Raw genomic sequence first — 288358 nt, 5'->3', positions numbered from 1 at the left:
GTCAAAAGAGTCCAAAATGCAGTACTTGGATGCAATCTCAAAAACGACAGAATGATCTCTGTTTGTTTCCAAGGCAAACCATTCAATATCACAGTAATCCAAGCCTATGCCCCAACCAATAATGCTGAAGAAGCTGAAGTTGAATGGGTCTATGAAGACCTACAAGACCTTTTAGAACTAACACCCAAAAAAGATGTCCTTTTCATTATAGGGGACTGGAATGCAAAAGTAGGAAGTCAAGAAACACCTGGAGTACAGAATGAAGCAGGGCAAAGGCTCAAAGAGTTCTGCCAAGAGATCGCACTGGTCATAGCAAAAACCCTCTTCCAACAAACAAGAGACGACTCTACAAATGGACATCACCAGATGGTCAACACTGAAATCAGACTGATTATATTCTTTGCAGTGGAAGATGGAGAAGCTCTATACGTCAGCAAAAACAAGACCAGGAGTTGACTGTGGCTCGGATCATGAACTCCTTATTACCAGATTTAGACTTAAATTGAAGAAAGTAGGGAAAACCACTAGACCATACAGGTATGACCTAAATCAAATCCCTTACAATTATACAGTGGAAGTGAGAAATAGATTTAAGGGACTAGATCTGATAGACAGTGCCTGATGAACTATGGATGGAGGTTCGTGACATTGTACAGGAGACAGGGATCAAGACCATCCCCAAGAATAAGAAATGCAAAAAAGCAAAATGCCTGTCTGAGAAGGCCTTACAAATAGCTGTGAAAAGAAGAGAAGTGAAAAGCAAAGGAGAAAAGGAAAGAGATAAGCATCTGAATGCAGAGTTCCAAAGAATAGCAAGAAGAGATAAGAAAGCCTTCCTCAGTGATCAATGCAAAGAAATAGAGGAAAAAAACAGAATGGGAAAGACTAGAGATCTCTTCAAGAAAATTAGAGATACCAAGGGAACATTTAATGCAAAGATGGGCACAATAAAGGACAGAAATGGTATGGACCTAACAGAAGCAGAAGATATTAAGAAGAGGTGGCAAGAATACACAGAAGAACTGTACAGAAAAGAGCTTCACCACCCAGATAATCATGATGGTGTGATCACTCACCTAGAGCCAGACATCCTGGAATGTGAAGTCAAGTGGGCCTTAGAAAGCATCACTACGAACAAAGCTAGTGGAAGTGATGGAATTCCAGTTGAGCTCTTTCAAATCCTGAAAGATGATGCTGTGAAAGTGCTGCACTCAATATGCCAGCAAATTTGGAAAACTCAGCAGTGGCCACAGGACTGGAAAAGATCAGTTTTCATTCCAATCCCAAAGAAAGGCAATGCCAAAGAATGCTCAAACTACCACACAATTACACTCATCTCACATGCTAGTAAAGGAATGCTCAAAATTCTCCAAACCAGGCTTCAGCAATATGTGAACCATGAACTTCCAGATGTTCAAGCTGGTTTTAGAAAAGGCAGAGGAACCAGAGATCAAATTGCCAACATCTGTTGGATCATTGAAAAAGCAAGAGAGTTCCAGAGAAACATCTATTTCTGCTTTATTGACTATGCCAAAGCCTTTGACTGTGTGGATTACAATAAACTGTGGAAAATTCTGGAAGAGATGGGAATATCAGACCACCTGACCTGCCTCTTGAGAAACCTTTACGCAGGTCAGGAAGCAACAGTTAGAACTGGACATGGAACAACAGACTGGTTCCAAATAGGAAAAGGAATACGTCAAGGCTGTATATTGTTACCCTGCTTAGTTAACTTATATGCAGAGTACATCATGAGAAATGCTGGGCTGGAGGAAGCACAAGCTGGAATCAAGATTGCCGGGAGAAATATCAATAACCTCAGATATGCAGATGACACCACCCTTAAGGCAGAAAGTGGAGAAGAACTAAAAAGCCTCTTGATGAAAGTGAAAGTGGAGAGTGAAAAAGTTGGCTTAAAGCTCAACATTCAGAAAACTAAGATCATGGCATCTGGTCCCATCACTTCATGGCAAATAGATGGGGAAACAGTGGAAACAGTGTCAGACTTTATTTTGGGGGGCTCCAAAATCACTGCAGATGGTGATTGCAGCCATGAAATTAAAAGATGCTTACTCCTTGGAAGGAAAGTTATGACCAACCTAGATAGCATATTCAAAAGCAGAGACATTACTTTGCCAACAAAGGTCCGTCTAGTCAAGGCTATGGTTTTTCCAGTGGTCATGTATGGATGTGTGAGTTGGACTGTGAAGAAAGCTGAGCACTGAAGAATTGATGCTTTTGAACTGTGGTGTTGGAGAAGACTCTTGAGAGTCCCTTGGCCTGCAAGGAAATCCAACCAGTCCATTCTAAGGGAGACCAGTCTTGGGTGTTCATTGGAAGGACTGATGCCTAAACTGAAACTCCAATTCTTTGGCCACCTCATGCGAAGAGTTGACTCATTGGAAAGACCCTGATGCCTGGAGGGATTGGGGGCAGGAGGAGAAGGGGACGACAGAGGATGAGATGGCTGGATGGCATCACCGACTCTATGGACATGAGTTTGAGTAAACTCCAGGAGTTGGTGATGGACAGGGAGGCCTGGTGTGCTGGGATTCATGGGGTCGCAAAGAGCTGGACATGACTGAGCAACTGAACTGAACTGAACTGATGTATGGATGTGAGAGTTGGACTATTTTTTAAAAAGCTGAGTGCTGAAGAATTGATGCTTTTGAACTGTGGTGTTGGAGAAGACTCTTGAGAGTCCCTTGGACTGCAAGGAGATCCAACCAGTCCATCCTAAAGGAAATCAGTCCTGAGTATTCATTGGAAGGACTGATGTTGACGGTGAAACTCCAATACTTTGTCCACTTGATGGAAAGAACTGACTCATTAGAAAATACCCTGATGCTGGGAAAGATTGAAAGCAGGAGGAGAAGGGGAAGACAGAGGATGAGATGGTTGGATGGCATCACTGACTCAATGGACATGAGTTTGAGTAAGTTTCAGGAGTTGGTGATGGACAGGGAAGCCTGGTGTGCTGCAGTCCATGGGGTCGCAAACAGTTGGACAGTACTGAGTGACTGAAATGAACTGAACTGAACTGATTTTACTTATAAGAAGCCTGGCAAATAGTAATACTACATTCATAAAGAACCTGGTAAATAGTAATACTGCATTCCTATGCCACTCACCCAGTTATCATAGGAGCCCAAGTAGAAATCTGTATCTCTTTAAGTTAGTTTAATAAACATTTATTATTTTATGATGAATGTTCCAAATACTAAACTAGACACCAAAAATACAAGAAAAAGTTGGTACATACACTTATTCTCCAGAATATTAAAATCTAGTAAATGTAAACGTGCAATGGTGAGAGCAATGATAATAGTGATATACCAAGTACACTGACAGCAAAAGGGAAGGGTACTTTCCCTGTTCTCTTATGATCAGGAGGTACTTGGACTTGGAACTCTAAGGAGTCTTAATTTTCCCACTGATTCTATAGCCCAATGAACTCTAAATTCCCTGTATCTTAAACATAAATAGTTGAGAAGCTTTTCTGACAGATGCATTTTTGTTTGTATGAAAGTGAAAGTGTTAGTCGCTCAGTCATGTTAGTCGCTCATACATCACAATACAGTAGATATTTAATTTCAAAGTGACATGCCAGGCCATATGTAAATTTTCAAACAAAAATTATAAGAATTAGTTTTGCTTCCTTTAAAACCCCTGACCCACTTTGATGATATAAAAGGTTGAGAGCAGACTGAGAGAGTAGAATTATAAAGTTTAACCTACTGAAAAGAGCTTTATCCTTCTTCAAATGAGGTGAGGAAATCCTGAGGGAGACTCTGGGTTCCCTGTAGTTGTAGGAGCAGGCTGGACTGAGATGTGACCAGTCTGAGGACTATGGCTGGATTCTAGAGCTACTGGCAGAGGTGTCAGGACACAGACATCCAAGAGATTGGCTGCTGCTGGCTCATCAACAGAGACTGATCACTGATTGACTTTTGTCCTAGAATCATTTTGAAATTGCTGTTCAAATAGAACTTTGGCCTGATGGCAAGAGATCCCAACAGAATCTGGGCTTGGGTGGACTGTCTCAAGTCTAGAAGCTAAGTGGGAGCCAGTAGTCATTGAATGAGGGCACAGCCCACACTGTGGGAGCTGAAGTCAGAGGGCCCAGCAGGTGAGCTGTCAGATAACCCAGAATGACTCCAGAAGGAGACAGTCAGCTTTAAACATCAACCAGGCACAGAGAGTAAAGAGACAGAATGAAAGTACCAGTTAAGTAAAAACCTTCTGTTCCTTTTCTCCTTGTTCATCCTTGAGGCTAATTTAGGTGGGACAAGCCACCCATAGTACCTCTCTGACAAGGCTGCAAGGAGACAGCTAGGGATGGGAGGGGAAAGGAGAGGGGAAGGAACTCTTATGTATAAATGAAAACTAAAATTTAGTCTAGACATTCTAATTTTTGAATCAAGCTCTATTTTGCAAGTTAAAGCAACCATGGGACTTTCTGTCATTAAGTCCCCTTGAGCTTTTATCTAGCAGCAGGAGAAACATTTATCTTACTGAATACACTTTAAAATGTCAGTGGGAGGCAAAAATAAAATTGTTTTTCTTATTATACCCCTTAAACCATGCTTATTCAATATACCAGTTGTATTGCTAGATTATGAAGAAAAACAAGAATTTAAATAGAAAATTGCATTGCTATCATGAAAAGTTATTATTAGGAAAAACAGCCACAATGCCTTACATTTAAAAAACTTTTAAGAAAAAACTTAAAAATCACCATTGCATCTATTTTTCATTATCTCTACAATTATTTGAAGTGGTAGCAGAATAAGATATTAACACCACATCAAGATACCTACATACACTTAGGGTTTTATAAATCTAATATAGACTTGGAGGTTTATAAATGTAATAAATATTGCATATATAAAGGAAACCAGCTTAGCCTGGTTTCTCATCTCTATATCTTTTCCCACTCAGAATCATCAGGTCTGGATCCAAGTCCATATCAGCTGGCTGGGTCCCTAGTCCTGGCCTAGGACTGCCCCAGCCCCACATCCCAGAGTCCCATGTTGCTCAATTCTATTCTATTCTATTCCATTCTATTTTATCCTACCTAACCTATTCTATTCTAAACTAACCTGAGTCCCTACTTGTGACATCTGCATTCCTAAATTTTGGCATCTACCTCTGTGACTTACAGTTGGCTTCTACCCATCTCCAAGTTCTTGATTACTCACCTATACTCCACTTCTTTACCAGGATATCTTCCAAAGGTCCTTTCCAAAGGACTGGGGCCCTGTCCTGGAAATCAGCCTAGAGAACCAAGCCTTTGTAATCCTTGACAAATCTTTAAGTCTTCATTGCTGTGTCTTGCTCAAATGCCAGAATTCCCTGCTACATTATCATCAGTTCTGTTACCAACTTTTTTCCTGACTGAATCTGACTTAGCCCTCAGAAAGTCAAAAAGCATGGTTACCCAACAGCTTAAACCTCCAGCCCAGCACATGCATCAGATGCCAGCTCCTGTAGGAGGGTTTATTGTCCAGTCATAGGCCCTCCTATGAGTGTATTCTGCTGGAAAAAATGGATGTGCTATACTAAAACTCAATAATAATAAACATTATGCATATCTTACTAAGTTCCAGTCACTGTGAAGTTATTTCTTACAACTCTATGCAGTAAATAATATCAGTTCAGTTCAGGTCCGTTCAGTTGCTCAGTCATGTCCGACTCTTCACGACCCCATGAATTGCAGCACGCCAGGCCTCCCTGTCCATCACCAATTCCCGGTGTTCACTCAAACTCATATCCATCAAGTCGGTGATGCCATCCAGCCATCTCATCCTCTATCGTCCCCTTCTCCTCCTGACCCCAATCCCTCCCAGCATCAGACTCTTTTCCAATGAGTCAACACTTCGCATGAGGTAGCCAAAGTATTGGAGTTTCATCTGTAGCATCAGTCCTTCCAATGAACACCCAGGACTGATCTCCTTTAGTATGGACTGGTTGGATGTCCTTGCAGGCCAAGGGACTCTCAAGAGTCTTCTCCAACACCACAGTTCAAAAGCATCGATTCTTCGGTGCTTAGCTTTCTTCACAGTCCAACTCTCACATCCGTACACTACCACTGGAAATACCATAGCCTTAAGTAGATGGACCTTTGTTGGCAAAGTAATGTCTCTGCTTTTTAATGTGCTATCTAGGTTGGTCATAACTTTCCTTCCAAGGAGTAAGCGTCTTTTAATTTCATGGCTGCAATCACCATCTGCAGTGATTTTGGAGCCCAAAAAAGTAAACTCTGACACTGTTGACACTGTTTCCACTGTTTCCCCATCTATTTCCCATGAAGTGATGGGACCAGATGCCATGATCTTAGTTTTGTGAATGTTGAGCTTTATGCCAACTTTTTCACTCTCCACTTTCATCAAGAGGCTTTTTAGTTTCTCTTCACTTTCTGCCATACGGGTGGTGTCATCTGCATATCTGAAGTTATTGATATTTCTCCCAGCAATCTTGATTCCAGCTTGTGCTTCTTCCAGCCCAGCATTTCTCATGATGTACTCTGCATATAAGTTAACTAAGCAGGGTAACAATATACAGCCTTGACGTATTCCTTTTCCTATTTGGAACCAGTCTGTTGTTCCATGTCCAGTTCTAACTGTTGCTTCCTGACCTGCATATAGTAAATACTATCGCCTTATGCAAATGAAGAAACCGAGGCACTTACGGATGAGAATGTTTGCCTAATATTACTTGCTCAGAAGCAGCAGAGACCAGATTTGACCACTTAAGTAAGATTGCAAGGAAGCAGCATAGGATAGGAGCGGGAAGAATTGATAATTGGATACATACACATTCACCAGGAAATAAAGCACTAAGTAGAAATGACACAGGAAAACTTTAACCACATGTAAGAGAAAACTAAGTGCATTTTAGAAAAAGTAAAGACAAGTGAAAATGAATGACTTTAAATTTATTGATACACAGGTAAGTTGATTTATAAAGGGGAAAATAAAAGTTGAATTTGCTAACTGGGCAACTGGACAACCATTGGCAAGAGACACAAGAGAAAAAACTGGTTTCAGGAGAAGAACGTTTGGTTGCCAAAACCCTGGAGGGAGAAGGAAGCCCGAATTTTGTCCCAGTTTGACAAGAGATGGACCTGCTCCAAAGTGCTGCAGGAGGTGTCGAGTCTGGCACACTGAGCACTTTAACTCTCAGTCCAGGAGAATTTTCTACCACCTATTGGGAAAAAGAGCTGTAGTACAACTGTTTAGAGTCCAACCAAACTAGGCTTCTTGGATTCCATGTCCCACCACTTACTCTGAGAAGATAACTAATCTTTCTGACTCTATTCCCTCAGTTATAAAATGGGAACATCATGATCTCCCCTGCAGGATTATGACAATGTTGTGAGATATTGTGTAAATAACCATCACAGTGCCTAGCACAACCCAGAGGCTCGGCAAATATTTAACAATGGTACCATTGTGATTTGTGGGGAGAGAAGGGGAAAGACCAACAGGATACAAAGAAAAGGATTCTGAGCTGTATTCCTAACAGAGTTCCTGGCACACAGTAGGCAGTCAATAAACATTTGTATAAATAAAGGAGTAAAGCAAGGAATAAATGAATCTTAGTGTTCCCATCTCAAGGCCCAGAATATAGTTGTTTGCATCAGATAGGGCAATATATGTGCTGACATCTGATGTGCCATCCAAAGTTCTGTCATTCACTGTATCTCAAGGGCTTCTGGGTATTGCAGGCTTTGAGGCAGGGTCCAGTATGCTGGCACACTGGTGTGCTGTAGGATATTCTGATGTTTTTAATATATAGGATTCATTCATAGTAATAGATGCCACATCTAAATCACTTCAGAATTTTTATGAGTCTAATTTGAGTATTTTTCCAGGCTTTACTTTTACTTTGGAGGTAGGTGGGTGAAGAAATTAAAAGATACCATGAAATTAAATGACACTTGCTCCTTGGAAGAAAAGCAATGACAAACCTAGGCAGCATGTTAAAAAGCAGAGACATTACTTTGCCAACAAACGTCCATCTAGTCAAAGTTATGGTTTTTCTAGTGGTCATGTATGAATGTGAGAGTTTAATCATAAAGAAGGCTGAGAGCTGAAGAATTGATGCTTTTGAACTGTGATGTTGAAGAAGACTCTTGAGAATCCCAAGGAGATCAAACCAATCAATCCCAAAGGAAATCAATCCTGAATATTTGTTGGGAGGACTGATGCTGAAGCTGAAGCTCCAATTCTTTGGCCACCTGATGTGAAGAGCTGACTCATTTGAAAAGACCCTGATGCTGGGAAAGACTGAAGGCAGGAGGAGAAGGGGATGACAGAGCATGAGATGGTTGGATAGCATCACCAACTCGATGGACATGAGTTTGAGCAAGCTCTGGGAGATGGTGAAAGGACAGGGAAGCCTGGCGTGCTGAAGTCCATGGGGTCACAAAGAGTTGGACACAACTGAGTGATCGAACGACAACAACATTTCATAGCCTAGATCCTTCAGTTGCCTGAGTAACCTCTTGGTCCACCTTCACCTGGGCTTCCCAGGTGGCATAGTGGTAAAGAATTCACCTGCCAATGCAAGAGAGCCAGGAGGCAAAGGCTCAATCCCTGAGTCAGGAAGATCCCCTGGAGCAGGAAATGGCAACCTGCTCCAATATTTTCACCTGGAAAATCCCATAGAGAGAGGAGCCTGGTGGGCTACAGCCCATGGGGTCGCAATGAGTAGGACACAACTGAACACACACACACACACACACAAACACACACACAGACACCACCTTCAGATAGTAGTATAAATGTGGTGAAGAGTATCACTTGAATATAGATCCTTGAAAGTTCTGAAGTACATAGATGTGACATCTATCACTTTGAAAAAGAATTGAAAGTTGGAGAGAAGCAATAGAAGGAGTTCCAAGAGTAGGCAGGGTGGATTAAAGGAAAGTCAGTATGGAATGAAATCATACAAGAAAAATGTAGTCATGTAGCAAAAATCTTTCACCACATTCTAAGAGATTGACTACACTCACTCCATATCAAGAATGAAATAAAATACAGCATCATAATGGACCAGAGACTTTGAACCCTGTGATTTTTTTTGTCACAAAGAAGGGAACAACAGATTATTTATATTGATGGCATTTGAAGAGTATTTGAAACTAGTAAATGATGCAAATTTCCACTGTAATTAATAGTATATCCAAAGCCAGTGATATGGAAGGGAGAAACCAGATGCTTTTAGGGACCCATTCTTCGTGTGAGAGCTGAATCCCCAGAGCAAAAATGAATACTAATGAAGAGAACCGGCTAGCAAAATAGATGACTGGAGCTATCATACAGCAGTTGGTTCAGTTCCAACTCAAACAGCAGATCAATCTGTGGCACTCTAATATCTTTCTACAGCCTGGCACCAGGCAACAAATAGCCCATCTGTATTGCTGAGATGGCACCAATGAGAGCAGACATCTATTTACATAAGGACAGATTTTAACGGCTAAAATTACTCTATGTTTGGCATGGTTTGCTCGTAAAAACTGAGCATGTAATATGCCAGTGGGCTATAATTGGTTCTATGAATTGTTTTCTTCATGCATGGTAAATTTTCAGTATTTTTCAAGAGTCTAAATTTACAATTTGCAAGGGCCCAAATTGTTTTAACTTAAAGCAAGCTAACTAGAAAAGTTATTTTACATGTTTTTGGAATATAACTATATATGGCCCTTTGTACTCAAAAAATATATATTTACTATTTCCTTCCAAAATCAAGGGTTTTTTAAAAGTTTTTTCTTTTTGGTTGATGAACTGGGTTTTTTTGGTTCTGTTTTTGTTTTTAAGGCAAGGACTATGGAGTCCTATGGATATGGATTATAAACTACTTTCCAGTCCTTACTAGCTGTATTACTGTGGTTATTTGTGGGCCTCTGTTTTTGATTGTCAAAGTAAGAATAGGAAGGCTCTTTTCAAAACTGTTGATGCTAAACATGGAGCATTTCACAAAGAGTCTGGAGAAATTAAATATTAAATAAATATTAACTACCTCTGCTTCTTTCTTCTCTACCCTCAGTGTTCTGACACAAATGCAATGTTTTTAAATTTTAAAAAGTAATTTGACCTAAATTTAGCTCTCTGCCCAGATAGATGTATTTTTTCAGAAAGTAGTTCAGAGAGGAATCTATGCAGTTATAATGATTACAGGTAAAGCTAGTGCACAAATTGAATTTTTTAGATCAAATTATTAACAATGATTTTTTTTTAAAGAAAAATTCAGAGAACAGAAAAAAGGTTTATTTGAATAGTAAAAACAAACAAAATAAAAAACCAATGATTTTTAAATCAGAGTTCACACTTCAGAAAGAATCATGTGAGGTAGTAAACTTTGCTTGGAAAAAATAATCACCCCTAATTAATCTACTTTATAATTGTGAGTTTCTGGTCCTACATGATGACCTTGTCTAAAATGGGATATGTCTCTTCTTAGAGACATGTTCTTTGTAAGCCTATAATTAAATATTTACTCATCAAAGCCAATAGATTTTGAAAAGGAATACTGCATAATGTTTATTATATTTTGTATTTAAAAACATACTCTTTTCAAGAGTAATATTCCAATTTTTTGGAATAATAGGGCCATTGTTATATTTCAATCTTCCATGGAAAGAGCCTGCCTGATGTGTGAGTTTGTGTGTGTGCATGTTCATGTGTGTTATAACATGGAATATAAGCATATACTCTACCTAGTACATAGTAGATCACTAGTGACTGTTGGTTTTAGCAAATAGTGGTGCTAGTAGTAAAAAAAAGTGAAAGTCTTTCAGTCATGTCCGACTCTTTGAGACCCCATGGACTATACAGTCTATGGAATTCTCCAGGCCAGAATACTGGAGTGGGTAGCATTTCCCTTCTCCAGTGGATCTTTCCAACCCAGGGATTGAACCCAGGTCTACAGTATTGCAGATAGATTCTTTACCAGCTGAGCCACAAGGGAAGCCCAGTGGAAAACTAACCTGCTAATGCAGGAGACATAGGAGACATGGGTTTGATCCCTGGGTTGAGAAGATTCCCTGAAGCAGGGCATGGCAACCCACTCCAGTATTCTTGCCTGGAGAATCCAATGGACAGAGCGGCCTGGCAGGTTACAGTCCTTTGGGTTGCAAAGGGTGCAAAGACTGAAGCAACTTAGCACACAAACCATCATCAGCCACTAACACTTCTTTAATCGATTTAACCGGGGCAGAGTTTAAAGGGTTAACAAGAGGAGCGATAAGACTGAAAGGATGCAAAAGGTCTTCTCCCCTCCGCTGAGAGTTTGGAGCTGTGGGACACTGAAGGGAAATATAGGGTCACTGAAGATAAAAACTCACTGCAAATGGAATACATCTGAGAGAAAACCCATAGAAATATTAAAAATTTGCATATGCAGAGTACATGTTACTTTGCATTACATCTTAAAGTACATGTCCATTGTTCTAGTTGCATCATAAAATCAAAATAATAATACAAAATAATAGTGAATAATAGGTGGGTCTGATTTTGTCAGAAATCAAATATCAGAAGTGGTCATCTAATCAATCATTAGTATCATTGTGTCAAGTATTCTATCTAATCCAGCTGTGATTTCTGAACCTACTTCTGCTGATATGGATAAGGAATCACTTTTTAAGGAAAATTTTTTAAGTTCTCCCAGAAACTTCTATCAGACCTTAAAAAAAATTGAAATGTCCTATGCTAAAAAATTTTCTTGCATGACAAATTAAAGCAATGTGAAACCCAAGAGATTAGAAATATGGTTCAATCATGTTACCTATCTTGGCTGGCACTGAAAAAGCAGATATTAGACTAAACTTTAAAGCATTTTGTTAGAATGTAATAGATCTAAATTTTTCTCAAATGTCTTTGTTTTAACTTCCGCACTGTTCATATGACAATGAAATCTCTGTAAAATTTGGTTTTGGGGGTTATTAACTTGTCAGATTGCATTGATATTTCTAGGTCTGAAAGCATAACTTCTATTTTAGGAGATTAGGAGAGTTTTGTGAAGAAAATCACCACTTTCAAATATTTCTGTGATATTCACATGGCACACCATTTGGAATTGCTGGTGTTACTGAGAGAGTAACTTATATGTTAATATATTCTGAATTAGGAAGACACAGTGAAAAAGTGATTTTGAACTTCAACTAAACATTCACTGTTTAGTTAGGTGCCTAATTTATCATTTAAGTAGAATTGTAGTCCTGATGAATAGCAATTTCTCTTTCAATTCAGTTCAGTTCAGTCGCTCAGTCATGTCCAACACTTTTCGACCCCATGGACCGTACCAGGCTTCCCTGACCATCACCAACTCCCAGAACTTGCTCAAACTCATGTCCATCGAGTCAGTGATGCCATCCAACCATCTCATCCTCTGTCTTCCCATTCTCCTCCTGCCTTCAATCTTTCCCAGCATCAGGGTATTTTCCAGTGAGTCAGTTCTTCCCATCAGGTGACCAAAATATTGGAGTTTCAGCTTCAGCATCAGTCTTTCAGTGAATATTCAGGACTCACTTCCTCAAGGGTTGATTGGTTTGATCTCCTTGCAGTCCAAGGGACTCTCAAGAGTCTTCTCCAACACCACAGTTTAAAAGCATCAATTCTTCGGCACTCAGCTTTCTTTAACTCCAACTCTCACATCCATACATGACAACTGTAAAAATCATAGCTTTGACTAGATGGACCTTTGTTGGTAAAGTAATGTCTCTGCTTTTTAATATGCTGTCTAAGTTTGTCATAGCTTTTCTTTCAAGGAGCAAGCGTCTTTTAATTTTATGGCTGCACTTACCATCTGCAGTGATTTTGGAGCCCCAAAAAATAAAGTCAGCCACTGTTCCTACTGTTTCCCCCATCTATTTGCCATGAAGTGATGGGACCAGATGCCATGATCTTAGTTTTCTGAATTTTGAGCTTTAAGCCAGCTTTTTCACTCTCCTCTTTCACTTTCATCTAGAGGCTCTTTTGTTCCTCTTCACTTTCTGCCATAAGGGTGGTGTCATTTGCATATCTGAGGTTATTGATATTTCTCCCTGCAATCTTGATTCCAGCTTGTGCTTCATCCAGCCCAGCATTTCTCATGATGTACTCTGCATATAAGTTAAATAAGCAGGGTGACAATATAACAGCCTTGACGTACTCCTTTTCCTATTTGGAACCAGTCCATTGTTCTATGTCTGGTTCTAATTGTTGCTTATTAACCTGCATACAGATTTCTCAGGAGGCAGGTAAGGTGGTCTGGTATTCCCATCTCTTTAAGAATTTTCACAGCTTGTTGTGATCCATACAGTCAAAGGCTTTAGCATAGTCAATGAAACAGAAGCAGATGTTTTTCTGGAACTCTCTTGCTTTTTCTTTCAATCTAATCTAAAAAAGCAATGGTTTTGAAATGATCTCTACCATCTACTTCACAAAACATCTTCAGTGTAAAAAGAAAGCATTTATTGTACCTAACAATGAGTATGGGCTTCCCTGGTGGCTCAGAGGGTAAAGTGTCTGCCTGCAATGCAGAAGACCTGGGTTCGATCCCTGGGTCAGGAAGATCTCCTGGAGAAGAAAATGGCAACCCACTCCAGTACTCTTGCCTGGAAAATCCCATGGACAGAGAAGCCTGGTAGACTACAGTCCATGGGATCACAAAGAGTCGGACACGACTGAGCAACTTCACTTTCTTTTCTTTCTTTCTTTCTAACAATGAGTATGGCTCAACCTATAAATCCTCCTTTACATTATTCTTACTAAGAAATATCACACTGTCACTTATTGAAGAGAGACCAGGTGCTTGTATCCTCTGCTTAAAAAAAAATCTGGCTCCTTTGGAATAAATCACTGCAGGATGCTATTTAAATTGATATTCATGGAGCACCTAAACCTTTAGCACTTGAACCACAATGGGGCTTAGGGGATATGTAGCACCACTTGAAGTCTCTCCAGTGCCAATTAATTTGGAGGAAAATATTGCCATGTGGGGTTCTCGCTTTAGAGAAAAAGCTCTGCTCCTTGCTAAACCAAGTAATTTAAGCATGTTGAGTGGGAAATGGGCCCAGAAGCATATTACCCAAAATTTTCACTCCTTGGAGGATCTTAATCAACAGATTTCAGCATTGTTGAGCCCTAACAAGGCTGACCCTAGAAGACTTGATCAAAACCAAGAGTATTTGTGCTAATGAATACCTACTGGGGCAAGTGCTGGTGTGTACTCCCATTTTGCTGCTGCATTTCTGCTTACTATTTTATTTTCTTTGTTTCCGCCCCCCCCTTTTTTTTCATTTCTCATTTCTTTACTCCTTCCTGGACAATTTTGTGTAGGTAACGGACAGAGGACAGGCTGAGTGACCTAGGATAGATCAGATCTAATCTCTTCATCTGCAGAAATGAAAGAATAATATTAAATTTACTGTGTTATAAGAATTAGAGATAGTAAGTGTAAACTTATTTAAAAGATAGAAGGTAGCCAATAAAAGTAGCTATTATACTACTTTTATTAACATTACTACAGTTATTTTTATGAGGTTGATTTAGATTCTTATACCAGGTACTATTGAACTCTACTCTGAGTTTCTTTACTACAGAATATCCATCCCTAGATGCTATGAGTTGGCTGCTAGACAGGCTCACACCATCTCCCTTGAGATGCCTGGGAACTTGCATGCTGTCATGTCACCACTTCTCTAAAGATTTCTTCTAAGAGGACTTAATTAACCAATCATCTATAAGAACTATGACCTTAGACCTTGCCTCTGGGATACTAACCTAAGAAAATTATTGTTAGTAGTAGTAGTAGTAGTGTTGTGACTCAGTCACGTCTGACTCTTTGTGACCCTTTGGACTGTAGCCTCCCAGGCTCCTCTGTCCATGAGACTTTTCAGGCAAGAATACTGAAGTGGGTGGGTATTTCCCACTCCAGGGGATCTTCCTGACCCAAGGATCAAACCCGGGCCTCTTGTGTTGGCAGGTGGATTCTTTATCACTAGCACCACCTGGGAAGCCCATTAGTAGCAGTAGCAGCAGTAGTAGTACAAATATATCTTATGCCTCCCACTGCTGCTGCTGCTGCTGCTAAGTCGCTTCAGTCGTGTCCGACTCTGTGCAACCCCACAGATGGCAGCCCATGAGGCTCCCCCGTCCCTGGGATTCTCCAGGCAAGAACACTGGAGTGGGTTGCCATTTCCTTCTCCAATGCATGAAAGTGAAAAGTGAAAGTGAAGACAGTCGTATCTGACTCTTAGCGACCCCTTGGACTGCAGCCCACGAGGCTTCTCTAGCAACTAAAAATACTCCAAGCATTCAACTAAAGACAATGGTAATCTATACTTAATCAGTTTCTCCTTCCTACTTCCACTTCTGGCACTACAATGTGCAACCCAGACTCACTCCTCAGCAAAACTGATGAGAAGTATTTTTTAAACAACTATATAAAAATAGTTGGCTGGGGACTTCCTTGGTAGTCTGTGGTTAAGAATCCACCTTCAAATGCAGGGGATGCAGATTCAATCCCTGGTTGTGGAACTAAGATCCCACATGATGCAGCAGGGCAACTAAACCCATGAGCCAGAACTACAGAGAAGCACAGACGTCACAACTAGAGAAGCTTGAGCTCTGCAACGAAGAGCCCTCATGCTGTAACTAAGACCCAACATAGCCAAACAAACAAACAAAAATATATTTTTAATTATTAAAAAAATAAAAATAGTTGGTCATATAGGCATATAAAAATATAAATGGCCCTACATGAAATTAAAAGATGCTTACTCCTTGGAAGGAAAGTTATGACCAACTTAGATAGCATATTCAAAAGTAGAGACATTACTTTGCCAACAAAAGTCCGTCTAGTCAAGGCTATGGTTTTTCCAGTGGTCATATATGGATGTGAGAGTTGGACTGTGAAGAAAGCTGAGCACTGAAGAATTGATGCTTTTGAACTGTGGTGTTGGAGAAGACTCTTGAGGGTCCCTTGGACTGTAAGGAGATCCAACCAGTCCATTCTGAAGGAGATCAGTCCTGGGTGTTCTTTGGAAGGAATGATGCTAAAGCTGAAACTCCAGTACTTTGGCCACCTCATGCGAAGAGTTGACTCATTGGAAAAGACTCTGATGCTGGGAGGGATTGGGGTCAGGAGGAGAAGGGGACGACAGAGGATGAGATGGCTGGATGGCATCACCGACTTGATGGACATGAGTCTGAGTGAACTCTGGGAGTTGGTGATGGACAGGGAGGCCTGGCATGCTGCAATTCATGGGGTCACAAAGAGTCGGATACAACTGAGCGACTGGACTGAACTGAACTGAACAGCATATCAGGAAATATTTACTCAAGAATATTTACTAAAATTCCATAAAACTACAAGAGTATGTGGTATCTGAACCAAGACGCACACTGTCCCTCCCTATTACCAGCTCAAGGAGATGGGAACTCCACCCAGACTGGTGCAGCCTAGAACACAAGGTTCTGACTCCTCCCCAGGTCCCAGCTGGTGGGCTATCTTTCTGGGAGGGATAGGAAAGACATCAGCATTTTTCATGCTGCACCCAGCTACTTGTTCCTGAGGAACTGTTCTAGATAAGTGTAGCCAAGAGGCAAGGGCTCCATCTTCCCATTCATGACACAAATATTCTACCTACGTAGGACACTGAGATCCCAATTAATCTTGCCTCAGCTCATAGGACAGAGGATTTATGCCAAGGGAGACAAGCCAAGGCCACCTGGGGCTGTGCCCCACATCCACTGAGCACTTAGTTCCTCAAGCTAGGGTGTCACTTAGAATTGAGCTGTTTCTATTTTTTTTTTAATATTATTTTATTTGACTGTGCCAAGTCTTAGTAGAAACACACAGGATCTTTGACCTTCACTGTAGCATGTGAACTCTTAGTTGAGGTATATGGGATCTAGTTTCCTCACCAGGAATGGAAACCGGGCCTCCTGCATTGGGAGCACTGAGTCTTAACCACTGTACCACCACGGAAGTCCCTTGAGCTATTCTTACTCTAGGGCCAGAGTTGTGGCTCAGACAATCCAATCAAAAGGAAGAGACTGTCAGACTGGGTTCAAAAGAAAAAAAAAGATCCAAATATGTGCTGTCTAACGACATTGCTAATCAGCTATTGGGCTTCCCTGGTAGCTCAAATGGTAAAGAATCTGCCTGCAACACAGGATTGATCTGGGTTTGATCTGGGTTTGATCCCTGAGTCAGGAAGATCCCCTGGAGAAGGACATGGCAACCCACTCCAGTATTCTTGCCTGAAGAATCCCATGGACAGAGGAGCTTGGTGGGCTATAGTCTATAGCGTTGCACAGAGTTGGGCACAACTGAAGCAATTTAGCATACTCCAGTATAAAATAAAAAGTTTTTTAAAAAACAAACATATGCTTTCTATGGGAGACACAGGTTATTGATTAAATTACAAATAGTTTAAAAGTAAAATAATGGAAAAAGATGCACCCCGCAAACAACAACCATAAAGCTGGAGGGACATAATATGATACTAAAACCATCAGTCTGTCAGGAAGATATAGCAACTATAAATATATTTTCACCTAACCACAGAGCACAAAAGATATGAAACTAAAACTGACAGAAATGAAGAGAACTGTATAATCATCCTTTAGTATCCACAGTGTATTATTGGGTCTAGGAGTACCCATGGACACCAAAATCTATGAATGCTCAAGTCCTTTATATAAAATGGTATAGTACAGTTGGTCCTCCATATCTGCAAGTTTTGCATTTGTGAATTCAATCAACAGCCAATTGAAATTCAATCCACAGATGCAGAACCTGTGGATACAGAGAGGTGACTATGTTTACATAAAGTTCCCCCTATCATAGCATCCTTAAGCCCTGGTCAGCATTTCTTATGAGGCTCCAAATGCACAGTTTGGGGAACACTTGATAGAAGATTCATTCCTTTATAGTTTTTAGTTTTAAAAATTAATATACCTAATAGTTTGCCTAATAAAAGGCAAAAAAGTTTAAATTTAATAAAACCAAAATAACCTATTACATTACTTTTATCACTTCTTAATCAGTTCTTTTGGCATTAAAAAGACATAATTTTCGATTGTTTCTTTAGCTTTAAAACAAAAAGCAAACAAACAAAACAGAAATCACTTGATAGGCATGGCTCTACAGGAAATCTTTATATGGCAATGTCCAGATTCAAAAACTCCACCAAAGCCTGAAATTTTGTCCTATGGTTATTAGATTTGGATATATTCAGAGGACATTGATTTTTGCTTAAAAGCAGATGCAGTTCATAGGACTCACCTTTTTAAAGTGTACAATTCACTGTTTTTTAGTATAGTCACAGAGTTATGCAATAATCATAACTGTCTAATATCAGAACATTTCATCAACCCCCCAAAAAACACTGTACCTGTTAGCAGTCACTTTCTGTTCCCTCTCCACCAGCCTCTGTCAATCAGTAATGTGTGTGTGTGTGTGTGTGTGTGTAGACTTACCTATACTGGACATTTCAAATAAACAGATCACATATTATGTAATTTCATGACTGGTTTCTTTCACTTGGCATGTTTCCGAAGTTCATTTATGTTGTGTATGCGTGCTAAGTCACTTCAGTCATGTCCAACTCTTTGCCACCCAGTGGCCTATAGCCCGCCAGGCTCCTCTGTCCATAGGATTCTCCAGGCAAGAATACTGAAGCAGGTTGCCATACCCTTCTCCAGGTCATTTATGTTGTAGCATATAGCAAATCTTTATTTTTATGGCTACAAAATATTCCATTGTATGGGTATACAATTTGTTCATTCATTCATCAATTGGTGGACATTTGGACTGTTTCATTTTGGCTATTATAACTAATGCTATTATGAACATTCATGTACAGTACAGTTTTTTGTGTGGTCATGTATTTTCAATTCTCTGGAATATATTCCTAGGAACAGAATTGCTGGGTCATATGGGCTTTCCTGGTGGCTCAGATGGTAAAGAGTCTGCCTGCATTGTGAGAGACCTGGGTTTGATCCCTGGGTTGGGAAGATCCCCTGGAGAAGGAAATGGCAACCCACTCCAGTATTCTTGCCTGGAAAATCCCATGGATGGAGGAACCTGGCAGGGCACAGTCCATGGAGTTGCAAAGAGTTGGACACAACTGAGCAACTAACACTTTGACTTTAATAGTAATTTATTGTTCGACACTTTGAGAAACTGCCAGGTTATTTTTCAAAGTGGATACACCAATTTACAATTCCACCAGGTATGTCATAAGGGTTCCAATATCTCCACATCATTACCAAGATTTGTCATTTTCTAGTAAGTTTGAAGAGTATCTCCTGTGAATTTGATTTGCATTTTCCTAATGACTAATGATATTCAGTATCTTTTCATGTGCTTATTGTCCATCAGTACTTTTTTTGGTGAGAGGGAATGTTGATTCAAACCCATTGCTATTTTAAAATTGGGTTATTTTTCTTCTTTTTGTTAAATTTTGTTTCTATATACTCTGAATACAAGTATCTTATCAAATATATGATTTGTGGACTTTTTTTTAACATTCTGTGGGTTGTCTTTTCACTTTCTTAACATTAATGTTTTATTTAATGACACCCTTCTCTTTTTATTTAAATTGAATGAGAAAGAATACAATATTTGTAAAAGTGTATAGCTACAAATGCTCTGGAGGAAAGGCAGAAATACAAGGCAAGGAAGTGAGACTTGGGATTTTATCACAAATCATGCCATTCTCAAGGCTGTAACACCAAATCTGTACTTGCAGCACAGTAAAATGTGTCTATCTGGAATATCCTATTCCTAAAATCCAGGACATGTGAACTCAAATCAGTGTCTGTTATCAAAAAAAAAAAAAAAAATCAATCATGAATTCCTGCACTATGAATATCTCCAGTAGAGAGCACTAATGTTTCTTGAACATTTTGTGTAAGTCGTGTTAAGCTAGAAAAGGCTTAGGAAGCAGTTATGACCATTTTCCATTCCCACATACCTGGGAACATAAGTCACAGGCATTTATTCCACATTTATTAACAGTTTATAGAGCTTCCTGGGTAGCAGGAACAGTTTATAGAATATTCACTATTTCCAGGTACCATGTTAGGCCTTGGGATCCTAAAGAGGAAAAGATATGCTTCTTACTCTCAAGGAATTTAGTGTCTAGTGAAGAAGCTTATCTCAATTTCCCAATAGTTCCCTCTGCCATCAATCAAGGAAAGTATTTACTAACTAATCATGCATTTCTCCATCCCTAGCCACACACACATATGGTAGAAAAATGCATGAACTGTCATTGCTTGAAAAAAGCAGGTCCTGGAGAGGCTTAGAGTCTAGTCAAAGCCTCTCATTTTATACATAGAAACTCTAAACCTGGTAGATGACTTACCCAAGATCAGGATAAAAGCTAAGATTAACACGGGACTTACTATGTGCTTGGAGCTACTCTAACCATACTATTAATTTAATCCTCACAACCCATTTTCCAAATAGAAAACTAAGGCATGGAGAAATTAAGTAATGACAAAAATCAAACAGCTCATAAGGGCAAAGCCATGATTTGAATCCAAGCAGTCTTGTTTCAGAATCCATGTTTTTAAACTATGCTATATTCAAGTAGCTATTTCTACATGTAATCATGATTTTCTGACTCATGTCTTTACACTGTCTTGTTACTTTCCAGCATCTCTAAAGCAAAATTTTTGGTCAAAAATTATGAAAGAAATCTCAAGATACTATGGCACTTCAAAGGCACAAGACACTCAAGTTGGGAAAAACAGCCCAAACCACTGTGGATGTATACATTACCAAGGGGAAGAGATGGAAGCGTACATGTGCGTGGGTGCTAAGTTGCTTCAGTAAGTGTCTAACTCTTTGCGACCCTATGGACTATAACCCACCAGGCTCCTCTGTTCATGGGATTCTCCAGGCAAGACTACTGGAGTGGGTTGCTAAGTATGCCCTCCTCCAGGGGATCTTCCTGACCCTGGGATCGAATCTATGAGAAATATAATAAGTAATCTTGTAATAGGCAATTTTTTTAACTAACTTTGACAAATGTTGGCACTTGTATATCATTGCTTTTTCTTCTTGACTCACCCCCATGTACTCCTCCCCACTTCCAAATCCCAGTCTTTGCTTTTTGGCTGTGCTGGGTCTTTGTTGCTATGCACTGGCTTTCTCTAGTTGCAGTGAGCTGGGGCTACTCTTTGTTGCAGTGTGTGGGCTTCCTTTGCTGCAGAGCACAAGCTCTAGGTGCATGGGCTTCAGTAGTTGCGGTATATGGGCTCAGTAGTTGTGGATCTTGGGCTCCAGAGCACAGGCTCAGCAGTTGTGGTGCAAGGGCTTAGATGCTCTGTGGCATGGACCAGGGATTGAATGTTGTGTCCCTTTCAATGGCAGGTGGATTCTTATCCACTGTACCACCAGGGAAGTCCCAAATCCCAGTCTTTTAAATTTGCTAATTCTTCAATCAAGTAAGATCAAGTTAAACTATGAGAACTAAAGTGAACAAATCTAGGAATTAAATCCTGAGATGACCCTAGAATACACAATATAGAAAAGATGTGCATTTCAGAAGTCTCAAACTTCATTTCATTTTACTCTTTCATTTATCATCCAACAAATACTTGTTTTGTGCCTACTATGTGTAAAACACTGCACCTGTTTCTGAGGATGCACGAATCTTTGTGATGGATATGACCTTTGCCCTCCTGAGGCTCACAGTCTTGCACATTCCTGTAGAGGATGTTAGGGATGTAGAGTTAAGCAGTTGCCAACTTTCAACCTACTGGGGCTCTGAATGATGGCTGAGCTGCAAGAGGATTAATAGAGTGACTCAGCAAGTCTAAGGACTGCTAATAGATGACACCACTCTTAGATATACAGATTTTACAGGAAGAGTATATTGTTTAGAAATGCTTGTAATACATTATCTGAGTTATTTGTGTGAATTATAAAACAGTCCATAGATAGAAATTATTTGCATTATGATTACATTTTGTCAGAATGCAACATCCTTTTTGTCTTCAAGGACCTTATTGAATTGGTAAGTAAATTAAGTAAATCTAGGAATTTTACCGGACAATCGACTTCATTGAAAGAAGATAAACTATAAATTTCCACCCACTCATATATCTGTTTTCATCCTTCAGTATGCTTTTGCCTCATCTTGTAACCAAGCTGTCTGTAACTCCTCCACCTACACAGAGACCTTTGTCAGCCACCAAAATCTGTTCCACTCACCAAAACAATAGGCTTCATTTAAGCCCTGAGTCATTTACCCATTAGGTCTGAATTTCTCTGAGAAGTCTTTCCTACTTTAACCCACTCTTTCTTCTACTAGTGTAAGACCTAACTATCTTTGCCCCTCAATTTTGAAATGAGATAAAGGACACCTAGTTTATTACTGTTCTTTTCATAAGGTAACCTGGTTATATAATGGCTATTATAAAGTGTATTTGAGTTGTAGGTTCTGAAGCATATCAATATCCTGCGTTATGAGATGTTACTTAGCCTCACAGTTGCTCATATAACCAGCTATATATTTGCCTCTATTTCTTTAAGATGTAAAACTTTAAGCTTCTCAAAGGTACATGTCTTTTTGCTCTTACATGCTCCCCAAACAACAATTTGGCAAAGATAGTGAATTGGATGTAAAGACATCTGCAGAGATATGTTAGTAGAAGAATAAGCAGATAATTTAAATGTGTGTCTGCATTTGGGTACACAGAATTCAGGAGACAAAGCCAGAGAGGATGGTGGTGTGGAGAAGCACTGGAGTTTGGTTAGTTAGTCCTCACTGATTTATTAATATCACAGCCAGCCTAACATTCCTTGGAGGAATGCTGGGAGACTGTAGACCTCAGGAGGGCAAAGGTCACATCTATCACATGACCCAGTGTTTCCCCCAAATCTAGTACAGTGTTTTGCACATAGTAGGCACAGAATAAATAAATCAATAAATATTTGTTGGATGATAAATGACTGAGTCTCCTTCATGGATCACAACCTTTTCAAGGCAAAGGGGTTTGTGTAACTCAATGAAGCTATGAGTCATACCATGCAGGGTCACCTAAGAAAGACGGGTTATAGTGATGAGTTCTGACAAAATACGGTCCACTGAAGGAGGAAATGGCAACCCACTCCAGTATTTTTGCCTGGAAAACCCCATAGGCAGCATGAAAAGGGAAGAAGATGTAACACTGGAAGATGGAGCCCCCCAGGTAGGAAGATGTCCAATATTCTCTCAGGAAAGAGTGGAGAAATAGCTCCAGAAAGAATGAAGAGGCTGGGCCAGAGTGGGAAAGATGCCCAGTTGTGGATGTGTCTGCTGGTGAAAATAAACTCCGATGCCATAAAGAAAAATTTTGAATAGGAACCTGGACTTTTTGGGTCATGAATCAAGATAAATTGTATGTGATCAAGCAGGAGAAGGCAAGAGTGAACATTGACATTTTAGGAATCAGTGAACAAAAATGGACAGGAATGGGTAATTTTAATTCAGATGACCATTATATCTACTGCTGTGGGCAAGAATCCCTTAGAAGAAATGGAGTTGCCCTCACAATAAAAAAAATGAGTCTTAAATGCACTATTTGGGTGCAGTATCAAAAACAACAGAATGATCTTGGTTCATTTCTAGGGCAAATCATTCATCACAGTAATCCAAGTCTATGCACCAACCACTAATGACAAAGAAGCTGAAGTTGAACAGTTCTATGAAGACTTACAAGACCTTGTAGTGAAGTAAGTGAAAGTCACTCAGTTGTGTCCGACTCTTTGTGACCCATGGACTTTAGCCTACCAGGCTCCTCTGTTCATCGAATTCTCCAGGCAAGAAACCACTGGAGTGGGTTGCCATTTCCTTCTCCAGGGTGTTGTGAACAAATGTATGCTCTCATGCAGTGTCCGGCAGCACCAGGGGATCTTCCCAAACCAGGGATCAAATCCAGGTCTCCTGCATTGCAGGCAGACTCTTTACCAACTGAGCCACCAGGGAAGCCCAAGACCTTGTAGAACTAACACCAAAAAAGATACCCTTTTCATCATAGAGGATTGAAATGCAAAAGTAGGAAGTCAAGAAATATCCAGAATAACAGCAAGTTTGGCCTTGGAATATGAAATGAAATAGGGCAAAGGTTAACAGAGTTTTGTCAAGAGAACACAGTGGTCATAGGAAACACCCTTTTCTAACAACAAGAGAGGTGACTCTATACACGAACATCACCAGATGGTCAATAACAAAATCAGATTATGTTTTTTTGTAGCCAAAAATGAAGAAGATCTATTCAGTCAGTAAAAACAATACCTGAAGCTCACTGTGGCTCAGATCAAGAGCTTCTTACTGCAAAATTCAGACTTATATTAAAGAAAGTAAAGAAAGACAATAGGCCATTCAGGTATGACCTAAATCAAATTCCTTATGATTATACAGTGGAGGTGATGAATAGATTCAAAGGATTATATCTGGTAGACAGAGTGCCTGAAAAACTATGGACAGAGGTTCATAACATTGTACAGGAAGCAGTGACTAAAATCATGGAAAAAAGAATGCAAGAAGGCAAAGTAGTTGTCTGAGGAGGCTTTACAAATAGTTGAGGAAAGAACAAAAGTTAAAGCAAGGGGGAAAGGGAAAGATATACCCAACTGAATTCAGAGCTCCTGAGGATAGTAAGGAGAGATAAGAAGGCCTTCTTAAATGAAAAATCCAAAGAAATAGAGGAAAAGAGTAGAATGGGAAAGACTGAAGATCTCTTCAAGAAAATTGGAGATATCAAGGGAACATTTCATTCAAGGGTGGCATGATAAAAGACAGAAATGGTAAGCACGTAACAAGGCAGAAGAGATTAAAAAGAGGTGGCAAAAATACACAGAAGAATTATACAAAAAAGGTGTTAATGACTCGGACAACAACGATGGTGTGGTCATTCACCTAGAACTGGACATCCTGGAGTGTGAAGTCAAGTGGGTCTTAGGAAGCATCACTATGAACAAAGCTAATGATGGTGATGGAATTCCAGTTAAGCTACTTAAAATCCTAAAAAGATGATGCTGTTAAAGTGCTACACTCAATATGTCAGCAAATTTGGAAAACTCATCAGTGGCCACAGGACTGGCCAAAGGTCAATTTTCATTTCAATTCCAAATAAGGGTAATGCCCAAGAATGTTTCAACTTACTGTACAACTGCACCCATTTCAAATGCTAGCAAGGTTATGCTCAAAATCCTTCAAGCTAGGCTTCAGCAGTACCTGAACCAAGAACTTCCAGATGTTCAAGCTGGGTTTCAAAGGGGCATAGGAACCAGAGATCAAATTACTAATATTCATTGGATACTGGAGAAAGCAAGTGAATTCCAAAGAAACATCTACTTCTGCTTCATTGACTACACTAAAATCTTTGACTATGTGGATCACAACAAACTGCAGAAAATTCTTAAAGAGATGAGAGTACCAGACCACCTTACCTGTCTCCAGAGAAACCTGTATCCAATCAAGAAGTAACAGAATCGGACATGGTACAATGGACTGGCTCCAAATTGGGAAAGGAGTACATCAAGGCTGTATATTGTCACCCTGCTTATTTAACTTCTATGCAGAGTATATCATGCGAAATGCCAGGGTGGATGAAGCTCAAGCTGGAATCAAGACTCCTGGAAGAAATATCAACAACCTCAGATATGGAAATGATACAACTCTAATGGCAGAAAGTGAAGAGGAACTAAAGAGCCTCTTAATGAGAGTAAAAGAGGAGAATGAAAAAGCTGGCTTAAAACTCAACATTCAGAAAACTAAGATCATGGCACCTGGTCCCATCACTTCATAGCAAATAGAAGGGGGTAAAATTGAGGCATATAAGTTAAATAAGCAGGGTGACAATATACAGCCTTGACGTACTCCTTTTCTATTTGGAACAAGTCTGTTGTTCCATGTCCAGTTCTAACTGTTGCTTTATGACCTGCATATAGGTTTCTCAAGAGGCAGGTCAGGTGGTCTGGTATGCAGAGTACATCATGAGAAACGCTGGGCTGGAAGAAGCACAAGCTGGAAACAAGATTGCAGGGAGAAATATCAATAACCTCAGATATGCAGATGACACCACCCTTATGGCAGAAAGTGAAGAGGAACTCAAAAGCCTCTTGATGAAAGTGAAAGTGGAGAGTGAAAAAGTTGGCTTAAAGCTTAACATTCAGAAAATGAAGATCATGGCATCTGGTCCCATCACTTCATGGGAAATAGATGGGGAAACAGTGGAAACAGTGTCAGACTTTATTTTTTTGGGCTCCAAAATCACTGCAGATGGTGACTGCAGCCATGAAATTAAAAGACCCTTACTCCTTGGAAGGAAAGTTATGACCAACCTAGATAGCATATTCAAAAGCAGAGATATTACTTTGCCAACAAAGGTCCATCTAGTCAAGGCTATGGTTTTTCCAGTGGTCATGTATGGATGTGAGAGTTGGACTGTGAAGAAATCTGAGCACCGAAGAATTGATGCTTTTGAACTGTGGTGTTGGAGAAGACTCGAGTCCCTTGGACTGCAAGGAGATCCAACCAGTCCATTCTGAGGGAGATCAGCCCTGGGATTTCTTTGGAAGGAAGGATGCTAAAGCTAAAACTCCAGTACTTCGGCCAGCTCATGCGAAGAGTTGACTCATTGGAAAAGACTCTGATGCTGGGAGGGATTAGGGTCAGGAGGAGAAGGGGATGACAGAGGATGAGATGGTTGGATGGCATCACCGACTCGATGGACGTGAGTCTGAGTGAACTCTGGGAGTTGGTGATGGACAGGGAGGCCTGGCGTGCTACGATTCATGGGGTCGTAAAGAGTCAGACAGGACTGAATGACTGAACTGAACTGAAAATTGAGGCAGTGACAGCTTTTATTTTCTTGGCTCCAAAATCATTGTGGACAGTGACTGCAGCCATGAAATTTAAAGATGCTTTCTCCTTGGAAGGAAAGCTATTACAAACCTAGACAGCATATTAAAAAGTAGAGACATCACTTTGCCAACAAAGGTCTGTAGAGTCAAAGCTATGGTTTTTCCAGTAGTCATGTATAGATGTGAGAATTGGATCATAAAGAAGGCTGAGCACCAAAGAATTGATGCTTTTGAATTGTGGTTCTGAAGAAGACTCTTGAGAACCCTTTGGACTGCAAGAAGCTCAAACCAGTCAATCCTAAGGGAAATCAGTCCTGAATATTCATTGGAAGGACTGATGCTGAAGCTCCAGTACTTTGGTGACCTGATATGAAGAGCCTACTCATTGGAAAAGACACTGATGCTTGGAAAGATTGAAGGCAAAAGGTGAATCAGGTGGCAGAGGATAAGATGTTTAGATCGTATCACCAGCTCATTGGACATGAATTTGAGCAAACTCCAGGAGATAGTAGAGGACAATGGAGCCTGGTGTGCTACAGTCCATGGGGTTGCAAGAAGTCGGACATGACGTAGTGACTGAACAATAACAATAGCAAATGTTTGAGTAAAATAAAATGAAATCTGAGATATCTGAAGGATGAACTATACCTATCTTCTTTTTTTATATAGTCCAGGATACATATATTAACACACTGCTGCTGCTGCTAAGTCGCTTCAGTCGTGTCCGACTCTGTGTGACCCCATAGACGGCAGCCCACTAGGCTCCTCTGTCCCTGGGATTCTCCAGGCAAGAACACTGGAGTGGGTTGCCATTTCCTTCTCCTATTAACAAACTGGAAATTAGAAACTCTAGCCTAGACTGTTAGTGGCTTGCCCTGGGTCTCATGGCCAGAAGAAACACCAAGTCCTGTGCTCTTTCTGGCATATATTTTTCTCCTGCATCTCTGAAATGTTCTGAATCTTATTCTTTTATTTATAAATTTATTTTGATTTCTAAAATTCTTAATAAACTGCATATTTAATATACATATTAGCTCCTACTCTTAAGAGAATCATTTTATATGAAAATTGAAGTCTAGTTTTTGAAGTGTATTATGATTAACAGATGGCCTTATATTAGGCCAAGAAGCCACACACACAAGTACACACACCCACAGCTGTTGAGGAAAAAAAAAACGGTGGGAGGTGGTGGGGAGAATCAAGGGCTGGCTGGTGGTAGATCTGAACTACTTTAAACCAAAGAAATGCAAGGGTCTACTATGAAGAACCTCAGAAACCAGTCAAACCAGTTGCTTTTTCCAGTAGCAGGAGACTTTTTGCCTAGATTTCAACATGGTTCAGGGAACATAGACTCAATCCTCACAGGGATCCCAGTAAGCACTCAGTGACTAGCAAAACTTTTAAGGGCTTTTTTTAGACTACTTTGCAGGAGCATAAATTCTGCTTTATTTCTAAGATTTAAGTCTGGCTTCACTTGTAAATATTTTCTTAGAAGTCTTCTTTTTATGGATAGGAAAGGGACAAGAGTCAATAATTGAATGGCTGCTGTGTGGCAGACTCCAATACGTGATCTAGATGATGGTATATATTTTTTAAATGGGATGCATGGGAAACTTTCAAAGAAACATTTGGACATCTTCCCAGAAGACAGATCAACTGGGGATGCTGGGCATCCTGCTGCAGGAATTCATGTTTTTCCTTTGGAGAAGAGGCTGGAAGTTCACCTTTCTAGCCCCTGTCTCATAAGGAAATGAAAATGCATATTTAAGACAGAGTGGGCAATCAATACAGTGGGATGTGAGAACACAGTGTAATTAGTCATGAGTATTCCATCCTGGGACCATGATAAAGGATCAACTCACACAGAAGTGTACAGCTGGCCCTGCACAATTAGTTTCTAGTCAAGCTCCCTTATTCCAAAAACATGTGCAATGAATGTCCCACTCATTCTACCTTTGGAATTTTTACCACTGAGCTCATTCTCAGGGGTCATTCTTAGAATTTTCCCCAGGCCCAAGGAAAGCTCATGACAAACCTCTGTAGAGACTTCCTTGGTGGGTCAGTGGTTACGGTAGAGGCCATGGGTTGGATCCCCTGGTTGAGGAATTAAGATCCCACACACAGTGCAGCCAAATAACTTAAAAACAACAACAACAACAAACCCCTCTGCAACCATGAAATTGAAAAGATCAGGAAAACATGGTGAAGTGTTTGGTTAAAAATAGATTAAAAATCTTTGTCAGTGACAATGAGCCCAACTATACACAGCTGAACCAGGGGGGTTCTGGCAAAGATTCTGAGAATGCAAAACCATGAATGCCTTCTAGCTTTTCTTTTCTTCTGACTTGATGTCTTAGTAAAACTAACAAACTTGAACCATGATGGTGACACAGTATTTAAAAGTAATATTCTAATTTAGAAACTTAAAGCTAGCCAAACTTCCCCAGACCCATGTTCATTTGATTCTCCTCCAACCCTGTATGGCTTACCAATCTCACCTCACCTTTAAAATGCTATATGCTATCTGGATAAACCTCCATTAGAGTACACATCTTTTAAGAAAAGGAATTATTATATTTATCTCGGTATTCTCCCTAACCTCTGTCAGATCTCCAGTGCTTTCTTTTATACACTGTAGGCATTCAATGTTTAATTAATTTAAAGAAATAAAGGATTTTTCACTATCAGAAATAATTTTAGAATTAGAAAAGAACTGTTAATACTGGATAATATTCTGTCTTACATTAATCATGAAAATTCTCAAGATACAGAGAAAACTCTTATCAAGGCAGCCACATGGAGCATAGTTTAATGCTGATGTCACTCATTTTTCCCCCCAGGGTGTCAGCTCAAAAGGGGCCTGCAAAACCCATAAGTTACTTAATTACTTCTTGTTGGTCATGTAGGTCAATAACCAGATACCAAATCATAGTGTTCCTTTCATTTCTATTATTCATGTCACTGGGCAGAGGAACCAGCCAAATTTGCTATCTACAGTCATCCCCTTTGTCATATGAATATGACAAACCTAGCACTCACTAGCTTAGTCTCTTACTCAATGGGATGTTGTAGAAAACAGAATTTCAACTTCTGCTTCTTCTAGAAAGTCTGAACTTACCAGAAAGAGATTGACTGATCCCTGAAAATGGATTGGTTATTAAGACAATATATGGGCTAGATAAGACAAAGATATAGGATTCAGTTTTTCTAAATTTTGCTTCCCTTTCAATAAAGTTCCCCTTTCTTCATGAGGCTTTGTCTATTATCATCTGCACTGATCCATCTCTTTAGTGGAGCCTAAGTAGTACTTGTTTTCAATGTGTTCATCTAAGCTATGGGCTGCTGAGGTCAGGGACCAAGTCTCATGCTTTTTTGGTATTGCCCACCATGTCTAGCATACTTATGTGCACATAATAAGTGCTTTAATATACATGTGTGCATGCTAAGTCACTTCAGTCGTGTCCAACTCTTTGTGACCCTATGGACTGTAGACCGCCAGGCTCCTCTGTCCCTGGGATTTTCCAGGCAAGAATACTAGAGTGGTTTGCCATTCCCTTCTCCTGGGGAATCTTCCCAATCCAGGGATCGAACCTGCATCTCTTGTCTCCTGCATTGGCAAGTGAGTTCTTTACCACTGGCAATAGATTTGGACAAATTTGGCTCTGGAAATAGTGACTGAATCTTTTAGAATTTTCTTTGATCAGAATAATTGGTTTTCTTTCATCAAAATAAATTGATCAGAGTCCCTTAGAGGATTTTAGATACTTCTTTAAGGACTGAGCATATTTCACGATTCCACTAATCCTGTTTTCGAAGAGATTACAATGTAGTAGAAAAACTGGGCACAGGCATAAAATTCAAACAGTATTTGTATTTCTCATTATAAAGTCTAGCCTGGGATGCCAATAATTTCTAGTTACTAAATATTCCTCTGTATGGGCTTGAATCATGTGCACAGTATTAAAGTTTTTCGAGAATAGCATTTGAGGTCATTTATTTTTCTCCTGTGATGTAAGCAGGAGCTTATATGAAGTGAAACAGGAGAAAGAAGAAAAAGCATCTGTTTGATGGTACAGTTTCAGAGAAGTATTCTCAGAAGCAATATCACAAATTCAGAAGCCTACTTTCTCCAGTGTCAGTACTATATGTGTCACCGTGGAGGGTGATTTTGTTCATGAGAACTGGAATAAATACATTCATAAGCCACATATCCAAGATGAACCCAAAGCTAATACAGTTTTAATGAACTTGAGCACTTCAACTTCCTGCTGATGGTGACTTGGGTTATCAAGCATGGGAGTCACTTTTTTATTCATACTCTCATAGGAATTGAAAACATAATTTTCAATTATGATCATTCAGTTTATAATCTATTTTATAGATGAAGAGGTTGACTTCCAAAAAGGTTAAGTATAACTACTCCAAGTCACACAAGTAGTGATATTCATGGTTTTTGGAAGGGGAGAGAATATTCCTTTCCAAACATTCAAAGATACATATGGAAAGCTAGACATTAAAAATTTTTAATGTCATGACTTTACAATCGATCAGTATTTCTTATAGCACTTGCTTTTTTCCTGTTTCATATGTAATTCTGAATACATTTCATCTTCTCCAGGTTTTAAGCAGTTTGATGACCAAACTCAAACCTAAATTAGCTTAACACATCTCTACATACACAGTGTCTCACACTCATAAGCTATATTAAAACTCTATCAATGACCAAAGGAAGGAATGCTCTTTTGGCTTCTCCTCCAAGACAGCTGCCAACCCAGAATGGAATGGACCAAGAGAGAAAAGAGTAGTGTCATCACAAAGACAACCAACCCTCTTATTCCCTTCTGGGGTAATTCAAATAGTAGTCCTAGTCTCAAGTCTCTGTCTGACACAACCCAGTCTCACATATCTCAGTTGTTCCATTTTCTTTACTCCCATTTATACAAGCCGATCAGATATGTTCCAACTGTGAGTCTTTTATAGCCTCTATTTAATTCCTTTGGGAGGTCCCTGTACAAACATTTTTTTAATGGAAATGTGACTGCCATAGCAACTGAGATATAAATGTTGCCTAAGTGAATCACAGTGTTAAGGATGATAGTCTGCAAAAAGACTGAGTTAAATCTGGGGTAGGGATGAGAATCGGGAGTGAATGACGATGATAAAAAATTTTGTCCCCCGAATTCCTGGCTTTGGATTTACCTTTTGTTTAACTTTTCCCACCTAATTGTGGAGGGAAAGCAGTGGGGCAGTAGATGGGGTGAGCCTGCAGTTTACCAGCAGTAAAAGGCTGGTGATGAGTAAAGCAAGACCACTCTACAGCGTTCTTCTCTCCCCATGCGGAGGATAAGGACATATATGAGAAAGACGGATGCAATTGGAGGCCCAGCATCTTAACTTAAGCCGCTTAGTTTGGTACAACCGTAAACTGCCACACAGGGCTCGGCCCAGCAGCCTAAGGACGCAGCGTAAGGAAAGGTAAAGGGATTTCCCGCAAGCTCCACCCCCGGCTTCCCTAAAGATTCAAAACACATTATGTAAATAAGTTACTCTGGGTGTGCACGTGAGAAGGCGCTGGTCCGACAGATAAATACTGTACTTCCAAAGCCCCTTGCACGTGCACCTGGACAGTCCTAAGCCCCTCTCTGGTCTCTTGAAACCAGCCCTCCGCGTTCCTAGCCCCAGCTCGATGGGCGCAGGGCACTGCAGCCTGCACACCGGAGGCTGTGCGGAGCGGGCCGGGCGGCCACATGGCGCGCTCCTGGGTGATGGCAGCTGCGCTTTGTTTCCATCAGCAAGGGGTGAGTCACAGGTTCCCGCAGTTCCTAAGCTGGGCAAACCACTCGGGCCAAGGCTGCTGCAAATTTAACAGCAGGAGCAACTACCGAAGCAGCCGCATCCCATTTCTCCTCTTCCTACTCCTCCTCCACCGCCACTGCCGCTCGGCCGCGGCCACCTCCGCCTGCTGCCTCCACCCAGTCCCCTCCTCCTTCCCCCGCGAACTTAGTCAGCGGTTCGCGCCGCCGCGCCCCGATTGGCCAGCAGAACTCGCCGCGTCACAATGGAGCCGGTTGGAGGCGGTGAGCCGGGCAGCGCTGGGGCTTCCCGCTGAGCCCGCAGCAGCCGGCGCCGAGGAAGTGCGGGCGCGGGGCCGCCGCCGGCGCGCCCGAAGCGGCGCGGGGCGCACGCCGTGAGGAGCGCCGGCGCCCTGGGCCGGAGGCGCACAGGTAGGTCGGGGCCGGACGCCCCGGGTCACGGAGGAGGAGCGGAGCCGATCCAGGTGATGGAGGCAGAGAACAGGGCGAGGGGACGCAGCAGGTGGGGTTGGCCGAGCAGGTGCGGTTACCTGTTCTCGCCTCACCTGAGAGCCGGGCCTGCGGGCAAGTGGCTGGGCGGGAGAGATGAGAAGCGGTTTTGCCACTCCCTTGTCTCTGGGAGAGTGGGAGTGATGCCCGTGACTCCTCCGGGGTGCTGGGGTCATTCGGGGCAGGAGGAATGGACGCTGTCTCCCCCATAATCGCGGCGCTACACCTAAGTGTGAGCTCTCGGGGCGGGGCGGGAACCGGGTTCTGGTTTCCTGGGGCTGGAGTCTCGCCCTCCCTAGGTGAGCAGACCTGTCCGGAGGGCGTCCGCGCTTGGGTCGCTTTCCTTTGCCCCCTGCCTTGGTGCTGTTCGTTGACACACATTTTTCTGCTCTTGGGAAACCTATTATACAGTTGTTCACCTACTGTTTGATGGTGGTGTTGGCTCTCATTTGTTTGAGGGAGAAGGGAGCAACTTCTACCGTTTTCGAGAGAGAATCTGAGTTTCCCCTTACTAGGCTGCAGCTAAGCAGGTGCTGAGAGGTCAGAAGGGAGGAGGCTCAGTGTTGGCTCATCACTATGTCCTCAGCTGACTTCCCAAAGTCCATAGGTTGCCTTTAGTCAGATGACGTGTGTGGAAGACTTTTTTTGTGGTCAGGAAGACCCTGCCGGCAGCCCCCTTCACACCTCCCCCCCAAAAGGTCAAACCTGAACTTAAAAACAAAAACCTACCTCTAAACTTTCTTTAATAAATTCGCCTTGCCAAAAACTTTTAAAAATCCATAAAAAGATACCGGTATGAAAATTTAATTTGCAAATAGGTTACCAACTTAAAATAGACAGTATTCACTTTTTTTTTTAAAGAGAAAATGGTATGTGTCTTTATCAGACTATTAGGTTTCCTAACCTTTAGGTCTCCTAAACCTCCTAGTTAGGTTGTAGTACACAGAAGCAACCAAACTGCAGTGTAATTATTTAATTACAATAACTTCCAGGTGCTGAGGTTGAACCTCCTGAGAGAACCCCAAGTGCTCTTTGATTTGTGAGTGTCAAGGTGACTTCCTTTTACTCCTGGTTTCCTAGTCAACAGCTTCACCCTTGAAGGAATGTGAAATGACAGCCAATCCCGCAAGTGACTGGGCCTCTGTGATTTAACAATATTCGTCCTAGCATGTCTGATGTTACTCTTAGTTCAGGTAATGAGGGGGACGGAGTTGTCTCCAAGTGTTCGTTGAGTCATGATACCTACTATCCATTTACTACATGTTAGAATTAAATTTTGTATTATGTGAAACTTGTTCTTTTTTTCTTAATTTGGAAAAGTGTCCCAGCACGTCCAGCCTAGCGTGAAGATTCACATGTTGAGAATGATTTCATTTGACTAGTTGTTAAGATTTGCTTTATAATAACCATTGTCCTCCCCACTGCTGTTTCATTCCTCTGAAGCCTGGGAATGAAAAGGGTTCTATTGAATATCACTGAAATAGGATATCAGGTCTTCTAAGCTGTTTTTTTTTTTTTTTTTTTAAGAGAATTTGTTTTTTAAAGCAGTTTTAGGTTCACAGCAGAACTGAGAGTAACTGCAGAGAGTTCCCAATATACCCCCTGCCCCCATTCATGCATAGCCTCCCCCATTATCAACATCTCCCACTAGAGTGAGACACTTGATACATAGATGAAGCTACATTGAGACGTATCATCCAAAGACCATAGTTTAGAGTTCACTGTTGGTGTCATACGTTCTGTGGATTTAGCCAATATGTGTAATAACGTGTATCTGCCATTATAATACCATCACGTATGATCCTATATCGTATGATCACTAGCCTAAAAATCCTCTGTGATCTTCCTAGTCATTCCTACTACCTGCCTAACCCTTGGCAACCACTGATATTTTCACTGTGTCCACATTTTTCTTCCAGAATGTCAAATAGCTGGAATCAGTCTGAAGCCTTTGCAGATTGGCTTCTTGCAATTAATATTATGCATTTAGGTTTTCTCCTTGTCTTTTCATGGCTTGATTAACTTATTTTTTTTTAAGCACTGAATAATATTACTTTATGGCTCTAGATTTTTTTAGACTGTGTGGGTATTTTCCTGTAAGTGGCTTGAAGTTTGTGATTTTTTGTTTTATTTTCTGGTGCGGAAGGTTGGAAATATTTAATATGTGAAAGATTCTTATTTGAGCCGAGATTTTTATTTATAAACAAGTTTTTGTAATTTATGAATCTATTTTGATGGTATCTGAATATTTTTATTTTCTTTTTGATTTTTTTAACTGCCCATAAAAATAGCCTATTTAATCTAATCTCTCATGTTCATGTAGTGTCTCCCAAGTTGAATTTCCAATTTTTTTTTTCTCTTTTAGACTTAAAAAAAAATAAAAGTCTCTTTTTTTCTCTTTTTTTTTTTTCTCTTTAAAGCATCCTTCTAGCATACTCTGGTATTATCAGAAGCAAATGTATGCTGGCTCTGTCCTGTTACCCCAGACTCAATGGCATGGTTTCCAGTGCCTTCTATATAGCGTGTCGCCTCTGCTTTCTTGACTCAGGGCGTACTGCTTGTTCTGCAAACATTACAAACCCATGACCACTCATGAGGAATTTGGGAGGCCCAATTATAGTGTAGGGTTTCTTTAATGAATTGTCAAGTGTACTCTAATTTCTGTCATCTCTGTTTTCATATTGCTGCCTTTTCTTTTATTGCTTTTGCCCACTTGCATTCTATTTCTCATCTATATTTTCTAAACTTCCTATGTACCTTTATTATGACAGGTTTTTACAAGGTGTTTAAACTAATGTCTTTGGCAGACATAACAACTTATTTTTTCCTTTTCTGGATTATTAACATTGATCTTAAATAAAATTGGTCCTGTCTGCAGTCACTGAATCTGTCTGCTAAGTTCTTATCAGTGCTGTTCATTTAGAAATTGAACAAAGGGAAATAATAAGCTCCCTGTTCTATGACTTCCTCTTATTTAGGATTCTGCTCAATTGCAACAGAATTTAAATTCACTTCTTCAATGCTGTTGTGAACGCATGTAAAGGAAATGAATAAAAATGAGTTGTCAGAGCTTCAACCTTGACCTTTCCTTTTGCCTTTTTGGCCCTTAAGCCTTGATATGGGTCACGTGATTCTCCTTGGTTCTTTCCAGACTCTGTATCTTTGAACTTCATCTCCTGCTTCTTCAGTTTCAGGGTTCCTTTAATTCTGTGTTGTGTTTGTTTCATCCTGTGGCCATTTTCAGGTATTTCTACAATGCCTACTTCTTGGTCAACAGTATCTGTCAGAGACATCATCAGCTGCAAAGCTTGTATTTCACTTGTCTTTCCAGCTCCACACAGGTGACTCAGATCTTCTCTGCCCATCTCTGATGGAGACTAAATTCTTTACTGTCAAGTAGCATATTCCCTTTGATGATCTCTCAGGTAGGAAGATTTGAGAGCATATTCAAACCATCCTTCTTTTCTTCTGTCATATTTTTTTCAGCATTTTTACACTTACCCCTCAGATCTATTGCAGATTATAATCAAGAATTCTTCAGGCTTCCACCTAAGAACTTAAGCTATGCAGATTGATGGGCCTGGATTTGAACCCTACACTGTATCACTTTGGATGCGTTACTGGATTAGTTAAGATTAGCTGCCAGTTACAGAGACCACAAAGAACAATGGCTTAATTAAACAAAGCAATGTTTGTTTCTCTTTCACGTTAAAGAAAAGTTTGCAAAGAGACAGTCTAGAGCTGGTATTATGATTTTGCAAATCTTTTCAGACCTATGCTGGTTCCACCTTTTAGAACCTCAGACATCAAATCAGACCCTCAATCTTGTGATCCAAAGGGGAGCTTAGGCCATCACATTTAGGTTCCAAGTTTAGAAAGGAAGACGGAAGGAAGGAAAGAAGACAGGGGGGAAAAGCAAGAGACCAGAGTCTCTTAAGGAAATTTCCTGGAGGCTGTCGTACACTTTTTATTATATCTCATTGACCAGACTTTGAGTAATATGACCTCATCTAGCTTTTCACTTTCATGCATTGGAGAAGGAAATGGCAACCCACTCCAGTATTCTTGCCTGGAGAATCCCAGGGACAGCAGAGCCTGGTGGGCTGCCGTCTATGGGGTCGCACAGAGTCGGACACAACTGGAGCGACTTAGCAGCAGCAGCTAGGATAGAGACTAGGGAATATTGTCCTTACTTGAGACAATCTTAAGCCCAGCTAAAACATGGGAGTTTTGCATCCTTAGTAAGATAGAGGGAAAGAAATATTGGAGTAGTCAAACACCACTGTTATTCTACACCTCTTTTTTTCTTGACTTGTTACCCATCTCACAGGAGTCTTAAGATTAAAAGAAATATTAATGTGAAAGCATATAATACAGTATCTGGTGTAAAACAAGCTTTCAGTGAATGTTAGTTCATATTCCTCCTTACTCCTTTTTCATAAATTATCGCATTTCTCTGCTACCACATCATTGGTATCCAAATCCCATTTTAAATACTGGCCCCAACTGATAGTACTAGCCTATAGTCAGGTTCCTTATCATGGGAGAAAGTAACACATTATGACTCAATGTCAGCATCTACTTCTTAGCTTAAAGGGTGGCTAAGATTTAAGATATAGCTCTTGGAATCAAATATAGCTAGATATAAATCCTGGCTCTGTCACTTACTCAGTATGTAACCTCAGCCTCTTGCACCTTCAGTTTCCTCATCTGGAAACCTGCGGTAAGATTCAGATATGAGAAGTATGGAAAAATTGTATTTAGAGTGCCTAAGAAATTGTGTGATTAAGTGCTAGCTTTTCTTTTAAAATTTGGCCCAATCTAGGTGAACCTTTCAGAAAATGACCTCTTATTCCATTAAAAAGAAGTTTTAAAATTGGTCATCTCCATACATATCTAAACCCACTCCAGTGTTCTTGCCTGGAGAATCCCAGGGATGGGGGAGCCTGGTGGGCTGCTGTCTATGGGGTCGCACAGAGTCGGACACGACTGAAGCGACTTAGCAGTAGCAGCAGCATACATATCTAAATGAGTGTTGTTAAATTTTTAGTCAGACTTTTTGAGAATTGTCCCCAAAATCGGTTTAAACCTTGAATAGCTACAAAGTCTTTGCTTTTTTAAAAAAACGAAAACCAGAATAGCTCAGCCTTAACCGTCTTCAGCCTTGATTTAAATGATTTTGGCAGATCCACTCTCAGAAATCATTCCTACCAGTGAGTATATGTCATAGTATTTTTTTTTTCAGCATGTTTGTTAAGCACCTACTGTGTACCAGATATGACTATGCCAGGTTCTAGGGACACAGCAGTAAGCAAAAATGTACATGGTCCCTGCCACCGTGGGGGTTGCAAGATACTAGGGGAGACAGGAGAATCAATCCCTGCAAATAAATGAAAAAAATTGCCACTTAACATGATCAGGAAGGAGATGTACAGGTGCTGTGAAAGTATGTGCAATTATCTTATGGTCAGAAGTTGAATGGTATCTTTAGGAAAAAGTCGGCCAGTGCTTGGAAGCAAAGAGGTGTTGTGGGAGTGTGGTTTGAAATGAGCTCTGTCATGAGATGAGCATGGTCCGAGCACAGATCAGTGTCCCACAGGTTTCCAGCACCATACCAAAGAAGGCATATCATTTGGAGCCATCATTAAAATACGTGTACATAATATATAACTTCTCCATGTGAGTCTCTGGAAGGGACTACATAATTCAGGAATAATTTAATTCTTTTATAATTTATTTATGCTTTAGTGACAAGCTTTAAATTCAGATACCTTTTTAATTTTTGATACACCAAGCAGATACATCTGAGAAAATAGCCAGTAAAATAGGGTCTTTTGAGAGGGTCAGAGGATTGATCTGCATCACCCTTAGTGAGTGGAACTTGAAGACCTTTGGCTGGACAGGTTGACAGATGAATAGGTAACCCACAAAGCAGCAGTGGATGATGACCACAGGCGGGGAGGCAAAGGCAGTGTTTTCTGGAGAGTGGGCTGCATTAGTGAGCTTGGGATGGCCCATCTCAGGGCCCACAGGCCGCGCAGCATCCCATCTCTCCAAGCCTTTCAGGCTTGCATAGGTAGGACCCAGCTTAGCACCTTGACAATGGTATACCATTTTTCCTTGTCCTTTCTAGCTGAGCTCATGGGGGCATCCTTTGGGAGAAGTGTTGCATCTCTCATCCCTTTGAGGGCCTTGGAGAGTGTCTGGGAGGCTCTGTTCTCACGTAACGTGTTAAGGCATGACTGAGCCTGCGTGGCAGAGCTGCCTGCCATTGGACTTCAGGTTGTGTCTTGCTCTGAGCAGATAACATTTATGATGAATTTCGTCCATCTAAAAACTTTAAAGTTCATCTCTCTAGGCAAAACTGAGTTTGTTCTTGGCCCCTGATTCAATGCCCAGATAGGCAACTGAGCCAGTGACTTGTCTTTGAAAAGTGTGTGTGAGTCATGATGCAGTTTCTAGATGTGCAGTGCTGTGCTTGGTGGGCAGGTTCCCAGACAATTTATGCTCTGCTAGCACTGCCCTAAGGGGCCGCAAGCCTTTTAACTTCACCCTCCCAGGAATGCCTTTGGAGCTGGGACTTCCTCTGGCTAACCACTAGCCTGGTAGTTGGAATTCCTCCCTCAGGACATGCCAGCCTTTTTACTACACCAGGGACTTCTCCATTGCCTGGACCCCCTTCCCTTATGAGTCTGTGTAACTGCTTCCTTTTCAATGAATAGTTGGCTTCAGTGATCTCAGGGATCCTTTCCCTGATCACCTCGGATAAAATACATCTGCCTGCCCTCACTGTAGTCTTTCAGGCTTTGGTTTATTGTTTGCTGGCTTGTCCCTACCAGAATATAAGTTCTGTGAAAGCAAGGATCTTGTCTCCCTAGTATACCTGCTCTTAAGCCTGGTATGTAGTAAAACTCCCCAGACTGCTACATGTGGTTTGGGGCAAAAAAATTAGCCCTTTGAACGTAAAATGGGGATAATAGCATCTGTGCTACCTGCCTCACAGAACAATGAGGAGCTGGAGTTAATATATACCAAAGATACTCTCCCCACTCCAAACTTGCTGTTTATCTTTAGATTTCATATTTTTGCAAACAGCAATACCATTTACCCAATTATATAGCCCTAAATACTTAGAACTCGTTCTGGGCTTCTCTTTGCTTTGTTCCCTGTTAAACTGCTCTATAAATTCTGGTAACCAGTTTGTCCAGAGGCCGCATCCTTCAGGTCCCTCCCGTCAGCACCCTTCCTTCACAGCTTCTTGACTGCCTTGAGTCTTTTCCAGGCCCGCTGCTTATTGCCTGCAACCAGTAGTTCAGTTTGTAGTCTTTCCAGTCTTCTACCCACCTCCCCCCTCAATTCGTTGTCCACACAAGAGGAAAATAATGATTATGAAAGGTAAATTTCATACCACCATTGCCTGGTTTAATAATCCTTTAATGACTTACTTTGTCAAAGCATCAAGTCCAAATGCCTTGGAGAGCCATATAGTATAGTCTTCCTCTGCCTGCTTCTTCAGGTCTCCAGTTTCACCTTTGACCCCTCATCATTTCTAAATCACGAACGCGTGCACTGTGGATACAGCATGCAGTCACAGCCCATGCACCGGGCATCCTAAACTGTTTGCAGTGCAAGGAAGAAGGTAGGAGGTAGCCAGACGGCTCCACTCCATGCCCCACCCCCTTTTTTTCACCTTTTCTCTATCTGTGGTGGTCATACCCCCTTGTCACTTGCTCATGTTTCAGGAGTCAGTTCAAGCATACTTTTTCTGGAAGACCATTCCAGACCCTTCCCTCTGCCTACCACTTCCAAGAGATCCTCATTCCCTTCTCTGTGCTACCTCCGAGCCTTGTACACTTCCTATAAAGATTATTTTGTTCATCCTCTGATTGAGCTTCCTGAGCCAGGCATTATACGTGGCATGTAAATTGATATCTGGGAAAGAATTAGGCAATAAAACTCAGTATACTTATTATCTAGTCCAGGGCTTTGTTACAATAACATTCTTCTGACTGGTATTTGAAAATTTGAAAGATCTCCTTGAAGGTTAGAAGTAGGAAGAAGAATTATCATGTATATGCTGGTAGTAGGTATCAATTGAATGACCGAAATATTTTGTCAGTGAGCTAGTGTTTACTGAATATTTATTGTGTTCAGAGTTCTGGATTTGGCCATTTGCAGGACAGGCTTGAGTCAGCTCTTGGAACTTTTCTAAATTAACTCTGGCTTTACCATTCTATCAGAAGTCAGAATTTTAGATGGTCAGCACAAGTTCTCGGTTTACAGGCAGTTTAGAACAAAGTATCTGAATGTTTTTCATCTAATACCCCCTGAAAGGATTTTGAAACACTATCTCCCTCTTCATGTGTTTTAAAAGTTTATTCTAAATTTTTTAATAGTTGTAATAGATGGTACCTGTGATATATAAATATTGATTTAGAAAGACATTTTTTCTAATGTACCCAGTGTAAGTTAAATACTAGAATGATTTTTTATCTACCATGCCATCCATTTAAAAAACACAAAAACAAGCTTGTTTAGAAAAGCTGGAAATTTTACATAGTTACTCCCCATGTAACACTTATGTTTGAAAATCTTTCATTGAATTCCTTATCATACTCTTGTAACACACATATACATACAACATATTTTTTGAAGTTCTTGTGACTATAAGGCTCTAAATGTTACATAAAATTTCATTTGGATTGAGTTTTTATGATTTTGACTAATACACAGTTGACCAGAACAAGTATATTAGAATTTTGATAAATAATTATTAAGCATAGGTAAAATATTATGGGAAATAACTTCTTGATGAGATGCCTGGGACTTAAAAAATATTCATGCATAAGTAAGTATTTCATATTGCTAAGATAAGATAGGCTTCATAATCAAGTTTTCTTTTTAAATGTAAATGCTTAAGACACTTTCCCATATGTATATGAAAATGAAGGCAGTATAATTCCACTCTATTTTTTAAACTTCTGAGGTGTATGCCAAAATTGCTTAGTAATTGATCACAAAAATGATTTTCCATGTTCTGCTGTCTGACTTAGTTATATCTCCCTCCAGTGTTGTTTGAAGCAGAGAAATGGATACTTTTTCCTTAACTCCCAAAAGGATGTTTCAGTCTTCAAAGTCATTTACTTTCTTAACATCTATAACCCTACAGTTATCTCAAATGACCCTCAACTTGGGGCCTGGAGATTTTTACTCCCCAAGGCGCAGTGTACCATAAGCAGACTCCTGAGAAATGAAAGGTTTGCCTTTCTTATGGAGTGTGGGGAGAGGATGACTATGAAAAGGGAAAGAGGGAGATGACCAGAAGTAACCAATTGGACATCAGGTGTTCTGAAATAGACACTTTTTTTTTTTTTTTTTTTGATAGAGCGTAATCATAAAGCAATTTTATTTGCCTGATCAGACTCACTTGGTGGGCTAATTCCTTCTCTCCCTTAGACACAATCTCTGGTAGACCTAGAGTTTTTTCCACTTGTTCATAGATAATCAGAGTCTTCCAGTTACCCTTGGTCACACACATATGCATACATACACAAAAACCAGTTTCACTACAGGGATTAAAAAATCCATTCTTGTGTAATAATGAGAACTCTAAACTTGAAGTTAAAGTGTCTTTTCTCCCATTGGGCCTCTAATTGGGCCTGCAATTAGAAAGGCAAATCCGCCCCCAGTTCCCACATGGGAGTTTTTTTTTAGGGAAGGTGGGGACCAGGAAAGGACTTCTTCAGCAGAACTGTCTTGACCTGAGATGGCACCCTCTGGGTTTAGGGGGTGTTGAAACTGACTCTCAATGGTCCTGGGAGATCTTCAAAACTCTCAATGGGCCTGCTGTTGTTGCTGCTGGTAAGTTGCTTCAGTCATGTCCGACTCTGTGCGACCCTAGAGACGGTAGCCCACCAGGCTCCCCCATCCCTGGGATTCTCCAGGTAAGAACACTGGAGTGGGTTGCCATTTCCTTCTCTGATACTTTATTTTTTGGCTATGCTGCAAGGCGTGCTCAGGCTCTTTGTTCCCCGAACAGAGATTGAACCTGTGCCTCCTGCAGTGGAAGCACAGTCTTCACCACTGGGCAGTCAGGGAAGTCCCAGAAGCAGATACTTTTAGACAGCAGTTAATTGGTGATCTGAAAGTAGATTCTACCAGATTACCCCTTCTTCTGAAAACAAAAGGCCCTCCAAATCCCATACCTCACTTTGTAGATCAATTGATTGGGTGCTGAAGAAAACTTTTCCCTGTCAAGTTAGCTATCAACTTTAAGGGAAAATGCCCCTAATAAGCCAATATAAAATTTTCTTCTTGGTGGACAGGAATATTCAATAGGGAAAGAACATAGAGTGAATCACTGTTTTAAAAAGACTTGATGGAAGCTAATTTGATACCATAGTAATGGAATTAAAATTATCCATTTTAGTAAGTATACTCAAACTCTCCTAGAATATTTAGAAATACTTGTTTATACCCATTGTTAGACTAGATACAGATAGAATGTTGGTAAAGATCAACAGATGCTTGACTGACAGTCACATAGGTCAGTAGGTGACTGATTTCCAAGTAGTCCCATTGAAAAAAAAATTTTTTGCAGCGTTTTATCAGGAATACTAGGGTTTTGTTTTTTTTTTTCCCAATGAGGAGGTTATGAATTACATGCCAAAAGGTTTGGTCCCAAGCTAGGTTTAGGAAATTTTTTTTCTTTGCAGATTAATGCATTCTGAAGGGAGAGGAGTTGAGCCTGGCCATCATCCCATTGATTAAGAAGTCTTTCCTGGGGTCCTCTTGATCCTAGATGCTCTTGACACCATGTATGTAAAGACACTGTTCAGAGGTCCACTGTGCCCTTGCCTTCTCCCACCAGTTTGTAGCAAATCTCTCCCGAAACACTTACAGAGCCCCCACTGCATTACTATATTTTTTGATGTTTCTTCTAAAATACTAAAGCATTTATGCTCACATTTATTCTCCTGATGACTTGTGGAAGACAGGTCAAGTATTATTCCCATGATGCAAATACGCATACTGGGTTTATAAGGGGATATGTGGCTTGTCTCAGCACACTCCACATGTTAGCTGCAGATCTGGTACCTGATAAAGCAACTTTTTTAATGTATATTGGCTGCTTCCTTTTCCCAGAATCATTTTATAGAAGGCTCTAAAGATTGGAAAACTTGCTGTAAAGTGGTCATATAAAAATTAAGATAAATATGCTCACAAATGCTTAGTAGAATACATTGTTCTTAGCAAGCCCTCAGCTTTTTAAAAAAGAAAAAAGATGTATTTGAATTTTGAATCTGCTTTTCTTCATTTTATGGATTAAAAAAAATTATTCAGTATTTTTGGGGGCACTTAATATTTGCCAGGAATCACCTCAGCCCTGGGGATAAACCCAACAATGAAGAAAACATAAAAAATGTTTCTTTGCATGGAGTATACATCCTAGAGGAGGGAAGATAGAAAATACGCAAATCTGACATACAGTATTGATCTTAACGAGTATCTCTTTTTAACTTTTTTATATTGTAGGTATCCTTGAGGGTCTTTCCCAGAATAATACAACACATATGCATAACATTTTAACGTGCCTTGAAATCATCCTTACAACACTTCAAGTTCATTATTTCTGTTCTCAGTTTTTCTTTTTACTGATAAGACAGTAAGGTTGAAAAAAGCAAAGTGAAAATCATCCAGTGTCACAACTAGTTGGCTTCCCTGGTGGCTTAGCATTAAAGAATCTGCCTGCAGTGCAGGAGATGCAAGAGACTTGAGTTTGATCCCTGAAGAAGATCCCCTGGAGGAGGAAATGGCAACCCACTCCAGGATTTTTGCCTGGGAAATCCCATGACAGAGGAGCCTAGCAAGCTACAATCCCTGGGGTCACAAAGAGTCAGACACAGCTGAGTGACTGAACAACAACAAAGTTGCTAGATTGTTAAACTCTTTCAATTTAGTCCATGAAGTGTCTCCTGCTTTATGTCTGTGTGTGTGTGTGTGTGTGTGTGTGTGTGTGTACTGCTTTTATTTATGTAGAAAACCTCCCCAAGTAGCTTATATGGCTTAACGTAGCTCCTTTTCCCATTTCCTGACCCATAACAACATAAATAATATCCCAAGTATTCCAAATGTCTTAGAAATTTTTCAATGAGGAGAACTCAGGCTGGTAGCAGAAAAGGAAAAAACAAAAACAAAAATGGAGATCTTGGAGTGGGAAGATTTTCTTACAGACCTGATAGGGACTGGCAGTGCCTTTGAAGGTCTGTGGACAGACACCAGAGGGATTGGTGGTGGGAAAGGCTTTGTCCCAGTTTCAACAGGCACCCTCACCAACCCACCCAGTGATTTCCCCTTTGGACATTTTATACAAAAACTTCGAAGATAAACTTGTCAGTTTCAGGAAAATATTCATTGTGTCAACTTATCTTCCCAGCCACACTTCCGTCACAGATGTCTCAACTTTTAGTACTATGAAATAACCAAAAATTTTAAGTAGTAATCGGAATGAGTGTGTAAGTTTCAAAATTGGATGCTGTGTAAAGGTTTTGATTTGCATGCAAGATTTTCTAATAAAATACATCTGGCTTTTAAAACCTTCAAAACTTACCAACTCCACCTCCTACAAAACACTGATACTTACTGAAATTTTAGGCTGCTTTCTATTGTTGCTGTCTTAAAGACAAAGAAAACCTACTTTTTTCCATTAGAAGTTCCCCTTAATGTTATGTTGATAGAAGAATTCTATCCTCTTCTCTCTTAACCAGTGAAAAGCCCTTTCTTCCATATTCCCCATCCCCACCTCCATTTCTGGGTGTTTGTAGCCTACTTTTCCATCTGTGTGCCTTGTTACTATGGTGATGGGCACCATAGAAATGGAGAACAAAGCGGATGTAATAAGCATCTCCTACATGGTTCACAGTGCTAAAAAGGGATCTAGGTTTTTTTCAGGCTTGTTCTTTATTGGTGGTAGAACTGGACCAACCCAACTGGGAGGGGGCACTGGGGTTATGAGCTGATTCAGGCCCTGCTTTTCCCATTGTTCTCCTCTTCCCCAGACCTTCCTTTACCCAGAGTCATGAAGGTGAGCAAAGAGTAATGGGGGCTTGTAGGGGGGATGTGGTACAGAAATTAATGCCATAGAGTCACCGCACTGCAAAAGACAAATCTACTGACGCATATTACATATGGGAGGGAATCATGAACTGGTTTTAAGGTTTACCAGTCATCAGTCCTATTACCTGAGTTAGCAGTGTTCAGCTTTACCTCACATTAGAGATTTGCCAGCCTAGGTTTTCCTGCCTTCAAGATGCTTAGCCTGTATTAGACATTTTTTAAAAAAGGAATACAGATTTATCTTAATTACTGATAGCTTGCAGTATTTGGTCCCATCTGTTTGAATTTTTTAAAATGAGGTTAAACTAATGTGTACTTATTTTGCTTGTTTTAGAATTACAATTAAATATTTTCCCTGCATTGTGGAAACTAGTATTTTCCATAAAATCTGGGAGAAGGTGCCCACAGGTATTTACTTTTATTTTTAATTGGAGGATGATTGCTTTCCAGTGTGTGTTGGTTTCTTCCATACAACAGTGTGAATCAGCTGTAAGTATACATGTATCCCCTCCCTCTTGGGCTTCCCTTTAAACCTTCTGCATACATGATCATTCTTTAATACATCTTCATGTATCAGATTCTTGGACACCCATAATGAAATACCCAAAGATTAAATAAAATATTCCAGTTAATCAGTTCCATCTTCTGGACAGTTATTTCTAAATTTTTAAAAATTATGTTTTAAGTTTTACATTGCTCATATTTTATGTCTCTGTTTTATGTACAAGGGAAATAATTTAGCACAGTCCTTTAGTATATAAAGTCATAGGACATGAATCAAATTTAGAGCTAACAAAGATGAACATTCTGTTTTTCTGTTGCATTGTAGCATGAAGGCCTGAAGTTCTTTTTGACTGTAAATTCTTGCTTCTTTGGTCACATGGCTCCTTTCTTTTTGCCTGATGAAATAGTATTTTGCCAATTTTATCTGCTATAATGGCTCTTATACTGATGTGAAAATAAGCTCGCAATCAACCTCACACTTTGTGTTTTAAGTATAGGCCCAGTGTAGCCCTCCCTGCCAAAGTCAGCTCTTCCCCTTTGTGTCGTGAGCAGAAGACTGAGAGCACCAGAGACTAGAGTGGGAGCTGGAACTTTGAAAATCATAGCTTCTGCTATAGCAAAGTTATATGTTAAAGCCTGACCCTTAAGGTGATGGTGCTGGGGAGACGGGTGAGAGGTAATTAAGTCCCAGGAGTAGAACCTTCAAGAATGGGGGTTGTGCCTTTATGAAAGAGACTCAGGAGAATTTCATTGCCCCTCCCACCATGTGTGGACACAGAAGCAGTCCTTCTGTGAACCAGCAACTGAGCTCTCTCTAGACACTGACTCTTCTGGCACTTGATATTGGACTCCTTAGCTTCTAGAACTGTGAGAAATAAATGTTTATTGATTAAGCCTCCCAATCTTTGGGATAGCAGCCCAGATGGATTAGGACAGCTTCAAAACCTGAGTGTCTTCTGACTAGAAATGAGAGAAGACTTGGGAGAAGTAGTGTGGGTTCTGTGGGAAGAATAATGACTCTCTTTGCAGAGGAGAGGTCTGTGGAAACCAGGTAATCCCTCCACGCAGGATAGCGCCTTGTTTCCCAGAAGGCTTGAAAACTGTGGGCTCGTTGGATTTGCCAGGAGTTTCTCCCTTCATGGGCAGTTGTTCTCTGATGCCTCCTGGGAGTAGGGAGTATCCATTGCATTTGATATTATCATCAGTGAGAAGGTAGAAAGTAGGCCAGCTAAACTATTTCTATTTTTACAATCAAGCTGGCATTCTGAGACACTGTGTCACTTGGCTCCCAGTTAAGGAAGATGTTAGGCAGGATAAGAGTTCACTCTCCTTAGTCATTTTGCTGGCCTCTACTGCTCCACTCATGACTGAAGGAAGAGGTGAATGAATGAATGCATGTTTACTGCTGGTCATTTTATTGAGTTGTCAGTCAGTCAGTTCAGTCGCTTAGTCATGTCCGACTCTTTGCGACCCCATGGAGTGCAGCACGCCAGGCCTCCCTGTCCATCACCAACTCCCGGAGCTTGCTTAAACTCATGTCCATCGAGTCAGTGATGCCATCCAACCATCTCATTCTTTGTCACCCCCTTCTCCTCCTGCCTTCAATCTTTCCCAGAATCAGGGTCTTTTCCAATAAATCAGTTCTTCCCATCAGGTCGCCAAAGTATTAGAGTTTCAGCTTCAGCATCAGTCCTTCCAATGAATATTCAGGACTGATTTCCTTTAGGATGGACTGGTTGGATCTACTTGCTGTCCAAGGGACTCTCAAGAGCCTTCTCCAATACCACAGTTCAAAAGCATCAAATCTTCGGCACTCAGCTTTCTTTATAATCCAACTTTCACATCCATACATGACTACTGGAAAAGCCATAGCTTTAACTAGACAGACCTTTGTCAGCAAAGTAATGTCTCTGCTTTTTAAGATGCTGTCTAGGTTAATGCTGAGCTACTTTTTATTCCCCTCAAATGTCTCTTTGAAGATTATGCACATTCTGGCTAGTCTTCTGAGTTTGCCTGTTGTGCTGACATAGATAAATTCCATAACTGTCTCAGTTGCCCCATGTGTAAAGTGGAGATAGCCTCATGGTGTTGTTGGGAGCATGAATAAGTTCATTGATATGAAAGGCTTAGTAGAATATGTAACATATGATTATCTTCGATGAGCATCAGCTTCCATGACTGAGTGTTACAGTATGTGTAGTGAATTTGACTACTTCAGCCTCACATCAGCTACTTATATAAGGGCTTCACAGAACACTGGGCTTGTTTTGTCTTATCTACTTAGGAGGAACTATTAGGGCCAGTCCCATTTCATTTGTCTTTTGATGATTTATAGTAAGTTGTTTCACCTAACTAGGCTTTAGATGAACTTTTTTCTGGTTATTTTTAGTTTCAAATTACTTAAGCCTTGAAGATTAGGCTTTTGGATAGTTATTGATTGTATAGGAACACTACAAAGAATTTGTCTGTACAAAAAACACTACAGTGTTAGAAGAAATTATAGCTGTCCCAGGAGGAGATTGGAAAAGCCTGAAGTCTTTGTTTTAGCCTGAGATTTGTTCAATCTTCACATTCTCTGAAATTCAACCTTGAATTATTCAGCAAATGAACAGGTAAAAAAATTATGCTGCTTCACATTTTTAATGCATATTTTTTGTGATATGTAAACCTTAACTTTGAAAAGTCTTTCATGATAATTGATCAGCATGGGTAACATACTGATGAAAGCCACGTAAGTCTAGATGGTATAAAATCCCCATTGCTATTTGTTAGAAGCCTTGGAACTCCTTTGTTTCTTGTCTTGTGCATGAAGGTGACTGAATCAGTGACTGGTAGTTTCCTTAAAGCGTCTAGATAAGAGAAAGTTTGTTCTAACAATATCTCATTTTTGAAAAATGATTTTTTTGGTTTGTTTTCTTCAGTCTCTATCAATGTGTGTGTGAACAGAGAATGAGTTGTAAGAATGCAGAGAGTTACCTGGTATGTGCAGTAGAGGATGATGAGAGGGGAAAGGGAATAGAGGAAGGAAACCATTCTGTAGTTCTCCCTTTTGATTCTGTGTTTTTCCTTTCAAGTGAAGTCCTTGGAGATGTTACACATGGTGCAGTCTTACAAAAAAAAAATTCTTTCTGAAAACATTTTGTTTCTTAATGAGATTTATTTTGGTGCTTTGTTGTGATTGTGCTGGGAATTTTGAAATGTTCTCTGTGTATTTGTGTGATTTTTGACCTAATAATCTCATTTGGGTTTACCACGCTTAGCAGCTGTTGTTTTTACCAACTATTGCTAAATTGTGTTAATGTTCAAAGTTGAAAAACCTTGTTTTCTACATTGGCCTAAATTATCCAGAGTTTTATAAAATTTAAGCCTTTTCCTCATTCCTTGTACTTTTCATTTAGTTGCAAGAAAGCTTATAATATTAATATTCTAATGGAACAGCATTTTTTGAATAAAGCTATCTATCCTCTTTTTTACTGGAGGAGGGAGAGACCTTGATTCTATTGTAATTTAAGTAGTGTTTAGTGTAATATGATAAGTGTTTGCAGTTTGATAGTAATGATTATTCTCTGGCAAAGCAAAAGGAAAATTTGAGAAGTCAAAGGCTTTGAAAATGTCCTAGGAGACAATAAACTCAGAATTATAGCCATTTTATTGGACAATTATGCAATTTTATTTGAAAGAGGGCATCAAATGTTGAATTTTGACTTTTCATTTAATTAAAGTAACAAGAATTTTTCCTAAATAGCTGCCATCTTGCTTCCCTTGCAGTTTAAAAGTTCCCTTGTTTTTAGAGATCCTTCAGTGTGTCTGTTTTAATTATAAAGCAGTGGCAGGGGTTGGGTTTTTTGTTTGGTTGGTTGTTTTTGTCTTGTTTTTTGTTTCTTTTATGGCTGTGCTGCTCAGCGTGGGGGATCCTAGCTCCTCGACCAGGGATTAAACCCATGCCCCCTGCAATGGAAGGATGGAGTCTTAACCACTGTACTGGCAGGTCCCAAGGCAGTGGTTTTTGCAACTAGACTCTAGGTACGCTTTTAAATTCCCCCAGGGGTTAACTTTGTTAGTTCTGAATCTCATCTGACTTCTATTTTTCACATTCCCATTTCCCCTGTTGAGAGCAAACTCTTCTCATATATTCGAGATCTAAAGCAATAGTTGTCCTTGTTATCAAGTCAGATGGCCAGGTAATGATGTGTATCAACAACATGCTTTGTAATTACAAAGCCATCTTTGCGTATATAATTGCATTTGATTCTGAGAGTTCCAGGTGGCTCAGAGGTAAAGAATCCGCCTGCCAATGCAGGAAACACAGGAGATGCGGGTTTGATCCCTGGATCGGGAAGATCCCCTGGAGAAGGAAATAGGAACCCACTCCAGTATTCTTGCCTGAGAAATCCCATGGACAGAGGAGCCTGGCGGGCTACAGTCCTTGGGGTTGCAGAGTCAGACATGACTGAGCATGTACGTATGCATGTCTGACAGTCTAGTGAGGAAAAGAGAGAGAAAGTGGCTATAGTTAATTCCTATTTTATGGGAAAACCTCAAGAAGTCACTCAATATGCCCCAGAATAACATACAAAGAGTAGGACCAGAACAAGAACTAGTTCTTTTAGCTCGGTGTCTAGTGTTCTTTCTGGCTTATCATACTTTGTGGGCATACCCTGTTCTATGCCTTGAGATGTTTGCCATACAAGTAATTGAGTCAGTATGCTGTGTGAGATTGGTGTACTAAATTTTTATAAACTTTCTAAAACCAGGTTGTTACTTAGTTTGCTTCCTACTGAGCATCATCATTTCCCTGTCAGTGCAGAGCAGTTTCCTGCTTTGCAAGCTAATGACATCGTGAGTGTACAGCTTAGGAGGTCAGGAACAACAGGACGATAATAAGAGAGGCACCCAAGGAGACATATAACTAGGTGACAGGTTCAGTGGAGAAACAGTGTAGGAAGAGAGACCCAAGCGAGCCTCGTCAGATGAGATAGAATTTGGAAAGGGGAAGGGAGTAGAAGGGAAATATCTGACTGGAGATGTACAGGACATAACTGAAATACTGTATATTTCAGTATACAGTACTGGAATATTTGTGGGTGAAATAATGACCAGGATTTGCTTCAAAATGAATCCTGAGCATGGGTGTGATAAGAGTTTGTTAATTGTTGAAACTAAGTGGAAGGGTACATGGGACTTCCTTGTACTGTTATTTGTACTTTTGTATGTATTAGGGATTTTTCATAATAAAAAGCTTAAAATATAACAATGGTACGTTTTGGACAATGAGTCGGCTGCCTATTTGGAATTAAGGGCATGTTCAGAGGCGCAGTGGGAGATGATGTTGGAAAGACAGTGTGGGAACAGAGTTGGTGCTGGGAGGAGTTGATGAAGTCTGGGTCCTTCTGAAGTCCAGACTCTCTGGAGTCCTGATGAAGGCCAGGACTCATCATGTTCTAATCAAGTCTCTGCCGAAGTCCAGACTCTCTGGAGTCTGGGTGATACTGGTAGACACCGCTTCATTTTCTGGACTTGAGTTTCACTTGACTGTGAACGTAAAGGTAGAGTTGTAGTACAGCCTGCCTCTTCATCAAGGATGACAGCAGCCCCACTTGGGGGTTTATTTGGCCCCATCACATCTGACATGCCATATTCCACTCGGGAACGCACATTTTAAAAGGGCTTTTACAAACAGAGTCGATGGTTATGTGACAGAAGGTGTCACATCTTAGGAATCTTTCTTGTAGAACATTTCATCAATTTATGGTTGTCTACCTGAAAAGGACTTATTTTTCCACCTGCCAAGTTCCTCCTCTGCTCTTTTTAAAACTCTCTGCCCTATGTGCCTGAGAATGGGCAGTAAAAGCGAAATAAAAACACTGCTCTTGTTGTTTAGTCGCTCAGTTGTGTCCAACTCTTTTGTGGCACATGTGCCTGACAGCCTATAATTTCACTTCCTGGAAGCAGCCTTTAACAGCAGACTGAGTTACATACAGCAGCACTGAAGCCTATAGAAAGCCAGACACCTTGGTGTAGCTTTCTAAAGCAGAGTTCCCTCTTCCTTCCTACTTAATGTGTTTCTCTGTTGCTAAGGGAAAAGAGGTGAGAGAGAAATTTGATAGTTGGTACTATGAAGGAATTATTAATTATTTGGTTGTGATTCGGTGGTACAATGGAGTTGACAAGAGTTAATTATTATATTTTCAGGAATTCTGCAAGCCAGTTGTTAAACACAGCCTTCAAAAAATTACACAAACTTAAAGTGTTAAAGTAACACTCAAAACTTATCACTTCCTATTTATTTTTCTATAATTTGCTATTATCTGTGCTCTCAAGGTTATTTATAAGTGTATAAACTACTTAAGGTTATTTACATGTAATGTATATGTAAAGTTCAAACTACCATACAGTTGTACTCATATCAGCAAGGTCTGCTCAAAATCCTCCAAGCTAGGCTTCAACAGTACCTGAACCGAGAACTTCCAGATGTATAAGCTGGATTTACAAAAGGCAGGGAAACCAGAAATCAAATTGCCAACATCCATTGGATCACAGAAAAAGCAAGAGAATTCTAGAAAAACATTTACTTCTGCTCCATTAACTATGCTAAAGCCTTTGACTTGTGTGGATCACAACAAACTGTTGAAAATTCTTTTAAGAGATGGGAATATCAGATCACCTTACCTGTCTCCTGAGAAACCCATGTGCAGGTCAAGAAGCAACAGATAGAACTGAACATGTAACAATAGACTGGTTCAAAATTCGGAAAGGAGTGTGTCAAGGCTGTATATTGTCTCCCTGTTTATTAACTTACATGCAGAGTACATAATGTACAATGCTGGGCTGGATGCAGGACAAGCTGGAATCAGGATTGCTGGGAGAAATATTAATAACCTCAGATATAGAGATGACACCACCCTTATGGCAGAAAGTGAAGAAGAACTAAAGAGCCTCTTGATGAAGGTGAAAGAGGAGAGTGAAAAAGCTGGCTTAAAACTCAGATTCAAAAAACTAAGATCATGGCATCAGATCCCATCACTTCATGACATATAGATGGGGAAACAGTGGAAACAGTGACAAACTTTATTTTCTTGGTCTCCAAAATCACTGTGGACGGTGACTGCAGCCATGAAATTAAAAGATGCTTACTATTTGGAAGAAAAGCTATGACCAACCTAGACAGCATATTAAAAAGAGAGACATTACTTTGCCAACAGAGGTCCATCTAGTCAAAGCTGTGGTTTTTCCAGTAGTCATGTACGGATTGTGAGAGTTGGACTGTGAAGAAAGCTGAGCACTGAAGAATTGATGCTTTTGAACTGTGGTGTTGGAGAAGACTCTTGAGAGTCCCTTGGACTGCAAGAAGATCAAATAAGTTTACCCTAAAGGAAATCAACCCTGAATGTTCATTGGATGGACTGAGGCTGAAGCTGAAGCTCCAATACTTTGGCCACCTGATGGAAAAATCTGACTCATAAAGACCCTGATGCTGGGAAAGATTGAAGACAGGAGGAGAAGGGGACGACAGAGGACAAAATGGTTGGATGGCATCATCAACTCAATGGACATGAGTTTGAGCAAACTCCGGGAGATGGTGAAGGATAGGGAAGCCTGGAATGCTGCAGTTCATGGCGTCGCAAAGAGTCGGACCCAACTGAGCAATTGAACAACAGCATATATAATGTATCTGCATAGTGTAAGTACCATATATATGCTGTACATTTCTTTTCAACCCCATTGAAATTGGCAAGGACTCCCGTCCTCCCCTGGCTAGAGAACTGGTTGTTAAATACACTCTTGGGTATGATTATGATGTTGTGGTTATGTTTTTAAAAAATTCTTTACCTGTTGGAGATGACTGAAATAAGTCCAATAAAGGATTAAATCTAGAATTTGTTTCAAATAATCCCATTGGAGTGGGTATCATGTTTGTTGTGTCAGAGTAATGGACACACAGGCTTTATTTTACTACTGCTCTCTACCTTTGTGTATGTTTCAAATTTTCCATAATAAAATGTTAATAATTAAGGAATATGCTAAGTCGCTTCAGTTGTGTCCAACTTTTTGCACCCTATGGACTGTAGCTCACCAGGCTTCTCTGTCCATGGGATTCCCCAGGCAAGAATACTGGAGTGGGTTGCCATGCTCTTCCAAGGGATCTTCCTGACTCAGGGATCAAACTCACATCTCTTGTCTCCTGCATTGGTATGCGAGTTCTTTACCACTAGCTCCACCTGGGAAGCCCAATTTAGGAATATTACAATATAAATAAGTGGCCTATACCCAATAGATGGTCTGGTACCTGTCTATTCCTCAAACTTTGGTGCATCAAACATTGAAAAAATATGATTCTCTAATTTTAGAGCCCTTTCTTGTAACTGGTTGATGTAGATCATTGAAATAAATGTCTGTTTCTTATTAAATAACATCAAGAAATCACTATGCACAGTTTACCATACCTGTAAGTATAAAGGAACCCAACAGAGACCTCTCTATGACACTGAAGAGCTCTCCCTTCACAGTGGGATGAAAATGTACTTGTTGGATTTCAATCCTGTTTGCAGAAGCAGTTGAACAGATAGGGGAAAATGAATCACATTATCGCTCAGAGGACTACTTTGGGCTATATGACAGCTGTGTACCCTCTGGATTTATTTTCAGTCTAACTGATTTGAGTCATTGCTCGAGAAAGCAGTGCTGTCAAGCGCATTGTCTTCTCTGCAGTTGATGAGCCTTTCTAAACATTGCCTTGCTGATAAAATTGATGTGTTTAGAATTGCTGGCCTATGAATTAAATTAGGCCAAATCCAATGACTTAAAACACATAGCCTAGGTTATGTGCTGACTATATCTCACAAAGAGTGCACAAGCACAATATTTTTTCTAACGTATATCTAGACAGCAACTGGATAATTTGTAGCTTAGAATACATCTCTCTTTTTTCTAAGTTTGAAGTCCTTTTTAATTTCATTCACTGTATGCATCTGGAGACTGGTGGTAGTTTTCTTCTTTTCTTTGATTGTATAATAATTCCTACTTACCAAATGCAGTTGACCAGAGAAAAAAATTTATGTACAATAAGGAATGCAAGTGATCACTGTGATTATCCCATCAAGCAGAGTGGTGAGGAAATTATTAGGTTTTATGTGTGGGGGACAGGGAAGGGCAATAAGAACCTTTAGGGGAAAGTAGTCTATAATATTTATCTTGTAACTTTAAATTATGTGAGTTTCTAGGCTGTGTAAGAAATACAGGCTTAGACCATCCTCTAGATTTAACCACACACACCAAAAAAAAATTAAAATGTCAAGCAGTGAAAAATAACAGATGTTAAACTCAGGTACCCTGGGGTCAGATTACCAAAAGGAGGTCTAGGTTGAAGCAGATGCTGAAAACAGGAACTGAGGTCAGGAAACAAGAAGTCAGAGTAGGAGGGTAGAAGAATCATAACTCCTTGTAAGACAGAGCTTGGCAGAGGAATCACCTGGAGAATCTGGGAAGGTGTAACACTTGGCTACCATTTCTCCCACGTTCATTTTTTTGTACCAGTAACCTTCAATGCCCTACAGAATCTCATGATGATATAGGTCCTAAAAGAATTTCTTTGGAGTATATAAATAGAAATCATGGTTCAAGATGAAGTTAGAATATGGAAATTGAGTCATGATTGCTAAGGAAAAACACATGTCAAGTTTGTGAAGTACAGTAATCACAGGACTGTGATATATTCACTCAGCAGTTATTTACTGAGCTCCTATTATCTGGGTTAAAAGCTAGAGAAAGATATGTCATTGAACTTTACAGATAAAAGCTCTGTGCTCTTGAAGCCTACTGTGCCTGGTGGATAGACATAGAAAGTAGACAAAATAATTATGTAGTACATTAAACAGAGATAAATTACACAGAGAAGAACAAAACAGGAAGTATTCTTCAGAATTGGATTCCCCAAGGGTACATTTCCCAATTCTATGAAAGCTAGCAAAGGGAAGATTGATATTTATAAATATACAAAACATACCACATCTGAAATTCCTTCCTGTTTCTATTAATTCTGTTGATAAGCTAAATATATTCACTATTTCTGCAACCAACCAGTAAATTTACAGCACAAAATGAAGTTTAAGTAGTGTGAGAGAGAGCAGCTTTTTTACACTGAAGTATACAATGAAACCCAGCAACATACAATGAAATGGAGAAGGCAATGGCACTCCACTCTAGTACTCTTGCCTGGAAAATCCCATGGATGGAGGAGCCTGCTAGGCTGCAGTCAATGGGGTAACTAAGAGTCGGACACGACTGAGCAACTTCACTTTCACTTTTCACTTTCATACATAATCACGATGGTGTGATCACTGACCTAGAGCCAGACATCCTGGAATGTGAGTCAAGGGGGCCTTAGAAAGCATCACTACAAACAAAGCTAGTGGAGGTGATAGAATTCCAGTTGGGCTATTCCAACTTCTGAAAGATGATGCTGTGAAAGTGCTGTGCTCAATATGCCAGCAAATTTGGAAAACTCAGCAGTGGCCACAGGACTGGAAAAGGGCAGTTTTCATTCCAATCCCAAAGAAAGGCAATGCCAAAGAATGCTCAAACTCACTGCACTCATCTCACACGCTAGTAATGCTCAAAATTCTCCAAGTCAGGCTTCAGCGATATGTGAACCGTGAACTTCCTGATGTTCAAGCTGGTTTTAGAAAAGGAAGAGGAACAAGAGATCAAATTGCCAACATCTGCTGGATCATGGAAAAAGCAGGAGAGTTCCAGAGAAACATCTATTTCTGCTTTATTGACTATGCCAAAGCCTTTGACTGTGTGGATCACAATAAACTGTGGAAAATTCTGAAAGAGATGGGAATACCAGACCACCTGATCTGCCTCTTGAGAAATTTGTATGCAGGTCAGGAAGCAACAGTTAGAACTGAACATGGAACAACAGACTGGTTCCAAATAGGAAAAGGAGTACGTCAAGGCTGTATACTGTCACCCTGTTTATTTAACTTATATGCAGAGTACATCATGAGAAATGCTGGACTGGAAGAAACACAAGCTGGAATCAAGATTGCTGGGAGAAATATCAATAACCTCAGATAGGCAGATGACAGCACCCTTATGGCAGAAAGTGAAGAGGAACTCAAAAGCCTCTTGATGAAAGTGAAAGTGGAGAGTGAAAAAGTTGGCTTAAAGCTCAACATTCAGAAAATGAAGATCATGGCATCCAGTCCCATCACTTCATGGGAAATAGATGGGGAAACAGTGGAAACAGTGTCAGACTTTATTTTTCTGGGCTCCAAAATCACTGCAGGTGGTGACTGCAGCCATGAAATTAAGACACTACTCCTTGGAAGGAAAGTTATGACCAACCTAGATAGCGTATTCAAAAGCAGAGACATTACTTTGCCAACAAAGGTCCGTCTAGTCAAGGTTATGGTTTATCCTGTGGTCATGTTTGGATGTGAGAGTTGGACTGTGAAGAAGGCTGAGCGCCGAAGAATTGATGCCTTTGAACTGTGGTGTTGGAGAAGACTCGAGTCCCTTGGACTGCAAGGAGATCCAACCAGTCCATTCTGAAGGAGATCAGCCTTGGGATTTCTTTGGAAGGAATGATGCTAAAGCTGAAACTCCAGTACTTTGGCCAGCTCACGCGAAGAGTTGACTCATTGGAAAAGACTCTGATGCTGGGAGGGATTGGGGGCAAGAGGAGAAGGGGACGACAGAGGATGAGATGGCTGGATGGCATCACTGACTCAATGGACGTGAGTCTGAGTGAACTCCGGGAGTTGGTGATGGACAGGGAGGCCTGGCGTGCTGCGATTCATGGGGTCGCAAAGAGTCGGACACGACTGAGCGACTGATCTGATCTGATCTCATCCAGTACTCTTGCCTGGAGAATCCCAGGGACAGGGGAGCCTAGTGGGCTGCCGTCTATGGGGTCGCACAGAGTCGGACACGACTGAAGTGACTTAGCAGCAGCAGCATACAATGAAAAATCTGCCCTTACACATTTTGTTAGAGAGTTGTCCATTCATGATCAAGAAGGCAGTGAGTACCTGCAATGGGAGACTGGAAGTTCATATTTAAAGTCTTTCAATCCCGTTTACCTCCATTTGGGCAGACAAGTAAAAGCCACCTTAAGAGACGTGTATGTGTGTGTGTTTTTTATAATATACAAACTTTATATTTTAGTCAACTTGATTGCCTTCATAAAAAATTAAATTGCCTCATCTTTAAATAGAAATATTCACAAAGGAAAGTATTAAGTGAACTACTTTTTATAGGCGATAGACTCAGTCTACATTTAGTTTTTTATTTTAAATAACTTATTTTTACCAAATTACCAAGTGTGAGCCTTTGTCTTAAATAACTTATTTTTTTCCAAATTACCAAGTGCAAGCCTTTGAATCCAACATTGGCCAGAGTCAGTGGCAAAAACAGTCTAACAACTCATTCATATGTTCTCTTCTCCACAGGGCTCCAGTTTATTTCCTACTGCCTACTAAACCTCACCACCTAAAAGGTACTGCAGACTCAGTATTTTTAAAAAACTGTTCTCCACTGACCAATATTCACCATTGACCCTGGGTCCAAAACAAGGGTGGTCACTTGTCCTTGAGTCCTTGGCTCTCCTTAACATCGGGTTTGCCACTAGTCCTGATTAGTACTGAGTAGCCCTAGGATCGGAGAAGGCAATGGCACCCCACTCCATTACTCTTGCCTGGAAAATCTCATGGACGGAGGAGCCTGGTAGGCTGCAGTCCATAGGGTCGCTAAGAGTCAGACACGACTGAGCGACTTCACTTTCACTTTTCACTTTCATGCATTGGAGAAGGAAATGGCAACCCACTCCAGAATCCCAGGGATGGGGGAGCCTGGTGGGCTGCCGTCTATGGGGTCTCACAGAGTTGGACATGACTGAAGCAACTTAGCAGCAGCAGCAGCAGCCGCCCTAGGATCCATGCCCATAAACTATTTAGCAAAGTACCTGCTTGAAAGAGTAATGGTACTTTAAAGTATTTGCTTTTATTCCCCTTTTTCTCACACTCAGTCACATCTTACTTCAAACCTTCTCTTTTGTTTTTATCCCTTGGACTATTGATCTGGTCTCATACATTTCCCCCTTCTAATGAATCCCCCATGCTACCAAAGCCGCAAATACTACATTTCTAAATTTGAAATTTAACACTGACCAGATCATTTCACTTCCTTGTATAAAAACCTTCATGGTTCCATAGCATGGTACCCAAGTCTCTTTATGATCTGAACCTAAGTGGCCTTTTCACCCCACCTTCTTCAACTTTCCCACAGGGTTCATTCCCAAGAGCAATACTCAGTCAAAACTTAGCCTAGCCAAACCCCTAATAAAGAAATAAAAACTCTATTATGTTAGCAAATTATCCTTAATCAAAGTGAAAGCAAAATTCACCAGATTGCTCATTGGCCTTCCAATGAATAATTGAATATTAACTCACACTTCATGATAAAGCCTTTCACCCAACTTCATTCCTATTTCCTTTCCTCATATCTCCCATCAGCCAACACTGGTCAAGTTTTTTTCTGTTCAGATCAGATCAGATCAGTCGCTCAGTCGTGTCCGACTCTTTGCGACCCCATGAATCGCAGCATGCCAGGCTTCCCTGTCCATCACCAACTCCTGGAGTTCACTCAGACTCACGTCCATTGAGTCAGTGATGCCATCCAGCCATCTCATCCTCTGTCTTCCCCTTCTCCTCCTGCCCCCAATCTCTCCCAGCATCAGAGTCTTTTCCAATGAGTCAACTCTTCGCAAGAGGTGGCCAAAGTACTGGAGTTTCAACTTTAGCATCATTCCTTTCAAAGAAATCCCAGGGCTGATCTCCTTCAGAATGGACTGTTACTGCTGCTTAAATTCACTCCTGTTACTTTCACCGACACTGCCCTGTTTGGGCCCCCACTCCTCAGTTATTGAATTACTGCAGTAGGATCCTACCCGCTTCCCTTGCCTTCATTCTGTCTCCCCTCCCCTCCCCTCTCCTGCCCCAGGGGATCTCCCAGGGCCCGCTAGGTTCATTTTCCTAAAGCATTCCTTGCATTCTATTTTAGAATATATAGTGTTTCTCTTTTGTGAGTCAAGACAAACTATATTCTTCATTCTGGAATCTTAAGTCTTAAAAGTGTCTTTATACATCTTTGTGAAGGTGTATTTTTACACCTTACATTTCCGTTTGGCTAGAAGACTACCATCAGTCCGCAGTGGGACCTGCTGACTCATTACTTTTCCTCACTCAGGACCTCCCTGCTCTTGCCCTTCCCCAACTGGAATTCTTGATCCAGCTCCATCATATTCCCAGACTCTCAGATATACATCACCTGTGCTGCTTTCTCCATTCCCTGAAGTCTTCCTGTTGGCCTTTGTGAGAGGCAGCATTAATTGTGAGAACACCACCATATTTGGTGTCAGTAATGGGATCAAGCTCTTGTTCACCATACATCTGACTTAGGCAGCTATTTTTTCTCTCTGAGCTGGTATCCTTAGTAAAGTCAAGTGAGTGATTTAAATGACTTACGGGAAAAATTACTCCATAAACTTTAAAGCATTATGCAGGTGTATCTCACTGTTGTTTCAACTATCCTGTTCAATCCTTGATTATATATATTTCTGTTCCCTATTCATTTTGTGTATATTGCCCATCGCCCTAACTTTTGAGTGTTTGAAGGGTAGATATGAGGTGAAATACAAAAGTAAAATCTCATTTAGTGACTGTCATTCCTCCTTGTCCCGTTTAGCCTACAACATAGCAAATGTTCAATAAATTCTCCCCTGTCAAGAGAATCCAGTGAATACAAATGTAAACTAAAAGGCACTAGAGTGGAAAGTACAAGGAGAGAGAGTAACTGGCAGACAACAAAATGACCAGAGAGAAGGAGACTGTCAAGGCCACTGGCCTGCCTCAGTACTGACTGACTTTTATCAGTTTACAGGTGGGCTCATTAGACAGTATCTTTAGACATGACAATAGAATTGCCTGATTTTCTTAGGAATAATACCATTCTTGCATAGAATAGGCTCTCAAATGTTTATTGAATTCACTATCCACATAATTAATTATGCATACTATTATATGCACACGGTTTATACAGGCATGTATAGTGCCCGTGGATGTCACTGACATTCACAGTTTTTTTTTTTTCCTTTAAATTTCATTCTCATGTGTAGCAGCAGTGTCTGCTTTGTCTACAGAGGAGCACTGGCCTGTTCGCCTTTGCATTGTGTTTGTGCATTGTCTGACAGTAGTACCTGATTCCTTGTTGAAGCCTAGCTTGTTTACCTGACTAAGAAATGTCTATAGAAGTATTGCATTATTTTTATAGTTCAGTTCAGTCGCTCAGTCGTGTCTGACTCTTCGACCCCATGAATCACAGCACGCCAGGCCTCCCTGTCCATCACCAACTCCCGGACTTCACTCAGACTCATGTCCATCGAGTCAGTGATGCCATCCAGCCATCTCATCCTCTGTCGTCCCCTTCTCCTCTTGCCCCCAATCCCTCCCAGCATCAGAGTCTTTTCCAATGAGTCAACTCTTCGCATGAGCTGGCCAAAGTATTAGAGTTTCAGCCTCAGTATCAGTAGTTCCAATGAACACCCAGGACTGGTCTCCTTTAGGATGGACTGGTTGGATCTCCTTGCAGTCCAAGGGACTCTCAAGAGTCTTCTCCAGCACCACAGTTCATAAGCATCAATTCTTCGGCGCTCAGCTTCCTTCACAGTCCAACTCTCACACCATTCATGACTAGTGGAAAAACCATAGCCTTGACTAGACGGACCTTTGTTGGCAAAGTAATGTCTCTGCTTTTGAATATGCTTTCTAGGTTGGTCATAACTTTTCTTCCAAGGAGTAAGCGTCTTTTAATTTCATGGCTGCAGTCACCATCTGCAGTGATTTTGGAGCCCAAAAAAATAAAGTCTGACACTGTTTCCACTGTTGCCCCATCTATTTCCCATGAAGTGATGGGACCAGATGCCATGATAGTTTTCTGAATGTTGAGCCAACATTTAAGCCAACTTTTTCACTTTCCTCTTTCACTTTCATCAAGAGGCTTTTTAGTTCCTCTTCACTTTCTGCCATAAGGGTGGTGTCATCTGCCTATCTGAGGTTATTGATATTTCTCCCAGCAATCTTAATTCCACCTTGTGCTTCTTCCAGCCCAGCGTTTCTCAAGATGTACTCTGCATATAAGTTAAATAAGCAGGGTAACAATATACAGCCTTGATGTACTCCTTTTCCTATTTGGAACCAGTCTGTTGTTCCATGTCCAGTTCTAATTGTTGCTTCCTGACCTGCATATAGATTTCTCAAGTGGCAGGTCAAGTGGTCTGGTATTCCCATCTCTTTCAGAATTTTCCAGTTTATTGTGATCCACACAGTCAAAGGCTTTGGCACAGTCAATAAAGCAGACAGATGTTTTTCTGGAACTCTTGCTTTTTCGATGATCCAGCAGATGTTGGCAATTTGATCTCTGGTTCCTCTGCCTTTTCTAAAACCAGCATGAACATCTGGAAGTTCACAGTTCATGTATTGCTGAAACCTGGCTTGGAGAATTTTGAGCATTACTTTACTAGCGTGTGACATGAGTGCACTTGTGAGGTAGTTTGAGCATTCTTTGGCATTGCCTTTCTTTGGGATTGGAATGAAAACTGCCCTTTTCCAGTCCTGTGGCCACTGCTGAGTTTTCCAAATTTGCTGGCATATTGAGTGCAGCACTTTCACAGCATCCTCTTTTAGGATTTGAAATAGCTCAACTGGAATTCCATCACCTCCACTAGCTTTGTTGGTAGTGATGCTTTCTAAGGCCCACTTGACTTCACATTCCAGGATGTCTGGCTCTAGGTGAGTGATCACACCATCATGATTATCTTGGTCGTAAAGATCTTTTTTATATAGTTCTCCTATGTATTCTTGCCACCTCTTCTTAATATCTTCTGCTTCTGTTAGGTCCATACCATTTCTGTCCTTTATCGAGCCCACTTTGCATGAAATGTTCCCTTGGTATCTCTAATTTTCTTGAAGAGATCTCTAGTCTTTTCCATTCTGTTGTTTTCTTCTATTTCTTTGCATTGATCTCTGAGGAAGGTTTTATCTCTCCTTGCTGTACTTTGGAACTCTGCATTCAGATGCTTATATCTTTCCCTTTCTCTTTTGCTTTTCGCTTCTCTTCCTCACACAGCCATTTTGCTTTTTTGCAAATTTTTATAGTAAACGTAGTCAAATCCTGCTTAAAATTAAAAATAAGAATAAAAGTAACTGTCAGTAGTGGGAATTCCTTCTGTTTTTGCACAGGTATCTTCCAGCTGCCTCTTCCACAAGGCAGACCTCTAGGAATGAAGGAAAAGGTGCTGAGTGCAGGTGCTTATGATTCTACTTGGTAGGGGAATGTGATCTGTGACAAGTCTTGTTTGATAACACTTTTCTTGAACAATAAAAATAATCATTAGATACGTATAACTCTTGTTATGTCTGGGTCACTGAGTCTTCATACTCAGTGAAAAAACAAACTGGTCAAACAGTAAAATATGGTTCCTATTTTTAAGGAGTTTATAATTTAAAGTAAATCACAAGGAGTGACAGGAATCTCAGCAAAACCATTAGGAGGAATGGGATTTGCTTGTTACCTTAGAAGCTAAAGGCACATTTCTCCAAAGTAAGTCATTAAAGGCTGCGATTGTTTTGTTTTGTTTTTTTCAGGACTGACTTTGTATCATGAAAATGATAGCTTAACCCTGTCCTCCATTCACCAGACAGGTGGATGAGTGCCCTCATTTCAGATGAGCCAGCCCAGCTGCAGGAAAAGGCATTTGCATAGGAGGTTGAGGGGAATTGCCAAACAACAAAATGAAGACGTCTGCTTTTGCAATTCCTCCTATGACAACTTTATATAAATTGATGTTTCCATAGGAATGAATTTTTACATGAAATCTGAAGAGTGCTTCAGCAGATTCCAAATGTATTCTTTCATCTTACTCTGCTTTCACAACGTGATCATATTTGTTCTCACTTCCTGGTTTGTCCACACAGGCCTGTTGCTGGGGGATATTTAAACAAAGTGTTTATGAAAGAAGAATATAGTTTTTAATGGATGTGTTTTGATTTAATTTAGATTTAGTTCCTGTAGTAATTTTTATAGAAATAAGATTTCTGATCCCTAAACTGGTAAATCAGTTACGTAAAGAAAACTGTAAAAAATCTCTTTTGGCACTGAATTTAAGTTCAGTTCAGTTCAGTTCAGTCGCTCAGTCGTGTCCGACTCTTTGCAACCCCATGAATCGCAGCACGCCAGGCCTCCCTGTCCATCACCAACTCCCGGAGTTCACTCAGACTCACGTCCATGGAGTCCATGATGCCATCCAGCCATCTCATCCTCTGTTGTCCCCTTCTCCTCCTGCCCCCAATCCCTCCCAGCATCAGAGTCTTTTCCAATGAGTCAACTCTTTGCATGAGGTGGCCAAAGTACTGGAGTTCCAATTAAGTTACCTTGTGGTAAAGTCTACAGAACTGTTTGATTAGGCCCCGGTTGTGAAACAAATGAAATGTTGGCCCATAATTGAGTAATTGTAACTTGATTTCAAACAGAGATTTGGTTGCATGGTGAGTGACATAAAGCCTAACGATCTCTCCAGAAGAAAAGCCCAGTGTGCTCTTGGGTGGACGGCTTGCCTCGGGCATGTCTAACATGGGCACTTGTGGATCTGTGGCACCATTGTGTATGTGTGTGTGTGTGTATTTTAAATGCCTGTTCTTCTCTGATATAACATTGCATGAAATATTTGGCTACTAATTCTAAAAGTATTCTTTTTATCTCAAAGCATCTAATTTCTACCAAAGTATTCAAATACCACCTAGTGTAGAGAAACTAATCAGGAATTTTCCTGGCAGTCCTATGGTTAAGACTCCATGCTTCTACTGCAGGGGGTGTGGATTCAATCCCTGGTCCAGGGCCCAAGATCCCTACGTGCCGCTTGATGCAACAAAACACTAATAACAACAACAGAAACTAATCAAATACTTTTCTCTTTTGAAAACATCATTTATGACTTTTGGGAAAACTCTGTCCCCTCAAAATCTAATTGTTTTGTCCAGTTGCATCATTTTACTGGCTAATCTGAAAGCTTAATATTTTTAAGTATAACTGCTCTTCTACTTGGTATTTCAAAGTCCCAATATCTTTATTTTACAAGGTGATGTGATGTGTATACCCTAATACAGAATTAGGCTCACTGCTCTCATCCTCAAATCCTTTCCAATGAATGCTTCCTTATGCTTTCAAATTAATTTCCCTAATATATACTAATATGCCCTTAAATTTTTTTTCCATCAGTCCTCTGCTCACATGCCATCAGTGGTTTCCTATTGCTTGTATGTTCTAATCTAAATTCCTTTCTGCTCTCATAAAAATACTTGACTATTAATTCTAAAAGTGATATTTGTATCCCAAAGCAATTATTTCTCAGGTGTCTGTTACATACCAAGGGCTGAGATTCATCTTGAAAAATTCTTAGCCTGACAATCTAGACTTTAATATTTAACCCTAATCCACTTTACACTCATCTTCATTATTGTTGTCTCAGAAATTCCACTCCATCCGCACTAACTAAATTCCACTCCAGTCTCTTCACTAATTTCTGAAATATCCGTTTGCCTTTTTATTTGTTCCCCATCCCTTCACATAAAATATTATGTGCCCCTTATTAATCTTGCCTTCTATCCCTCATCCCATTACCTCCCATTTATATAAATCCTGTGCATTTTTCTTGGTCCAACTCATAAATCTTGTGCAATGACTGTTATTTCCTTAGCATATATTACCTTAAAACACAACTGTGTAATCCATGTGTTTGATCTTGTATTCATGCTTTATTTACCAAATAAGCTCCTTTTGAAGTTCATGTCTTGAGTCTGACACTTTTCTGTCCCCTTCAGCACCTGGGATGATGCATTGCACCCAGTAGAGGCTAGGTCATGATTGTTAAGGATACCTAATGAATGAAAGATGTGGCTGAAAGAAAGTCCTCCTACACTCTCTGAACCCCATCTCTGGCTGGGACCAAGTTGGTGGCACATAGGACCCTCTTCATTTCTGTCTCTGTTCAACTGACAGTGACTTTGTTGTTGTCTTCCTTCAATGAGTAAAGACTTTCCACAATAGAAACACGCGATGTTGTCGGGTAGAAATAGAAAAATGTTATTTATTGTGTATGGATTAAGGGGAAAAAAATAGAGATAGGGAAAAAAGACACCATTAGCTTTCTTGGTACAATCTTTCTACCTTCAAGTTTGTTGCTGAGAAATAATCGTAGATTCATGTGCTGTGCACAGAAGAGAAACCCAGGTCACTGACCAAAGATGATACCTGTTGTGCTGCTGAATTTGTCACTGAGCCAGGCAAAGCCCCACCCTGACTTAGAAGTCATGTATTAAACTTTCAGAGAGTGTGGCTTTTATTTCCTGGAAGCCATCACAACTCTAAACTTTCAGAGAGAGTATGGTTTCTCTCCTTTGCTAATACCACATGAAGCCACAGAGTCCTCTGAGTTCTGAAGCCCAAAGCCAACCCAGTGTGTGGAAACCCTACCACTCCCCTTCTTTGGAATGGGGACGACCTACCTGATTCCTGTCATTACAGTTCTTTATGGGTTCTTTTAGAAGTCTGACCTTCCTCTTATCACCTCAGTAACGCCAGAGCTGCCTCACATTAGTCTTACGGCCATGCCTAAACTAAACCTCTTTTCTCTGCTGACAGGGCTAGAATAGAGACTTAATTTCCTAAAGGATTCTGGTGACTTGAAGATTAGATGATGCAGTGTTTGTAGGAAATGGTTCTGGGTTTTGCTTCAAGCAAGGGGGAAGGGAGGTTCTAATTTTAATTATTTTAATGTTCATTTAATATTTAATAGCAGTTCTGCCTGCTAAGCCCTAGGCATACAATGATGAGCAAGAGACATGTAGACCAGACCTCCTAGAGCTTATCATTTTAGTTGAACAGAAATAAACCTCAATTGAATGGTTACATAAAGGTGTGTAATAAATGCTGTGAAAGCAAGGAATAGAAAACTGAAAAGGCCGGACGTGAAGGTCCTGGTCAGAGGTGTCCCTTAAGAAGTAACTTCTCTAAGTCACTAACTCAGGACATCCATGGCTTAAGTGATTGCCTGCTCTGTTTGGGCCTTGAAGGTGAACCGGACTTTCTAAGTGGACCACTTGGCACTGTTTCAGACTGCAACTATTTTGAATAAGAATTAGCCCTTCTGTAAGACTGTTCTCATGCAATGTAATGTCATGAGTGGTATAATAAGAAATACATGTATATTTGGTCTTTGCCTTCAGTTTATAGCACAGAGCTCCTAAAATCCTTGGAATTTCCTGATAGAAGCATCTTTTGTTACACAGGATGAGCCCCTTTCAACCCTACCCTAGTTTATGCAAATAGAGTGACTCTGGGGTGGCTTCTAGATGGAGGCTGATTGCCATAGAAACCAACCAAGTGATTAGTGGGTTGGAACTTTCAGTCTAGCCACTGACCTCTGAGGAGGGAGGAGGGGGTGTCAAGAGATTTCTAATTGCCAGTGGCCAGTGATTTAATCAATCATGCCTATGCAGTGAAACTTCCAGAAACATGCCTAGACTACAGAATCTGGGAGCTTCCAGATTAGTGAACATGTGGAGGCTCTGGGAGGGTGTCATAATTAGTGCATAAAGCTTCACACCCTCTGCCGCCCTCCCCACACACACCACCAAATACTCACCCTGTGCATCTCTTCCATTTGGTTGTTGCAGAGTTGTATCCTTTACAATAAACTTGTAAGCATAAAGTGTTTCCCTGCATTCTATGAATCGTTCTAGTGAATTATCAAGCTTGAGGAGGGGGTTGCGGGAACCTCTGAATTTGTAGTCACGTTGGACAGAAGTGTGGATCATCCGAGTCCCTGGGACTTGAGACTGGCATCTAAAGTAGGGGCGGTCTTGTGGGACTCTACACATAAACCTGTGGAACCTTGCACTAACCTAAGTGTCGAAAGAGGATTGCATGGAAGGCTACCCAGTTGGTGTCAGAAAAGGTAATGTCAGAAAAAGACAACTCACTATGTTTACCCTGAATGGAAACCAGACATTTCTCTACTCTAGCAGAAGAGCAAATGGAAACCAGTGTTTTTGACCACCAGCAGCCATTAACCAGGGTTGCAAATAGGAAGCACTGATTTAACACCAAGGTGAAGGTGGACTTTTTAACCTCTGAAAAGTAGATGATATATGCTTTTCAAAACTGACCTACTTCTCTCTTTATGCTCTTGCTCAATCCTTTACTTCCCACACTTTCCAGGGAAAACAGGAGCCAGAAGAGATAAGCAGTCTTGGCTGATAGAATGTTTTAAAAGGCCTATGGGTTGGGCAGACAGGCATGGCTGCACTTCTTTGGCATTGTGAACCAGAGATTGTGGGTGTTATTTTTTTCTTTTTCTTTCTTTCTTCCTTCTTTATTTCCTTCCTTCCTCTCTCGCTCTTTGATCCCTAGTTGACAGTATGAATGGCCTGTTTTCAGTCCATTATTGCAAGGTGAATTTGGAGAAGACCCATGTACTTGGGTTATAGTTTTCCCACAGTGAAGGGACTATTGCAGTTTTGTGTTTTGGTTACATATTTCTACCCAGACCCCTGTGCCTTTTTAAAAAATTCTTTTTGACTTTGTAATGGGACTTCGATGTGAGGGGGCGTCAGTGACTTTGTAACACTTGCTGTTTTGTTTCCTTGGAACCAAGGTGGTATAAATAAGGCTCACTTCATGAGCTGTTTTGTTTCAATTTAGGATAGTGCTCCAAGGCCAGAAGCATCCTCCTCTAAAATTACTTTACCAGCAAAAAAATTGGCTTTCTCTAATGGGTTCCCCTTTACATTTATGTACACCTTTAATGATTGCAACGTGGTCCTCTGCAGTATTTCTTTATCACTATCAAGTCATGGGGGCAGTATCAGATCAGATCAGATCAGTCCCTCAGTCGTCTCCGACTCTTTGCAACCCCATGAATTGCAGCACGCCAGGCCTCCCTGTCCATCACCAACTCCGGAGTTCACTCAGACTCACGTCCATCGAGTCAGTGATGCCATCCAGCCATCTCATCCTCTGGCGTCCCCTTCTCCTCCTGCCCGCAATCCCTCCCAGCATCAGAGTCTTTTCCAATGAGTCAGCTCTTCGCATGAGGTGGCCAAAGGACTGGAGTTTCAGCTTTAGCATCATTCCTTCTAAAGAAATCCCAGGGCTGATCTCCTTCAGAATGGACTGGTTGGATCTCCTTGCAGTCCAAGGGACTCTCAAGAGTCTTCTCCAACATCACAGTTCAAAAGCATCAATTCTTCGGCGCTCAGCCTTCTTCACAGTCCAACTCTCACATCCATACATGACCACAGGAAAAACCATAGCCTTGACTAGACGAACCTTTGTTGGCAAAGTAGTGTCTCTGCTTTTGAATATGCTGTCTAGGTTGGTCATAACTTTCCTTCCAAGGAGCAAGCGTCTTTTAATTTCATGGCTGCAGTCACCATCTGTAGTGATTTTGGAGCCCAGAAAAATAAAGTCTGACACTGTTTCCACTGTTTCCCCATCTATTTCCCATGAAGTGGTGGGACCGGATGCCATGATCTTCATTTTCTGAATGTTGAGCTTTAAGCCAACTTAGATTGGCCCTATTTCAAAGCCTAGGACATGGTGGCCTGGACTAAGTGAGTGGTTTGCTTTAGCCCCTGCAGATGGCGGTGGAGGCAGGCCTAGGAATTGTTCCAGTGTACATTTTCCACTGTGAGCAGAGAAAACCAGCCCCAACCTCCTACTCTCACTTGTGGGTGGAGTGGAGGGTTAGGGGAACAAAAGATATGAATAAATAAAACGTGGGCAGTTTGCAGTCACCTAAAGCAGCTCCAGAACATTCACAGAGCAACACCTGTTCTCAAGTGACTGGTGATCACAGAATAAGGTCCAGTCTGCCCAGCCTTTGGGGAAGGAAATAGCAAGAGCTAATAAAACCACAAAAGGGACTGGATAGCTCTCCTTTCCATGCTGTTCCATTGCCAGCTTCCGTCCCACCACCCTGAGACATTATAATAACAAATAACCAAATCAGGAGATGATACGTTTTAAAAAGAGGTCTCTAGCTACAGTATGGAATTGGAACTAAGGAAGTCAAGAAAGGAGGCCTTTCCAGCTGTCTTCCCCAAAGATGAGGCAGGCTTCATCCAAGGCAGTGGTAGCAGGGATGCAGAAGGGAATAGTTTAAGAAAAGAACCAATTGATTTCAGAGAATAGAGGAAAAGAAGCTTTGGGGTTAGGTATGAGCGTTCTTGATGTTGCCATCAACCTTCAGCTATCAGTGTTAATGTTGCTTCCAATATCCAGGCACTCAGGAAGAGCAGGTTTGATGTGGGTGTTGAGAAGAAGTGACAGGTTCAGTTTGGGACATGCTAAGTTTGGATTTTCCACACATCTCAGTGTGTAGCCAGGAAGATAATGGCAAGGTGATTCTGTGGCTTAGGATTAGGGAGCTGGACTTGTCGTGTAGTGTTTGGGATTCATCTGCGGGGAGATGTGGATGATTCTTAATAGAGGATGTCCCCCCCAGGAGAGCATATGCATGCACAGAGAAGCTACTGGCCAGGGACTGAATCCTGGCAAACTCTGCTGCCTAAGGGATGGTGGTGTTAGGACCCTTCCATGGTTCCCACTTACCTTTCTAGCTCAATTAAAATCAATGCTTTCATCATATGCTTGACCTGATGACCTTCCTTTCTTGCGATGACCCACTTTTCCTCTCATTTTGGCAAGACCAATTTATTAGTTTCTAATTGCCTACCATTCAGTGTACTCTCTTTCTAAGAAAACACAGCATTTACCTTCAGGTTAATCGTTTCCTGGCCATATCGCTTTCTTCTCTTAAAGCGCTGCTCGACTCTCATCACTCCAAAGTGGTCTTTTCAGATTAGGTCTCACTTAGCTCCAGCTTCAGTTAGTCAGCTCACAGGATGATGGAATGCTGGCAGTGGAGGGTCTGTCGTTTGGCTCTCTGTAACATGACAAGTGAGGGCAGTCAGGTCAGATGAGGTGAGATGACTTGTCTAACATATGATCAGTTAGATATAAAGTAAAGAGTAGAAATTGGGTTTTCCCATACCTAGTCAGGGATTCTTTCTGTTAGGGCATGATGCCTCAGAGTCTTGATTCTTCCCTTATGCCATGGTGATGGTGACGTTCCTTCATTTAAACACCCAATCTCATTACTACATTCCCCTCATCCTTCTTCAATATAGCCCTGTAGAGAGGCAGAGCAGCTATTTCTTATTTTAAATTGGCTCTCATTTGATATTGACCATTACCTTTATTCTCTCAGGCCTGGAATGGACATTTCTGCCACACATAATGCAGAGACCAAGGAAGTAACAAGGCAGTCCTACAAAATTGTGTGTTACTATGAAAGCCTCAAGGATTGATTGATTGACCACTCTTAAGAGCCCAATAAGTATGTCTGGTATCACTAGGCAAAGGATTATGGTGAATCTTCTCTCACCACTTCCACACACAAACACACACACAGGCAGTCTCTCCACCTTAGCACCAGCCTCTCCCTCCACCCTGCCTCACACCCTATAAAGCTATCCTAGATGCTTTTTGCTGAACTGACCTATTAATAAAAGAAGATTAACAGGAGGATCAAATACTTTCCAAATTCATTGTAAGTTATTAATGATTTTATAAACATGTGGGTTCTTCATTTCTTTTAGGAGAAAAAAAAAAAGATCTCATATGTGTGTGTTTACCTAACTAGTCACTAGAAGATTTTTGAATGTCTTAGCTTCTTATATGGCTGTTTATCTAGTATAAAAGAAACCCATGCCTTTTCTGGACAAATTAGTGAGATCATATCTCCCCCACTCAAATCCTTCCAATTAGAAGTAACCAAAAAATTCATAATTAAATAATGTTATAATAATTTGTGAATTATGGACAAAGCAAAGTTGACACAGTATATTTTTATGTGTTATGTTTTCTAGTACATGGGGGCCTGCTATGTATTTGATTTGTGTAATCCATTTATGCTCATTTTAAAGCAGTAGGGGAATTCCCTGGTGGTCTAGTAGTTAGGACCCCATGCTTCCATAGCCAGAGGTGTAGGTTCAATCCCTGTTCTGGGAACTAAGATCCAGCAAGCTGTGAGGCATGGCCAAGAAGAAAAAAAAAATGAAGCAGAATAGTTTTCCTGTTTCACATAAGAGGGGCTTCCCTGGTGGCTCAGAGATTAAAGCGTCAGCCTGCAATGCAGGAGACCCAGGTTCATTCCCTGGGTCAGGAAGATTCCCTGGAGAAGGAAATAGCAACCCACTCCAGTATTCTTGCCTGGAGAATCCCATGGAGGGAGGAGCCTGGTAGGCTACAGTCCCACGGGGTCCAGTCCATGGGATCCCAAAGAGTCAGACAACGACTGAGCGACTTCACTTTCTTTACATGAGAGATTTTTTTGTGGTAAAATATGTATAACATAAAATGTACAGTTTTAACCATTTTAAAGTGTATAGTTTTGTGGCATAAAATATATTCACATTGGTGTGCATCTGTGTTTATAGACTTTAAAACATGGCCTTGGGTGACATTAGCTGTATCTGACTTGTCTGCAGCATGAACCTTCATTGGAAAGATAGGCATAAAAGTGGAGGTTACTTGGACAGGTTAACTTTTTAAAAATGTTGCATCACCCTGTGTTGTTTTGGCTTCACAATACCTGGTCTTCCCTATGTGTCATATATTAAATAATTCAGGTAAGTTACATTTATATTTATATTTCACAACACTTTGTAGTAACTGAAGTCATGTGATACATTGCAAAATCTGGCATGGAAATCACTAACTTGGGTGGAGAACCAAAATCCCTAACATCCAGTCTGGTTTCTCTTTACCCGATGGTAATGCTTTAAAGGCAACCTTTAAAGAATTCATTTTAGATATACCTATTAGTTAGTAAATTACCATTTTTGAGCATTTACTTCGAACCTCCTGCTATGCTAAGCATTTGATTTTTATAGTTACCTCATTTAATTCTTAAAACACTTAATTCTTATTGTCATCATTATTTTGCAGATGAGAAAACTGATACTTAGTTTATTTAGATCAAGCAGGTGGCAAATGACACAGAACTTGATCTTAACCATTCTGCTACACTCCCTTCCTCGTAAGGGTGTCAGGTAAGCACTAGGCCTAACAAAGCAACTAACAGATTAAGACATGCAGTACTTCTTTATTAAGTCATTCAGAAAGGTCATATTTAGATGTTATGGCATAAATTTATTTTGTTGTTTTAGTTGCTAAGTCGTGTCCAACTCTTTGTGACCCCATGGCCTGTAGCCCTCTGGACTCCTCTATCCAGGCAAGAATACTAGAGTGGGTTGACATTGCCTCTTCCAGGAGATCTTCCCCACCCAGGGATTGAACCCACGTCTCTTATGTCTCCTGCATTGGCAGGCAGATTATTTACTACTGAGCCACCTCATTTTAATAGGAAGACCAGGAAGAAAAGCCATGTAAAACATCATTTAAATACAGATGAAACTTGGGTTACTCCTCTTGTCATTACAGGGATGAGTGCATGTTTCTCTGTAAGAGGCTGTGGCAGCAGGATGTACGTGCCTGCTCTGGCTGGCTGTCATGCTGATCTTAATTACTTAATAGAGGCAAGCAGGATGGAGGGAGCAGTTGGTGATTCTGTTTCACTGGATGGAATACTGAGTAATGAACAGGAAAACTTTACAGATATGATTTTTAGATTGTGTCTTTCAGTTTCTCTAAGATAGATTGTAGGGTTTTTTTTGTTTTTTTTTTTTTAAGCATTATCACATTCTATATAAAACTCCTTTTAACATAGCTCACTGGGGAGGCGGTATAGCAGATGGCTCTTAGTCAGAGCTGGTGTGAATTCTGGCTTTGCTTTGTGAGCTTGAGCCTGAGCAAGCTTCTTCGTTCTTCTCATTCTCACCTTTCCTACCATTAGAGTGGAGACCATAATACCTACCTCACTAAAAGCACATTATATGGGAGCCTTCTCCTTTCCACCTCCCACCACCTTTCTCCATTCGGCAGACAATTACTGAGAATCTTGTGTGTTAGCCCCTGTCTTGCATGTGAACTCTTCTAAGAGCTCATAGTGAGAGGCAGGAAGGCATCTGACCAGCTCTTGGTGATGCAGTTTAACAGAAGCAGTACAACACTGAGCACTCCCTCAATGCTGAAGAAGCACCAGGAATGGAACCACTACTTGTTTTGGGGGGTGAGTGAGTAGCAGTGTTCACTTTAAACATCTTCTGTGTTTAATGTTTAGTGGTCATTCAGTACTTGGTGAACATTACACTTTTGTATTTTGTGGTCAGAAATTAGCTTGATCTTAACATGAGTCTGATTTGCAGTGCATGGCAATTTATTTTTGTCATTGGGTTGACAGTATGGTAGTGCAGATATAGCATTTTTTACAGTGATCATGGTCAGAAGTTACTGGTTTTATGAGACTGAAACCATCCCAGGACATGAATATTGTCAGCTTGATCATAGCATGCAGGATTCTGGAACTACAATAATTAGAGAGCACCTAATATGTGGCAGGCCCTGGGCAACGTCCTTACCTTCCCAGAGTCTGTGGTCTTGGGGGAAGGTGAACTGGGCATCAAGTGAACACAGAATGACTCGGTACACATGATCCTTGTTAGGTGGTAACTTGATACTTCCTCTGGCCCACACGTTTTCTCGTTGGCTTATACTGTTAATTTGTAAAAAAAGAAGAATTGTGAAGTCATAATTTGATAAGATATTAAGGTCATTTAAGAATGCTGCGGCATTTATCCAGCGATCCATCAGTGATTCAAATTGACTCACTGTCATTATAATGCAGCCAGTCAGGCTGAATTTGACAGCACTTCTCTATTCAGATTTGTGAGATGTCATGTTTGGTGAGTAAGTTGGCAAATATGAATTTTTCTCCTTTCTTTCTGAAGGGTAAAGGCTTAGCCTCTGCTTCTGAATCTCTGCACCTGTCAAGAGCTGATGAAAATGCCCGAGGCCCTGTCTCCACTGCTTTGCTTATCACCCTTCCAGGCCCACTGTCTGTACTCGAGCTGTGTGCACATATCTTTTATAGAGCCAGGCCTGCTCCTCCATACCCTTGGTGCTTAACTGGGTGGGGAAACCTGATCTGGTATTATTGGTTCACTTGATAATTACTTAGTATTTATGATGAGGGCAAAGGCAGGACTGAGATATGGGAGCACCCTAGGTGGGCTATTAACTTGTCACTCTGGGCAGGCTAATGATTTGATGCCACTTCAGCCTGCTATTCTTTATTTTTTTTTAATATATATTTATTTTAATTGGCGGCTAATTACTTTACATTATTGTATTGGTTTTGTCATACATTGACATGAATCCGCCACGGGTGTACATGTATTCCCCATCCTGAACCCCTGTCCCACCTCCCTCCCCATCCCATCCCTCTGGGTCATCCCAGTGCACCAGCCCCAAGCATCCTGTATCATGCATCAAACCTGGACTGGCAATTCGTTTCGCATATGATAATGTACATGTTTCAATGCCATTCTCCCAAATCATCCCACCCTCGCCCTCTCCTAAAGAGTCCAAAAGACTGTTCTATATATCTGTATCTCATTTGCTGTCTCGCATGCAGGGTTATCGTTACCATGTTTCTAAATTTCATATATATGCGTTATTATACTATATTGGTGTTTTTCTTTCTGACTTATTCATTCTGTATAATAGGCTCCAGTTTCATCCACCTCATTAGAACTGATTCAAATGTATTCTTTTTAATGGCTGAGTAATATTCCATTGTGAGTATGTACCACAGCTTTCTTATCCATTCGTCTGCTGATGGACATCTAGGTTGCTTCTATGTCCTGGCTATTATAAACAGTGCTGCGATGAACATTGGGGTACATGTGGCTTTTTCAACTCTGGTTTCCTCGGCATGTATGCCCAGCAGTGGGATTGCTGGGTCCTATGGCAGTTCTATTTCCAGTTTCTTAAGGAATCTCCACACTGTTCTCCATAGTGGCTGTACTAGTTTGTATTCCCACCAACGGTGTAAGAGGGTTCGCTTTTCTCCACACCCTCTCCAGCATTTATTGCTTGTGGACTTTAAGATAGCAGCCATTCTGACTGGCGTGAGGTGGTACCTCATTGTGGTTTTGATTTGCGTTTCTCTGATAATGAGTGATGTTGAGCATCTTTTCATGTGTTTGTTAGCCATCTGTATGTCTTCTTTGGAGGAATGTCTGTTCAGTTCTTTGGCCCATTTTTTGATTGGGTCGTTTATTTTTCTGGAATTGAGCTGCAGTAGCTGTTTGTATATTTTTGAGATTAATTCTTTGTCAGTTGCTTCATTTGCTATTATTTTCTCCCATTCTGAAAGCTGTTTTTTCACCTTGCTTATATTTTCCTTTGTTGTGCAAAAGCTTTTAATTTTAATTAGGTCCCATTTGTTTATTTTTACTTTTATTTCCAATATTCTGGGAGGCGGGTCATAGAGGATCCTGTTGTGATTTCTGTCGGAGAGTGTTTTGCCTATGTTCTCCTCTAGGAGTTTTATAGTTTCTGGTCTTACATTTAGATCTTTAATCCATTTTGAGTTTATTTTTGTATATGGTGTTAGAAAGTATTCTAGTTTCATTCTTTTACAAGTGGTTGACCAGTTTTTCCAGCACCAGTTGTTAAAAAGATTGTCTTTTCTCCATGGTTTATTCTTGCCTCCTTTGTCAAAGAAAAGGTGTCCATAGGTGCATGGATTTATCTCTGAGCTTTCTGTTTTGTTCCATTGATCTATATTTCTGTCTTTGTGCCAGTACTATACTGTCTTGATGACTATGGCTTTGTAGTAGAGCCTGAAATCAGGCATGTTGATTGCTCCAGTTCCATTCTTCTTTCTCAAGATTGCTTTGGCTATTCAAGGTTTTTTATATTTCCATACAAATTGTGAAATTATTTGTTCTAGCTCTGTGAAAAATACCGTTGGTAGCTTGATAGGGATTGCATTGAATTTATAGATTGCTTTGGGTAGTATACTCATTTTCACTATATTGATTCTTCCAATCCATGAACACGGTATATTTCTCCATCTATTACTGTCCTCTTTGATTTCTTTCTTCAGTGTTTCATAGTTTTCTATATATAGCCTCAAGACTTCTCTATCTATACAGCGCCGATGATAAAACATCTCATCTAGGTTAAAGATAAAAAGCTTCTCCACAGTAAAGGACACCCAGAGAGGTTCACAGAGTTACATGGAGAAGAGGGAGGAGGGAGATAGAGGTGACCAGGAAGAGAAGAGGGGGAATCAAAAGAGGCGAGAGCAAGCTAGCCAGTAATCACTTCCATATGTGCTCTTCACAGTCTGGATCCCTCAGAGATGTTCATGGAGTTATACAGAGAAGAGAAGAGGGAGGAAGGATACAGAGGTGGCCAGGATGATAAAGGGGGGGAATCAAAAGGAGAGAGACAGATCCAGCCAGTAATCAGGTCCCTAAGTGTTCTCCACAGTCCAAAATACACAAAGAGATTCACAGAGTTGGGTAGAGAAGAGAAGGGGGAGGGGGGAGATAGAAGCGACCCAGTGGAGAAAAAAGAGAGTCCAAAGGGGGAGTGAGCAGTCAAGCCAGTAATCTTGCTCCCAAGTAAAAATGGGTACTGAAGATTGGGTTCTTAAAGGTACAAAATTTTTGGTACAAATACCAAAAAGCAAAGATTAAAAATCTAGAGTAGAGGTTGGATTCCCAAAAATACAGTGTTAAAGAAAAAAACAAAGTCACAAAAATTATATATATGAAGTTTGCTTGAAAAAATAGGGTCTTTTTTTTGCAAAGTAATAGTAGGTTATAAAAATGAAAATTAAAGGAGTAATAGAGGACTTTAAAAAATTCCTTTTAATTTAAAGAATGATAATAGTAAAAATATATCTAGGACTTTCTCTGGTGTTGCTGTGGACAGTGTGGAGTCAGTTCATTTTCAGATAGTTCCTTGATCCAGTTTATACTTCTCAAGATCTATAGGCCCCTTCCTATGTGAGTGAGTAAAATCGCTCAGTCGTGTCCAACTCTTTGCGACCCCATGGACTGTAGCCTACTAGGCTCCTCCATCCATGGAATTTCCCAGGCAAGAATACTGGAGTGGGTTGCCATTTTTCGGTGCTAACTACAGGGTTTTAATCTATTGTACCTGTCACTTCCAAGACTGTTCCCTCTGTTTTAGCTTCTTCTGTTTGCTGGTCTCTTCAGTGTCTAATTTCCGCCCTGACACAAGGGGGCGGTGGTGGACACTTTTTTAGGCTCAGTTGTTCAGTGGTACCGTGGGGAGGGAAGAACATTGCAAACAAATAACACTGGCATTTGCTCGCAGTGTCTCGGCCCCACTGGGTCTGCCCCCACTCATGGCATGTGTGCTTTCTCTGTCTACACTGCTTAGGCTCTAGGTTGCTCTACCAGGAACTGTCTGAGGCCGGCCCTGGGTTGTATGCACTTCCCAGGTCTAAGCCGCTCAGGTTCAGGTACTTGGGTAGTCCTCAGAGGCGCAGACTCGGTTGGGCCTGCGTTTTGTGCCCTTCCCAGGTGCGAGCAGCTCAGGTGACCAGGTGCTTGGTGAGCGTGGTCGCTGTGACTTATCACCTCCCCCATCCTTGCTGTTTGGTTTTCTGGGTGTACAACCAGCACACCTTCTCAGGCAGATGTCAACCGTCCAGAATACCAAGAAGTCTTGGTTAGCAACAAAATCTGCTTGCAGTTTGGTAGATGATGCCTCTCTGAGGCCACAATTGCCCCCTTCCAGCTCTGGCTGTCCTCGCCTGCCTGTCTCCGGCAGGGGTGGGCCGGCCCGCAGCCGGCTAGCTCTGTTCAGTCCTTTGTTCTGTGAGCGGGTCTGGCGGGTCTGGCGGTGTCTTAGGTTAGGGCTTTTCCCTGGATAGCTATCCCACAGTCTGGTTTGCTATCTCAAGTTAGTTCCCTCAGATTGCCCTTGGGGCATTCAGGCCTGGTCCTTAATCTAAGCAGTGCAGCCCGGGGCCTCCCTGCCCAGCCTCTGTTTGCTAGTGGCGGATGCGGGAGTCTGTGCTGCTTCTCCGCTGGGAGTTACCATTGGGCGCATAATCTGTGGGTTTTAATTATTTATTTATTTTTCCTCCTGATTATGTTGCCTTCTGAGGTTCCAAGGCTCGCCACAGACTTGCCAGTGATAGTGTTTCCTGGTGTTTGGAAACTTCTCTCTTTTTTAAGACTCCCTTCCCGGGACGGATTTCCATCCCTACCTCTTTTGTCTGTCTTTTTGTCTTTTATATTTTTTCCTACCTCCTTTCAAAGACAATGGGCTGCTTTTCTAAGTGCCTGATATCCTCTGCCAGCATTCAGAAGTTGTTTTGTGGAATTTACTCAGCGTTCGAATGTTCTTTTGATGAATTTGTGGGGGAGAAAGTGGTCTCCCCGTCCTATTCCTCCACCTTCTTAGGACCGCCTCCCTGCTATTCTTTAAGTATTTGTTCACAACATTGTTAAGAGAAGCCAGGAGCTGTATGAGAGATAACAGGGTAGCCAAAGAGCGCCTCTAGTTCCCCTTTTTGCCAGTTCTCAGGATCTCAACTGACCAGAAGAAAAGTAGCAGACTCCTTGCCTTTTCTTCAAGCCATATTCTGTACCATCCCTAAGAAAAGGCATAATATTTAAGTTTAATTTCACTAACTTTCCAAAGATGTTTGAACACCCCATTGATGAATTGGTACAGGGAAGCTGCTATAATATCCAGGCCCTAAGTCTAGCCTTAGAAAGAGACACTGGGCTAGATCCTGAGAATATAGGTAAATAAGATTCTGCCCCAGTCTTCAAGGAACTTGAAATAGTAACTTATTACATGTCATAAAATAGTAGGAGAGAACTGTTGTTCAGTTGGTCAGTCATGTCCAGCTCTTTGTGACCCCATGGACTGCAGCACACCAGGCTTCCCTGTCCTTCATCATCTCCCAGAGCTTGCTCAAACTTATGTCCATTGAGTAAGTGATGTCATTCAACCATCTCATCCTCTGTTGTCCCCTTCTCCTCCTGCCTTCAATCTTCCCAGGATCAGGGTCTTTTCTACAGAGTCAGCTCTTCCCATCAGGTGGCCAAAGTATTGGAGTTTCAACTTCAGCATCAGTCCTTCCAATGAATATTCAGGATTGATTTCCTTTAAGATTAACTGGTTTGATCTCCCTGCAGTCCAAGGGACTTTCGAGAGTCTTCTCCAACACCACAGTTCACAAGCATCAATTCTTTAGTGCTCAGCCTTCTTTATGGTCCAACTCTCATATCCATACATGACTACTAGAAACCATAACTTTAACTATAAAGATCTTTGTTGGCAAAGTAATGTCTTTCTTCTTAATATGCTGTCTAGGTTTGTCATAGCTTTTCTTCCAAGGAACAAGCATCTTAATTTCATGGCTGCAGTCACCATCTGCGGTGATTTTGGAGCCCAAGAAAATAGTTTTTCAGTTTCCATTGTTTCCGCATCTATTTGCCATGAAGTGATGGGACCAGATGCCATGATCTATTAGTCTTCTGGGAAAGCAGAGGGAAGAACAGTGAATGTAGCCTGTGGAGGTCAGTGTGGCTCAAGGCAATGATTCATGACAGTGATCCTAGGGCGGGACCATTGGTGAAGTGAAATACCCTTTCTTAATTTTAAGTAAATCTGGTGTTCAGAGTTTGAATCTTTCAAATGGATGAAAATAGGATACTTTCATTTTATGCAACCTAAAGCCTTAAACTTATGGAATTGCACAAGGCAGGTTGAGTAAGTGTGACATTGCAGTGAGTCTTGCCATACTGACCTGGTGGCTTAGATAGTAAAGAAAGATTCTTGACTCCTTGCTACATCTTAAAAGGAATCTATCACTGAGAGACAAATTCTCCCAAATGGAAGGCCTTTCTCAGATAAAAATTTTACAGTAGGCCTTTGCATTACTACAGAGAAGTTTGTTTCCTCAGACTCTGCTATCTCCACTGACTAGAAGGAAATAAGAGCCCCTGGACGTCTCAGTTTTCAAAGAAAAAGCCTTGGGACCTTTTGTGTTTCTATCAGAAAGCTGGTTGTCCCCTATTGTTCCTTAATCCACAGTCCCTTGGGAGTGTTCTGTTTTGTGTCCCTGCCTGGGAGCCTTCTGAAAAAACCTCTTATTTGAGAAAGGGAGTTCTCAGTGTTTGTCATCTCCAAATCTTCCAGAATACATTTTTAAGGTTATCTTGGGATTGATTTTTTTCCCAGGAAAATAAACATCTTGTGTCTTGCCTCTGGGGACAGTAAATGTTTTTCAGAGGCAGATAAGGCCAGTTTTGTAACACTCCAGCACAGCAAGCTGGGGAACTCACTGATGCTGCTTCAGCAGCTGTGTTTGTCACAATGACTGTGACAGTCCAAGTCCTATTTTGATCTTGCCTAATATGGAATATTTATTTCTAATCTTAGAAGCATTGTGATTTAGTACTTTCACATTTAATTATTCCAGCTTGTACTGTTGTTTGGTGTTGGGGAGGAAGCGAGGTGTTAACTTTTGCTGTTGTTTCTAAAATGAATTTGAGTGATTTGATTTTAGGCTGGATAAAGACACTGAGCTACATTTTGTTGGGGTTTTTTTTTTTTTCCACTTGACAACAGTGGCTTCACTCTGAGATGACAAGCTGTCATTGTGAGAGAGTTTGCATTAAGTTCTACATTTGTATCCTCTCAGCAAAATACTCCAGTTTAGGTAAATGTGAAATGTAAAAGGGTAATGAAACTCATTGTGAAACATGTTGGGAAGCATTCAAGCCAATTCAAAGAAATGAACAGTAAAGCAACAGTGAGATTCTTTTCATACATGGAATTAGCAAAGACTTTTATTTTTAAAGATGATTCCCACCTCATGAGGGTATTACTCATACTGTTTACAGGAAAGAAAATTAGTGTAATCTCCTTGGGAAATAATTTGATATATCAGAAGCCTTATGGAGAAGGCAATGGCACCCCACTCCAGTACTCTTGCCTGGAAAATCCCACGGACAGAGGAGCCTGGTAGGCTTCAGTCCATGGGGTCACTAAGAGTCGCACACAACTGAGCGACTTCACTTTCACTTTTCACTTTCATGCATTGGAGAAGGAAATGGCAACCCACTCCAGTATTCTTGCCTGGAGAATCCCAGGGACGGGGGAACCTGGTGGGCTGCCATCTATGGGGTCTCACAGAGTCGGACACGACTGAAGCGACTTAGCAGCAGCAGCAGAAGCCTTAAAATGTTTATGCTCTTTAGCTTAGTACTCTTACTATTTCCAGAGGTCTCTGCAAAGGAAATCACATGAACAGAGTTACGTATTAGTAATAATATGCATTATTAGTAATAAAAAGAGAAAAATCTATGATTCAGTAGGGAAATGATTTTGTAAACTGTGACATATCCATGTGTGAACTGTTATGATTTAAAAATCATGCTTAGAGAAACTACAACATCAAAAAAGCCTATGAGAAATGATGAGTCAAAAAGATCTCAATATCTTATCATTGAATTTTATAATAGTATAATTATATACAACTAGCAGGCAGCAAAAACCAAAACAAAAATAAAACTGGAAGGAGAAAATGATCCTAAACATTAAGTTTTTTTCCCCAGGTTTCCTTATTTTCTGTAAGAAGCATAGATATTTTCAATGAATTTTTCTTTTAGTTAAGAGAAAACAATTTTCTTGTAGTGGTGCCTTAGATATAATGCTTATCTCATTCTTCATTAAAAATTTAAAGTTCATATTTTATGCCTTGTAAATTGCCATGGTGATGGGATTAAATGCTTAACTTATGACATGCATGCATGCTGTCATTTCAATTGTGTCTGACTCTTTGCAACCCTATAGACCACCAGACCCCTCTGAACATGGGATTCTCCAGGCAAAATACTGGAGTGGGTTGCCATGCCCTTCTCCAAAGGATCTTCTCAAGCCAGGGACTGAACCCATGTCTCTCAGTTTCCTGCACTGGAGGCAGGTTCTTTACCACTAGTGCCAGCCAATGATTTATTTACCTCCCTGGGTTTTAGTTGACAACTTTTGTGAGAGGTTAAAAGTGACCTCTTTAACAGCAGTTGCTTTATTAAACTGTTATCTTTTGTATGTTTCAGAAAGTTGTTATAGATGTTTGAAACTTTAGAACCACAAAAATGGATAAAATTGTCTTGCAATTTGTGATGGATAAAATGTAACAGTATGTTTATGATTTCTCTTTAGGAATTTTTCAAATAGAAACTAATTGCAGCATTTCCAGTTGACCAGCATTCATAGGGTAAGATTAATATTCTGAATTGTGAACACATGGTAAAGATAATTACTTTTACATTGGTAGCTTGGGGCAAATAAGTACTGAATACTTAGTATGTAAAAAGATTACTGTTCTTACAGATGTTTTGAGTAAAATCCTTTTGATGTTTTAAAACCAATTAAACAGAAAATTAAATCTGTATGCATTTTGGTAAAATATCATCTTCCTATCCTTTGTTTATTTTGTATGTAGGAAAGGATATGTGTGTATGTATGTGTTAGATATTTGTAATTCTTTAACGTTAAAGATCTAAAGAATATAATCAATGTTTATGAGAGGCTTAGACTCCATGACTCCCTGTCTCTATTTTCCTGATTTTTGTTTAAGGTAGCATTTCTAATGCATAGAATTGGTTTGTTTGGTATGTTTCCATAATAAAAAGATGGCCTTGCCTTCCTCGAGTAGGCAAGTCAGAAGTAAACAAGTCCCATCTCCTGTTGCTTCCTGCAAGCATCATTCATCTTTTGTAATTGTGGAAGTTTAATCTTGAATTAGCTCTGTGGCAGAGCTTTTGACTTGGACATAATGAATGATTAATTTTTATGTGTTAAATTGCGTGGCTCTCCAGTGTTCTGAATATGGCATATGTCTTAAAGCTGTGTCACCCAGCTCTGAACATAGTCCCAGTAAAGCAGTGCTTGAGGACAGTGGACCTGTCTCCTACTGTTTTCTGATCATCCTTCTTTTTACAGATGAAGGTAGACACTTGGACTTCTTGAGTATATCCACATTTTGCTGTTGAATTATCGAGGTCAGTATGAATTCTGAAAAGCTAATAACAGATGAGCCACTTCTCTTCTTGTGACTCTTCAGTGGCTTTTCTACCACTCCTATACTACTTGTTATCTGAACTTTTATCTTGCCTGCAGGTCTCTGTTACTCTTAACTTTCCCCAGGCTTCTGACACTGAGGCCAAGTGTCCTCCCTTCTGATCTGCACACATCCTAAGCTTCTTGCGCCTTCTACTTAGATGATCTCCCCCAATATCATCACATGGTTGGCTCCATTCTCATCTACATTTTAGTGGTAGTCCCTCTAAAGAGAGACGCCTGCCCTGACTCCCTGGTCTAAAGTAGCTATGTCTTCTTCGTAGCTTTTCTGATTTTATCATGTACATGTATCTAATCTGTCTCTCCTTACTACACAGTAAGGTCCCTGGGAGCCAGGATCTTGTCCATCTTGCACATTTCTGTATTTCCCTAACACTTAGAACTCTGTCTGGCGCATAGTAGATGTTCTAAATATTTGTTGCATAACAGACTAAAATCCTGACCTCTCTTTGACAAGCACTGCTTTACTATTCTCTGTAATGTTTCACCCATTCTCTTTGGGTATTTTGTTTGTGTAGAACCAAATGCACTGCTTATTTTTGGCCACCATCCTACTCATTTTGGCACTGAAATGACAGTATAAGATGGTGTTGCTAACTCTCAACTATGCATGTCATCTCTCCACAATAGGATTTTAAATCCCATGAGAGCAGAAACAAGGCCTCGTGTTTCCTTGGTATACCTTTGTAAAGTCCTAAACTCCATGATTGAATGCATGTAAATGTTAACTTTAGAGAAAGGGTTAAGACCAAAACATAATTCTGGTTTGTGTGTCCTAGAGCGGGGGCGGGGCAGGGGGGAACTCATTTTGATTTATGGTTTAAAATATTTATAACATAGAAATATTCTGGACTATTTTTTCAGCTTCATGTTCTAAAACTGTTTAAGAAAGCCTATTATTACTTAGGCTAGGTGACTAGAAGCAATGCTCTCAACTTCAGTTCTTTTCACGTTAGGCAATAAACCCATGTTGTACTACTCTGTGACCCTAGAGAAGCTACTTAAACACCTCTGAAATTTAGTTTCTTTATTTGTAAAGAGTTAGACTCTGATCTCTATGGTTTCTTCTTGGGTTAAATAGTCCGTATGATTCTGCTCCTGTGAAAGGTAGGTCACCTGTGCAAGAATTAGAAGGAAATGGACTGATGCCTGCTGTTGTCATTTAAAAGGAGAGCATGTGTGATTCCCGAGGGACTGCACAGGGACTGAGTTTGGCTCAGCTTTGTGGTTTGCTGACCCTGGGATGATGAGAGGGGGTCAGGAAAACAGTTTTATAAACAATGAAGATGGTAGAGAAGGGTTTGAGGTTGCTGTCTATTTACACATTCTAGGAATTGTGTAGCCACTGGCGGCTTATGCTCTACTGTTAATGAGATAGTAATAGGGCTGCAGCTTCTCTTCATTTTATTCTAGATGATTTGGTAGCTTACGTAAAGCATCAAAGAATTGAGAGGTCTTTTTCTGAAAGCACAATTACCATGTAAATTAAATACATGATGTATTTCATAACCATCAGAAACAAGAAGTGAAGCAATGTTCCTTAAATTTCAACAACTCTGATTTAATTAGGATTTCCAGAGATGGTCACATGCTGTCAATTGTCATATTCAGTAACTTTCTCTTGGGGCTTCAGATGATAAGGGTAATTTTTCTAATATTTAGCATATGATTTGATTGTTTCACAGATCCCTTACCACTCTACAGCTTTGGATAAGAAGCTGCAGAATGACAGTTACCCGTTACTATTCTCCTTTGGTTTCTCTGTTTTGACTATGACGTCAGATCCTTTGATTTCTGTGCTCCAGAAACACTGTGCTGCTCTTTCACCTGCTTCTCTATCCACCTTTACTCTTGGCCCTTCCTCATCTGATATGTTACAAAGGAGAGAGAGATTCTAGTCTTATTTCACCAAATTCTTCCAATGAATTCATTTCTTTGGCACTATCTGCTACTTAAATGCTCAGGACTTCCCGTGGTGGGTTAAAGATGGCTGCAAATACTTTGTGATTTTTTTTCCCATCAAGAGATGGAGTCTATTTCCTGTCCTTTTAAATCTGGGCTGGCCCTGTTATTTTTTCTGACCTGTCACATGTGGCAGAAATCATATGGGGTAAGGCTGGGCCTTAAAGGGCTTTGTGACTTCTGCTTTTGTGTGCTTGTAATTTTCTTAGTTAGAACTCAGCCACCTTGCTGTGAGAAAGTCTAAACAGCCATGTGAAGGAGTGGCAAGGCCCCTGGTCAGTAGCTGAAGCTGAGGTCCAGGCCAAGCAGCCAGCCAGAACACCAGCCCTGTGACTGAGGCAGCTTGGACCTTCCAGCCATCCCAATGTTCGAGCCAACACCACGCAAAACAGAACTGCCTCTTCATCCTAAAGAATCATCAGAAATGATGAATGGTTATTTCAGCTGCTAAGTTTTGGGCTGGCTTGTTACATAGCAATAAAGAACCAAAATAAAAATTGGTGCCTAGAAGCGAGGTGTTGCCACAACAAAACATCTGGCATCGGCTTTGAGACCAGGTAGCAGTGAACCTGAAGGGGAAGTAAGAAGATTATTAATGGTGGCTGGAAGGGCAGAAAGGAAATTTCTACTGGAGGGTATAAAACAGTACCCTTGTTATGTATTGGCAGAAAACTTGACGAGACTGACACAGTAATATGGAATATAGAAAATGAACCTAATCGATTTGTATATCTAGCTTAGATTTTCCTTCAGAATGTTGGAAGTACTAATTGACTTCTTAAAAACGTTTATGACTAAAGTAAGAGAGAGATTAATTATAGAAGAAACAGTTCAGATTTTAAGTAGACTTTTAGAGGACATATTTCCAATTCAGAATTTTCTGGGGTCATGAATAAAACTGTTTCTTAATTCATAGCTTCTCTTCCAAGCAAAAGGCACTCAAAGATGAGATCCAGAGCAGTGCTAGTGCAGTAAAACTTGGTCTTAAAGTAGGAATCTTAAGGCCAGGGCACAGGGATAGGGCCCTGTACTAGGACTTTAGAAAGATTTAAGGCAGTGCCTCTTCTCAGCTAGGTAGCAAGGCTTCTAAGAATCTTAAGGGTGTTGTCCCATAGTATTCCAAACATAATTTAGATGACAAGATCCTGGACTTTAAGCCTGAACTTGATGCCATAGTGGAATAAAACTTTGGGCGGAGGGCAGGACTAGGGAGAGGGTGAGGCTTTCATGTGAGAGGAATGTAAATCATTTGTGGGTAGAGAGTAGACTGATGGCTGCACATTCTTTGCCGTTCTTCCACTGAGAGGAGGCATTTATTCCCGAATAAATCTGGGCTGGTACTTGACTCCTTTGGCCAATAGTGTATGCTGGGCATGACACCGTGATTTGAGAGCTATGCCATAAAAGAACTGCAGTTTTCACCTCTCTGTTTGGAAAGCACCATCATAGAACCCAGGCACCATGCTGAGTGAGGACACTCGAACAACCACAGGAAGTCTCACATGAAGTTCCAGTCAGCACCAAGTACCAGCCTGATGAATAAGGACATTTTGAACCTTCCAGCCATCTCTGTGCCAGCCAACTCCAGGAAGTGAAAGAACCACCCACAGAATCACAAGAAATAAACTTATTTTTAAGCCACTAAGGTTTGGAATGTACAGACTAACTAGCCAAATTCCTTCCCATCTATATGCTTCCAAGATCTTGCTTCTCCAAGGAGAGGCTTAATCCCTTAGATACATCCTGCCTAACATGTGAACATTATACTCTTCTGCCCTATGCATTTTTGTACATTCAGTTATTTATTGTACAAATACTTACTGTACACCATGTGCTAGAAACTGTGGAAGATCCTATAATGCCGTAGGATCAGAATCAGAATTCTTTTGACCCTGCTTGTCCATGGTCCTCTTTTAGGATATTTGATGTTGCTAAGCGGTGTTGGATTTTCATATACAGTGACTATTTTATTCACTGCTTCTTTTCAAATATATTGCAAAGGTTTTCAGTATTATTTCTGGCCCACATGATTGAAATAACCGTTCAGCTGCCCCCCTGTTTCTAACCCCTCGACCTTAAATCCATACTGCAGATCTCTGTAGCTCAGTGACTCATTGTTCCCCCCTCCCACCTGAAGGTTCCTGTGGTTGATGGTAGCTGTTACTTTGTAGTCTTTGGGGAGAGGGAGCACTCTAGACATCTGAAACTTCCAGGAAGACAAAAGATAGGGAATGTCCCCAGTTATTTTGTTGCCAGTCTATCTTGTGAGCTCTCTCCTCTGACCTCACTTCCACCAACTTTAAGAGTGGCATCTGGGTTTAAGTTTCTTATAAAAGTGCTCCAGGTGGTTCTAATGTGAAACCAAAGTTGAGAACCACTGTCTTAGATTGGTGATTCTCAAAAAGTAGTCTTATACCAGTAGCATCAACATTACTTAGGAATTTGTTAAAAATACACATTCCTGGGGCCTACTGCAGACCTAATGAATCAGAAACTCCGAGAGTGTGGTTTATCATGTGATTTAACAAGCTCTCCAGTGATTTATGAGCATTAGTGTTAGAGAAACACTTTACTAGATGAATCCTGTAGTTCCCTTCTAGATCACAAAACTAGTGTCTGGCTAGTGATTCTTCAAGTGCTTGAGAAATGCTAAATAATTGTCATCAGACCTCTGAAGAGTGGTTCAGAGGATTATTTAGTATAAAGCAAAGGAGCAAGTGAGTCCTGGACACTAATGCATTGTTTCCCAGGGTGAATTTACATTTCAGCTGAAGATACGTTAGACCCAAGAAACATCTTGATGAGAAGAGTAGGACTAAGTATTTTGAAAGACTATAAAGTGATTTTTTAAGTTAATAATCAGTGAGAGTAGTGTACAGAAACCCCATTTTGATTTGTTTGGCTATGTCCCTGCCTGGAGCCAGAGACAGAGATCTTTGAAGTAGCGTCCAGTTCTCAGCATAGAATGACTCTAAATACCATCTGATCATCATTTGTTTATTTTTTCACTGGTTATTTTGGAAATGCTTTCAAAGTAAAATTAGGACTAGTGGGAAGTAAAGACTGTCTAACTTGAATGTTGTTGTTCCAGTCTTAGAGACTTCGGGGTGAGATTGTCAAATGAATTCATGTGCTTTGAAAAGCTTTTATGATTTTTTAATGAGGTTTAAAAGCTAAAGGAATGGGATTAAGACCATAAAATCCTTTACTTTTAACATTGTTTCTTTGAATTGATTTAGTGCATTTGTATATTAGAAATAGAGATCTGATTTGGATTGAATCCTCATTGTTTGCAAAAATATGGTCTGGAAAAAATTTCCTGGACACACAAACAGTATTCAACTTTGTAATGACAAAGGACAGCTATGTTCTAACTCTCCACTTAAGCACTTCAATTAGAAAAATTAACATCATTTAATATATAGGAATGCTTGAGACTTCATACAGCATTAAATGCAGATGCTATATATTTATATAAACTCTTAAATAGTTCAGTGGAACGTGTTTAGTAGAAAAAGTTTAGCTGAGAAAGCAGATTATATAGTATGTAACTGGAGACATTGCAGAAAGCTATACATTTATAGCCTGGTCTTTCCAAAGATTAAAATGGAGCCCACTTACAGTGCAAATGTTGGTTTAAGTTGATGTCTTAGTCCCTTCAGGCTGCTATACAGCAAACTACCGCAACAAACATTTATTTCTCAAAGTTTCTGGAGGCTGGAAAGTGTAAGATCAGCAGACTCAGTGTCTGATGAGAGCTCACTTCCTAGTCGGTAGATAGCCACATTCTTTCTGTTTCCTCACAAAGTGGAGGGGGCAAGAGAGCTCTCTGGGGACCCTCTATAAGGGCACCAATCCCATTCATTAAAGCAGCATCCTTGTGACCTACCCGCCAAGGTCCCACCTCCTAATCCTGTCATGTTGGAGCATTAGGATTTCAAAATACATATTTTTCAGGGACACAATATTCAGTCCATTGTAGTGGGGGAAAGACTTAAATATTCAACTTTTTCTTAGCTTTTGAAAGAACTGAGATTGGCATAGTTAAGTGGATTGAGTGGCCTAGACAATGTGGTCTGGTGTGGATGAGCCTTGAGATTTTATCCTGAGAACCTAGGTTCTAGTTGTAACTATTTCTTGCTGTTGTCACCTTGGACAGTCCATTGGATAACACCTTGGATAACACCTTTCAGTTCAGTTCAGTTCAGTCGCTCAGTCGTGTCCGACTCTTTGCGACCCCATGAATCGCAGCACGCCAGGCCTCCCTGTCCATCACAAACTCCCGGAGTTCACTCAGACTCAAGTACATCGAGTCAGTGATGCCATCTAGCCATCTCATCTTCTGGCATCCCCTTCTCCTCCTGACCCCAATCCCTCCCAGCATCAGAGTCTTTTCCAATGAGTCAGCTCTTCACATGAGTTAGCCAAAGTACTGGAGTTTCAGCTTCAGCATCATTCCCTCCAAAGAAATCCCAGGGCTGATCTCCTTCAGAATGGACTGGTTGGATCTCCTTGCAGTCCAAGGGACTCTCAAGAGTCTTCTCCAACACCACAGTTCAAAAGCATCAATTCTTCAGCACTCAGCCTTCTTCACAGTCCAACTCTCACATCCATACATGGCCATAGGAAAAACCATAGCCTTGACTAGACGGACCTTTGTTGGCAAAGTAATGTCTCTGTTTTTGAATACGCTATCTAGGTTGGTCATAACTTTCCTTCCAAGGAGTAAGCGTCTTTTAATTTCATGGCTGCAATCACCATCTGCAGTGATTTTGGAGCTCAAAAAAATAAAGTCTGACACTGTTTCCACTGTTTCCCCATCTATTTCCCATGAAGTGGTGGGACTGGATGCCATGATCTTCATTTTCTGAATGTTGAGCTTTAAGCCAACTTTTTCACTCTCCACTTTCACTTTCATCAAGAGGCTTTTTAGTTCCTCCTCGCTTTCTGCCATAAGGGTGGTGTCATCTGCATATCTGAGGTTATTGATATTTCTCCCGGCAATCTTGATTCCAGCTTGTGTTTCTTCCAGTCCAGCGTTTCTCATGATGTACTCTGCATAGAAGTTAAGTAAGCAGGGTGACAATATACAGCCTTGACATACTCCTTTTCCTATTTGGAACCAGTCTGTTGTTCCATGTCCAGTTCTAACTGTTGCTTCCTGACCTGCATACAGATTTCACAAGAGGCAGGTCAGGTGGTCTAGTATTCCCATCTCTTTCAGAATTTTCCACAGTTTATTGTGATCCACACAGTCAAAGGCTTTGGCATAGTCAATAAAGCAGAAATAGATGTTTTTCTGGAACTCTCTTGCTTTTTCCATGATCCAGCCGATGTTGGCAATTTGATCTCTGGTTCCTCTTCCTTTTCTAAAACCAGCTTGAACATCAGGAAGTTCAGGGTTCATGTATTGCTGAAGCCTGGCTTGGAGAATTTTGAGCATTACTTTACTAGCATGTGAGATGAGTGCAGTAGTGTGGTAGTTTGAGCATTCTTTGGCATTGCCTTTCTTTGAGATTGAAATGAAAACTGACCTTTTCCAGTCCTGTGGCCACTGCTGAGTTTTCCAAATTTGCTGGCATATTGAGTGCAGCACTTTCACAGCATCATCTTTCAGGATTTGAAAGAGCTCAACTGGAATTCCATCACCTCCACTAGCTTCGTTCGTAGTGATGCTTTTTAAGGCCCACTGGACTTCACGTTCCAGGATGTCTGGCTCTAGGTCAGTGATCACACCATTGTGAGCCTGCCTTATTTTCCATGTTTGTAAAATGTAACGAATCATACTTATTATAATGGTTTATTATAGGTACAAAACTAATGTAAGTGAAAGTGCTTTGACAGTAAGAAAACTGATGTTAGATTATTAATAACAGATATTTATTTGTTCTCTTATTGATGAGGAACTTATCCAAGGAAGGCTACATTAGATGATTAGAGGAAAAGTTTATAATTCTTAAAAAGATGAACAGGAAAAATGATTTACAAATAATTTAGAATAAATGTCACAAATTTGTAGTGAATTGTGGTCCTCTAACAGGTTAGTTATAGTAATCTCTCATTCTGATTATTTTAAAACCATTACTGTAGTTGGAAGTTTGTGATTCTGTTTTTTTCTTCTTATATCGAAAGTAGAAAATGTTTTTGCAGTCTTTAGGGAAACTGTGTTGTATAGTGAGTATCATGATGTCTGGGCAGCATTTTAGAATTACGCAATAAATTCTCTCCTGGCACATTACAGCTGCAATGCAGTGGAACAATATGTAAAATGTTTAACACATCAAATGTCTTTATCGTGCTTACTACACATAAATGCAGTTGTCTGTTATATGTTGTCAGACTTTTAAAAATGAATTGTGAATAAGAAACTCATACTCCAGTGGTGCTAAGTATGAGTTAATACACAGTTGGGTTGTCACACACTAACTGTACTTTCTGGCCTGAAAAATAATTTGGTCCTGGGTAGTAGTTATAAAGAAGCTTTTACACATGGATTGGTAAATCCAAAGTAAATTTCAGACATGCTAACTTTTTGATCTTTGAAAATGACAAGGTTACAAGAGTATTGCTAAAAGTACCTTAAGTATAATTTGGGGTCAGTACTCTGAGCTGGATTTCGAGTATTTAATAAACCAGAAAAAGGATTGTATATTCCAGGCAAATATATAAGCCTTCTCAGCAACTTTTCAGAGGATACATCGGCACTAAAAAATACAGTTTTCACACCCAACTAAAAAAAATTTTGTATGTTTTAAAATGTTACATTTCAAATGAATCAGTATATGTATAATTTAAATTATTAAAAATGATTGAAATAGATGCTAAGAATGGCTTTTATTAACTTACTGTGTACAAAATAAAAACCTATTAATGTAAAGGATAGCTACATTTAATAATATAATTTCAGAGAATTTCAGTCTTATTTCTGAGCTGTGTACGTTATTAACTTGTAACTATATTTAATGAATCAGTAGGCTGAATTTTAAGAGCACTGAGTCTCATTTGGATAGATGTGTGATGAAGTGCAGAAATTATATGATTTGACAGGCCATCTGATGAATGCAAATAAGACCAACTGAATGAGCAAAATTAGAGTATGTAGATTGCCTGGAAAAAGCTGAGTGTTCACCCAAGTGTTATAGCTATGGCACTTTAAAATATGTTATTAATAACATGTAAATTTCTGTAGAAACATCTCTATAAATTAAGGTCAGAGGCCATATGTGATCTGGTCTGTGGATGGGGTCTTTTATAAGTAGCTTTGCCAGAATGTCCTCCAGTGTGAAAAGTAAACTGAGCTATGAAAATCCACTTGCCATGTCTTATGATGGAGAGGGTCTCTAAAGACAGTATCTCCAATTTTGTTTGTTTGAATGATCACAGCTATTTCAAGATACCTATACTTTCTCTTAGAATGAAGACAATCACAGAGATGGTGTATCTAAGAAATTTCAAAAGGTGTAGGCCTCCTGATTGAAGTACAGTCAACTTACTGGATTCCTTTTTTTTCATTATAGTAAGTATAAACATTTAAAGTACATTGTTTTGGCCAATGTTGACTTGTATTCTTTGTTGAATAAATATTTGCTCTCTGTCAAATACCCTTATTGTTAAAGCTGTTTCTATTATTCTATAGTTTATTGTGTAGCTTTAATGAATTTAACTCTGAGGATCTTTGAAAGGACAAATAAAGCTATAGACTTTGAGCTGGCAGAGCCCTTAGAGATGATCTCTTTCACTTTCTTTATCCATTACAAGAAATTCCTTCACAACATCCTTGACAGATGGTCATCTTATTTAGCTCAGTCCTGGTAGGGAGAAGGGCCTAAACTATTTCACAGAACTATTTCTGTGGGTGTCCCGGTACAAATTAAATCAAAATACCACTTTCTAAAATGTGCACCCTCTTAGTTCTGCCTCGGGAAGAAATCCACTTATTCTTTAATCCAAGAGGTAATCCTTCAAAAAGGTAAGGATGAATTCTTAGATTCCCCTAGTCATCTTTTATCTCAGCTGAATATCATCAATTTCCTGTCTTCCTCCAAGAGAAATGGTTCGTAGCCAAGTAGCTCCTGATTATTTCACTGTCCAGTTAGTCTTTAACCTGTGACTCAATGTTGGGTTCCAGGTGTGATCTCACCAGGCAGGCACAGAAGGACTGTTGCCCCTTTATCTGAGTTCATGAATTAATATGGCCACAGATTACCGTCATGTTATAGCTATATGGAGCATAATAGCTATGACACAGTTAGCTTAAAGCATGCATTCATGTCAACTAAAATCCTTAAGTATTTTTCCCATGTTCGCCCAGCAGTGTCTTCTGCCATCCTTCCCTCCCATCATATTTATGGTATTTTGGGGTCCAAGTCCAGACTTTCTCTCTGTTGCCTATAATCCTCTTGTTTTGGGTTTTTGTCATGTCTTGACACAATTATAATTAACTGCAGTTGAGTGAGGCAGAAAGGGAGAAGTTGAGAGTTAGAAAGAGATCCACTAAACCAGAGTAAAGGAGGGAAGCCCTGGAGAGTTATTTAATCAAGTCATGAGTCCTAAGAGGAAGTTGAACCCATATAGTATGATGTTGCCTAGAAAGGATGCAGGTGGAAACTCGTGCTGCAGGCCAGTAGTTAAAATCAGACCCTGGGACGCCCTAGCAAGCGGGGAGAGCATGAAGGCATAGGGTTCAGAGTCAGATGGCCCATTATATGTTAAGGCTGACCAGCAAAAGAAAAGACGCTTATTCATAGGTACCAGAGCCTCTGTAATGGGATTTTAGGGTTCAAGGCAGGATACCAGTCCCTCAGAGGAAGACTAACGAGAGCAAAAAAGTTTTTCTTGGTGATGCTACCAGGACTAGGGTATCTAGAGAGAGAAACTCAGACCCAGGGAAGACGGTAAGACTTTAGACTCAAAAAAGTGCAAGAGAAGTCTTTGGGTGAAGGTTGTAGCTGGACCCCTAGCAAGGATGACCATACTACTGTGATTGTTTTTAACCAGAGTTGTTATTAGATCCACATATTTCCTTTTATCTGTCTTTACTCTGTGCCATCATATAGGTGGTCTGGATTTTACCAGTTAGCAATTTTTGAACAATTGGTCTATGTAAGGCTGAACACCATGTAAGTCATTTCTGTAAGGAGCATTCTCTGAATACTTTTCAATATGAAAATGAAAAACCCACCTTGTTGTTTCTGAAGGCAAAAATAATAATAGCATATGCCCTTAGTCATTTGTACTGTTAGTACTTTGCTGTCAAAACACTAAATACAAGAGAGTCCCCATAGTAGGGTGTTGTAACTAGGGCTTTCTTCCCCATCCATTTTTTTAAGCCATTACCATTGTGTGTCAGCTTTTAAGTATTCTAAGTTGGATGTGAATTTAAGTTACAAAGTTAGAGCTTAGGGGAAAAGGAGATAATATATTAAATCATAATTTTTCTGAACATAGATAGGATTGGTAGATCCTGCTAATCCTAAGGGAAAATTTTATAAAATAGTGTTCACTCAAAGGAAGTTCCTGTAGTGGTTGAAACACAGCTCCTAGGCTGTAACCGATGCTCCATTGGATATGAAATAAAGCTTATTCAGACCATTTAGAAGGTACAACATGTGGTTGTTAGAAATCAGTAGCATAGGAACAGATTTTCCTAGTGTTGATTGAAGAAAATTCAGTTTCTGGTTTTTAATAGATTAGCATGAAGTGGAGATGCAGGAGGCAGCTAGATAGTTGCTTCACGTCCTACCCCAAATACCTTTGCAGAGATCCAGTCTGGCGGTCACCAAATAGTCTCTCATCTAAGGGACTTTATAGTTCTCAGTTGGCATAGCCTAAGGTTTCACATGAAGCCAGGAGACTTTGATACTTTTTGATCATCACCCCTGCCTGCCAGGTTTTGCCCCTGAGCTAAATCCTACTTGGATATGTACAGACATTAGAGTTTAAGCTTACTTGGGGTACTTGCTTCAGTGGTTTTTCTTTTATCTTCCTCTTCCAGTTTCTGTCCTCCTACAAGGGAAAGCCATGATTACACTAACAGAGCTAAAATGTCTAGCAGACGCCCAGTCATGTTATCACATCCTGAAGCCGTGGTGGGACGTCTTTTGGTATTACATCACCCTGATCATGCTGCTGGTGGCCGTGCTGGCTGGAGCCCTCCAGCTGACACAGAGCAGAGTTCTGTGCTGTCTTCCTTGTAAGGTGGAATTTGACAATCACTGCGCCGTGCCTTGGGACATCCTGAAAGCCAGCGTGAACGCATCCTCCGATGCCGGGATGCCACTTCCGCTGCCCCTCAGAATCCAGAACGACCTCCACCGACAGCAGTACTCCTACATTGACGCCGTCTGTTACGAGAAGCAGCTCCACTGGTTTGCCAAGTTCTTCCCCTACTTGGTGCTCTTGCATACGCTCATCTTTGCAGCCTGCAGCAACTTCTGGCTTCACTACCCCAGCACCAGTTCCAGGCTCGAGCATTTTGTGGCCATCCTGCACAAGTGCTTCGATTCTCCGTGGACCACCCGCGCCCTGTCAGAGACGGTGGCTGAGCAGTCAGTGAGGCCCCTGACCCTCTCCAAATCCAAGGTTCTGCTCTCATCCTCAGGGTGCTCAGCCGGCGACGTGGATTCCAACAAGCAGTCATTGCCCTACCCACAGCCTGGCTTAGAGTCAGCTGGCATAGAAAGCCCGACCTCTAGCGTCCTGGACAAAAAGGAGGGCGAACAGGCCAAAGCCATCTTTGAAAAAGTGAAAAGGTTCCGCCTGCACGTGGAGCAGAAGGACATCATCTACAGAGTGTACCTGAAACAGATCATAGTCAAAGTCATTTTGTTTGTCCTCATCATAACTTATGTTCCGTATTTTTTAACCTACATCACTCTGGAAATTGACTGTTCAGTGGATGTGCAGGCTTTTACTGGATACAAGCGCTACCAGTGTGTGTACTCCTTGGCAGAAATATTCAAGGTCCTGGCTTCATTTTACGTCATCTTGGTTATACTTTATGGTCTCACCTCGTCTTACAGCTTGTGGTGGATGCTGCGGAGCTCTCTGAAGCAATATTCCTTTGAGGCACTGAGAGAAAAAAGCAACTATAGCGACATTCCAGATGTCAAGAACGACTTCGCCTTTATCCTCCATCTGGCTGATCAATATGACCCGCTTTACTCCAAACGCTTCTCCATATTCCTGTCAGAGGTCAGTGAGAACAAACTGAAACAGATCAACCTCAACAATGAATGGACGGTCGAGAAACTAAAAAGCAAGCTTGTGAAAAATGCCCAGGACAAGGTAGAACTGCACCTTTTCATGCTAAACGGTCTTCCTGACAATGTCTTCGAGCTGACGGAAATCGAAGTGCTAAGCCTGGAGCTGATCCCTGAGGTCAAGCTCCCCCCTGCGATCTCACAGCTGGTCAGCCTCAAGGAGCTCCATGTGTACCACTCATCCCTGGTGGTCGACCACCCTGCCCTGGCCTTTCTAGAGGAGAATTTAAAAATCCTCCGCCTGAAATTTACTGAAATGGGGAAAATCCCACGCTGGGTGTTTCACCTGAAGAATCTCAAGGAGCTTTACCTGTCAGGCTGTGTGCTGCCTGAACAGGTAAGCACCATGCAGCTGGAGGGCTTTCAGGACCTGAAAAACCTGAGGACCCTCTACTTGAAGAGCAGCCTCTCCCGGATCCCACAAGTTATCACGGATCTCCTGCCTTCACTGCAGAAGTTGTCCCTCGATAACGAGGGGAGCAAGCTGGTTGTATTGAACAACCTGAAAAAGATGGTCAATCTGAAAAGCCTGGAGCTGATCAGCTGCGACCTGGAACGTATTCCACACTCCATTTTCAGTCTGAACAATTTGCATGAGTTAGACCTCAGAGAAAATAACCTTAAAACTGTGGAAGAGATCATTAGCTTTCAGCACCTCCAGAATCTTTCCTGCTTAAAGTTGTGGCACAATAACATTGCTTATATTCCAGCCCAGATCGGGGCATTGTCTAATCTAGAGCAGCTCTCTTTGGACCATAATAACATTGAGAACCTGCCCCTGCAGCTTTTCCTATGCACCAAACTACATTATTTGGATCTAAGCTATAACCACCTGACCTTCATTCCAGAAGAAATCCAGTATCTGAGTAATTTGCAGTACTTTGCTGTGACCAATAACAACGTAAGTAAATCCATTCTTCCCCTTTTTTGGCCAGTCATTTGAGCATCTGCTGTTGCAGTGTGTGATGTCACTAAAGATAGTGGACTTTAAGTCATAGCATCTTGAGCTTGGCCTGACTACCACTTATTAGACATGTGACCATGGACGAATTATCAAAACACTGAGAGTCAGTTTTTAATGTAATTTACAAGTTGTCATGGAGATTTTATGAAAAAAGTATATATAAGCATTTGGCACAGTTTCTGGCATGTAGTAGGTATTCAAATATTCTCTTTATCCTCTTTCCCTGTTTTTTAACATAAACATCACAAAAGTTATGGCAGAGCTTGCTTTCATTTCAGAAAAGGCTTAAGTACAATATTTATAAAGTTTCATAAAATTTTTCAGCTTTCCAAGTCTGACATAGGACAACTTCTTGTAAAAAATTCTGGGATTGTGAATTATTCATAAGTTCTTCCTGTAATTCGGTAAGAAAGACTTGAAATCTCCATGCACGTCTAGAAAGACAATTCAAAATGAAAGGCCTGGTTCTATAATGCAGCACTAGGGCTTCTTAGAAGCTTTTTCCAGCATCCATGCTTTAAAAATGAACCATAATTTGCAACAGTAAAGCCAAATTAAGGAGAACTTAACTTAGCTGAAACAAGAAAAAACAGAATAAATGAGTAGTTTCCTAGGTTAAAATGTGAAGAAGGAAGAAAAAGACAAAAATCATGTTGGCTGAAAGGGCAAGAGAGTGATGGTAATATCCATATGGGAAGAAGAAAAAACCTGTCAGAAATCAGGTCTGCCAAAAGATGAAAGTGATTCCCCTTTAGTTAAAATGGGAACTACTTTCTTCTACCCCACCCAAAAAGGTATTATCTCCTAGACTTTTTTATTTATTTATTTTTAATTGAAAGATAATTGCTTTACAATATTAATTTGATTTCTGCCATATATCAACATGAATTAGCCATAGATGTACTCCTAGACTTTTTAATAGTTTATATTTCATGCTAAATATATCTGTGAGCATGGAGTTGGCCAATAAACATATTGATCACCAGACAGTGTTTTTAGAAACCATAGATTGTTGGAAAAATACCAGAGTTGGGGAAAGAACAGAATTTATGCTGACTTTTAGAACTCTGTGGCTTCACTATATGTAGAAGGGTAGAACCCATTATAAGATTATGAGGTTTTAAAACTCCTTTAAAAGTTAGCAATGTACCTTAGAATTACCTGGAAGGCTTGTTGAAACACAGATTTCTTGGCTCCACTCCCAGGGTTTTTCATTCAGTAAGCTGGTCTGGTGTAGGATCCAGGAGTTTATAGCACTGAAAATCTCAGGTAAAGCTGGTGCTGCTGGTCTAATGACCACACTTTGAAAACTACAGATCTAGAGATTTAGCATTAGTGTTGCTGAATTATAAAGTTGCTTAATATTAGCATTTTGGTCACAGTTTTTCCATTGTTAAGCCTGTACTAAAAAATATAAATAATTATTTTGAAAGGTATTGGTTTTACCAAGTTGTCCAATTAAATCACTCCATGGAGTTTTGAAAGCCACAGCTGATTAAATTGTCATCTAACCATAATTATCTAAGTGTATAAGCAAGTTGATTATTTTCTCTAGTTTAATGTCATGAAACTGTGAGATTGTTGGTACTGTTGACACTAAGTTTATTGACTTCTTTTGTGGCTGAAAGGGAGACTAGATGTTAGTATCAGACATATTTTGTCTTGAATAAGGAAAGGGTACTTGGTAGCATATGAAAATTCTTATGCTTAAGATAATTTATGGACCAAGAACAATGCTGTCTTGGGTTGTGTTGTCTCAGAAGTCATAACCAGCAGTTGTGAGCATCCTCAGAACCATTGTAATGACTGCAAATCTTGGACTGGGTGAGAAACACTCTTCTCAGAACTGTGAAGAGACTTACCTGCTAAGGATGTGGTGAAATTGGAAGACAGCAGCCAGAGAGATGAAAGATTCCTCTCTGGTGGGACAGTGTAGCCTAGTGATAGGAAGCACTGGAAAGGGAAGGGAAAGAGAATAGTCCACACTATTGGTCTTCAAATATTCGGAAGCCCTACTTAGGAAGGAAAGCCTGTTGGGAGTTGTTGTTAGTGTTAGAGCTCAGACAAGCAAGAGAAGAGTTCTCATCTTTCCCAAGAAAGCTGTCCAGAGACTGAATGAACATCTGAGAAGGGAGAAGTGATTTTCTTAATTAAACTGTCCAGATATCGTCAGCTGCTTGGTGGGAATATTGGTAAAGGGAACTGAGGATTCATGTTTTATGTAGGAATTTAACTAACTTGAAGGTTTCTTCTTGAAACCTTAAGGTTCTCATGACTCTATAAGGTAGAACAAAATATTTATAAAACTTAGAAAATAAAGCATCAAACCTGCTGCATAAATATTTAGATATGCTTATACTCAGAAATGTGAGTTGATTCCTCTCTGGAGTGGAGGTTGGTAAAGATCGCAGAAAGGACACTCTTTTAAAGACTTGGGCAGTGTGTCAGGTTCATAAGATGGAGGCAACAAATGCTAACCCTGGGGTTAAGCAGAAAAGACATTTATTGAAAAGACATCACGTGTCTCATTAATGAAAAGCCTACAAAATCAGGCTTGGGAAACAGGGACAAAGTTATATAGCAAGAGAAAAGCAGCCAGAATCATAGTACAAAAGTAAAATTAAGAGATACCCCGACACTGACCATCCCAGCACTGAGCACCGGTGCTGCCCTGAAAACGATGCTGCTGTCACTGTGGCCCTTCCTCTGCCACAAAATCGGTTCTTCATGGTTTCTGCTTTATGCCTTGAGCCCCACATCTAAGCAACTGATAGAGCTTGTGAATGCTCACAGGCTTCCCATGTGGCTCAGTGGTGAAGCATCCGCCTGCCAATGCAGAAGATGCCAGAGACACTGGTTTTATTCCTGAGTCAGGAAGATCCCCTAGAGAAGGAAATGGTAACCCACTCCAATATTCTTGTCTGAAGAATCCCATGAACAAAGGAGACTGGCAGGCTACGGTCCACGGGGTAGGACAGAGTCAGACACGACCGAGCAAACGCACACGCCCATGCTCGTGAATGCTCACACTCGAGCTGCAGGAGATCTGGAACAGAAGAATCTGGTGGTGTCAGTCCTCTAGTAGGAAGTGGGTGCTGCTTCCCACCAAGAGCCCCATGAAGATAAGGTAGAGAATTCTCTAGACATTGAAGATGTTGGGCAGCCCCCAAATGAAAGACATTCACTGAGAGGACACTCCAGACTTTACTCCATGGGATAGTGATAGGTCTTCTCACAAAAAACATGAAACAGTTTTTAGCATGTTTTTGTGGCAGGATTCCTCAGAGCCTTTATCATATGAACATGCATTGTGCTTCTCCAAGAGGATGATAGGGTGTGCAACATTTGGCACACTTATTTGAGCAAGGCGTTCTTTTTTATGATAACTCTTGAGAGGAGTGTTCTGAGAACACTGATTGGGGAAATGTGGAAGGATAGAAGTCATACCCAGAAGATTGTCACTGGCATGCCAGGTGTAATAAGAGACCAGAGCCTTTGGACGGGGGGTCCGAATGGAGACTGCCTTGAATTCTGCCAGTCTAGTTTGAGTCATTGGGTGGTAACTAAGGTGAGGCTTGAGCCTCACAGTGCGAGGAGGCGCTGGGTGTGGCATACTCAGAGGTTGGAAGAGGACAGTCAAGAAACAGAACCCCATGGGAAGGTTTAATCAGTTATGATTTAGAAGTAGGAATATAGATTAAAAAGAGACTCATGTATGAAAGGAATACTATGGATCATTGGTCCTGAGGTCAGCAAAGTACAGCCTCGGAGCCAAATCTACTCACAGCCTGACCTAAGAATGGTTTTTAAATTTTTAAGTGATTGGGGGAAGAAAATCAAATAATAATACTTCCTCATATTTGAAAATTATAGGAGATCCAAATTTTAGTGTCCATAAATAAATTCCATTGTTCTCCCTAGTGGGCCTATATTACAAAAAAAATTATACTTGTTATTATATTTTTCATTACATCACTTAGAAACATATGAAATTTTTTTTCTTTTATTATTATAATTACCTACATAGTATTTTCAGTTTTGCCATTTGGCCTGCAGAACCTTCAAGATGTTTACTATCCTGCTCCTTTTTTTTCTTTTTTTTTTTTGATGTGGACCATTTTAAAGTCTTTATTGAATTTGTTACAATATTCCTTCTATTTTTTTGCTTTGGGTTTTTGAGATCTTAGTTCTCAAAGACATATGGGGTCTTAGCTCCCCTGCATTGAAAGGTAAAGTCTAAACCACTGGACCCCCAGGGAGGTCCCTCTTGCTCCTTTTGAGAAAATCTTTGCCAACCTCTGTTCTAATCCACTGCCCTCACTTTATTGATACTGAAACTGAGGCTCAGAGCGATTTGCCTGGGGTCCAAAGTTTCCCAGTTGATGGATCTGGGTCGGAACCTCTGTTCAGCTCCTCCTCCAGTGCTCTTTCTCCTGCAGCTCAGATGCATCAGTCCAAATGATGCTCCGTGGGAAGCAGTGGTGTGTGTGGGTGATGGGGTAGGAAGAGGCAACCTCCAGCTCTCTCCAGTGCCAAACTGTAGTTGGATTATGATGGTGTTGGATGTAACCAAGAAGCACAGGAAAGGAGGAGGGTTTAATGGCTTTGCTCAAATCTTAAAAATGACTCCAACTTATACCTCGGTCTTCCAATTTCTCTTTCTGCATTTAAATACATTTTATTAACTCACAGACATTTAGCCCAAAGGTGAATAGTATAGAAATCCTTCTCTAAAGATCATTTATGTGGCAATGTTCCATGTTGGTTTTGACATTATCACTTAGATTGGAAATATTCAGCTTTGTCTCTTGAAATGATTGGACTTTATGGATTTAGGTTGGTGTGTTCTGAAATAGCATGTGTCAATGGCCAGAGAAATAGGAAAGCTGACATTGAGAAGAATTCTGAAATGAGGTCCCAGCCTCTGGGAAACAGTGAAATATTTAATTATCAGTGTCAGCCATGAACATAGGAAGAGAACCATCCTTCCTTGGATGTTCTGAGGGCTTCAGTACATTTGGCTGAGATGGACACTTAGCGCTCAGGAAGTGTGCATCGTCCACAGCCTTTCACTCACTTTCCCAACAGACACTACTGAGGGGCCAACCCCAGAGGCTCACTCTCATTGCCTGGTGAAATTCCTCACCTGTACTGGGGGCTGAGAAGAAGCTAAAATCACAAATTCAGAGATTTGAAAGGAGATGAGTAAGACATGGTAGTGCTGGTAGCCAGAGAGGACAATGGCTCAGGGTCTTCACCCAATTAAAAAAAAAATCAGTACAATTAAGCAAGATACCTGCTGGAGTCTAGAAACTTAACTAAAGAAGACAGATTGGGATTCTTTGATGCAACCCTGGTTAAGACAGGCTTCTTCATAGCAGCCACTGTAGACTAATGATCTCCATAATTGTTTAATACTTCTCTTTCCTAGTAGACCAGTGCTTGTCAAAGGGGGGCAGTTTTACCCTGCAGAAGACATTTGTTTGGAGACATGTGTAGTTGTCACAACTAGAGAGGGCAGTGGCACTGGCATCTAGCAGGTAGAAGTCAGGGATGCTGCTGAATGCACAGGACACCCCACACACAAAGAATTATCCCACCGCAAATGTCCACAGTGCCAAGGTGGAGAGACCCTGCATGGGTCTTAAAGACCCATCTGTCTTGCTCAGCATTTTATCCCCAGCACCTGGTTGGGAGCCTGGCACAAAACAAGGCTCTCAGCAGGCATCCACTGCATACAGGTGAGACAAGTCTGCCCTCCTTTCAGCCTGTTTGCCTAAGTCATTCCTCTTGTGCCAGTAGGCACTCTCAACCCTGAGCACATTCATTGCACAGGACTGATCATTCCCTCTACTTGTACGTCACTGACCCTATTTTTGAGCTGCAGATAATGTCTGATCAGAAGGAGGTTACGTTTTTTTCTTTCATTTCTCTGCCGTATCTATACTGAAATTGACATATCTGTGGTTTTGTATATGTATTCTTAAGGAATGAAATAAAAGGGTAGATATTTTCCTTTGCTTATACCACCTAGTATTTTGATGTAGAATGAGTTATATTGCATGATAGTCTTAGAAGCAGTGATCATTGGATTTATTTTCAAGGATATCCAGTACCAAATGATTGTATGAGTGATAGAGGAGGGGGCAGATTCCATCATAATAAGCCTTTTTTTTAATGCAGTCTGACCATCTTTTACACTGTATAAGGAAAGTTTATCTTTTTAAAGAGATATTTCTGGAAGTTCCTGTGGAGAACTGGCTCAGTGGGGTTGTACTAGGTCATCAGAGGAGCAAGTTGAACTCTGGAGCGCCCCTTTCATCCCTCTTTCTAACAAAGCAACAACTTGAACTAGGGAGCCTGCATTGTTTTATAGTTGCAGAGTTGCCTGGTCCAGGCTTGTATAAATTTGTTAACCATTAAGAGGGTGGAGTATGTGCAGTCCAGCTTGGCCTGGAGCAAACTTGCAGTTCAGTGGCAGGATGAGAGCTGAGCACGCTGAGTATGCTAACCCTTTCTCTGGGTGTCTTTCCCCAATAAGCCCATTTCATATGCACACTGTGGTTCCCTTAGAAACTCACATGCAACCTTCCCACCAGGTAGAGGAGCAATTCAGTTGAGCATTTCTAGGCGTTGACCTAGCCACAGGCTATTTATCATATTCCAAATGATTTCTCTGTTTCATATGACTTAAAACTCAGGAGCACGTAGAAAAAGAGTTCATACTCGTGAGTGTGCATGTAGAGGAGAAGGAAACCTACATGTTTATACGATCACATCTTCTTGCCTCTGCTTCTGTCAGCGTTTTCTTTAAACCAGAAGGAAGTTTTCAGTCTATATTGTGAAACCCTAAGAAATAGCCTTGTGTCTGTTTTTGAGGGTATAGCTCATTACCTCACACAGTAAAACTCTTCTTGAGGACTGTTGAGATTGATTTGCTTCTCCTGAGTTACTGGTTTGTAAATGAGTATGTAACTGATAGATTTCCTTTGAGAGTTGAGAATTGCTTTGTTAGAGCTAGTCTGTTGCCCACCCATATACAGCAGGGGTTTCGAAGTTCTTAGTGGCCTCAATCCTGACTCCAGAACATCCTTATTTTTCCTGTAAGTTTCCCATCTACTTCAAATGTATCATCATTGTTATATGTACCTCTGTAAAATGTCTGAAAATGTTTTGGGGGAAAGGAAGGGGTATAAATAAATACTTGTAGTATAATAGGCCCTCAAAACCCAGTTTTACTGGCTTCTTTTTTTTCCCTTTCCAGATTGAGATGCTTCCAGATGGGCTGTTTCAGTGCAAAAAGCTGCAGTGTTTACTCTTGGGGAAAAATAGCCTGATGAGCTTGTCGCCTCACGTGGGTGAGCTGTCGAACCTTACTCATCTGGAGCTCATCGGTAATTACCTGGAAACACTTCCTCCTGAACTGGAAGGGTGTCAGTCCCTAAAACGGAGCTGTCTGATTGTCGAGGAGAATTTGCTCAATACTCTTCCTCCCCCTGTAACAGAACGTTTGCAGACATGCCTGGATAAATGTTGACCTAAAGAGAGAATAATTTTTAAAAGTACATTCCAGGGCTTTAAATGAGAACTAAAATTTCCTAGGTTATAAAGATGAACAATGGATAATTATCACTAACTATAACCAAGTGTCTTATTATAATAAGGCAACTCAGTGTCTAAATTAAACAGGTAAAAAGTATTAACACTGAAACAAAGTTTTGTGAATAATTGATCTTTAACTTATGGAGATATAACAAGTGTACACTTGGAGGGTAGAATGGGGCCATGAAGTTATTGAATCTCTACACTGCAGTTTTTATCTTTTGAAGATGAGATATAACTTACTTGCATACTTGTTTTAACTGACTTCCTGTTTTGATATTTATCACCTAGGGCATAAACTCATCAACATAAATTCCCTTGAGGTACACTCAGCACTGTCTTTGATTTATGTTCTTAAATACTTTTAGGCAGGATGCATTGCGCTTGGCAGAGTTCCTCCTTGGCTTAATTTTTACTTCCTGCCCCAGCTTGTTTGAGTCTTCCTTCATCTGATTTTCTCTTAGCAACAGTGATGAACCCTGAGAAAGTGCCTGCCTGTGGCCTTTGCACAGAACAGGAGCAGGGTATTTAGGATAAGTCATCCTTGGGCCATCCTGAAATTTTAATGTATCCTCTGCAATTTCTTCTTGTATATCATCAGAGCCTTTTTTATTTGCTACTAATTTTTATATCAAATGTAAAACATATAAATGTTTTCTATTGTGTAATCTTGGATTCAAAATCTATGAGAATAGTTTTTGTAAGGTACAGAGGACACATCCTTTTCTTTAAGAACTTACTATTAATGTACTTGGTTTCGGCTGCTTACGAGTCTCACTTTTGTGCGCACTTGGCTCCAAAATGTTTTTGTAGTCTGCAGCTAATTATTTCTGAATAACAAAAGCCTTGTGTTTTCATGCCCTAAAATATTTGGGGGTTTCCTTCCAAGAGGATGGCCACATCATCTACCTCTCTCTTCCCTAGTTGCTGTGCTATTGTACGGGTAACCATTCTTAATTACTTCAAAAACTGTGATGGAGGGGAGAGGTACAGATTTGGATCTATAAAACTGATTTTTAAACACTCTGTAGAAATTAAGTAAAAGTTAAACAAAATACTTTCTTCTCCATCTGCATGATCTCTAGATAGGATTATAATGTGAAACACTCTGCCTCTATTCATTGCTTAATATGGGTTCTCAAAGCTCACAAAGAAATAGATCTAATTAACTGAAATTCATCTCATGTCTTTGTCTAACTTCTCTGGAATACATTTTGCTCTTTTTTTTCAATAAAGAGTTTTGTGTTTGGCTTTTTATTATCATGCATATTGTAAAATGAATAAAGCTGACTGACTCATTTTGGGGAAATATACATTTTTGATGTGTTTTTCTCTGTGTCTAGGCATTGTGATGCCATTTCAAACTATGAAATAATCTATTAACTGCACCTCGACAAAACTGGAAAACACTATGGGTAAAGAGTACTGTAAACATGGAATTGTGATGTATGGTATGTTTTTCCCCTTGCTTTGTCCCTTCCAGAAGGATGAAAATGAGTTTTTAAATTATGGCCAAATGTAGCTTCCCTCACCTGCCACACACCTTTGATCTTACATTCAGAGAAAACAACTGTTCACATCAAATAAAATTTGAGTAATAGCTATAAAAAACATAAAACACCAAAAGCTGCCTAAAACACTGCTGTTTATTCTAAATGAGGAAGAACAATGTAAAAATGCAATTTTTACCAAAACTTGCCTTTAGTCAGAACATTCAAGCTCTCAGGGACCCAAGCATAACTGATGAAACTTTCTTCTAGACTTCAGAAAACAGATTCTGACTCTGTCTAGGTTTTTTGTTATTTTCAATCTTTTTAATGTGAGATCATTGTCATTTTAATGTTTCCCATCTGTGTTGCACAGTAGAATTGTCATGTGTACCAATTCCAGTGTTTGGAACATGAATATGATACATGGAAATATGTTCATTTTGGGTCATATAATTACTCATAATGTGTATGAAAAATCCTATCCCTTTTGATAAGGAAAAGTTTTCAAAACAAATTTCAGATTTACTACCATTTCCCTGGGGTTTCCCAGGTGGTACAGTGGTAAAGAATCGCCTGTCAATGCAGGAGCCGTGGGTTCGATCCCTGGGTTGGGAAGATGCCCTAGAGGAGATGGCAACCCACTCCAGTATTCTTGCCTGGAGAATCCCATGGACAGAGGAGCCTAGCAGGCTACAGTCCATAGGGTCGCAAAAAGTCGGACATGACTGAGCGGCTGAGCACGTACACACCATTCCCCTGACAGTCTACAGCCCCTCCTGGCTAGTCACCAAGTTCTGTTCACCTGCAAAAGGCACTAACTAAATCTTCCTTATCACCTGTCTACATTTCTGGAAGCAAGTTACTATCATAATGAGTTTTGTAAGCTGCTTTCCAAACACAAGAATTTGGTTACTAGTGCAAACTCCTTTCAAGTTAACATTTTTTTTTTAACTTTATTGTATTGGTTTTGCCATATATCAACATGAATCCACCACAGGTATACACGTGTTCCCCATCCTGAACCCTCCTCCCTCCTCCCTCCCCGTACCATCCCTCTGGGTCATCCCAGTGCACCAGCCCCAAACATCCAGTATCATGCATCGAACCTGGACTGGCGACTCGTTTCATATATAATATTATACATTTTTATTTCAGTCCTACACACCAGTGTTTAGGTAGCTTTGGGAATGATGTAACACAGATGCCATGAACTCTGAGACCACCACTTAACATGTAAAACTGTGGTATTTGCCAACTTTAATGCAATATTGGAGCAGAATTTCATTTTGAAAGAGAGTTTTCAAAGAAGCAAATGAAGTTTATTCAATTATAATTTTGAGACCAGTTGACACTTGCTTTCCAAGAATGTGTACTGCACTTTCCAAAAAATAAATATGGATGTTATTCAGAACAAAGTTGACGGCTTATGCCAGACTAGATGCATTTATTTACATACACACACACAGATACACAATGATGAGCCTGCATGCACATCCCTACGTGTACAAAATTTATTCGTTTTGAATATATGTTATATTTTTCCAAAGTTGCAAGTGGTTGTAGGTTAATGCTAAAATATTAATTCTTTTTTATTCCTTACTTGTAATCATGGAGTGCTCTATTCTCTTAGCTATAATATTAAAGTAAAAAGAAATGAAAATGAAAGTCACTCAGTCGTATCTGACTCTTTGCACCCCCATGGACTATACAGTCCATGGAATTCTCCAGGCCAGAAAACTGAAGCAGGTAGCCATTCCCTTCTCTAAGGGATCTTCCCAACCCAGGGATCAAACCCAGATCTCCCAATTGCAGGCAGATTCTTTACCAGCAGAGCCACCAGGGAAGCCCAAGAATACTTTAAAAGAAAACCAAATGCTCAGACTTGGTCAGCAACCTAAGTGGTTTTGACCCTAATGTACATTAAGGTCCATCTCTGTGGCACACAGATGAGGTGTTTTCATTCTTCATCCTTCGTCTTCATTTTCTCCTGATACCACCATGTTTCACTGTCACTTAGCAAATGTTTGTGTTAAACAGGGTAAATAGAGATGCCAAGATCTCATCGTTGTGGCATAGCGCCAGTGTACGTGCTGTGGGGAGCTGTTATCTGTATAAAATTATTGTTTAATAGTGGAAATATTTGTTTCTGTTCTTCAGGTGTCTCATGATTTAAATTTTGTATGTTGAATTAAAATATTGCCTAATATTGATGGGTTCAAAACCATTAAAATAATCAAACAATTATTCTGTGGGTTTAGTTTTATTTCCTTGTATTTTCAATCAAATACTCTTTCCATCTTCACTTTCTTATAACGTCCCATCCACATAAGCTATTTTGTTTTCCCTCTCTGCTCACCCACCTCCTTAAATTGATATAGTAACAGAATATATTTGTGCTAGAGAACTTGAAATACTACTGGAGCATGTATTTATTTGGGGGGAAGCCAAAGCCTATAATTACGCCTAATTGAATTGTTCTACTCAACCCATCCTTGCAGTGTTCAGAGCTGATCCAGTGATTCTTCATCCATACCAATATAACAGAGAGAATGAGAATATAACTGTAAATCCACTTTGTTTTCAGGAACTGTATATTGCATCAGAATCTGTGTTTATTTCTTTGTAGAAACGAGGAAGTCTGGTCTGGGGAGGAGTTATTTTGTACCCTGGTTTGAATTATGAAGACATTATATACATGAAATGGCCTAAACTAATAACTGTTGCAAAATGCCCTGGATATGATAATTTCTTCAGCTGTATCTGAAAGCTGAAGCAGTGAAAAGAAACCAGTTTAACTGGTTTCTTCCTGCCTCTGGTCCATCACTTCTACGTCCACTGAGATCTATCTACTAAGTACCTTCTGGTAATGAACTACATTTTCTTCACCTTTTTAAATACATGAACAATTCCATCAAAACCTAAAGTATTAGCATAGAATATAAGAGCCAAAGTACTGAGTTGAGATGGCTTCCGATTGAACTGAATTCATATTTAAATTTTGCATTTGACTTGTATAATACACTACGGCTGAGAAAAACAATTAGGAATGCCTCCTGCATGTTACATGTTATCTCTTAACAGAGATGGTGCAATTTAAAAAATTCAAAGGGGCATAGAATCAGAATGGGTGTGTTTGTACATATATGTATTGTGTATAAACCTAAATATTCATGCTTAAATATTTTTCAAGCTCTTCAAATGTTTCACTCTCAACAAAATAAAGGGCCAATTCTGAGAAGAAACATTTTGTGTAGTTAGCTTCACAGGGAATGCTCGCATTTGTTATTTTGTTTTTGTCATATATTTTGAAGCATGTACATAATTGGTTTTTGCTTCTGGTAATGAATTATTAGAAAATGTAAGATTTTGTTGTGAGCTGAATGCTTTTGGCCCTCAGGTTTACCGTGTAAATCTGGATTTTGGTGTGAAATCCCTCTGCCTGAGATTTAGTACTTTTGAGTGAACTTTATTGTTTTTAAAATAACTTTTATGTAACATACAGATTCAATTTTTATAATAAATAGCAAATAAAAACAGATTCAGTGTTGGAAGAAGTTGACTGGACTAATTTTACCTGTATACATTTATCAGTGCCCAAGTTCCAGAAGTGAGTCCCTCCTCTTCCCAGGGTTCCCTGTGCAGTTGTGTTGTTATGTTGTTCACCAAATGAAAAATTTCAGATTTATGTAGCTGTCTTCCAGTTGCTAAGTTGTGTCTGACTCTTTGCGACCCCATGGACTGTATAGCCCACCAAGCTCCTCTGTCCAAGGGATTTCCGAGGCAAGAATACTAGAGTGGGTTGCCATTTCCTCCTGCAGAGGATCTTTCTGACCCAGGGATGGAACCCACGTCTCCTGTGGCTTCCGCATTGGCAGGCAGATTCTTTACCACCGAGCCACCAAGGAATGGTGGTATGACTATCATAACAGTAATATGAGTTTTTAAACTATGCTACAATGGCCACAAGGCTCTGAAAACTGTTGGACTGATCCTAGAATGCACTGTGGGAGGGTATGCAGTCTGTCACTCTCCTGATTCATCTGTCCAGCAGTGTTTGTCCCTTGGGACTCGTTCACAAACCAATCCATCTCTCTCCCTTTCTTCTTGGCTCCTGTTTCTCCGTTTGCTGTTGGTTTAGCACTAACATTGACTAGTGGACCAGATGAAATAAAAAGTAAAAAACTAAGACAGGAGATGTTGAAGTTTAGGTAGGGAGAAGAGATGGAATTATCTGGTAAACCAGGTACATAATAGTTTGAACTTTGGGATAGAAGACTTTCCCCTCTCTCAATCACACACAGAGTTTAAGGAGCACATTAGGAAGCAGATACCAAGAACTTTTCTCTGCTGGAGGGCAGAACCTGATATAGACTGAAGCAGGTTATGAAGGAAACTAGATGGCACTATTTTTCCCTGGAAATGTACTTTAAGCAAGGCTTTCTCTCACCTCTAAATGCCTTGGGAATGGGAATATGTGGAGGAGATGAAACCAGTGCCTGACCTAAGGCATCACTGCGAGGTGCTTTGGCTGAGTCCTGTCCTAAAAGCCCAGAAGGCAGTCACCGACCCCCACAATCGTGGCAACAAGGGTGACTCCGCGTTCTTCACTCCTTTCCACTTTGCAAATCACTTTTCAAACATGCTGTGAAGGGAGCCTGGATGTGCAGGCAGAGGCTGTGGCCATGCTGTTGAGGCCACAGCCTGATGCTCTGGAGCTGCAGCTCATGGTTGGGTTTCTGCCCCTTGTTTGGATTCTCTGAAATTCAGGTTCCTAGCTTGTTTTCTGTGTCCCCCTCATCTCTGAGATCCAGAGAAAAGCAGTTTATCCAAAGGCACAAAGCCAGAGCTTGAACTCAGCCCCATATTTACAGAAAAATATCTATATGCCAAGGAAGGATCAGAAAAAAGTCATCTTTCAACATGTGTAGTCTCTTTGGAAAATATAAGTTTCTCTTCACCCTGTGTTGTCTCATTAGGCTCCATATGAGAGTTCTAAGTCCTGCCTCCTAAATACAGTACTTCCATAGAACAGCCTGTGTGCCACTGAGCTTTTCAGATTACTTCTTATATAGCAAATACCTTACGTTTTGTGTGCCTTTTTACACAGGCCTGTTGTTGGTTTGTGTAGGGCTTCAGGCACATCATTTTTTTTACTCTCTGCCTCCCTCTGCCGCTGAGAAGAGAATAAATCAAACAGAAGCTTGCCTAGTTCCTATTTCTCCCCCTTTTATTCAGTTTCTCCTTGCCTGCCTCCCGAGGGAAGATCTTTAGAATTCGGTGGCCCTCACTTAATCTCAGAGACTCCATCTCAAATGAGATGCACGTAGAAAGCCCTATGCAATGCCCAGCACCAGGATCAGACAGGACATGTTGGGTGCCTGGGCAGGAAACAATTCAGCAACCTTGAAACGTGCTTTGAATGTTCATTTATTAGGTATTTGGTAAAGATGGGGGAGCTGGTTTTCTACTAGTAAAAATCATGAAGCTTAAATAGGCTAATTATTTCCTTCTCCAAAAGCAATACTCACAGAAAAGTGAGGTAGAGCTTAAAGATGACTGAGCAGAGAGAGGTGGGGATTGGGGAGATAGTGTAAATAAGTCCTCATAGTATTTCTATCAAACACCCCAACAGACAGTCTCCTCTCCCAGGCCTCATGAGCAGGCCCATCAGCTGCCGGGTCTCCCCTCTCTTTTTTCTCCCCAGAGCATCCTTCTCTTTTGACCCAACTCTTTTCCTTCCCAGATTTCAGGTGCTATACCCTTCAGTATCTCTGTCTCTGGGCCGTTTAGCATTGTCCTAACCACATATTCCAAGCTTATATAAATCACCCTTTACTAAATCCCAACTTTGAGAGTATTAAATAAATACCCATCATATCAAGGGAGATGTTTTACTTTGTAGTCGTCAAAATAAATGTCTTTGAAATCACAGTGTCCAGAGGAGTATGACTGTCAGCTGGCTCGACGTGCTTGCAAGCCTAGGAACTGGAGGCAAATGGGATTATACTAAAGGACAGGATGGTTTCCCAGGTTCCTCAGGTTGTAGGTTTACCAGAAGAGGAGTAATAGATTTGGACCATTGAATATAACATGCTGAATAAAATAGGATGCATTTGAAAAAAAGTGTCTTTCAGTTATCAGGATTCTCCCTTCCTACAAAGTGGTTTCCTGTCACAATTTCAGATTCCAAATGATAGACTTATTCGCTGTGCTGGATGGAAGTAGGACCAATTTGCAGTCCTTAGGCTGGTAACCTAATGAATTGCATATGAAAACTCAAGTTAATTGGTCCTTACCTATTATCAATTATTCCAATAATATTTGGTGTTCTTTGTAAGTTAGTACCGAGGCAAATGTTAGAACATCGGGGGGACCAAATGCCACCTGTCTGAAGGGAGTTTCCCTCTAGTCTTTCCCTAAACTGGGTTTCCTTGTCTCATGTGCCTGTGTCTTAATGTGCTTCTATGCTATGCTAAGTCACTTCAGTCTGCGACCCCATAGACAGCAGCCCACCAGGCTCCCCCGTCCCTGGGATTCTCCAGGCAAGAACACTGGAGTGGGTTGCCATTTCCTTCTCCAAACGTGCTTCTATGCCACATCCTAAAAAAACTCCACAGGTCATTTTGGGTTTGAGAAAAGAGCGGTTCTGTCACCCTTTTCATAATAGACTGAACCAGTCTTGGGTAACTGCTCTGTGAAAAAGGAAATCCAGAAGAAGAAGGAGCCAAGTGAAAAAACATTGATTCAATCTGCATTCTGAGGCCTGAGGGAAATTTGCTGGCCCGGTGATTCCTGGGCAGAACAATATATTACAGACCTCATTAATGGCTTCAAACTGAGGAAAGATAAAAATCTAATCATTTCATCCCTGCTCCTACAGCTTGGAGTCTGCCACCTTGGGGGAAGCATCGTATTGGGATACACCAATAACATCATTTACCTTCTGCAGTGGTAAAGAATTCACCTGCCAATGCAGGAGACATAGATTCGATCCCTGGGTCAGGAAGATCCCCTGGAGAAGGAAATGGCAACCTGCTCCAGTATTATTGCCTGGAAAATTCCATGGACAGGAGGAGCCTGGCAGGCTACAGTCCATGGGTCACAAAGAGTTGGACGTGACTGAGCACGTACCTCCTGCAACCGGCTGAGTACTCTAGTGGGTTCTTCCTGTGTGCTGTCTCAGTCCATCGAGCAACCTTATTTGGTGTGTTATTCCCAATTCACAGATAAGAAAACAAACTTAAAAATGAGAATTTCCCCAACACCTTGTGACTGTTCAGAAGAGGAATCCAATGTAACTTACAGGTCTGCAAAGCTCTTTCTACAGAGATTTAGGTAAACAGCACCCAGGATGAGCACTTCACCCTCTCACCCACCTGAGTATTTGAAGACTCACAGATCATGCTCTGCTTTTCAGAGTTCACTGGTCTCCTCTTGGTAGCTTTAAGCCTGTTGCTTCCTTCTGTTCCATATCTATCTTAGTTTGTCTTCTCCTGAGCCAATGAGTCACTTCCTGTCCATACTATTTCCCCCATCCTCTCCTAGGATCACAGAACTTTCCAACAGAAGAAACCATGGAGACTTTTTAGACAAGGAAAACCTAGGTGACTTGTCTAAGCTCACAAGCCCACTGCCTGAGAGAGGTGGCACCGAAATCTGCACATCCCCCTGTTTGTGCTCTTCTCAGGAGCACAGGAGTCTATAATAGGGGTCTCCAACCCCCAGGCCATGAAGCAGTACCCATCTGTGGCACATTAGGAACCAGGCCACCCAGCAGGATGTGAGTGGTGGGCAAGTGAGTGAAGCTTCACTTCCCATTGCTTGCATCCTTCTGATTCATGGGAAAATCGTCTTCCATGAAACCAGTCCCTGGTGCCAAAAAGGTTGGAGTGTGCTGTGCTTAGGTCGCTTCAGTCGTGTCCAACTCTTTGCAATCCTAAGGACTGTAGCCGCCAGGCTCCTCTATCCATGGGATTCTCCAGGCAAGAATACTGGAATGGGTTGCCATTTCCTCCTCCAGGGGATCTTCCCGTCCCAGGGATCAAACCCACCTCCTGCATTAGCAGGCAAGTTCTTTGCCGCTAGTGCCACTTGGGAAGCTCTGCTAGTCTAAAACCAAAGCCCAGTGGAAGAGCCAAGACTAGCACCCAAACTTCCTCCCTAACTGCAAGCCCTGTGCCTTCTCTAACAAGCTGCGTTCATTTTAGCTATGTCCTGTATCCTGATAATAACACTTTCTGTGCAAAGTGCAGTGCTGGGCCCAAAGCACTTGAGGCTCCTATCCCCACTTCACTTATCAGCTAGGCTCTGAAAGCAGCCATCAATAATTAATCATTATTGAGAACTTTGGAGTTCAATGACCATAGACTTTATAAATGTGTTTAAAATGTGTTAAGATAGGCATGGTCTCCATTTATAGAAAAGAGAAGTCAATCCAGGATGGTTAAATGACATGAGGTGACATGTTAGATTATATAGCTAGTATGTGGCAGACCCAGGTTTTGAACTGGAGACTAGCATCAAAGCACTGCTTTTTGTATAGTGCACACTGCCAGGATCAAGTGACAAGCAAGTGATGGTGGTGTGAGAACAGCCTAGGATTTCGGCATCTGATCCAGTATTCTGTCCTTTAGACTGTGCAGACATGCTGGGAAAGGATTGATATGCACACAGATATATCCATATACACAAACATATCGCTTCAAACACCCTTTAGTATAAATAAAACAATTTCATCCAAACGACTAATGTAATTTTAAACTTGTGGTTATTTTTGAAACTGCAGAGTTTTTCTTTCAATGTCCTAACCTAAATTATGAGCACATGTGCTCTCATCAGAGAAACAGAGTGCCATTCTGAGTTTCAGACCCTGTGGGAGAAGACGGATGAAAACCTTATCCTGTTAGAAAAAGAGTTGTCAATATTTTGGTCCTTGCTTCAAGGTGCACATGGGGCTCCCAGTCAGTTTGGGTTTAATACAGAATTGCTGTTACAGTTTAACTCCCTGAGAATCTTGGTTTATTATACAGAGATGCTGGCAGACATTTTAGACTTGCAAAATGACTATCAATCACAGTTCAGGCTAAATTGATTCTAAATTCGTTCTGCTGATGTGGACTTTTGGAGAGTGCGGAGGAGGGGTAGGTGATGCTGTCCTTATTGAATTCCTGCTGTGCTCTGGATAAGGAGGTGTGTTCCTCACCCCAAGCTGGTGATGTGTCCCTCCCTGGCTCTGCATATTTGCTGAACATACCCCTAAACATGGAGAAAGCCTCACCTCAGGCTCCAAGAACCCACTCCTTGAAGCCTTGGTTCACTTGGCATTTCCCCTTGGTTTCTTCAGAACGCCTGCCCTTCAAGACAAGGGCACATTAGACCCACTGTGAGCTGCCCGATCAACCACCTCCAAGGCCCTTCACACAGTGGAACTGCAGCTCCCAGATGAGCTTGCACCCCAGCCACTGAGCTCAGCTCAGGAACAGAAGACGGCTTACCAAGTGACTTTGCAACATCACATTAGCTGCTTTTTTAGTCTTCTAGAAGATGAAAGAAATTGACCTGCCTCCCTTTTTCTTTATGATGATGAGTCTAATTCCCCCAGCTTAGAAAAAGCACCCACCGAGATTTTTTTTTCCCAAGATTGAAAATGAGCCAAATGGCTCAGGTGCTGCCTCAGATAATCAGCAGGGGCCCCAAGTGAGCCCCTGGCCAGAGTGGCTATAGGGAATCCCCTTCTCGGCATGAGCTGTGGCTCAGGAGTTTGGACAGGCTGAGGATGCCAGGGGCCATCTTGTAGTGAGAGAGAATGTGGGATCCTTCTGACTTTTAGGATTTGGCATTGGCCCTTGCAACTGCCATTTCCAGTGTGATCTGTGGGTGCCTGTGTGCTAGGGTCCCCATCTAACAGAGCCTAATGAGAGGGTGAGCTTAGGTGTTCCCTAGGGTGCCTTCCAATTCCAGTATTCTGATCTACATAAGATGCTCAGTAAGTGGGAAGTGTTGATCAGGGTTATTATTGAGTAATTTTCCTAAGAGCTCGAGCATGTCATACATTTAATTTTTAGCTTTATAAATGACTCATTTTTATGGCATGTGAACAACTCTTATTCACTTAAGAACCTACTGCATAACAGCAGGTGAGGGAGGCTGGGATGGTTTTAAAGGGTTGTTCTGCCAAGCCTCCCATCAAGAGAACCAGATGTGCGGTGAAAAGGAGCCATGGAGGGCAGGGCAGATAGGTGCATTCCCAGGAGGTCCTATGTCATTTCAGGTTACAGTTCCCTGTAAGTGGCACGGGTAAAAAGGTGACCTGGGAGGTACTTGACCCTCTTGGGCTTTTAACACCAAAGCATGAAATCCAAGGCTGATCCATCACCACTGATGTCCAGCCCACAGTCTAACCTGAGACCAACTGCTGCCTCCAAGTTTTCAGTTCTTTGGTTTCTGTTTCATGGGGCTCTGGGCCTAAGTGTTCCATCAGCTAACAGGCTCCAGCTGCAGAGACACGCTTCCAGGCTTGGGTGCGCTGAGAGGTGTCAGCTCCTCCCTGTTTTAAGGGTACAGCCCCGGCAGGGTGCCAACGCCAAGGGCAGACTCGTCTGGCTATTCTGACCCATGATTGGCCGCCCTGGAGCTGTGTGTTGTGCACCTAGTCTGTGCCCTGGTACAGCTGAAGACTGCTCCAGGCCTAGGTGTGAACTCTGCTGTGTTTAGAAGAGGAGAAAGCAAGCCCCTTGTCTTAGAGCTGGGCTGTCAGCCGGCTGCACCCTGGGTTGGAGTCTTACCTCTACCAGTGAGATCTGGGTAACCTTACCTCTCTAAGCCTCAGTTTCCTCATCTGTAAAGTGTAGACTCTATGCTACAAATATTTAGCACCTGCTCCCACACAGGGGCTACCTTAGGTATTGAGGATACAGTGGGATCAATGACAAGACAAGCAGCCTCATGAAAATAGACCTCCCTTGGTCTCAGGAGGATTCCAGGAGATTAAGTACAATGCTTAGCATCAAGTTCAACCCCGGTAAGTGTTCACTACATGTTAGTGGTCATGAGTTTTCCTGCCAAAGACAGATGGTAGAAAATCTTTTAAAATGTATTCTTTCTCATCTTTATCTTTACACATGTTTTTCTCCTTCATGTTCCATTTGTCTAACTAACTTGAGTTCTTCCATTTCTTGGGTTTAGTGGTCACTTCCCCAGCATAGCAGCTGCCTGACCAAGTCCACCTTCAGGCTCCCCTGTTGTGCGTTCTCATGGCGACTGGCACTCTACTTTGAGGTAGCCATCCCCTTGGTAACTACTACTTGTTTAACGTCTGTGTTCCTGACTAGACTGTAAATCTGGTGTGGACAGCACCCATGGCTGCCTGAAGCGTCAGCACGGGACTTTGAGATTCTCTGTGAATGTCTGCCGATTGGACTGGCCTGCACGTGGAGGGGATGTTCTCCTCTGAAAGAGAAAAGTACGTCAGACCAGAAAACGGAGAACCTGATCCATTAGGAGCACATGGCCCCTTTCTTTCCTCCCTCTTTTCTCTCTGCTCATATGAAGAGGACAGACAGCCAAGAGATGGTTGAGAAAACCAGCCGTGCCCTGGACAGCACCCACATCTCCCTGGGAGCAATCAGGTAACCAGGAAGGTATCGGTTACCTGATATCAGGAATCAATCAGGTAACCATATTACGATGCAAAGGAAGGCAAGAAGGGTTCCCTGTTGGTACCAAGCATGTACCCACCACCACGCAGGGCATTGCTGAGAACAGGGCAGGCAGAGCCTTCTGTGAAACCATGTACCACAGTCACACTTGTCTGTTCTTCCTCAGTCAGATTGTGTGATTAAAGGAAGAAGTCTTGTCTCTTGTAGCTCTAGAGAGAAGAGGGTTGAGAAAATGAAATTCGACTCCACATGTCTGGAATGACATTAGCAGCAGAAATATAACCATGTTGACTTTTCACTCTGTCACCCAGAATGACAGGAGCCGCCTCCTCCAACCTCCCACCTCAGTACCTTGAGAATGAGACACATTTACATGTGACTCACTGGAAATGTTCATATTCTTGCCCTCTAGTACACTGTGAGATTTAACAAAGCAGCACTGTGACCTGACCCCAGTGATTTGCTTCTGGCCAGCACCCAAACCCTCAGGGCAGTGCTGGAATTCCCACATGCATTCCTATAGGCCCACCACAGGAATGGCAGGGAACGGGATGGCAGTCCATGGGCCAGGCCTTCCCAAACCTCCATGCCTTTGCCCACCCTGTTCTCTCACTCAGAGGCCCCTTCCTTCAATATAAATTTGGAAGATTATCTATCATCTATCTACTATTTAAATAGATGGGAATATCAGACCACCTTACCTGCCCCTTGAGAAATCTGTATGCAGGTCAAGAAGCAACAGGTAGAACTGGACATGGAACAATGTACTGGTTCGAAATCAGGAAAGGAGTACATCAAGGCTGTACATCGTCACCCTGCTTATTTAACTTATACGCAGAATACACCATGCAAAATGCCAGGCTGGATAAAGCACAAGCTGGAATCAAGATTGCTGGGAGAAATATCAACAACCTCAGATATGCAGATGACACAATCCTTATGGCAGAAAGCAAAGAGGAACAAAAGAGCCTCTTGATGAAAGTGAAAGAGGAGAGTGAAAAAGTTGGCTTAAAGCTCAACATTCAGAAAACTAAGATCATGGCATCCGGTCCCATCACTTCATCGTAAATAGATGGGGAAACAACGGAAACAGTGAGAGACTTTATTTTCCTGGGCTCCAAAATCACTGCAGATGGTGACTGCAGCCATGAAATTAAAAGACGCTTGTTCCTTGGAAGTAAAGCTATGACAAACCTAGACAGCATATTAAAAAGCAGAGACAATACTTTGCCAACAAAGGTCCATAGAGTCAAAGCTATGGTTTTTCCAGTTGTCACGTATGGATGTGAGAGTTGGACCTTAAAGAAAGCTGAGCACCGAAGAATTGATGCTTTTGAACTGTGGTGTTGAAGACTCTTGAGAGTCTCTTGGACTGCAAGGAGATCAAACCAGTCAATCCTAAAGGAAATCAGTCCTGAATATTCATTGGAAGGACTGATGTTGAAGCTGAAACTCTAGTACTTTGGCCACCTGATGTGAAGAACTGACTCATTGGAAAAGACCCTGATGCTGGGAAAGATTGAAGGCAGGAGAAGGGGATGACAGAGGATGAGATGGTTTGACGGCATCACCGACTCGATTGACATGAGTTTGAGCAAGCTCTGGGAGTCGGTGATGGACAGGGAAGCCTGGCGTGCTACAGTCCATGGGGTCGCAAACAGTGGGACACAACTGACCAACTAATCTATCTCCCTACCTCTTTATCTACCTAGCGATCAACTTCTCAAACCAGCATTTATTTTTCAAGACTAAGACAAAATATTTTGTCTCTGACCACCTTCCTTCCCTCAAGTTACAGTTCAGTGCTTTTATTCTTAAACTTTATAAAAATGCAGTGAAGTTATTTATAGATTCCCTCCTCACTAAACTGACAACAGAAATCAAATCTCGTTAATCTTTCTTTCCCTTTCAACTAGTAGAGTGCCTAGCACATTGTATGTACAGAATGAATGAAAAGCAGAAGTTTAGGCATTGGCAAACCTCATTGCAGGACCAGGGGGTCAGCCAGAAAGCCCAAGGAGAAGTACACGTGCCAGAAACTGCTCGTGGGTACTTTTTGTGGACAGACTGTGAATATGATAAGCCTTCAAAGGCTTGTGGGCACGTGAACAACATAAGGAAGTAGAACTTTGGGTGCAGACTTTGAGGGTATAATGGGAATGATGAGGTTATGGTATGAAAATCTTATGCTCATCCTACAGATGAGAGAACTGAAGCTTGAGAAGGTTAAATGTTTCTGTAAAAACTCATACTGCTGGTAAACAAATCTGGCTTAGAATCCAGATCTGATTTCAAAGTTTGTATTCTTAGATACTATGCAGAAACTCAACCAAATCTGCAAACACCATCTTGGACTAACATCCTTTAGGTCTTCAGGGAATATTCTCCTAGCTTGTTAAGTGACTCCAGCATGTCACTAACCCTGACTATGCCTATTTCAGTTTCCTCTTCAGTAAAACAAGGAGCATTGAGGTATGTGACTATAAAGGCAGTTTCAGGCTCTGATTCTCTCTGCAATGCAAATGGTTTCCTAATCTGGGGATCAGTGTGGTCAAAACATAAGTGTACTTGTGTATTGGCCCTGAAAAACTTTCACAGGTTGCAATCGTGACTCCAAAACACAACAAAGACTGTGAAATACGATCTTAAGTATTATCTTAAAGGTCTAGTCATTCTTCCCAAATGGGCAGTTAAAATATGCTCAGGCACTAAAGCATGACTGTTGAATTCACAGAGATCATCTGTTTATCTAAATAGTCATACTCAAGTCACAGCAAAGCTTTCACTTGCTCTCTATGGCCTTAGGGCCTTTATTCTACCTGTAATTCTGTATCATAGTGAAGGGAAGTTCAGCGTTGCACCTCCCCCCACCCCATTCCCATAAGTCTCCTTCAGACACAAACGCATTTCTCTGCCTTCAGGCTGAATCTTAGGGTAGAGCGCCTCTGAAAATGTCTGTGTGGTTCAGGATGAACTTCACAGTGAAAAGTTTCCACCCAAACCACTGACTAACATCCTGTTGTTGTTTTCATCAAATCTATGCAGTCCCTCCTTTGACTTGGCTTTCATTTGGAGTGATCTGTCCGATGCCATTTTTCTGAAACATTCAGAACAAGATACAATCTCATTATGGTCAGTGACATAGAGTGGACCTTTCAGAGCATAAAGAAACATCTGTCCTCCATCTGCAGTGCCTAAAAAATAGGACTTTCAATAGAGTACATTGTAGGACTCTAATGCCTTTAAAGGGCAAGAAATCCATTTTTGACTAAAATCTCCATAAATATGTCTAACAGAATATTTTCCTCTTACATACTGTTTTTCAAAGAGCATTTCAAAGGCCACTAGTGCAGAGCATTTAATAAGAACATAATCTTTAGGTTCAACCAGACCTGGTTCAAATACTTTTTCTGCCATGTAGTAGCTGTGTGCTCCTGGAAAGTGACTCAATCCTTATAATTTTAGATTTTCTCAGGGATGTAAAATAGAATAATTGTACCTGCCCTGGGAGATAAGGTTGTCAAAGAGAATGACATGTGTGTGTGTGTGTGTGTGTGTGTGTGTGTGTGTTTGCTCAGTCATGTCTGACTCTTTGCAACCCTGTGGACTGTAGCCCGCCAGGCTCCTCTGTCCATGGGATATCCCAGGAAAGAAAACTGGAGTGGGTAGCCATTCCCTTCTCCAGGAGATCTTCCCGACCTAGGGATCAAACCAGTTCTCCTGTATTGCAGGCAGACTCTACCATCAGAACCACCAGAGAAGCCGGAGTGACACTTAGTCGGGCACTAAATAAACATCAGTTGTTGTTCCTACTTCATTGTTGCTGTTGTTAATCCTCGGGGCAGACTGGGCTGATTTCTCAGCAGCTCAAAGAACACGGGATTTGGAATTAGACCTGAATTTGCACCCTGCCACTGCCGCTTACTAGTTGTGTGGCCTTGGGGAAATTACTGCATCCTCAGCTCAGCTTCCTCACCATAAAAGGAATATAAAAACTGATGCCAAAAGCTCAACCTCTCTGCACACCGGTGCCGATTCAAATCTCAGAGACAAGAGTGAAGTAGAGAAGGATAGTTTTATTACTTTGCCAGGCACAGGGGAATACAGCAGGTGCCTGCCTCAGAAAACTATGTGTCCCCCCACATGGAAAGGACAGTGAGAAGTTTTATAGTAATGCTTCAAAGAGGGCCTGTGATCAGCTCGTGGACGCTCTTCTGATGTGTTGGTGGTGAGGTAAGCAGGAGTCCGTATCATCAACCTTCAGGTTTCAATTGGTCTGGGGTCTACATGCTTGTGGGCAGCATACCACGGTTAATTGTAACTTCTTCCACCTGGAGGGGGTTTCGGTATCTGCAAAACAGCTCAGACATTGTTGTGTGTATCCTTTGATGGGGAAACAGGACCTTGTTTCTCTTGACTGTTTATCCCTAGTCTCGACTACCCTCCCTTCCCTAATTAATAATGGCTTGAATCTGCCCACTGGGACTCAGGAAGGTCATGGGGGCTGAATAAAAGTTATTTCCTATAATCAAAGAAATGGGGGACACAGAAAGGCTTTGTGTCCAGGAGCCCCCGGAAGCACCCTGTTTGGTATTAAAACTAACTTGTGAGGTGCAAATGAGCTGGTTTATGTGAAATATATTTGCCAACTGTCAAACTCTAAGCGTTTAGCATTAGCATTATTTTGTCACTGTTAATATTATGGGCTGAATGTAAATGTCCCCCAAAAATGCATATGTTGAAACCCTAACTCCCAATGTGATCCTGTTAGGAGGAGGTGTGGCCTTGGGTAATAATTAGATTTAGGTGAGGTCATGAGGGTGAAGCCTATAGGATAGGATTAGTGTCCTTATAAGAAGAGAGAGCCTGGAGCACTCTCTTCTCTCCCACTCCCCATCTCTTTTTTTTAAATTAATTTTTTAACTGATGTGTAATTGCTTTACAGAATTTTGTTGTTTCCTGTCAAACCTCAACATGAATCAGCCACAGGTATACATATGTCCCCTCCCTCTTGAACCTCCTTCCCATCTCCCTCCCATCCCACTCCTCTAGGTTGATACAGAGCCCCTGTTTGAGTTCCCAGTGACATACAGCAAATTCCCATTGGCTATCTATTTTATATATGGTAATGTAAGTTTCCATGTTACTCTCTCCATACATCTCACCCTCTCCTTCCCTCTCCCCATGTCCATAAGTCTGTTTCTCCATTGCTGCTGCTGCTGCTACTAAGTTGCTTCAGTCGTGTCCAACTCTGTGCGACCCCATAGACGGCAGCCCACCAGGCTCCCCCATCCCTGGGATTCTCCAGACAAGAACACTGGAGTGGGTTGCCATTTCCTTTTCCAATGCATGAAAGTGAAGTTGCTCAGTCGTGTCCGACTCTTAGCGATCCATGGACTGCAGCCCACCAGGCTCCTCCACCCATGGGATTTTCCAGGCAAGAGTACTGGAGTGGGTTGCCATTGCCTTCTCCGGTTTCTCCATTGCTGCCCTGCAAATAAATTCTTTGGTACCATCTTTCTAGATTCCATATATATGTATTAGTATACAATATTTATCTTTCTCTTTCTGACTTACTTCACTCTGTATAATAGGCTCTATGTTCATCCACCTCATTAGAACTGACAAATGTGTTCCTTTATATGGCTAAGTAATATTCCATTGTGTATATGTACCACAACTTCTTTATCCATTCATCTGTCAATGGACATCTAGGTTGCTTCCATGTTCTAGCTATGGTAAACATTTCTGCAATGAACACTGGGGTACGTGTGTCTTTCAATTTTACTTTCCTAAGGGTGTATGCCTAGGAGTGGGATTGCTGGGTCATATGGTGGTTTTATACCTAGTTTTTAAAAAAAATCTCCATGTCATCTTCCATAGTGGCTGTATTAATTTACATTTCCACCAATAGTGCAAGAGCGTTCCCTTTTCTCCACACCCTCTCCAGCATTTGTTGTTTGTAGACTTTTTGATGAGGGCCATTCTGACTGGTGTGAGGTGATATCTCATTGTAGTTTTGATTTGCATTTCTCTAATAGTGAGCAGCCGCTGCTCCTTACCTTGGACGAGGGGTATCTCCTCACTGCCACCCCTCCTGACCTTGAAAGTGGAATAGCTCCTCTAGGCCCTCCTGCACCCGCACAGCCACCGCTCCTTGGACGTGGAGTAGCTCCTCCTGGCCGCCACCCCTGACGTCGGACTGGGGTTGCTCCTCTCGGCCATTCCTGTGCTGTCGCAGCCTGGCACTCTCAGCCGCTGCCCCTGACCTCGGACGTGGGGTAACTCCTCTTGGCCACCGCCCCTCAGGCATGGGGTCCTCCAGGCTTCTGCCCCTGACCTCGGACGTGGGGTAGCTCCTCTCCGCCGCGCTAAGTGCACTGGTCGCAGCCGGCAGACATCCTGGAATGTGAAGTCAAGTGGGTCTTAGAAGCATCACTACGAACAAAGCTAGTTGAGGTGATGGAATTCCAGTTGAGCTCTTTCAAATCCTGAAAGATGATGCTGTGAAAGTGCTGCACTCAATATGCCAGCAAATTTGGAAAACTCAGCAGTGGCCACAGGACTGGAAAAGATCAGTTTTCATTCCAATCCAAAAGAAAGGCAATGCCAAAGATTGCTCAAACTACCACACAGTTGCACTCATCTCACATGCTAGTAAAGTAATGCTTAAAATTCTCCAAGCCAGGCTTCAGCAATACGTGAACTGTGAACTTCCAGATGTTCAAGCTGGTTTTAGAAAAGGCAGAGGAACCAGAGATCAAATTGCCAACATCGGCTGGATCATGGAAAAAGCAAGAGAGTTCCAGAAAAACATCTATTTCTGCTTTGTTGACTATGCCAAAGCCTTTGACTGTGTGGATCACAATAAACTGTGGAAAATTCTGAAAGAGATGGGAATACCAGACCACCTGACCTCCCTCTTGAGAAACCTGTATGTAGGTCAGAAAGCAACAGTTAGAACTGGACATGGAACAACAGACTGGTTCCAAATAGGAAAAGGAGTACATCAAGGCTGTATATTGTCACCCTGCTTATTAACTTCTATGCAGAGTACATCATGAGAAACGCTGGGCTGGAAGAAGCACAATCTGGAATCAAGATTGCCAGGAGAAATATCAATAACCTCAGATATGCAGATGACACCACCCTTATGGCAGAAAGTGAAGAGGAACTCAAAAGCCTCTTGATGAAAGTGAAAGTGGATAGTGAAAAAGTTGGCTTAAAGCTCAACATTCAGAAAACGAAGATCATGGCATCTGGTCCCATCACTTCATGGGAAATAGATGGGGAAACAGTGGAAACAGTGTCAGACTTTATTTTTGGGGGTTCCAAAATCACTGCAGATGGTGATTGCAGCCATGAAATTAAAAGACCCTTACTCCTTGGAAGAAAAGTTATGATCAACCTAGATAGCATATTCAAAAGCAGAGACATTACTTTGCCAACAAAGGTCCGTCTAGTCAAGGCTATGGTTTTTCCTGTGGTCACATATGGATGTGAGAGTTGGACTGTGAAGAAGGCTGAGCGCCAAAGAATTGATGCTTTTGAACTGTGGTGTTGGAGAAGACTCTTGAGAGTCCCTTGGACTGCAAGGAGATCCAACCAGTCCATTCTGAAGGAGATCAGCCCTGGGATTTCTTTGGAAGGAACGATGCTAAAACTGAAACTCCAGTCCTTTGGCCACCTCATGCGAAGAGCTGACTCATTGGAAAAGACTCTGATGCTGGGAGGGATTAAGGGCAGGAGGAGAAGGGGACGACAGAGGATGAGATGGCTGGATGGCATCACTGACTCAATGGACGTGAGTCTGAGTGAACTCCGGGAGTTGGTGATGGACATGGAGGCCTGGCATGCTGCGATTCATGGGGTCACAAAGAGTCGGACACAACTGAGTGACTGAACTGAACTGAACTGAAGAGTGAGCAATGTTGAGCATCTTTTCATGTGCTTGTTAGCCATCTGTATGTCTTCTTTGAAGAAATGTCTGTTGAGGTCTTTTTCCCACTTTTTGATAGGGTTATTTTTCTGGTATTGAGTTGTATGAGCTGCTTGTATATTTTGAAATTTATCATTTGTCAGTTGTTTCATTTGGGGCTGTCTTTTCATCTTGCTTATAGTTTCCTTTGCTGTGCGAAAGCTTTTAAGTTTAATCAGGTCCCATTTGTTTACTTTTGTTTTTATTTCTATTACTCTAGGTGGTGGGTCATAGAGGATCTTGCTTTGAGTCATCGAGAATTCTGCCTATGTTTTTCTCTAAGAATTTTATAGTTTCTGGTCTTACATTTAGGTCTTGAAAATTTTGAGCTTACCTTTGTGTATGGTGTTAGGAAGTGTTCTAATTTCATTCTTTTTTTTTTTAATTATATTTTATTTTTTAACTTTACAATATTGTATTGGTTTTGCCATATATCAAAATGAATCCTCCACAGGTTTACATGTGTTCCCCATCCTGAACCCTCCTTCCTCCTCCCTCCCCATACCATCCCTCTGGGTCATCCCATTGCACCAGCCCCAAGCATCCAGTATCGTGCATCAAACCTGGACTGGAGACTGATTTCATATATGCTATTATACATGTTTCAGTGCCATTCTCCCAAATCATCCCACCCTCTCCCTCTCCCACAGAGTCCAAAAGACTGATGTAGCTGTCCAGTTTTCCCAGCACCATTTATTGAAGAGGCTGTCTTTGCTCCATTGTATATTCTTGCCTCTTTTGTAAAAAATAAGGTTTCTGGGCTTTCTATCTTGTTCCATTGGTCTATATTTCTGTTTTTGTGCCAGTACCATACTGTCTTGATGACTGTAGCTTTGTAGTATAATCTGAAGTCAGGAAGGTTGACTTCCTGAAGGATGTCCTTTAGGAGAATGTCCTTCCTGAAGAATGAAGGACCAGCTCCATTCTTCTTTCTCAAGACTGCTTTGGCTATTCAAGGTCTTTTGTGTTTCCATATGAATTGTGAAATTTTTTGGTCTAGTTCTGTAAAAAGTATCATTGGTAATTTGATAGGGATTGCACTGAATCTGTAGATTACATTTGGTAGGATAATCGTTTTCACAATATTGATTCTTCCTACCCAGAAGCATGGAATATCTCTCCATCTGTTTATGTCATCTTTGATTTCTTTTATCAGATTCTTATAATTTTCTCTATACAATTCTTTTGTCTCCTTAGGTAGATTTATTCCTAGATATTGTCTCCTTAGGTAGATTTATTCCTAGATATTTTATTCTTTTTTGTTGCAATAGTGAATGGGATTGATTCCTTAATTTCCTCTTTGTGATTTTTCATTGTTGGTATATAGGAATGCAAGTGATTTCTGTGTATTGATTTTGTATCCTCCCCTCCACGTCTTAATTCATCTGTTTACAAGCCAGGAAGAGGGCCCTCACCAAGAACTGAATGTTGACCTTGGACTTCCAGCCTCTGAAACTGTGAGAAAGACATGGCTGTTGTTTAAGCTACCCAATCTGTGCTATTTTGTGACAGCAGTCCAAACAGACTAAGACAACACCACCACCATCTAGTTTTTTTTTCAGAAGTTTTCATTTACAAAAGTCTTGATTATGTGCTCAAGTGATGATAACTGATTTCCACTCAGTGTGAGTCAGTGCTGACCTCTGTAAGCATTTAATATTCATATGTCTGAAGAGATGCTGAGGCAGAAAAGGGTTGTTGACTATGGCCTCAGCCTATCGTGTGTTGTTTTTCTGTTTAATTGTTGGGTTTTTCATATCTCACCTCCTCCCCGTCCCCACCCCCACCACATTTAAAACAACTGGCAATCCAGCTCCTCCTATTTTCCTGGGAACCTGATCCATCTGTCCTGCCCATAGGGTGGAAGTCCTTGGGCTTAGGGCTTTAAAACCAGCCAAACTTAAGTTTGAAGCCTGCTTCCCAGACTTTCTGTGTTACCTTGGTCAACTCACTTAACCTTTCCACACCTCTATTTTCTCATATGCAAAATGGGAGAGACTACCTGGTTGGGAAAAGTCAATAAGACAGTACTTTTAAAATTTTGAGAGCCACATCCGTCAGCCAGGGTCACTCACCAGCTTCACCCTCCTTCCTGGAGCTCTTGGATTATCCCTGCTTGCTTTTTTTACCTGATTATTGACACCTCTCCAGGGCTTTTGGTGAGATGATCACCAACAGAGTCAGCAGCTATTGTAAGCCTGGAAGAAAGTATTCTCAGGGAAATATTAATCAATACTGTATCTCAGTAAAAACAATAGACTTTATTAAATATATATGCTGATTGAATATTTGAAAGAGAGAGTGTGTAGGCTTGGATATTCACAATGTCTCTGGTGGATATATACACAAAAAAGGTAACACTGTAGACCCTTTTCTCTGCATATCTTTTTGTATTTTCTTTTAATTTTGCATCATGTGCATATAATAACTATTTTTAAATTACTTAAAAAATGTCAGTGATATGGGAATATGTTCTTGATTTGGATATTCTAGAAAGAGTCTCCAATGCCCTGAAGGTTAGCATACACTACAAAACTTTCTAATATATGGATAGGGGAAATTGTGGTTTTTTAAGCTAAAAACTACTGTCTAATAATAGCCTATTAAAGGCTATAAGAAGAGATTTTAATTCTGTGGCCTCTTTGCTGTAGAACATCTATAACCTCTCACCTCAAGGTGTACAAAGAAACCATTTGTCACCAGTAATAGGAGTAATGTTAATGGAGAGCTCACTTTGTCAGGCACTGTTATGTGCATATTTTCACACACTACATCAAGTTCATTTTCACAACATTCTTGTGAGCTGAGTCATTATTACTCATATTTTACATAGTAGAGAGTTGAGTCTCCCAGTTTCCTAATTAGCAAGTGACAGAGCTGAGATTCAAACCTACTAAAGGTTTTTCAATGTTTCTTTTTTATTGGATAAATTTGACAGGTAACATTGTGTAAATTTAAGGTGATATTTATCACATTACATACTTTTAGTATTATCATCTATATTATACTGAACATTAGATCTTAATTACTTATAATTACTCATTACAAGTTGGTACCCTTAAACACTATCAGTCTTATACCCCTACCAATAGTCCTCTGGTAACCAGCATTTTATTCTGGTATTTTTATTTGTTTTCATAGGTCAAACCTGTTGTAGGTTGTGACAAGGGGCATTGGACTATTATAAGGATTAAATTAATTAATATATTTAATTGCTTAGAACAGAATTTCTTATAAGTATTCATTCTCATTAAATACAAACATTTGGAGTCAGGGAGGAATTTGGTAAGTTAGAAATAAGTGCAAGTCAGCAAAAGTACAGGAAGTCATTTTTATAAACTGAAATATGTTAAGGTCCCATTTATTCTGTGACTTAAGAGTCCTATGTTTTTCAAGATAGTTTTCCTTGTTTTTATTTCCTATGCCATTTCCTAGATCTTCCTAGGTCTCCTGCCATGAAGTTTTTGTGCCACTCCTCCTCCCCCAGCATTTTATGCTTTTTCATTACAGATTTTTTTTTTTTTTTTTTTGGGTCCTGCCATATGGCTTGCAGGATCTTAGTTCCCCAACCAGGACTGGAACCCATGCCCCCTGCAGTGGAAGTTTGGTGTCCTAACCACTGAACGACTAGGGAACTCCCCCACCATAGAAATTTTTAACATAAAATCAGAGAAGATAATATTTTAAGGTATAGCTATTAGGATGACCACCCACACAAGTGGAAGCTTTGTGTTTGGATCTTCCTTGGTGGTTCTGATTGGGCTGTGTTTCTACCTGTGGGAGCTGAGAACAGGTGAAGCAGGAGACTTACAGGGCAGTTTGCTGTTCCAAGTGGTTAAGTCATAAAGACAGTTTGAGATCCTATTTTCAACATGTACGGGAATAGCAACTGCATAACTGCTTGCTATATAAAGCAAAAGAACAAGCAATATCTGAGCCTGACTGACACCATGTTTCTGCAGTCGCATGCCAGGCTCACAAAAATACAAAGCAAGAGAGGAAAATCCCTTCCTTTTGCCACCAGAACTGCTTTATCCTCCCACCAGAACTGTAGCCTATTTGAGCTGCTCTAACAAAGCACTGGGGGCTTGGGGAGGTGGAGGGGCAGGGACCGGACTTCTTGCTATTCCTCAACAGCAGCAGGTAATCTTCTGTTTCAAGGCCTCCACCCAAATGCTCTTCCTCAGATACTGGATATCCATGTGGCTCATTCTCACACCTCCCTCAAGCCTTTCCTCAGCTGCCTCCTTTTCAGTGAGCTCTTCCATGACCCACATATTTTAAATTTGTAATTGCCCATCCCAATTACTCCCTTCCCCTGCTTTATTTTGCTCCATAACCTTTATCACCAGCATATTTTACCTTCTACTCATTTGCTTTAGTGTTTATATCCTTTCAAGAGAATCTAAACTCCACAAAGGTGGAGACCTTATTTTATTCACTGTTATCTTCCCAGTTCTTAGAACAATGCCTGCCACAAAGTAGATGTTCCATAAATATTTGTTAAATGATTGAATGAAATCCTCAGAGGAGGATAATGAAGCAGAGAGAAGCTCAGTTTTAGCCCAAGATCACAGGACTAGTGTGTGCAAGGTTCAGGATTAGAACTCAGTCAGAGCTCATGGCACTCTCTCAACCTTGTTCGGGGCTTCCCTGGTGACTCAGTGGCAAAGAATCTGCCTGCCAATGCAGGAGACACAGGTTCAATCCCTGATCCAGGATGATCCCACATGCCATGGAGCAACGAAGCCCATGAGTCACAGCTAGTGAAGCCCATGTGCCCGAGAGCCCATGCTCGGCCAACAAGACAAGCCACCACCACGAAAAGCCCATGCACCACAAGAGAGTTGCCCCTGCTGGCCACTAGAGAAAAACCCAGAAGCAAGGAAGACCCTGCACAGCCAAAAATTAAATGCATAAAATTATATTTTTAAAAATCTGGTTTAGCAGCTGAGAGGGGGGACTCCCCATCCAACCATAAGAGCTGGCTGGCTGGGCTATACTGTGGGGGAGGCACTCACCAGGGTTCAAATGCAAATCCTGCTAGAAGGGCTGAGCTGAAGCAGAAGCAAGTCTTTTGGCAGCACTGTTGACAGACTCTGATTAAGGAAAGTCATTTGAAGGCATATGAAGAAGCGTTCCAGTTTTAAGACTGGCTTTAACTATTTTTCTTTCAGCTGTAGCTTTCCAGGACGATGAATGTACCATATGTCAGTATCTCCAGGTTCCCATACAAATTAGGAAACTAAAAATGCCCGATGATTAAAACAGATTTCTGCTTGTTTCCATGGGAAATCAACTGCTCCAAAACCTTAGGAAACTGGGAGGGAGGGAGACTGTTCAGCTCGAGGTGCTGTCTCGGAGTGGCTGCACTCTGCCTCCTGCCTAAGTTTCCCTCCAGTCTGTTCAACATTTTGGACAGGCGGGGGGTGGGGTGGGGGTGTAGTCCTAGGTGGCCCACCCTGCTGGCAGCCAAGTGACACCACCATGAAAAGCCCGTGTGTCTTATCCAACTCCTATGAGCCTCCTGCCTCCAGGGGACCGGACGCTCTACTCCAGGCCCTTCAGTGCTGGATCCCAGGCCCACCACACAGGAAGGGCCTCTTACTAATGACAAATAGACACTGAACAGGGCCGAGCCTCTGGCCTCATCCTTCCAGCATGGTTTTGGCGAGTGTTGAGCCCGCTAGCAGGTCTTCTGGTGGACCAGGGGATGCCCCCTCCAGGACTCTTGTTTGCAGACTCACTGCTGGCTACTCACAAGTAGGCAGTGGTAATTTGGGGAAGTGGGAGGAGTGGCCTCAAAACAGCAAGGGGGCCCTGGGCAGCTATACCAAGGATGTCTCTAGAAGGCTGTGATGATTGCTTGCTCCTGCCTGCCCCAGAATTAGCACCAATTTGCCTAAAAGAGAGAATGTTCAGAGAAAAGGCTGCAAAAAGATTTCAGTGTTGTCTTGCCAGTGGCCATATTTTATCTTCTTTGGGAAAACTGGCTCAGGTGCTTACCTTAGCCTAAGTTGCTGTTTAGTTGATAAATCATATCCAACTCTTTGTGACCCCGTGGACTTTAGCCTGCCAGGTTCCTCTATCCATGGGATTTTCCATGCAAGAAAACTGCAGTGTGTTGCCATGTCTTTCTCCAAAGGATCTTCTCGACCCACAGATCAGGAAGTACTGGCAGGTGGGTTCTTTACCACTGAGCCCACCTGGAAAGCCGTAGCTGAAGTTCAGGATTGATCAAACCACACCACCACTCTCCCTCAACCACCAGACAAGCTGAGGGTGAAAAAAAAAATAACTTTTTTTCTGCTTTCCTAACCCGTAATGTAATTCAGGCATGCCAGGGTGAGGCCCAAAGCTGGAAACTCGGCAGTAAGTTGAGAGTAGAGTTTAAATTTGGGAGACTTACTATCTTACTATCTGGGAGACCTCAAGGAACTCAGAGTCATAGATTGAGTGTCTCTAAAGTGGTGATGACAATACCTCTTCCTCAGTGAGGTTATCAGAATGAAATAAACTAACTTAAGTAAAAACTCTCATACTGAGCCTGGTAGGCAATAGGTGCTCAGTGCCTGTGGCTTCTCTCTTCTTTCCCTCTGTTGCTATGTCTTATTGCCAAAACTGGAAACAGATAGCTTGGTGAGCAATAAGTAAGCAATCCCCTTACTACTCCCATAACCATTATTACCAGCACTAGCAGTTCAATTCTTCTCAGAATTACTACTGGCGATGCAGATAGTACACAGGATTCCAAATCCTTGTACGTATTATCCCACTGGCAACACATCAGCCAGGCTTGGTTGTCTTGCCTAGGTGGAATGTTTCTCAGAGACACTAAGTGGAAAAGGACAGTGTGTCATCTTCTGCCAAAATAAACCTCTGGTAGGTCCTTGTGGAATTAAGACCATAGATCACAATGCATTCCAAGTGCCTTCCCCTAGGCTGGTCAAAATATTAACTCCTCTTGTCTTTAAATGACTCACAGATGTGATTCCTTACCATGAGGCCATCCTTACAGGTTCCACGTAATCAAGATTAGAGGACACATGCAGTGTTATCATTTTGTGGTCCTGGTGGGGCTTTCAGTAAATCAATCTTTCCATCACAGCTCTGCTACGCATATCATGCTCTGGTGAGTTGATCTATTTCTGCAGATTTCCTGTAATAGCTTCTCAATGCCACCAGATCTGTTTCTACCCCTAACCCAGTTCTAATACTGACTACCCAGAGTTGACACAGGCTCCACAGGTTAAAGGCAAAGTCCTCCACATGACTGTATTCACTTCAGATGCTAGACATGAGTCTTGGGAGGTCCCCAGACCACCCACTCTTCTCCCCAACTAGCTACAAATTTGGGGGTTCCATGACTTTCCCAATGGCTCAGTGGGTCAAGAATCCAACTGTAATGCAGGAGACACAAGAGATGTGACTTTGATCCCTGGAGGAGGAAATGGCAACCCACTCCAGTATTCTTGCCCTAAAAATCCCTTGGACAGAGGAGCCTGGTGGGCTACAGTCCACAGGGTTGCAAAGAGTCAGACATGACTGAGCATGAGCACAATAAACAATATAACAACTTGAAAAATTCTCTAGAATGACTCACAGAGCTCAAGTACTAGAGTTACAACTTTATTGGATACAACCAAGAGCAGCCAAATGAGATGCATGAAATGAGAGAGAGGAGAGAGGCCAGAGCTTCAGTGCCCTCCCCCCATGGAGTCAGGGCATGTTACTCTCCAGGCACATCTATGAGTTCATTAACCAGGAAGCTCCACTGAGCCCCAGTGTCCATGGTTTTCACTGGGGTTTCACTACATAGGCACAGTTGATTAACTAATTGGCCTCACGATTGAACTCAATCTCCAACTACCCCAATCCCAGAGGTCAGGCTGGCCTAAGGGTCCAACACTAATCACATGGTTGTTCCTGCTGATGTCCATCCCTCATCCTGAAACTATCAAGAGGCCCAGGTGAGTCAATTCTTTAACTTAACAAAAACACTTCATCATTCAGGAGATTCCAAAGGTTTTAGGACCTCTGTCCCAGGAATGGACAAACATCAGATATATTCTTCATTATATCACAGTCTCTTAATATTTACAAACGATCGGGGTTTTGAGTTTAAGGTTTCTCCTTGGGGCGGTGGAGAGATATTTGAAATAAGTTGAAGTCATCATGTATTGAGAAACGACTATGGCCAGTCATTAACAATACGTGCTGAGAGTAGTATTTGGACAATAAATTGGGCAACTACGTGGAGGGTGGTCTGGCTGAAGCTAAAATGGGGAAGACTGAGAGAGGCAGTGGCTGCTGTGTAGCCACAAGGTGGTGAGAGCTAAACTAGGGGAGCAGAAGTGGAAATGCAAAGGGAGACACTGAGAGAGATTTTGAAGGAAGCTTTCAACTGACCATTTAAAATGTGTTTTCCATTACAAGAGACTACACAATGGACTGAGAAATTAGAACTACTTGAAGAGTTAAACTACCTTCTAAAGATATCCAAGTAATATTGACAAAGTGGCTCCTCTGTGATTAACAGAACTTTGTATTCTAAACATTGAAAAATTCAACTAACATTAGAGATCTTAATGCTTTACCTCTTGAATAAATTTCAGGAACCCTGTCCTCATCATTAATGCCATATTCCCATTCATTCTTCTGAACAAAAAATAGGGACTCCCCTTGTCTTCAAATGAAAGACTTATTTATGTTTTAAAATGAATATTGTCAGTTTTCATCTTTCAAACAGCCTTTTGAAATTTCTTCACTTCTAAGTTCAAGATCCTTTCCCTCCTTTAGATCAAAGATTCATGATGCATCCCTGAATAAATTATGTATAAAAGAGAACCTGTAATATTGTTACATTAAAAACTAGCTATTTCTTCCTGCACACAGATGTCAGTAAACAATAAAAGTAATATTTCAGAATTCTGTATGTTTTCCTCACACTAATTATTAAAATAGTGAATTACTCATATCCGTAGAAGTTCTGGAATATGACAGATATTTTAGATAAGAATTTTTCAAATAAAGTAATTTAACAGATTTAAATTTAGGGGCAAAGAGAAATGATTATTTTAATGTGTAGAAATAGAAATGAAATAATAAAAATTATATACAGTTTGCTCAGGCAATACACATTCATTTTGTTGTTATTTTTCAGTTGCTAAGTCATGTCCAACTCTTTGAGACCACATGGACTGCAGCACACCAGGCTCCCCTGTCCTTTACTATCTCCCTGATTTTGCTCAGATTCATGTCCATTGAGTCGGTGATGCTATCTAACCATCTCATCCTCTGCCTCCTCCTTCTCCTTTCGCCCTCAGTCTTTCCCATCATGAGGGTCTTTTCCAGTGAGTTGGCTCTTCACTTCAGGTTGGCAAAGTGTTAGAGCTTTAGCATTAGTCCTTCCAATGAATATTCAGGGTTGATCTCCTTTAAGATTGACTAGTTTGATCTCCTTGCAGTCCTAATGTTTACTTTAAAAATTTTAAATTATATATAAGCTATTAGACGTTGACTTTTAAGAAAATTGGCAACTGGCAACTCTTCATGTTTGTCAGTATGCTTAAAAAAATCTGGAGAAAAGACTTCTTTGACATTATACTAAAATAATTAAGTGAACAAGTAGTTTTTGAACCTCAACTAGGTGGGAAACAGAAAAAAATCTAAAGTGTCAAAAAAAGAAGATGTAATTAGCTGTTGAATATTATTAAAAATTAACATTTACTGCATGTTTACAATGTGTCAGGTACTGTGCTAATCATCACAATCACACTGTAAAGTAGATATTAATACTATAATTTATCCCCATTAAACTACGGAGAAACTGAAGCTCAGAAGTTAAGCAACTTATCCAGTTTCACACAGCGAAAGATTCATTACTATAAGCATTTATAAAAAAGAGTGTTTTAAAAAAAAACTCTATGGAGAGAGAATTTGAATAGGACATTTAAAGACTGATGGAATTTGGAAGAGAGTAGAGAGATGAGAAAAAAAAAAAATGAGAGAAAGCAGAAGGTAGTGTGAAGACCTGCACAAAGTCAAGGCAGTAGTAGTCACAAAGCCAATGAAGGCATGTGCCAATGGGGTGAGAGTGCCCCTCAGGGAAAACAACTGCAACACTTATAAAGGTGATTTGGACAAAAATTGGGTCCCTGGGCATTCAGTTATCATATTAGAAAAGCATGCAATGCAGGCTAAAATGCAGATAAATCCAAATCCTTTTCATTAAGGAATTACACCATTTCTGCCCAGCTATTTGAGGCCTTGCAGAAATCAGAAGATGGAACCCTACTTATGTTGGGGGAGGTCATTGAAAAGACATGACAACTGGTTTGACCTCTCCTGTCCTTGGAATATGTGTTCTGTTTGCTTCCCCCACTCCCAGAAGCTGGCCCAAGAGGACTTCCCTGGAGGTCCAGCAGTTAAGACCCCATGCTTCCACTGCAGAAGTGTGGGCTTGATCCCTGGTTGGGGGAACTAAGATTCCACATACCACTAAGTACAGGCAAAAAAAAAAAAAAAAAAGCAAACACTGTTCCCAAGGATGAAGCCTTGAGATAATAATCTGGTGATGAGACTTGATTGCATACAACCGAACCTAGTTAAGGACTCCATATAGACTTTTAAGATTCTGGTGAGCAGATGCAGAAATCTCCTTGTCCTGCATCTGTCCAATATAAGCCTTATAGAAAATCCCCTTATGAAGCCTGCCACCTACCAATCTGGAGTGGTCTGCTTCTTTGTTCCTTCTCTCCCTGACTTCTGGGTATGGGCTTCAGTTTCAGATAACACCTGGGAAGTTCCCAAGGAGGTTTGTGAACCATCAACTCACTTCTCTTAAACCTCTAGATTCACTCCAGATTTGAGAAGAAGCTTCTTCCAGTCCTTGACAGAAAAAGAAAAATACCGACCAATCTCCACAAAAGTCGTTCAGCAAAGCCCATGATGACTCCTGTATTTTCTTGTGAAAATGGTGGCAAGGGATACAGAAGTGCATCTTGTTCTTGCAACTGAAATCTGTGCTGTACCATTTGTCTTCATTAATCAGATACTGAGCAGATCTAACATTGCAGAGAGTTTTATAGGAAACTTTCCTATCACTAATTTTCAGAAATAGTTTTGGAATTTTAGAGACTAGCCAGAAATCTATAAATGCTGTGCATTAAATGATCTCATCATTCTAAGTAGTAGCCAGCCAAGATTTTTAAAATTCCTTTCTCCTTAAAGCACTCAGAAGTCCCCTACTATTGCCCACCTCCATGCTCTTTGGGAAGATAAGCTTGGATAAGTTTCCAGCCTGATTTGAAGAAAAGCACTGTGATGTGATGTGATTGTTAGCCTAGACACAGTCATAATGTGCCCATCTGGGGACTGTGGCAACTGTGGGTGACTTGTGGGCTGGTAATACCACTCCTGATAATGAAAAATTAAAGCTTGCCCAAGTAAAGAACTGGTAACTTTAAAAAATATTGTTACTTTTACCTCCTTCACTAGATACAGATTGTAAGACAAACATGCGACATCTATTGTATATTTGTTTTAGATTATTAAAATATTTTTCAAACGCATCTTGTCAGGAGTTTGACATGCATTGAAATGGAACATTTCAAAATGGCTTAACTGGAGTATCTTCTTACTCAAAATGAGCCACACAATATCTCCCTTCTCAGTCACTGTGGGCTGATGATGGACATAATTCATCCTTAAATGATCCTGAAATATATTCATTATGGAGAGATGAAGAATAAAACATTATATCTGGGAAGAAAATCTAGAGATAAAACTACAAAGAAGCAAGAAAATTGATGTTTATTTCCCTTAAGCAGTCCAGAAAAAAAAAAAATCACATTTTCTAGAAGTTGAAAAAATTCTGATGTTATAAGGCAGAAAAGGATACAAGACTGCAGTAAGAGTTCAGGCTTTGGGGTCAGGTACCTTGACTCCATTTCTGGTTCTGCCACTTTCCCAGGTGACACTAGAGATAAAGAATTCACCTGCTAATGCAAGAGACGCCAAGAGACATGGGTTCAAGCCCTGGGTCAGGAAGATTCCCTGGAGAATGAAATGGCAACCCACTCCAGTAATCTTGCCTGGAGAATTTCATGCGCAGAGGATGCTGGTGGGCTACAGTCCATAGGGCTACAAAGAGTCAGACACAGCAAGACACATTACTTACCTGTGCCTTCAAGTTCCCTGTGTGTGAAATGGGGACAGTGATAGCACCTACCTCATACTGTTGTTACATGGATTAAATGAAACAGTAAATGTAAAATGCTTTAAGCCCTGCCTGGCTGAGAGCACTCAACAAATGTTAATTTATTGATCTTACCCTATTTGTAGCATTCAAATCACTGTAGCAAATTATCAGACAACCTCTTAAAAATTCCAGAGTAGGTTGCTCACAAATCAATTATTGTTATATTTTAAAGCCCCTGAAACCCTTTTGATCAGAAAACGTTCGTTTCAAAGCAACTGATCAAAAGCATTATAGAACACATAAAGTTTGAGTTCTGGTTTAGTCAATGAAATCAACATGAAGAAATGACATCAAATTAGATGTAAATAGACTGTTGTTGTCAGGAGTATCTTACAAGCTGAAGAATATCATTGACATTCAAGAAATCTGGATGTTTTAAGTTTCTTAAATGTGATCACTGTTGTTTTCATGTTATCATAAAATGATCCTCCCTTTGGCCACATGAAGCAATTTATCTATCCAAACTCCAGTGTTTTCCTTTATTTACACTACTTTTGGAAGAAATTAGTGAAGTTAACTCAGAAGTACACACACACACACACACACACATCTATTCTTTACTGTAATATGGTAAATTTCTTTGCACTGAGGATTAATTTTTAAATTCATTTAAAATAACAAGATAGAACATAAGATATTTTATAGTCATTTTAATGAAATGTTAACATGCTGGAAAGAAATTCATGGTGCCTTTCTTTGATAGCCCATAATCAGAGCACACCATTTCTATCAGTCCTCTATTGAATGTTCCTCAGAAACAGGGATGGACAGCTCTAAATGTTATAACAGGCCTAGAGAAGCATTCATAGGAGAGTATGTTCACAATAACAGGGAGGGAGACCACCTAAGGTCATGAATTATTCCACCCATGTTCAATTCATAGGGAGGAAAAAGCCAGTTACTGTCAAGGACTGTAAAAGGCTGGAGACGTTATTATTTGCAAGCTAAAAAATGTCAGCCTGCCCCAGTTTCTTGGATGCTGGTAGAAGACATTAAACTCCTGGATCAGAGTTGGGGAAAAGTTCACTTCTTACAGCAATAGCTGTAGCCAGAATATCAGCATTTTCTGTGTGTCTGTTCCCTGAGCTTCAACATACTAACAGCAGGTTGTGTTGTAGAAGAGGAGCCATGATCTTAGGTAATGTGAACCCTTTATAACGAGTGTGTCTGCCTGTCCTTTGCTCTGGAGAGAGACATTATAATATTATTATACTGAGCAGTCACTGTGTTTGCCCTTTGCTCCAGAGGGAGGCATTATCACTACTGTCAAAGCTGTTCACTATACAAATGTCTTTGAAAATCTAGTCTGATAGAAAGGGCAGTCAGTGTCTTGCTCACAAGATGTGCAGAAATATTATAGATGCATGGACAGTTGTCTCCTGTTGGTCATTGGTAAATTATTCTATGCTATTCCCTTTGAATGCACAGAAAGTGTTAGCTGCTCAGTTGTATCTCTTTTGCAATCCTATGGACTGCAGCCTGCCAGGCTCCTTTGTCCATTGGATTCTGCAAGTAAGAATACTGGATTGTCATTTTCTCCTCCAGGGGGTCTTCCCAACCCAGGGGTGGAACCTGGGTCTCCTGCATTGCAGGCAAATTCTTAACTGTCTGAACCACCAGGGAAGGCCATAGAAAGAACCTAAAGGCTAACACAAACATGTAAAAGCAAGGGAATATTCCTCAGTGTAAAGGAACAAGGGCACACTATTACCAGTGAGAATGGGGGCTCCTTATCCTATTAAAGATGACAGGTACTCTATTATGGCTATTTGTAAGGAAAATGCCTATAGATTGTGTCTACCAAGAGGGCTTATCTTCATAGGCATTCATTAAATTAATAGTTAATAGGGCCTATAATTCCCTTCTCTTTCCAAGGAGGGGAAATCTTATAAAGGTTCTGAAGTCTTTAACTCTAGAATGACAATTCAAACATTCTATTCTGAGAGATTTTATTCTTCTTGGAATGTTGATAGATATGACGAAGGAAATCATTCCATGGTAAATGAAATTAGAGAAAAATCACTGCAGATGGTGATTGCAGCCATGAAATTAAAAGACGCTTACTCCTTGGAAGGAGTTACGACCAACCTAGACAGCATATTAAAAAGCAGAGACATTTACTTTGTCAACAAAGTCCATCTAGTCAAGGCTATGGTTTTTACAGTAGTCATGTATGGATGTGAGAGTTGGACTGTAAAGAAAGCTGAGCACAGAAGAATTGATGCTTTTGAACTGTGGTGTTGGAGAAGACTCTTGAGAGTCCCTTGGACTGTGAGGAGATCCAACCAGTCCATCCTAAAGGAGATCAGTCCTGGGTGTTCATTGGTAGGACTGATGTTGAAGCTGAAACTCCAGTACTTTGGCCACCTCATGCGAAGAGCTGACTCATTAGAAAAGACCCTGATGCTGGGAAAGATTGAGGGCAAGAGGAGAAGGGGATGACAGAGGATGAGATGGTTGGATGGCATCACCAACTCAATGGACATGGGTTTGGGTGGACTCCGGGAGTTGGTGATGGACAGGGAGGCCTGGTGTGCTGCGGTTCATGGGGTCACAAAGAGTCAGACACGACTGAGCAACTGAACTGAACTGAACTGAACAGAAGTTCAGCAAAGCAACAAGTATTTTTAGAGCAGGACTTCTCAGATCCCTTAGCATGTTAGTATTCACTGTGAATCCCCAAGAGGAGTAGAGTGTTCCCCAAAGCTCCCCAATAGAGTGTTCTCCCAATGGCCCCAAGGACCCCTATTTCTCAGGGTACTCAAAGGGTAATTCTACAAAATGCTACTTGGAAATGCCTCAGTACAGGAAAGGCTTTATCTCACTGGCAATGGATGGCAGAAGACACAGGTGCTTTGGGAAGAAATTGCCTGACTGGTCTGCCCTGCTCTAGACATATTTCCCATAGATAACAGCAAAGGATGCCTTCCTGCATCTTTGATTATATGTTGGTGACTATATCCATTACTTCCTGAAATCTAGGGAGGATAAATATTACTAGCAATAAACGTGATCACCAAAGATCTTACCACTGTTACTGAGAAGGCAAAGCAGGCTTTCTTGTTTCTTTCTCCAGAGAGGTAAACAATGTCAGTAAATTTAGGAAATTAATAAGTGAACTCCAAAAAGTCTCAAGAAAATGTACCTTGTGTCAGTATAGGTGGCAGCTTTAAGAAGACAGCATCCAGGCATGGCTGTAGCATTTTCTGAGTGAACTAAGCACCGTCCATGATACTTTTCCAAAGAGAGAGTCATGTTTATGTAACAAGAGCATCTGCAATTTCACTACCCCGATAAGGTGTCTTGAGCCATGGATATTCATGCCTCAGAGAGACAGAGAAGAACAGCATTTTACTCAGAGTAAAGAAGCAATTCTTCAGGCCTGAAATCAGGTGCTTTGTCAGGGCTGATGTCACTGAAATTTGAAGCAAGTTGATGTTAAAGTGTGATCTGAGATGTTCTAGGGTACATTCTACATGCATAATATGATATGGTGAAAAGAAAAAGCTAAAAATGTTTAGCCCAGGGAAAAATAATGAGTTACCTTCCTTAGGAGGTAAAGCCTAATGTAGTTTGTTTAATAAAGAAGAAAGTTCTAACCCTCTTAACAGTGTTTCATTATCTTTAGAATAATTTATTTCACGGCTACAGCCAGTCATTTGTAGATTTAATTAATGAGTTAATACAGGTAAAGTTCTTAGATCAGTGGCTGTATGTATATGACTAAAAAGTAGTAGCAAGCAAATATTATTTAGTAGTGCAGTTATAGCAGTTACATTTGGATACAAAAAAAAGTCACTCCTGAGACTATCAAACTTATCTTTACTTAAAACCTATACTACATGTCATCGTGTGAAAGCTATTTATCATTGGTCTATATAAAAATAAAAATTCCAAGAATGAGGCTGCCTGGTATATTTCATATTGCCTAAGCTCAGAACCACAGACACTTCATGCTCTTTCATTAAGTTTGCTTTCAATCATAAAACGCTTCTCAATTAAAAAGCAAGCTGTAAAATCATCCCAGGAAGGCACATTTGGGATATGAGTATGCTACTGGGAAAAGCACAAATTAATGCAATTTCAAAAAGTACTGGAAAAGTACATCATAAACCTTACTGAAGATACTTGATGGAGTCAATTTAAAAATACATATTCCTTTACTATGTGATTGAACAGTGGTTAAGCCCGAGAACTCTCAAATCAGACTCACCTGGATCCAGATCCTAACTCTTCCACTCGTTGGTCATATGGCCTTTGGCTAGTTAATATGCGGCCTTTGGCTAGTTACTTGATTACAATCTGCCTCTCTATCAGTAAGAGAAAATAACACTGCCTACTAGCTGGGGACAGTAACTAAATGATACAATACATAAAAATATTAATATAAAGCTAGTACTTAGCACATTAGCATGTACTTTGTGTTTATTCACCATTATTTCCAAAGAATATCTCACAAGTTAGTGGGACCTATTGTGTTTGTATATACACACACATGCATGTGTTTTGAGGAAGATGTGTAAATTACGATTTTAGAAGAATTTGACCCAAACTTTTCTAGAATCCTATTTTAAGTTCTTAGCAACACTACCCTCACCTCTGGCACAATTCTACTGCCATTTTAGGATCAAGAGCACATTTGACCACATTACCTCTTGGGCAACTTCCTGCTCACAGGACATTTTCTAGGGAAGGTTTCTCTTGTCTGAGCACTTTTATTGGCATACAGTCAAGAATTTAAAAACTGTAGCTAAAGGTGGGTTTTGTCTTCCAGCTATTAATTCAGAAAGTGCTAATGGTTGCAACAATGTTAACAGCTGAAACTTAAAAACAACCAAGTTTCCTGTTAGTTCAGGATCCTTCCCACAAAGCTCACAAGAGGTCTGCTGAGCAGATGTGCAAGGGTGGGCAGAGAATGCTGGGTAAAGTTCTGCTGGTGGTTTGGGTTTAGAATTTAGATTTTACTTTCACTATTACTGGGAAGGATCAACTGACATCCCATACAAAACACACAAGCATAGCAGGTTGATCTTAAAGAATAAGCCCAGCATTGAAAAATCAAGGTTTAAGCAGATACATGTACATAACACATAATTTTAGTATAAACTAAAGGGTTGAGGTTTTAGAGACTGCAGTTTAATACAAATTATACTGAAAGTCAGAACAAGTACAGGAAATGGAAATATTTTTAAACTTGTTCTTTCAAAATTTATTGCCAGGCTCTCTGCTAGTAATGATGTAGAATTGAATAAAGAAACAGTAGAGAAGCAAAACGTTAATGGTGGCATGTGACGCTGAAACAGAGATTCAAAAATAAGTTATATGGGAGCACAAGGAAGAGAGAATTATGCTTGCCTGGAGCCTGCAGAGCTCTACAGAGAAGGTGACTTTTGAAACATGCTTTCAAGGAATGAGATCGCTCAGGCTGCTTTTTATTGTAGCTAATAACAAGATAATGTAATATAATCACCATTTCCATACAATCTACCACAGCAATTGCATATATTCTTTCTAAGCTTCACTGGAACCTTAAAAAGAAGGTATTATTCTCCCAATAAAGATATGGGAAATGGGATTCAAAAATTAAGAAACTCACAATCACATAGCTGGTGAATGGCAGATTCAGGATTTGAGCCCAGATCTACATCATTCCAGGCTTCCCAGGGGGCACTAGAGGTAAAGACTCCATCTGCCAATGCAGGAGACATGAGACATGAGTTTGATCCCAGGGTTGGAAAGATACCCTGGAGTAGGAAATAGTAACCCACTCCAGTATTCTCACCTGGAGAATCCCATGGACAGAGGAACCTGGTGGGCTACAGTCTATGGGGTCACAAAGAGTCAAACACAATTGAAGCAACTTAGCATGCACACACTACATCATTCCAAATTTTGTACTATGGTCATGAGTTGCCCAGAAAGATCTACTTCTGTTCCCTATTGTCAACCAGTATATGGTTAACTTGTAACTATACAGAACTCACCCTGGAAGCCCATCTGGAAGGCCAAACTTTGGCCTAAAGAACTGAATATTTAATGAAAGATCAAAATGGTAGCCCTGGCCCACAGGGCCCACTCTTTTCTCTGAACTTCAACCACATTTAGTTCAAAATGGTTTATACTGAGTCAAGTGCATGCCAGATTCCCTCTCCCATGCTCTGTGAACACCTGGAAATCAGGGAATAAGCCTAATCCTTCTCTGAGACCCTCAGGGTTCAGCAATCACAGAAGCTGGCTGATTGCTAATTGACCTAGTGTTTTACAGAGGGCTTGATAAGTGTGTGTGTTGACTGAAGTGAGGTGACTATAGACTTAAGGCTTACGTTCTGTAAAATAAGAAAAGGAGACCTAAGCAGTACAATATAGTGAGTTTCAGACTAGCGCCTCTCAGACCTCAGGGTGCATGGGAATCACCTGACTATACACAGAACTGTCCAGCTGATCCTACTAGAAAGCAGGCACAGAGTAGCCAAAGGTATTGCAATTAATGGGGTAGAGCAGGGAGGGACTTAACTTGCAGGGACTCAAATCCATCTGCAAGCTTCATTGCTGTTTCTGGTCGTTTTGTTCTCTGAGCAATAGTGCAAGTCGCTCACTCTTTGTGACCCCATGGATTGTAGCCCACCAGGCTCCTCTGTCCATGGGGATTCTCCAGGCGAAAATACTGGAGTGGGTTGCCATGTCCTCCTCTAGGGAAACTTCCCAACCCAGGGATTGAACCCATGTCTCCTGCATTGCAGGTGAATTCTTTACTGTCTGAGCAATGAATTGTAGTAAATACCACAGCTACCATTTACTAAGTACTTATAAAGTGTTTGGCCCTGTTCTTGGTGATTTAAGTGTGTTATTTAATTCTCACAGCACCCTATAGTACTATACTTACATTGTTGATGGGGTGGGGGGAAGTAACAGTAATTTCCTTACATTTACACAGGAAAAGCAGGGATTTCTTCCGGGTTCACCTCAGTCCAAAGTCCAGCATTGTGATTCCTTGACACTGGGCAGTGAGGCAGCGTTTTAGGGAGGACTAAGCTTGAGTTTAGGGTACTAGTGGCACAAGGAGGATAGAGGTGCAGGCAGAAAGCCTCTGGAGAACAAAGCCCTCCGCAGGATATTTGTGCCCTTAGTGCTCATGTCGCTGTTTAAATCCAGGTAAGGTATTTAACTTAACCGAGTTAACTAGTTAACTCAGCTAGTACCTGGTGGCCTGCCAGATACTCAAATTTTTATTTTATTTTATTTTATTTTTTTTAGCAAATTTCTAGTCAGTCTTTGTCTTTTCTCTAGGAAACTTCCAGGAATTTTCCCACCTGCTATCTAGGAGGAAGGCCCCACTTTAGAATTAAGTGTTGTTCTCTGGGTTAATTAAGGCTAGTGTTAGGGTCATTTCCTAAAGACTAAGAGGGTTGACGGTTTTCTTCTGTGAAAGACACCCAACAACAGTACTGGAATTGGAAAAAGTGTAGGAATTTGCCAGAGGAGCATGGAAAAATCAGTTAAGACTAAGAAATCAACTTTTTGACAAATTTTAATTTTGACTTGGAGATTAAAATAGGGTAAAAGGAGAGAGGCCTGCTTTCTTAAGTTTTGGGGTGTAAGAACAAACCAACTACCAAAAAAAGATTAGCTGTCTATGAATTGCTCTGTTGGCATAAATCCCTCTATTCCTGAATGCCAAGACAAAGCAATAGTTTAATTGTTGGTGCTCTTAGAAAAACTCATACTGGTAAGGCGTTCCAGAAGATCTTATAAATACTTAGTAATCTTGTCTGTACATTTTTCCACTGGGGAGATTTTCTATACAGGTGACTCAGCTTTCAATAAGGCAGAGTTCGCTTTTCATCCTGAAATTGGGTAGGGAAAGATGGAGAAGAAAAGCGTGGTTTAGGTCGATTTAAGACGGGGGTCGGGGGGAGAAAGAAACCCCTTCCCCCATACTCTTTAAACAACAGGTGGTTTTGACAAGAAAGATCAACACCATGCACAGTAGGAAATCGCAGGCGGAGCATTCGATTTCAGTCCCCCAGAACCTGGCGCCAGGTTGTCAGGATGCGGGAACAAGGAGGTTGCTAGCGGACAGCAAGCTCAGGTGTCAAGGGAACGGCTCCTGGGCTTTTTGGTCTAGGAAAGCTGGTTTTTGCCTTTGTTCTCTGTCTCTCTGTGTGTCCCACCACCCCCTCCCACCCTTCTGCTCATCTGTGAGGGGAGCAGGATGAGGAAGGATTATCTCCATCCTCCCAAGTCCTTCCGAGGAGTGCCCAGAAGGGCTATTTTTAGTGATAGCGGCTCCCCTCCAACTTACCCCGGGGTGGAGCCGCGACTGTAGCGCGGCCGCCCAGCGCAGGGAAGCCTCGGGTTAGGGATGGGGAAGGTAGTGGCCCCGGTCCATTCCTCAGGCACTGCCCGCCAGGTGGGCGTTCCAGAGGCAGGAGTGGCTCCACCGGCAAGCGGCGGGAGATCTTCGTGGGCGCCCTGAAGGAAGTCCTCGGCGGCCGGCCCGGGCGCGGGGTGGTCTCCGCGGGGAGGAAGTTCCCGGGCCCGGCGGCCTGCGTCACAGCGGGCTGGCACCGCGGAGCCGACCGGCGGGCGGCGCGGCGACCCCGGGGCCGGGCGCTGGGCGGCGCTGGCTGCCGCTGGCCCTGCTGCTCGCGGGGCGGCGCTGGAGGCGGCTCCGTCCGCGGCCGGGGAGGCGGAGGGGAGGAGGGCTGCGGGGCTGGGGCGTTAGCTGCGTCCCGGCTCGGAGCCCGCGAAGAGGACTAGGAGGAAGGCGCCGCCGTGGCCGCGGCCGCAGTGCTTCGGGGCGCGACGAGCCATGAGCAGCCGCCCGGCGGGCGACCCCGCTGCCGCTGGCTGCCGCTGAGCCCAGCCGGGAGACGGCTCGCCGCTCCCCAGCACCGTTCGCAGCCGGCACCCTCGCGCCCAGAGGTAAGGGCGGGGACCGCCGAGGGATGGGATGGGATGCGATGGAAAGGGACGGCCCGCCGAGGACCGCCGGCTCGGTCCTCTAGGTGTGCTGGAGCCACGATTCGCCCCGCCTCGTTCGCGTCCCTGCCTTCCCCCCGCTCTCGGGCGGGCGGACTGTGGGCTCCTGCCCGGCGTGTGGTCCCTGGAGCCATCCGCTGCCGGAGCTCGGGGACCCGCCAATCCTTACCCCACCCATTCCGCGCCAGCCCAGCGTCGGGTGAGAGACCCCAGCCTGGCGCCAAGCGCAGCGCGGCAGGTTCTGCGGACTTGGGGGGATGGGGCTGGGGGACCAGGAGAAAACGGGGCCACGCAGGGGGAGATCGTCGTTCTTTTCAACCTTAAACCTCCCTGAGACCTCAGGGTCTTTACCTACTGGTCTGCTCTTCCTCACCACCCCCGAGCCCCTGAAGTTAGCACTTTGGGGAGAGAGAGGAATTAGGTCTCCGAAGGGAACGAGAGCGCGATGCCTGCTCCCCAGCAGGACCCGAGGGGAGAGAGGGTTTCGCTGGATCTCGCGGGCCCCAGAAACCAGGTGTCTAGGCCGGCGACTGAGACCAAGACCAATGCTTTCGACACAAACCCAGGCTCGCTGGTCTTTCCCTTTCCAGCTGGTTCTCAGCGACGACACGGCTAGGGATGGAGTTAGCGACTCAGGAACCTTAGGATGTGCTCTGTAGAAGCTAATTCCTTTCTTCTCTCCCTCTGCCAGTTCTTCCCTCCCCCACCCACGGTATACATCGGATTTTAGTACCTTCAAAACCTTGCTCTTTACCTAGCTTTGGATGCCACGGACACCTAGCCCACATCCCAGACAGATATTTCAAAGAGTTAAGGCTAAACTTCACTTTCGAATTCTTTTTAAGCATTTTAAACTCCCAGCAAACCGGTTAGGAAACACTTTCAAGTCCCTATCTACCTTAAAGTAAAAATAAGCACCCATCAAACTGTGTGTGAGTGCCAGCAACGTTGGGCAGAGGGAGATCTGAATGACTATTTCATGCAGATTTATGGGGGAGGAACAGGTAAAGGAAATGGCAAGGCTTATTTTAGTCACACATTTCTTACAAGCTCTCAGTCGTGTAAAAAATGTAGCCTTAACCAACGGTCACATTTCCGGACAGGTATATAGTGGTTTCCTAAGGCATACTGGAGGCTTCTTCATGGACAAGTTATTAAAATGCCGTCCAGATGAGAGATGAAGGCAACTGGTCTTAACTCTCTTCGCACAGTAGGGTACCATCACCTCAGCCATCAGCTTTATAGTTTTTATTTTTCTTTACATTCTATTTTTAAATGATTTGTGTAAACCCCAAAGGTAAGCCATACTTTACAAAATTTGCTCAGATTCATAAACCTGTGGACATGGGTAACAGATTAAGTGTCTACAGCTCCAATCTGTGATATTTGCCTTCTTGTGATTTGCTTAGATAGGGAAGACCATGGACCTGACCCAGACTGGCTTTACTTTGGAGTCATCAAATACTCTCTTTAGGTCAGGTTGTTTGTTTGCTTTTGAGGCAGAGGTGGGGAGCAGCTTTGCAAGGATGGATGCTTTTCATGGTTCACATAACAGATTTGACCACAGATAAGGCCCACTCACCCACCAGCAGTATCAGAGATAGCAAGCATGTTTAACAACTTTCTTAGTAATAAAATGATCAAAGCCTTTGTTAATGGTACTAATCTCTTATTTCTCAGATGAACTAGGCACTTAAGGAAATGTGTTTTGAGAAGGGAATGCTTTTAGTGTAAAAAGTATCTAATTTTTACCAATTTGTTAATGATTCTTAATAGTCTGTACTTAAGTTGTAGTCACCCATAACTTCATAGTAAAACCCAAGTTTAAAAAAGAAATAGAGTGGAAATACGCACTTATTTTGCCAAGTGTGGTGTTAATAATCTAGTATGAAGCATTACTGTAACACAGGCTGAACTAGATGCCTGACATGCATGATCTCAAAATCTGACAACAAAACCTTAAGGCAGATGGCCATTCACACATTACAGAAGAGAGAGGCTCAGAGTGTGTGACTTATCCAAGACCGTACAGCTAAGTTAATGCCTGAATGAAGCCAAGCCTCTAGTTGTCTTTTCTTTTTTTTTAATTTATATTGGGGTATAATTGATTTACAGTATTGTTTTAGTTTCAGGTGTACAGCAAAATGAATCTATTACACAAATACATATATCCAAATCCTCTAGTCTTAATGATTTACTTTTTTGTTATTCAAAGCTGCCTTTTTTTTTCCTAAATAAATTTATTGTTAACTTACCATAAGGACTGTATGAGGAAATGGGGGATTAAGGAAGTCAGGTCACCTGTTCAGGGTTTTCTGGTATATAGCAGAATTCACATTTGGAATCAGGGCCATCTGTTTCCCAAACCCCTCTTCTTGCCACTGCTGTCTATTAAATGATTTAGAGCTTAACCTAATGAACATTTCACTCTGGCTCATCAGCTATTCTCATTCACATGATAATGATGCCCTCATGAGTTGCAACACACTCCCAAATACTTTATACTTAATCCCTGGAGTGCTGGCTATGTCTCTAGGCCCAGAACACTCATGAAAGCATATTGTAACCAACGAGGTGACAGGTATCCTAATGCAGGTATCATTAATTCACTTAATGTCTCTTAAAATATAAATCATTGTAGACTGGTATGGGGTAAACGGCATGGCCTCAAGATAGGAAAAGCTGGTACAGGTTCTGGCTCTACTGCATAGAACAAGTGCCAACTAATTCACATTATTGAGCTTCTCTGAGCCACAGTTTCTTGGTGTGTAATGGGCTTATAAGTAAAGCCTACCTAGCTGGATCATTGTGTGCATTCAATGTAACAGTGCTTACAAAGGACAGCTTCTGAAACCTGTGTGTTGTGTGTTCAGTCACTATATTGTGTCCGACTCTTTGCCATCCCATGGACACAGTACACCAGGCTTCCCTGTCCTTCACTATCTCCTGGAGTTTGTGGAAACTCATGTCCATTGAGTCAGTAATGCCATCCAACCATCTCATTCTCTGCCACCCCCTTCTCCTGCCCTCAATCCCTCCCAGCATCAGGGTCTTTTCCAATGAGTCAGCTCTTTGCAGCAGGTGTCCAAAGTAGTGGATCTTCAGCTTAAGCAGCAGTCTTTCCAATGAATATTCAGGGTTGGTTTCCTTTAGAATTGACTGGTTTGATCTCTTTGCTGTCTAAGAGACTCAAGAGTCTTCTCCAGCACCATAGTTTGAAAGAATCAATTCTTTGACGCTCAGCCTTCTTTATGGTTTAACTCTCACATCCGTACATTACTAATGGAAAAACCATAGCTTTGAGTATATGGACCTTTATTGGCAAAGTGATGTCTTAACTTGTTAATACACTGTCTACATTTGTCATAGCTTTCCTTCCAAGGAGCAAGCGTCCTTTAATTTCCTGGCTGCAGTCACCATTCGCAGTAATTTTGGAGCCCAAGAAAATAAAATCTGTCATTGCTTCTACTTTTTCCCCTTCTATTTGCCATGAAGTAATGGGACAAAGGGCTTCCCTGATGGCACCAGTGGTAAAGAATCTGCCTGCCAATGCAGGAGACATAAGAGAAGTGAGTTTGATCCCTGGGTCAGGAAGATCCCCTGGAGGAGGGCATGGCCACCCACTCTTATATTCTTACCTGGAGAATCCCATGGACTGAAGAGTCTGGTGGGCTACAGTCCATAGGATCACAGAGTCAGGCACAACGGAAGCGACTTAGCACAATGGGACAAAATGTGGTCCTGTCACCTAGTAGGTGCTTAATAAATGGTAAGAATTACTGTAGTCTACCACTGATTGAAATTTCTGCTTAATTTTACATTTGTATATTTTACATGCATATAGCATTTAGTCAGCACTGTCATTGATTCACTCTTTTATATGAAGGCCTTATCTGCTTTTTAGCATCTTTAACTTTTGAATCACATCCTTGTTTTTGTAGTCTTGACTTATATACACTTACTCACCTTATGTAGTTTTTCCTTTGTCCTACTCTGCACATTTTTTAGAATATTAATAGCCATCTTTCAATGGGATGGAATTTGTATATCTTGGCAAATGCACTATCCTGTTTTCTGCCTCTCCTGATATCTCAGCCTTGCTTATCACTCAGAGCACCATGGCAATCCTAGTATCTCCCTACCACATACCTCACCCTTCACTGAGTCTCTACCAGCTAATGTTCTGCATCTACTTCAAGGTCCAACTCCTATGTAAGCCATGGACCTTCCATTTTTAATCATTTGTCAGTTCATTTATAATTCAGATAACATATCCCCCCCTAATGATTTTTACATTTTTTAAGGTTATTTGTCTAGGTAACATCCTACAAAAAACTGTAAACTCTTTAAGACAAGGACATTTTTCTATTTCTTTATATGCTTTGCTTCAAATAAAACATCAGTTCAGTTCAGTCGCTCAGTTGTGTCTGACTCTTTTCGACCCATGAATCGCAGCACACCAGGCCTGCCTTTCTGTCAGGCCTCCCTTTCCATCACCAACTCCTGAGTTTACCCCAATTCTTGTCCATCGAGTCGGTGATCCCATCCAGCCGTCTCATCCTTTCTCATCCCCTTCTCCTCCTGCCCCCAATCCCTCCCAGCATCAGAGTCTTTTCCAATGAGTCAACTCTTCACATGAGGTGGCCAAAGTACTGGAGTTTCAGCTTCAGCATCAGTCCTTCCAATGAACACCCAGGACTGATCTCCTTTAGGATTGACTAGTTGTATCTCCTTGCCATCCAAGGGACTCTCAAGAGTCTTCTCTAACACCACAGTTCAAAAGCATCAATTCTCCGGCACTCATGGTTTCAATTTCCTGAATGAAAGATGAGTCAGATATTCAGAGAGAGATCCTCACAATAATTAGGAAACACACCCAAGTTATTTGTCTCTGTTACATGAGTAGTGGCACCTTCCGCTTTATTCTGAGACTTGTTCATCCCAGCCTCCTTCACTCCTTTAACTGGCATTACATTTACTGGAAGGCCACAGTTCTTCAAAGCCTTGGCCATTAGGTACCAGGTAAGATAGCTATGTTTTATTGATCAATTGCTTCTGTGGTGGTATAGTAACCTCATTAGGTTGTAAATATATTGAGTACATCAACAGTATTTGAGTAGTTTGGCATTTTAGATGGGGTAATGACCCCGATGATTTCTTTAACTAGGATTATAATTTACCTACGGGAAAGAAATGCAGGTTTCCCCCATTATCTGCAAGCAGAGTTCCTCTGAAAATTTATGTAAGCTGAAATAGCATAAAGGGAAGGAACAGTTATCCTAGGACACATCTTACTAACCCATGCACAGAATACATGGAGATAAAGCGCAGATGCTCACAGATACTGTTCAAAGTTATGGGGCTTGATGTGGAGATGCTGAGTGTAGTTCCTGGGGGAGGAGCTTGGCGGTGCCACTGTCGCTGCTGCCCTGGGTGTTCCCTGCCTCTGTATTTCTCCTTACTGCAAAACCAATGCTGAACACTATTTTTGCTTTTTACCTCTCTTTTCCATAAGTGCAAAAATCCTTTTTGGATTTCTTTCAGTTAGTCAAAACAGGCACCACTATAGGTCTTTCATAAAACTGAAGTGATGTAAAGGGAACTTTCAAAAAACAGGTATACCTGTACCTGCCTTAGAGAGAAGGTTAAGATAATAAGCAAGGAGGATTTCAAACCATTTGGTTGAAAATAGGACTAATCATGGCACAGTATGGAGGATACAATCAAATTGACTTTCATGAGAGAACAGACCAGTTGCTCAGTCATGTCCAACTCTTTGCGACCCCATGAACCACAGCACACCAGGCCTCCCTGTCCATCACCTACTCCCTGAATTTACCCAAACTCATGTCCAGTGAGTCGGTGATGCCATCCAACTATCTCATCCTCTGTCGTCCCCTTCTCCTCCTGCCCTCAATCTTTCCCAGCATCAGGGTCTTTGCAAAAGAGTCACCACTTCTCATCAGGTGGCCAAAGTATTGGAGTTTCAGCTTCAACATCAGTCCTTCCAATGAACACCCAGGACTGATCTCCTGTGGAATGGACTGGTTGGATCTCCTTGCAGTCCAAGGGACTCTCAAGAGTCTTCTCCAACACTGCAGTTCAAAAGCATCAATTCTTCAGCGCTCAGCTTTCTTTATAGTTCAGCTCTCACATCCATACATGACTACTGGGAAAACCATAGCCTTGACTAGATGGGCATTTGTTGACAAAGTGATGTCTCTGCTTTTTAATATGTTGTCTAGGTTGGTCATAACTTTCCTTCCAAGGAGTAAGTGTCTTTTAATTTCATGGCTGCAGTCACCATCTGCAGTGATTTTGGAGCCCAGAAAAATAAAGTCAGCCACTGTTTCCACTGTTTCCCCCACCTATTTGCCATGAAGTGATGAGACTGGATGCCATGATCTTAGTTTTCTGAATGTTGAGTTTTAAGCCAACGTTTTCACTCTCCTCTTTCACTTTCATCAAGAGGCTCTTTAGTTCCTCTTCACTTTCTGCCATAAGGGTGGTGTCATCTGCATATCTGAGGTTATTGATATTTCTCCCGGCAATCTTGATTTCAGCTTGTGTTTCTTCCAGCCCAGCGTTTCTCATGATGCACTCTGCATATAAGTTAAATAAGCAGGGTGACAATATACAGCCGTGACGTACTCCTTTTCCTGTTTGGAACCAGTCTGTTGTTCCATGTCCAGTTCTAACTTGCTTCCTGACCTGCATACAAATTTCTCAAGAGGCAGGTCAGGTGGTCTGGTATTCCCATCTCTTTCAGAATTTTCCACAGTTTATTGTGATCCACACAGTCAAAGGTTTTGGCATAGTCAACAAAGCAGAAATATATGTTTTTCTGGAACTCTCTTGCTTTTTTCATGATCCAGTGGATGTTGGCAATTTGATCTTTGGTTCCTCTGCCTTTTCTAAAACCAGCTTGAACATCTGAAAGTTCACGGTTCACATATTGCTGAAGCCTGGCTTGGAGAATTTTAAGCATAACTTTACTAGCATGTGGAGAAGGCAATGGCACCCCACTCCAGTACTCTTGCCTGGAAAATCCCATGGATGAAGGAGCCTGGTAAGCTGCAGTCCATGGGGTCGCTGAGTCGGACATGACTGAGCGACTTCACTTTCACTTTTCACTTTCATGCATTGGAGAAGGCAATGGCAACCTACTCCAGTGTTTTTGCCTGGAGAATCCCAGGGACAGGGAAGCCTGGTGGGCTGCCATCTAGGGGGTCACACAGAGTTGGACACAACTGCAGCAACTTAGCAGCAGTAGCAGTTACTAGCATGTGGGATGAGTGCAATTGTGCGGTAGTTTGAGCATTCTTTGGCATTGCCTTTCTTTGGGATTGGAATGAAAACTGACCTTTTCCAGTCCTGTGGCCATTGCTGAGTTTTCCAAATTTGCTGGCATATTGAGTGCAACACTTTCACAGCATCCTCTTTTAGGATTTGAAATAGCTCAACTGGAATTCCATCACCTCCACTAGCTTTGTTGGTAGTGATGCTTCCTAAGGCCCACTTGACTTCACATTCCAGGATGTCTGGTTGTAGGTGAGTGAGCACACAATCGTGATTATCTGGGTCGTGAAAATCCTTTTTGTACAGTTCTTCTGTGTATTCTTGCCACCTCTTCTTAATATCTTATGCTTCTGTTAGAATTATGAGAGAATAATGAGAGAATTAGCATGGGGAAAAGACCCATATAGTCTCACCACAAATATCAGAGGTGGAAAAATTTTAAAGGAACTGGTAAAAGAAATGAAACACTATAATATTACTATACTATGCTATATTCTCTCTCTATATATGTCTGTGTGTGTATGTGTATATATATATACACATACATATATATATATATGTATATATATGCTGCTGCTAAGTCACTTCAGTCGTGTCCGGCTCTGTGCAACCCCATAGACCGCAGCCCACCAGGCTCCCCCGTCCCTGGGATTCTCCAGGCAATAACACTGGAGTGGGTTGCCATTTCCTTCTCCAATGCATGGAAGTGAAAAGTAAAAGTTAAGTCACTCAGTCGTGTCTGACCCTCAGTGACCCCATGGACTGCAGCCTTCCAGGCTCCTCCATCCATGGAATTTTCCAGGCAAGAGTACTGGAGTGGGGTGCCATTGTATATATATATATCACACACTATCACACCCTATGACAATAATAACAAATACTATTATTTATTATTAATAATAGGCCTGTTTAGATATGGGTCATTCCTGGACTATAGAAATAGAAAAGAGACTGTGAGGTCAAGATGGGCAAGAGTGGAAACTGGTGTGGCCTCGAATACCTAGAACAATAACGTACTCCAATTCACTCTCAGCACAGTCACAGAAGGGCAAGAGGGTAATCTCAGAACTTTATGTAAAGTAGATAGTTCAGCATATATAGTGAAAATCTCATAAACATATTAAAAGGTAAAGAATACCTGAACTCTTTTCCAATATCAGGCGTGAAACAAAAAAATAGCCTGGGCTACCTACTTAAAAGTGTAACGCACTGTCACAAGTTCAGGGAGTGAATTTAAAATCCTTTTCTGGTGTTGGATTGACTGTCCTTTTAGAATATGATTCTATAGTCTGTGAATGGCAGTCAATAGAGACATGGTAATATTCAGAAAACGAATACAGTTAAGAAAAGAGAAAAAGGCAGAATTCAAGAACCGGTTTTAAGAAAACTGTTGTAAAGCTTAGGGAAACAACTGAAAGTGTTCCAGATGACTGGGTATTTGAGGTCAAAGGCATTCAGGAGAACTATAGATTCTTTAAAGACCTCAAAAGAATGAACGCTCTGTCCTTACTGGAGATGGGTGGGAAGGAGGAGCAAGGAGGAAAGTTATTTTGGCTGAACTCAAACACTGCCCAAAGGCTAGAAGCACAAGAGAGAGTAATGAAGCTCTTAGGGAAGCATTTCTCAACCTTTAGTTCATGCCCACCTTCCTAACAGGGATACATATTTTTAAATACATTGTAATGTATCTAATTGTAATGCCACAGATACCCTGTCTACCCACTTAGGTGCTGTGGCCTGTTGGCAGGCTACACCCTGAAGATTCTTTTCCTCTGCCCTGCAGACCCAGTAACCCACTCCCGTATTCTTGCCTAGAGAATCCCTGCAGACACAGAAGCCTGGCAGGCTACACTCCATGAGGTCACAAAGAGTAGTACACAACTGAGCAACTAAGCATAGCACACAGCAGTCCAAGTGTTTGACAGGGACAAGATTGCCCCCCCTGTTGAGAACAAATGGAGGAACATGATTCTAGATTACGTTTGAAAATCACAAATGAGCCATGTGGAACTAAAAGACATGAAGAACAGTGTATACATACACATTTTTCCTTTATAAGAAATCATATTTCATTGGCTCTTAAGCTGAAATGTATTTGTAAAAATATATCTTCCAGTTGTACCAGTTTCATCTTGGCAGCATTATTACATTCATTAAGTTATCTTCCAGACCGGCCTCTACCTGCATTCTTTTGTTTTAGGGATGGGAAACCCTCCTCAAACTTTAAATGTGCAACATCTTTTATTTACTTACTTCTGTTATGCTGGGAAGGCTCTGATACTAACCATTCATTCTTGTGATTGTTCAGTTTTAATGAGTATAAATTAGTTTGTCTTTATTAGAGCATTTGCATTTTATGGCAATTTTTTATTATTATGAAACACTGTGTTCCCTCTCAAAGAAATCTTAACTCACAACAAGTAGATATTTGGTGGTGGGGGTGGGACTTCTGAAGTCACTCTTAGCTTTTTCGTGTTTGTTTCCATCCTCTGGTTCCATAGGGAGCATAAGCCTGGGCTTCTGACATGGAATCTCAGAGCCTTTAGGGTTAGAGAAGCTTGGCTTCTTTATATATTGGCTTCTTTTGGCATTTGGAGCCTGTGGGCTTCCCAGATGGCACTAGTGGTAAAGAATCCACCTGCCAGTGCAGGAGACACAAGAGCTGAGGGTTTGATCCCTGGGTCAAGAAGATCCCCTGGAGAAGGAAATAGCAACCCACTCCAGTATTCTTGCCTGGAGAATTCCGTGGACAGAGGATGCTGGTGGGCTGTAGTCCATGGGGTTGCAAAGAGTTGGACACCACTGAGCGCACACACACACAGCCTTTGCGTGCTCCTTCCTCCACCACAACACATCTTCTTTCAGCTTTTAACTGTATTGTTCTTTCCCCCTCTCCTTTCCCCTCAAGGCTTCAGAAATATCTTTGTTTTCCACATCTTTTCTCTTTGTTTGATTTTTAGAGCTGCACTGAAAGTCCCGTGAGGGCAGAGGCCATTTGGCCATATCGGTCTTGTTCACTTCTGTATCCACAGCACCTGCACAGTGACTGGAACAGAGCTGCTCAAGAAACAGTTGTGGAATAAACACTTATGATACATTTTGCACTAAAGTTTCTAACCTGCCATCTTACAGTATATCCCTTTCTGTTATTTTAAATTCTAGAAATGAAATTTAAGAGTGTAATTAGAAGTTATTCTTCTTAATGGGGTCGTGACATATGTACACAGAAATATTTCTATATGTCACTGGAAATTTAGAGTATTATATAAAACATGAATTCAGAACATCAAAACAAGTCCTAAATAAAAGTCACTACATAAGCTAAATAGATGAAAACTCATGGGTCCAGTAATCAATACAAATTACTAACTACTCTTTCTCGAATACCTTAGGAATATATTAAAATTAGAAACAGATTCAAATATCTTTTTTTAAATAGGAATGATATAACCTATAAATTTAGCTTCTGGAAAAATACTTTGGGGGTCACTTAGCTAATAACACCTTGATTTTTAAAAATAACTATGAGAATAGCTTCATTAGGAAAACAGCTTCAAGCTAATTTCTATTATGTGCCCTGAAATTAGCAAGGTCCAGGATAATTTCCCATCAGCAAAGTTAGGAAATACTATATATAGCACACAAAAATACCTTTCTAGTTAATGCACAGCTATGTAGATCCCTGTAACCAGAAAATGGTAAAAGTTGAGGAGCTAGAAGTAGGGGTATGTCTAGGGCTTGGATCTTTGTTGAGTGTTTAAGCACTTTATCTAAGGAGCTGATGGTATAACGTGTATCTTATATTTCTGTATGTGGCCCCATGGTGCATAATGTAGTATTGAAGCAAGAGTTGGAAATGAGCTTGGCAAAATAAAAATGAAGGAAATAATCAAAACTGAGCACTGAAATTCACTTAAGGAAAGTATAGGATTGTACCTTGAAGAAAAATAAATAAAACAAACATAAAATATACTAGACTTTTGTTTGTTTTGTTGTGTTCATTTCTATATCACCAGTATTTACAGTAGTACCTAATATGTTCACAAAGGATCGGTAAATATTTGTTGAATGAATAAATGAATGAAATGCAAGATGGAAAAAGACTAACTACATGCCATTAGGGCAAAAGTAAAGTTAATCCTATGGAGATGGTGATGGATAACTAGTAGACTGAAGAAACTGTTAGAAAACACTTTTTGGACAAATCATTTTTGAGTCTGTGTTACAGTTTTATTTTAGTTTTACATGTAAAAGACTTCTGGTAGGTCAGAAGTAGTTTAAAAATTCATCCCGACTAGGGACATTTTATAAGCATAGTGGATGGTTAGATATTATTGTTAGGCTAGATAAAAAATGTGGGTTCAAGGTCATTGGATTCTTGCCTAAGTTAACTGATTAGCTCTTTAGCTGGTTTCCAAAGATAAAAATATGAGAAGGCAATGGCACCCCAAGGTCATTGGATTCTGGTGCCTAAGTCCATAACTAAGAGTTGGACAGCTTCACTTTCACTTTTCACTTGCCTAAGTTAACTGATTAGCTCTTTAGCTGGTTTCCAAAGATAAGTCTTCTCCCCCTTTAGCATTATACCATATTTTGTAGGAGAAGGCAATGGCACCCCACTCCGGTACTCTTGCCTGGAGGATCCCATGGACGGAGTACCCTGGTGGGCCGCAGTCCATGGGGTCACTAAGAGTTGGACACGACTGAGCGACTTCACTTTCACTTTTCACTTGCCTAAGTTAACTGATTAGCTCTTTAGCTGGTTTCCAAAGATAAGTCTTCTCCCTCTTTAGCATTATACCATATTTTGTAGGAGAAGGAAATGGCAACCCACTCCAGTGTTCTTGTCTGGAGAATCCCAGGGACGGAAGAGCCTGGTGGGCTGCCGTCTATGGGGTGGCACAGAGTCGGACATGACTGAAGCGACTTAGCAGCCAGTACAATAAGGACGAAAAAAATTGAAGACATAAAGATTGGAAAGGAAGAAGTAAAAGTATGTCTACTTACAGACTTTGTGTTTGAAATTAGGATTCCATATCCCAAGGAATCTACAAAGCAACAACTAAAGATAAATGCCACACTCATCTCTAATTAACATGTGGGTATTTAAAATTTAGAAACAAAATCTTTGAAATAAATCTGTTGTCAGTGACTGTTTCAGTCAGCCCTTGTACCTGAACTTGAAGATGATTTTACTTATCCTGAAAGGGTATCTAATAACATAATCACATTAATAACATTTTGTTTAACTTTTTTACTTAACAGCTCTCCCCATAATGTCACTGCAATAAACAGAACAGCCTACTGTTGCCCTAATTAAGGAATTTAAGGAGCAAATCAATTAAAACTAATTATTTCCAGCATCTCTTTTACTTGTGAGTACCCCATCCTGGATTATAGGAGAGGGAGCACACCTTTGGTGTTACCTAGAGGCTGTCTAATGTGTCTCAAACGTGTTTTGAATGTTAAAAAAAAATGCTCCTTTTTTATTGCTCCAAATTAGAAACAATCTTAAACCAACATTTTTAAATGTTTTCAGATAAGAATACAGATGCCCAGTAATAAGAGAAGGCCATATGGGTCGCTGGCTTATTAACTACAACTAAGAAAGTGTTTAAGAAATCTCAGAATTTTAATTTCTTTAGAGTCCAGGAGTCTCTTATTGTTCTGCTTGTTTGCTTTTAGTTATTTATGATTTTGAAATTTCAAAAAGCAGCCCCAAAGCAGGAAAACTAATTGCCCCTTCTGAAAGAACACATTTGGTTTGAGTGAAGGAAAAAATATCTTTTGTCAATTAGGTAGAATATATGGTAAGTAAATAATTTTACATCTTCATATTGGGAAAAGTTTTTTCTTAGTTACCAGTTACCTATTCTATTAAGCTAATTAAAAACAGCTAATTTTATTTCCGTGTATTATTTATCATGTAAATCACATAAGCTAAACAATGGTGGACGACAGTATTTAAAGTGTTACACCTCAGTTCTTAAGATAAAAGAAATTTTATAAAGCATGTTATAATCATATTATTATTATTTAAATGTTATAAAGAACAAATTATATTTATGTATAGATATTATACATAGGTTAAAACTATCATATGATATTATTTGCCAAAGGTTGTTCATTAATTAGTTATTAGTCCTAAGTCTTCATATTAATTGTCTTTAATTACAGTTTATACTTCCATTTAAAAATGATGTAATCACAGTTCATATTAGAATGTATCAGAGAAATATGACATTTCATGGTTTCACGTTACTGTAGGAGTGCAACAACCATTAAATAAACTGGCACTAGTTATAATTCAATGTTGTTGAACATATGAACAAAGACATAAATTTTTAGTGTAAATAATGATCTGGGGAGCTGTCTGAGCTCAGAACTATCTGAGATGCTGTGTTCTCAGTTTTATATGCCAAATAAAACATAATTCTCAGCAACAAAAACAGAAATGATCTGACCATGGCTTCCCTGGTGGCTCAGACGGTAAAGAATCTGCCTGCAATGTGAGAAACCCAGATTTGATCCCTAGGTTGGGAAGATAGATCTCCTGGAGAAAGGAATGGCAACCTACTCCAGTATTGTTGCCTAGAGAATGCCATGGGCAGAGGAGTTTTGTGGACTACAGTCCATGGGGTCGCAAAGAGTTAGACATGACTGAGTGACTAACAATTTCAGTTTCAGTTTCATGAGACAAATACAAAGAAGTTAGTAACTTCCAATTAAACAGGCATCCTATCAGAGTACAGGTCAGTCATGCAGGAACTAAAATACATTTTAACAGCTTTATTGAGATATAACCCACCTTCTATAACACTTATTTTTTTAAGTATATAATTCAGTGGTTTTTAGAATAATTACAGAATTGTACAACCATTACCATAGTCTTAGAACATTTTCATCACCTCCCCAAAAAAATCTGTACCATAAACTATCACTCCCCAACATGCCTCCATTTCTTCTCTGAAGCTCTAGGCAGCTGTCTGTCCTCAGTCTCTATAGATTTGCTTGTTGTAGAAATTTCAGTAAATGATATCATGTTATATGTAATCTTTTGTGACTGGCTTCTTTCACTTAGCATATATTTAAGATTCATCTGAGTTGTAGCGTGTATCAGTACAGCATTCCTTTTAATTACCAAATAATATTCCATTATAGGGGTATACCATATCTTCTCTTTACATTCTTCAATTAATGGGCATTTATTCAGGTTGCTTCCACTTTGAGGCTGTGAGGAGTAAGGCTCCTGTGAACACTCATATAAGCATTTGTGTGGACATATGTTTTGATTTCTGTTAGGTAGATCTGTGTAGAGGTGGAATTGCTGGGTTATCTGGTGTCTCTGTGTTTAATACTATGGTATAAATGAGGTATAATTTTTTCATGATCTCCCAATCTAGAATAAAATCAGGGCTAAGACTTTTAACTGCCTTTTAGTGAAATTTAAGAAAATAGTTAAATTTGTTCTGAGTACTCATTATCAGGAATATCAATTGAAATTTGAATTTTATGTAATTCAGTGCAGAGTACTATAAAGCTTTGCTAAATCTCTTTGAATTAAACATTCTGATTGAGAAATATAGAAAGAGCTATTGAAGGGTGACCAGAAAGCTATTTGCATAGGTTTTAGTTCCTCATCCTTACTGACAATTCCACCTGTTACCTGCAAACTTCCCTTTTGTGCATTTTTCCTCTTTTTGTTGTAAGACAGTGGTGAATATTTTTTGTGTTTCCTTATTCTAGGTATATATGTTTATTACCTCCTGCTTGGGATATGTGAATTCATTTTAGTCTTTACAGTCCTGTTAATTTCCCTCTGGAAAGAGGGAAAGGCACTTTTAAAAGTAAAACACCTTTCCTTGGCTAACGTTCTTTCAGGCACTACTCTTTTGCCCAGGAGGGTGAGAGAGGGGCTGTCTTTTTAAATTGTAGATTCTATCTTTTTTATCTATTTGAATTATTCTTTTAATCCACTGTCAGACCAATTCTTGACAGAAATTTCCCTTTACTCTTTACTACACAGACTTATGAAATCACCCAAGCAGATTTCCCCTTCTCCCTTTATTTCAACATAAATCTATTTAAAGAGGTATTTTTCTAGGGGAAAAAAAGACAAACTCTGACCACTTAACCTTCATTCTTAGAGATATTCAAAGCAAGGGAAAAAGTATAGTTGTAGTAAGTGGCCAAAGAATTCACTGACCACAAAATAAACAAACAAACAAACAAAACAAAGCACTGTAAATAACTATAGAAACAGACAAATATACAAAACAACCTCTGAACCAATTCCCGCATACAGTTTTTTAACTGTTAGACAAATGTGAATACAAGTGCAAACATATACACAAACAAACCCACTGTAAGAAAACACAAGATAAGACTTCTGTGAACGTTGTCAAGGGATAATTCTTTAAAAGTTAAACATGACTCGATGAATATAGAATGAACCTGTCAAAGATTTATTCAACTCCTTATTGAGAGAGCTGGTAAGATGGCAAAACATTTAGTTTAAAGAGCATTCCAGGAACTGTTTGAAAAAGGAATGTTAGAATAACATTACTAGGTTAGATACAAAACTATGTTACGTCCTTCGGGGCAATAAAAAAACATATGTTTTGGGTTTTCTTTTCTACCTAACAAAAATCTACAATTCTGGGATGTAATCAGTAGTAATTAGCAAGTCAAACAAAATATATTTCCCTAAATTATTCTTGGGTAGGCCAGTTAAACACTTCTGCAGTATAATAATAAAAGGATATCTGCCCTCTTTTTGCCTCACTTCCAAGTTTTAGATACCTTTTTTCCCCTAAAAATGCATAGTTGTTCTTCCTAAGCTTCCTTTCGAAGGGCTTTTGTTTTTCTTAGTATTATAACAGAGATTTGGCCATGGAATGTGTCAAATTCAAAACACTGGTCATTGAAATTCTCAAATTTAAAATATGGCATGGAAACTTTGGATTCTACACTTGACTCCCCCTCTTGGGAGTCCTTTACGTCACTCAAATATCAAAATACCTCTCTGATCTCATCTTGGGGAGGAGTTCTTTAACTCCAACCCCAAGTTTAACCAATTCTTATGGTCCAGACTGCTCTCCAAGCTCTCAATTCAGATAGTAAATCATCGTAAACCCAGTGGAACAAGAGCCCTTTCAGGTGGCCACCAGACTTTGACATTCAAGAGATAAAATTGCCATAGATCAGCAAAAAAATACTCCAGGCTCAGGAAGAGAAGCAAGGGTACATGCCATGAAGTTCCTTGATCCAGTGGCTGCTAGCTTGCGATGAGTAAATCTCCATGGGACCTCCAAGAACCGTGACAACAAAAATCAGCAAACTATGGGCTGTGTAGCTTGAGTCTACAACCTGTTTTTGTATGGCCTGCTTGCTGAGATTGGTTTTTACATTTTTGGAGGGTTGTTTAAAGAAATTTTAAATAATATATAACATAGACCAGATGTGATCTATAAGGCCTAAATATTTGCTATCTCTCTATCTGTAAAGCTTCCCTGGTAGCTCAGATGGTAAAGAATCTGCCTGCAATGTGGGAGACCTGGGTTCAATCCCTGGGTTGGGAAGATCTCCTGGAGAAGGGAACGGCTACCCACTCCAGTATTCTGACCTGGAGAGTTCCATGGACAGAGGAGCCTGATAGGCTACAGTCCATGGGGGTGGCAAAGAGTCAGACAGGGCTGAGCAACAGGACTTTCACTTTCACTTTCCCTCTATAGAGTAAGTTTACTGATGCCTGCATATATATATAAAAAAAGATAATTTTGTTGTTAGCATGTATCGAAGAATTACAATAGATTCCCTGGTGTTTTGTTTTGTTTTTTAAAAGCTCTCTAGTAGGCTAATTCAAAGATTTGCTCTTCCTAGGGACATTTTATAGGAAAAGAGAATGGTTAGAGAAGTGTTAGATTCAACATCAAAAGAAAGTAGTATTTGGTTAAAGGCTACTAAACTCTTGGTTGATGACTTATCACTGGTGTTTTTTTAAAAAAGCTCTCTAGTAGGCTGATTCAAAGATTTGCTCTTTGTAGGGATATTATATAGGAAAAGAGAATGTTTAGAAAAGTGTTAGATTCAACATCAAAAAAAAATAATATTTGGTTAAAGGCTACTAAACTCGTGGTTGACAATTTATCAACTGCTTGGGTTGGTAACTAATCTCCCAGAATATCTTAATGTCATTAAAGTTTATTAGAATAATTTAATTAAGCATTGTATCAGGAACATTAATTTCTTTCTGGGAGGAGGTTGGAAGTTATATTACACAAACAGATTTGACACACTTTTTCATTTATAAGGCAATGTATTAGTATATATTAAAAACATAACAATGGGTTACAATAAAAGTAGACTCTAGGATTCTTTTGATACCACATTATTAATATTTCAATTTAGGACTACCCAAATAGGAAGATGAAAAACTTGGAAAAGAGTCAAAAGACCATCACAAAGAGGATTAGAAGATTGGAAAAGCAAAATCTATGTGGAAAAAATGAAAGGACTTGGGATATTTCAGCTAAGATGAGGAATACAAGGAGAAATTGAATAATTACTTCCAGTGGTATAAAGGGATCTTCAATTGAATCTAAAGAGTGATTGTATATCTCTTTTGAAAAGAGATAGAAGCTTAACTTTCAGCATAAGAATTTAAAAAGAATTTGCTGACACCAAGTCATCAGACTTGCCACAAATTTTCATAAAGGCTGTGTCTTTGTTTAAAAATTGAACAGAGTTGGGGCTCTCTGCCCTGCGTCGAATATGCTCTTGCCTGAAGGTTTAGACAGATAATCCCTTGAGATCAGCCTTGTGTTTTGCAGACCATACTGGGTGCAAACCACCACCTGATCTGCTCTCCTTTGAGGAAATTAAAAACCAGCCACTATCCTTCATAACATACTCTGTAACAGATGTGGTAGGGTAAACAAATATCTGTGTGGCAAAGATAAGGGGTAGTACTACCATAGAAGAACAGGGAAATATTCATAAGTATTTAAATATCTGGAAAGAGAAACCATAAAAATATGGCTCATAAAGCAGAGACCTGGAGGAAGGGAGGGAGCCATCCATATCTGAGGAGAGAACCAAGAAAAGGGAACAGCAAACACAAAGGCATATCCTTGGCCTGATGGGCCAACAGCAAGGAAGCCAGTGTGGATGGAAGGCACTGGGGAAACTAGTAGCTATTAGGAGAGGAGACTGGAGGCTCACAGAGTGTGTGTCCTCCTCTCCTGTGAGTGCAGTGAGGGGCCATTAGAGGGTTCTGAGCAACTGAGGGTCAAACTATGACTTGAGTTTTATTTTATTTATTTATTTATTGTATTTATTTATTTGACTGTGTCAGGTCTTCCTTGCAGCTTGAGGGATCTTTGTTGCAATTCATGGGCTTCTCTCTGGTTGTGGTGTGCAGGTTCTAGAATGCAAGTGCTCAGTAGTTGAGGCACACAGACTTTGTTGTTCTGTGGCACATGGGATCTTAGTTCCCTGACCAGAGATCAAACCCACATACCCTGCATTGGAAGAGGATTCTTAACCATTGGACCACAGGGTAGTCCCATATGACTTGAGTTTTAGAAGGATCACTCTGGTTGCAGTATAGAGAAGCCATTAGCCAGTGGCTTCAGTGCTTTTGTAATCTTAAAAAATTGTTGAAGACTCCCAAAGAGCTTTACATGGGTTATACCTCTAAATATTTACTATATTGGGCTCCCCTGGTAGTTCAGACAGTAAAGAATCTGCCTGCAATGCAGGAGACCCAAGTTTGATCCCTGGGTTGGGAAGATCCCCTGGAGAAGTGAATGGTTACCCATTCCAGTATTCTTGCCTGGAAAAATCCATGGATAGAGAAGCCTGGTGGGCTACAGTCCATGGGATGACAAAGAGAAATTTAAAACTGTTAAGTATTTATTAACTTATTTTAAAATAACAAGAAAACATGTTAACACACATAATGTATTTTTATGAAAATAACTGTATTTTCCCCCAAAGAAAGACAATGTCATTGTCTTATATTGTTACACGTGTCTTTAATGCCTGACATTCATTATGTTCACTGACATCATATAGCCTCAAGAAAACTCTATACACTCACCAGAGAATGTGAGTTAAAAAGGCAAATCACATGTAGTATTCGTACAGGAATAGTTTTGACCTCACTGACTTTCTAAAAAGGCACAAGTTGAGGAAAAATAAAATGGTACAAACTAGACAGTAAGAGAAAAGGATGGAAACATGGAGACTGCTGCAAAAAACCACATGAGACATACTGGTGGTTGGGACTATAACTGGCAGTGTAATTAACGAGAAATGGTCAGATTCTGGATATAGTTTAAAAGTTGAACCATTAGGCTTTGCTGACAGAATACGCCTGGGTGCAAGATGAAGTCAAAATTAGCTTCAAGGTTTTAAACCAGGGGAACCGTAATGTAGAAGATTGCGGGGACAGCAGATTTAGAGTTGAAATGAATTCTGTTTTGGACTTACTTATTTTGAAATGCCTATTCAACATCCAATTGTAAATGTCAAGTTACCAGCTGGATATATGTCCAGAATTCAAGGGAAAAACTTTTTATTGCCTTTACATCCCTCAGTACCTTTAAAAGAAAAAATGCATAAAGCTGAGTTTTCTGAACTTTTCAGTATCTGAAACATATTATTTATTCTACTTTCAGATTTGGAAGTTAGTTTGGTTGGATATTGAACTCTAGCTTGACAACAGCTTTCACTAAGAATTTCAAATGTTTCAAAGAGGACACTGCAATTTGGGAGTACTTTTAGGCATATTCCATTAATGGTAGATATAGAAAAACATACAGTAAATGGAATTTTTAGAATCCTGAAGCTTCCTAGGAGAGAAGGCTAACTAATATTTTAATTAAATAATGAGGTTGATAACTTATATTACTGCCAAGAACTTTTCAAAGTGTACATGATTTAAACAGACTGCCACAGAGTTAGATTTCAAACCTAGGTCTTTCTGGCTTGAAAATTTGCATTGTAGCCATTGCATTATTTTGAAAAGGGTGAATGGAGATAACTTGCTTCCATTTTTACTTTTTAATGTGGCTGCTTATGACTAAACTTAGAGTTCTTAGAATACAGATGTTCAGTGAGGTAGTATATACCCATAAAAGAATAATATTAATACTTTTATTAGTTTTACTGTTGGCATATATTGCTTTGGACTAAGGATTTTATAATCAGCCTTAATGTGCGAAAATGAAATCATTTTATAGAGAAGAGAATTTGTATAAATTGCCCTGAAGTTTTACGTTAAAATACTATTAATAACTTGTCAGTGCCACAAGAAGGAACATACCCCACCTTTTTGAATGGTCTGCCTGGTAAGCTCAGTCAGCAGTGGTCAGAGTGGTTTAGAGGAAAGATATTTAGTATGATGATAATCTGTTCCTGCAAAATTTTCAGGAGATCTCTTCTTCACTAGGGGCTTCCCTGGTGACTCAGCAGTAAAGAATCTGCCTGCCAATGCAGGAGATGCACATCTGATCCCTGGGTTGGGGAGATCCCCTGGAAAAACAAATGGCAACCTGCTCCACTTATTCTTACCTGGGAAATCCCATGGGCAGAGGAGCCTGGTGGGCAACAATCCATGGGGTCACAAAAGTCGGACACAACTTAGCAATCAAAACAACAACAACATTCTTCACTAGAAGGGAAAAGAATTTTAGACCCAAACTGGAACCATGCCTAAGGGACCATATCACATTAGAATATTTGATATGCAAAAATAAGAATGTTTTAGGTGAGGTAACAAGGTGGCAACAAGCAGACATATTTGTAGAGACTGAAGAATGTGAGTATCTGAGAGCATCTTTACATTCACTCAGCTGTATTGAGATTTTTTTAAAAATTGAAATATACCTTGCTTTTAAAAAGCCCCCTTGTGCCACATCCAAATCTGAGCAGAATAGGTCCCTTATACGAGGAAACCACAAATGTTGAAAACAGTGGTGTTCCTTGATGTTCTTTGGCTGCACCAATGTTTGGTTTAACTAGCATTTCTGGCAGTGCAATCACTTGAGTCTCAGAATTAGTTTGCTTAGAATTTTTATGTTTTCCTGTTGACACATTCAACCTGAATCAAAATTATTTGTGTGACATCATAAGCAGTGTAAGTATAGCATTTGTAAACAGTCTAAGGCTGTTAATATGTTAATTAATGTACTTGGGTGTGTTTGCTTGGAAACCTGGAAGCCTGTTTTAAAGTATATCTGTCATTTAGACTAATCTGAGAAAGAGTCAGAAAATGTTTAACCTCTCTGACGTTTTAAAAGAGTCATTCCCTATCTTTCAATGTCTCATATACCAACTAAATCATTTATTTAGTGAAATTATGGAAAGTAACAGACATACTGTACTTGAAAATAGACAGTTATATCCTCCTTTTAAGAAAAATTATACCTAAGCATCATCAGTATTTTTATATTAGAATCACCCATGAAAATTAAAGAAATCCTCATTATCTTAAAAAAACACAGCATTTGATATAAAAATTGAACCTGTGTATTATCTTTCATTATCAAGTAATAAACTATCAATTTTTAAATTAAAAAATATGGAAATACAACAGGAAAATGAAATAGCTGTACTCATTTAGGATGAGATAGATTCTACTCTTAAAAATTTTTTAAGTTTAAAGTTATTAAGTGCTTGACCAAGAGACTGAAGAGCTAAGAGATTTAAAACCAAAAGCCAAAAAGTTAGGAGCCAACACCAATGGAAAAGCAAACAGAAAATTAAAAGAAAACATCTCTTAATATGTTATTCTGAATAATATGAATTTAAAAAAACATTGCTGATTTTATAATGTAAGTTAATAGGACTTTAAAAAAATTATTTATTTTAATTGGAGGCTAATTACTTTACAATATTGAGGTGGTTTTTGCCATACATTGACATGAATCAGCCATGGGTGTATATGTGTTCCCCATCCTGAACCCCCATCCCACCTCCCTCCCCATCCCATCCTTCAGGATTATCCCAGTGCACCGATTCTGAGTGCCCTGTCTCATCCTTCAAACCTGGACTGGCAATCTGTTTCACATGGTAATACACGTTTCAGTGCTATTCTCTCAAATCATCCCACCCTCGCCTTCTCCCACAGAGTCAAAAAGTCTGTTCTTTACATCTGTGTCTCTTTTTCTGTCTCGCATATAGGGTCATCATTACCATCTTTCTAAATTCCATATTTATGTGTTAATATACTGTATTGATGTTTTTCTTTCTGACTTACTTCACTCTGTATAATAGGCTCCCGTTTCATCCACCTCATTAGAACTGATTCAAATGCATTCTTTTTAATTGGACTTCCCTGGTGGCTCAGACAGTAAAGCGTCTGCCTACAATGCGGGAGACCGGGTTCAATCCCCAGGTGGGGAAGATCCCCTGGAGAAGGAAATGGCAACCTACTCCAGTATTCTTGCCTGGAAAATCCCATGGATGGAGGAGCCTAGTAGGCTACAGTCCGTGGGGTCACAAAGAGTCAGACATGACTCAGTGAGAATCAGATCAGATCAGATCAGTCACTCAGTCGTGTCCGACTCTTTGAGACCCCATGAATCGCAGCACGCCAGCCCTCCCTGTCCATCACCAACTCCCGGAGTTCACTGAGACTCACGTCCATCGAGTCAGTGATGCCATCCAGCCATCTCATCCTCTGTCGTCCTCTTCTCCTCCTGCCCCCAATCCCTCCCAGCATCAGAGTCTTTTCCAATGAGTCAACTCTTCGCATGAGGTGGCCAAAGTACTGGAGTTTCAGCTTTAGCATCATTCCTTCCAAAGAGATCCCAGGGCTGCTCTCCTTCAGAATGCACTGGTTGGATCTCCTTGCAGTCCAAGGGACTCTCAAGAGTCTTCTCCAACACCACAGTTCAAAAGCATCAATTCTTCGGCTCTCAGCCTTCTTCACAGTCCAACTCTCACATCCTTACGTGACCACAGGAAAAACCATAGCCTTGACTAGACGAACCTTTGTTGGCAAAGTAATGTCTCTGCTTTTCAATATGCTATCTAGGTTGGTCATAACTTTCCTTCCAAGGAGTAAGCGTCTTTTAATTTCATGGCTGCAGTCACCATCTGTAGTGATTTTGGAGCCCAGAAAAATAAAGTCTGACACTGTTTCCACTGTTTCCCCATCTATTTCCCATGAAGTGATGGGACCAGATGCCATGATCTTCATTTTCTGAATGTTGAGCTTTAAGCCAACTTTTTCACTCTCCACTTTCACTTTCATCAAGAGGCTTTTGAGTTCCTCTTCACTTTCTGCCATAAGGGTGGTGTCATCTGCATGTCTGAGGTTATTGATATTTCTCCTGGCAATCTTGATTCCAGCTTGTGTTTCTTCCAGTCCAGCATTTCTCATGATGTACTATGCATATAAGTTAAATAAACAGGGTGACAATATACAGCCTTGACGAACTCCTTTTCCTATTTGGAACCAGTCTGTTGTTCCATGTCCAGTTCTAACTGTTGCTTCCTGACCTGCATACCAATTTCTCAAGAGGCAGGTCAGGTGGTCTGGTATTCCCATCTCTTTCAGAATTTTCCACAGTTTATTGTGATCCACACAGTCAAAGGTTTTGGCATAGTCAATAAAGCAGAAATAGATGTTTTTCTGAAACTCTCTTGCTTTTTCCATGATCCAGTGGATGTTGGCAATTTGATCTCTGGTTCCTCTGCCTTTTCTAAAACCAGCTTGAACATCAGGAAGTTCATGGTTCACATATTGCTGAAGCCTGGCTTGGAGAATTTTGAACATTACTTTACTAGCGTGTGAAATGAGTGCAATTGTGCAGTAGTTTGAGCATTCTTTGCATTGCCTTTCTTTGGGATTGGAATGAAAACTGCCCATTTCCAGTCCTGTGGCCACTGCTGAGTTTTCCAAATTTGCTGGCATATTGAGTGCAGGACTTTCACAGCATCATCTTTCAGGATTTGGAATAGTTCAACTGGAATTCCATCACCTCCACTGGCTTTGTTCATAGTGATGCTTTCTAAGGCTTACTTGACTTCACATTCCAGGATGTCTGGCTCTAGGTCAGTGATCACACCATTGTGATTCTCTGGGTCATGAAGATCTTTTTTGTACAGTTCTTCTGTGTATTCTTGCCATCTCTTCTTAATATCTTCTGCTTCTGTTAGGTCCATACCATTTCTGTCCTTTATCGAGCTCATCTTTGCATGAAATATTCCTTTGGTATCTGATTTTCTTGAAGAGATCCCTAGTCTTTCCCATTCTGTTGTTTTCCTCTATTTCTTTGCATTGATCGCTGAAGAAGGCTTTCTTATCTCTTCTTGCTATTCTTTGGAACTCTGCATTCAGATGTTTATATCTTTCCTTTTCTCCTTTGCTTTTCCCTTCTCTTCTTTTCACAGCTATTTGTAAGGCCTCCCCAGACAGCTGTTTTGCTTTTTTGCATTTCTTTTCTATGGGAATGGTCTTGATCCTTGTCTCCTGTACAATGTCACGAACCTCATTCCATAGTTCATCAGGCACTCTTATCTATCAGATCTAGGCCCTTAAATCTATTTCTCACTTCCACTGTATAATCATAAGGGATTTGATTTAGGTCATACCTGAATGGTCTAGTGGTTTTCCCTACTTTCTTCAGTTTAAGTCTGAATTTGGCAATAAGGAGTTCATGGTCTGAGCCACAGCCAGCTCCTGGTCTTGTTTTTGCTGACTGTATAGAGCTTCTCCATCTTTGGCTGCAAAGAATATAATCAGTCTGATTTCAGTGTTGACCATCTGGTGATGTCCATGTATAGAGTCTTCTCTTGTGTTGTTGGAAGAGGGTGTTTGTTATGACCAGTGCAATTCTTTATATTACATTGTGTATATGTACCACAGCTTTCTTATCCATTCATCTGCTGATGGACATCTAGGTTGCTTCCATGTCCTAGCTATTGTAAACAGTGCTGCGATGAACATTGGGGTACACTGTCTCTTTCAATTCTGGTTTCCCCAGTGTGTATGCCCAGCAGTGGGATTGCTGGGTCGTATGGCAGTTCTGTTTCCAGGTTTTTAAGGCATCTCCACACTGTTTTCCATAGTGGCTGTACTAGTTTGCATTCCCACCAGCAGTGTAAGAGGGTTCCCTTTTCTTCACAACCTCTCCAGCATTTATTGTTTGTAGACTTTAAGATAGCAGCCATTCTGACTGGTGAGAGATCGTACCTCATAGTGGTTTTGATTTGCATTTCTCTGATAATGAGTGATGTTGAGCATCTTTTCATGTGTTTGTTAGCCATCTGTATGTCTTCTTTGGAGAAATGTCTGTTTAGTTCTTTGGTCCATTGTTTGATTGGGTCGTTTATTTTTCTGGAATTGAGCTGCAGGAGCTGCTTGTATATTTTTGAGATTAATTCTTTGTCAGTTGCTTCATTTGCTATTATTTTCTCCCATTCTGAAGGCTGTCTTTTCACCTTGCTTATAGTTTCCTTTGTTGTGCAAAAGCTTTTAATTTTAATTAGGTCCAATTTGTTTATTTTTGCTTTTATTTCCATTACTCTGGGATATGGGTCATAGAGGAATCTGTTGCAATTTATGTCGGAGAGTGTTTTGCCAATGTATCTTCTAGGAATTTTATAGTTTCTGGTCTTACGTTTAGATCTTTAATCCGTTTTGAGTTTATTTTTGTGTATGGTGTTAGAAAGTGTTCTAGTTTCATTCTTTTACAAGTGGTTGACCAGTTTTCCCGGCACCACTTGTTAAAGAGATTGTCTTTTCTCCATTGTATATTCTTGCCTCCTTTGTCAAACATAAGGTGTCCACAGGTCTGTGGATTTATCTCTGAGCTTTCTATTTTGTTCCATTGATCTATATTTCTGTCTTTGTGCCAGTACCATACTGTCTTGATGACTGTGGCTTTGTAGTAGAGCCTGAAGTCAGGCAGGTTGATTCCTCCAGTTCCATTCTTCTTTCTCAAGATTGCTTTGGCTAATTGAGGTTTTTTATATTTCCATACAAATTGTGAAATTATTTGTTCTGGTTCTCTGAAAAATGCCATTGGTAGCTTGATAGGGATTGCATTAAATCTATAAATTGCTTTGAAGAGGACATTTTAAGTAGTCACCTTTCTGGTTTTTCAGAAACTCTTCTGTAGAGTAAGGGAAAACACCCTTGCCTGCTAATTCCTGAATTAAATCAAGAAGAAATTCAATTTTCAATTCTGTTATCCATGAAATGTTAGGTTTAGTGACTTACTTAGAATAATTGGCTCTAAAAACAGATCACCTGGGTTGTATTCAGGCTCCTCTACTTACTGCTATGTAACCCTGGGGACATTTGACCTATTAAAGTCTCCATTTCTTCTGTAAGGGTACCCACAACCTAGGTTGTTTTGAGATTAAATGATATGATACATGTACATGTCTAAACCTTAGCTCATACTGTGATGGAGATGCAATTTTTTTATTTATAAAGGGATCTTTGCTGTTAAGATTCACACTCACTGTTATTCTCAAATAAAAAACCTATAAAGTTAAAATGGACCCCATCAGAACTACAGTTCTAATGTTCAAAGCATCATCCTCATTTAGAAAATGTTCTGGAGGGTTAAATCATTACCATGCCTGTGGAGCTCCTTGTCATTATGCTCAGAGGACGAGGTCAGAGGCTGGGAGTGCCAAAATGAGTAAGGTAGTATCTGCCCTTATAGAATTTAACAGTGTGGGTGAGGAAATAGATGCATAAATAAATAACCAAGGGGAGTGCAGGAGTGAACAGACCAGGTAGGGAGAGATTTGATCTTGGCCTACATATGAAAACATGCAGCCACAGGCTTCCAGAATTGAACACTGCAGTTTACGGTCATGATCCTATCAAATGTTATCCTAGCCACATGCTCTTTCTGCAGGAGGGTGGGCCACCTGGTGGAGCCTGTCAGTCCTGATGTGCTAATCCAGGAGAGGTAAGGTACCTATTAACTATAGACACGAAATGAAAATGTGAGTCCATAGAGTACTGAAATCATTTTAAAGTAAGCAAATTCTGCTTTGGTAGGCCAAGCTGAAGCTCTCGTTTTTCCTTAAGACCTTCCCTGGTTAATAGGTTTACTTTTTATCAGAAAAAGAGGAAGTAGGTTTCTAGGGAACTAGATCTCAACCTCAATTGCATGTTGGCATCATCTGGGCACGTTTAAGAAGCAACTTCTTGCCTGGAGTGATTTTCTGATCTAACTGGACCTGGAACATTAGTATTTTTAAAGCTTTCCAGCTGATTCCACACATTGGGAGCCTCTACTCTATGTACCCTGGGTTTCATTTCCTCCAAGATTTTCTATTTCAGGATCCTGGTTCAGCCCAGATGTTGTCAACAGGTTTTCCTATGGATCATTCCTGATTTAACATCAGTCTGTGTGACTTCCTTTTGGGAACACATGGCGTTCTCTGCTGTTTCAATAAGTGATTTTGGCTCCTGGGGAAATACCCATCTTAGGCTCTGAGCAGAGCAGCTGGGGGCTTTCTCAGCTAGCACTCCGCCTCCGGGTTTTGAGTGTGAGTCTCACCCATTTTTCATGTCTCCATGGCATGACCAACCCACAGGTTCTGTTCTAGAACCTTCTATTGAATCATTTAACAGCGGGCTCTCCCTGTTTACCCTAAATCTGTTATGCAGCAGTTTGAGACCTGCTTTTACATCAAAATTGAAGTACTTTGTATTTGGCCATAGTCAATCCATAAACTTTTAGGTTCTTACATCATCTGTTAGATTTACATATTCCTTTGCTATCTTGATTTTGATATTAATAACATGTCTGTGTAAGTTCTGTTTCTACTGGTTTATTCCTTCAATCAAAAAGTATCTGTTGAATGACAAATATGGGCCAGATACTCTCCTGGACATTAGGGACAAAGTGGTGTCCAAATCTGACAAAAATTTCTGCCTTCATAGGACTTATGGTCAAGGGGGAGGAGACAAGAGAAATACGTAAGTAAGTAAAATATGTGGTATGTTCAAAGGTACTAAATGCTATGGAGAAAAATAAGGCAGCACAGGAAGAAAGGGACTGCTGGGCCTGGGGTGGGCTCGTAATATATTAAATCAGCTTTGCAGTATTATCCATGCAAGAGCTGGTGAAGGCTCATACTGGAGTGGTAGTGACAGAAATGGTGAAAAGTGGTTGGCATCTGCATGAGTTTCAGCAGGGCCTGAAGAAGACAAGGGATTGAACCCTGCAGGTATCAGGAAGAGGAGAGTTCCAGGCAGAGGGTAGAATATTGGAAATACGAGGGCTCTGAGGCAGGAGTGAACCTAGGATGTTGAAGAAACTGCAGGAAATGCCAGTGTGTCTAGAGCAAGCCAGAGCGAAGAAGGCTATGACACTGGTGCTGAGGGTGGGGAGAAGGCAGATTACATAGGGCCTATAAAGACTTCTGTGAACATTTTTACTTTTTCTGAGTGAGATGGAATTATTAGAGGGTTTTGAGCACAGGAGAGACCCAATAGGACCATTTTGGCTGCTCAGTTGAGACAAATCTATGTGAGTCAGTGATAGAAACAGGGAGACCAGTTGTGAGGATATTGCAATAATCTAGCTGAGAGATGATGGCTTGGACCAGGGTAATAGCAACAGAGCTGAGTCAGAAATATCGAAATCTGGATGTATTTTTGAAGGTAGAGTTTGTTTCTCTTAAGTGTCTAATATATTTTCACATTTCTCTTGAAAGTTGGAACTCAAACTCCAGTTAGAGACCAAGTAATGCTAGTTATAACAAAAGGTTGACTTGCAGGCTCTTGTTACCACCAATTCAGTGCCCTGATTTTTTTTACAGAATGATGGTAGATGCACCATGGCTTCCCATAGTCCTGACTTTCCCATTTTCCTGCTCTTGTGCATTGCTAGGCATTTGCCATTGAGAATTCTAACCTAAACTATCAATGATCACTCTTGCCTGCTATTGTTTAGTAAGTACCTGTCCTTCCCTTCTTTCAGTCTTTACCTTATTCAGTGGTAGGTCCCTGGAAGGTGATTTAGACAGGCAATGGGAGTGAAGAACGTGATACCGCTACCATTATTACATAAGAGCCCAAGGTTCAAAATAAATCAGGTCGAAAACACCTCTTTTCCCACTCCTCCCCTGTCTTCCCTCTTCCAACTTCCTGAACAAAGCAGAGAAAATTTTTCTTTTCAACCTCCATGTAAATCTCCCAGGGGGCCTTTTATGCCTTCCTTGCTTCTCTGCCCCAAAGTAGAGTGTAGGAATCATGAGAAAAATGTAGAGTGTTGCAAAAAAAAAAAAAAAAAAATCTGGTGATTCTCTTCTTCAAAACTAGGTAAGCCTAACTCTAAATTCTGGTATTCATGTAAATATTTCTGTTATACTGGCATACCTTGGAGATGTTCTGGGTTTGATTCCAGACTACCACAATAAAGCAAATATCATGATAAAAATGAGTTACACCAATTTTTTGGTATCCCAGTACATATAAAATTTATGCTTATACCCTACAGTAGTCTATAAAGTGAGCAATAGTATTATGTCTAAAAAACAATGTACATACCTTAATTTAAAAAATATTGTATTGCTAAAAAATGTTAACTATCATCTGACAATGCTGGGAGCCCACAGATTTTCAATTTGTAAAAATCACTGTATTCGTGAAGTACAATAAAACAGGTATACCTGTTCATTTTTAACAACTGAGAGAATTCCAAAACATGTGTATACTCATATTCATTATTCATTCATTTATGACATTATGACAGCAACCATTTATTGAGTCCTTTTTATGTGCCAGGCACTGTTCTGCACACTGGGAGGTACAAGTGAACAAAATGAAGTCCCTGTTTCTTAGGAAATGTACCTTATAATGCAGGAGAAAGACAAAACACAAATAGATAAGCCCGTATGTAGTACATCTGATAAAGATAATACTGTTGATAAAAGTCACTTAGGAGAATGAAAAAATGGACTGCTGGGATAGTGTGCCACTGATGGTGGCAAGTTAATAGTAATATTTTAAAGAAGGTCACCAGAGACAGTGTTACATTATCATAATAATGATGATATGACATTTTCACAGTAACCTAAAGGAAGAGAGTGATTCAATCTCACATCTGGTAGGAAAACGCTCTTTGCTACAGGAAGTCCTTAGGTAGTTATCTTGTACTTCCTAGTGACTTCATCCTGTCCCATGGCTTTAATCCCTTCCTGTACCTTGATGAGCCCCTAATTTATATTCCTGGCCAGATCTTTCCTAAATCTAGCCTAGTATATCAGACTTTCTGGCGTCCCTCCCCTTAAATGTCTTAATCAGTTCAGTTCAGTTTATTTGCTCAATCGTGTCCGACTCTTTGCAACCCCATGCACTGTAGCACACCAGGCTTCCCTGTCCATCACCAACTCCCAGAGCTTGCTCAAACTCATGTCCATTGAGTCGGTGATGCCATCCAACCATCTCATCCTCTGTCGCCCCTTCTCCTCCTGCCCGCAATCCTCCCAGCATCAGGATCTTTTCCAGTGAGTCAGTTCTTCCCATCAGGTGTCCCAAGTAGTGGAGCTTCAGCTTCAGCATCAGTCTTTCCAATGAATATTCAGGACTGATATCTTTTAGGATTGACTGGTTTGATCTCCTTGCAGTCCAAGGGACTCTCAAGAGTCTTCTTCAACACCACAGTTCAAAAGCATTAGTTCTTTGGCGCTCAGCTTTCTTTATGGTCCAACTCTCACATCCATACATGACTACTGGAAAAACCATAGCTTTGACTAGTCAGACCTTTGTTGGCAAAGTAATGTCTCTGCTTTTTAATATGCTGTCTAAGTTTGTCATAGCTTTACTTCCAAAGAGCGAACGTCTTTAACTTCATGGCTGCAGTCACCATCTGATTTTAGAGCACAAGAAAATAGTCTGTCACATGAAGATCTTTTGTACAGTTCTTCTGTGTATTCTTGCCATCTCTTCTTAATATCTTCTGCTTCTGTTAGGTCCATACCATTTCTGTCCTTTATCGAGCTCATCTTTGCATGAAATGTTCCTTTGGTATCTGATTTTCTTGTTATATCTTTCCTTTTTTCTCCTTTGCTTTTGCTTTCTCTTCTTTTCACAGCTATTTGTAAGGCCTCCCCAGACAGCCATTTTGCTTTTTTGCATTTCTTTTCTATGGGAATGGTCTTGATCCTTGTCTCCTGTACAATGTCACGAACCTCATTCCATAGTTCATCAGGCACTCTTATCTATCAGATCTAGGCCCTAAATCTATTTCTCACTTCCACTGTATAATCATAAGGGATTTGATTTAGGTCATACCTGAATGGTCTAGTGGTTTCCTACTTTCTTACATTGTGTATATGTACCACAGCTTTCTTATCCATTCATCTGCTGATGGACATCTAGGTTGCTTCCATGTCCTAGCTATTGTAAACAGTGCTGCGATGAACATTGGGGCACACTGTCTCTTTCAATTCTGGTTTTTCCAGTGTGTATGCCCAGCAGTGGGATTGCTGGGTCGTATGGCAGTTCTGTTTCCAGGTTTTTAAGGCATCTCCACACTGTTTTCCATAGTGGCTGTACTAGTTTGCATTCCCACCAGCAGTGTAAGAGGGTTCCTTTTCTTCACAACCTCTCCAGCATTTATTGTTTGTAGACATTAAGATAGCAGCCATTCTGACTGGTGAGAGATCACACCTCATAGTGGTTTTGATTTGCATTTCTCTGATAATGAGTGATGTTGAGCATCTTTTCATGTGTTTGTTAGCCATCTGTATGTCTTCTTTGGAGAAATGTCTGTTTAGTTCTTTGGTCCATTGTTTGATTGGGTCGTTTATTTTTCTGGAATTGAGCTGCAGGAGCTGCTTGTATATTTTTGAGATTAATTCTTTGTCAGTTGCTTCATTTGCTATTATTTTCTCCCATTCTGAAGGCTGTCTTTTCACCTTGCTTATAGTTTCCTTTGTTGTGCAAAAGCTTTTAATTTTAATTAGGTCCAATTTGTTTATTTTTGCTTTTATTTCCATTACTCTGGGATATGGGTCATAGAGGAATCTGTTGCAATTTATGTCGGAGAGTGTTTTGCCAATGTATCTTCTAGGAATTTTATAGTTTCTGGTCTTACGTTTAGATCTTTAATCCGTTTTGAGTTTATTTTTGTGTATGGTGTTAGAAAGTGTTCTAGTTTCATTCTTTTACAAGTGGTTGACCAGTTTTCCCGGCACCACTTGTTAAAGAGATTGTCTTTTCTCCATTGTATATTCTTGCCTCCTTTGTCAAACATAAGGTGTCCACAGGTCTGTGGATTTATCTCTGAGCTTTCTATTTTGTTCCATTGATCTATATTTCTGTCTTTGTGCCAGTACCATACTGTCTTGATGACTGTGGCTTTGTAGTAGAGCCTGAAGTCAGGCAGGCTGATTCCTCCAGTTCCATTCTTCTTTCTTCTCAAGATTGCTTTGGCTAATTGAGGTTTTTTATTTTCCATACAAATTGTGAAATTATTTGTTCTGGTTCTCTGAAAAATGCCATTGGTAGCTTGATAGGGATTGCATTAAATCTATAAATTGCTTTGAAGAGGACATTTTAAGTAGTCACCTTTCTGGTTTTTCAGAAACTCTTCTGTAGAGTAAGGGAAAACACCCTTGCCTGCTAATTCCTGAATTAAATCAAGAAGAAATTCAATTTTCAATTCTGTTATCCATGAAATGTTAGGTTTAGTGACTTACTTAGAATAATTGGCTCTAAAAACAGATCACCTGGGTTGTATTCAGGCTCCTCTACTTACTGCTATGTAACCCTGGGGACATTTGACCTATTAAAGTCTCCATTTCTTCTGTAAGGGTACCCACAACCTAGGTTGTTTTGAGATTAAATGATATGATACATGTACATGTCTAAAACCTTAGCTCATACTGTGATGGAGATGCAATTTTTTTTATTTATAAAGGATCTTTGCTGTTAAGATTCACACTCACTGTTATTCTCAAATAAAAAACCTATAAAGTTAAATGGACCCCATCAGAACTACAGTTCTAATGTTCAAAGCATCATCCTCATTCAGAAAATGTTCTGGAGGGTTAAATCATTACCATGCCTGTGGAGCTCCTTGTCATTATGCTCAGAGGACGAGGTCAGAGGCTGGGAGTGCCAAAATGAGTAAGGTAGTATCTGCCCTTATAGAATTTAACAGTGTGAGTGAGGAAATAGATGCATATATAAATAACCAAGGGGAGTGCAGGAGTGAACAGACCAGGTAGGAGAGATTTGATCTTGGCCTACATATGAAAACATGCAGCCACAGGCTTCAGAATTGAACACTGCAGTTTACGGTCATGATCCTATCAAATGTTATCCTAGCCACATGCTCTTTCTGCAGGAGGGTGGGCCACCTGGTGGAGCCTGTCAGTCCTGATGTGCTAATCCAGGAGAGGTAAGGTACCTATTAACTATAGACACGAAATGAAAATGTGAGTCCATAGAGTACTGAAATCATTTTAAAGTAAGCAAATTCTGCTTTGGTAGGCCAAGCTGAAGCTCTCGTTTTCTTAAGACCTTCCCTGGTTAATAGGTTTACTTTTTATCAGAAAAGAGGAAGTAGGTTTCTAGGAACTAGATCTCAACCTCAATTGCATGTTGGCATCATCTGGGCACGTTTAAGAAGCAACTTCTTGCCTGGAGTGATTTTCTGATCTAACTGGACCTGAAACATTAGTATTTTTAAAGCTTTCCAGCTGATTCCACACATTGGGAGCCTCTACTCTATGTACCCTGGGTTTCATTTCCTCCAAGATTTTCTATTTCAGGATCCTGGTTCAGCCCAGATGTTGTCAACAGGTTTTCCTATGGATCATTCTGATTTAACATCAGTCTGTGTGACTTCCTTTGGGAACACATGGCGTTCTCTGCTGTTTCAATAAGTGATTTTGGCTCCTGGGGAAATACCCATCTTAGGCTCTGAGCAGAGCAGCTGGGGGCTTTCTCAGCTAGCACTCCGCCTCCGGGTTTTGAGTGTGAGTCTCACCTATTTTTCATGTCTCCATGGCATGACCAACCCACAGGTTCTGTTCTAGAACCTTCTATTGAATCATTTAACAGCGGGCTCTCCCTGTTTACCCTAAATCTGTTATGCAGCAGTTTGAGACCTGCTTTTACATCAAAATTGAAGTACTTTGTATTTGGCCATAGTCAATCCATAAACTTTTAGGTTCTTACATCATCTGTTAGATTTACATATTCCTTTGCTATCTTGATTTTGATATTAATAACATGTCTGTGTAAGTTCTGTTTCTACTGGTTTATTCCTTCAATCAAAAAGTATCTGTTGAATGACAAATATGGGCCAGATACTCTCCTGGACATTAGGGACAAAGTGGTGTCCAAATCTGACAAAAATTTCTGCCTTCATAGGACTTATGGTCAAGGGGGAGGAGACAAGAGAAATACGTAAGTAAGTAAAATATGTGGTATGTTCAAAGGTACTAAATGCTATGGAGAAAAATAAGGCAGCACAGGAAGAAAGGGACTGCTGGGCCTGGGGTGGGCTCGTAATATATTAAATCAGCTTTGCAGTATTATCCATGCAAGAGCTGGTGAAGGCTCATACTGGAGTGGTAGTGACAGAAATGGTGAAAAGTGGTTGGCATCTGCATGAGTTTCAGCAGGGCCTGAAGAAGACAAGGGATTGAACCCTGCAGGTATCAGGAAGAGGAGAGTTCCAGGCAGAGGGTAGGATATTGGAAATACGAGGGCTCTGAGGCAGGAGTGAACCTAGGATGTTGAAGAAACTGCAGGAAATGCCAGTGTGTCTAGAGCAAGCCAGAGCGAAGAAGGCTATGACACTGGTGCTGAGGGTGGGGAGAAGGCAGATTACATAGGGCCTATAAAGACTTCTGTGAACATTTTTACTTTTTCTGAGTGAGATGGAATTATTAGAGGGTTTTGAGCACAGGAGAGACCCAATAGGACCATTTTGGCTGCTCAGTTGAGACAAATCTATGTGAGTCAGTGATAGAAACAGGGAGACCAGTTGTGAGGATATTGCAATAATCTAGCTGAGAGATGATGGCTTGGACCAGGGTAATAGCAACAGAGCTGAGTCAGAAATATCAAAATCTGGATGTATTTTTGAAGGTAGAGTTTGTTTCTCTTAAGTGTCTAATATATTTTCACATTTCTCTTGAAAGTTGGAACTCAAACTCCAGTTAGAGACCAAGTAATGCTAGTTATAACAAAAGGTTGACTTGCAGGCTCTTGTTACCACCAATTCAGTGCCCTGATTTTTTTTACAGAATGATGGTAGATGCACCATGGCTTCCCATAGTCCTGACTTTCCCATTTTCCTGCTCTTGTGCATTGCTAGGCATTTGCCATTGAGAATTCTAACCTAAACTATCAATGATCACTCTTGCCTGCTATTGTTTAGTAAGTACCTGTCCTTCCCTTCTTTCAGTCTTTACCTTATTCAGTGGTAGGTCCCTGGAAGGTGATTTAGACAGGCAATGGGAGTGAAGAACGTGATACCGCTACCATTATTACATAAGAGCCCAAGGTTCAAAATAAATCAGGTCGAAAACACCTCTTTTCCCACTCCTCCCCTGTCTTCCCTCTTCCAACTTCCTGAACAAAGCAGAGAAAATTTTTCTTTTCAACCTCCATGTAAATCTCCCAGGGGGCCTTTTATGCCTTCCTTGCTTCTCTGCCCCAAAGTAGAGTGTAGGAATCATGAGAAAAATGTAGAGTGTTGCAAAAAAAAAAAAAAAAAAAAAAAATCTGGTGATTCTCTTCTTCAAAACTAGGTAAGCCTAACTCTAAATTCTGGTATTCATGTAAATATTTCTGTTATACTGGCATACCTTGGAGATGTTCTGGGTTTGATTCCAGACTACCACAATAAAGCAAATATCATGATAAAAATGAGTTACACCAATTTTTTGGTATCCCAGTACATATAAAATTTATGCTTATACCCTACAGTAGTCTATAAAGTGAGCAATAGTATTATGTCTAAAAAACAATGTACATACCTTAATTTAAAAATATTGTATTGCTAAAAAATGTTAACTATCATCTGACAATGCTGGGAGCCCACAGATTTTCAATTTGTAAAAATCACTGTATTCGTGAAGTACAATAAAACAGGTATACCTGTTCATTTTTAACAACTGAGAGAATTCCAAAACATGTGTATACTCATATTCATTATTCATTCATTTATGACATTATGACAGCAACCATTTATTGAGTCCTTTTTATGTGCCAGGCACTGTTCTGCACACTGGGAGGTACAAGTGAACAAAATGAAGTCCCTGTTTCTTAGGAAATGTACCTTATAATGCAGGAGAAAGACAAAACACAAATAGATAAGCCCGTATGTAGTACATCTGATAAAGATAATACTGTTGATAAAAGTCACTTAGGAGAATGAAAAATGGACTGCTGGGATAGTGTGCCACTGATGGTGGCAAGTTAATAGTAATATTTTAAAGAAGGTCACCAGAGACAGTGTTACATTATCATAATAATGATGATATGACATTTTCACAGTAACCTAAAGGAAGAGAGTGATTCAATCTCACATCTGGTAGGAAAACGCTCTTTGCTACAGGAAGTCCTTAGGTAGTTATCTTGTACTTCCTAGTGACTTCATCCTGTCCCATGGCTTTAATCCCTTCCTGTACCTTGATGAGCCCCTAATTTATATTCCTGGCCAGATCTTTCCTAAATCTAGCCTAGTATATCAGACTTTCTGGCGTCCCTCCCCTTAAATGTCTTAATCAGTTCAGTTCAGTTTATTTGCTCAATCGTGTCCGACTCTTTGCAACCCCATGCACTGTAGCACACCAGGCTTCCCTGTCCATCACCAACTCCCAGAGCTTGCTCAAACTCATGTCCATTGAGTCGGTGATGCCATCCAACCATCTCATCCTCTGTCGTCCCCTTCTCCTCCTGCCCGCAATCCCTCCCAGCATCAGGATCTTTTCCAGTGAGTCAGTTCTTCCCATCAGGTGTCCCAAGTAGTGGAGCTTCAGCTTCAGCATCAGTCTTTCCAATGAATATTCAGGACTGATATCTTTTAGGATTGACTGGTTTGATCTCCTTGCAGTCCAAGGGACTCTCAAGAGTCTTCTTCAACACCACAGTTCAAAAGCATTAGTTCTTTGGCGCTCAGCTTTCTTTATGGTCCAACTCTCACATCCATACATGACTACTGGAAAAACCATAGCTTTGACTAGTCAGACCTTTGTTGGCAAAGTAATGTCTCTGCTTTTTAATATGCTGTCTAAGTTTGTCATAGCTTTACTTCCAAAGAGCGAACGTCTTTTAACTTCATGGCTGCAGTCACCATCTGATTTTAGAGCACAAGAAAATAGTCTGTCACTGTTTCCATTGTTACCCCATCCATTTGCCGTGAAGTTATGGACCGGATGCCATGATCTTAGTTTTTTGAATGTTGAGTTTTAAGCCAGCTTTTTCACTGTCCTCTTTCACTTTCATCAAGAGGATCTTTAGTTCTTCTTCACTTTCTGCCATAAGGATGGTGTCATCTGCATATCTGAGGTTATTGATATTTCTCCTGGCAGTCTTGATTCCAGCTTGTTCTTTATCCAGCCCAGCATTTCACATGATGTACTCTGCATATAAGTTAAATAAATAGGGTGACATTATACAGCCTTGACATACTCCTTTCCCAATTTGGAACCAGCCTGCTGTTCCATGTCCGGTTCTAACTGTTGCTTCTTGACCTACATACAGATTTCTTAGGAGGCAGGTCAGATGTTCTGGTATTCCCATCTCTTTCAGAATTTTCCACAGTTTGTTGTGATCCACACAGTCAAAGGCTATGGCATAGTCAATAAAGCAGAGGTAGATGTTTGCTTTTTCTATGATCCAACGGATGTTAGAAACTTGATCTCTGGTTCCTCTGACTTTTCTAAATCCAGCTTGAACATCTGTAAGTTCTCAGTTCATGTACTGTTGAAACCTCACTTGGAGAATTCTGAGCATTACTTTGCTAGCATGTGAGATGAGTACAATTGTGCTGTAGTTTGAACATTCTTTGGGATTGGAATAAAAATTGACTTTTTCTAGTCCTGTGACCACTGCTGAGTTTTCCAAATTTGCTGGCATTTTGAGGGCAGCACTTTCACAGCAGCATCATTTAGGATTTGAAATTGCTCAGCTGGAAATTCCATCACCTCCACTAGCTTTGTTTGTAGTGATGCTTCCTAAGGCCCACTTGACTTCACATTCCAGGATGTCTGGCTCTAGATGAGTGATCACACCATTGTGGTTATCTGGGTCATGAAGATCTTTCTTGTATAGTTCTTCTGTGTATTCTTGCCACCTCTTATCTTCTGCTTCGGTTAGGTACAAACCGTTTCTGTCCTTTATTGTGCCCATCTTTGCATGAAATATTCCCTTGGTATCTCTAATTTTCTTGAAGAGATCTCTAGTCTTTCCCATTCTATTGTTTTCCTCTGTTTCTTTGTATTGATCACTTAAGAAGGCTTTCTTATCTCTCCTTGCTATTCTCTGAAAGTCTGCATTCAGGTGGGTATATCTTTCCTTTTCTCCTTTGCCTTTAGCTTATTTTCTTTTCTCAGCATTTGTAAGGTCTCGTCAGACAACCATTTTGCCTTTTTGCATTTCTTTTTCTTGGGGATGGTCTTGATCAGCACAATGTTATGAGCCTCAGTCCATAGTTCTTCAGTCACTCTATCAGATCTAACCCCTTCAATCTATTTGTCACTTCCACTGTATCATCATAAGAGATTTGATTTAAGTCATACCTGAATGGCCTAGTGGTTTTCCCTAATGTCTTCAATTTAAGTCTGAATTTGTCAATAAGGAGTTCATGATCTGAACCACAGTCAGCTCCTGGTCTTGTTTTTGCTGACTGTATAGAGCTTCTCCATCTTCAGCTGCAAAGAATATAATCAATCTGATTTCACTATTGACTATCTGGTGATGTCCATGTGTAGAGTTGTCTTTTGTTTGTTCGAAGAGGGTGTTTGCTGTGACCAGTGCATTCTCTTGGCAAAACTCTGTTAGCCTTTGCTCTGCTTCCTTTTGTACTCCAAGGCCAAACTTGCCTGTTACTCCAGGTATTTCTTGACTTCCTACTTTTGCATTCCAGTCCCCTGTGATGAAAAGGACATCTTTTTTGGTGTTAGTTCTGGAAGGTCTTGTAGGTCATCACAGAACCATTCAACTTCAGCTTCTTCAGCGTTAGTGGTTGGGGCATAGACTTGGGTTACTGTGATATTAAATGCTTTGCCTTGGAAACGAACAGAGATCATTCTGTCATTTTTAAGACTGCACCCAAGTACTGCATTTCAAACTCTTTTGTTGACTATGAGGGCTACTCCATTTCTTTTAAGAGATGCTTGCCCACAGTAGTAGATATAATGGTCATCTGAATTAAATTTGCCCATTCTGGTCCATTTTAGTTCACTGATTCCTAAAATGTCATTGTTCACTCTTGCCATCTCCTTTTTGACCACTTCTGATTTACCTTGATTCATGGATCTAACATTCCAGATTTCTATGCAATATTGCTCTTTGCAGCATCAGACGTTACTTCTATCACCAGTCACATCCATAACTGGGCATTGTTTTTGCTTTGGCTCTATCCCTTCATTCTTTCTGGAGTTATTTCTCTACTCTTCTCCAGTATCATATTTGTTGTTGTTTATCACTAAGTCTTGTCTGACTCTTTGCAACCCCATGGACTGTAGCCCGCCAGGGTCCTCTGTCCATGAAATTCTCTAGAATTTCTCAAGAATACTGGAGTGGGTTACCATTCTTTCCTTCAGAGGATCTTCCCAACCCGGGAATCAAACCCAGATCTCCTGCATTGCAGGCAGATTCTTCACTGTCTGAGCCACCAGGGAAGCCCTGTCTCATATATAGTATGTCTCTAATTAAATTACTCATGCCCTCCCCCAAACCACCTCTTTCTGTTGTTTCCTTCAGAAACTGTCATCTCTGTCCGTTCTGTGTCTCAAGTTAAAAATCTTGGTGTTATCTTCTTCTGTCTCACACCCCACATCTGATCCATCATATACATCATGAGTTACTCATATTGGGGAAAACTAGAAAAGAAGGAAACTTGGGAATTGGGATGAAAAAATTGAGGTTAAATATTACTAGAAAGCAGAACAGTAATAGAAGTATCTGCAGGTGGTATTTGATGATATGAAGAAAATGAAGCTAAGGGATCATATGCCCTAGAACTCAGGTTGACATAAAATCACATCATAAGTCAGATTCTCCTAAAAGAGCCACAATCTCAGAGTGGTCCACCTGTTTGGATATGTCTTAGCATTAAGAATTAGTTGGCAGAACTCAGGCTGTAACTCCACATGTTGGGATAAGACTTTAAGTACCCATGGGAATTTTTTACATAAATGGCACCTGAAGCATTTTCTGTCCCCCGTGTGACCTAAATGGGGAAGCAAGAAATTCAGAATCATAATTTTAAAAAAGACAATGAACACTTGAACCATGTTTTTAAAAAAAACAAATCCTCTTTGTGGGCATATCTGCAGTAAAGCAAAACACTTTGCTGAAGCATCAAGAAAAGGAGGTTCTGGTGCTTTTCTAGGGGCAAGAGACAGTTAACAGTGTCTCAACCAAATTAACTTGAATAAGAACAATGAGAAGGAAGTAAGTATTCACTGTCCTTCTGTTTTAATTTGGAATGTGTTTCCCAGTATTCAGATTCTCAGTACAGAAGGTTTTTGCTGTTTTGCTGCACTGAGTTCCTGAAAGTCACATGTAGAATCCCTAAACGAGACTGGAATGGTGTGAAATTGGGCGAATTTCATTCTCCACCCAGGGCTTCCCCCGTGGCTCAGTGGTAAAGAATCTGCCTGCCAATGCAGAAGACGTGGGTTTGATCCCTGGGTCAAGAAGATCCCCTGGATAAGGGCATTGGCAACCCACTTCAGTATTCTTGCCTGAAGAATCCCTCATACAGAGGAGCCTGGCAGGCTACAGTCCGTGGAGTCGCAAAGAATCAGACATGACTGAAGCGACTGGGCAGAGCAGCAGGTTCTCCACCCAAGGGTTTACCATTAAATGAAAAATAGGTGTAACCAAAAGTATCACATAGAAGTCCTTCTGTGGTTCTGATAAAATTCGGTTTTGCTAGCTATTTACAACAGAAGTGTCAGTGCCATACTAGTTACTCCCTTAAGAGAAACTGAGTCCTTTATAAAATTTAAAAAGATCTTTCCTCAGACCGTATGTCTCTCACAGTGCCAGATCTTAGACAACTGGATGCTAGTCACAAATCTGACTGCCCTGGATTTAGTCCTCAGATAATAGCTAACTCCCCAAATAGGAGTTTTTGTCAATGGATGACAAGGCTGAATTTCCCATTAAGGAGGTTGTTAGAGACTTAAAAAACTTCTTTCGCGAAGTGGAATGAGTCTGAACATTGGAATCTGACAGAGCAGAGTGGGAAGTTTTGCTTTGCCCTCACAGGCTTTGTAACCTTGGAGAAATCATTTCATCGCTCTTGCACATTTATTCTTCTGAAGAGCTAAGATAATACCTTACCTCATGGGTTTAATGTGGAAGCTCAGCAGATAAAACTTGATTAATACCTGCTGTGTAGTAGGCATAATAATATTAAATGTTCATTGTTACACCTTTCCTCTCCCCTTTAAAAAAGGTGAGCTCTCAGTTTGTTTTTTTGTTTTATAAAGATTTGTTTGAGTGTGATACCTCAAGTTAGAGCTGAAGGCCATAAATGCCAAGCAATTCTTATTCTTCATAGTAAATTCCCTATCACATTTACCAAATTGGATTGTTAGCTCTATTGGTAATATTAGCAGTTGTCATATCTGAGTGCTAATTTCCTACCTAGAATAACAATTAGTGTTTGCCAGAATTACCTTTTATATACTTCCCAGAAACTCTGTGAAGGAAGATACCATCCTTTTCCCTATTTTAAGGAAGCAGAAGGATTGAGTAACTTGTTCATGGTCACCCAACTCCCCAGTGGCAGAGCCAGGATTCAGACCCAGGTACTTTGACCTCAGTGCTATGCCATGAACACTAGAGTAATCCTTTCATGCTCAAGAATTGCATTAATATGAATGTCTCTTCTTGCTTTAATCATCAGGGACATAACTTTTCCCTAAAAGTGGAGATTTGACATGGAAAATGTAACCTATTCTTTCTGTTTTTCTTTCTTTTGCCTTTTCCTATAATAAAACCAGAGCTCTAGACTGGGTGAGAGATTCTGTACCATTTGGGGAGAAAATAAGTGGGTGAAAGTAATGCATTAAACTGAACTTTTAAAATCATTTAAGATCACATGTCACTGAGAAAAGTCTCATTTGATCCCTGCAGACACTTTGCTTTCCCCTATTTGATTCTGTGAGTTAAAAGAAAGGTACAGATTATTTATTAGATCAGCTTAGTCTTTATTACTGTGCTTCCACTCCCTTGGATATTTTCTTTCTTTAATCTGTTTACATGTTTTTCGCCTGTTGCCATGGTAAAGCTCATTCCATGATGTGAGAGATCTCAGTGCCAAAGAAGGTTTTCCTAATGTTAAATCCTGTATTTTCACTTCCACATTTTATCTTGGTGTTACTAGGGCAACCCAAATAATTTCATTTTCTCTTTGAAGTTGATACCTTTTAAAGTTTTTATACCCTCATGCTGACTCATTCATGTTCTTACTATTTTTTTTTGTTTAATTCCTGCAGCTACTTCTTTACACACACATTTTCTGCTTCTCTATAATCATAATAGCAGACGTACTGCGGTGTAGTGATTAAGTATTGGGGGGATTACAAATCCCAGTGGGGATTAGAAAAAGCCTATGAACTTTCTCACCAGAAAAAAATAGCAGTTTAAGAAAAAAGATGAATATACAATGGGGAAAGGATTGTCTCTTTAATCAATGGTGTTGGGAAAACTGGACAACCACATGCAAAAGAATGAAACTGGAACACTATGGTATACCTTACACAAAAATCAATTCAAAATGAGTTAAAGACCTGAATATAAGAAAGACCTGAAAGCATAAAACTCCTAGGAGAAAATACAGGGGATAAGATCATTGACATCAGTTTTAGCAGTGAGCTTTTGACACCCAAAGCAAAGGCAACCAAAGCAGAAATAAACAAGTGGGATTACATCAAACTAAAAAGCTTTTGTAGAGCAAAGGAAGCCATCAAGAAATGAACAGGCAACATATGGTATGGGAGAAATTGCTTGAAAATCATATATAAGTGATTAATATCCAAAAAATATAAAGAACTCATACAACTCAATAGAAAAATTCAAACAATCCAATTTTTAAAAATAGGCAGAGGATCTGAATAGATATTTTTCCAAAGACGACATACAAATTGCCAACAAGCACATGAAAAATGTTCTCAGCATCACTTATCAGCAGGGAAATGCAAATCAAAACCACAATGAAATCTCACTTCACTCCAATTAGAATGCCAATTATCAAACTTCCCTCATGGCTAAGTGGTAAAGAATCTGCCTGCCAATGCAGGAGACATGGGTTCAATCCCTGATCTGGGAAGATCTCACATGCTGCAGAGCAACTAAACCTGTGTGCCACAGCTACTGAGCCTGTACTCTAGAGCCCGGAAGCCGCCACTACTGAGCTCACATCCCACAACCACTGAAGCCTTCATGCCCTAGAGCCCATGCTCCATAACAAGAGAAGCCACCACAATGAGAAGCCTGTTCACCACAACTGGAGAGTACCTCCCATTCGCTTCAGCTGAAGAAAAGCCCGTGCAGCAATGAAGACCCAGCACAGCCAAAAACAAATAAGTTATATTTTTAAAAAGAAGGCCTATTGTCAAAAGGATGAGAAATAACAAGTATTGGTTAGAATATGGAAAAAGGGAAATCCTTGTGCACTGTTGGTAGGAACGTAAATTGGTATGCGCTTGCATGCTAAATTGCTTCAGTAGTGTCTGATTCTTTGTGACCCTATGGATTGTGGCCTGCCAGGCTCCTCTGTCCATGGGATTTCCCTGGCAAGACTACTATACAAAACAGTATGGAAGTTCCTCAAAAAGTTAAAAATGGCCATATGATCCACCTCTGGGTCTTTATCTGAAGAAAATGGAAACACTGGCTGGAAAAGATATCTGTACCCCCGTGTTCATTGCAGCAGTATTTGCAACAACCAAAAGAGAAACAACATAAGTGTCCTTTGATGGATGAATGAATAAAGTAAATGTAGTAGCTATAAATATATACAATGAAATACAATCATAAAAAAGAAATCCTGCCATTTTCAACAGTATGAATGGACCTTGAAAGCATTGTGCTAAGTGAAAAAAGTGAGCCAGAGGAAAAGAAACACTGTGTGATCTCGCCTAAATGTAGAATCTTTAAAAAAAAAAGCTGATCTATGAAATCACAGATACAGAGAACAGGCTGGTGGTTACCAGAGGCAGAGGGTAAAGGGTGGTGGCTGAAATGGGTGAAAGTGGTTTGAAAAGTACCCAGTTATAAGATAAATGAATTCTGGGGACGTAACAGACAACATGGTGACTATAGTTAACAAGACTGTATTGTATATTTGAAAATTGTGAAGAGAGTGGATCTTAAAAGTTCTCATCACAAGAAAAAAAAAATTTGTAATTGTGTGGTGATGGATATTAACTAAACTTGCTCTGGTAATTATTTCACAATATATAATATCAGTATACCAAATCATTATGTTATACAGCTAAAAGTAAGACAGTGTTATATGTCAATTATATCTCTATTACAAAAATAACTAATGGATAGAAATATTCAATAAATAGTCTCTTTTACCCAAATGTATTTGGTTCTTGGATTTTGAATAGCAAGTTGGAAGAATTTGTATGGCAAAAATCTATCTCAATCTATTCCAGTTCAGATTGTCAAACTTAAGGTACCTATTTTTTCCACTTTTATTTGTACTTCATCCCAGGACAATTTCATGCCTGTTTTTATATCTTTGTCCTTCGCTGGCAGGTCTCTTGGCAAACTACCTGCAGAGGTTAAATGGTTAGTTGGTATGTTTCCTTCCTAATGCAGGTTGGGCTCACAGAAACCCTTTGGGTTTAAATCCATGCAAAGAGCTCAGGAGCAAAATGAAGGGATAACATTTTGAGTCTCCTTGAGAGCACATACTCAACTATCACTTCTTATTTCTCTTTTATCCCCAGTATTTGACACAGAATGTGTTTGGATAACAAATGTTGGAAGAGAGAATGGGAGGGAGGAAAAAGGAGGGAATAGGAAGAAAGAAGTGGAAGGAAGAAGGTTCTACCCAAGGGAGGAAAGGAGAAAAAAGTAAAACAGACTAAAGGAGACTCTCCTCTGACTAAAGACTGAATTTCCTGTGTGACTCAGAAGTCGGCTCCACAGGAGGAGTTCTAGAGAGATGCTGAATGAGATGCTACTCTGCAGGCTGGTGCACATTTGGATGGATGCAGGTGAGAAGAGCAGCCTCTGGTCCTCATATCTGCCACCTTAGAAAAAGACTCCTGGGAAGTCCTCGTGACTTTTTGCCCTTTTCAGTCTAGGAACATGTAACTTGGGGACTCCCTCTGTCTCACAGAATCTGAACCAGCTCAGGTTACCCCTACCCTCATTGTCTCCAGAGATAGAAAATATCAAGTTCAACCTTATTTGAATAAACAGAACCTTTCTAATAAGTGATGGAGGGCAAAGTAAACGTCTCAAGGGGGAACAAAAGAGATCACATTGTAGACCTTTCATTCTGCCCGGATGTTCTCCTGGCCCTGCCCTTCCAACTTTACCAGAGTAACTATTCCTACCTCTACTTCCTGATTTCATGCAGGTGTCACTTCCTAAACCCCCAGTATCTCAGGTACCTCCATATATTCACTACCAGGGGATCTTAAACTTCCACTTCATTGTACCTGTCACAGTTGTGATTAAATGATGGTATGTCATGTTTTCTTTTTTTTTTTTTTCACTGAATGTCTTTCCACCATCATATATGGTCCATCAGACAAAGGTTATGTCTGTCTTAATCAATGGTATATCCACATTAGTGAGCTCAATACCCTGCAAATAAAAGCTACTCTGGAACCTGTAGAAAGAGTGAATAGCTGCCAGGCACTGTGTGTGGTAGGTGCAAGGGATGTAATAAAGCTTTTCAAAGGCATTGCATCTATCTTTGAAAAACTCTGTGCCTCTGGAGTAGCTATCTCTAATGATAATATATCCCTCTCTCAGCCTCCAGAAAAGAAAGATGAAAGATGAATCAAAATCCTGTGGCTTTTGACACCTTATCCCCCTAAATCCCACTTCTTTCCCACAAAAATACATCTTTCATATCTAAAAACACTGAGTAGAAATAAACCAATTTATCTTCTCACTAATTTCTGTTCCTTTGTTGAATAGACATTTATTTTGTTTTTCTGGAAACAATTTTGATTTATGTCTGTATAACCATTTTTTAAGGCCCTAGAACATTGGTCTGTTAAGTTTTTAACATGGGTCATCTGAAAATAGGATTAAACATTACAGGACGAGTAAAAACAAACAAATACCCACAGTTGTTCCATAAATTTGTCTTTTCCGTTGGCCCTAAGCTACCCAAAATATCATTCACTCATTCCTAAATCCCATTTTACTTCAGAACTTCCAGAACTCTCTCAGCTTTGAAATGTTTGATGTTCTTTTTTTTAGGCTTACTTTTAAAAAAACGTTTATTATTGGAGTATGATTGCTTTACAATATTGTGTTTCTGCTGTACAACAAAGTGGAAATGTTTGACTTTTAAAAATAACTTTTTACTTGTTTCTTCCTCACTGTTTCCTTCTAAATCTATTTTTATTTTTTTTTTTTTTTATTCTTTTTATTCTTCCAATTTTATTTTATTTTTAAACTTTACATAATTGTATTAGTTTTGCCAAATATCAAAATGAATCCACCACAGGTATACATGTGTTCCCCATCCCGAACCCTCCTCCTCCTCCCTCCCCATACCATCCCTCTGGGCCGTCCCAGTGCACCAGCCCCAAGCATCCAGCATCATGCATCGAACCTGGACTGGCAATTTTTAAATAAATGATTGTCTTTTCTACATAGCTTTTCAGTATTTGTGATTAACAATGAAAACTTCCCAATTTAACAACTCTTGAATCAATTTTGTTCCTTTCAAGCATCCTCAATCTACCTTTTCATCCTATTGATGAGGTTGTTTGAACAAAACCGCTTTAAATAACTAGATGCTTTAGATAACTAATTGTCAACATACAAGTTCATGTATTACTTGGCTTTAGTATCTTGTTTTCTAGGTCTCTGAACCATTTAAAAGTACATTTGACAGAACTCAGTATCTTTGAGATAGTTTTCTCAGGAAGACCTCATCTGGCCCCAAGCCATCTTTCTTAGTAATAATAATGACTGTGAGTAAATGATTTTAAAATACTAGACAGTTCGTCTGTAAAGATGGGCACTGTTTTGGGTCTCATTTCTAGTTAGCTGATGGGCTCTAAATTTTTCTCTCTCTTTTCCTTTTGCTGACAAAGTATTTAAATGAATAAATCTGAGATTTCACACTGGGAACTGTTTTGGAACTTTGTTTTTAATGAATTATTCATTTGTTTGATGAACATATATTGAGCACCTGTTATGGGCCAAAACTGTTAGGTGTTGGGAAAACAATGGAGACCAACATTCATTTGGAAACCAAATAAATGAATGGGAAATGGTGCCTGTGACGGGGGCCACAAGAGAGATCCACAGTGCTGTAAGAGCCTGCAGAGCTGGATTTGACCTAGTCAGGGAGACCAAGGTTGGCTTCCCTTAGTAAGCAGTACTAGAAACCCACTCTGCAGGAGGCACAGGAGTCTGAAAAGTGAGGAGAAATTAACAAAACATCCCCATTATAGAGTTAGCACCACAAGGACCTGCTGTAGTTGCTGGTATCTCCTTTGTGGTGACTTCTCAAGAGCCCCACACAACACTCAGCCTTTGCAATCAAATAATGTATAGCACCACCTAGTTTCACTCTTCGCTTTTTTGGAGGGGGGAAATAGAAGTTTGTTTTTTTTTCCCCCAGTTTTATTTTATTTTTTTGATGTTGTTGTACAGCAGATTTTTATTATTTTATTTTTTTATTTTTAATATAAATTTATTTTAATTGGAGGCTAATTATTTTATAATATTGTATTGGTTTTGCCATACATCAACATGAATCTGCCACGGGTATACACGTGTTCCCCATCCTGAACCCCCCTCCCACCTCCCTCCCCATACCATCCCCCTGGGTCGTCTCGGTGCACCAGCCCCAAGCATCCAGTATTGTGCATCGAACTTGGACTGGCGATTCTTTCATATATGATATTATACATGTTTCAATGCCATTCTCCCAAATCATCCCACCCTCTCCCTGTCCCACAGAGTCCAAAAGACTGTTCTATGCATCTGTGTCTCTTTTGCTGTCTCGCATACAGGGTTATCGTTACCATCTTTCTAAATTCCATATATATGCATTAGTATACTGTATTGGTGTTTTTCTTTCTGGCTTACTTCACTCTGTATAATAGGCTCCAGTTTCATCCACCTTATTAGAACTGATTCAAATGTATTCTTTTTAATGGCTGAGTAATATTCCATTGTGTATATGTACCACAGCTTTCTTATCCATTCATCTGCTGATGGACATCTAGATTGCTTCCATGTCCTGGCTATTATAAACAGTGCTGCGATGAATATTGGGGTATACGTGTCTCTTTCAATTCTGGTTTCCTCAGTGTGTACCAGCATTTATTGCTTGTAGACTTTGGATCACAGCCATTCTGACTGGCATGAGATGGTACCTCATTGTGGTTTTGATTTGCATTTCTCTGATAGTGAGTGATGTTGCGCATCTTTTCATGTGTTTGTTAGCCATCTGTTATGTCTTCTTCGGAGAAATGTCTATTTAGTTTACTTTGGCCCATTTTTTGATTGGGTCATTTTTTGATTGGAACTGAGCTGCAGGAGTTGCTTATATATTTTTGAGATTAATTCTTTATCAGTTGCTTCATTTGCTATTATTTTCTCCCATTCTGAAGGCTGTCTTTTCACCTTGCTTATAGTTTCCTTTGTTGTGCAGAAGCTTTTAAGTTTAATTAGGTCCCATTTGTTTATTTTTGCTTCTATTTCCAATATTCTGGGAGGTGGGTCATAGAGGATCCTGCTGTGATGTATGTCAGAGAGTGTTTTGCCTATGTTCTCCTCTAGGAGTTTTACAGTTTCTGGTCTTACGTTTAGATCTTTAATCCATTTTGAATTTATTTTTGTGTATGGTGTTAGAAAGTGCTCTAGTTTCATTCTTTTACAAGTGGTTGACCAGATTTCCCAGCACCACTTGTTAAAGAGATTGTCTTTAATCCATTGTATATTCTTGCCTCCTTTGTCAAAGATAAGGTATCCATAGGTTTGTGGATTTATCTCTGGGCTTTCTATTTTGTTCCATTGATCTATATTTCTGTCTTTATGCCAGTACCATACTGTCTTGATGACTGTGGCTTTGTAGTAGAGCCTGAAATCAGGCATGTTGATTGCTCCAGTTCCATTCTTCTTTCTCAAGTTTGCTTTGGCTATTTGAGGTTTTTTATATTTCCATACAAATTGTGAAATTATTTGTTCTAGTTCTGTGAAAAATACCATTGGTAGCTTGATAGGGATTGCATTGAATCTACAGATTGCTTTGGGTAGTATACTCATTTTCACTATATTGATTCTTCTGATCCATGAACATGGTATATTTCTCCATCTATTAGTGTCCTCTTTGATTTCTTTCACCAGTGTTTTATAGTTTTCTATATATAGGTCTTTAATTTCTTTAGGTAGATATATTCCCAAGTATTTTATTCTTTTCATTGCAATGGTGAATGGAATTGTTTCCTTAATTTCTCTTTCTATTTTCTCATTATTAGTGTATAGGAATGCAAGGGATTTCTGTGTATTGATTTTATATCCTACAACTTTACTATATTCATTGATTAGTTCTAGTAATTTTCTGGTGGAGTCTTTAGGATTTTCTATGTAGAGGATCATGTCATCTGCAAACAGTGAGAGTTTTACTTCCTCTTTTCCAATTTGGATTCCTTTTATTTCTTTTTCTGCTCTGATTGCTGTGGCCAAAACTTCCAAAACTATGTTGAATAGTAATGGTGAAAGTGGGCACCCTTGTCTTGTTCCAGACTTTAGGGGAAATGCTTTCAATTATTCACCATTGCGGATAATGTTTGCTGTGGGTTTGTCATATATAGCTTTTATTATGTTGAGGTAAGTTCCTTCTATTCCTGCTTTCTGGAGAGTTTTTATCATAAATGGATGTTGAATTTTGTCAAAGGCTTTCTCTGTATCTATTGAGATAATCATATGGCTTTTATTTTTTAATTTGTTAATGTGGTGTATTACATTGATTGATTTGCAGATATTGAAGAATCCTTGCCTCCCTGGGGTAAAGCCCATTTGGTCATGGTGTATGATCTTTTTAATGTGTTGTTGGATTCTGATTGCTAGCATTTTGTTAAGGATTTTTGCATCTATGTTCATCAGTGATATTAGCCTGTAGTTTTCTTTTTTTGTGGCATCTTTGTCAGGTTTGGGTAGTAGGGTGATGGTGGCCTCATAGAATGAGTTTGGAAGTGTCCCTTCCTCTGCAATTTTCTGAAAGAGTTTGAGCAGGATAGGTGTTAGCTCTTCTCTAAATTTTTGGTAGAATTCAGCTGTGAAGCCATCTGGACCTGGACTTTTGTTTGCTGGAAGATTTCTGATTACAGTTTCAATTTCCATGCTTGTGATGGGTCTGTTAAGATTTTCTATTTCTTCCTGGTTCAGTTTTGGAAAGTTGTACTTTTCTAAGAATTTGTCCATTTCTTCCATGTTGTCCATTTCATTGGCATATAGTTGCTGATAGACGTCTCTTATGATCTTTTGTATTTCTGTGTTGTCTGTTGTGATCTCTCCATTTTCATTTCTAATTTTATTGATTTGCTTTTTCTCCCTTTGTTTCTTGATGAGTCTGGCTAATGGTTTGTCAATTTTATTTATCCTTTCAAAGAACCAGCTTTTGGCTTTGTTGATTTTTGCTATGGTCTCTTTTGTTTCTTTTGCATTTATTTCTGCCCTAATTTCTAAGATTTCTTTCCTTCTACTAACCCTGGGATTCTTCATTTCTTCCTTTTCTAGTTGCTTTAGGTGTAGAGTTAGGTTATTTATTTGACTTTTTTCTTATTTCTTGAGGTATGCCTGTATTGCTATGAACTTTCCCCTTAGCACTGCTTTTACAGTGTCCCATAGGTTTTGGGGTTGTTGTGTTTTCATTTTCATTCGTTTCTATGCATTTTTTTATTTCTTCTGTGATTTGATGGTTATTCAGCAGCGTGTTGTTCAACCTCCATATGTTGGCATTTTTAATAATTTTTCTCCTGTAATTGAGATCTAATCTTACTGCATTGTGGTCAGAAAAGATGCTTGGAATGATTTCAATTTTTTATTATGTTTTCTATTTTGTTTTTGGTTAAGAATATATTATCTTCAGAAACAGGTGTATTTTAATGAATTGGTTTATATTTTCTGTATTTTTTTTTTTTCATTTAGATTTTTGGCACAGTCTTGGTCTGACTGAGAGAGTCTACAAGTAGACTTTGACCATATTCTCCTAGAGGCTTCATATACAGAAACTTCTTATGGCCTTTGTCAGCTTCCAGAAGTGAGACTCGAGGAAAGTTGAATATCATCATGTTAGATTTTATTTAGCTTTGCTGTGAGAAAAGAATTGGAAGGGGGAACTCATATAATGTCTAACTTGGAAAAGAGGAGCCATTAAATCAATATGTTAACTTTAGAGCCAAACCCAACAGATATTTTTCTTTCAAGCACAAAACTTTGCATTAAATGTTTACTGGCTGTATGGGTAAAAACAAATATTCCAATTTCCAGGTAGTTTTAATAGTCTGACAGTAAGATTCTGGTCATTTTCTCCTATAGTTCCCACCTACCTCCCCAGAGGCTGGAAGATCTGAACTTCTTTGTTCCATCATGGATCTTACTGAGCACAGCCAACAGAAAAGACAAACCAAAAGTTGACTTCTTGAGAACAACTTTCTTGAAAAGAGATTTACTCAGCATTTAATATTTTTCTGCTATTAACAACCCTACCATGTTCCCTGATCTTAAAAAGGGAAATTGTGAATGGTGGATTATTATAAAGATGAGTTTAATAAAAAAGATGATAAAAACAATGATACTATAAATCCTCTAGTCTTTCAGTCTCTCACTTTAACCATCAATCTCTTTGTTCACTGAGGAGTGTTGCTTTGGCTCCTACTGTATTTAACATGGCTGGAAATTTAAAATTTTACCCTATTAAACAACAAAAAAAGAGCTTAGTGGCAAAGTTTTGATAACAAGTTACTTTAACTTCCCTGTCACTCTTGATTGGCGCTCTGTTTTTTATAAGTTCCAGACCATCTATGTGTGTGAAAACTGTAAAACACACCAGACTTTCTACTGAAACAGAAAAGGCAAGTCCCCCACTCCCCCCTACCCCAGCCCCCTGCCACCAACCCCTGTAGAATCATTAGGAATTTAACTCAACAAACTATTGAGCCTTTTAGGCCCCAGAGCAAGCAATATGAAATAAAAGGTGACCCCTGCCTTTTCAATCTACTCTATTTGGTGAAAAATAAGCAAAAAACTTTAGTTTTAATGTTCTGGAGAGCAGGAATGTTTCTGTCCTCTCCACCTCTCCTCCCCGTCCCTTCCTCAGAAAGTCGCCTTCCAGGTAGATGGCTTCCGGCACTTGTTTTGTTTGAATTTTCTGGCCTGCGCTATATATTCATGGTGTTTCAGCTGCTTAGAACTGTTGTGCTTTCTTTATTCAAGGGGGAAAAGTGAACTGGAGATAAACCTCAGTCTCTTTTTGCCCTTTGAAGGAAGAGAGACATCATCTTCAAAACAATCACTACAGATATACTCAGTTGAAATCTAGACTTGGTTTTTGGATGTGGAGACTGATGAGAACTGAAATCTTGTCTAAATTACATTTGAATGATATCAGCCATTTAAGGGGAAACACAGCATCTGAATGCAAAGTTCCAAAGAATAGCAAAAAGAGATAAAGCCTTCTTCAGTGATCAATGCAAAGAAATAGAGGAAAACAACAGAATGGGAAAGACTAGAGATCTCTTCAAGAAAATTAGAGATACCAAGGGAAAATTTCATGCAAAGATGGGCTCTATAAAGGACAGAAATGGTATGGACCTAACAGAAGCACAAGATATTAAGAAGAGGTGGCAAGAATACACAAACGAACTGTACAAAAAAGATCTTCATGACCCAGATAATCACGATGGTGTGATCACTGACCTAGGGCCAGACATCCTGGAATGTGAAATCAAGTGGGCCTTAGAAAGCATCACTACGAACAAAGCTAGTGGAGGTGATGGAATTCCAGTTGAGCTATTTCAAATCCTGAAAGATGATGCTATGAAAGTGCTGCACTCAATATGCCAGCAAATCTGGAAAACTCAGTAGTGGCCACAGGACTGGAAAAGGTCAGTTTTCATTCCAATCCCAAAGAAAGGCAATGCCAAAGAATCCTCAAACTACTGCACAATTGCATTCATCTCACACACTAGTAAAGTAATGCTCAAAATTCTCCAAGCCAGGCTTCAGCAATATGTGAACCGTGAACTTCCTGATGTTCAAGCTGGTTTTAGAAAAGGCAGAGGAACCAGAGATCAAATTGCCAACATCCCCTGGATCATGGAAAAAGCAAGAGAGTTCCAGAAAAACATCTATTTCTGCTTTGTTGACTATGCCAAAGCCTTTGACTGTGTGGATCACAATAAACTGTGGAAAATTCTGAAAGAGATGGGAATACCAGACCACCTGATCTGCCTCTTGAGAAATTTGTATGCAGGTCAGGAAGCAACAGTTAGAACTGGACATGGAACAACAGACTGGTTCCAAATAGGAAAAGGAGTATGTCAAGGCTGTATATTGTCATCCTGCTTATTTAACTTATATGCAGAGTACATCATGAGAAACGCTGGGCTGGAAGAAGCACAAGCTGGAATCAAGATTACCAGGAGAAATATCAATAACCTCAGATATGCAGATGACACCACCCTTATGGCAGAAAGTGAAGAGGAACTCAAAAGCCTCTTGATGAAAGTGAAAGTGGAGAGTGAAAAAGTTGGCTTAAAGCTCAACATTCAGAAAATGAAGATCATGGCATCTGGTCCCATCACTTCATGGGAAATAGATGGGGAAACAGTGGAAACAGTGTCAGACTTTAGTTTTGGGGGCTCCAAAATCACTGCAGATGGTGACTGCAGCCATGAAATTAAAAGACGCTTACTCCTTGGAAGGAAAGTTATGACCAACCTAGATAGCATATTCAAAAGCAGAGACATTACTTTGCCAACAAAGGTTCGTCTAGTCACGGCTATGGTTTTTCCTGTGGTCATGTAAGGATGTGAGAGTTGGACTGTGAAGAAGGCTGAGTGCCGAAGAATTGATGCTTTTGAACTGTGGTGTTGGAGAAGACTCTTGAGAGTCCCTTGGACTGCAAGGAGATCCAACCAGTGCATTCTGAAGGAGATCAGCCCTGGGATTTCTTTGGAAGGAATGATGCTAAAGCTGAAACTCCAGTACTTTGGCCACCTCATGCGAAGAGTTGACTCATTGGAAAAGACTCTGATGCTGGGAGGGATTGGGGGCAGGAGGGGAAGGGGATGACAGAGGCTGAGATGGCTGGATGGCATCACTGACTCGATGGACGTGAGTCTGGATGAACTCTGGGAGCTGGTGATGGACAGGGAGGCCTGGCGTGCTGCAGTTCATGGGGTCGCAAAGAGTTGGACACAACTGAGCAAATGAACTGAACTTAACTGACAGCCTTTTCAGGGGTTTAGAATCCTATGGGATAGGGGTGAGGGTCAAGTATACACTAACATCCTGGAAGACTATTTTTGGTTTAAGGAAGGTGGAAACAGTGTGGAATGAAGAGGTGACTGAGAAGAGCAGTGAGGTGCAGAGAGCTGAAGCCTTAATTCTCAGAGAGACTTTAGGTGTATTTAGAACAGAGATGAGGGAGAGAATGAATAACATTTGATGATAATCTTTTATGGTCAGGTTTTAAGAAACTATTAGATCACTTAGCTCATTTTTGGAAAAAATTTCTGAGTTTACTTCAAATGTACAGAATAAACATTAAATAATTACTAGTGTCATTTAGATGTAGCTGAAGTTCTTTGACAAAAATTCCAAAGAAGTAAAAATCTCACCAAGATTTATAAATGCCGTATTCTAAACTGTTATATTGTAAATAAGGCTTTTATGTTTGGATCTGTTTCTGTCACTTGTTTCTTAATAGACTAATGTTCTGATAAGGGAATCACAAAACATGGCCATTGGATACTGACTGGTGCTTAAGAAGTCATCATCGATCGATATATCCTCTTTGTAACTAGTGACAGACATCGTACATTAAATTTCCAATGACCCTTAACTTTGAAATTATAAATTATTCCTGACTCTCATTCTCTTCTCAAACAGTTTCTTCAGTAGTGGGTGTACTTTGAATAATCATTATTCAATGATTGTGAAGCTATGTGGTAATAGTCTCACTCTTATTGCAGTATCAAGCTATAAGAGAGGATAACAGTAGAAGAATTGTCTTAACTACAAAGTGCTCATTTGGGTGTGTGTGTCTGTTTATGACTATGTTTGCATGTTTAGGCCTCTTTGAATTTAACAAAAATGTGTTGAGGGTCTGTTCTAAGACATTGTGCTATTTTCTAGAAGATACAAAGATCAACAAGATATAAATCCTGTCCTCAGTGAAATAAAAACAGCAACCTCTTTAAATGCACCATTGGCACTGGAAACAGTAATCAAAGATCAATTACAATTCATGCTCTCACGGGAATTTGTTTAATGCACATTCTCCTAGAAGTGTACACAGGGGTGAGGCAGGCACTTTGTCTGTTTTATTCACCCAGCACCTAATACAGTGCTTGACATACCTTAAACTTTATATTTTTAGTGTACATTTTAATATATATTTCTTATAATGCTATAATTATTTATAGCAAGTACACAAGTAAATGAAATATGCTTGTGAGAGAAAAATAAGCTACTGATAATAGTACATAACAAAATTTTAGTAAATTAAAAACTTATGACTATGCTAAAGATAACTGTGGATACTGGTGTGTAAAGCAATAGCCTTGTGATATACGGTCTGAAGCAGTGATTAAAGGGTTTTTCTTTAAATATGGGAAGGATATAATGAGAAAAATGTTATAATTATATCTTAATTGACAACTAAAATAATGTTTAAAATAATTTTGTTTATTTGGCTACACTGGGTCTTTGTTGCAGTATGGGGATCTTTTATTAATAGTTGCAATCTCTTAGCTGCTGTGTGAGAACTGTTAGTTGCAGCATTTGGGATCTGGCCACGGATGGAACCCGGGTCCCTGCATTGGGAGCTTGGAGTCTTAGCCACGGGACCATCAGGGAAGTCCCCAAGGAGTAATTGTTGTTCCCTACCACTCTTAGAAAAACAGGTTAAGCTCATTTTGAACGCTTCCCAAATAATGTGATTGGGCCATTAATTTAACACATGACATCATGGAAATATTCAAGGAGATGATAGTACCAAAGTATCCATTGCGTTGTCAGATCAACTTGCCTTCTGAGTCTAAAGTTCTCATTTATGGGACTGTAAGAGCACTAGAGCTTAAGAATCCTTTAAGTATATTAATAATAGTTTATTTTTCATTTTATGTTTTCAAAGAGAGACATGAAACAAGAAATTCTATTTAAGCCATTTGTTTCTTAGTATATATTTTAGATTCTTTGCATTCAGATCAGTGTGATGTATTATTGACTAAAAGCTGTAGAGTAAGGGGTAAGGTTTGATTAGAAGTCAAGACACCACTGGCTGTGTTCCTTGGGCAAGTCACCTAATCTCTCTCCACTCAAGTTTTTACTCATAAAATGAGAGTTATGGAGTGGATGACTTCTGAAAGAGCCTTTCAGATTCTCTGAACAGTTATAACCCACCTCTGAGTTTCTTTCAATTAAATAGATTTCTGTAGAACCATATAATCATGGTTTTCTTTAGTGGATTTTTCTTTAAAAAAAAATTATCATGTATACTGCAATTGCAGAGTAAAATACAATCCAGAGTCATGCTCTCCTAAGAGAGAAATAAATCACTTTTATATAATTAGGAAATCTGGCTTTTTGTCCTGTTTTTTATTTCCATCTTTGCATTGCTAAAGGAAAAGTAATTCGTTTTATAATTGATGTTTTGAACATATTCTGATGACTTTATTTTTATTGGTACTGCTGAAAGAACCCATAAATAAATCATGGTATTCCTGTGCTCTTTCTGTCTTGCACTTCTCTGCACTGGCCTTGGCTGTGCCAGTGTCAAGGCCCTGCACCGTGGGATCTTCCTCCCGTGACAATACTTAGACACCCACTTTGCTTTTATAATCATTATTTCCAAACCAAAAGGCAATCACCCCTCCTATCTTTATCAGAATTACTAGTTACTCAGTAATTTATTCAGCAAATATTGAGTGCCTACCATATGTCAAGCATTACTTTCTAGGTGCTGGGACACATCAATATACAAAATAAAATTGAAAAGAAAATTCCTGTCATCATGAAACTTAGATTCTTTTAGGGGAGACAGACAATACATTAAGGAATGTATAATTTTTGGCAGATGGGATGTGGGATGTAAGAGATGAAGAAGACTCAGGATGACTCCAAAAATTTTGATCTAAGCAACTGGATAGACATAGTTGCCATCAAGGGAGGAAAGTTGCAAGAGGAACAGGGCTTTGCCAGGGATAGGAGAGGTAGGGATAAGGAAATGGAACTGGAGTTGGTTCCAGACATCCTGAGTTTAATGTGTCTACTGGGTGTCCAGATGGTGATACCAAGTTGGCAGCTGGGTCCACCATTTAAAGCATGATGACTTCATGTGCTCACAAGGGAGTAAATGAGGTAGGGAAGAGAACTGGACCAAAGACTAAACACTGGGCACATCAAGGCCAGAGGTCAAGGAGTTAAAGAAGGAACAGCATGGAAAACAAGAGGAAAACCTAAAGGCTATAGCATCCTGAAAGCCAAGAAGAGAATGTCATTTTATACCAGATGCCTCAGATAGAGCAAGTAAGGTGAGGGCTGAGAACTGACCATTAGCTTTAGTTAGCCACACAGATGAATTATATATGTGGGTTTCTTTCCTGTAGAAGTCACATTTGTTGTGCTCAGGAATTATTGAATTTTTAACACTCATTTTTGTAAGGGGCCACTCACTGTGCTATTGATGTGATTACTAGGATCACTTGGAATTGGCTCTTGTTTTCTTGAGCAGTACTATACTGTCTAATGTCTAATGCTATTTTCCAACTGCCAGAAAAATGTGAGACAAAGCACTGGTAGTATATACCCACCTAATAGCCATTGGAAAACAGTGTTAGCAATCAGATTTGAATCAGAGTAGAATATATTTGATATTCTTAAAGTCCTGGGTAATAAATAGAGTACAATTTGTTCTGTATAATTAATTCTTGAGAAGAAGATATTAAAACTCTCCTGAGATGGAGAAGAAGACATTGTTTCAGGGAGAACCAAATAAATGAAAGAAAGAAACTCTGGATTTGCAACTAACTTTACCAATATTCTTTACAAAAAGGATTATAGATCTGTATATTTTTGAGAGGTAACATTTTATGAATAATGAAGCCTTTAAAATGAGTTTTAGTAATAAGTATTTTTTAATTTACTTATTTTAATTGGAGGCTAATTACTTTGCAATATTGTAGTGGTTTTTGCCATACATTGACATGAATCAGCCATGGGTGTACATGTGTTCCCCATCCTGAACCCCCCTCCCCCCACCCTCCCCATCCCATCCCTCAGGGTCATCCCAGTGCACCAGCCCTGAAGACCCTGTGTCATGCATCGAACCTGGACTGGCTAGTTTTAGTAAGAAGTATTTTTAATAAAAGTAATGCAAATGGATTTCTGCAAAAGGATATAGAGGCAAATATATAACAATGTAAAAGTTTATATATTTTTGATTAGATACAAGAATCTTTTGATTTAATTTGAAATGCCATGTTTCTAAAGGCATTATCAGATAAGCAAAAATCTTACATAGTAAGTTAGAAATTAGAGTTGGAAGCAATATTAATATAATCATTTATATTTCTAAAATAGGAAAAAAATATAAATAGAATTATCCTGATTGATCTTTAGGGGAAAAAACTATGTAAACTTAGCAGTTTATTCAGAAGTGGCTTCTTCAACTTGATATGATAACTCTAAAAATGTCACAAATCATTTGGAAAGTACAATGATAATGAGAGAGAAATTGTGTTGTCACTGTAATGCACAAAGAGGGGAGGAAGGTTAGGGAGAGAGGGGAACGTATATATAATTATGGCTGATTTGCGCTGTTGTATGGCAGAAACCAACACAACACTGTAAAAAGTTTTTAAAATATTGAAATAGAAAATGGAGGAAAGCACTTAAATTGGTGAAAGAACACAAAATTTTTTTTCAGTTAAGCAAGTGCAAGATTCCTTCACCCTCTCTTTAGTTTTAAGTCAAGAGGTTTTAAGTCAATTCCTATATTTCCTCTCTTCCCCCCCCTTTTTTTTTATTTGCATCAAAAATAATTCCAAGGATTAAATCTGTACTGGATATTGGCTTTAAGCCTTGTGTTATGTTAAAACAATGAAGTCTATATGTGCGTATTATACATGTGTCCACATACATTTATATGTAGTATGTGTGTACATACATATAAGGAAGGGCATGTGCATGCCACATGCACATACACACACTTACCCTAAAGAGGTTAAGGACATTAAGAGTAGAGTTATAACTCTAAAAGTCTGTTTCACCTTGACTGTTTCCTCTGACAATCCCTCTTAACTAGGCTGTACCAGTATTAGGAAGCAGTAGACGATACTTAAGTTTCCTAGATTGCTTAGTTTGTCTTTATTTTCCACATTAAGAAAATGATGCCAATGAGGACTGGCAGAGCCTCGCCGTTATGAGTGCCCTAGGCCTTTGCTTTTTCAAGGCCAGCCACAGATGAAGGAACGGTGAACCTCTACCTCAGTGGTTCTCAAAGTGTGGTTTGTGGAACACCAGTCACCTACACATTTTTAGAGGGTCCACAAGATCAAAGATCAAACCAGTCAATCCTAAAGGAAATCAGTCCTGAATACTCTTTGGAAGGACTGATGCTGAAGCTGAAACCCAATACTTTGGCCACCTGATGCAAAGAACTGACTCATTTGAAAAGACCCTGATGCTGGTAAAGATTGAGGGTGAGAGGAGAAAGGGGCGACATAGGATGAGATGGTTGGATGGCATCACTGACTTGATGGACATGAATTTGAGCAAGCTCCAGGAGTTGGTGATGGATAGGGAAGCCTGGCGTGCTGCAGTCATTGGGGTCACAAAGAGTCGGACACAACTGAGTGACTGAATTGAACTGAACTGACAAGATCAAAACTAGTTTTTAATGCCAAGATATTTCTTGCATTTTTCACTGATGGTACAAAATCACTGGTGGGTAAGTCATCTTAGTGTGAATCAAGGTGGAGGCAGCAAATTCTACTATATACCTCATTGGCACACATTTACAACTTAAAAGAAAAAAATGCCAGTTTTATTTAATGTCCTGGTTGAATCCATAAAAATTATTATTTTAATAGCTCTTGACCCTTGACTACATATTGTAATAATACATGAAGTGATGAAAGGGAAGAATACATAAAGCACGTCTGCTGAATTCCAAGTACAGTAGGTAGGTATCTCGAGGGAAATCTTTATTTGAATTGAAAGTTGAATTAGCCACTTTATCATAATGTACAATTTTTAATTGAATAAAACAACTGATATTCAGACTTGAGTATGTGGAAGATAATTTCTCAAAATGAATGAAGCGAGCTTGACATTTCAAAGAGAAGAACATAATATTTGCTGCCACAAACAAAATTCAAACTTTCAAGCGATGATTAGAATTTTGGAAAATTTATACACCACCATGAGCTTGACAGGCTCCAGTTACTTAAAAAATTTTCTGATGAAAGCATTAGTGATTTCAATGAATGTGATTTCTAAGTATAATTTGTCAGCATTTGGAAAATCTGCATGACTAAGTGATTCAGTATTTTCCATATTTTCCAAATGACTAATGTTGTTACCAAATCATATATGGATAAAGGGTCCATTCAAAGTTCAAGACTGATGAGTGAGTTTTAACAGCAAGGAGTTTGAAAAGTTCATCAATACAGTTTTCAGGCTCTATACTGCAACTTACCAAGTTAATTTGATATATTATCAAGTTATAGTTATCCACAATTATATGAAAAGCCTGTTAAGATAGTCTTCCCTTCTTTAACTGCATATATTTGATTCATAAATTTCAATCAAAGCAACGTATCAGAGCAGACTGAATGAAGAAGCAGATATGAGAATCCAGCTATTTTCTATTAAGTCCACTGGCAAAGAGATTTGCAAAAATGTGAAAAAAATGCCATTATTCTCATTAATTGTCTTTGTTTTGGAGAATATAGTTATCTTTATAATAATTTATGTTAACTTGGAATGAGTTTATTATTTTTAAATGAGTTAATATATATATTTTTAAAATTTCATTTTAATTTCTAATGTAGTAAGTATTGATAGGTATCATCCACCTAAAACATGCTCTTTGAGGTCCTTCTCCTACATTTTAGGACATGAAGGGATTCCCAAGATCAAAAATCTTGAGAACCACAGCTCTTCATTGGTGTATTTTATTCCTGAAATTGTTCCTTGCATCAGAGAACAAGCCCGGTTCCCTCCAAGGTGTACAGGAAACTTATCAAGAAGGAGACAATAACCAAATCTATCAAAAGATGTAAACTGTAGCACAAGCACCATACTTGTTAGTCCTGTCGCTGCAGCTGGCTCGGGTCACTCCTAATTTGATTAGGTGAGCACTGCTCTATGAACAAACATCTGAATCGACTCATCCATTTAACAGACAGTTGCTCAGGGCCTCTTGTTTTCCAGGCACTGTGGTAAGTGATGCGGGTGCAAAATAGAACAAAACAGTAGCTTCTAGGCAGAAAGTGGAAGTTAAGATGAGGTTTAGTGCCAGTCTGTGACTGCCACTGGACAGCTGTGACTAGAAAACATTTGGGGCCATGAGATAATGATCCATTGAGAAGAAAACGGTCCTAAAGTGTCAGGAAAATAAAAATTTGGACTAGTCTGAAATGTTAATAACACTAGGAGTAGGCGAAGTTATTTAGCTTGGGTGGCTTGCCTGAAACATATGTTTTGAAAACACACATATGATAACATATAGGTTCTCCCTTCAAGACGCTTGCAACCCAGTGGGTGAACAAAGTGGAGTTAGGAAAGTTGTGTTTCAGTAAAATGAGGAAATTTTATCAAATGCTGCACAGATGTCAAGTAGGTAGATCATAGGTAAAAGGAATGCCAAGTGGTTGGATTTTCCATGTTGTGTTAAGACAAATTACTGCTTAAGAAAAAGTCAGGTAAAGCAGTGAGATGGAATGGAACATATTATAATAATTTCCAAAGATAAACACTAGTGAACCCAAATAAGAGGCTTTCATTTTCTTTAGGCTGTTTATCGTACAGCCTTTAATTCAGTATTAGGGAAGAGAAGATCCAGGAAAAAAAAAGGCTTGGGAAAACAAGCACCAAATGTAGCCTTTCCCTGCTCTGTAATCAGACTACATAACAGTCAGTTCAGTCACTCAGTCGTGTCCGATTCTTTGCGACCCCACGAATCGCAGCACACCAGGCCTCCCTGTCCATCACCAACTCCCGGAGTTCACTGAGACTCACGTCCATCGAGTCAGTGATGCCATCCAGCCATCTCATCCTCTGTCGTCCCCTTCTCCTCCTGCCCCCAATCCCTCCCAGCATCAGAATCTTTTCCAATGAGTCAACTCTTCGCATGAGGTGGCCAAAGTACTGGAGTTTCAGTTTTAGCATCATTCCTTCCAAAGAAATCCCAGAGCTGATCTCCTTTAGAATGGACTGGTTGGATCTCCTTGCAGTCCAAGGGACTCTCAAGAGTCTCTCCAACACCACAGTTCAAAAGCATCAATTCTTCAGTGTTCAGCCTTCTTCACAGTCCAACTCTCACATCCATACATGACCACTGGAAAAACCATAGCCTTGACTAGATGGACCTTTGTTGGCAAAGTAATGTCTCTGCTTTTGAATATGCTATCTAGGTTGGTCATAACTTTCCTTCCAAGAAGTAAACATCTTTTAATTTCATGGCTGCAATCACCATCTGCAGTGATTTTGGAGCCCAAAAAACTAAAGTCTGACACTGTTTCCACTGTTTCCCCATCTATTTCCCATGAAGTGATGGGAACAGATGCCATGATCTTAGTTTTCTGAATGTTGAGCTTTAAGCCAACTTTTTCACTCTCTTTCACTTTCATCAAGAGGCTCTTTAGTTCCTCTTCACTTTCTGCCATAAGGGTGGTGTCATCTGCATATCTGAGGTTATTGATATTTCTCCCGGCAATCTTAATTCCAGCTTGTGCTTCTTCCAGCCCAGTGTTTCTCATGATGTACTCTGCATATAAGTTAAATAAGCAGGGTGACAATATACAGCCTTGACATACTCCTTTTCCTATTTGGAACCAGTCTGTTGTTCCATGTCCAGTTCTAACTGTTGCTTCCTGACCTGCATACAGGTTTATCAAGAGGGAGATCAGGTGGTCTGGTATTCCCATCTCTTGAAGAATTTTATCATACAGCCTTTAATTCAGTATTAGGGAAGAGAAGATCCAGGAAACAAAAAGGCTTAGGAAAACAAGCACCAAATGTAGCCTTTCCCTGCTCTGTAATCAGACTACATAACAAGGGCAGCTGTAAAGAGTGAGATTATTGGATCCAAAGATGGCAAAAGAGAAACTTTTTTTTTGGCCCTCACTGGCCACCCTTTTTCCTTGCCATGAGATAAGGAAAAATATTTCTTCTCCCAGTAGCTGGATGATTAACTTGAAGTCTTAAATCATAATACAGGCAATGGGATTAAGCCAAAAGATAGAACAGTGCAGGCGAAGAAAAGGATGTGTCTCTTTTCCCAGAGCCTCAGTATACCCTATTCATCTTCTGTCATTCAGAGAGAGAGGCTGGGGCTTCCCTGGTGACTCAGTGGTAAAAAAAAAAAAAAAAATCCATCTGCAATGCAGGAGACTCAATACCTGGGTCAGGAAGATCCCCTGGAGGAGGAAATGGCAACCCACTCCAGCATTCTTGCCTGGGAAATGCCATGGACAGAAGAGCCTGGCAGGGCTACAGTCCATGGGGCTGCAAAAGAGTCAGACAAGACTTAGCGACTAAACAACAACAAACAACAGATGTTTCCAGGGAAAATTGACTTCTCAGAGGATTAGTTTGAGGTTCACAGTGAAATATAAAGTGTTTAGGAAATACAGGGGGGAAAAAAATCAAGTCAAAAATCACAGGGACCAAAAAAAAAAAATAGGGCAAAAAAAAAAAAGTTCTCCCCAACACCTCCTCCCCACATGAGATGATCCCATTTATCAGAAGAAGATTAGTGGCAAAGTCGTTTGCCTTTCAGGACTTAGTAAATAATTAATACAAACGAATGCTGAGGTTTACACTTTAAAAATAATTCAAAACAAAAAACCCCAAGATGACAAGACAAATAGGAAAAACGTTTTAAAGGATGGGCTGTGCTTTTTCTGGCATCTTCTGGCTCTTTCTGGCATATCTTTCTGACATTAGGGGAAAGGGAGAGACCAGGAAATAACAGGCAGCTTTGGTCATGCTGTCTCTCTGGGCCTTTAGCTTTGGCCCATTGGAGCTAAAGGGCACCGCTGATTGGATAGGAGTTAGTAAAGGTGCTTGCTGTTTTCCATGTGGGGCTCCTTATTTCCTTAAGGGGTGGATCTCTCAATAACTTGTTAAAACCCTAAAGTACAGTGACAGCTCATGGACTAATTCAGACCACTGAATACGACAGGTTGGAGCAGAATTTTCAAATGCCGTGAACAGTGCAGTATGTTGTGTGTAAAGATAAATGAATTCACCAGTCACCTCTCTTTTCTCAGAAACATGATTCCGGTGACAGAGTTCCGGCAGTTCTCTGAGCAGCAGCCTGCCTTCCGGGTGCTGAAGCCATGGTGGGATGTGTTTACCGATTACCTGTCCGTGGCCATGCTGATGATCGGTGTGTTCGGATGCACTTTGCAGGTAGGTCAAAAAAGAGGCAGAGCAAGACACTAAGCCATCAAAACCTCTTAAAAAAGTGTGTGATTTTTAACCATGTATACATTCATTGCTCTTTCTCTGTTTGCGTGTGGTATTTATAATTATGGCAGGGAGCCTGAAGCCTAATTTCCTGAACTTTCCTAATAAGGTAAATAGGGTATTTGTAAGATTTAGCTGAGTTCAAATAGCAGTTGAGTATAGTCAAGTAATATTTGATGTCATGAATATCAAAGGGAGTCCTTTATCTTCCAAAGTTGGCTTTACGGTAAAATATAGCATAGATACCCACAGTGCCATTTACATTCTTAATATCAAGCTTTTTTCTTTATCTCTTATTTTTACTCCTAAGATTTTCTGAAAGATCTGACATTTTGATGAGATGTTTTCACACCCAGTGCTTTAGTTCTGAATTAAAATGTAACTGAATCATAATTTATTCTGTATAGATACTGTACATTCATATGTTGAATCTAGATTTTTTTTGTGTGTGTGTGTGTGTATCTATGTGTCAGGCACTATCCTTTGTGGCCATAAGCAGTCCATTTCTAGGGGGAAACTAAACAAGCAGTCAGAACAGGTTGTGATAGAGGCTTCTGAAGAGCTCTGAGTGCAAAGGAGGGGAACCAGAAAAATGGTTGCAATATTAAAACTTGAGAACCAGTCAGGAAGAGGGAGCTGGCAATAAAGAAAGTGCTAGGAAGAGGAAAGAAAGCTCTTAGTCATGGATGTGAGAAAAGGACATGACTCCTCTGGGAGACAGTGTGTAGGACCAGCAGCCTTTGGGTGTCTTCAGCGTGAGGGTTGAAGCAGAGCCTGGGAATGGAGTCAGACCAGGAGGATGCGCTTGGTGAGGTAACGTCAGGAATGGCAGTAGAAAGTGAGTGATGGAAACCGAGGCGCCTCTGGAAAAGGCTGACGAGGGGCAGCCCTAAGGACAGGTGCAAACCAGGAGAGAGGAGAGGCTCAGGTGTGGTCAGTGAAGGCAGGTGGTTCAACTAACTCACAGGCTGAGGAGAGAAAAACAGCAACTAGGCCTTTAGAAACCTTAGTGCAAGTGGTTGGAAAACTGAATGGGAGTTAAAGGCTGTGGGGTAGATGCAACTGTCATGTATTGATAGATCTGAGAGGAAAAGTCAGGAAAGAGGGAAGTAGCTAGAAGTGGTGCAGAGTAGAAATAAAGACCTTTTTGTTGTTGCTTTTAGTAATAGTTAACATCTAGTGCTTCCTAGGGCTTCCCAGGTAGATGCAGTGGTAAAGAATCCACCTGCAATGCAGGAGACTCAGGTTTAGTCCCTGGGCCAGGAAGATCCTGGAGAAGGCAATGGCAACCCACTGAAGTATTCTCATCTGGGAAATCCCATGGACAAAGGAGCCTGGTGGGCTACAGCCCATAGGGTCACGAAGAGTCAAACATGACTAAATGTCTAAGCACAGTGCTTCCTACGTGTCAGACACTCTTCTGAAGACTTTACATATGTTTTAAATCATTTCATCCTCATACCAACCCTAGGATGTTCTATTATTATCCCCATTTATAGATGCAAAACTAAGGCACCAAGAGATTAGGAAAACTTCCAAGGTGACTGACGAAACCCTTGTTGAAATCCAAACAGTTTGGCCCCAAGTCCCTATCCTAATCCCTAACACCAGGCTGCATTTTATTTGCGGGCTGAAAATATTTCGCCCTCCTCCCCACACCAATAAAATGATGCCAGTGAAAAACTAGAGTTTGAAAGAAAGAGCATAAATTCATTCATAAATAAAACAGATAGTTGTTGAAGAACCTCCTGTATGACAGGCACTGTTGTACAGGCCAGGCATTGTCAATGTAGGAGATAAAAATAAAAGACAAATTTCCTAGCCTTATAAAATTTAAGTTCTATGGGGAAAAAAATAAGCAAAATCAGTCAGTTATACGCTGATTCACTGGAAAAGACCCTGATGCTGGAAAAGATTGAGGGTGAGAGGAGAAAGGGGCGACATAGGATTAAGTGGTTGAATGGCATCACTGACTTAATGGACATGAGTTTGAGCAAACTCCAGGAGATGGTGAAGGACAGGGAAGCCTGGCGTGCTGCAGTTTATGGGGTTGCAAAGAGTCGGACACAACTGAGTGACTGAACAGCAGCATCAGCATACATGTTAGAAGGTAATAAGAACAATGGAAAAGAAAATAAAGCATACAAGAATGGTAGGAAATCCCAGCAGCTGAGATTAGCACTTGAGGTTCTCAAACAGGGTGCCCTCACCAGGGAGGTGACTTGTGAAGAAGGAATTGAAGTCAGTGCGAGAGCAGCCTATCCAGATATCCGGGGAGGAGCCATCCTATCAGAGCAAACAGATGGAGCAAAAGACACAGTGAACAAAGCAGTCACAGTACCCTTCCCCTTCTACAGAAGAAATTGACATTTGGCTTTCTCAGCTTTCTATCTCAGTTTCCCTGGTGCCTGATACAGTAGAATGTTAATTGTGTTACTAGGCAACATTGCTTATGGCATCAATAGCTGCTGATTGGTCAACTACATCTGGGGTCAGGGAATGATAAAAATGCCTGGTAGGAAGACATAGATGGGATTTCTGTGATTCTGGTGACACCTGTAACTGAGCATGTCCCTTGACACATGAAATATCTATCTACTAAGTTATAAGAGTTGTTGGCTCCTTGGGAACATAAAGCATCAAAGTCAGAGTAAATGCAGAACCTGCATACTGTGGATCTCTCTTCCTTGCACCTGAGATGATTGGGGAGGAAAAGCCTGGGGAGAGACTAGCTCTTGGGCGGCAGGGTGGACCACCACACAGATAGTTGTGAAGATTCCCCCCAAAGGGAAACAGCCTGATGCTGCCTGGATGGCAAGCTCTTACTCCAGTCCTGTTTCCAAGTGATTCTGGAACCAAGTGAGATCTGTTATAACACTAAGTTTGAATGTTGAGGTGATGTTACAGGCCTGAAGCAGGGGTGTTCCTCACACTGAGGGAAAAGCCAGGAGGCCAGTGGGCTAGAGCAGAGTGAGGAGTAGAGTAATAGAAGATTGAGGCCTGAGAGGCAACAGCTGCCAAATCTTGGAGGGCCTGGAGGCAACTGTAAAGATTCTGTCTTTGCTCTGAGTGAGATGCTCTGTGTTTGGAGGGTTGTCATTATCTGACTCAGGTTTTGACAAGACCACTCTAGGTGCTGAGAATACAGTGTGGGGGGCAAGGATGGAAATGGGAATGACCGAGAAGGCTAGTGCAATAATCCAGGCATGACACAGATCAGATGGCTTGGACTAGGAGTGAAGATGTGGTTCTGGATATATTTTGAATGAAAAAAAATGAGAGTTGCTAGAAGATTGGATTGAATGAGATGAATGAGAGAAAAAGAAATCAAGAATGACTATAAGGTTTTTAGGCCTGAGCCACTGGAAAAAGTTTGTTTTTGAGCATGTTAAGTTTGAAATATGTTAAGTGTCCAAGTGGAGAAGTAAACAGTTAAATAGAAGACCCAGGAGTTGTTGGTAGGAGAAGAATGATCATCTTCAAGAGGAAGGAGGTGTTGGATCCAGGATCCAGGGGGCGGATTATCATTGATTTGGATAGAGGGAGCACCTTCTACAAGAACAAGAGTGATGGCTACAGAGACATTTTTTGCAGGGAGAGGAAAGACACAGTAAGATGGGAGTGTATGCCCTAGAGCTTCCATGAAGTAGAAAGTGACCCGTCTGCTGAGAGAGTGTGGGGGAAGGGAGGCAGCAAGATGCAGCAACGAGGTGGGTACGGCTTGGGGTCTTCAAGGAGAAGGGCGGATTTTGGAATGGCAAGTTGGGGAAATAGCAGGAGGAGGGTAACATAGGTCTGCAGGAAGACTCTGCATCTGTCTTACTTTATCGCTATGCCAAGCATGACAGCAGAGCTGCTGCAGGGCCTTGCTTATTAACAAGCGCAGGTGTTTTTCTTATTTACTTATTCTGTCGTAGAAAAGGGAAACCACAGAGCATCTATAAGAACTAGTAGCTAACTTGGAACAAAATAAATGAAAATGGGAGTGTGTATCTATGAAAATGCCTTGATGAACATCATTTAGGGATATAGCTGCTGTGAGTTCAAGCACAACTTAAGCATCTCTTCCCGAGCCCTGGTCAGAACCATCTTCCTGGAGCATAGTCCCCATCATGTCTCTCTGCTACACAGAAGCTTCCCACTTAGCACCCTGCCCAGCACATCGAGTACCCACTCCTCAGATGGGTGACCCAACATGGAGCCTTCACACACAGGCCTGTTTCATCCTTACCGCCTTTAAGAATATGGATGGCAGTTGACTGGATACCGGAAAGACAATATTAGATGTCAAGGTTCTAAAACATCTGAAATACCCCAAAGGAAGATTGTATCAGAATGTGAAGGCTGCAGAGCTCAGAATTCATATGGGGTAGACCATGGTTCAACAAACATCCCTGCTGCTGCTAAGTCGCTTCAGTTGTGTCCGACTCTGTGTGACCCCATAGACAGCAGCCCACCAGGCTCCCCCATCCCTGGGATTCTCCAGGCAAGAACACTGGAGTGGGTTGCCATTTCCTTGCATCAGAATGTGAAGGCTACAGAGCTCAGAATTCATATGGGGTAGACCATGGTTCAACAAACATCCCTAAGCACCCTCAGTATACCAGGTGTTGTGTGGTGTGCTAGAGACATTGAAAGAGAATACAGTACAGCCCCTGCCCTCAGATTGCTAACACTCTACAGACCATAGGAATACAGAAGCAATGCCATTCAATGTGTGAGCACCTTGATGGTGGTAGACTTCAAGAGCATTAAATATGATGTCATCTTAGCTACTGGAAGTTAGGGACTTGAGGAGGTAAATTTGAGCGAATTCTCAAAGAATAAGCATATAAAACCAAAATATACATTTTTTGAAAAGAGGAATTAAAGGAAAATATCAGTATAAGCAGTAGATTTAGTGTGATTATTTCAGGAAACCCTCATTGGTGGGTCCTCATAGCCTTTTCAGGGGCATCCTGCTCTGGGTGGGGCATTCCCACAGAATCCAGGATGCTAATAGCACTCCACTGAGTGACACTGGTAAGGAGCCTGTGATAGAATGGGTATGCATTTTGTTTAGCTCCTATAAGGACCCTTGGGAGGTAGATCAGTCCCATTTTTCAGATGAGCATTCTCATCTGAAAGGTTAGGTGATGTCCCAAAGCCAAGAGAGATGCAGCCAGGGTTCAGATCTCAGGTCAGTTCTCCACCATGTAACTTTCACTCCTGTTTACCCTGCTATGGTGGGATATTATGAAATCATTACAGTTGCAAATTGTAATGGCCAAATTTTGGCTTGTAAAACAGAATTTTAAGTATAAAAATAAGTGCAAGATGACTGAAAGAGAAAATAGAAAGTTATAATAAGATTGGTTTTTTCTGATTTACAGCTTAGGTTCTCTAAAAGATTATTCACTGTACACCTGCTATTAACAAATAATAACTTCTAACCTGTAGTGAACATTAAAGAGACAAGAACAAATTACTAAAGAAAGTAAAACCACTCAGTGTTCGTATTGCAAATGAAAGTAATGTTCCCGAGGGGGAGAATTTAAGCTCTTTATTTTAGCTCTGCTGTGATAATCCTGTTTAATGACTGATAAATTCATAAACAAAAGGTTCTCTTTGAAGCTCAAAATCCTTTCCCATTTCTAAGGAGATCTTACAGTAATCACAATATGTTTTTATGCCTTGATTTTCCCTTTGTGCAGTAAAAGTGCAGTCATTCATTTTGATCATGTTTATAAAACAACATAACTCTTGGGATTTGAAAACACAGCAAAGCAAAATCTCAGTAGGGTTAGAAGAGTACTCATTGGTGGTAAAATAGGATTCCAGCAGCTTTTTTACTGTTTTATAAATGGTCTCTTCCAATAGCGAACAATAGTTCATTATCTCTTTTTTTTTTAATCATTATACAGTTACCCTTTTACTTTATTTTTAAAATTATTCTTTAACTTGGAGGATAATTGCTTTACAGTGTTATGTTGATGACTGCCATGCAAAAATGTGAATCAGTCATTATATATATATCTCCTCTCCCTTTTGAGCCTCCCTCCCACCCCACCCCCATCCCACCCTTCTAGGTCATCTCAGAGCACCAGGCTGGGCTCCCTGTGTTATATAGCAGCTTCCCACTAGCTAGCTATCTTACACATGGTAATATATATAATTATCTCTTTATTCCAAAAGAGATGGTATGCATATAGCTTTAACACTATGCAGCTTTGAAAATACTGGGGAAAGGAGGAAGATACTGTCTTGTCAGTGGTCTGTCTTGTCAATGGTCTGTCTTGTCAATGGTCTGTTGATTCTTGCCTTGAGATGTGAAGGGATCAAAATCAATATTTGTCTTACTCATCTGACAAATATTTATTCATTTCTGAGCAAGTGACTATTTTCAAGGCTTCCATGGACTAAGAGCACGCATAAAGAGCATTCCTGAGATTGTATCAGTCCACATAACAAACAAATATAAACTCATTGTAAACCAGAAGAGTGTATGTATCCTATTTCTGTATAGTCACACACCCTCTAGGGCCAATAGCATAAACACCCAACCTTGTGCTATAAACAATACTATTCAAATAATTCAATAAAATAGACGAAATCCTGAAAGGTCAACACGCTGCTTCCTGGAAAAATAAGATTGCTTTAGATCTCTGCTCCATGACTCCAGGTTATCTTATTATGACCAAATCCAAAACAGCCCATGGTCAAGCTGTTACCAAATATAGAGTTAACAGTTAGAAACCAGCAACAGGAACTGGAAGATAAGCCCCCTGGAAACCCTAGGGGACTGCTCTGTGACTGCTACACAGGAAAGACATTTCCTGCTTTCTGAATTAGAGGGGAAAAAGCCAAGAGAATGACTTAAATAACTTGAAATCACCTACAAAAAAATCCTTATAGACTAAGCCAATGGCCAGGAGCAAACTGTCCAGCAGAGTCACACTGAGAAGAGTTTGGGACATCGGAGCTTGCTGGTTGGAGTTGATCCTCACTTTTAGTTTTGCTTCTACTCAATTGCTTCTCTGGTTTAGAACCATCAGCATCAACTCCATGGCAAATGGCCTTCAACTGAAAATACTCATAGGCAGTTCACTGGAAAGCACAGGTGGTAAAAATTAGTGATTTCGGAGTAGTTCATTTTTTAAAAAATTTATTTGGCTTTGCTGGGGCTTAATTGCAGTACGTAGGATCTTAGTTACTATGTGTGAGATCTTTTGTTGCAGCATGCAAACTGGGATTGAATCCAGGCCCCCTGCATTGGGAGCTTGGAATCTTAACCACTGGACCACCAGGGAAGTCCCCAGAATAGTTGGATTACAGGCCCTGAATCCTTGCTTCTGCCTCTCTCCCCTAACCCTTTGTCCCATACTGCCCAGGATCTCTAGTAGATTTCTCCTTTGCCAAATCTGAATTTACAGATGGAGACTCAGAAATTCTTACTTAGATTAGCCTATTGTTTACGGTGAAATTCAGAATCCTAATATAACAGCAGATAGTACCAGTGGGGAGGCTTAAAATGAAGACCTCATCTAAGATATGTTTTATAAAGCTTCTGTGTACAACATGTCACCATTCTACTTCACTCTTTGGGGAATATAAAGCAAAAATCATTTGATGGTGAAAATAATTTTAAAGATCAACCTTTCTCATCTCATCATGGTGGTGGATACTGTGAGAGAAGCACTGTTTCAAAATCCCTCTTATATCTGGTAACAAAAATATGCCTTAGTTAGGATTTCCTTGGTATGATGGTTTATTCAAACTGATATTTTTTCTTTCCTAGAACTTTATTTCTTGTCATCTATCACCTTGACAACTTAATGTGCAGTGAATTCCTGACCACAAGAATAATATATGAGTGCCTTTCACTTCCTTCTCTTGGGTTTAACACAGGACATGAATCTAAATGCTTTTCTTAGACCATCTGATGCCGCCCAATGCCCCTCAGTGAATGGGGAGCGTTTCCTTTTATTTCACTATTATGGATTGTTGTGACTTTGTTGCCTACTGATTGTTTAATAATACATCTTTCCCTCAGCAAATCACTGACAAGAGAATTGAATTTTTTCATCTGTGAAGCAACTGAGATTTACTTATATTTAGTCTCTTGTTCGGAGAAAGCAATGGCAACCCACTCCAGTACTTTTGCCTGGAAAATCCCATGGACAGAGGAGCCTGGTGGGCTGCAGTCCATCAGGTCACCAAGAGTCAGATACGACTGAGCGACTTCACTCTCACGCGTTGGAGAAGGAAATGGCAACCCACTCCAGTGTTCTTGCCTGGAGAATCCCAGGGACGGGGGAGCCTGGTGGGCTGCCGTCTACGGGGTCACGCAGAGTCGGACACGACTGAAGAGACTTAGCAGTAGCAGCAGCAGTCTCTTGTTAGGACTTCCCTAGTGGCTTGGTTCTGAGAAGGCAATGGCACCCCACTCCAGTACTCTTGCCTGGAAAGTCCCATGGACGGAGAAGCCTGGTGGGCTGCAGTCCATGGGGTCGCAAAGAGTCAAACAGGACTCAGCGACTTCCCTTTCACTTTTCACTTTCATGCATTGGAGAAGGAAATGGCAACCCACTCCAGTGTTCTTGCCTGGAGAATCCCAAAGACTGTGGAGCCTGGTGGGCTGCCGTCAATGGGGTCGCACAGAGTCGGACACGACTGAAGGGACTTAGCAGCAGCAGCAGCAGTGGCTCGGTTGGTAAAGAATCTGCCTGCAATGCAGGAGACCCAGGTTCGATCCTAGTCTCTTGTGGATCCTATGTTGTAAATCACCAAAATCTGTGTTTAAAAATCTCTGTTAAGCAGGTTTATCATGAGATGGAGGCAGATAACCTTGTATTTCTAATCGGGACCTTTGATTTGGAGACCCTCCTCCATCCTCTCATATGTCAGGCAAGCAGATTCACTCCTCCTCCTCTTCCCTCACTGGGTTCCTCCCCAAGATCCCTCTTTCCCATTTCCCTGAGAACACTGAGCGTGTCTAGATCTTCTCGGCCTACTCAGGGTCTCTGTGCTAAGGATTAGGCTAACACTTGGCACTACATTTTAGTTGCAAGGCTTGTAAGTTCCTACATTATATCTGGAATCTTATATTTAACATACATAACGTGTGCTGTTCTTTTGTCCCCATGCTACTGTTTTTCTTTGTAAAATCCTGCATTTTTGTTATTTTTATTTTACAGTTCCTATTGTTTTGGAACATCTGGCCTTCCTATAGTTTTTTTTAAATCTAGTATTATTGTTTTGTATTTACTTTAATATAAACTATGAAATAAAACACTCCCAACTAGAAAGATACATATCAACTGAAAGATTTAACAAAATATAAGATCCCACTCACAATGGCAATGAAAGCTATTAAGTATCTGGAAATTAAGCTAATCAAGAATACACAAGAACTTCACTTCAGTTCAGTTCAGTTGCTCAGTCGTGTCTGACTCTTTGCGACCCTATGAACCGCAGCACACCAGGCCTCCCTGTCCATCACCAACTCCCGGAGTTCACCCAGACTCATGTCCATCGAGTCGGTGATGCCATCCAGCCATCTCATCCTCTGTCGTCCCCTTCTCCTCCTGCCCCCAATCCTTCCCAGCATCAGAGTCTTTTCCAATGAGTCAACTCTTCGCATGAGGTGGCCAAAGTACTGGAGTTTCAGCTTTAGCGTCATTCCTTCCAAAGAAATCCCAGGGCTGATCTCCTTCAGAATGGACTGGGTGGATCTCCTTGCAGTCTTCACTAATAGCTTTTAAATGCCTCATAAATGACTTATAAGACAATTTGAATAAATGGAAAGACATTGTGCCTTTGGATGGCACAAACTTGACATTAAAAAGATGTTCAGTCCTCAAAAATTAGTTTGTAAATTCAAAGCAATATTAAGAATATTCTAGTTAGTTTATTTTTGAGAAACTTGGTGAACATATATCAAATTTATATGAAGAGTGCTCACTTGTGGTGGTGAAGGGGAATAGAATGATATAAGCTGATAGAAGGAAAGAAAAGAGAGAAGGAAGAGGAGGTGGGGAGGGGGGGACTTTGCAGGAACTGATAAAATACAGTGCTTGGAGGAATATGGAAAGTTCAGCCCTCTGCCCCTGAGGGTTCCCTTGCCCACCACACACGCGACAAAACGCCTTGACTATATAAACTAATTTCTTCAGATTTCCTTTATAGAATATGGGTCAGAAGCTCCATCTAATTCTCATCCCTTTCCCAATTGTAAATTTCTAAATCTCTGTACAAATATTCTATTTACAAGCAGGAAATTTCCTAACTCTAAATTTCACAAGTGGGTACGTCATTAACTCTTAAGATGTAGCATCCCCGTTTTTCAAGAGCAAAGCTCTAGCTGAAAGAATGACCTCTAATTGTTGGGAATAGAAACCTTGTAAGACCAGGCCTCATCTGTAAGATTCATTCATGTGTCCCCGGAAGGAAAGACAGTAGTGGTCCTGGATAAGCAAGTACTCACCCGAGTTCATTCTGTGGAATGACAGGATGAGTGAGGAAGAATTCACGAGACATTTTTGCCATGTGCTAACGTACAGTGAGCATTTGTGTGCCAAGTCGCTTCAGTCTGTCCGACTCTTTGTGACTCCATAGACCATAGCCTGCCAGACTGCTCTGCCCATGGGATTCTCTAGGCAAGAATACTGGAGTGGATTGCCATTTCATTCTCCAGGGGATCTTCCTAATGCAGCAATCGAACCCGTGTCTGTTAATGTCTCCTGCATTGGCAGGCAGGTTCTTTACCCATGGTGCCACCTTAACAGCCTTGAAAAGGGACTGAGACCTTTGAATTACTGAGATACTGTGCTTATTTCCGGGTATTTTACATCATAACTTAAGAGACTGTAACCAGTAGAAAAAAGAGACCAAAAACTTGTACGAGACCTAGTTGAAGGTACACATAGCCTAAAGCTGAGAAAATTGATGAGATCATGAGAAAAGATAGCAGGTACTCAAAGGGCTGCCATGTGGAAAGTGTAAATGGTCTAAACTGATTTCATGTGTCCTAGGACACCAAACAGAACCAACAACAGAAGTTTTAGAAGGAAGATTTTGGCTCAGTACAAACCCAACTTTCAAAAAGTTAAGCTCTTTCTGAAAATACCATGTTCAGTTGTGAGTTTCCCGTTACTGGGAAACTCACAGAGGGTGAATGGCCTGGTGGAAGGGAGCCTACAAGGACAATCCACGTGTTGAGAACTGTGGGCATTTGTCCGCTACATACGATTAAGTTCTAGGCAGTTCAGGCAGTGATAAAAATGACAAGGCCCTACCAAAAAAACATCAACTGATAACATTTAAAATACAATGTCAGGTGTATTTTAAGTGCTTTATGAAAAAGCAGTGTAAGGAGAGAGAGGGGGGGGGCCCTACTTTAAGTAAGGTGGTCAAGGAAGTCCTCTCTGAAAAATAAACATTGGAGCAATACCAAAGGAGCTGAGATGGGGAGGCATGGGGGTATCCAGAAGAAGAACATTCCAGGCAAAGGAAACACAAGAGGCCAGTGTGCCAGGTACAGAGACGGGACAGGCAAGTGTGGCGCTTCCACTGTTTTCTTGCTAGGATCCACTGTGTGAGGCTTGACATCAGTCTTAACCTAAGTGGAGTATTACCACAAATGTCAGGCACCTGAGATTTAAGCTTCAGAGTTGTCAGAGTTAACACAAAGGATTTAATCCTGTAGTACGTAAAATCTGGGACCTTATAATCTACCAAAGCAATTAGTATTACCTCTTTGTTGACAACTAATCACAGTGTGTGGAAGAAAATACTACCATATCGCATTGTCCATTCAATACTTCAAGTTGCTCAAAGGCAGGATCTGTGTCTGGTACATCTTTGTACCACTTTTATTCTTAGACCTAACACACAAGAAATGTGTGTTGAGTGAATGCATCAATTTGCTTCAGCAGCTCTAAGAATTTATTAACTGTCTTAGTAAAAACAATTGTACAAACTCTTAATTTAAAACTGGATCATAAACTGATGGAGGAAAGCTTTGTGTGGTATAATTAATGAGAGGTGATAAAAATCAGATCTCCCCTGAAAAAAAGTAGAAAAAGCAGCCAGTAGCAAGTGATCTTTCTCTAGGAGTATCAGACATTAAGCACAGCTCTCTGCCGAACTGGATAGGAATTCGAGGAGCATCCTCTCTAGAACAATTATCATAAACCCAGTGCTGGAGAAAGGAGACAGCCCCTTAAGCTTGAGCAATAAACTTGAAAGAAAAAATCCTTTGAGGATGTACTGCAAAAATGTGCTAAAAATAGATCAACAACTCCTGAGTTGTATGTTATGTGCCCTCACGTGCTAGAAAACTACAATCAAAATTGTGTAAAAAAAAAAAAAATCATGCTTTTATGGCAAAGAGGCTTAAGAAACTGTAGACATTGAGGCACCTTGGAAGAGCAAGTTACAGAATCACTGCAGTGAAACTAATGAAGTATATTTTTACAGAACCAAGAATTTGTTATGTTTTGGCCATTTGTGGTTGTTTTATAATAAAGTTGAATGCCATGGTGAAAATCAGGTTTTTCTTCCGTATGAACTGTCCATTCATACGGATGTTGGGTGGAGAAATATTTTTAGGGCATCCCAAACTAAACCTCATTGTGAGTGTTGACTGAGTTCTGTTATGGTATTAGTACTTGACCATGTGCCCATGAAATAGATGTTACAAGCTGCCTTGAGAGTCTAAAAACCTCCATGTTGTGTTGTGGGAAAATGGTTTCTTCTTTCTAAACAACCAGATTTCCAACAAACTTTTGAAGGCTTGCTTATGGTCATTAACTATTTAGTATACTTTAGTCTTTCAGACATTAAAAAAAGATTATTTAAAATTTAGTGGTTTCTGAGTAATGATGATATTTTCATGATATTGGTTTATTCTAATCTAAAAAGGTCATTCTAACCTAAGAAGATCCTGCACTAGTTAAAATTCTTTTAAAGAAATAAAAGTAATAGAATTTCAGAATTGGAAAAGAATTTAGAGGTGATTTAGTACAAGTTCTCATCCAATATAGAAATCTCTTTTACAGCATCCTTGACAAATTAATATCTGGTTTCTATTTGAGCAAATTTGGTAATAGGGAGAAATGTGCTGTTTAATCACATTTTTGCTATGAAACTGCAAGTAAATCAGTACATATTTACTGAATGTTGACTAGGTTCCCAGCGCTGTTAGATATTATTGGGAGTAAAAATAATTTAAGGCCCCATCTCTTAAGAAGCTTAAGGAATAGTTGGAAAGCAAAGTAACACATTCATTTATTGTACCAGTTTATTCAGTATATGGTGTTATAGGCACTGTGCTAAGTTCTGATAACACAAAACTTGCTCTTGGCCCTGAAGATGTTTAAACTGTTGCAAAGATAGACGCTCAAATACATCCTTCTAACACACAATATAGTTGATGGGGTGTGTGTGTGTGTGTGTGTGGGCGCGTGCACGCGTGCATGTTCATATTGTAATGACCATAGATTGCAATAGCTGCCAAAGAGGAAGAATAGTTAAGTCTACCTGGGGAAACCCAGTTTCTTGATATTCTGTGTAGGATGGTTTAAATTATATTCCTGAAAAAAAAAAAAAAAAAGTGTTGTGGTGTGTTATAAAGAATAAGACCTGTAAGGCAAAATAAAATTTAATGAATGTCATGTGGAAGTGTCTAGCAAGTAAAGACTTTCAACTTTTTAGATGTTAACAGTATTTTATTTCTAAGAATAAAGAAATAGAGGCTTTGAAATGTGTACATCACTGTTCATTGTGTAATAGCAAGTTAAAATCTTTAGGCTCCCTAAGAAATAAACTATTCTAACTGGCAGTATTAGAATTAGCTCCTTTAGATTTGAGTTGGTATCTCCCTATTGGGTACATTAGTCTTAAGAGCTAACGAGATTCTTTGGACCAATACCTAAAACTAAGGCTGTGTAATCTTAAATTCAAATATGTTAGCTTATGTTTTGGGATGTTAATGTAAGCTTTTAAAATGTTGGAGCTGGACTCACGAAATGCCTAATGCATGAGGAGACAATGTTGTAGAGATCCTCTTCTGAATCACTCTTGTGCATCATTTGTATTCGTCAGCTGCTTAATTTTAAACTTTTAGAAATTCTGTAGTATCAGCCACAAATCTTTTGTCTAATAAACAGACCATCAACTGAGTCATCAGTTTGCCTTGTAAGAAACCTCATATGCTCCCTGGAAATCTTAAATCTGGGTTAATTTTTATAATTTCAGCTAGGTCAAGTAAAATTAAAGAGAAAAGTTGAATCTTTCCCCAGAGCTTCAAGCAAAAAAAAAATGGGGACTCTGCCATATGATGTTGGGTAAAACACATGTCCTTTCTGAGCCAATTTTATTAAATGAGCAGCATTGGCATCATTTTCATTTCACAGATGATGGGAGAAACCTAATGGTAAAATAGAAATGTGTTATGTTTAGTCTCTAACTCCAGACTTCAAAAGCCTTCTCTTCATCTGACATTTCTAGATGTCTTAGGTGTGATTAGTTGAGTCTCTAGCAAAGAGATTGAAAGATGTCTAAGATCAAGGTCCAAATGCCCAGATCTTCCCTCTCACAGCTGTCTGCTTCCCTCTTCCAAAGGATCTGCAGGAGCTATATAGGCAAAGGACAGACAGACAAAAGAACATTTGATGAAAACTAAGTTGTGGCCCCAGACCTCACTGTCACTCTCCCAGTGAGCTGGGCCAGAACTCAGATAAGTCACAAGGACTTCCTTTGGCTAAACACTGAAGGCTGAACCGGAAGCGGGTGGGAGAGCACAGGAAGCCTCCTTTATCCTCTTTCCCTGTACTTTAATCTCTGTCTCCCTGGAGCAAGAAAAGGGGAAGCTGGGCAAAGAAGAGACTGGGTGAGGAGGAGCTCTTCTGAGCAATCCTCCCCAGGCCCTCCCAGGGTATAATCCACTTCTAAGAGGGGGGCAGCTCCAGACCCACCTATCACATCAACTTCACAGAATAAGAGAGACTTCAGAGTGATGACTCCTATGAGAAGCTCTAAAGAGAGACTCCAAACAAACTAATTCCAAGAGAGCCCCTGCTCAGACTCAGAGCCTTAACCCCCTAACCCCTTAAGCACCAAGGTTCAATGCCTTTTCCTTTAATGTTACCATCTCTACCAGCCCTCTTTCTCCTGGAAAGAAAAAAAGGAGGAATAAAGTAGAGTCTTGAGTTCTGCCCAAAGATCAACCATCAGATGAGTTAGGAAAAAAGAAAAAAAAAAATCCACAGCTGAAATTCACCTTATATGGTAAAAGATCTATTCGCCTGGAATGTGTGGAACCAAATTAATGGTATTTCTGGAGTCCAGATAGCTTAACTTCCAAAAAAACATAAAATGATTGGGAAAAAAAAAATTCTCCAACCATCCATCACACCTAAATGACTAAGGATTGGCATGACTCTTGCCTTACCTGCAAGCCTTCTGTAATATCATGTAATTTAAAGTGTTTGTTGCTCAAGCATGTCCAGCTCTTTGAGACCCCATGAACTGTAGTCTCCCAGCTCCTCTGTCCGTGAAATTCTCCAGGCAAAAATACTGGAGTGGGTTGCCATTCCCTTCTCCAGGGGATCTTCCCTACCCAGGGATTGAACCTGGGTCTCCCGCATTGCAAGCAGAATCTTTGCCATCTGAGACACCAGGGAAGACCCTAGTGATGTCACAGCAAGATAACAGCTGTTCTCTCCTGTAAATGATACCATCTTTTCTTTCACATAGATTGAACCACAGCCTGGCAATTGACATCATTCATTTGCTGAGTAGTAGAGCAAATTATTCTTTGATTACTATAGAAAATTTCTGAAATAAATTACCATTTTTTAAAAGATTCTTTTAGTAGTTCTTTGTCTATTGGGTTGGTGCCAGTGGTAGAATTCTGTATCTCTGGGCTGTTTGTACATTGGTGTGAATAGTCCAGAAGATTTATGTTTCTCTGGGACTCTTCCAGTTTCTATCTTAACTCCTGCTCACAAATTTGTCAGTGAACTACAGGGTGTCCAGAGATAAGTCAATTGAAAACAGAACTAAGATTTCAGTCCCTGAGTGTTGCTTCAGAAAGAGCTTTTTCTTCATTATTTCAAGAGCATAATTTTAAATATTTCAAAATTCTAAGCAACAGAAACAAATTGTCTTGGTTATGAATCACTAACAGTATGTTCCTATTGTTTATCCATAGTTTTTGTATATGCACTGAGTTTTCTCATATGGTTTTGACCTTGAAGTGAATGCTTTCCACTTAAGTCGTGATGGATGAAATAATTCATTAACCTACTTGGCTTATCTGAGGTTATTGATATTTCTCCCAGGAATCTTTATTCCAGTTTGTGCTTCCTCCAGCCCGGCGTTTCTCATGATGTACTCTGCATATAAGTTAAATAAGCAGGGTGACAATATGCAGCCTTGACGTACTCCTTTTCCTATTTGGAACTAGTCTGTTGTTCCATGTCCAGTTCTAAATGTTGCTTCCTGACCTGCATACAGGTTTCTCAAGAGGCAGGTCAGGTAGTCTGGTATTCCCATCTCTTTCAGAATTTTCCACAGTTTATTGTGATCCACACAGTCAAAGGCTTTGGCATAGTTAATAAAGCAGAAATAGATATTTTTCTGGAATTCCCTTGGTTTTTCGATGATCAGCGGATGTTGGCAATCCTTTTCTAAAACCAGCTTGAACATCTGGAAGTTCATGGTTTACATATTGCTGTAGCCTGGCTTGGAGAATTTTAAGTATTACTTTACTAGCATGTGAGATGAGTGCAATTGTGAGGTAGTTTGAGCATTCTTTGGCATTGCCTTTCTTTGGGATTGGAATGAAAACTGCCCTTTTCCAGTCCTGTAAAACACTGCTGAGTTTTCCAAATTTGCTGGCATATTGAGTACAGCACTTTCACAGCATCATCTTTCAGGATTTCAAACAGCTCAACTGGAATTCCATCACCTCCACTAGCTTTGTTCATAGTGATGCTTCCTAAGGCCCATTTGACTTCACATTCCAGGATGTCTGACTCTAGGTGAGTGATCACACCATCGTGATTATCTGGGTCATGAACTTTTTTGTACAGCTTTGTACATTTGTACTCTTGATGAAAGTGAAAGAGGAGAGTGAAAAAGTTGGCTTGAAGCTCAACATTCAGAAAACTAAGATCATGGCATCCGGTCCCATCACTTCATGGCAAATAAGTGGGAGAAACAGTGGCTGACTTTATTTTTCTGGGCTCCAAAATCACTGCAGATGGTGATTGCAGCCATAAAATTAAAAGACACTTACTCCTTGGAAGGAAAGTTATGACCAACCTAGACAGCACATTAAAAAGCAGAGACATTACTCTGTCAACAAAGGTCCATCTAGTCAAGGCTATGGTTTTTACAGTGGTCATGTATGGATGTGAGATTTGAACTATAAAGAAAGCTGAGCGCTGAAGAATTGATGCTTTTGAACTGTAGTGTTGGAAAAGACTCTTGAGAGTCCCTTGGACTGCAAGGAGATCCAACAAGTCCATCCTAAAGGAGATCAGTCCTGGGTGTTCATTGGTAGGACTGATGTTGAAGCTGAAACTCCAATACTTTGGCCACCTGATGCAAAGAGCTGACTCATTGGAAAAGACCCTGATGCTGGGAAAGATTGAGGGCAGGAGGAGAAGGGGACGACAGAGGATGAGATAGTTGGATGGCATCACTGACTCAGTGGGCATGGGTTTGGGTGGACTCCGGGAGTTGATGGTGGACAGGGAGGCCTGGCATGCTGCGGTTCATGGGGTTGCAAAGAGTCAGACACGACTGCGCAACTGAACTGGCTGACTCACTTGGCTTATCTGAAAATGCCATGAAGCAAAAAGAAAAGTGTTTAATTTTATCCACTTCCTCATTTTTCTTTTCTTTGTGTGTCCTAAAGAAGCTTTCCTCAAAAGAAAAGGGATGAAAACAATGTAGATACAACTAAAATTCAAGATGTAGGAAATGAAAACATTCTTGATGACTAGAAAGTCTCAGGCTAACCAGGGTTAAAAAAAATTAACATTCACAGTATGTATAGTCATCCTTACCTCGAGAAGTCGGTGTATGTATATTCATAGTGGTAGGAGAATTGCTTTTATTAAAGCGAGATATCAAAACGCAGATAGGATCGTAATGTAGGTGTGTTGGTTTTTCCTTTTACTTGGGATTTAAATGAATGAGTAGTGCCTCTCAAATCTGGCACTCTCTTTCTGTATCTTCAATGAGTCAGCACTTTGCTCCGGCTTTAGGCATCACTAGGCTGACATCACTTGGCAGTTTGGAGGTTGTATGAAATGAGCTGTTTCATCTCAGAGGAAGAGAGCCAGAAGGCCGGTTTCCCCATGTTCACTGGCATCTGACTTTATCCATGTGTGTACTTGCCAGTGTTGCACTTTGTTTTCCTTTGGGGAGGGGGCACAGTGTTGATTTATTCACCTCATATTTATTACGCACTTACTTTGTACCAAGCAATGTCAATAAGGATGGAGCTTCTCTGTATCTTTACTGGTCTAGAAGGTAAACTGATAATAGAAAATCAGACTATGTTTCCATAGGTGCTACAATAGAGGGAAAATCCAGACTTAAAAACCTGCTCCCGTTAACTGTATACTTTTGTTCTATACAGTAGTGACCCAGGTAATTATGCTTTAACCTTTTCAGTGCTTGATTCTTACACCAGACTAGTGGCATTTGATGTTCCTCAGAGAAAGTTTTGATGACACTTCACTAGAGAAGATCTGCTTGACGTCCGGTTTTTAATCATGTACAGAGGAATCCTACAGCATGTGTATTATTGCTGTACCTTACCACCAAGAGAATTCATTAATTCAAAAGTCTAAGTGTTAATCAGTTCTTCCCTCCAATCCCTTAGATTTTTTTTTTTTTCCAAGGACATTGATTCCATGCCTCAGAGGTGCCAGGGTATGATTTTTTTTTTTTCTCCTTTTCCTATTGCTCTTGAGGAAATAAGCAACCAATAAAAACAGACTTTTTACTCAGTCCTTATGTTTATTAATAGACATCTTAAAATTTGGCAATTTTCTTTATACTGTTCTTTCTCTCTCTCTCTTTACACTCTGGGTCTAAACTTCCTCCATACACAGGGTGTTATTTCCTGACCATCGCATAAGTTTTAAACATCATCATTAAATAAGGAAGATACCATGTGCATAGCAGGCAGGAAATGATGCCACACCCTTGCAGTTTTGCTTTTCCATTTCCCCTGGAGACAAGGACTTGTTTGTGTTGGTGAGAGTGATGCAGTGTGTGTGGTGGCTCCTGCGTGTCTATTTTTGTTCCCCATGGTTATTGCCCCCAAGTACACATGTATTGGGCTTGGAGACTAGCAAGCTTTACGAATAAGACATTTGCTGAGAATTAAAGCATTTAAATCTTTACCCTTTTAGAACCATCTACCATGCCTTTTTCAGTCCCTTTTGTTTCTCAGTAAGATTTTTGGTACTTAAAATATTCTCAGTAGTGAGCCTTGAAACAAATTCTGGCATTCTGAGTTAATCCTGTCACTGATGAGGGTAAATCTTATGTCTCTTGAGGATAGATGCTTTTGTCTCCTAGCGTGTTTCTGAGAGAATATAATTAATGCAGTTTGTACATTAACTGATAACTTAGTGACATGAAAGTTAATTCCCTTCCCTTGTATCGCCATCATTTTTTCCCAGGAGAAATGGGTCTACCTCAGAAAGGATGGTGACAGTCTGTCTTTTTAATCTTTTTTTAAAAAATCTTAATTTATTTATTTATTTATTTATTTTTGGCCATGTTACACAGGCATGTGAGATCCTAGTTCCCCAACCAGGGATTGAACCCCTGCCCCCTGCAGTAGAAGCACAGAGTCCTAACCACTGGACTGCCAGGGAAGTTCCCATCTTTTTAACCTTATCCCTTGTTCTTTGCAAATGCAGTCCTTTGCCTCCTATCTCTGGATCCCGCAGGGTTCTGACCTTATCCTCCCCCTCCAAACCTATCCAGGTCCAGCAGTTTTGAGGCTCCAATGAAGTTGCTCCTACTCCATGAATCCTTCTCTGCTCACTGCAAGCCTTAGCTTGTTGCACTTACCACACCATTCACTCGATGTATATACAACATTGTGTGCACCCTTGTTTGACTTTTCATGTGCCTGTTTATGTTTCTCCAACAAGAATGTAAGTGCTTTTAGAACAGGGAATGTTGGTTATGCCTCCTTGATTTTCCTATGATGGTTAGCATAAAGTAGATCTTCAGTAAGTTTTAGTTAATAAAGGATAGCCTGTCCTTAGTATCTCTGAATAAGCCCCGGGGAATAGATCTTTGGGATCTGTTTCTTACTAGATCATTCTTAGATCAGCAGAGATAACTTGTTCTATCAGACTGGGGACAAATCTGGTTGGTCTTCAGAGTCCAACCCTCTGGAACCAGTTGTATCTGGAGAGTGGAGGGAAAGTAAGGGATAAAGTTAATCATCTTCCTGTTGGCCCACCTGTCACTTCATGACTCCAGTCTACCTGTCCATGTCCAACTTGCCATAACCAAGTTAAAGCATCATCTTTTAAAAGAACAGGCCACTATCTAAAGAATATACCTGAGTGACACATTAGCATACTGGAATGATGACTGCTGATTTATCATATGCAGCAAGTTTTCTCACTTCTTTCAGTGATAATGCAGTCGTAGCTATGATTTAAAGTCTAAACCAGAAAAAATGATTTAGGAGTTATAATTCATAGAAAAAGAGTACTGGACTTAATTGTCAAAATTGTAGGAAAATAAGACCTCTCATATGCTGTTAAGGGGAGATGTATATAAAGAAATCCAGACTTTTCTTGGTGGGAGAAGCATTTGACATTGTAAGTTTACCTTGTTTGGCACTACCCAAGCAATATTGTTTATTCATAATGGTAGCTTGCTCATCAGTCATTTCCAACTCTTTGCAACCCTTTGGACTGTAACCCACACCACTCCTCTGTCTATGGGATTTCCCAGGCAAGAATACTGGCATGGGTTGCCATTTCCTTCTCCGGGGAATCTTCCTGACCCAGGAATTGAACCCATCTCCTCTGTTTCCTGCATTGCAGGTGGATTCTTTACCCACTGAGCCATTAGGGAAGCTCATAATAGTCATAAGACTATTTTTTTTATTTCAACACACTGCCTCTCTCTTCTGAAAAGATAGTAAAGCAAGAGTTATTCTTGAAAACACTCTGTTCAATGTGCATAGCCATGATAAAGCCATGATAAAGAGAGATACTAAAAACACATACATGGACTTAAAAGCAAGATAAATGGTTCTATGGAGCACAAATAGAATACTGAGTGGGGCTGAGGCAATAGCCGGGCTCCCATCCAAATGTAGGCAGTAGCAGCCAGGAGTTCAGCTCCTGCCAGTAAAGGAACTAAAAATGCACCAAGCAAGATAAGAGACTGGAGTCCGGTCACTGTAGCCAAAGGCCCTCATTTCCAAAAGGAAGCTAAAAAGAATGGCGAAGAACTGACCGCTAGAGCTGGTGCTTCAGAGGAAACCATGCATCTGGGGTGCCTCCCAACCAGGAACTGAGTCAGCCCGCCTGGAATTGTGAGATCCTGACATCACAGCGGAGCAGCGAAACATCATGACAGGTCCTAATGGTGGACTGGGAGGCTGGGTGCAGGAAACCACAGAAGAGCTCACGAGAGAAAAACAGTCTCCTCAGAATGAGCCTACCGCCCAGAACGCATGAAGACAGCTATGCTAAGAAAGTCTCTCAGCAAAATTGACAGTCGGAATATTGATTCACTCCACTCTAGAGGAAACTAAGCTTTGCAACAATAATGAAGTTAAAATATATTTTCTAAAGTGTAAAAAAATTAAATAAAAAGCAGAAAAAATAGATTTAGAGTGGTCAAGGAGATAAAGACAAAACATTAAAAAGTCAGTAGATATGTCATAAGATCAGAAATTAAAAAACCACTGAAATTTAAAATATCAACAGGCAGAAGAATAACACTGTACTCAGTTGCAAGAAGAAGTAATGAATTAGAATTCTGAGTTACCCAGAGCCCAGCACAGAGAGAGATGAGAATTAAAAAGTGCACACACACCCATGGAACTGAGAGACTCTAACATATATCTAATAGGAATTGCAGGGAAAAATGGAAGAAATGGTGAAGCAATTTTTGAAGCAATTATTTAAAGAGATTTACCTGAAGTTTTCCAAAATTGAAGAAAGTCAAGTCCTTGGCTACAAATATTGAGCAGTGTTCATCTACATACATTTAAAATTAAGGTGAAAATGTAAAAGATCTTTTATTAAAAATAAAATCTTCAAAGCTACCCTAGAGAAAGAGAGATTGCTCCTCAGAGAACAAATGTAAGCTGACAGCAGACTTCTCATCAGCAAAAGAGGCCAGAATAAAATGGAATAATATGTTTAAGTGCTGAAAGGAAATTACTGTCAGCAGAATTTTATAATTTACAAAGTATTATTCAAGAGTGAAAACAATATAGACATGTTCAGATGTATGAGGCATATGAATTTTCTATCTACAGGCCCTTATTAAAAGAACTATTAAGGGATACACTTCAACCCATAGCAAAGGAACTCAGGGGAAGATAAAGGATCTGAGACAGTGGGTGAGCACATGATTTAATAAATATGTAGATAATCACAATGAACTATAGATTATTTTTTTCAAAGGAGAGCTAAAACAGACTCTAGGAACAACACAACAGGATAGTTCGGTGGGTAGTTAAAACATGCTTGGAAGAGGAGGTAAGGATTCTGAAAAGCTTTAAGTGTATCAGTTCAGTTCAGTTCAGTTGCTCAGTAATATCTGACTCTGCAACCCCATGAATCGCAGCACGCCGGGCCTCCCTGTCCATCACCAACTCCTGGAGTTCACTCAGACTCACGTCCATCGAGTCAGTGATGCCATCCAGCCATCTCATCCTCTGTTGTCCCCTTCTCCTCCTGCCCCCAATCCCTCCCAACATCAGAGTCTTTTCCAGTGAGTCAACAACTCTTCCCATGAGGTGGCCAAAGTACTGGAGTTTGTTTTTTTTTTAAGTGTATACATTCTAAGAAATTATATGTAACCTTAACTACAGAAATTTAGTGTACACATTCCCAACCAGCTGAGGCAGGATGGAAATAGGAGATGTGTACAATGTTATCAGAGCAACAGAAAGCAGGAAGGAGGAAGAAGTGGTATATATAAAAATAAAAACATGGACATGAATCCAAATATCACTAAATATCCAAATATGAGTGAGGTGAGCCACAACATTGCAATGGATTAAATTCATTTGTAAGAAGAAAGAGGTGATTAGTTTGGATTTTTTTTAAAGTCCATAAAACAGACACCTAAGGAAATAACAAAACACAAAGTTTCTAAATAGAGATTAAAGAAGGATATTAAAAAACACGAAAAAGCTGATGAAGCTCTGATAATATTAGATAGTATTTAGACCTTCCATTTTCAAAATGCACTCTTTATCAAAACAAGGTGTATTTTTAAATTTTAGAACACACATAAATTCTTGTAACACCACACAGGATACAAAAGAATCTCAAAACCCCGAGGAATCCCCGGGTCCTGAACCTTTGCAGTGAACCTCTGGCAACCACTGATCTGTTCTCTGACCTGGTTTACAGAATGTCATGTAAAATCAGGCACTATGTAGTTTTGAGACTGGAACTGTTTTTAAATTAAAACTTGCCTGAATGCAATCATCATTGGAATATTTTTAATAAATTATAGCACATCTATATCATATAGTAATATAGGCCTTAGAATGAAGTAAATCTCTATATGTGGGTGTGTTAGGGTCTGTAAGACATACTGCTGCTGCTGCTGCTGCTGCTGCTGCTGCTAAGTCACTGCAGTCGTGTCCGACTCTATGCGACCCCGCAGACGGCAGCCCACCAGGCTCCCCCGTCCCTGGGATTCTCCAGGCAAGAACACTGGAGTGGGTTGCCATTTCCTTCTCCAATGCATGTAAGTGAAAAGTGAAAGGGAAGTCGCTCAGTCGTGTCTGACTCTTAGCGACCCAGTGGACTGCAGCCTACCAGGCTCCTCTGTCCATGGGATTTTCCAGGCAAGAGTACTGGAGTGGGGTGCCATTGCCTTCTCCGGTAAGACATACTATGAAAGTGAAAATTTTAAGGGGCAAGAACAATGCATGTAGTAAGATCCCACTTGTTTATATGTCGTGTATGCAAAGTCGCTTCACTCATGTCCGACTCTGCGACCCCATGAACTGTAGCTTGCCGGACTCCTCTGTCCATAGGAGGCAAGAATACGAGAGGGGGTTGCCATTTCCTTCTCCAGTAGATCTTCTTGACCGAGGGTTCGAAGCCATGTCTCTTAACATCTCCTGCATTGGGAGGAGGATTCTTTACCACTAGCACCACCTGAGAGGTCATGTCTATGTCAATACACAGATATAGAATACCCACCAAACTTATCAGGCTTCCTAAGGAATGGCAGGGGAGTGGGAAAGGTGAAGGGAGTATGCTCCCTCTATGCTAAATATGCATCTTTTAAAAGAAGATTTATAATAGCAAAAAATAAAATATTTAGGCATAACTTAATAAATGCCCAAAATCTATTTGAGGAAAGATATGAAACACTCCTGGGAGATACAAAATTAGATTAAGCCAAGTGGAAACACACACATGGAGAGGAAGAATCAACACCATAAAGATGTCAGTGCTTCTTAGTTTATAAATGTAATATAATCCCAATAAAAATACCACCAAGGTGATTTTTTTTTTTTTTTTTGGGATCTAGACTATAAAGTTGATTATAAAGTTCATTGTGAAAGACAAGCATGAATTTGAGCACTTACAACACTCATTACTGATTTAGTCACCTATCTCCTGTTCAGGACCTTGAAGGGTGCATTGCTCTTGGTATCTCTGGCGTGATGTCTGACGTACAGCAGGTCCTTCACTAGGAGTGACTTTTCCTGAGGCACACTCAAAACTAGTTAGCACTTGTGTTCTACACGTCCCACACCTCCCCCATCAATGTCTTTTATGTCTCCTGCATGTAAAAGATAAGCTGGCCCTTATGTATGTTTCCCTGTCTTTGTTATATCAAGCGGTTTCTCTGAAGCTGAGTGGCTTTGTTTGATTGAGTTTGAATCTCAGCCCTTTGGTGTCTCATTCATGCACATGTTGAACTGCTTCAGTAGCTTACCAGTGGTCCCTGCTGCTTCTCACTGCGCTGCTTTTCTGGAAACTGCCTCAGTTAAGCAGATCTTACTTTTTTACATTGTAATGATGGAGTTTATGATTCTAGCAAAGGGACTGAGAATCAAATAACCATCATCAAAAATACAATCAAAGATGTAGGTGGACATTAATAATTTAAAATTGTGAAAGTTACTATTAAAAGGTCCTAATTTACATTGACCATGCAAGATATTTCAATATGTGATCTGCTGCTGCTGCTGCTAAATCGCTTCAGTCGTGTCTGACTCTGTGCGACCCCATAGACGGCAGCCCACCAGGCTCCCCTGTCCCTGGGATTCTCTAGGCAAGAACGCTGGAGTGGGTTGCCATTTCCTTCTCCAATGCATGAAAGTGAAAAGTGAAAGTGAAGTTGCTCAGTCGTGTCCCAACTCTTAGCGACCCTATGGACTGCAGCCCACCAGGCTCCTCCATCCATGGGATTTTCCAGGCAAGAGTACTGAATTGGGTTGCCATCAAGTGTGTACATATTCCACATAAAAATGTATCTCTTTGCTGGTATAAATTTGGCAATTATGATTTTAAATATTCGATTTCTTTTTCTAGCTCAGAGCAGCATTCCAGGATATAGTTTAGATAGGTTGCTTCAGTTTTTTAAGGAAGTTTGAATTTTACTTTGTTTCTCTTAAAAACACACCGTGTAGAAAACAAAATCAGGAAATGCAGTTTATTTCATTGACCCTACAATTTTTTTCCGAAAACAGCTGTTGTGTTATCTGAAAATAATTTGCAAATGGGAATTCATGTATTTGGCTCTTAGTGAGCCCATTTCTCCAACTACTGCAACCTTTGTGTTTCTTTTCGAGAAATATTATCCACGTATTAGAACAGTCATGGAATGATTTTACATGTATATTTTTTATTCCTCTAGGAACTTTAGTTGTAAAGTCTTGAAGAGCATTTTATATACTTTGTTACCTGGATGTCAGCTGCTCCATAGGATATAGAGGATATTGTATCAAATTCCAGTCCATGAGCTCTCTGTATTCTAACAGACTCCTGGAAGAATTAGGTTCTCATAGTCCCAGTTCCTTCTTCCATGGAAACAATTTAGATTATAGATTTTTAGCATCCCAGGCAAAATCTCCTTGTCTGTTCAGTTTTGATCTAAGCATTAAATTATTTAGTCTTTTGCCTGTGATTTCTACAGTTCATTCATAATACAGAGGTGTGTGTGTGTTTAGCAGATTTTACCAAAGGTTTAGGGAAGAGTGAAAGGTATTTCCATCTCCAAATGGAAATAATGAGTATGCAGTGCAGCCTCCTACCACATTGCTTGTCCTGTTTCCTTCGATTCTACCCCTCCTCTACTGATTCACCTCCCCCTCCCTCCAACCCCGTTCATCCCACTATAGCATGGGCGGTTTAGCCATCTTTGTTGCTGGTTTCACCTCACTTTTGCCCTCAGTGACTCATGCCCTTCTATGTACAGCTTTTCCTTATTCTGAAACTAACTTAGGTATTTGCTTTAATTTAGATGATTTCATTCAAGAATTATTCTCAGAATTTCCCTGGTGGTCCAGTGGTTAAGACTCAGGGCTTCCCACTGCAGAGCAAATGGGTTTGGGTCCTGGCTGGGGAACTAAGATGCTGTGCTGCACAGCCAAAAAATAATAATTATTATTCTCAAATCTGTTCTTAGAGTAGTAACTTTCTTACCTTGATATATCGTGGATCAGATTCTCCTGTTCATCTTGCTTTTTAAATTTTTTCTCTACCCCTTGACCCCATTTCTTTCCCCTCTTTCTCACCCTTCCCCTACATAAACACACTGTGTAGGTGTAGCTCTAGTCTCGATGCTTTTTTCCTCCAAAGGCAGTCTGAGAGTTGTCCCTAGAAGAAAAGCATTGCATTTCTCATCTGTGTGACACATGTATGGTACAAGCTGGTGGTGATGGTCTGAGCCTTGATGTTCTGCAGAACAGGATATGGTGGTGGGGCTTTCTTCCTGCTCTTACCCTAAGCACTCTTCCTTAGTCCTGCACTGCAGCCTGGAACCCTACCATTATTCTTTGGGAAAAAAAAATTGCAGCTATTCTTTAAGGCTTATTTTGTACTCTAATCTTTAAATTTCTGGATTAGGTAAAGAGAAGTGAGATATAGGTTTAATTGGGCAAGCTACTCAAAAGAGCAGAAAAGTTGAAACAAAATCTTTTAAGTTCTTACAAGCTGCTGTTTACAAATATCCCACAAAACACCCCTTACTCTTTTCTTTTTTAAAGGAAGCCTTTCTGTCTTCTCTTTCTTTTACTGTACCTTTGAAAACATTGATGCTTTTCCCAGTTCTTCTCAGTGTTGGAGTGTTTACAGTAATCATAGAAAGTAACTTCCTTCCTCTCTTCTATGGCTACTGCACTGTTTAAATCCCCACCGTCTTTTCTCTTGGGCTCGGCAGCCTGCCCTCTTCCTTCTCATAGTGCCAGATAGACAACCTGCCATCACATCTTTGGGAATTCAACTCCAAGCTGTATCCCTGCTGGAGTCTTCTTGTAATGTGTCCTCTTAGCAGTATGAGCAGCTATTTTGCTTAGCTATTTGGACTAAATTCCAGCATCTTTTTCTACTCTCTGCTCATTTCTGACTAGTTAACAGCTTCTGGAAAGGATATCACTGTCTTTACCTTCCTGGGATTTAAATAAGCACATTTTAAAATGACATCTTGAAAGATTGAAAGAAATATGACATCGGAAAGCTGAGAGGAACTTCCAGAGTTCATCTATATATTACCTTCCTACGTTGGGCCATTCTCTTAAAGCCATCGTAGCAGAAGTTTGGAGAAACGAGCAGACTGCCTGAAGTGGTGCTGTTTCATTGCTGTATGAAGGTTGGCAAGCTGTTGAAGTTCGCTGAAGCTTAGTTGGGTTCTTCTGTAGAATGTGGAGAAAATGACCTACTTCTGTAGCATGGCAGATGCTAGCCAATCAAGTGCGTTTGTCCTGAATATAAAGAGGTATCCCAGGAGGGCACACAACTGAGCCAGGGAGACACAAGCAGGATTTCAGGCCACACTTGCCCCTCAGCTGGACACCCTGGTGCCTGGCATAACCTGAAACCCTCTGCAGCAGCCAGGCTCTGGAGGTTAATCATCTGCCCCCATGAGGAGTGAGTCTGGAGAAGGGCAGGGCAGGAGGCAGTACTGGGACCATCTGGGTGCTTGGCAGGGACTTAGAACCTCCAAAAGGTACCTACCTGCCTTTTTACCTTCTGGCTGATCTTGCTTTACACCAATGCGTCTATGTTTTCATCACATCATTAACAATGTCATATTAACATACTTGGAGAAAGAAATGGCAACCAACTCCAGTATACTTACCGGAAAAATTCTATACACAGAGGAGACTGGTGGCCTGTAGTCCATGGGGTCACAAAAAATCAGACATGACTGAGCACAGCACAGCATTAACATCCTAGCTCAAAGGTCTCACTCTTGGAGAAGGTGCTGGGGAAGCATCTCTGTCCATACTGGTCTCTAGCCCCCACCTTTTGCCTGCCTCACAGGTGTGTTCAATCACTCAGTTGTGTCCAACTCTTTGCAACTTCATCAACTGTAGCCCGCCAGGCTCCTCTGTACATGGGATTTCCCAGGCAAGAATACTGGAGTGGGTTGCCATTTCCTTCTCCAGATAATTGAAGCTTCACAGATAATTGGAGCATTAAATGAGACTACAGTTGGGAAAACAGCTAGAACATGACCCCAGCCACTGAATTTCTTTTTCTGTTTGATATTTCTTCAGGGTAGACTCTAACATCTGTCTAGGTTTTCTCCTACTATTTTCTGTTCCAGGGGTTTCCATGGTACAGTGCTTGACCCCAAGAAATATAAAGGATGCCCTATTGAAATATGAGATTAAAATGAAAACTTTATGTTTATTTTAAACCTAAAGGAAAAATAAGCTTTCTAATATTTGGCTGATGGATTGGCAATACTTTATGGTTATAATTATAAATAGGCATATGTGAGTGAGTGAAAGCCACTCAGTTGTGTCCAATTCTTTGTAACCCCATGGACTATACAGTCCATGGAATTCTCCAGGCCAGAATACTGGAGTGGGTAGCCTTTCCCTTCTCCAGGGGATGTTCCCAACCCAGGGATCGAACACAGGTCTCCCTCACTGCAGGCAGATTCTTTACCAGCCAAGCCACCAGAGAAGCCCATAGACATATATATGCACACAAATATGGACGTGTTTAACACTTTTTTCCTCTGATACAGGTAAGTGATTAAAATGTTTGTTTGAAGACATTCTCAAACATTCTCACACCACTGTAGTCATGGAACCCTCTGAATGCAGTCACATTTGTTTTTCTTCCCTGCCTTCTTCTGATTTCCATAGTAAATGGTAGCCCCTGGTGTATCTTCTAGTCTACAGGGCGTTTATATATCTTTATAAACAAAACTTCCTCTCTTCCCCCTAACCTCATTCTTTCATTGTTATCCACATAGGATATGGGAAGAGATAAGCTTTTCCCCTAAAACATGTATAACTTTAAAAGGTAATTTGTTACTTAGGATGAAGTAAAATTGAGATCTTTTTTATTTAATCCTAGAAACTCAGTAAAATAAAATAAGAATGTGGGTTCTGGGTCCAGGTGGCCTGAGCTAGATGACATTAAGCAAGTTGCCTAACCTTTCTGTGCTTTCGTCTCCTCATCTGTGAAACTGGGGTAAAAAGAGTAATCTGCCTCATCAGGTTAAGGTGACAATTTTTTTTTTTCCCAAGCTGAATTTATTTATTTATTTATTTTAAAATTTTATTTTATTTTTAAACTTTACAATATTGTGTTAGTTTAAGGTGACAACTGAAATAAGTAATATCTTTGACATTTTTGGAATAGAATTGCATATTAAACACAACAGAAAGTTTGTTGCTGCCATCACTGTAATCACTGTCCTTAACTTTATCCCTAGGAAAGATCCACACCCAGAACTATGCAACTCTGAGTTGGAAGGGCTAGCATCCGTGTCAGTTCTAGACTCATCCACTTTCTCAGCAAATATATACTGGTGGTCTCCTATATCAGATACTCAACTAAGGGCTGGACGCTCCACTGCATTGTCAAACCTTGTACAACACTTCTCTCTAGGGGCGTGTATCTCCCACGTCACCAACTTGTGGTCATATTCCTGGTGCCATAACAGTCCACTTTGTAATAGACTCAGTGTACACTTCGTGTACTTCTTCCTGAAGATGATTCCTCCAGGTTGATTCAAAGTGTAGTTTGCCTCATCCTATTTCATCTTTGGGAAGAAAGTGTTCTCTCTTACTGAAATTGCAATCTTATGAGACTGCAGGACTTAGTAGGGCTTAATATGATTTTCAACAAACTGAAGCATTAGTAGAGGAATAGAAGTTAATGTGATATTTTGTGTGAAAAGCAGCAAGTTTAGACATAACTATTTTACTATCAAACATTTCTATAGTCTTTCATCTCTCTGAATAAATAGCTTTTAAAAAAGCATAGTAAATTCCCATTTTATTAAAACTAGACATATTCATCTATGCATGACTAGGATATGGGTAGAAAGAAAAGAGGAAATGATAAAGACAGGAATTTCTCCCATATTTCCTCCTTTTAATCCTTTTATTTCTCGTACAGAAACTAATATAATGTTGGGAGCCATCCAATTCAAGACTGAATCTGATAAGAGGATGTACTTCCGAGACCAATGACTGATTCCCCAAAGGCTTCAGTGAAAGAAGAAATGCAAACTTTTTTAAAATACGTGAAATGTTCTTCAAATATTTGTCATGCACTGTTCTGTGTGCTGACAAAACTGCTCCATTTTGTGTCATGAGTTAGATGTGGCAAACAAAGATAAGCATTTCATTTTTCTAACCTGTGGGCTAAGAATAAAAATCTCGTGCTGGAATTGAACATTGTATTCTCCAGGCAAAGGAAATGGACGTTTATTGGATGTTACTGCTGCTTTCCTTCTCACTAATGACATTATGAAAGCTCTTTGAGTAATATAATTTGGAAATATTATTTCTGTGTTTCAGGTCATGCAAGACAAGATAATCTGCCTTCCGAAAAGAGTACAGCCTTCTCAGAACCAGTCTTCTGTTTCAAATGTCTCTCAAGCAGTGGCCAGTACCACCCCACTGCCTCCACCCAAACCATCTCCTTCTAACCCGGTCACTGTGGAAATGAAAGGGCTGAAGACAGATTTGGACCTTCAGCAGTACAGCTTTATTAACCAGATGTGCTATGAGCGAGCCCTCCACTGGTACGCCAAGTATTTCCCATACCTAGTCCTCATTCATACCCTGGTCTTCATGCTCTGCAGCAACTTTTGGTTCAAGTTCCCTGGCTCCAGCTCCAAAATAGAACATTTCATCTCAATCCTGGGGAAGTGTTTTGACTCTCCCTGGACCACACGAGCCTTATCTGAAGTGTCTGGGGAGGACTCAGAAGAGAAGGACAACAGGAAGAACAACATGAGCAGGTCCAACACCACCCAGTCTGGTCCAGAAGGCAGTCTGGTCAATTCTCAGTCTTTAAAGTCAATTCCTGAGAAGTTTGTGGTTGACAAATCCACTGCAGGGGCTCTGGATAAGAAGGAGGGTGAGCAGGCAAAAGCTTTATTTGAGAAGGTGAAGAAGTTCCGGCTGCACGTAGAAGAAGGTGATATACTATATGCCATGTATGTTCGTCAGACTGTACTTAAGGTTATAAAATTCCTAATCATCATTGCATATAATAGTGCCCTGGTTTCCAAAGTCCAATTTACAGTGGACTGTAATGTTGACATTCAGGACATGACTGGATATAAAAACTTTTCTTGCAATCATACCATGGCACACTTGTTTTCAAAACTCTCCTTTTGCTACCTGTGCTTTGTAAGTATCTACGGATTGACGTGCCTTTATACGTTGTACTGGCTGTTCTACCGTTCTCTGAAGGAGTACTCTTTTGAGTATGTCAGGCAGGAGACTGGAATTGATGATATTCCAGACGTGAAAAATGACTTTGCTTTTATGCTTCATATGATAGATCAGTATGACCCTCTGTATTCCAAGAGATTCGCAGTGTTCCTATCTGAAGTGAGTGAAAACAAATTAAAGCAGCTGAACTTAAATAATGAGTGGACTCCAGATAAACTGAGGCAGAAGCTGCAGACAAATGCCCATAACCGCTTAGAACTGCCTCTCATCATGCTCTCTGGCCTTCCAGACACTGTTTTTGAAATCACAGAGTTGCAGTCCCTAAAACTTGAAATCATTAAGAACGTCATGATACCAGCCACAATCGCGCAGCTAGACAATCTCCAGGAGCTTTCTCTACACCAGTGCTCAGTCAAAATCCATAGCGCAGCATTGTCTTTCCTGAAGGAGAATCTCAAGGTCTTGAGCGTCAAGTTTGATGACATGAGGGAGCTGCCCCCCTGGATGTATGGCCTCCGGAACCTGGAGGAACTCTACCTGGTTGGCTCTCTAAGTCACGATATTTCCAGAAATGTCACCCTTGAGTCTCTGCGGGATCTCAAAAGCCTTAAAATTCTCTCGATCAAAAGCAATGTTTCCAAAATCCCACAGGCAGTGGTTGATGTTTCCAGCCATCTCCAGAAGATGTGCATACACAACGATGGCACCAAGCTGGTGATGCTCAACAACCTGAAGAAGATGACCAACCTGACAGAGCTGGAGCTGGTCCACTGTGACCTGGAGCGCATCCCTCACGCCGTATTCAGCCTGCTCAGCCTCCAGGAATTGGACCTCAAGGAAAATAATCTGAAATCCATAGAAGAGATCGTTAGCTTCCAGCACTTGAGAAAGCTGACAGTGTTGAAACTCTGGCATAACAGCATCACCTACATCCCAGAGCATATCAAGAAACTCACCAGCCTGGAGCGTCTGTCCTTCAGTCACAATAAAATCGAGGTGCTGCCTTCCCACCTCTTCCTATGCAACAAAATCCGTTACCTGGACTTGTCCTACAATGACATTCGATTTATCCCACCTGAGATCGGAGTTCTACAAAGTTTACAGTATTTTTCCATCACTTGTAACAAAGTGGAGAGCCTTCCAGATGAACTCTACTTCTGTAAGAAACTCAAAACTCTGAAGATTGGGAAAAACAGCCTATCAGTACTTTCCCCCAAAATTGGAAATTTGTTATTTCTTTCCTATTTAGATGTTAAAGGCAATCACTTTGAAATCCTCCCTCCTGAACTGGGTGACTGTCGGGCTTTGAAGCGAGCTGGTTTAGTTGTAGAAGACGCTCTGTTTGAAACCCTGCCTTCTGATGTCCGGGAGCAAATGAAAACTGAATAACTTATTTTTGTTTAACGTTTGACTGAAACATGCTTCTACCAAATACAGTATAAATAATTAGGTAGTCTTAATGCCTTTCCTACTTTATTATTATTTTTCTTCTTTTTCGCACAAAACAAAATGTACACAAAGAATGAGTAAGGAGTATGTATTTTTTAATAAAAATTTAATTGTATTTTTTCAATATTAGTATTTTAAAGATTTATTTGTCCTGGAACCTAATGTATCTATTATTGTTTTCTACTGACAGAGACAGATGGTTCCACCTGTTTTTGTTTGGTTTTTTTGTTTGTTTGCTTGCTTGCTTGCTTGTTTGTTTTGGTTTTTTGGTAAATTCTTGTGGAAGGAAGGGAATTTTAGGTTGCATGCTTTTGGTATTTTTTAAATCGATGAAGATACTTTGCCAAGGTCATTTTTTAGCTTGTTTACATCTGTACAGGGTCTTTATTTTTGTTTTCATTGTATACATTGTATGTGTATCAAGGAATCTCTGCTAGTTATTTTAATACCAGCTGCCTTCTGCATTGGTCAAGTATTTCGTTGTATAGAAAACTCTTCTCTGGAGTATAAGCTCACATAAGTGCATTGTCATGGACTATTATTTTCAAAATTTCCCCTTGCCTCCAGCAGAACCCTAAATTGTATTCTTTCACATACCTGACAGTTATTTATCATTAGGCAAGGATTTTTTAAGTGAGTAAGGACGATAATCTTCCATGGTCAGCTTGCTTGGACTGGTCGTTTATAATTTAACTGATGTACATTACTACCAACATTTTTAAAATGTTGAAAATATTTCCTTCAGTGAAAAAGGAAATGCAGAAACTCCTCCCCTTTAATATCAATGTTGTTATGTAGTTGTGGTGAACAACCTTAGAAAAGCTAATTTATTTTAATTAAAATAGCTAATTAAATTTAAAAATCAGAATCAGAAGCCTGCTTTTTAGTAATTTAATCATCTTTGATATCTTGATATGTGAATACATCCGATGGGAAAAAAAAAAAACAGTGCTACTAAAGCACCCTGCTAAAGAGCTGGTGCGCTCCAGCTAGGCGCGCTGGTTCCTCTGGGCAGTGTGGCAGTGGTGACCTCTATTCAAATTCTGCCTGTTACACAAACTAATCAATGTATACACACACATATATATGTATTAATCAATCTCCCTCAAGTCAGCCCTTGCTATGAATGCTAGTGATGCAAGCACAGAAACTCTATCTGTTCTCTTTGGCTTAAAAAAGTTTATCTCATCTAAAATAATTCTATTCCTTTATTTTTTTAAGTGTGAAAAAATAGCTGAGTGGATATCACTTAGAAATAATTTTTGCCTGGTGGCCAGCAGAGTTTTTATTTTATCTCTATACTAAAAAATCCAGCATAGTGGAAAGTGAAAGTAGCTCAGTCGTGTCTGAGTCTTTTGACCCCATGGACTATACAGTCCATGGGATTCTCCAGGCCAGAATACTGGAGTGGGTAGCCATTCCCTTTCCCAGGGGATCTTCCCAACCCACGATCAAACCCATGTCTCCCACATTGCAGGCGGATTCTTTACCAGCTGAGCCCCCAGGGAATCCCAAAATGTATGGGTCTTGGGCAAAAGTTTTCACTGATTATTAAACTGTGTAGAACAGGAAAATGGAAACACTATTTGTGCCCTCAATCCAGGACCAGTGCTATCTATCATGGGAATTTTGTTTCATGTTCCAACTTCACACTCACTGTTTTCAGAACCCTAGTCTGATCTAAGACGGTTTTGTGACTTAACAAAAAAAAAAGTAGGAAGATGGTTTGGGTTTCAAAATGCTGGTTTTAAAATTTACTCCTTGATCCTGGTAAATTTGCTTAATGACACTTTGAGTCATACACGGGACACAGCTCTACAAACTACTCAGCAGATACATGTACCTCCATTGTATTTTAAACGTTATGATACATCATGGGGTAAAGGATTTGGGGAAGAGATGCTTTTCATTTATTGAATAATTTAATCATGTAGACCAGAGTGCTTTGCTGTTTCTGCTCCATGTTTAAGTGTTAGAATGGTGATTTTGTATAGTTGGTTTATTTTGACCTGGAATTGAAACAATATGTTTAAAATAGCAACACGGTTTTACTTCTTTGATAAAATATTCAATTCTAGTATGTTTTTAGGATCTTGATTATGAACCATGAGTTGTATTTAGAGACATAGCACTACCTGTTTTAAACAAACAAACCTGGAAGATTGTCCGTCACTGAGCATGACAAGAATACCCCTGTTGAAAGGTGAGCTTTGATAACTACTGTTAAGACACTGGGTGCATTATTCTTCTGGATAAAATTTATACTTGTTTTCTATATCACCCTTAAAAAGGGATCTATTCAGGTTAAACATCATATTTATGCTGAAATCTTTATCTGGTGTTAACTTATAATCTCCCATGGGTTCATAACTGAAGTAAGTAACTAGTAATTAGTCTTTGTGATAACTTGCTCAAAATGTCAAAATAATTTTATTTACTTCCTTAATGATTTCACAGGTTGACCCTAACCTAAGTTCTAAATAACATCCAGTAAATCAGTATAGTTCTGAGTTTATGGTTTAACTAGGAAGGAAAATTCCTAGATGTTTGTTAGATTTTATAAAAATTCAAAATGTTCGAACTTCATCTTGAGTCTCAATTTTCCAACTTGACCCTTTTAAATATTGTATATTTTTGTTCACATTCTTAAGTAAAAAGCATTTAATTACTCTTTAGCCGTTAAATGGGAAACTCAGGTAAATGAACTGCTGACTTTTCTAAAGTTCTTTAATGAATCAACTCAGTGTTAAAAGGAGTATTTACCTAATCCTTTTCATATTTTTACAAGTGCTCTTGCTAAAAAGGAACAACTAGCTCTATTTCTCCAACTTCTATAAGATTCATGAGAAACTGCCTATGTAAATATAAAAGCATCATACATACTCAAGTCCTATGGCTACTGGACACCCTTGGTGAGTATGCTTTTTGGTCAGTTTTAATGGTTAAGTATAGATCAGTTGTTGGTGGATGGTCCGGTTGAAACACAACATCTAAGTATATCCTAGTGGAACTCACCTAAAAAGACCACACCTCAGAAAACTAGTTATTTGTTGGGTTTTCACTCACTCTGTTTTGTTTTTAGTACAATGGTTTTTAACATATGTGTTCTTGATTCAGTGAAACCTGCTATTTACACTGGTGAATTTTCTGATTGTTCACCCACCTTTCCCCTGCCTTAGGTTTCCCATGTAGTTAGTGCAATGAGTTCTAACAATTTCCACAGCATCCCATGTGCAGGCACTACTTTTTCAGAAAGACTTGGAAAATAAGCCTGCTGTGAGTATTCTGTTCATTTATAGGTGCCTCCTTCTCTGCCTCTGAAGCCATCTTTACAGAGAGGGGCTTAGCAACCTGAAGTATTCCATGAGTTACTGGGGATGAACAAAGTTCATGTTTTTGCAACATGCTCTCTTATGATTTCTGTTATAAGAAAGGGAAGAAAAAAATATTTACATCTGTTGTTACCATTCCCTCCAAGAGTTTTGCTGTGGTTTATGTTCCTAATTCCAAGAAAAGTTCATTTTTTAAGTAGTGTTTTACTCTCTAATGTAGTGTAGTGATAGTCACTCAGCCGTGTCTGATTCTTTGCTACCCCATGGATTGTAGCCCACCAGGCTCCTCTGTCCATGGGATTTCATAGCAAATACCTGATCAGTAGTAGTGATATATTTATTATACTTAAACAGTGATCCACCTTTATGCAAACTGCAGTATTTAGTAGAAAAGAGATAAGCTTCTAGACAACTTAAATTTGTGTTTAGAAACTAAATTGATTCAGTTTGTGTTCTCCTATGAATCTTGAATGTGATAATGCTATTCAAGCAGTTCACATTTTTGGTAGGATCTCAATAACTCAGGGTAGGTAGGGTTCCATAGCAAAATAGCACAGTTATTAGTGAGGGGAATGCCTCAAGGGTCTGTAAGATTTTCTCTTTTTTTTTTTTTTTCCTGTCTATTCAGACACATTGTAAGAAAACTTGGACAGTCTCAGACCTGCCATTGATTTTTCAGATTGAGGCCTCAGTGACATGCTTCTAATACAATTTCATACCAGTCTTTCAAACTAGCTATCCACTCTTACTCCATCTTCTCAGAGACTTTCACTGGTAAAGGTAACATGCTTAAATTCATTTTGCGGAGACAGGGAGGAGAGAAGCTCTCCTCTCACGCCAAGGAATTTTTTCTTTTTATTCAGTTCAGTTCAGTTCAGTCACTCAGTCGTGTCTGACTCTTTGTGACCCCGTGAATCGCAGTACGCCAGGCTTCCCTGTCCATCACCAACTCCCGGAGTTCACTCAGACTCACGTGCATTGAGTCCGTGATGCCATCCAGCCATCTCATCCTCTGTCAACCCTTTTCCTCCTGCCCCCAACCCCTCCCAGCATCAGAGTCTTTTCCAGTGAGTCAACTCTTCTCATGAGATGGCCAAAGTACTGGAGTTTCAGCTTTAGCATCATTCCTTCCAAAGAACACCCAGAGCTGATCTCCTTTAAAATGGACTGGTTGGATCTCCTTGCAGTCCAAGGGACTCTCAAGAGTCTTCTGCAACACCACAGTTCAAAAGCATCAATTCTTCGGGGCTCAGACCTCAAAAAGGGGTATATAACTTCAAACAGTTTTTTGGTCCTGTTAAATAACAGTTCCTATACATGGTTTTGGATATGGTATAAATTTGCTTTCTGCTGAACATTGTTCACTCTCTCATATGATTCTGCCTATTTAATGAATATTTTTTTGTGGGGTTGAAACTCAATGCCTTATGTGGTCACTTAGATTTCCTTTTGCTGCTCGTTTCCTCTTACTGTATATGTTCAGATTTTGTCAGTGCTGGCAAAACCTCCAAGACTGTCAAGAAAATGCTTGAAAGTTGATCTGTCATAGTGTAAATTCATGATACAATGTCTTAATGTTATTTGGCTATGTAGTACATAGGAAGAGAAAATAAATTAAATAAAATCGTTTTTGTAATTTAAAATTGAGATCAGACCCTTTCTTATTTATTTGTAGAAATCATGTTTCTCTTTTGCATTTCTCTTGTGTTTTTGCATATTCTGTTACCAAGGCTCCCCGTACTCTGCAGGAAATAGGCTGCATGCATTTTTTTCACTTTGTATTTGGCTAGTTTCTGCAATTGTGACTAATGATTTCCTTCCTTAATTCTCTGTACTGCATCTACCTAAGGTGCCCCTGGAGTTTCATTTGGGTCATTAGTGCCTTGCTGTGTAATCTGGAGTGCAGTTTCTATGTATTTGCCAGATCAGACTGTACAATGGCTGTCCAGCCCAGGTCTCAGTAAATACTTTTATGGTAATAATTGGGTCTACTTAAAGAAATCAGAATGTTTCTGTACAACTAGAAAGACTTCCCTAGTTAAACACATACACTCCAAGCATAGGGAAGTACTTAATAAAATAACTTTATGAACCACTTATGCATAAGAAAATTGTGGATGGTAACTTTGAAGCTAAATTATCATTTTACAAATTTTTCTGTAGTTATTTATGACTCAGTTATTTCACTGATAATCAACTGATAGTCCTTTGGGAAAGAACTGTCGAGATAAGGAGAGATTGTGAGTGTGATGAGAGAGGCCTTGCGAATATGTGTACAGAAACTTAGAAGGAATTATGGGAGAGTGCTGAAGAAACTTTGGAGACGAGCTGAGATGGGCAGCAGATCAGAAACATCTCGTGATTCCAGTGCAAGTTGCACAAATAAAAAGTGTCCACTGCCACCTCCCACCACCCCATCTTCCAGTCCTTTCGTGTACACAGAACATCGAGATAAACACTAAAATTAACTCAGTTGTTTCAGTTAGCAAGGTACAGGATAAGCACTTTGATTTAGATGGAGAGATATATGAAAGTCACTAAAATAAGCAGCGTACTTAAACAGCCATAACACCAGGCCTGTGTGTTTCTGAATGTATATTTGAATGTCATTCTAAATATCCAAGCAGGAAAAAGTGAAAAGCTCTTCATAAGCTGCATTATTTTTATGTATAAATCTTTGAATACAGGTTATAATTTAGGTTTCATATTTAAGCATCTGTGAACAAATCAAGGTATGAGTGAACATTTATGTGATCAGGCATACCACAGTGATGAAGTTTTCAGAGTCTGGATATTTTGCATAAAAAGCACAGCACTAGGGCACTTCCCTGGTGGTCCTGTGGATGAGAATCTGCCTTGCAATGCAGGGGACATGGGTTCAATCCCTGGTTGGGGAACTAAAATCCCACATGCCGCAGAGTAACTAAGCCCATGCACTGCAACTACTGAGCCCAGATGCCGAGTCTGTACACCACAGAGAAAGATTCCACATGATGCAGTGAAGAATCTGTATGCTACCATTGAGACCTGACTCAGCCAAATAAATAATAATAATAAAATAAATAAATATTTTTAAAAACAAAGCATCAGGCAAAGATTTTATCACCAAACATCTTAACCAAACTCGCCATTCTGATTATTGTGATTCAGGGGTTCCTCTGTTGTAAAGTTTGGAAACAGTTAGAAGATGGTCTTTCTCTTTATTTTTTTTTAGTCCTTTAATTAATTTTTTGAACTGTTGATTCACAATGTTGCTATTGTTATTACACAGCGAAGTGATTCAGATATAAAGATATTGCTGCTGCTATTTAGTTGCTAAGTCTTGTCTGACTCTTTTCCAACCCCATGAACTGTAGCCTGTCAGGCTCCTCTGTCCATGGGATTTCCTAGGCAAGAATACTGGAGTAGGTTGCCATTTTCTTTCTCCAGGGGATCTTCCCAACTCAGGGACTGAACCTACCTGTCTTGCTTGGCAGGTGGATTCTTTACCACTGAGCCACCTGGGAAGCCCCAGATATATGGATATAAAAAAATATATATTCCTTTTCAGATTTTTTCCATTATAGGTTATTAAAAGATATTGACTATAGTCCCCTGTGCTATGCGTTAGGTCCCTGTGGAATTAATTTTATTTCAACTCAGGTTACATCTAGACATCACCATTAAAAAGTATTTAGTTCCATTCTTATTAGTATAATATGATAATTACCTGATCAGGTAATACAGATCTTGGGAAAAGTGACACAAAAAGGCCACATATAAGTTTTGCATTTTATATCTCTTCCATAATTCTTCTAAGAAAAATATCAACTCCTCAGCAGTGATTTTGGTATAGGGATAAACAACATTTTTATCTGAATTACAAAGTTCTTGGGATTCCATTGTAATTTCACATAGACTATCTGGAATAATTTTGTTAAAATCATACTCTAAGTAACATTTGAACAGCTTTCAACTTGTCAGGCTGATTCAGTCCAAGAATAAATAAAATCAATACAAGAACATGAAGCTACATCATTGTAAACTTGAGAAATAAATGTCCACAAATTTATGAAGTAGTAGGTGTGTTCCATTTATTCTATTGAGTTATATGTATAAATTACAGTTCTTAATGATTTAAATTGCTCCATGAAAAATACTTTATGATGTAGCCAGTCTCAACAAAAACCTGAGGGCATGTACATTAATGACCACTAAAGTGGTGTTAAAGAAAAATTAATCTTGATACTTGTTAGAATGGTAAGAAAGACTTTATTTAGAACTTATTATTTATTCAGGGTTGTTTCTTAATTCTCCCAGGTTCTAGCCTCTGGTAATGTGACTTATAGACTTTCTTGGAAGTCACATTCTGAACCTTAACAGTATCAGCATATTCAGAGGTTTAGTTGTTTTATGCATCCAGAAACAAAGATAGGATGCTAACTCTCCTTACTTTGGTGAGGAATTGTTTTCCCCACTTTGGTTGTTTTTTCAAATTGAAGTACATTTCATTAACAATGTTGTCGCTTCAGGTGTACAGAAAATTGATTGGGTTTTATATATATATATATATATGTATATATATATATGTATGTATATGTGTGTATATATACTCCTTTCCAGATTATTTTCCATTATAGGTTATTACAAGAAGTGAGGAAGTATTTAAAATGAGTTCATGCTTGTAAAATTGGAAACTAGAGATTCAGCTTCAATCAAAACTATTCACTCTAAGCATTTAGCTATATAAATATTTTGTAAGTCCAGATAACCTCTCAGAGAAACTGGTGTCTAATGGGAAATATGAAAAATGTCAGAGGGATTAAATACCTGGTTTATTTACATAAGGCGTTTGTTTGTTATGAGGGCACGGGGGATAGAGGTGTGATTGACTTAACCGGGAGCCTCCTGATGAAGGATGCTCAGTGCACTTTCTAAACTTCAGGCTGATTCATTGCCCTTCAGTTCTATCAACAATGTTAAAACCATCAAATCTCAATTATGGAAAACTAGCTAGATCATTATTTTCAGAAAACTTCTCCTAAGTCAGAAACTATTGAAAGCTTTAACTATAAATCTGATCAAGAACTCATATCAAAAATGCCTGAAAGTTTACTGCAAAACCTTGTAGAAAATGCTTGTAAGACAGAATTTGCATTCTAGGTTGTTTTAAAATATTTAGACTCATAGACATTTTTTTCTTATGTGTACAAGGAGGAAACAAACATTATACAAAAATGTGTCTAGGACTCTAAATGCTTTAAATAGACATGACAATAAAGGAGTTATCGATAACCTCAGATATGCAGCTGACACCACCCTTGTGGCAGAAAGTGAAGAGGAACTAAAGAGCTTCTTCATGGTGAAAGAGGAGAGTGAAAAAGCTGGCTTAAAACTCCACATTCAAAAAACAAAGATGGTGACATGCGGTCCCATCACTTCATGGCAAACAGATGGGGAACAATGGAAACAGTGACAGACTTTGTTTTCTTGGGCTCCAAAATCACTGCAGATGGTGACTACAGCCACAAAATTAAAAGACGTTTGTTCCTTGGAAGAAAAGCAACGACAAACCTTGACAGTGTATTAAAAAGCAGAGACATTACTTTGCTGACAAAGGTCTGTCTAGTCAAAGCTATGGCTTTTCCATTAGTCATCTATGCATGTGAGAGTTGGACCATAGAAAAGGCTGAGCACTGAAGAACTGATGCTTTTGAACTGTGGTGTTGGAGAAGACTCTTGAGATTCCCTTGGACTGCAAGGAGATCCAACCAGCCAATCCTAAAGGAAATCAATCCTGAATATTCATTAGAAGGACTGATGCTGAAGGTGAAGCTCCAATACTTTGGCCACCTGATGTGAATAGCCAATTCATTAGAAAAGACCCTGATGCTGGGAAAGATTGAAGACAGAAGGAGAAGGGGATGAGAGAGGATGAGATGGTTAGATGGCATCACTGACTCAATGGATATGAGTTTGAGCAAGCACTGGGAGCTGGTGAAGGATAGGGAAGCTTGGCATGCTGCAGTCCATGGGGTCTCAAAAAGTTGGACACAACTGAGCAATTGAACAACAGCAATTGATTAGACAGGGATTCACAGGTTGTTAAATATTCATAAAAATGCCCCTTCTATCTTCAATCCTATCCATCCAAATCTAATTTTGGCTCTACTTATACTAAGATCCCAGAGATGTTTTAAAAGAATTTTAAGACATTAAGAATTTCTCTCAAGACTTTCTACATGCCTTGACTTACCAGTTGTACTATGATTATTTTAAGACTTACCATGAAAAAAAAAAAAAAAAAGACTTACCATGTCTTTTCTTCCAGAGTTGTAGTTCCAATGATTGCGGAAACCAAGACCTATTTTATTTTTGTATTTTTCTAAGTGCTTCTCATTCTGACTTCTATGAAATGAATCCTGAAAAACCATTTCATTAACGGAGAGCCTTGGAGCTATGAAGGGCCATGGTCCCTGTTCAAACTGGTTCTTGAATGTAGTTGTAACAAACTACCACACACTGGGTGGGTTAAACAAACAGTTATTGTTCGTAGTTCTAGGTCAAGGTGTCATCAGAGTTGGTTTCTCCTGATGGTCATGAGGGAGAAACTGTTTCATAAGTCTGTGGTTTGCAGGCAATCTTTGGTAATCCTCAGCTGATGGATGCATCACCTGATCTCTACCTCCATCTTCATTAGGAGGTGTTATCACAGGCATTACCCCTGTGTGTCTCTTGTTTTAAGTACACAGTAATATTGGATCTGAGCCCATACTGATGCCATCATCTTAACTTGATAATCTGCAAAGACCTTATTTCCAAATAATTTCACATTCACAGGTAGGGGTTAGGACTTCTTCTTTGGGAGAGGGGACACAATTCATGACACTAAGCAAGATATTTCTTTCTTGATAAAGCTATTAAATTCTAGGTTTCTTAGAAACATGGGATTTGGAGGCCTTGGTTGATCCAAAGGTTTTCATATAGTATTCCAAGAAGCTCTAACTCTCCGAAAATGTATCTCAGAAGGACTCAGAGACCAGATAGGTCTCCTGCTTTCATATCTGTACTACTTACTATTGCCTTGTAAAAAACAAAACCAAAAATGTAATACTGCTGCTACTAAGGCGCCTCAGTCGTGTCTGACTCTGTGCGACCCCAGAGATGGCAGCCCACCAGGCTCCCCCGTCCCTGGGATTCTCCAGGCAAGAACACTGGAGTGGGTTGCCATTTCCTTCTCCAATGCATGAAAGTGAAAAGTGAACGTGAAGTCGCTCAGTCGTGTCCAACCCTCAGCAACCCCATGGACTGCAGCCTTCCAGGCTCTTCCATCCATAGGATTTTCCAGGCAAGAGTACTGGAGTGGGGTGCCATTGCCTTCTCCAAAAAACGTTAATAGGGTGAAGCAATTATTTATTACACTCCCAGATTCTGTGGATAAGGAATTTGGAAAGGGCACAGCAAAGGCAGCTTATCTCTGCCCCATGGTATCTGAGACCCCGGTTGGGAAAACTTGGTGGATGGATGCTAAAAGCGTCTGGAGATGTCTCTACTCCCACGTGTGGCGTTTGATTCTGGCTGTTGGCTGGAAACTCCTTGGGCCTCTCCACACAGCATGGGAAGCTTCAGGGTAGCCAGAGATCTTAGATGATAACTGAGGGTTCCAAGGTTGCTATTTCAACAGGCAGAAAGTATACAGCATCACCTTTTATGACCTCACTTCTGCTATATTCTATTGGTGGTGGTTGTTGTTCAGTCTCTAAGTCATGTCCAACTCTTTGCAACCCCATGGACTGCAGCACGCCAGGCTTCTGTCCTTCACTAGCCACCCGAGCTTGCTCAAACTCATGTCCATTGAGTCAGTGATGCCATCTAGCCATCTTATCCTCTGTGGCCCACTTCTCCTTTTGCCCTCAACCTTTCCCAGCATCAGGGTCTTTTCTCTTAGTTGAAATAGTTGTAAATCTTGTCCATGTCAGGGGCAGAGGAGTAGGGACACAGAAACCCACTTTTCGATGGAAGGAGTGTCTATGTCCATCCACATACGTGGAACAGGAGATACTGTTGAGACAAATCTGAGAAAAATATAATCTGACACACTACCCACACCATCCTCTTCAACTATTGGGCAGCACCTCTCTACTGCTGATGTTCACTGGCACTTGTAGCTAAGAAATGCGGGATCCATAGAGGCCAAGCACACTCACAAACTTCCCACAACCTGTCAGTATGTCCAGTGATTATTATAAAAAACTAGAGAATTGAGAAAGCTAGCATTTTCTTCACTTCTTTGTTTCTAATTTCTTTGGGAAAACTGGGAGAGCCTGGCAGAATTTCTAGTATGAAATAACTGGAAGAAAGCCATCATTTCATTTTATTGAAATCTATTAAAGATCATCAGCTTTTTGACCGAGTATAAGCAAGGTGCATTCAGAAATTTTATTTGATATCACATGTTTCTCCCAATGTTAGCCAAAAGTTCCTCCATTCCTCAGAGATGCGTGTGTACACTATACATGCACACACCCCTGGTCTGTGACACAAACTCTTCAGAGGAAAAGTCCTGTAACTCTGTGGGGGAAAGCACCGTGCTCCCTTTGTCAAGCTTCTCAGTTAATGTTCCTTTCCAAACACAGAAGCCTTCCTCCCACCCTAGTTCCCTACCTGACAAACCCTCACAGTGACTGCAGGACAGGCAGCAAGAACAGGTCTATTAAGCCTCCGACCTCTTCCTTGCAGCAGCAGTCTCTGTTAGGTCCCACCCTTCTAGCTCAGGAGGAACATTTGGGGGCTCCAAAAGTTTTCTAGGAATTAATTACTCATGAACAAAGGAACCAGAAAAGTCTCAGAGATGTTTTCCAGCAGACAATTAAAGCTAACGAGTTGCAGCTGGGCAGCTTGCCCTGCAGCAGTTGAGGTGAAGTATGTGTTGCTGACTTAAGATCTGTGTTCTCCCTGTGTATGTATGTGCTCAGTCATGTCCAAGTCTTTGCAACCCCATGGACTATAGCCTGTCAGGCTCCTCTGCCCATGAAATTTTCTAGGCAAGAATACCGGAGTGGGGTGCCACGCCCTCCTCCAGAAGATCTTCCCAACCCAGAGATTGAACCCATGTCTCTTGCATCTCCTGCATTGGTAGGCTTCCCTTGTAGCTCAGACAGTAAAGAATCTGCCTGCAATGCAGGAGACCTGGCTTCAGTCCCTGGGTTGGGAATCGTTGCTTTGAGCTTCACTTCTTTAACTATTCCTCCTGTCTTCAAAATTTCCTGCCTTTCTCCTTCCCTCTGAAGGTCCCAAATCCCCAAGTTGAATCCTCACTCCTCATCCCTCTTCCTTCTTACCTCAGCCACAGCGATGTCATTTACTTCTGGGGCTTTGCAGGTGTTCTAGAGCCACTCACAGATCTCTGCCTCTAGTTACCCCTTCTCTTCTGCCTCTCACTTCCACCTGCCTTCTGGGCATTTCTGCTTGTCCTGTTAACTGAAGAGATGTCTTAAATGTATCTAGAGCAAATCTCATCGAAGCAAAACTGGTCAGGGCAACAGCCTCCTTCATGGTCTCCCCACAAACCTCTCATCCCTCCATCCTCGCTTTCTCTTCTACATCGCTAGTTTTCCAAAGTGTAGTTCTGATTATATTACCCCTCTGTTCAAAAATCTTCTCACTGTCTTCTTAATACAGTCTTAGAATTCCTTTCATGATCTAACACAATCCGGGCCTGACCTGCATTTCCAACACAGGCCCTGTTATCCAATGCAAACTCTAATTGTCACTCTCCATATACCTTCTCTATGACTTTGGGAGGGTGAATGTGAACTCTCTGATGTCTGTTTATGTTAAAGATGTCCATATTTTGGTCTTTCCCAAGAAGCTCTAAAATATTACATAACAATGCTGGTACCAATTCTGTCCTTACTAAGTTGTAAATTTCTTTTCTTAAAATGTATTTTATTGACATATAGTTGATTTATAATGTTAATTTCTGCTGTACAGAAAAGTGATTCATATGTGTATATATTTCATATATGTATATACACACATTCTTTTTTGTATTATTTTCTATTACAGTTTTATCACAGGATATTGAATGTAGTTCCCTATTCTATACAGTAGAGCTTGCTTATCTATTCTATATATAATTGCTTACATCTGCTCATCCCAAACTCCCAATCCATTCCTCTCCAACTCCCTGTCCTACTTGGCAACCATGAATCTGTTCTCCATGTCTGTGAGTCTGTTTCTGTTTCATAATTTCATTTGTGTCCTATTTTAGATTTAAATATAAGTGATATCATATGATATTTGTCTTTCTCTTTCTGATTTACTTCACTTAGTAAGATAATCTGTAGTTCTATCCATGTTGCTGCAAATGGCATATTTCATTGTTTGTCGCTGAGTAGGCTTCAGCAGTATGTGAACCAAGAACTTCCAGATGTATAAGCTGGGTTTAGAAAAGGCAGGGAAACTAAAGATCAAATTGCCAACATTCATTGGATCACAGAGAAAGCAAAGGAATTCCAGAAAAACATCTACTTCTGTTTTACTGACTATGCTAAAGCCTTTGACTATATGGATCACAACAAACTGTGGAAAATTCTTCAAGAGATGGGAATACAAGACAACCTTACCTGTGTCCTTAGAAACCTGTATGTAGGCCAAGAAATAACAGAACTGGACATGGAACAACAGACTGGTTCAAAATTGTGAAAGGAGTACAACAAGGCTGTATATTGTCACCCTGCCTATTTAACTTATATGCAAAGTACAACATGTGAAATGCCTGGGTGGATGACTCACAAGCTAGAATCAAGATTGTTGGGAGAAACATCAACAACCTGAGATATGCAGATGATACCACTGTAATGGCAGAAAGTGACAGGAACCAAAGAGCCTCTTGATGAGGGTGAAAGAGGAGAGTGATAAAGCTGGCTTGAAATTCAACTTTCAAAAAACCAAGATCATGGCACCTGGTCCCATCACTTCATAGCAAATAGAAGGGGAAAAAGTGGAAGCAGTGACAGATTTTATTTTTCTTCAGCTCCAAAATCACTGCACACGGTGACTGCAGCCATGAAATTAAAAGACACTTGCTCCTTGGAAGAAAAGCTATGACAAACCTAGACAGCATATTAAAAAGCAGAGACATCATTTTGCCAGCAAAGATCCATATCATCAAAGCTATGGTTTTTCCAGTAGTCATGAGTGAGACTTGGACCATAAAGAAGGCTAAGCACTGAGAAATTGATGCTTTCTAATTGTGGTGCTAGAGAAGACTCTTTTGAGAGTCACTTGGACTGCAAGGACATCAAACTAGTCAATCCTAAAAGAAATCAACCCTGAATATTCATTGGAAGGACTGATGCTGAAGCTGAAGCTCCAATACTTAGGCCACCTGATGGGAAGAGCTGACTCATTAGAAAGCACCCTGATGCTGGGAAAGATTGAAGGCATAAGGAGAAGGAGGCAACAGAGGATGAAATGATTAGATAGCATCACCAACTCAATGGACATGAATTTGACCAAACTCCAAGAGGTAGTGGAGGACAAGGAAGTCTGGCATGCTGCAGTCCCTGGGGTCAGAGTCGGACACAACTTAGTGACTGAAAAACCACCACAACAAAGTATTCCTTTGTATATTCATACCACGTCTTCTTTATCCAGTAAACATCTTTTCATAGGTTCTCACTGAACCTGGTTCCAATCAAGATAAAGACAATCTGTACTCTTGAAATCCTACTTGCACATTTGAAATTCTACTTGCACCCGCAGCCACAAATCATAGCTATTTTCAAGGTCTCTATGATACAACTTTAAGTTTGATAGCCAGAAAGTAAAATGAAATGACAATGTAGTAATATTGCAGTCAACCAAATGACTGGTTAGCTATATAGTGGAGCAGTTATCAGGGACTGTGAGGAAGGAAAGCTTGTTTACTTTTCTTGAAAGTTCAGATGCTGAAAGGTAACTGGAGATATGGGGAGGAAGGGCTAGAGCTCAAAGGCTGGCTGCCTCATAGCATGTGAATTCAAACCAGAGTTTATATCTCATCTTGGCCACTGTCTAGATGTGTATATTGGGGCAAATCCCTCAGCTCCTTGAGTCATAGTCTCCTCATCATAAAATGGGTGAGTGGTAAGGGGAGGGGTACACATCCTAAGGGCTCTTGTGATGATTAGTGTGTGATGTGTAAGACACGCTTAGGTCAGTGCTCGTACTCAAGAAATCAGCTAATGTTACAATGACTATGGACTGAGCTCTGGCTAATGTAAAAAGTACTCTACAATACTGCACTTTCCTAAAGTTAACACTCATTTTGCATCTAGAATGTTCTAGGCATTGTCTTAAAGGCATTGTCCTTTGCCCTCAAGGACCTGGAGCATCCCAGAGAGCCACAGATAAGCGATTACCATTGGGCAACATGCTGAGCAGTGCAGCAGGCATGTAAATACAGCAAGTCACCCCTTTTTATCTTCAGGGGATTGGTTCTGTGGACCGTAAAAGCCCAGAAAACTGCAAATAGGAAAAGAATGTATTTGGGGGTCTGAAAAATTGTATTTCATGAGACACAGATTCAGGTAAAGCCAAAAGAGTGTTACAAGGAAATGAAAGAGTCAGGGGCTTATAAAGGCAAAAGCCATGAGGCTGTATTCTGACGTAAGAAAAGAAATATTTGTCCTTAAGGGCTGACACCAGTTGTTTTAACGTAAGTGTTGAGTGAGCATCTTGAGTTTCTGGCATTTGTTCTGGTTGCTTGCATTAAGACAGTCGTAGTCAAAAGGTCTGATTCTATCTAGGAGAGATGAGTACAAGCCACAGTTCCTCAATGGCTCCACAGCTTCATTTAGACAGCTCTCTTAGCAACACTGGTCATATTGATTTTCCTTTCACAGCACCAGGACCCCTTGCAGATACAAAAATCTGTGGCTGCTCAAGTCCCTCATATAAAATAATGTAGAATAATCTGCCCTCTGTATCCACAGAACCAACTGCACTACTCTGAAAACACAGGCACTTTCTCTAACAACGAGCATTTTCTGAGTACATCACAGGGACCAGACATTATTTTAGGTGCTGAAGGATCATAAATGAATATGATTCCTGTGTTTAAACAGTTCATAATCCAGTAGGAAATGACTGGATTGTTCCCAATAGCTACAGTGTATACTGAGATCTCACCTAGATGTCCGTTCACACTACATGTGAGCACAGAGAAGATGCAGTCAGATTCACCTGATGATAGGAAGGGTTTCAGGAGGTGAATCTGAACTGGGTCCAGAAGCAGGTGATGCCCAGGCAGAAGTGAGAGCACTGCGGGGAAAGAGATTTCCGAGTGAGCATGGAGGTCTGAGAGACACATGACGTTATTGGAGGGCTTAGGAGCAGGGAAGGATCAAGAACCTTTGAAGTGATGGGAAGTAAGGATGGATAGATTAGCTTGAGGATGCCCTGGATATGCCACCAACACCAGAGAGCTCTTTGATTTATCCTTCAGGTGGTGGGAAACAGGAAGGAATTTAATCCTACCCTGTTATATTCCAAGCCTGGACAATCTTACAGAGGCTGTCTGAGATCTTCCTCTCTGTTTTCAAATCCTTGTGAAAAGAAAAAAAACTACCATCTGGTCTTGAGGAAAACCAAAGACTGCAAAGAGGAGCCAAGCGTGGGCAGACTGACAATGCCCAGAGCAAATTTGGCCGAGCATAATGAGACTCATAAGCAGTAATGTGTTGCTTTAACTTGTCCTTGGCACTGGGAGACCTCAGGGAAACCACCCAGCAGATTCAATCTCCTTTGTCCCTGCCTCTTCCTCTCCTTTCACACCCTAGTTTCTTCCTTTGCTTTGCTGCCATTTTTTTTTTTTTTTTAATAGACCAGCTGATTGCAGGAAACTTGCCCTGTTCAGAGTCTGGAAAGTCATAACGGAAACCACTCAATTAAACTGAACTCTGAGTAGTATTCTCAGGGCAAAACTTCTCCCTCTGCCTCTGCCCCTTGCGGTTTTGGGATGTTCATTTGGAGGTGCCATTGGTCTCAGGGCACAACAGGATGTACAGCTGTACCTGCCCACCCTCTCTGAAGCCAGCTCCCGGCTGAGCCCAGGCTGCCTGCTTGAGTCACTTGGGCTGGATGGCCCAGACCAGGAGATGCGGAGGAAGACGTGGTTAGACTCAGCCAAATGTCCCTGTCTGACCTCTGCTCTTTTTCTGTCCTCAGAGGAAAGGTGGTGCTTTCCTGCCCACAGAACTTAATTTCCATTTCCCCATTCCTTACCATGCTGTACTCCTGTCCCACCTCTTGGGGAGAATGGGATTTGGTGTTTCACATGGACAGCACTCTGCAGAATCCCCTTTTTCTCAAAACCAAGGGCTTTGATGGGCCTACTGGGAAGACTACACGTTGAAAGCCAAAGGTTATCCCCCTTCTCTGCTGATTCCATTTCTTAGTTTCTTTGCACGTCCTGCCTCCCTCAGGGTGAGGCTCGGTTTCTGGCAGGTCCCCATGACCCAGCCACAGTGGGAGCATCTCGTAACCCATGTTCACCCTGACTAAACCAGGGGAGCCCCTAATCTGATCTCAGCTGGTGAGGCAGCAGCAAACAGTGGCATGAGGCAAGATGTTAATTCCCTGCCCAGGAAATAAACCTGGGTAGCCTAGATGAGAACCAGGAATCCTAGCCACTAGACCGGCAAGGGCTAGAGGCTAGAAGCTATTGTTTCCCTGGATCTCAGCCCCAAGTGAAAAATGTGTTTATCATGGAGGCAGAAACTGGAAATGCAGCTACAAAGTTTATTATTAGAGACATAGCACAGCAATAAGTGGGAGAGCACATAGAGATGTAGTTGTTTAGTTAAGAGAGGAGCGAGGCAGAGATACACACCCAGAGAGAAGAGGAGGAGTGCAGCAAAGACACGCACTCAGTCGTGTCCAACTCTTTGCCAACCCCATAGACTGCAGCCCACCAGGCTCCTCTGTCCATGGGGATTCTCCAAGCAAGAATACTAGAGTGGGTTGCCATGCCCTCCTCCAGGGGACCTTCCTGACCCAGGAATCGATCCCACATTTCTTGCATCTCCTTCATTGGCAGGCGAGGCCCAGCAAAGAGGTGGGTAAGTCATTTATGTAGGTCAGTTCTTCTGGGTCTTTGTCTTCCTTCAGGCCAATTATCTGGTTTCTTTTTCTACCCTGGGACCCTCCCCTGGGGTGTACACACACCCCTCAGCCAAGATGGACCTTGAAGTGAAGGCTTCTGAGAGAAGCAAGCCTCATTATGGTCTGGCATTGGCTACCAAGTGACAAACTGTCATGTCTGACTCTGCAATCCCAGAGACTACAGCCTGCCAGGCAAGAATACTGGAGTGGGTTGACATTTCCTTCTCCTGGGGATCTTCCTGACCCAGGGATCGAACCCAGGTCTCCTGCATTGTGGGCAGATTCTTTACGAACTAAGCTACTAGAGAAGACCCCTGGTCTGGCATTAACCCCTGACTTTTGACCCACAAAGAGCCTTTCTGGGCATGTATAGCATCTCCCTTGTCCCAAAAGAGTGGGGAGTAGAGATCCCTTAATCTTTTACTCAGAGTTTTGCTTCTCTTTTTCCTTGCTATGACTATTACCTTCAGGTGTTTACAAGAGACAAACGCTGACTATTTACCCTGTTTCTGTTGTTAATTCCATTTTGGAGGGCAAACAGAGGCTGATTATAAATGCCTCAACTGAAGCCCATCTAACTCTTGTCTCAGGAAATGCAAACGGGAGGCTAGTTGTAAATGGCTAACCTGGAGCCCATCTATCTCCTGCATCAGCTCTTCCAACCACTTTCAGGCCCAGAGGAAGCACCACCCCTCTGAGCGTGACTCTACTCCCACAGCAACCAAGGGACCAGATGACACTGGAAGTGGGGAGGAGTTTCTGCCCACAGGGTTTACTTGAACCAAAGTAGACCCAGAGATCCTCCCTGCTATGGATCATCCTAAGGCTCAGTTTTTAGGTATGCCCTGCCAGAGCTGTCCCATGTCACCAGGAAACCTGTCACATTTTATCGTGAAACTGTGACCAACTCGTTAACAAGTACTCACTTTCCTCCTTCCCTGCCTTGCTTTTCTTTCTCTCTCACTTTCACAGCTCTGCCGTGGCACCTCCCAGAGAAACATTAGCAGGCACGCTTTACCTCACACTGTTTTCTAGGGAAAAACACTGACCCATTAATTTGGTTCATTTTTTCCTAGGTTGGCCTGGGCAGGTTTTAATCACCTCAGCAAAGAAGATTATTCCTTGCTTCTGTCTTGGAGCAGAACACATTCAGATCTGTAGATCCCTGGAAAGCATTTAGTCAGAAGGAGAGCCATCACAGCACTATTAACAAGAGGGGAAAAAAAGAAGTGGAAACAATCTAAGCTTCCCAAATTGGACAGTGTTATTTTAAATGCTAGATAGACATTTAAGATAATGTTGCAGACATATTTATTGACAAACTTATTTATGATTGTTAATTGAAAAAAATTAAATCTAAGCACAGTGTAATCTCATTTTTGCAAGAAACAAAAAAAGATTATCTGTTTGTAGAGAAAAGCTGGAGGAAGTTGTATGTCAAATGCAGACAGAAGTTGTCATCTGGTGGTGGGTGAGTTCTTTTTTAAAAAATTTTTTTAAAGAAGTTGGCTCACATGGTAATGGAGTCCAGCAAGTTTTTAGGAAGGGGACTCAGGTAAGAGCTGATGTGGCCACCTTGAGTCTGATGGTTGGAAACTCAGGTAGGGTTTCTGGGTAGCTGTCTTGAAAATTCCTTCTTCTTTTACTTCCTTTTTTAATTTGCTGTACTTCCCATCATGTGGGATCTTAGTTCCCAGACCAGGGATCAAACCTGCACCTCCAGCATTAGAAGAGTGGAGTTTTAACCACTGGACTACAAGGAAGTCTCTCCTTTGTTTTTTATATGTATCATTATTTTAAATTTTTCCTCTGCTGCTGCTAAGTCACTTCAGTCGTGTCCGACTCTGTGCGACCCCATAGACGGCAGCCCATCAGGCTCCCCCGTCCCTGGGATTCTCTAGGCAAGAACACTGGAGTGGGTTGCCATTGCCTTCTCCAATGCATGAAAGTGAAAAGTGAAAGTGAAGTCGCTCAGTCGTGCCCGACTCTTAGCGACCCCATGGACTGCAGCCTACCAGGCTCCTCTATCCATGGGATTTTCCAAGCAAGAGTACTGGAGTGGGTTGCCATTGCCTGCCTGTGGTGGATTCATTTTGATATTTGGGAAAACTAATACAATTATGTAAAGTTTAAAAATAAAAAAATAAAAATAAAAAATAAAAAAAATTAAAAAAAGGAAAAAAAGTACCCTGGGCCTGCCTGGTGCTCATAAATTCACATTCTACAGCAATATTCTGTCATTTTAGAAGAAACTGGAGATGAAGATCCCAGAGACACTCTGGAAGATCAAGGATAACAGAGAAACTTTTATCTTTGGTGAGAATTATTAAGAGGAAGTGCTTTGCAATTATTCCAATGATGTATGTTTGTTGAAGTTTGAAGGTAATATATCCATGTCTCTATCAAAAGAAGGGTTACAGTATTGCTGCTGTGACTCTCTCTTATGAGGCAGTTCATAAAGCATGACCACTTGTTTCATTACTTTATTATAATTTATAATTTTACTCTTCCTGAAATAAATGTATTGTTTCTTAAATACTTCTATTGATATATTTTTTTCAGTTCAGTTCAGTTGCTCAGTCGTGTCCTACTCTTTGCGACCCCATGAATCGCAGCACGCCAGGCCTCCCTGTCCATCACCAACTCCCAGAGTTCACTCAAACTCATGTCCATTGAGCCGGTGATGCCATCCAACCATCTCATCCTCTGTCATCCCCTTCTCCTCCTGCCTTCAACCTTTCCCAGTATGAGGGTCTTTTCAAATGAATCAGTTCTTCCCATCAGGTGTCCAAAGTATTGGAGTTTCAGCTTTAGCATCAGTCCTTCCAATCAACACCCAGAACTGATCTCCTTTAGGATGGACTGGTTGGATCTCCTTGCTGTCCAAGGGAATGTCAAGAGTCTTCTCCAACACCACAGTTCAAAAGCATCAATTCTTCAGCACTATATCTTTTTAATTCTTGATAATTTTTAAGAGTAAACCATCGCATTTGCATGGGGTGGGACAAATAATGGGCAAACCACTTATTCAACATATACTGAGCTTTGTCCATCTTTCAGAAACTAAGCTGAGGCCTGGGGAATCAGAAGTGGAAGACATACACTCTTCCCTCAGTGAGTTGGTAGGGACTAAGGATCACCAAACTGACATTGCTGTTGACTGTTGTGGGCATTCTATGCCCAGGTCACAGAAGGACATACAGTCTGGATTGTGAGTGGTCAGGAGACTCTTCTTTAGAGTAGGTGGTATCTGAGCTATATGCTGAAGGATATGTGGGAGCTAGCTAAAGAAAAGGAAAAGGACATTCCAAGCAGAGGTTAGAAGATACAGAAGTGAGCAGATCCAGAGGCTGGAACAAGCTAAATCTGTTGATCCATGGTGTCCAGAACTATCTGTAATGATGGGAAAGTTACTATATTGGGGCTATTCAAAAAGGTAGCTGCAGGTGACATGTGGCTACTGAGCAAGTGAGGAACTGAAATTTTAATTTTATTTCAATTTTTAAATTTAAATAGCCACCTGTGGCTAGTGTGATTTTTAAACCACTTTATTAGGGAGTGATTGACATCGAAAAAGCTGTGCATAATTGATGTATACGGCTCGAAAAATTTGGAGAGAAGTTTACACCTGTGAAATCATCACCACAATCTATGCCATAAACACATCTACCACCTCCTAAAATTTCCTTCTGTCCTCTATTTATTAGTCTTCTGTGTAGGCAGTGAGAATGCTTTACCTAAAGTCTAGTGTGTATTGAGCAGCATAGCTCTAGAAGAAATCTGCTGCTAGGCCATGTACATTGCTTTTTTCTAGTAAATTTCATTTTCACCCTGAAGGTAGAAAGGAGTCACAGCAGCATTTCAAAACAGAATAATTACTTAGGAGAAACTTTATATGCAAATTTGGAAGGAAAGTAATATCACCTTTCATATAGGTCTAAAGAAATGTAACTTTATGTAGTTAAAAAATATATGATCATCTGACTTCCTTGATTCCTTTTTTCTTTTAAAATATTTAATCAGATGACTTTGGGGGGGTGGGGAGAATAGTGCTTTCTTTCAGTTGTTTCCACTTTTTTCTGCCATTTGTTTTTCTCTTTTATATTCAGTGTTTCAAATATGGTTTGTATTTAATCCGGACAGTTTTTAACATGCATTCACTTTCCATGACCCTCTTAGAGAAGGTAACAGAAAAGAAGCCTGTTGAACAAACATAGCCATAAAATTTATCTTTGGAAATGATCTGACAGTGGAAACTGCCAAACAATTAGGTCACCTACAAACCAATAAGTAAAAGGATAGCCATCTCAATAGGAAATTGAGTAGATGGCATTAATGAGCCATTCCCTAGGGCTCGCATACAAATAGCCAATTAAACATGTAAAACAGCACTCAACCTTACCAGTATTCAAGCAAGTTTCCATGAAAATGAGGTTCCCAATTTTCAACAACCAAACTAGTGAAGTTTTATTTTGAAGACTGTATACCATTGAGGATATAGATAAACAATTGGTCTCTTAACCATCTTAGGAATATGAATTGGTACATTCTTTCTGGAAGCCAGTTTTGCAGTATTTTAGCCAAAGACTTAAAAGTTTAAGCCTTGTCAGCCAGCTATCCCATTTCTGGGAATTTGCCATAAGGCAGTAATTGGGGTTTCTTGCAGAGATATATGTACAAGGCCGTCTATGTCTGTACTACATGCAATAGTGAAAAAAAGCAACCTAACTGTAGTTGGTTTTATTAACTAAATCATGATACATCTACATAAAACTGGACACTACAGAGCCATTAAATGCCACGTCCCGTATGGATACTCATCTGCATGGAGGAAATGTCTGTGATTTATTTTTAATGGAAAAAATATCAACTCTTTATTAAAATGGAAGATTTACATTGAATATAAAAGATTGTGTAACTAGAAAAAATACTTGACAGATATTCACCAAAATGTTAGCATAGCGCTTAGTAGTGTGATTATGTGTGGTCTTTGTATTTTTCTGTTTCTCTATATTTTATAATCTTCTACAATGAAAGTATATAGCATTTAAGTAGAAAAACATTTTTTAGGTTGAAGTTGTTAATTAAGTGGGTAAAGTTCAATTGTGACAGAAGCAATTGAAAGAATGTAATTGCCACATTCCTGCTTTGCTAGATAAAATAATTAAAGTGCTGGCAGACATGTACTAGTCTAGATTTGTGCACAGTAGAGATTTTAAAGAGGCTGAGTGACTTTGGAGTCCTTTCCAGAAGCTCTTCCCTGCTGTTGGTAGCAGCAGCAGTGCTTTGATTAATCAAGGTAAAATGTTTGCAACCAGAGACAATTATGAACATGAAATGATCCTGCAGCCAAATAGGTGGTTGGTTTATAAAAAGAAGGGATTTTTCCATTGTTGCATGCATGCTAAGTTGCTTCAGTCATGTCTGACTCTGTGTAACTCTATGGACTGTAGTGTAAGGCAAGTGCAGAGAGAAAAAGAGAGAGGCGGGCAGTCAGGCAAGAAAAGGGAAATTTATTAGAGGGAAAAGAGAGGATGACTGGCTCTTAAGGAGAACCAGCACCCTCCCTTTTTGACAGGGTCTTTACTATACCCCATCAATGAAAAATTCTCTGAAGGGATGCTTAATTTTTAGCCTGTCATTGAGTCCTTGGTCACATAGCCAGAGGTCTGGAATCTGGTGGTCTCGAAGCTTTGAGAAGATAGGTGTCAGTGAGAAAACAGAATGTCATTTGGGCAATTTGGTCAGCTTCAAGGATCACTGTGATTTTATTCTTTGCTTGTGAGGTTAACATGATAGCCATCTTAACAATGAGACCCCATGTGGGCCCTTTCATGTAGCCGGCTAGGCTCCTCTGTCCATGGGATTCTCCAGGCAAGAATACTGGAACGGGTTCCCCTCCTCCAGGGAATCTTTGCAACCCAGAGATCGAACCCGCATCTCTTATGTGTACCTGCATTATCAGGCAGGTTCTTTACTACTAGAGCCACCTGGGAAGCCCCTACCCCCTTGTTAGGTTCTTCCTAAAATTTTAACCCAGACACATCTGGAAAAGAAGAGAGTGTAAAAGAAAGCTTTAACCAAATAACCAGAAACTTCAGTTAATCAGAAATTTATCCGCCTTTGATTTTTAGGAGAAAATGGAAAATCACACAAAAATAGTGACTATTAATCCTCAAATAGTCGATTGAGGATTACTCATAACCAACTTTCAATACGTTTCTCAAGGATTTATCAATTCAGACTAGTCTGCAGACTTCCTGCATCAGTATTTGTCATTCTATCCAATGAAAACAATTCCTAATGGTGAATTTGGAATTCCAGAAGTATTTTCATTATCAACCAAAACAGACTCAAAAATGTTCTATACACTCTACTTACTGCTCAGAAGGAAGTGAAAAAAGGAAGATAGGAAGAAAGGAAAGGAGGGAGAAAGGAGGGGAGGGAGGGAGGAGGGGACACCATATAGACTGGGAAGATTGGATCTCATCCAAAGAACAACATATTCTTGGTGTGGTCAGATGCTTAAGAGTGGAAAGAAGAAAAAATAATCTTCTATTTCTAAAGTGTTGTGGGTGGGTAATGGAGTTTGAGCTTAAAAGCAGAAATGAATGATAGTTGACCAGCAAATGATGGCAACTATGGGTCTCAGCACATTATTCTGTTGAGTTACTATTATGTGACCAAGGCTGGGTGGGACAGGACTGGGTTATACATGAGTTTCAGTGTATAAGAAAAGACAAGGACAGTATCAGAGTTGAAGAAACATACCTGCTTATAATAAGTACATTTTAGATAATTTCATTCAGTAGATGCTATGGCAGAGGCAGTGTACAATGAATGAGCAATTTCACATTTTTGAGAGACCAACACAATAATCTAAGCAGAGTTCATTCAGAAACTGCTAGATTCTTGACTCCTAAGAATACCTGGAACCAGTTCTTTTTTTTTTTTTTAATCAAACCAGTTGATGTTCATGCATTGCGTGCATGCACCCCTAACATGAGGCAAAAAAAAAAAATCTCCCTCTGTAAAACTGGCTTTCACTCACCTTCCTTGGGTCCGGGTCTCCGGTGCTATGGTCTCTGACACCCTGCTTTGAGCTGGATGTGCCCTGATCATTGGTGCTTGCCTGAAGGAGACTTGGCTAATCTGAGATTCTTGTTCTGTATATCCCAGGATTTTGACCCCAGCTAGTTCCTGGAAACTTGACTTCCTGCTCAGTCTTCCCCTAATTCCATGTCCCACTAGCTGCCATGCCCAGTTGCTGCGTGTGTCTGGGTGAGGCAGTCACACTTCAGAATTGGTACCCGTATTGATGCTGCAAGTATCTCAACCAGAGGTATAGACCTGCCTTCACATTCATGCTTCATGGGTGGAGAGGAGGATAAAGGGACAATGCTTATCAGGCTGCTGGCAGGTAATAAATGACATGGCTTCTCACAATTAAATGCCTTTCTCCCTTCCTCTTTTCCTAACTTATCTGTGGCTATAGATACCTTGGAGTGTATAATACACATGTAACTTCCATGAATGTCAGAACTTGCATCCCCCTAAATCTGGCGCTTAGCACATAGTTGATGTTCAATAAGTATTTGTTGAACGAATGAACGTGAATAATGTATGTGATCACTCTTACCTTATATGGCTTCCTCAACACTGACCACTTGGCATGAATTTCCAAACCCTGCCCCCATTGATGTTTACCTTTGCCTGAGGAAATGACTAATATCCGCTCTTGGATGAATTAGTTACTCACTGTAAGGGCCGTTCACCAGAAGTCAGTCCTCTTAAGCAAGGCTGTTGTCTGATGGACCACTCTGCTTCTGCTCAGTGCCCTGTCTGTAAAAGAAGACAGGCTGCATTCTGTGCAGTCTTGTAGCCCAATTCCAGCAGAGCATCTCAGTCAGGCAAAGTGAGGGCAGGGAGCTGCTGGTGTCCTGTCTGTTCTTGCTCCAGGCCCAGATTCCTGTCTGAAAATGAGAAGACCCCCGACCTCACGGCCAATTTATCCATCAGACAGAGAGGGTCTAAGGTCCATGAAACTTTTTAGAGACCAACAGAAAATGCTTTCATTTTCTCTTAAAATCAGAAGAAAAGGAATATAATAATGCATATGTAATAATGATTCCAGCCTGCATTATACTTATTTTTGTACTAACACAATCATAAAATAACATTCTTAATTTTTTTTTAATGGAGGAAGGAATCCATGAAAATCATAGTGCCGAGCAGAAGAGCAGACTCGCCACGCCCTGTGCTGCCCCAGGAGGGCTGGTCCCTCAGGCACCTTCCCAAAGAGAAGCCTGCTTTTCTGTAGGAAGGCAGAGAGGGCTTCAGAACCGCCCCGGCCTCTTAAATAAGGCACATCCCAGTCCAGTATACCCTCTTCCCCTCACTCCTCGACCCGAAATATGGGGAAAAGCTGCATGATCTCACTCTTCTAAAGAAGACAAACCTGGAAGTGACTCCATCCCCTGACGCTCAAGCAGAGAAAGCTCATCGATGACGTCACCTCCTTTTCCCTCAAAAGTCAAGCTTAAGCATGACCTTCCCTCAAACCCTGCAGGAAAGATCAGGCATGATGTCAGCCGACCCCCACCCCACTCCTCTCTCCCCACCCAGCTGGCCGATGACTCGTTTTCACCCCGAGGACGGAAGACGGCATCTCAGAAGTGACTCTGCCTGGAGGTGTGGGTGTCTGGCTGGCCGCTGCTTCCTCTCAGTCCCGGCAGGCCCATCTGCCTAGAAGGCAGCCAGGAGTCAGTGAGGAGTCACACGAACCGTGACTCAGCACGTGGCAGCAGACAGGAATTCGTTCAGGGCTCAACATCCAATAAGGAGTTTTCAGGCAAGTCTGGAGGGCAAGATGAGCCAGCTCACAATGAGAAACTGAAAAGCAAAAGGGAAACCAGGACTGAGAAATTCCTAGGGGGAAAGAAAAAAAAAAACGCACAACCTTGGCCGGGAGAAGGTTACTTGAATTGACAGGGATATGAGGCAAGGGCGACCTCGGACCTACATCAGCTCACGGCTCTGCCAGCACTCAGGAAGCCAGCCGTCTCTCGGTCTAGTTTGCTGTATGCCCTTCTGACCTCCTCTGCAGGTGCTGGGTCCTCCTTGCAAAGAAGGACCAGCCCCAAGAAGGACAGGACAGCCTAAGTGTGCATCAGGGCCTCAGCACCCAGGGAGCAATAGTGTTTGAGTCTGCAGTCCAGATTTAACACATGAAGAGGGAACAGGATAGGAAGAAAATAAAAGATTGTAAATAAAAGATGGAATGTCCATCGTGGGGGAGGCTGGTGTGTGGGAATGGGGAGGGGGGCAGGAATTTTCTGTACTTTCCACTCAATTTGCTGTGAACCTAAAACTGCCCTAAAAATAAAGTCTATTTTTTTCAATTGACTGAGTTTTTTGTTTTTTTTTTTTTAATCTGTTCTGTGGCCATGGAATCCCAGGCAGCATCACGCAGAGAGGTCCATTCTAGCTCAAGAGGGAGACCAGCAAGCAAGCTGACTAAGCCATCCTGACTATAGGAGCCACAAACAATGGAACTTTCCCTCTTTCTCACACTTTGGGCATAGCCCCTGCTGACGTAATTCCTTAACTGTGTACAATAATTTTGCTTTCTAGAGCGAGGAAGAAAGTTATAGCAAATGCTTCTGGAAGAGATAGACTCTGGTATAAGAATAGCTAGTAGATCTATTCTTGAGAAAAATTTTTTATATTCTAAGCCTCGGTTTCTTCACCTGTAAAATGAGGATAACAGCATTATCTGTCTTCAGAGATGTGTGGATCTACTTTCAGGTTTGCCACCCACCCTATTTACAGTAGCCACACCCTCCCTTCTCAACGCTCACCAGCACTTCCTAGCACCCTACTTCATTTTACTTTTCTACAATGCCTGTATTTATTTATTTTACAATGCATTTATCATTATCTTCATATCATTTGTTTTACCCTTTAAATTCTCTTTATCTCCCTTTGAGATGTAAATTCCATAAAGGAAGGGATTTTTGTCTGCCTTATTCCGTATCCCCAGCACCTGGCACATTTTCTAATATGTAGTAAGTTCTATATAAATATTTATTGGATAATATTCGATTTATGTGAAGTGCTCAGCAAAATGCCCTGCATATGCCCTGTGTGTAATACACATTAACTATCTTTATTATATTTTCCATGTTGCAAAACAGTAAAGACTGATGAAGTTCCAGAGAGGAGGAAAAGGGATGCAGATAAAAGAGAATTAGTGAGGATTCGAGGACATAAAAACAGACTTCCTCAATGGTACAGTTTTGCTTTGGGTTAGGTCTACAGATGTCAGTATGTGAATGCCTCCCCAGGCCTGGCCCCCTAAACAGCACAAAGTGCCCACCATGTAATGATGATTGATTGTGTTATCTCAGAGAGCTTAGAAAACAATATATGTGTGCTCTTTAGCCAACTAGTTCATCTTTTTTTGATTCTTAGACCAGAATCTGCTCTGGGCCAGTTGGACATTTCACTACAATTTTCATCACAAGCATTACATACTTTCAGTATTTCATTTGATGCTTAAAAGGAAATATGAAGAATTGTTCAAAACCAGCTCATTATCTGTCCCACAATAGCACCATTAGGAGTGTGCTGGGCTGTAAGTACCAAAGCAGAAGTGCAAAGTGACATCAAAGCAGAAGGCTGGAGGTGCTAAAGCAGCTGGATCTGAGCCGTGACACAGGAGAGAAAGAAGCATCCTCAGTAGATACCAAGCTATCAGGGCATCCTGACCCAGCACATTTCTGTTCTATGAGCCCACAGACTGTATGTGGCCAAAATCAGTGAACAGCCTGCCTCCCATCTTGTTGAAAAGTTGGTTCTTTCAAAATGTGCTTCTATCTCCTCACTTTGTAAAACACACACACAAACCACAAATCCTCTTCTATCAAGCTCAGTTTTCTCATTGAAATACTCTGCTGATCTTCAAAGAGAAAAGGAGGAACTCTTCAAAATCGTGATGAAGGTACCACTGTTCCAATGCTTTAGGAGAACTTTGCTCCTCTCAGCTCCCACCTTCCTCACGTGGAGGTGCACTCAGGCCCCAGACAGGAGGGCCAGGAGCTGAGCTCCTCTAGGGGTCAATCTGCGAAGTCTAGGCACACTGCCCTGCCTCGGCTGTCCCAGAGAAAAAAAGCATGGGAGACAGCTACAAGCGGGTGATGTAAGGGGCGACTACACTTCCAGTGCGAACATTCCCAGTCATACACTTTGTGCAAACTGTAAAAAGTTGCCTCTTCCAGGCCCTTGGATTGAAAACATTTTTTATTCCTCAAGGTTGGAGCACTTGTGAGAGAAGTAGGGCTATATTTCTCCTTGGTTGGACATCTTTGTGCAGGACAGAAACTGCAAAAGTGCACTTGGTGGTTGGCTATGTGAGAAGGTCATGAAAAGCAAAATGCCTGACCCCTATTGTATACACCCGAAGGATGAGATCCTTTTCCTTTGCAGCTGGAGTTTAATCTGTGGTTGGATCTCCTCTGCTGCTGCTGCTGCTAAGTCGCTTCAGTCGTGTCCAATTTGTGCGACCCCATAGGCCCACCAGGCTCCTCCATCCCTGGGATTTTCCAGGCAAAAGTACTGGAGTGGGGTGCCATTGCCTTCTCCAGATCTCCTCTAGAAGATGCTAACCTCCCAGTCTTTCTCCTCATTCTACCAATAGCACCAGCCCTGCTCGAAGCCTATGGCATCGATACTTAATGTAGGCTGAATATTCGGAGAAGGGCGATGTGATGTCATGGCAGGGCCATGGAAGCAGCTGACCTGGCAGGGTGGCTTGATAGTGTCAACTTGGTGAGGATGAACTGCCTTTCCCAGAGTTCCCTCCCCTGCACGTGTCCCATTAGAGTGGCCACAGCAGATATTCTTGCAGGAGATTTGAAGGGGAGAAGCAAAGCAGTGGTCATTTTGTAGCTCACACGTGTTGCCACTAATCTTCTAGGTGGCCTCATTGGCCCCAAGCAGGTGTCTTTTATTGCTGTTCTTGCCTCCCCAGAGCTCTCCAGTAAGAGAGCAGCCGCAGCTGCCACCCCACCTCCATGACCGCATTCCAAACTTCGAGCTAAGATCGCTTGCATTCTTAGCTGACAGCTAAATAAAACGACCCCGTTCCTGTCAGCTGACCTCCCAGGTAAAATGCCAGCGATTTCTCAGGGGCTGTGAGAGGTAGGACTTTTGCGCAAAGAAAGGTTGGGAGCAGAGTTGGTAGGCACCAGCCCAGACTGGTTAGGGAAGTGTTTGGGGTGGTTTCCTCCAAACCCCACCACGACTGGCATTACATACTCTATTTGGATTCACAATAAAGGTGATTATTTATGATCTTATTAGCAGAGACTATAAATACCTCAAAGAAGGCTTCCAGCGTTTAAATTCTTTTCCAGTCTTAGGAACATGCTGGAATAGCGAGCAATTCTGACAAGGAGGTCTCTCACCCCTCCCTGCCATTTATTTTATGCTCTGCTCCGTCTGCACCCTCCACTCCTGACGTCAATTTCTACAACCTTCCTCCTCCCACTCTTTTCATCTTGCTGTGTTGTCACCCTGTCCTCCATCTATCTTGCCAAGAATGAACAAAGGGGTATAAGCTATCCTAAGACAACTTGACATAGAAAATATGTCTTTTCAAAGTCCCAGAATGTCACGATGAACTCATTGAGAAACCATATGATAGACTGTATTGGCTTTTCCAAAACCAGTCTCTGGAAAAAAGTGTTGAATACTTGACTCATTCACTGACAACTTAGGACAGTCCAATAGGGAGGAAGAAAGGAGAAAGAAAAAAGGAGTAAATAAATGGTTTCTTTTTATCTATAGGTATATGATTCAGGTGCCAAGGCTCATGAATCTTGGAATACAGTCAGTTACAGTCATGAATGATTCTCCAAAGAAGAGGCCAAACACTGCCAAAACAAAAAGCAAATCTAAACCATCACATTCCTACTGTAATGGATGCTGAGAAATGGATGCAGTAGAACCACCCACAAGTTTCCTGGTACTTGCTGCTGTCATTGCAAAATACTGGCTCCTTCAAAGTATCATCTCTTGCCCCTGCCAGAAAAAGCCAGTCTTTAAGAGAAACTAAATCCAAGGTCACTTACTTCCACATAAAGAGAATATTTTGTCAGCTGCCAAAATTCATTTTTCTAATGTACTCTTACCCAATAACTTAAGCCTGGTATGCTGGGCAGAGTCCAACTTGGGTAATTCCATCCTCCCAACCAAATTTCCCCAAGGACTTTGAACTAGACACGATATCATTCTTTACTTTCTTGGCTGTGCTTTTATTAATCAAACTGATGCTTTTTACTTCTGAGTGACGGGGATATGGAAATGGAATTTCTGAAAAGGGATTATTCTTAAGAATTTAGTAATGAGAGGTTCCATTATATGAATTCAGTCAAGTTCTTTGGAAGTCAAGTCTGAACTCATTTATTCAACAAATAATTATTAAAGTATATGCCAAGTACTGTTTTCAGCATTGCTGATGCAACAAGGCACAAGAAAAGGTTTCTGCCTTCAAGAAATAAGTATTAGAATAAGTATATGAGATGAGGTTGAAGTGAGAAGCAAGACTCAGACCGTTTAAGCCATGATCTAGAATTTGGATATTATTATAAAGATGTTTGGAGAGTATTGGTGGAGCGATGTGCTCATATTTGTTTGTTTGTTTTAAATCAGATTACCGTGAAGGGGAAGAGCCATTATACAGGATCTGTGGGTCAGGGTCCTAGTCTACTGCTATTTTTCACTGGAATTGATTTATTTGGGGGTCAACACAACCATGTCCCTACTCTTCTCACTGAAAGCTTTTCAAAGAGCATTGAATCTTGTTATGCTCAGAGGGCCAAAAGGCCAAAGTTTGGCCACATGGGCCATCAGCAGTGGATTGTTCTATGATGAATGCGGGTTCCCTCTTCCTCTCTACATCTGGCTGTACTTTACAGGCTGCCTTTGGTCATATGGGACCCCAGACAAAAGAAGGTAAATGAAGAAACATCATTTTTCTCGTCTCCTCTGCTCCAAGAGCTGCCTGTGCTCCGCCCCAGGTAGTTCAAAAACAAAATCAAGGAAAAGCGTCTATACTTATAAGTGGCTTATTGAATGGTGGCATTCTTAGATAAGCACTACCATTGAAAAGAATCATTTTAAACTTTCTATTTGTCGCCCGCCCTGTGAACAGTGACAAATATAATTGAGAAAGTCGTAGAATCTGGGCATAGAAGGGAACATTAATGGCCATCAAGTCCAACCTTCCACCCCGTGTAGATGCTTCTATGCAGCTGACAGGGAGTCCTGCAGTGTTCTTCTTTCCTCCTATGTCAGATGGGGGCCAGACGATGGCAATTTCACTATACACAATTCTGTTGGTTTGGGAAGGTCATTGGTGATGGTACCTACTGACTTATGGTCTGAAGGGCCAAAGGGCAGATAGAGAAAGTCACAGCCTGAAAAGGGAACACCAAATAAACTTGCTAATCTCAGGAGCAAAAGAGAGAATAAAGGGCATAAAGCCACACAAGCAGATACACGGGATGCTGGTGGAGGAGAAATAAAGAGTAGGCGAATTGGAGGTGAGCGGGTCTAGAGAAATTCCCAAGGGTTTGTGTGAGTGCTTATGATGGGAATTTTAATACAATTCTCACACACATTTGTATGATTGTGCCAAGTACTTTCAGAGAGGCTGGAGGAGAATCTGTATCATACTTCTGCTAAATGGTCACTGCCTCACCTGGAAGCCATTTCACCATTAAGAAGTGGTCTTCCCTCTGACCCGACTTACAGAGCAAATCTAATACTTTTTCTTCAAGACAGTCGTTTGGATAATTAAAAAGAGCTCCCATTGTTCCCTTACGTTACTTCCTGCTTTAGGCTACGCATCCCTAGATTCTTTCAGCTGTTTTGGGATAGCATAATTTCAAGTTGAAAAGGACTTCAGAAATTCAAGTCCAGATCTCTCATTTACTCAGTCACTCAGTGGTATCTGACTCTTTGCGACCCCATGCCTCCTATTGTCCATGGAATTTTCCAGGGAAGAATACTGGAGTGGGTTGTCATTTCCTACTCCAGGAGATCTTCCTGACCCAGAGTTCAAACCCGCATCTCTTGTGTTTCCTGCATTGGCAGGTGGATTATTTACCACTGGTGCCACCTGAAAAACCCTATATTAATATATACATTAAAAATATAAATGTATATTACATATACATATAAAATATACATACAACAAAATATTGTTGTTCTGTCGCTAAGTTATGTCTGACTTTTTGCAGCCCCATGGACTGTGACACACCAGGTCTCCCTCTCCCTCACTATCTCCCAGAGTTTGCCCAACTTCATGTCCATTGAGTCAGTGATGCTATCCAAACATCTCTTCCTCTTCCACCCTCTTCTCTTTTTTCCTTCACTATTTCCCAGCATCAGGGTCTTTTCCAATAAGTCAGCTGCTCGCATCAATAGAGTATTATTCAGCCATAGAAAAGAACGAAATAATGCCATTTACAGAATGGAGCTAGAGATTATCAGACTAAGTAAGTCAGAAGGAGAAGGATTCATGCCATATGATATCACTTACATGTGGAGCCTAAAATATGATACAAATGAACCTACCTATGAAACCAAAGCAGACTCACAGACATAGAGAACAGGCGTGTGGTTGCCAAAGGGGAGTGGGGTGGAGGAGGGACGCAGTGGGAGGCTGGTATCAGCAGATGCAGACTATTATATATAGAGTGGATAAACAAGGTACTACTATAATGCACAGGGAACCAGATTTAGTATTTGTGATAAACCGCAGTGGGAAAGAACATGAAACAGAATGTGTATATATGTATAAGAGAGTCACTTTTCTGGGCAGCAGAAATTAACACAACACTGTAAATCAATTATACTTGAAAAAAAAACAAACTCCCCTGTTTGTTTTTAGCTCTTCTCCTCAAAGATGACCTACAGTGATTTTTTTTCGTTTTCCAAGGTTGTCATTACTTTAGTGCAGGGATCTACAAACTACAGCCCAGCCTAAATCTGGCTAGCTGCCTGCTTTTATAAATAAAGTCTCATTAGAGCACAGCCACACCTATTTATTTCCAAATTATCAGTGGCTGCTTTCACACTACAAAAGCAGTCTTGAGTAACTGCAACCATGACCACATGGCCCACAAAGCCTAAAATATCACCTTTACAGAAAACAATTTGCCAACTCCTGGTCTAGGGTAAATTTCTGAACTCATCTGAGGCAGACTATGTGACTTCTTTCTGTCAGCTCATCTATATTTGGATATGCTTCCTCTTCAGCCATCTTTCTTCTGCCTTTACAATTTGATATATATTCTATTAAAGAACTCAAAACAAAATAGCTGCCTATTATCAACTGTTGACATATATCTTCTGCCCCATGCAATGTCTCTTCCACATTTGGAACTTTTAATAGTAAAGATCATTTATTTAAGGCAGAAATCACTATTTTTCTCATTTTTCAATTACTCATTTACATTTTATTTTCTTTCCAATTTTATTGCAATACATGGCATAGAACACTGTAGAAGTTTAAGGCACCCAATGCAATAATTGGATATATGTCTATATAGTGAAATGACTACAGTAGGTTTAGTTACCATCTATCACCTCTTTACCATTTGTTCTCATTGCTCTACACCTATGTAGCAAAGTTCACTGCATCACCTAAGGTTTTTTGGTAAGATGCCTTTCACTTTCAGCTTCGTTTTGCATGTTAGATTCTTGATTATTTATTCCTCTGCCAACAATCCTTTAATATATGAACTTACCAAAGAGCTCTCTTTGCAGACACAATAATTTCTTCCTTCAGGATTACCTCCACTTTTGTTACCAGAATTCTTTCTGAATGTTACTTATCTATCCAGATCAGATCTCTTGATTATACTGTGAGTTTTTCTTTTTTTTTCCCCAGAAATTTTCAAATGTGATTTTGAGTTTTGAGAGCATGTCAAGGAGCCCAGATGTCCTTTCCAAGTAATTCAGATGATTCCTACTCCCCTTCTACTCTTTATCATCCGGGTCCCACCTGTTCAAGATTTTGGGTTGAATTATTTTCCCTCAAAAAGATGTGTTAAAACCTTAACCCCCAGCATCTCAGAATGTAACCTTTTTTTTTGAGGGGGGGGGTTGATAAGGTCTTTATAAAGGTAATCAATTTAAATTAAGGTCATAATCCATAATAATGGTATCTTTATCTCCAAAAAAGAGGAGAAATTTGGACCCAGAGACAGACACACCGTAGAGAGAACACGAGGAGAACTTGCAAGCAGAGATGGGGCAATGCATCGCAAGCCTGTAAACATCAAAGATTGTGAGCGGAGCCCCAGGATCCAAGACAAAGGGATGGGACAGGGTCTTCCTCCAAGCCCTCAGAAGGAACCACAGGTGCCTACATCTTGATCTTAGACTTCTAGCATCCAGAACCGTGAGACAACAAATTTCTATTGTGTAAGTCACCCTGTTGGTGGGTCTTTGTTACAGCAGCCCTAGCAAATGAACACAGTCAGAATCAGTCCAAAGACGTGTGAGTCTGTAGGCTGATTCCAGTGTGAGTTCCACCTCATTTCCCCTGGCTTTGCTGACTTTAGCTCCTCCTGTCAGAGCCTGGGGTCAGCCCAGGAAAGAGCTGCAAACTCAAGGCCTGACCTCAAGATTTGTTCATCTCAGTAACTCCAAGGTGGAGTCTCAGGTCTGACTCTCATGAAGCCATAGAAGTGATTCTGAGGCATGAGCAGCAGGAAGGGCCTAACTCACTTTGTGATGTTTTTTCTCCCTGGCCCCACGGCCTTAGCACAACACCCGAGAACGGACGGACTCATGTCCGCTGCTAACCCCAGATAGGATCAAGTGCTCCCAGTGGGCTACTCGGCCGCTTGGTGTTCCCAGGTGCCCCTTCCTTAAACAGATCTGGGTAGGGGTCTGCTATTTCTTCACCCTTGCCAGTCCTTCTTCTGGAAGACCCGTAACTCCAGACCCTGGTCTGGTGGCTGGGCCACTAAGCTCTGAGGACAGGTCTCCCAAATGAGTGTCCCAAATGATTCTTCTCAGTTCCCATGTGGGGAAATTGAGATATGTTAAGGTTAAGAACCCTGTCCAGGATCACAAAGCTAAGCAATACCCCTGGGACTTGAACTCATGTAGTCTGCCTCCAGGAGCTACACTTTTCTCCTACTTTTCCTGTAAAGGAAAACAGCTTGCCCACCATGCCAGGAAAGTTTGAAACAGATCCCCTATTATCCATCACTCTATCTACTTGCTTCAAACAGATGGCTGCCATTAAGTCCCTCTAGAGAAATCCTAGAATGCCCTTGGGGATACATCAGACAAAGGAGAGAGTGTTGAGCACAGGCAGGGGTCAAGGGCTCCCAGCTGTGATTCTGTCCCACTAGTAGAGTCTTTCTCAGAAGAGAAGACAGACCAACAGATTACTAACATCAGCCCTTTAAGGACACTTCCCCTGTCTAGTGAAGCATCCAAGGTGCACTTAAAGGGTCTAGGTGGATGTGATTTCCCTCAATCTCTCTGCCTTCACCTGCTATCTTCATTGCTCCAGTTTCTATTCTGCTTGACTTAACCACCTTCACAAGCCACAAAAATAATTTCCTGTTATTGGCCGACAGTTTTTTAGGTGTTATCAAGCAGCCTCTATAACCAGGTGTAGCTCAAGTCTTTAGCACAAAACACCTTGGCACAGCCCCACCACCCTTCCCCCACCTCTAACCATTCAAGATGGTCCTAACAGGCAGCCAGGTAAGGAAAATGATTCCTGGCTGGAGTTAAATAATAGAAAGCTTCTAGAAATCTAGATATGACACTGATGACTGAGAGATTTAAGACTAAGCATAAGACTGGGAGGGAAAGACTCTACTCCATTTTCTGGTATTTGAACTTGCCTGTGATGTAAGTGTTGTCTGTGTGTGTGTTCACTCAGTCATGTCCAACTCTTGCAACCCTGTGGACTGTAGCCAGGCTCCTCTGTCCATGGGATTTCCCAGGGAAGAATACTGGAGTGGGTAGCCATTCCTTTCTCCAGGACATCTTTCTGACCCGTGGAGCAAATCGGCATTTCTTGTGTCTTCTTCATTGATAGGCAGATGCTTTACCACTGCACCACCTGAGAAGCCTTGTGTTGTCTAGCTTTTGATAAATGCTCCCTTAGCTGATAGTTTATACCTTCATACTAAAGGGATTATTAATCAGCACAACATGGCAGCTAACATGTAAAATGATGGTAAAAAGGAAAGCCAATAATTGCCTCATTAAATGAAGAGATACAAATCTGAGAAACACAATCTGACACTGATTGAAAGTAAATTACCAGCTGATTAGATGGCTGTAAATACAGAGAGAGAAGCCTGTGTTTTGTAAGGAAGAGGGAAATTATAGAGGGCACAGGAGGTGCTGAGCACAGACAGGGCTGTGCAGAGAGGAACAGGGACACCTCTGTCCCGCTGAGATTACAGAAGCAGAAAGGAAATTACAGGAAGTGCTCTGCAGATGGAGCCTGCGTGACAGGGTGGCACTTTAACTCCCACTCTCTGAGCCCCACCTCCCTAGTGAGCCTGCAGGGGTTAAACTGTGGAACCCATATCCTGAGGAGGGGTCGTTGTTATTGCAACACAGGAAGTATCAAGGATCTCAGTTGAGAGGGGGAAATATGTTTTAGCTTATACTCAATCTAAAAGCTTCTTCCTTCCTGCCAAAAAGTTAGGGACTTAACACCACTCTCAACCCTGCAACCTACAGGGACAGAGTCCATGCAGACCTCAGTGGGAGAAATGTGTGCTCAGTCTCTCAATCGTGTCTGACTCTGTGTGACTCCATGGGTTGTAGCCCACAAAGCTCCTCTGTTCATGGGATTTTCCAGGCAAGAACACTGGATGGGGTTGTCATTTCCTCCTCCAGGGTATCTTTCCGACTCAGAGATCGAACCCATGTCTCCAATGTCTCCTGCATTGGCAGACAAATTCTTTAACACTAGGGCCCCCTGGGAAGCCCCTCAGTGGGAAATGCTATCCCCCAAACAGCAGCTGGGCCAATTTCTACAGAGAGCAAAACTGAAAGAAGGAGCACCCACGAACTGAGAACTCTCTATAATCAACAGAAGGAGTTTGGGGCAGGAAGGACAGAGTAATGTCACTATAAAACTCAGGATTCCTCTGTGCATCCCAACAGAGACCCTCTCTTTCTCTGGCAAGTCAGGTGAGAGTGTGATGTGCCTATAAGGTGACTGGACAGAAATGGTGGGAGAGAAGGATGACCATGGTTTTTGCTGCAGTGAAGGAAGTGAGCATAGCAAGGAAGACAAGTGATGGTTTAATCCCATTGGGTGTTATTGTTTCCATAGCCCCAAGCCCTGTCCCACAGCATCTGTATCCCAAGCAAGGCAGCTGTGTGCTCTCATGGTCCAAGGAGAAAGAACAAAGAAGACATATAGCTGCTTGTTTAGCTCAGCAACACTCCATCTTTGTTTCCTTTGGGTTCCTGCTCTCAGGCCCTGGACATGCCTTTCACCATAGGTCAACTCTTGGGGGACAGTGGGCACAATGACCACATCAGCTACAGTTTGCATTCAGAAGGAGCCATTGCAATAGAACATGGCAGAGGACATGTGAGAGGTTGTGTAAGCAATACAGAATAAGCATGATGGGGGAAGGAGTGGGGAAAGAAGTCTCCTTTGAGTTCAGATCAAGTCATTTCTTTAGCCACATCTGAGGAAGGCTGTCGGGGTTTCCCAGATGGCTCAGTGGTAAAGAATCCACCTGCCAATGCAGGAGATGCAGGTTTGATCCCTGGGTCAGAAACATCCTCCGGAGGAGGAAACAGCAACCTGCTTCAGTATTTTTGCCAGGATAATCCTATGGACAAAGAAGCCTGGCAGGCTACAGTCTGTGGTGTCCCAAAGAGTCGGACACCACTGAGCACACAGGCAAGCACCATGAAGGCTGTCGTTAGTTCCCTAAGATGTAGGCACTTTTAAGTTACAATGTACCTAATGCCACGGAAGCTTACTGTGTTGATATCACATTTAAATGTTAACTAGTCAATCTAATCACACTAGGATCACAGCCTTGTCTAACTCAATGAGACTAAACCATGCCTGTGGGGCAACCCAAGATGGGCGGGTCATGGTGGAGAGATCTGACAAAATGTGGTCCACTGGAGGAGGAAATGGCAAACCACTTCAGTATTCTTGCCTTGAGAACCCCATGAACAGTATGAAAAGGCAAAATGATAGGATACTGAAAGAGAAACTCCCCAGGTCAGTAGGTGCCCAATATGCTACTGGAGATCAGTGGAGAAATAACTCCAGAAAGGATGAAGGGATGGAGCCAAAGCAAAAACAATACCCAGCTGTGGATGTGACTGCTGATAGAAGCAAGGTCCGATGCTGTAAAGAGCAATATTGCATAGGAACCTAGAATGTCAGGTCCATGAATCAAGGCAAATTGGAAGT

At 40.6% G+C, this 288358-nt stretch overlaps 2 protein-coding genes across 7 annotated transcripts; both read left to right on the top strand.

The window, feature by feature from the left end:
* Window positions 1–32900: 32900 nt before the first annotated feature.
* LRRC8B (leucine rich repeat containing 8 VRAC subunit B) lies at window positions 32901–111857 on the top strand. Of its 5 annotated transcripts, XM_070367731.1 has the most exons (7): window positions 32901–33083; window positions 73911–74014; window positions 84096–84150; window positions 84879–84937; window positions 94392–94494; window positions 96973–99140; window positions 106468–111857. In XM_070367731.1, exons 6-7 carry the CDS (start codon window positions 96999–97001, stop codon window positions 106738–106740), a joined length of 2415 nt encoding a protein of 804 aa, XP_070223832.1. In that variant the 5' UTR covers window positions 32901–33083; window positions 73911–74014; window positions 84096–84150; window positions 84879–84937; window positions 94392–94494; window positions 96973–96998; the 3' UTR covers window positions 106741–111857. The 5 variants fall into 5 exon arrangements, with proteins under 5 accessions (XP_070223832.1, XP_070223831.1, XP_070223834.1 ...); XM_070367730.1 differs by lacking the exon at window positions 73911–74014; XM_070367733.1 differs by lacking the exon at window positions 84879–84937.
* Window positions 111858–148919: 37062 nt separating this feature from the next.
* Window positions 148920–248516, top strand: LRRC8C (leucine rich repeat containing 8 VRAC subunit C). Of its 2 annotated transcripts, XM_070367729.1 has the most exons (4): window positions 148920–149117; window positions 194631–194900; window positions 214617–214758; window positions 246059–248516. In XM_070367729.1, the coding sequence occupies exons 3-4, from the start codon at window positions 214621–214623 to the stop codon at window positions 248330–248332; spliced, it is 2412 nt and encodes an 803-aa protein (XP_070223830.1). In that variant the 5' UTR covers window positions 148920–149117; window positions 194631–194900; window positions 214617–214620; the 3' UTR covers window positions 248333–248516. The 2 variants fall into 2 exon arrangements, with proteins under 2 accessions (XP_070223830.1, XP_070223829.1); XM_070367728.1 differs by lacking the exon at window positions 194631–194900 and having other exon boundaries at window positions 148921–149117.
* Window positions 248517–288358: the final 39842 nt, after the last annotated feature.

This window comes from Bos mutus, chromosome 3, assembly GCF_027580195.1.
Source record: "Bos mutus isolate GX-2022 chromosome 3, NWIPB_WYAK_1.1, whole genome shotgun sequence".
In the NCBI taxonomy this organism is placed as follows: Eukaryota; Metazoa; Chordata; class Mammalia; order Artiodactyla; family Bovidae; genus Bos; species Bos mutus.
The sequence above is the reverse complement of the archived record's forward strand: the minus strand, read 5'-3'. Positions and strand labels throughout refer to the sequence as shown.

Excerpts from the sequence above, each read along its gene's own strand:
- LRRC8B (XM_070367734.1), top strand. The coding sequence starts at position 96,999 with ATGATTACACTAACAGAGCTAAAATGTCTAGCAGACGCCCAGTCATGT. Across the intron at positions 99,141-106,467 it reads TTGCTGTGACCAATAACAAC|ATTGAGATGCTTCCAGATGG; the intron begins GTAAGTAAATCC and ends TTCCCTTTCCAG.
- LRRC8C (XM_070367729.1), top strand. The coding sequence starts at position 214,621 with ATGATTCCGGTGACAGAGTTCCGGCAGTTCTCTGAGCAGCAGCCTGCC. Across the intron at positions 214,759-246,058 it reads TGTTCGGATGCACTTTGCAG|GTCATGCAAGACAAGATAAT; the intron begins GTAGGTCAAAAA and ends TCTGTGTTTCAG.